This window comes from Balaenoptera acutorostrata, chromosome 7 (genome assembly GCF_949987535.1).
Source record: "Balaenoptera acutorostrata chromosome 7, mBalAcu1.1, whole genome shotgun sequence".
Classification (NCBI taxonomy): Eukaryota; Metazoa; Chordata; class Mammalia; order Artiodactyla; family Balaenopteridae; genus Balaenoptera; species Balaenoptera acutorostrata.
Window position 1 is genome coordinate 108,744,386 of NC_080070.1, and position 280,521 is coordinate 109,024,906.

The window sequence follows — 280,521 nt, forward strand, 5'->3', positions numbered from 1 at the left end:
TAGGGGACCCCAACAGTCAGTTCATGTGAAGGACTCTCTACCCCTCTGTTCCATTTCTTTTTTTTTTTTTTTTAAATGAGCCTGCCCATCCGTTCCTTTGTGAGCCTTTTTTTTTTCATTTATGTATTTTATTTATTTACTTTTGGCCGCGTTGGGTCTTCGTCGCTGCGCGTAGGCTTTCTCTAGTTGCAGTGAGCAGGGACTACTCTTCGTTGTGGTGCTCAGGCATCTCATTGCAGTGGCTTCTCTTGTTGCAGAGCAGGGCTCTAGGCGCGTGGGCTTCCGTAGTTGGGGCAGGTGGGCTCATTAGTTGTGGCTCGTGGGCTCTAGAGCGCAGGTTCAGTAGTCGTGGTGCACGGGCTTAGTTGCTCCGTGGCATGTGGGATCTTCCCGGACCAGGGCTCGAACCCGTGTCCCCTGCTTGGCAGGTGGATTCTTAACCACCGCGCCACCAGGGAAGTCCCCCCCCCCCCCCGTTCATTTCTTATCAGTTTGGTTTTAATGAGTCCGGTTCTATTTAATGAGTTAAATCCATTGCTTTGTTTCCTTTGAAATTTCATTCTTGGCTTTTAAGCTGAGCATCTTCTCCCTTTTCATCTATTCGACAATCATACGTTTTTCAGACTTTTTACAGTTCAATTTTTTTAATATACGTGATTATATATTTCTATTGAATATATGATACTTGATATTTTATGTTTAAGTCTAGTTTATCTAGAATACATTTTGGTGGATAGTATGAGGTAAGGAATCTAAAAAATTTCCTCCCAGTGACCAATTGTCCCAGTACTATTTATTGAATAACCCTTCAAGGACAGATCTCGACAGGTGGAGATGAATGTAGGTTATTTTGGGCAAAGGGAACATGTGTTCCCCGATGGCAAGAAGTCTAGTTTGGCTGGAGCCCAGGGTGTGTGAGGAGGGGGTGGTGAACAAAAGAGTGGGAGGCAGCTGAACCTGGGCCCGGGGGGGAGACATTCACTGGGGGGCAGGGGACTGGGCTGGAGTCGAGGGGGAGCCCCTGGAGCCATGTGAACAGGAGTGTGACGCCTCCCCTCTGTGCTTGGACGAGGTGACCATGGCAGAGGACAGCATGGGTGGGCTTGGTCAGGAGGCAAAGACCACATTGCCCACCCAAGCCAGAGGGGACTGGACGCAGCTTGGTGGAGCGGCAAGGAGCCAGTGGGGCTTTTTGGGGCATGAGAAGGGTCCAGATTTAAAAACCGAACGTGGGGGGACTTCCCTGGTGGTCCAGTGGTTAAGACTCTGTGCTCCCCATGCAGGGGGCCCAGGTTTGATCCCTGGTCAGGGAGCTAGATCCCGCATGCCTCAGCTAAGAACCCGTGCAGCCAAATAAATAAATATTTAAAAAAATAAAAAATTAAAAACCGGACGTGGGTATATGAGAGAGGAGTGAAGAGTGGTTTCAGAGTGTGTGCTCTGAGTGACTAGAGCCGAGGCCGTTGTTGGAGATGACAGGGGCACTGATTTGAGACTTCAGAGATCCAGATGCTGCAAACGTTAGGTGCTCCTCCCCGCCGTAATTCACAACAAACAGTACCCAACAGGAAGAGCTGCTCTGATGCATTTTTGGAATATCACATTCTTCCCCTGGAAATTTATTACTTCTTGGTGGCCTTAAGCACTTGCTGTGACTGCCTTTTGGCAAATCCAGCATTAGTGAGTGTGAATCTTAAGTACTGGCATGTTAAGTTTGAGGAGCCAGCTGGGTGCCGGAGGAGGGGTGTCTAAGCAGCTGTGGGACCCAGAGAAGTGGAGTCGAGAAGAGGGGCTGCAGCGGAGATGCAGGTTTTGGAGCCGCCAGCAGACAGCGTGGACTTGACAGCAGCTCCCAGGAGGCTGCATAGAGAGAACAGGGGCAGGTGAACAAATGGGGAGGGAATGAGGCCAGGGCTCGGGTGTCACAGTTCATAGGGAACCTACCCAAACACTTCCCGCCGTCCTGGAAACGTGCCTAGAATCGCACAGCTCTTAAGGTATGGAGCAGAGGCTGCAGCTCAGATCTGCAATTCTGAATTCTGTCTTTGACGCTGCCACCTTGGGGGGAGCATGGAAGCCATTTGCCACAGTTTGAATGAGGGCAGGAGTATGGGTTGACGAACTGCCCCGGTGACAGAGGAGCTGGTAACTGGCAAAGAGAAGCATGAAGCTGCCTTGCCCAGAGATACCTGAGCCAGCTCCGAGGCTGGGGGAGCTTTGTGGGGGACTCGTTGAGTGAGGTCCTGGAGATGGGTACGGGGTGGGGGGGGGAGTTGGGGGCCGGCCCTGGGAGGCAAGAAGGCATCCTTTGGCTTGTGATACCAGGGAGAGTGGAGGAGGGGCACAGGAGCTTCTGGTGGAGAGGAGAGACGTTGGAGCCATTCCCGCGTTGCTCCAGGGCCCAAGAGTGAGGCCACGTGCTGAGAAGGAGGCCGTGAAGACTTGGGAAGCTTGCATGGGATGAGACTCCCTGAATAGCCCAGGATCCCGCTAAGGCTGGGAAGAAGCACACTTTCTCGAGTCACTTAGAACAGCTTGGAGGCTGGGCAGGAGGCAGCAGATGGGAGCAGGCCTTGCCAGGGCTGGGGAGACCCCTGAGGCAGTGGGGGACAGGGGCCAGTGTCCTCAGATGGCCGAGCCTTCTCCTGGTTTCAGGCCAGGAGAAGGAGGAAGCGGTCAGACATTGTAGGGCGCACCTTTGTTTTCCTGTTATTTTTCCTATTAAGCTTAAAATTGAAACTCAGAACAATTGAAGAATAATCCTTCTCACCCAGATCCCCCAAATGTTAATATTTTACCATACTTGAGTCATCATCTCTCTGTATAGTTTTTCTTCCTCCTGAACCATTTGAGAATAAGTTGCAGACATGATGCCTCTTTACCCTTCAGCATCCTTTTCCCAAAACAAGGGCATCCTCTTGCCTAACCAGAGCACGGTGATCAGAATCAAGCAATTAACAGAGATCTGATCCTCTTCTCTAATCGACAGACTTGAGTCAGATTTTGCCAAATGTCCCAATTATGTCCTTTGTAGCAACAGAAGGTCCCGTTGCATCCAGTGGGCCCTCATCCTTCTTCACTCTGGAGCCGCTTCTCCCTCAACCTGTCTGTGTCTTTCCCAGAGTTGACATATCCGAGGGGTGAAGGGGCATTATTTTGTAGACTGTCTCTCGCTTTGGATCTGGAGAAACTTCTTGACCTCAGTCTGAAAACCCACCCCACCCTGGCTAGCTCAACTCCCCACAGCAAGCGAAATGCTGCCCGCCACCCAGATGAGCCTTGGTGCCAGAGCAGGGGGGAAGACGAGGTGGTAGAAGGTTCCAGAGTCAGCAGGGAAGGCAGGAGTGGCAGGCGAGACTCGGTGGGGGAGGGGAGTCAAAGCGTGTTCGTGACCAAATCTGCAGCGGAAACTGCCCGCAAGCCTTCCTGCCGCGCGCTGCTCGGAAGCTGCGTGACCTCCTCGCCTGCTCCGTCCTGCCCCATCCAGAAGGAAACTGCACTTAAGGGAGGAAGGCGGCCTGGTGGCTTAGGAGAAACTGGTATTGAGGGGTGCCATCCCCGAGGGCCCTGGCACTGGGACTCCCGGGCCGGGCACCCAGCCCTGCAGATGCATCTCAGCTTGACACACTGGGGCCAGTATCCAGCTGGCGTGCGTTGAAGCCTCCAGTGACATTTTCTTGGGTTTCCTGGAAGCAAGTGTGTTCTTCTTGCACAATCTAAAGAGATTGCCTCATCTGGCCTGGGCAGAAGGCCTGCACCTGCTGTTTATTCTAGGGATTTTTGTCCTCCAAGAGGTAGAAAATCAATTCCTTGCATTGGTGTTGGGGTCCAGGGGTCACAGTTTCTCAACCTCGGGACTTAACTCAGTAGCCCCACCTCCCTGCCCCCTGCCATAATTCATAGCTCCTCTTGGCCTTAAAAAATAAAACTCTTGGGACACTCCCAGAGGCTGGGAGGCGGCTTTAAGCACACCCATCAAGCCCTCTTTACCCCACATTCACCGCCTCTCACGTGGCCCTCGATTCCCTGGAAGGGGTACGTGTTCCTTGGAACATTCCAGGCCTCCACTGCTTCACTCCTGTTTCCCAGCTGTGAAATGTGTGCAGACCGCTCGGTGGGTGCAGGTGGCACACGAGAGCCCCAGACAGCATTGCCCCGTAGGTGTAATTCACGGGTGTGGCTGAGCTTCCTGTGGACGTTTCCCTCAGGCTGCATGTTCTGCAAAGACCCAGTGTTGAGTTGAGAGAACATGAACACAAAACCCAGGAGGACTTCTGTCTTTCTTTGGGAGGCACGTTTGTTGGACAAGAGAGTTGAAGCCCCAACACAACAATCTTAAAAGGAACAGGATCCCTAGAAATAGGACAGTCGGCAAATGTATCAGCTGGTAATGGATAAGCAGGCCTGAGGAGGCTGTAACTCAGGTCACTGGTGTTTGAACCCGCTCACGTCTTAAACAGCAGGGGGCTGGCCTCCATCCCCGTGGTCTCTCCTCAGTGACAGGGGGTGTGAGGGGCCTCCTCCCAGCTGCCCTGGCGGCTCAGTCGGAGCCAGCTGTGCCCACAAAGCCTCTAGTCAGGCCTCTCCTCCCAGCTGCCGTGGTGAACAGGTTTGCCCTTTCCAAGCGCCTTTAGGTCACTTGTGGTCTTTCCATGGAGCTGGACAACAGCCATCTGTTCTGCTTCTCATTTCATCCAGAAAATCCCAGTGTTCTGCCCCCCCCTCCTCCTAGGGGTTCTGTTTCAGCCCCCCGTCCAGCCTTCCAGAAGGCTGTCTGGCTCTGAACCGGGCCCCTGCTGGGTTCCTCCGTCTGCCCTTTGTCCAATTAGACAAACACTGGTGATGCCCAAGTCCATGCTGAGCACAAGCAAGGCCATATGGTCAGGAGATGAAGGTTTCTGGGGCCAGTGGTAATGATGATGACCTGAACTGAATCCGCAGCTTTTAAAGAACCTTTACCTGGTAGAAGTTAGGAACACGGCCTGGGGAAGATGAGAACAAGCCCTATGGGACTGGATTAGAATTGGAGGTATCAACGTGAGCTGGTGGTTTCATTACACAGACTTGTGTGTGTGCACATGCATACACACACAGGCAAATAAACACAGAAACACACACATATATAGATGTAGAAATATACACACACACACAGAGACATATAGGTATGGGTGTATGTATTTATACACATACATTTCCTAGAAGCAATGACACCCCAGTAGCAATGAGCACACCTAGCACCCAGACCTTGGTTTCTTAATACCATTCACTACTAAAATGCACCAGAGCTCCTTGGAGAAATGGCTGGTTTCAGGGCTGGAGGACAGAAAGCACGAGCTGAGCCTGGAATATCTTGTGTCAGAAAGTAAGTAAATGCTCAGAAAATAAGGGGGACATGTCAAAAGGACACCCCTGTTGGCCAAATCTGAGACAATTTAAGCGTCAAAGAATGATAGTAACAGACTATAAGCCACTGAATAAAATAAGATTCCATGTATACATGCTGATATAAATGAGTAATTGAGGGAAAGAAAAGCTCTTCTTTTTTTAATATTTATCTTTTTTTATTTCATTGCGCTGGGTCTTCGTTGCGGCTGGTGGGCTCCTTGGTTGTGGCATGCGAACTCTTAGTTGCGGCATGCATGTGGGATCTAGTTCCCTGACCAGGGATCAAACCTGGGCCCCCTGCACTGGGAGCGTGGAGTCTTAACCGTGGCGCCACCAGGGAATTCCCAAGAAAAGCTCTTCTTTTCAGTAGAAAGCAAAGTGACAAGTATAGAAGAAATGATGGAATCTGACAAGCATCAATAGCAAGTAGCATAGTAATAACTGATTCCGGCAAGAATCATCAATGGATATTAAAAACAGTGGGTGAAAATTTGCTGGGTAAACTGAATATTGACCTGGTCTCAAAGAATCTCACTGTAAGTACGTGTTAATTACAAAAAGAAAAACAGTGACTCTGCAGTGGAGAAACCTGGCAGCCACCACCCTAAGCCGAGTGATCGCGGGTAACATCACCAGGAATGGGACAAATCGACCTCAGGTGTCTCCTGATATGATCACAGAGAGGGACACATGTCACCTCTGTAGTATTCCTACCAAAAATGCAGAACCTGCATCTAGAGTTGAGGAAACAGCCGACAAACCTACACTGAAGGAACATCCACAGAATCACAGACAACAAACTAACTTCAAAAATGCCAATGGCATGAGAGACGAAGACTGCAGAACTGCTTCAGATTAAAGGAGAATGAAGAGATGTGACGACCATGCGATTTCTTCGCCATAAAGAACATTATTGGTGAGATCTGAATAAGGTCTGTAGGTCAGAAAATAATGTGGTGTTAATTTCCTGATTTTGATCATTGTACTTGTGGTTGTGTAAGAGGTTATCCTTGTTTTTAGGAAATACACCCTGAAATATTTAGAATTAAAACAGGCATCATGGCTACAGTTTACACTCAGAGGATTCAGAAAAAGACACACTTGTACAGAGAGCAACAAAGCAGATGTGGGAAAACTTCAGCAGTTGGAGGATGGGTGAAGGGTGTACAGGAGTTCTTTGTGCTAGCCTTGCAACTTTTCTCTAAGTCTGAAATTATGTCCCCCAAAGTTAAAAATACATCTTCAAGTTGTCGAAATGTTTTAAAAATCATCCAAAATAAATTGTGTTGGCCCTCCTTGTCCCATTGTACCCTTTTCATATTCACTGCCTACTTCAGCATGCAGCCCTCTGGGACTGGTCGCGTGCCCATTTAGAATCTACGTGAAGGTTTTCGAAGCCTTTCTGGGCAGCAGGGAGTCCTCGCTAGGCTGAAACACAAAGCTCGCGGGGTATTCTCACAGCTCCTACATGCTCTGCCCTGTGGTCAGTTATTTCCCAAGGCTTATTTTACTGCTGGTCTGCAAACTCCTTAAGGGCAGGGACTGTGTCTTATCTTCGTGTCTCCTTTACAGTGAATACTCAGTAAATATCTAATGGAATTAAGTTGAAAGGAAGTATGCATCTTCGACTCTCCGTGTCTTTGACCACTTGGTAAAGCATGAAAATAGCACACGGTGAGCAATTACAATTGAGTTACAACAGGGCATCCTGGTGATGTTACTGTGTTTTCCCTCCTATTAGAAAATGTGTTCTTTCAAAAACTGTCTTTATTGTAGAAAATTTGGAAAATACAGAAAAGCAAAAGTAAGAGAATGTAACTGATTCAGAGATGGCAGCATCGGCTCTTCCCTGATGAAGAGCCACCCACTACCCGAAGTTATCAGTGTCTGTCCTTTCGAGCGTTTCCTATGCAAAATTTTAAATGCAAACTTACACCTAGATGTGTATATACATATATGCATATTATGCATACTGATGTCTGACATTAAGTTTTTGTTTCTGTTTTTTTTTTAGCCGTACAACACGGCATGTGGGAATCTAGTTCCCTGACCAGGGATTGAACCTGCGCCCCCTGCATTGGAAGTGCGGAGTCTTAACCACTGGACCGCCAGGGAAGTCCTGACATTAAGTTTTTATTTTATGCACAGAATTAGATTGATCAAAATCTTTGGTTACCATGTATTTTTATCATTAGTCCATGCGTCACAGCTCTCTTTTATCATTCATTCATCAATTTATTCAATAATAATATTGTAATAAAACTCAAGAATTAGAACACTGACAATAATTGAAATCTACCCTATGTACTCCTCTCAGGGTTTATCCCCCCATCTCTCAGAGGTGACTGAAATCCTAAAGTATAAAAAATACATTGTTTATTTTTATTTTTTTAACTTTATAAAAAGGGAATTATACTGTAAGTTGTATAAGTCAGGGTTCTCAAGATAAACAGAACCAAAAGGACATATATATACCTAAAAACAAGGGGGTTAGGGGTGCCAAGCCTCCCCATAGTTGAAAATCCAAGTATAATTTAGTCCGCCCTCTGTATCCGTGGGTTCAACAAATCACAGACAGTGTAGTACTGTAGTATTTACTATTGAAAAAAATCTGTGTATAAGTGGATCCATGTTGTTCAAGAGTCAATTAAAGATATACATGGAGAGAGAGAGGAAGAGAGAGAGAGAGAGATTTTAAGGAATTGGCTTACGCTACTGAGGCCAGCAAGTCTGAAATCTGTAGGGCAGGCAGCGGGCTGGAGAGCCAGGGAAGAGCTGGAGTCCAGAGGTCATCTGGAGGCAGAATTCCCCCTTACTCAAGGGAATCCAGTCTTTTTTCTTAAGGCCTTCAACTGATTGGATGAGGCCCACCCAGATTATGGATGGTAATCTGCCTTATTCAAAGTTGACTGATTTAAACGTTAATCTCACCTAAATAATACCATCACAGCATTTAGACTGGTATTTGACCAAATATCTGGGTACTGTGCCCTGGCCAAGTTGGCACATAAAATTAGCCATCACATAAATAGCCTCCTGGACTTGATCTTTTTCACTCCACATTATGTTATGAAGATTCACACACTTTTTTGGGTTTGTTTGTTTAGCTGGAGTTGATTCACGTTCACTGCTGTATAATATTCTATCGTGGGGAAATGCCCTCACCCTGTTCCGTCTTCTGCTGGTGGGCATCAGGGTCATGGCTGCTGTCACAAACAGCCTAGGGGACTCTCTGGCACTTGTTTCCTGGGGTAGATGTGCAGGGCTTTGTCTTGGGTATATACCCAGGGGCGATTTCCTGAGCTGTCAGGCACGTGAATGTCCAAGTTCATAAGGAAAAGCCAGATGGTTTTCCCAAGTCGTTACACTGGTTTCACTCTCCTCGGCCGTGCTTAAGAGGCCTCTGGTTCACAGCCTCTCCAGACCTTGGCATTGTCAGATTCTTAACTTTTGTCATGAAATGGATGAAAAACTCTTCTTTTTTACCGCCTTGGTTTATGTTTCCCTGATTAACAAGGAGGCCGGGCATCTCTGTGTGTGCTTCTTGGCTGTAGGCGTTTCCTCATTGGTGAAATGCCTATTCGTGGCTTTTGTCCACGTTTCTATTGGGCTAGGAGTTCTGTGTATGTTTTTAACACAATTATTTGTGCTCCTGCCCTGCTCACCGCCCACTGCCACCCCTTTGGGGTCCCAGCGGTCCCTCACGCCTTGCCCTTGAGTGTTGAGGGACTCTGAGCTCTCACTGCTTTCCAACGGGTCATGTCCTCACCACAGCCCTCGACCTTCTGTCTCCTTTGGGTTCTCTCACTCGCTGTCCATACGGGCAGCTCTAGCTGGCCATCTTGCCTGCATCCTGGACTCCGTGTGGCTGAGACCAGCCCCGGCCCCGGCTGTCCCCACTGTTGGAGTCTCAGCCACACCATCTGCCTCCAAGCCACCGGCTCTAGCTGAAATTACCCTGCAGTGGAACCCGACACTGAGAGTCAGAGCCGTGGGTCAGAGCCTTGACTATGCTTCTATTTCCAAAGTCTGGATCCTCCTGTTTTCAGAGTACAAAAGGGTAAACTTCAGGTCCAGGGAGGGGGTTATAACTCTCTCTCTTTCCAAACAATTCGTGTTTTCCTGCCTGCCTAGTGGGTTAAGCAATGAGACATCCCCTTTCTTGTCCTCGGATTGAGTTGCTTCTTTGTTTAACACAAGCTTTAGTTCAGGAGATAGAAATACTTATAAAGTATCATTTATTAAAACTTTCCTAAAATATTGAAGGAAGTTTAAAATGAAAAAATGTCATACGTAATCCTACCAATTCCCTCCGTTTTCATTTTTTCTGGTTCCCTTCTAGTTTCTATCAACATGCGTATCTATTTTTATGTTGTAATTACTGTGTGTAGTTATATATAGTATATTGAAAATGAAATAGTTTCTCCTCCCCCTCCCCGCACTTTACATTACTTTTACATGGCTTGAACGTGTCGCCATATTTTTACTGTTATCTTAGTGATCACCAATTTAAATGAGCCGGTAGAATTAAGTGTCCTGTGATTGGGGCTCTAGGTTGCTTCCAGTTTCGTGTTTGTTATAAGCAATGCTCCTGTGAATAGTTATTTTTACTTGGGAAATCTGCAGGGCTGGCCCACTGGGTCAGAGGTGGCACTCGGACGTCTGCGTTTCCAAATCGGTTTCCTCCACATTGGTGGCTCACAGTGTAGATTTCTGCAACTGCTTCCCCACAATTTGTTTTATTGTTTTCCTCTAAATATGGATTTTAAGAGACTGGAAACTAATAACTTCAAATGGGAAAACTTAAGAAGATTGAAGTACACGCAGGACCAAGAGTCTGTGACATTGGCTCACCAGTGCCCCGTGTCCCACACTCTGTGGCCAGGGTGTGCCCTCCAGTGCCCCCAGCCCACTCCTCTTAATCTCCTGGATAGAGCTTGAATTGCCTTCTCCCTCCGTGGGGGCCTCCGCACCTTGGGGGTCCATGTGCCAGGCTGGGTTACCCACGTCTGGTGGTTGAGGACCAGCCAGGGCTCCCAGGAACTTCAGTGGCCTCTGGGAAACTGGGATAGTGGCTGGGACTGGACACAAGTCAGAAGGAAGGGGCCGCCTCCCACGGGCGGGCCAGGCAGTTTGAATGGAGTGTGGGACGCTGGGTGTGCGTCTGCAGAACGCCGACCCCGGTGCAAGTGGGCTGAGGTACAGCCTGCATCACAAGCTGGAAGGAGGCAAAGAAGAGACGCGTCCACACACGCACGCCGGGGAAGGCGGAGGCTGCAGGGAACAGAGGGCGGCCGTGTACTAGGCAGCTCCGGCCGCCGTCACGAATGCCACAGACTGGGGGCGGGGGGTTTAAACAACAGACCTTTAATTCCCTCAGAATTCTTAAGGCTGGAAGTCCAAGATCAAAGTGTCGGCAGGGCTGGTTTCTCCTGAGGCCTCTCTCCTTGGCGTGTAGATGGAGGTCCTCTCCCTGTGTCCTCCCATGGTCATCCCTCTGTGCGTATCTGTGTCCTCATCTCCTCTTCTTTTTTTTTTTTGTTAAATTTATTTATTTTTGGCTGCGTTGGGTCTTCCTTGCTGCACGCGGGCTTCCTCTAGTTGTGGCGAGCGGGGGCTACTCTTCGTTGCGGTGTGCGGGCTTCTCATTGCAGTGGCTTCTCGTTGCAGAGCACGGGCTCTAGGTGCATGGGCTTCAGTAGTTGTGGCACGTGGGCTTCAGTAGTTGTGGCGCACGGGCTCCAGAGCACAGGCTCAGTAGTTGCGGCTCATGGGCTTAGTTGCTCCACGGCATGTGGGGTCTTCCCGGACCAGGGCTCGAACCCGTGTCCCCTGCATTGGCAGGCGGATTCTTAACCACTGCGCCACCAGGGAAGCCCCATCTCCTCTTCTTATAAGGACACAGGTCTTATTGAATTAGGGTCCACCCACATGACCTCATTTTACCTTAATCACCACTTTGGAGACCCTATCTCCAAATACTGTTGTGTTCTGAGGTCCTGGGGGTTAGGGCATCAACATGGGGGTTTGGGGGGCAGGGTTCAGCTTAGCAGCAGCGGTAAGTCTGGGAGCTCAGTGCAGTTCTGAGCCCATGCCCCCTGGGGCAGGGACTCCCCTGGCTGCAGAGGCCACACAGCAGCCTCCCACTAGCCTGAAGCTTCTGCCATTGGCTTTCACGGGTGCGGTGGTGGGTAGGGGCCTCCCCGGCCTACACCTGTCCTAACTCACCTGTGATTTGACCAGCCAGCAGCCTCCCAAGCTCCCACGCAGGGTCACTGCTCCTTCTCCCACCTGGGAATTCTCATCAAGGGTGAGACCCGCCCCTGGGGTTTCAGGGATGAGAAACGAGCCTCACCAAAGAGATTTTCAACCAGGTTCCTCCGAAAAGCCAGGGCTGCACCTGCAGGAGTCTTGGAGCCAGGCCGCGGGCAGCCTTGAGCATGACCGCGTGGGGCTCACAGCAGCAACTTCAGGACGCTCCAGTGGGAGGGAGGGTTGGCCTTCCCTTCAGCGCACCTCCCCCAGCCTTGGCCGTGTTGGGGAGGAATCTTGGACCAGAGATGCCCCAACGAGAGCCCCTCTGGGACTGATCCTCCAGAGCTCCCTACTCACGAGAGCCCCACTTCTCCGTGTCCTCACTCAGCATGGCCTGCCCCTTGGTCTCCAGCCCACCTCTGTCCTGGAGCCGCCGTAATTGGGTTTGTCCCCTACAGTCCGACCGGTGTCTGTCCTCCATGTACTGCTGACCTGCAGCAGGCGTCTGCTCTTCATCTTGACATTCTTGCACCAAAGCACGATGTTTGACACAGAGCAGTTTCTTAATAAATGTTTGCTGACGGAATGACTGAATGCGAGAAGTTAGTAGCCAGGTAGCCTTCAGAGTGCACAATTCTTCATGAAGAAGAGGGTTGTTGAGAGGGAGAAAAGGACAAGTTGCCAGGGCCACCTTTTTGGGTTAGGAAGACAACAGTCACTGGCCTGGGACCCACCATCTGAGCTGTAGGCCGCCTGCTGCAGCCAGGACTTAAATGAAACACTACTATAAAATGTGCAGGTGAACTAAACCAGCAGGAACGGCTAATGGGAGAAAATAAAATCAGGATTGGAAAAGACCTCTGTGTGTGGTTCGTCTGCACCCTCACAATGGTTGCCAGAGTTCATCTATGAATACTGATAAGACTTGAAGGCAGCACAGAACACGGACGATTTTATTTCATTGAATTCAGGCATGGTGGGTGACTTTGCTTGTTATTTAAAATTTCCATAGTTTGTTCCCAATATATCTACTCTGCAAATACTAATAATAGAAGGACCCTTTGCAGAGGGCAAGACTGGAGAAGCTAGCTTGACAGCAGCTCATCGGAGGGGCGTTCGGAGTGGCCCGTGCTCAGTCCGGCGATGTTCTGCTAAAGAAGTGAGCTGGGCCTTGGCTCCATCCCTGGGGGCAGAGTGAGCAGAGCAAACTCAGACAGATAAGAGCCTGCACACAAAAGAAAAAATAAATCGGTTGGCCTTCGTTAAAGTTAAAAACTTCTGTGCACCAAAGGATACAATCAAGAGAGTGAAAAGACAACTCACAGAATGGGAGAAAATATTTGCAAATCATGTATCAATAAGCGATGAATATCCAGAAAATATAAAGAACTAACATTCAACAACAAAAACCTGAAGCCAACCCAATTTAAAAATATGCAAAGAGTTCCCTGGCGGTCCAGTGGTTAGGACTCAGCGCTTTCACTGCCGTGGCCCGGGTTCAATCCCTGGTGGGGGAACTAAGATCCCGCAAACTGCACGGTGCGGCCAAAAATAATAAATAAATAAATAAATAATAAAAATGCTCAAAGGACTTGAAGAATAGTTGTTTCGCCAAAGAAAAAATATATATAAATGGCCAATAAGCACATGAAAAGATGCTCAAAATCACTAATCATTAGGGAAATGCAAAACAAAGCCACAAAGAGATACCACTCCACACTCATTAGGATGGTTATTACAAAAAAAAAAAAGAAGGAAAATAAGTGTTGGCAGGATGTGGAGAAATTGGAACCCTGTTCTTTGATGGTGGGAATGTAAAATGGTGCAGCCCTTGTGGAAAACAATCTGGTAGTTCCTCAGACAACTAAACCATAGAGTTACCATATGACCCAACAGTTCCACTTCTAGGTATATCCCCAAAAGAATTGAACGCAAGGTCATGCAGAGAGATTTGCACACCTATGCTCATAGCATCATCATTCACAATAGCCAAGAGGTAGAACCAACCCAAGTGTCCATCGACAGATGAATGGATAAACAAAATGTGGTATATACACACAATGGGATATTATTCAGCCTTAAAAAAGAAAGGAAATTTTGCTGTATTCTACAACGTGGATGAAATGTGAAGATATTATGCTGAGTGAAATAAGCCAGTTACGAGTATAAGTAAGGACAAATACTGAGTGTTTCCACTTACATGGGGTCCCTAGAGAAGTCAAACTCATAGAGATGAAAAGTAGGATGGTGGGTGCCAGGGGCTGGGGGAGGAGGGATGGGGAATTAGTGTTTAATGGGTAGAGTTTCAGTTTGGTAAGATGAAAAAGTTCTAGAGATGAATGGTGGTGATGGCTGCACAACAACGTGAGTGTATTTAACACCACTGAACTGTGTACTTAAAAATGGTCAAAATGGTAAATTTTATGTTATTTGTATTTTACCATAGTTAAAAAATATTTTATAAAAAGAGGAAAAAGAAAGAGAGATAAGAGCCCATGAGCTGTGCTGGTGAGACCACGTGTATGTGTTGGTTGGACAGAGCCCCAAGGCCACATTTTCAATGGTTTAGTGATAGGTAAACCCTTGAAGGAGCTTGATGAGGCTGGAGAAGGGCCTAGAACTTTGAAGGAACTAGGTTAGGAGTTTTGGCCCAAATTTGGAGCTGGGTAGGGGTGGGAGGGTGGAGAGGATGACCGGCCAAGGTAGTCCCAGACATGGAAGGACAAACAGAAAGGGGCTTCTGTGTTGGGTGAGGTGTGCATTAGCCCAAGAAAGGCTGATTTCAGCTCAGTAGGAAGGAAGACTTCTCATAATCTTGAGCTCTGAGTCATGAGAGAGTTGCTTTGTGGCACAATGACCCTCCTGATGTGGTCTAAATAGGACCTGGTGACCAGCTGAAAGTCCCACCCCACCAGAGAGTAACCCCCTGCCAACCACGAACACCTCTGCGGGGCCTGCCAGACGAGACGCATCTCCAGTCCCTGCAGGGCTCTTGTTCAGCAGTGCTAGGATTCCCTTAGTGATCCCAGGGCCTCGGCACCTCTCAGAGGCTGAACTACAGCCAAGCAGCTGTTTTCACCAGGCCCTGTGTTTGTTTTTTTCTGACATCAACCAATTCTCCGACACCAGGTGGGTGTCAAAGGATTCAATTCATTTCTCACATTAACCTCCCGAGTGAGCACAGACCCCACAGGTGGAGGGCTCAGTCCCACAAGGCTACCCACACCCCGAAAGCAGTTGCTGCAGGCTGCCCACACTTCCGCCCAGCTGACTACAAATTCAGGGGCTCCTACAACCCTTCCTTTCATGTTCCACACATTGCTGGAATGACTCACAGAACTAGGAAAGCACTGTACTTGCAGTTGTAAAGGAAATAAATGAACAGCCGTATGAAGAAGAACATAAGGGAGGTTTGGAGCCTCTGGGTGGGGTGGTGGAGTGCACCACCCTCCCAGCACGTGGGAGTGTTCACCAGCCCGGAAGCCTGCACCTCACTGTCCAAGAGCACTATGGACATTTCATTATGTGGGCCTCAGTGATGAAGTCACTGCCACAGACTGAACTCCAGCTCCAGCCCCCGTGCCCCCGGGTGGGAGCCGATAGTTCGAGGTCTTTCTGGCGACCAGCCGCCCATCCTGAGGCGAAGTGAATAACAATAGACACTCCCACCACTCAGGCAATTCCAAGGGTCTTAGGCGCTCCATGCTGGGACAGAAAGTATACACCAAATACTTACTTTTACTGTGTTAAACCGTGCGTTCAGATCCACTGAGAGCACCTGGTGGAAAGTGGATTGAGGCAGGCCGGTGGTCTCAGCGGGGTGGCTCATCTCCCTTCCTGTCTCCCCAGGGTCCGCAGGCAGACAGATCCCCATTTCCCTCAGTTGAGAAATGAGGGCATTCACTTTAAGGTTTGTTGTGAAGATCAAATGAGGTGTGTGTCAGAGTGCTTTAGAAATGTCAGAACTAGTGTCTGAGTCTGCCTTCGGGCCATTTCTGCACTTGTGCTCAAATACTGAGATTGGGCGTAACGGCAGATGTGGAAATCATTCATTTATTCCATCAGTGCCTTTGATGAGAATCATTCATTCATCCCATTTGGCCTCCCACTGAGCATGGCCCTCTGTTAGGTTATGAATACCTGCCCACTACCTGCTGAGTGTGGCCTTCTGGAAGGGTCCTCAACTTTAAGAAGGGGAGTTCAGAGGGGGCAGACCACCTCCAGATGTCTGGGAGTTTTTCTTCGGGTGGAGATGCCACCAGGGTATTTGCGTAAGAGCTCCCCAGCCCGGGCCAGAGCTGCACCGTAGAATCCAGTGAGGGTTGAGCAGAAAGGCGAGAAACCGGGCAGCCGGCAGAGCGCCCGCGCCCCCTGGTGGCCTTCGGCTGCATCTCGCTCCTTCCAGGACAGGATCTGCGGCCTGGCAACCTGGCTCTGGGTTCCCTGGTCCATTCACTGGTTGCTCTTGAATGGCTTGCGAGTGCCTGCGGGCCTCCAGAACTCTCGGGCTGTGCTGTGCGCCACCAGCCACAGGGCTCTGAGCACTTGCAGCGGGGCGAGTCCAAAGTGAGGTGCGCAGCCAGTGGCAAACACACCCTGGGTGTCAAAGACAGTACCCCCAAAAGTAAAATGTGATGTTGATAATTTTATATTGGATCCCTGTTGAAATAATATTTTCAATAAATTGCGTTAAATAAAATATGATTAAAATGTATTTTGGCTGTTAGAAAGCTTAAAATTCCATATGTGGGGTGAATCCCATTTCTTTAGGTTGGATAGTGCCGTTCTAGACCCTTGGTTCCCAGGCTTTGGGATTTCACAGGGGAGCAAAAGCCCCCGCCCCGCCCCGCCCCGCCCCAGATTTGACTACCAGTTTGGTACTTTGCTAAGTGACGGTGTTTTTAAAAGTACTACCACCGCCATTCCCGTGAGGATGGGCGTGCTGTTACCAGAGAGGCAGGATGCCACGGTCAGAGTAGAGAGCCCGCTGAACTGCCCACTCATGGCCCATTGATTCGTTTTCTCACTGAGTGGGGAGGGCTCTGTCAGGCCCAGAGTGCAGGGCGGCTCTCCGAGGGGCCTCTCTTGTGAATGCGCACACGGTCTTGCCCTCTCCCTTCTCGGCGTCCACGCCTTCTGCAGCCCGATACCTGCAGGAGCCCTGCGAGGCGCGGGGACTCGGGAAAGGTGAGGAGGCAGGGGACTGCCCAGCCTTGGTCTGTGGGTGTCACGTGGTCCTTAGAGCCACGACCACTGTGCGAAGCTGAGCGAGACCCGGGCAGCTACAATCAATCCCCAGAAGAAAGGGCAGGCTCAGTCCCTAGACCTGGCCCTTGGAATCCCATCACTGTCCGCTGATCCCTGCTGCTCACCCTGCTCTGCTCAGGGACGGAGAGAAATATGCTAGGGAAGGCCGCATGCCAGGCCCACATCCATAGGCTCACTGGCGTAGTTCCTTGTCAAGGGTGTGATTTGGGCTCAAAATACTTTTTTTCTTACTGCAACATAAAATATGTTCAGAGCATAAACTTCAGAAGATAGAGTTGACTAAAAGGAGATAAGGACACACAATGACATCATACAAAAGATAGCACCGTTAGCAGTAAGATCTCTCCTGTCCTGCCCCCTCTAATACACACCCATATATTTTTCAAAACTGTAATTAGGGACTTCCCTGGTGTCACAGTGGTTAAGAATCCGCCTGCCAGTGCAGGGGACACGGGTTCGAGCCCTGGTCTGGGAAGATCCCACATTCCGCACAGCAACTAAGCCCATGCGTCACAACTACTGAGCCCATGTGCCACAACTACTGAAGCCCGCATGCCTAGAGCCTGTGCTCCACAACAAGAGAAGCCACTGCAATGAGAAGCCTGCACACAACAACGAAGAGTAGCCCCTGGCCGCAACTAGAGAAAGCCCGCACGCAGCAACGAAGACCCAACGCAGCCAAAAATAAAGAAATAAAATTTTAAAATAAAACAAAAATAAAAAAATTAATCAACAATCATATTAGGTACAATTTAAAAAAAAAAAAAATAAGGGGAAAAAGGGACTTCCCTGGCAGTTCACTGGTTAAGATTTCATGCTTCCATTGCAGGTGGCGTGGGTTCAATCCCTGGTCGGGGAACTAAGATCCCACATGCCGCACGGTACGTCCAAAAAAAAAAAAAAAGGCAAAATACTTGAATAAACATTTCTCCAAAGAAGAGACATGAATGGCCAATGAGCACATGAAAAGTTGCCCGATATCATCAGTCATCAGGGAAATGCAAATCAAAACCTCAATGAGATACCACTTCACACTCTTTTTGATGGCTATTTAAAAAAAAAGAAATAAACAAAAAACAGAAAATAACAAAAGGTTGGCAAGGATGAGGAGAAATTGGAACCCTTATACACTGGTGGTGGGAATGTAAACTGGTGCAGCCACTTTGGAACCATCTGGTGGTTCCTTAAGAAAGTTAGAGTTACCATTTGACCCAGCAATTCCACTCCTAGGTATATACGAAGAGAATCGAAAACTTACATCCACGCAAAAACTTGTGCACAAATGTTCACAGCACCATTATTCATAATAGTCCACCAAATGTCCATCAACTGATTAATGGATAAACAAAATGTGGTATATGCAAACAATAGAATATTATTTGTCCGTAAAAGAATGAAGTACTGACATGTGCTACAATATGGTTGAACTCTGAAGACATTATGCTAAGTGAAAGAAGCCAGACGAATGAGATCACACATTGTATGATTCCATTTATGCCAGGGGTCCCCAGGCTGCGGACCGCCGGTGGTCCACGGTCTGTTAGGAACCGGGCTGCACAGCAGGAGGTGAGCCGCGGGCAGGCGAGTGAAGCTTCATCCGATGCTCCCCATCGCTCCCCATCGTTTGCATTACCGCCTGAACCATTCCCCCCACCCCTGTCCATGGAGAAATTGTCTTCCATGAAACCAGTCCCTGGTGCCAAAAAGGTTGGGGACCGCTGCTTTATGTGAACTGTCGGAATAGGCAAATCCATAGACACAGAAAGTAGGTGAGTGGTTGCCAGAGGCTGGGGAGAGGGGAATGGGCGTGACTGCTAGTGGGTGCCAGCTTCTCTCTGGGGCGATGAAAAGTTCTAACATTAGATGATGGTGCTGGCTGGTCGCACAACCTTGTTAATATACTAAAAAGTACCGAATTGCCCATGTTAAAATGGTGAATTTTGGGGACTTCCCTGGTGACGCGGTGGTTAAGACTCTGCGCTCCCAATGCAGGAGGCCTGGGTTCGATCCTTGGTCGGGGAACTAGATCTCATGTGCCACAACTAAGGAGCCCACCTGCCACAACTAAGACACAGTGCTACCAACTAAATAGTGTTTAAAAAAAAAATGTTACTTTCTTCTTAAAAAAAAAGTGGTGAACTTTGTGTTGTGTGAATTATACCTCGATAAAAAGTGGCAGGAGTGTACGCAAGGATAATTGAAAGTATTAAGTCCACGCATTTTTTGAGGGGAGACCAGTATAACTTTACATTAAAAAAAAAAGGTAAAAAGGCCACCTTTAGGGTTCTGTTCCCTCATCTGCTAAATGGAGACGGCCTTTCCTGCTCCTGGGGTTCTGGAGGGACCAGACACGCTGAGGGAGCTACCGACTGAGCCACACATGGAATTTTCATGTCCCTGCATCTGGATAAGGCTCACCCCGGCATGCTAGACATCTTCCCTGGGGCCTCATGTAGTCCTCGAAACAACTTTAGGAGAATATTCTAGCAGACTTGTTCTGTTGATAGGAAGCTGAGAGGAGGGCCCACATCTGGGTTCCCCGATTCTAACAGGAAGAGCTGGACTTTTTTTTTTTTTTTTTTTAGAAATAGACCCCACATATACAGTCAATTGATTTTTTAAAATTAATTAATTAATTAGTTTTTGGCTGCATTGGGTCTTTGTTTTTTTGTTTTTTTTAAAGTTTAATTTTATTTATTTATGGCTGTGTTGGGTCTTCGTTTCTGTGCGAGGGCTTTCTCCAGTTGTGGCAAGTGGGGGCCACTCTTCATCGCGGTGCGCGGGCCTCTCACTATCGCGGCCTCTCCTGTTGCGGAGCACAGGCTGCAGACGCACAGGCTCAGTAATTGTGGCACACGGGCCTAGTTGCTCCGCGGCATGTGGGATCTTCCCAGACCAGGGCTCGAACCCGTGTGCCCTGCATTGGCAGGCAGATTCTCAACCACTGCGCCACCAGGGAAGCCCTGCATTGGGTCTTTGTTGCTGCGCACGGACTTTTCTCTAGTTGCGGCGAGCGGGGGCTACTCTTCGTTGCGGTACATGGGCTTCTCATTGCAGTGGCTTCTCTTGTTGTGGAGCACAGGCTCTAGGCGCGTGGGCTCAGTAGTTGTGGTGCACGGGCTCTAGAGCGCAGGCTCAGTAGTTGTGGCGCACGGGCTTAGCTGCTCCGCGGCATGTGGGATCTTCCTGGACCAGGGCTCGAACCCGTGTCCCCTGCATTGGCAGGCGGATTCTTAACCACTGCGCCACCAGGGAAGTCCAGAAGAGCTGGACTTGAACCCAGTCTGTGGAGCTTCAGGGTGGGTGCTCCAAACCCTCACCTCAGCTTCACTGTAGGGAACGGCCAGTCTGACATGCCCAGAGCTGGCAGGTTTGTTTTGTGGGTACATGGCCCTTCTGGGGGGAGTGTGTACTTTTGGCATGGAAACTCTCTTTATGTGAACACTTCCCATCCTCAGTGGGAAACCTCAGCAGGTCAAAACACAGGACTGCAAAAGCGGCCCCTTCTGTGGAAGGCGGCCCTCCTGAGAGACAAACCCTTGACAAACCCTCTCTAGACCCAAGCCTGTTTGCTTTCGTTTTCTCACTGATGGGAGCTTTCTCTGCCAAGCTGCCACTCAGCAAACACCTCCTGTCGTTGGTCAGTGAGTGGTCCCTGAGTGTCCACCAGGGCCAGCCCCGCACTAGGGCCAGCAGCTGCGGTGGTGAGCAGAGCAGCGTCCATCAAGGCCACCATGACTGGTGGTGAGGATTGACGCAAACAATGACAGAAACCAATGAAATGCTTGCAGGTGACCTGCGTGCTTCAAGAGGGAAGTACTGTGTGTCTTGCTAGCTCAGGACAAGGTGCTCCGCAGAAGGGGGCCACGAGGGTGGGGTGGGAGGGGAAGTCAAGGAATAAAGAGCATGTAGGAGAGGACCTGAGGAAGGAGGCTCAAGCAGGTGAAGAGGGGCAACAGGGACACTCCTCCCAGAGGTAGAAGCATGTGCAAAGGTCCTGAGGATGGAAGGGGCTGGGGTCCTGTCACCTGAAAGCGCTCTGAGCTTGTGTGTGGGGATGATTCTGGAAGGCCAGCAGGCCCATCTGATTAGGATGTTGCCGTCTTCCTAAGTGCAGTGAGAAGGGGGCGTTAAGCCGGGTGGCATTCTCCATGGACAGCTGGTAGCCACAGGGAATTAGACCGCAGCAGGTTAGGATTTGAGAGAAGGCGGAAGTCCAGGGTGAGAAGTGTGCTGATCCCACAGTTACTTAGGGGTGGAGCCAGCTTGCCTCGGCAGGGGTCCCAAATAATGGATGGAGGTGAAGGGAGGCAGCAGGGTTACAGGTGTGAGCAGCAGGGACAGGAACACCGGGAGGAAGGGCTTGTCCCAAAGCCACCAGAGTCACCAGAGCCAGGGAGAGGTGCCGGAGTAGGCCGTCTGGGGGCTTTGGGGGCCTCAAGGCCGGGCTTAGTCAAGCTGCTCTTCCGGGGCAGGAGCAGCCAGACACAGACCTGCATGGTGGGAGGTGACCCCACCCCCCAGGAGAGGAGAGGTGACAGTGACAAGGGGAAGCCTCAGTAAGTTCTCAGCCCTTCCATGACACACCCAAAGGCCACGGCAAACAGACACCTACCTCTCTCCACACCAACAGGGCAAGATCAAACAAGGATGCCCTCAAACTTAGGGTGCCCCAGGAAGAGGAAGAGAGCAGCTGTGGGGGCAGAGAAGCCACCTACTGAGAGAGGAGAGGAGAGGGCCTGGGGCTGGAGAGGGCCGGGGCAGGGGCAGGGGCTGGGGAGAGGCTCTGCTGGCCTGAGCGGGGGTGGGTGTGCTCACTCTGGCCTTCCTTGGGTTGGCTTCCTGGAGAAACCCCAGGCACGGGGATGGGCTCCCAGAGTCTGAGGGGTCCTGGCTACCGGTGTCCCAGAGGTAGGGTTCCCAGGCCGTGGGATGCCCATACCCAGCACCGACACAGACAGCAGCTGGGACAGTGTGTGCCCCCAGTGTGTGCTCTGCCCAAGCCCCGTCCCAAGACGGCCCTGGGACCCCCAAGCTTCCCCAATGGCCCAACAGGAACAATGGAGTCCTACAGGAGGGGAGGAGAGAGAAAGAGACCAAGGCTCTGGGGACATTTGGAAACCCAAGAGGGGCAGCCTTGGATGCAGGGGTCAGCAGAGGACACTGGGTGACATTTGCCAAATCGGCGGTGGCTGGAGACTGTCCATCCCCGGACACAAGCCTACGCCCATCACAGACTCAGCGTCCTTTATTGCACAGCGAGACTGTGATCTTTCCCCGGTGTGGGTGCGGGTGGAGAACCCCTCGGCCAAGCCCCAGTGCAGGCGGTAGGCCAGCTCAGCAGCCCGGCCACAGGAGGGTGAAGGCACCGCGGCTGCAGCGGAAATCCGGCTCTGGCTGCTCCGGCTTGGGCTCCACGGAGACCAGGCGCCGAGCCCCGCGCTGGGTCAGGGGGATGCAGTCGGAGACGCGGACCTCCAGGGCGCGGCCCTCCCTGAAGGAGGGAGGTCAGGGTCAGGACGGGCAGGGCTCCGCAGCCCCGCAGCCGCCCCCGCGCCCCGAGACTCACCCCTGGCAGTGCGCGGCCAGCACGCCCACCAGCTCCCCGATGCGGTTGTCCAGCGGCGGCCGGGAGCGGTGCAGACACACCACCAGATCGTCGTAGCCCCGAGCGTGCAGCACCACCAGCTGGTCCCGCCCGCTGGTCACGCTCAGCCCGGTCACCTGAAGGGGGCGGGGTCTCAGGGTCAGGGGCGTGGCAGGCCCTCCTCCGCAAACCTGCACCTCCACCCCGCATCCCAGGAGCACAGGCCCGCCCGCACGCATCTTCCCCTCCCCAGCCCCTCCCCCGCCCGCTCCCGACGGCCTCTCCCGAGCTCCCCTCCTCTCCCCCAGGCCCCACAGCCCTGCTGTCCCCTCTAGGTCCCCTTCCTCCCTCTCTGGTCCTGCCCATAAAGGGGAGGCTTGGGCAGGGCGCACCGCACACGAGGGCTTTTTGCCCTAATGGAATGTTCTAGATCTGCACAGTCTAACGTGGCACCACTGCTCACCTGTGGCTCTCCAGCACCTGAATGTGCTGGTGCCACTGAGGAGCTGAACTTTTACTTTTCTTTCCTTTTCACTGCATTTAAATAGCCACACGGGTCGTGGGCACCATAGCAGATGGTCCTCCACCCTGACAGTTACAGGGACCCCCAGCCTCAGTCCCTGCCCTGGGTTGCCCCTTGGCCTGTGGGAATACGAGCTGCGGCTCCAGGGAGCAAGTGGGTCACAGAACTGGACAGAGGGGTGAAGGGGAGGGGACCGGGTCCCACGGGTGGCAGCCACACACTGCAGCCAGGTCCATGCGGCCCAGGTCGGGGAGACCCCCGGGCAGGCACTGGCACAGATGTGGGCAAGGGGGCCATTTGGCATTTCGTTCTGCCAAAGAGTGGAGCAGGAGGGGGGCGAGGAGGCCGAGGATGGGGGTCTGGGCCCTACACCCGTGGGGCAACCGGAAGCCTCTGCAGGCTGTTCAGCAGGGGCGCGTGGGGCGGGGGAGGAGTTGCCGTCCTGAGCTGATGCTGAGTTCTAGAAAGCTCTGGCCATCCCAGGTAGCCATGAGGGGAGGGGCCCGGCAGTGCCCAGCAGGACACCGGGCCGGCTGGGGCCCCACGGATGCCCCCGCCCCCGCGCAGGGCTCACCACGTCCAGGGGCACGGCCCGCATCACCCGGTACTGCCGGCCCGGCTCCAGCTTGTAGAGGTGCCGGTCTGTGAGCAGCAGCGCCCGGTCCCGGCTTTTGTTGAAGCGATTCACCTGCGGGACAGGTGCTCTCGGGGTCACTTGCCTGCCCCAGGGGGCTCCCCAGCAGGTATGGCCGGTGGCCTCCCCTCCCTGAGGCCACTCTCTCACTGACTGGGCTGGAGCTGACTACTTTTGAAGTTGCAGGATCAGCTGTGAAACCTGTAAGCTAGGCCTGGGCCGGGGCTGCCACGGGCCTGCAGCCCTGCACCCACTGCTCACCTTTCGGACATGGCTGGAGAAGAGCACGGCCCCGAAGCCATCCTTTTCCCGAAGCGTCTTCAGTCGCTGAGCAAACAGGCCTGAGGCTGTGGGGTTGTCTGTGGCCTGAGGACAGATGGGGGCTGCTTGGGATGGGGTCTTGGGACCATGCTTGACTGACAGCAGCTCTCAGGGAATTGGCACAGTTATCCTTGACCTCAGAGAACCTCGTCAGGCCATGCGCCAGCCTCCTGGTGGGTCCACCTGCCACGCTGGCTTCCCCGAAGGCCCACCACACAGACCCCCTGCAGCCCTGAGGTTCTAGGCACACGTGTCTGTGCCCTCCACACCCACCCACCAGCCCAGCTCCCCACGCCAGGCCTGGGCAGACTGAGAGATGGAAGGGGCTGGGTGGGACCTCGCTCCTCCATGCCAAGCCACCCACCTGGGCAAACCTCGCGCCCCTGAGGCTTCATTCCCTGCAGAATGGGGCCAGGGGGCGGCTCACAGCACCCGTGTGGGCCAAGGGGGGCCATGGCATGGAGTCAGGGGGCTGTGCCTAAGAAGGGGGGTCTGTGCCAGAGAATGGGGGTGCTGACCTGAAAACACAGGAAGGCAAGTGGGAGTAGGGCAGAGGGGGAGGTGCTGAGTAAAGCCCAGGCTAGCTGGTTCTGGGTGAAAACCCTTGAACTTCAGAGGCCAGGGGCAGGAACAGAGGGGTACAGCCCACAGGACAGCCAGGCCCAGGGAGAGGACAGCTGAGGCGGACATGGGCAAGGTTTCAGCCTTGAGCCCCTCCTTGGCACCCAGACCCCGCAGCCCTGACACTTACGGAGGACAAGTAGTCCCGGGCCCAGGCCCGCCGGCAGCCCCAGTCCTGTCGCAGCTCCTGCAGGGCCGCCATGGCGGCCACCTTGGCCTTGATCTGAGCCATGTCTGAAGGGGGGATGTTCTTCACCAGCTGCCGGGCCCGCCACCTGGAGAGGGCCAGGTGGTCAGACGGACCCCTGTGCAGGCCTCACCCTTCCCTACTCCTGGTTGTGCCCCTTTTCCTGAGAACACACGTTAGTACCTTTTCATGTCCCTTCCCCCACAGGATAAAGCCAAGCCCCTCAGCCAGGCACTAGCCACCCGCTGTGTCCCAGCCTCCCTGGTCTCAGTGGAAGGTGGCCTCTCCTGCTCTGAGCACGCTCGTTGCCCTTCACACCTCTCCTAAAGAACTCCTACTCAGCCTTCAAAGCCCTGCTCAGTTGCAGAGTTTCCCCCACTTCTAGCTCCGACCCACCAGCCTCCCTGCAAGCCTCTAGCAAGGAGATGGAGGCCTGCATCCCCTCCAGATGTCCAGAATGGTGCTGGGGACATTAGGAATCTGCCAGCGGCTGTGGGGTGTGGGCAGCCAGCTGATGTGCACAGCCCCCTGTTTTCCTGCTTATCCAATGGGACCACCTGTCTCCTGGCTAGCACCAAGGGGTTCAGATGGCCCGGTCCAGGTGTTCACTGGGCTCTAGCTGAGTGGAAAAGAGTGAGGGGCAGAGGGCGAGTACCTGCAGAAGAGCGCCTGGCAGATGTCCTGGAAAGGCTGCAGCACAGCAGGGGGCGGCAGCCACACAAGGTCACGGCCGTAGAGCGGGGGCTGCCGTGCAGCCTGGAATCGCCGCTGCATCTCTGCCAGGTGAGTGCGCACCTTGTGCCTCCGGAACCAGCGCATGATGGTGTAGATGGCCCTCAGTCGCCGGCAGTGCCGCCTGGCCAGCGTGCCCCGCCATGCCTGGGGGGCCAGTGGGAGGTGGTGCTCCATTAGGCCCTGCCAGGCCCCGCCTCCCTCACCTTAGGAGACCCCAAAATGGAGGGGCACCCCGAGAATGTAACCATCAAAACCCAGACTGAAGATCCTACAAGGCAAGCGGCCCAGCGAACCCACAGATTAAAAGAGACTTAAGCAACGTATAGACCCTGAGTTGAACAGACTGAGGACACGACTGGGGACGTGTGGTTATTGACTGGACAGGACAGCAGCAAGTCAGTGTGAACTTTCTAAATCCTGTTTCTGTGATGGTATTGGGTCATGTTCTTAAAAAAAAAACCCCTGTGTGTTACAGGAGATAACAGAGGTAACAATGAAATGCAGTGTGTCGTCCTTAGTTGGATTCTGGGTTTTTAAAAGATGTAATGGGGGACTTCCCTGGTGGTGCAGTGGTTAAGAATCCGCCTGCCAATGCAGGGGACATGGGTTCGATCCCTGGGTCAAGAAGGTCCACATTCTGCGGAGCAACTCAGCCCGCGTGCCACACCTACTGAAGCTCGCGCGCCTAGAGCCCGTGCTCCGCAACAAGAGAAGCCACTGCGGTGAGAAGCCCGCATACCGCAACGAAGAGTAGCCCCTGTTCACCGTAACTAGAGAAAGCCCGTGTGCAGCAGCAAAGACCCAATGCAGCCAAAAAAAAAAAAAAAAAAAAAAGACTGCTCTACCATACCATTTAAAAATAAAAAAATAAAAAATGTAATGGGTCATAGTGGGACCCTTTCAGAAATTTAAATATGGCCTACATATTAGACATTCAGATGCGTAGAATATATTTTATAAGTGTTAGGTTTCTTTTTTTTTTTGGCCATGCCCTGCATCATGCGGGATCTTGGTTCCCCCACCAGAGATGGAACCCGTGCCCCATGCAGTGGAAGCGCAGAGTCTTAACCACTGCACCGCCAGGGAACTCCCAGTGTCAGGCTTCTTGAATGTGCTAATGTCAGTGTGGTTATAAAGGTGGATGACCTTGTTCTTAGGATATGCCTGCTGAAGGATTTAGGGGTGTCATTACTTCATATGGTTTGGGAAAAAATACAAATATACGCGTATGTGAGTATCTGTATGTGCATACGGAGAAAGAGAGATAGAGACAGAGAGAGACAGGGTGCTGGGGGGAGGGGAGGGGAGAACATAATTGGAGCAATCCAGGTGAATAGTAATCATTGTACGAATCCACTTTTCTGTAGGTTTGAAATGTTAAAAATAAAAAGTTATGGGGAGAGGTGGGAGAATCCTTATCCTTTGGGAAGACATACTGAAATGATTATAAATGAAATTATTTGCTTCAAAATAACCAGGATAGAGGTGCGATGTCTACCCAAAACCACGTTGGTCATGTGACGTGGTTGACACAGAGCAGTAGGCGTGTGGGAATATAGCACACCATTCTGCACGCTTTTCTCCAGGTCTGAAATCTTTCAGAATAAATGGAAGAAAAGAAGGAAAAAAGAAAGGAAGGAAGGAAGCCAGATTCCTGAATGTCTTATTTTGAGCACCTGGGCCTGAGGCTGGTGGCCACAGAACAGAGGTGACCCCAACAGCATCCACACTTTTCGCTTAAGTCAGTTTCAGTGTCGGTTTGTCACCTGCGAGCGGGGGCTCCCCCGGTACTTGGAAGTGTGCCTGTGCTCCCCTCAGTGCACGCACGTCCCCGCAACTCCGGGTGGGACACACCCATCTCTCCCCTCCCCCCAGGTAACGCACAGCTCTCTCCTTCCCATCCTCCCACACCCTGCCTGGTAGCCGTCCAGCCCCGCCGCACCTTCTGTAGCAGCAGCACGATGATGGGGATGAGACACGCGCGGCTCTGCTCCAGTGTGACCAGCGTCCGGGGTGAACGGATGAAGAGCTTGCTGTGGCCGAAGGCCACGTCCCCCTGCAGCCCGTGCTGCTCCAGGAGGGCGCTCACGGCCGCCCTATCGGAGCCCAGCAGGTGGTTTGGCCACGTGTACTCACAGGTCATCTTGTACCTGTCACAGAAGGACCGTGGGGTCCCAGGGGTCCCAGACCCTGGGGAGGAGTGAGGACCCGCCCCGCCTTGACCCGCCCCGCCCCAGGCCACGCCCACTCCAACGCCACGCCCACACCCTCCCTGCCGATCCCCACGCAGCCCATCCCCGCCCCCGCCCCACCCCGTGTGTCACAGGAGGGACCTCGGTGACTGTCAGTGCCCTGAGGTCAGCAGCGTGCAGGCTCCCGCCCTGAAGTCTGAAAAGCGCCCACTGCTTTGGGCACCCGCGGCCCGCTGCTGGAACCCCTCAAGGACACGCCCCTGGGGGAGGGGGCCGTACCTGAGCAGGAATCGAGAATAGGGCTGGCGGGAAGCGAAGCCGGCCCTGCGGACCCTCACGTTCTCCAGCAGCCCCAGGTATGCGACCTGGTGGCGACAGTGGCCCTCATCCAGCTTCGCGGCCACCTTGTCCTCGTTGGGCTTGATGCAGCGGACGTAGAAGGGCTCCTGTGGGGACAAAGGACACTCGGAGAGGCCAGTGTCACGGCCCTACACTCACCCGGCAGGGGCAGCAAGCGAGCTGTCTCCATCCTGCCGTCTCCATCCTCCCACGCTGCCGTGTGCGTGGGGAAGAGGCTCTCAGGGGGAAGGGGAGGCTGAGGGCCCAAGGGCAGGCCGAAGGCTGAGGCCAGAAGGAGACTGGGGATGAGGGGTGGCGGGCAGCATGGGACCTGGGAGCCCAGTGTTGGGTGCGGGCAGGAGGCTGGCCCAGAGCCAGGGTCTGACCGGGCAGCAAAGCCCCTTAGCCCTTCCTTTCGCTTCCCAGAGGCCCTGCTGAGTCTCTGGATATTCTACTGTCCTTCCACTGCCCCCTCTGACTTTGCGCCCCAAGCTCTGCAAGGTGCTCGTGCCACTTTCCTGTCCCTGTGGCCCCAGCTTCCAGAAGCTAACCCCGTATCTGGGCAGGACCAGGGCTGGGTCAACCCAAGCTCTGAGCAAGGTCTCCCCCAGCCCATCCCCAAGAGGCAACGAGGCCAGGGGAAGGCTGCTGGGACCCCGCATTTACTCAAGCCTCCGCCTGGTCCAGGGCATCTTAACCTGTGCAGCGGCTGGTCCCTCCCTGCTGGAGGGGGTGTGGCTCGCAGCAGAGAGGAAACAGAAGGATCCGGAAGGATCCAGGCTCAGGGTGGGGTTGGGGGGCCGTACCTTGGAGGCCAGGTTTTCCACCAGGGCCACCATGGAGTTCTTGAAGAGTGTGCCGGCTGTCAGGGGGCGCTTGGTCACCTCTGTGATGTCCTGCTGCCCATCTGGCCACATGGCCCGCAGGGTGGGGTCCGTGCTGTGGACACAGGCTGCATGGCCAGCCGCCCTCCAGGACAGCCCGCACCCCAGCCTGGCCATTTGTAAGCTTCATGGCCTCAGCTTTGACCCTCAGGCTGTCTGTGAGCATCAGACCGGAGTGTCTGAAGGCCCTTCCAGCCAGAGCCCCTGGGCCCTCGCCCTCTGGTGCCCACAGGGCCTGCTCACCTGTTGTACAGCAGCCGCTTGAAGTCCTGGAAGAGGGAGTCTCTGTTCTTGTCAATGAAGCCCTCCGCCGAGTACCTGATTGGGGAGGACAGGGCCACTGAGGAGACGTGCCCCTGCCCCTCCTCCCACCTGGTCAGCCTCTCTTCCTTCCTCCTCACGTGCGCCTCTCCCTCCCCCTCTCCTTTCCGGCTTCCCTCTCATCACCTAAGACCTCCTCCCTCAGGAGTTTCCCTCCTGAAAGATGCCAAATGTCGCATCGCTGAATCCTGGCTCGAGCACATACACGCGGTGCGACCTGACCTAGGGCGACTTACTGAAACTCTCTGTGCCTCAACAGAGACCACAAGCTCAGAACAGTGCCCACTGAGTTTCCAAAAACATCGGGCGATTGCAGTTACAACCAGGAACTCCTGAGTCATGGGTCTGTTTTGTTCCGGTGGCACTGAGAACCTCAGGTTCATCGTCTCGTCCTTTGACTGTTAGAAATCCCAGCACTAAAATCTTGGCTTCACTTGCAGCTCCTAGAAAGGCTCAAGGCCATGGGATCTGACTTCTGGTGGCTTCGTCTTTTGGACTCTTATTTCTTCTCCTTGCGAAGGACACGCTGGACACTTGTGCCTCTCTCTGTGTCACCTCAGATCCACTTCGGGGTGAGGTGAGTGACAGGGAAATTAATAATAATCACGGCTACTCCTGGAAGACACCTGGGGCCTTGGTACTCAGTGTGTGGCCCGAGGACCCACAATGTCCATCTGGCCTGGGAGCTTGTTAGAAACACAGCCTCTCGCCCCTCTGCTCCTCCTCGCTGGCCTGCACCTTGATGTGCAGGCTTTGCTCAAAGCGTGACAAGAACTGGCCCTGGGCTAGGAGCAGAGGTCCACCCTGGCTGCACCTCGGACTCTCTAGCCCCTCTCCCAGAAATGGGCATTTTTTTTAAAAGCTTCCCAGAAGATTCTATGATGCAGCCAGGGCTGAGAATCGCTATCTTAAAAGCCCCATTGTATGCTTTTTACTTGTGAATCTGGTGAGGGCATATTTTCAGCGCCTTAAAAAGGGGAGGGGTCAGACGGGGGGACCAGACGCTCAGTGGGGGGCCCTTACATGACATCCCCTGCATAGTGCTTGATCCGGAAGTCTCGGCCAAACTCCATGGTCTTGTCTGTGGGGCAGAGCTATGGGCGGGGGCAGGCCAGGTCAAGGCACAGAAGGTGTGGGGGGATCTGGGGGAGGGGGGGACAGTCCTGCAGAGAAGGCTGAGCCACCGCCAAGGACCCCCCACCCCCAAGACAGGCAGCGTGGCACCCGTGGCGCCCTTTCCAGGGCTGGGACCAGCCGGGGGTGCACAGGGCCGGGGCGACCGCAGGGGCGGAGGGGCACCTGGCGGCTGGTGTAGTGTGGGTGGTGGCGGTGGTGCGTGTCCAGGGTCTGCAGGAAGATCCGGTCAGTGATGGGGCCCGCGGTGCTGCAGGCCTCATCCAGCACAGCCAGGATGCCCCGGTGGGGCCGCTCCACCAGGTCCACGATGGTGGCGTTGTTGAAGTACTCCACCTGCGGGAGGGCAAGCAGGGCAGCTCCCGAGCCCCGTCCGGCCTCTCGCCCGAGTTCCTGCCCGGCGCCCGCTCCCCCCAGCCCTCCCCTGCACACACCCGCCCGCCCAGTGCCACGCCTCTCCCTCCAGGGCCCGAGGTGTGCAGGACGGCCCCGGCACTCACGCTCTGCCAGGCGATGCCCTCCCGCTCGTATTCCTCCTGCTCCTGCTTCAGGATGAGCTGGATGAAGAGCTGCTGCAGCTTCTCGTTGCAGTAATTGATGCAGAACTGCTCGAAGCTGGGGGCGGAGGGGCCGTTGAGAGTCCTGCCTCGACTGCCCACCGCAGGGCTTTTGCTCCATGGGGAGCGAGCGCAACAAATGGCAGTCTTCCCCGCAAATAGATCCCCTGAGGTTTGCCTGAGGGGCTGGTGCCAGGCGCCCCAAGTGGCCTCTCTGTTGGGGAGCATCTCCCGCTCCGGGCCGCTCTTCTACCCGCCTGCCCCCAAGTCCAGCACGCACACCCTGGAGTGGATCTGGGAGTCCCAGCGAGGGGAAGTGAGCCGAGATCTTGCCTTCCCAGGCACCAGTGGACGGCGGCACAGCTGAGGCTGGCTTGAAGGCACGAGCCTGGGGCCAGGGACCGACCGGCACCGACGCCGGACCCCCTGCTCCCCAGCCCAGCTGAGCTCCCCAGGACTAAGGAGGCCCTAGAGGGTGGGCGAGGTCAGGGTGTGGTGGCAGGGCTACCCACCTGTTGACAGGGAACACCTCGAAGCCGTAGATGTCCAGCACGCCGATGACTGTGTCCTTGCCGTCGCGCCGGGGGTCCCGGTCCCGGGGTTCCATGCCACGGTTGATCCGGTCCACCACCCACTCAAACAGCCGCTGGTACACTGCCTGGGAAGAGGCCAGGAGCCAGCTGCCTCTGACTGCCTCTGGCCCCGTCTCCTCCGGGAAGGCCTCCAGGTTGCCCCCCCACCTCCAGGGCACCTTGGCACAGGCGTCCCGGGCATAGCTGGCCTCGGCCGCAGTGTGGCCCTTCTCGATGAGTTCCCTGCCTCCCGAGGCCACGGTGCGAGCCAGCAGGCAGCGCAGCACCATCCCCCGGGGTGTGGCCGTCAGCTCAGCCACGTGGTCCACCAGCACCTCATCAGTCACCGCCAGGCGCCTCTGCTCCAGACTGCCCTCCTCCAGCTCCACAAACTTGATGTTTCCCTGGTGACGCGGGAACCATGAAGAGTCAGGCTCCGCGTCTCAGAGGAGCCTGCTGCACCCCTCTGCCCCCAGAGGGCCGGGGGAGGCGGGGACGCGGGGTACAGTAGAGCTTGGCTTCTACCACATACACAGCCAGAGAGAGAGAGGGGAGCGCTTCCTGGAGCACGCCAGAGCCTTCCCCAAGGCTTCCCACCCGAACGTCATGTGAGTGGTCCCACTGCATCCTTCTGCGGCCGGCTATGTGCTACCCACTCCTCATGCTTCCTCAGAGAGAACTAAGGCTCAGAGGCGCTGAGTAACCTGCCCAAGGCCACACAGCTCTTAGGTGACAGAAGCAAAAGGCCGGTCGGTCTGCATGTGCTCAGCTTTACTGAGCCCAGACTGCCCTTGCCTGCTAAGTCTGGGCTGATCTACCAGACAAGGACCAGGCCCATTCTGGGCATTCAGGGCCCACGGCTTAGGGCCCGGCCTGTGGGAACCCATAGCCAAAGCAACTCAGTTTCAGCAGAGGGAGAAGTGGGCCAGTTACATGGCTGGGTTGTCAGAGGCCAGTCTCCTCCTCCAGGGGAGGCGCCCGGCCAGGGCACCACATGGGGAAATGGCCGCAGAGCCCACAGCCAGGCTCACCAGGTGCAGAATGGCGGCCAGGATCCGGTGCACGGAGGCCACCTCCTCAGGACTGAAGCCGATCACCCGCATGGCCTCCGTCACCGCCTGGTGGTGGCTCTTCTCGTCGCTGTCCAAGACCTGGGGGAGAAAGGGCTCAGCACCCCAGTGCCACACTGAGCCTCGATCGAGTCCCCTGTCCCAGTGCGCATGCTCACCCACTGCACCCCCATCCCGGCGCTGAGCCCGATTCCTCCAACTGAAAGCCTGCCGAGTCAGGCCCCACCAGTCCCGCTGAGCCATGCACACTGCCCTGGGCCCTGCTGAAGTCACTGGCTACCAGCACCAGGGCCCTGGGACTAAGCGTGATTAGAGCCTGGGCTCCCTGCCCCGACTCACACTGAGCCCCGCCCCCTGGCGGATGAAATTATACAGCGCAGGGTTTCTCTGCAGGTGCAGTTCTTGCAGCTCCTTGTCCTCACAGCCCCGCAGCACCTGGAGGACCCGACACCCCTCCGTTAGGCCCCTGAGCTCCAAAGACTCCACCCACGTACGCAGGACAAACAGACGCGTCCTCCAACCACCGCTGACCCAACTAATTCATGGTGTGGGTCAGCACAGTGATGGTGTGGACACCGCCTGAGCCCAGGGAGAACCTACTTCTAGGTCAGATACTGTGTAGACACCACACCTATCCAGGGAAAGACCACTTCAGTGGTCAGACATGGTGTAGATACCACCTGAGTCCACAGAGACCCACTTCAGAGGTCAGACACATTGCAGACATTGCCTGTGTCCTGGGAGGACCTACTTCAGTGATCAGACACGCTGTAGACACTGCCAATGTCCAGGCAGACACACTTTGGTGAGTCAGAAAGAATGTAGATACCACCCAAGTCCAAGGAGATCCCGCCTCAGTGGGCCAAACATGGTGTGACCACCTGAGTCCAGGGAGACACCACCTCAGTGGGTCTAACCCAGTGTAGACACTATCAGTGTCCAGAATCCACCTCGGTGTCAGACATGGTGTGGACACTGCCCTGCCCGCGTCCAGGGGGACCCCACGTCAGAGTCAGATGAGGTGTACACACAGCCATGTCCAGGGAGCTCCCACCGCAGTAGGGGCAGGGCCGGAGCGAAGGCATGGAGGGAGAGGGGAGGGAAAGGGACTGTGGGTGGGGCAACCAGAAGGCCTTCCCTGCAGGTCTCCCCCTGCCTGCTTTGGCTCACCTGGTAGAAGGCATGGAAGTTCCTCTCGCCCACGTGCTGCTTGAGGACCCGAGACTGAGGAGAGAGGAGCAGCTGGACCGAGGCCCGGATGCTGGCCCCACCCCAGGGGACCTGTCCCAGAGCCCCCGGGGCAGTGCAGGTAGGCGGTGGTAGCTGATCTGGCTACAGAGGGAGCCCCGCCCGGTGAAGCTGGGAAGGTAGGTTCCTGCCCCCAGGGTGCCAGGCCTGGGAGGCTCGGCGTGGTGGGGCAGCTCTGCCTGGTCCCCCCGAGGGAGGCCTTTGTGTGGCCCACCTGCCCAGGGTCTCGGTAGTAAGGCCCACCTTCTCCAGCAGGTAGCTGTGGATGTGTCCCCCCACGGGGTCTCCTTTGAAGTCAAAGTTGATGTCCATGTACTTGCCGAAGCGGCTGGAGTTGTGGTTGCGGTTGGTGCGAGCGTTGCCGAAGGCCTCCAGCACGCACGTGGACTTGAGCAGCACGTCCTTGACTCTGCGTGGGGCAGAGGGGCCGAGGGGCTATAACGCAAAGACCTCGCGCTGGGGACTGTGCCCGGGTCCAGCATCCCCGTCTGAGGCTTCCCCATCACAGGAGGAGAGGGAGCCTGAGGGCCTGGCCCACCCTGCGCTGCCCCTTGCAGGCCTTTGACTCTGAGATGCTGGGAAAGGCACCTGCAGGGGGCTCACGCCGGTTGCCCTGTAAAGCCTTGAGCCTTGAAAGGCATTGGCCCTGCCTTCCCAGACCGAAGCTGCAGCCCAGTGAGGAGCTGGGTCTGGACCCTCGGCGCCAGCCACGTGTGCTTGGGAACTTCCATCGCTGTTCCCACCCCACTCCTGCCCCGAACCCCACCTTACCCCACCTCAACAGGAAGAGCCGGGGCTCCCGCATAGGAAGCTGCTCCTACAAATCCCCGCCGGTGAGCAGCTGGCAGGCAGGTGGGCCCCGGGTTCCGGGTTCCTGACCCAAACCCTGACACCCGGCCTGGCATCCTGGGCCTTCCTGATGGGCCAGCCAACTTTTCCACTTCCATCAGGTCCCGGTGAGGGCCCAGCACCCGTCTGTTGGCCCTCTGCACCTCACTCCCTTCCTGTCCCTAGGGGAAGGGCACCCACATGCTGGGCCTCGCCTCTCCTTGTGTCGAGAGGTCCGGGCTGCGGCTCACCTGGAGCCTTGCTGACAGCCACTGAACTTGGCCTGAGCCGGGCTCCATTGTGTCTCTTGCCTCCCATCAGGCATGAGGCCCCTCCCCACCCCCTCCCCACCCTCACCTCTCCACCTCGGCCCTCTGGCTAGGGTTGGTGACGGCAGCGATGTATTGCATGATGTGCTTGCTGGCTTCTGTCTTCCCTGCCCCACTCTCCCCTGCCGGAAAGAACGACAGTCAGACAGAATTTCTGGCTGCTCCCCCTTAACCAGCTCCCGGTGCCCATCCCCACTCCCAGGTGCTCCAATCACCTCCCCATCGTTGACAGATGAAAACACTGGGGCCCAGGGAGGCTGTGAGCCAGAGCCTGGGCCCTGGCTGCAGGGCAGGTACCTGAGATAACAATGCAGGTATCCCTGGACCGTTGCTTCATCGCCCTGTAGGCAGCGTTGGCCACAGCGTACAGGTGGGGCGGCCGCTCATAGAGCTCGCGGCCCTGGTACCTGGCGATGGCCTCGGGCCCGTACAGGGGCAGCTCCTGGTAGGGGTTCACGGACACCAGCACCTCACCGATGTACGTGTAAATGCGGCCCTTCTCGAACCTGGCACAGGCAGGGTCAGTCCTCAGTGCTCAGGGCCTCGGGGACACACACCTAGGTCCCGGGGCATTGGGCCCAGGCGGGAAGCCTTGGGGCCCTGGCCCACCCGCAGGGCTGAGAGTAGACGAGGGAGTTGGGGGGAGAGGGGGTGCCGGCTGACTTGAGCCTTCCCGGTGCCGTTTGCCGGGAGTCGCACCCCACACAAGGTAGTGGTGGGATCCAAGCTGCTCTCCACGGGGATCCTGATGTCACGGGAATCATGACTACCCACTTTATTAAGGGACTGACTTGCCCGAGGCCTTGCTGGGCAAGGCAGAGCTGGCAGCGTGGGAAACTGGGTTGAGGACCGGGAGGAGACGGGGCGGGGGGCGGGGAGGCAGAGGGAGGGGCCTCCAGCTGTTTCCTTCTCAAGACCTGGGCGGGGACCCAGAAGCAGAAGCGACCCAGCCCAGCCCCTCCCAGTCCCCACCCTCCCCCCGGGCACTTCCTCAGACTTCTTGACCCTTCCCTTCAGGAACCTAGCCACCCAGAAGGGTGCCTGTGTCCATCATCCCTCTCTTGACTCTCCTGCCCTGGGAGGAGCACTGGCCCGCCTGCGCCTGCTGCCCTGACGACCCGCCCTGCCCCTCACAGCCTGTCCCGGGTTCCTCTTCCTCAGCTGCCTCGGACGCGGGAGTTCCCTGGCTTGGCTCCCTGCACACCCGGGACCTGCTGGAGACAGACTCTCGCATCTGCAAGCTGTGTGGCCCCAGGCTCAGGGTTCCATCATTAATACGGAGATGGTAATACCTGTCTCAGAAGCTAGTGTATAGGAATGAAGTGAAGTCATGCTTAGCTCTCTGCCCCATACAAAAGAGAAGCTCATTTCCTGTCTGACTCTCCATCCCACAGCCCTGGCCTTGGCTCAGGGCCCGCCCGTGCCTGACTTCAGCAATCTGGGGTCAGTGGGACCTGTCCCCAAGCTCTGCACAGTCACCTTCTCCCCCTGGCTGTCCAGGGATGAAGCCAGCTCCTGGTGCCACCCCATGTCACCACCAACTCCTCCCTGCCCTCTGCCCTCCGGCAAATAGGGCCCCGTGTCACTTCTACCAGCCACACCCTGAAGCACCCCACAGGCCCCCGAGAGTGTTATCTCAGCTTGCCCACCTGCACCCCCCAGGGTGGGCCCTGACCACTTCCCTTGGAGCCCCCAGGGCCCAGCACAGCCCCACACGGGGGATGGAGCATCCTGCCGGTCCGGGGGCCTGGCACCTGCCGGGAGGAGGGGTCAGGAGGCACCTGGGCTGTGGGGGAGGCCCGGGTCTGGGAAGCCTGCTCTAGCACCAGCTGGTTGCCCTGGCCCTGAGGCCACGGTCCTTCCTGTCCCGATGTCCCCCTGCGGTCACCCAGACAGCGGGCTGGCAGAGACCAGCGGGGGTGGGGATGGGGAGAAGGGGAGCCCCTGCCCGAGGTCTACCTGAGCTTCAGGTTCTCCATGAAGTCTTCCATGGTCACTTGGTCCAAAAGCACAAAGTCGGGCTTGCCGCACTCAGGGCCTTCGTCCTCCATCGCGCCGGCGGGAAGCACCCAGGCCAGGTTGCCCCGACCTTCCTGTGCAGAGCAGCTCGGCGGTGGGGGGGGGGGGGGGGTGCTCTCGCACAGGCCCAGCCCTCCCTCCCGCAGCCGCGTGGTGAAGTAGGAAGTGGGTTCTTGTGGCCCCAGGGAGGGGTTGCCCTCCCTGCTTGCCGTCCCCTCCCAAGGGGCTCTGACCCCTGCTTCCTGGTTCCCCTCAGGGCGTGCCTAACGGTCGAGGCGGTCAAGGAAACGCCGACCCTCTGTGATCTCACCCTCGCCCCAAGCAGCGGAGTCTCTGCAGTCCCCAGCCCTGCTGCATCGAGTCACCGGTAGGACTGTGAGGAGGGCTTTCTTGACGTCGTGGCGGCCACAAAACCCGTCAACTCTCAGACCTCAACAGTAGGCAGATTTTTGGGTAGGTACATTGCACCTTGATAAAAGGTGAACAAATGCTGATACCCAGGCCTTTGGGGCAGGAGCCTAGGCAGTAATCCTTCCAAGTGTGACCACGCTGCGATGTGAACCACAAAGCCAGCTTCCAGGCTTAGCCCGCCACAGCCACGGGGCTGGTGGTCTGGGTTCGTCATGCTGAGACCCAGTCTTGCCATTGGTCCAGGCTTCTGGATGTTTCCCAGAAGCGTCCTTTGTGTCCTCGGGGCCCACCTGCCTGTCCCTCTAGTAGTGAGGACCAGGAGCTGCACCAGGAGCCCTCCTGTCCCACCTTGGTCCTCACCTCCCAGACGTGTGGCCTCATTTCTCTCCGTAGAGCAGGCGGGCCCTTTACAAGTGGCCAGATGGGCCAGCTCAGACTTCGACCACATGGCATCCGGGTTGGGGACGTGGGGCGGTTCTCTCTCATCCCTCCCCTTGCACAGGGAGGACAGCGTATTTCCCAGCTTTGAGTCATCCGTGTAGTACCTTTGGGATTCTCTACTCAAAAAGCTAGTTTATTTAAGAACTGTCTTTCAGTCAAGTCATTTTTTTTTTACCTGAATGAATAAAAGAATTTATTCTGTGACATTTAGGGTCTAGACTAGAGTAAAATTTTTGGTTCATTTTAGCTCGAGACTAGAATAAAATTTCTAACCAAGCGTGATCAAAAGTCTCTCTTTTTTTTTAAAGTTTTATTGGAGAATAGTTGCTTTATAATGTTGTGTTAGTTTCTACTGTACAGCAAAGTGAATCAGCTACACGTATACATATATCCCCTTTTTTGGATTTCCTTCCCATTTAGGTCACCACAGGGCATTGAGTGGAGTTCCCTGTGCTATACAGTAGGTCCTCATCAATCAACTCACTTTTTAAACTCTGAAACATTGTTTGATATGCACGTGTTTTTTTCCTTCAAATACTTTAAAATGAATACATATCTAATGAAATTGTAAAGTGCTTATTTTCAAATGCCTGATAAAACCAAGCCTCACAGCACTGCGCCCCATTGTTCTGAGGGGACCCTCCCATCGGGACCAGGCTTTGGCTCCACCCTGCGCCAGGCCTGGGGCTTCTCTTGAGCAAATTCTGGTCAAGTTTCATCCTCCCAATCTCTGAAGACCCCCTTCGCACCCCCTGCCTCTTTGGCTGGTGCTTTTGAAGGGTTTTCCAAACCAAAGCTCAGGAGTACCTGGGGAGTTCTCACGGAGCCTCAAGGTTTCACTTCCCCAACCTCTGGGCCCGGGGTTTGCATTAAATTAACAAGTGAAAAAAATGATGCGGCTGTTCCAGTGAAACTTGAGACATTGAAACCTGAACTCGAAAAAATTTTCACGTCATGGGACTTCCCTGGTGTCCCTGGTGGCGCAGTGGTTAAGAATCCACCTGCAGGGGACACGGGTTCGAGCCCTGGTCCGGGAAGATCCCACATGTGACGGAGCAACTAAGCCCGTGCACCACAACTACTGAGCCTGCGCTCTAGAGCCTGTGAGCCGCAACTACTGAAGCTCACAAGCCTAGAGCCCGTGCTCCGCAACAAGAGAAACCACCGCAGTGAGAAGCCCGTGCACCACAACGAAGAGAAGTCCCCACTCGCCACAACTAGAGAAAGCCTGCGTGCAGCAATGCAAAAACCCAACACAGCCAAAACCAAAAAAAAAAAAAGAAAGCTTAAAAAAAAACATTTCACGTCACGTCAAAAAGTAGCTTTCTTTGGGGTTTTTTTTTTTCCACGTAAAGATGTCAAGATGGTTCTTAGGTTGGGGATTGGCCCGTGGGTTAACCAGTCCCAGCTTTAGACCCTGCTACTGTGTGGCCCTGCACTTAACTGCAGTCAGGACTGTGCTCTCCACGCTGACAGCTTGCAGAAAGGATTTGCCACCCAGTGCCTCATTTATCTATGAGGCCAGTGACAGCACACCAGAAATCCTTCCCCCTCCTGTGTCTGGCTGGACCTCTGGGTCTGCTGGTCTCAGGCAGGACAAATGGTGGCCCTATACGCAGCTTCCCCGGGGTAGGGTCTGACAAGTTGGGACACAGTGACAGGTGGAACAAACAGGTGGTCAAGTGAGGATGGAAGGACAGCAGGGAGGTGCCCCTGGGGGCTGAGGGTGGCAGTTTCACTCTCATTATCTGATCTAGGTCGATTTCAAGATGCCGCCCTCTGTCCAGTCCCTTCGATGGCCCCTCACTCTGGCTCCCCTTGCTGGTGCCGTTGCCCTCTGTAGCAGGTCCCCAGTCCCTTTGTTTCTCAGTTCCCCTACACAACGGTACCCACTTTAGGATTTGCTTTTACTTCCGCCTCATCTCAGAGCATACATACTGTTGGGTTAGTTGCAGGGAAGGGCCCTGCAGAGGTGCCCTGGAGCGGCATGTACCCACAAAGGCCACACAGCTCACCCTCTGACGGTGCTCGTGAGAAGCTCTACCTCTCACTCTTCCTCATCTGCTCGGGAGGCTGTCAGGAGCGTTTCCCCTGGTATCCGGTTCTGAGCTGTGAGGCTTTCTGCCCCTGCCCCTTCAGGGTGTAGCTGCAGTGACTCACGGTGCAGCGACCTTTGGGTACTTTTCCATTCACAACATCGCTAACAAACTAAACGTGGCTCACTGAATCTTTTCTAGCTCAGTCAGCCTTGGCCTAACCTGCTGACATTCCTTGAAAAGGTCACGACGTTGAGCTAAATGGGCTTCCACTGTGAAGTTATTTATCAAATGAAATAGATCATGAGGGTGCACCACTCATCCTAAAAGTATCAATCCACACACTGTGGACTCAACACTGTGGTGTGTAACCGAGTCTGACCCACGCTGGTGAGGAGGACAAAAGACAGAGAACGCCATCAAGCCAGTGGAAGCTACTCCAGGATTGGTGCCCTACCACCCACTCTGCAGTCTCAAAAGCAATGAGAGTGGGAGACACCCCAGGGGCCCCCTCAAACTTGGCTGAAACTCCTTCAGGGAGGGGAGGGCCCTCCTTCTCTTTGTACCTAACATATGGAAAACAGAAACAGAGGCTGGACTGAACTACAAATTTTACACCGTTTTATTAAATACCCCTTGTTTCTCATTCAGGAGATGTCAGAGGGGCCTGGGTCCTGATGTACAGTGAAGATCCTTGTTCTGGAAGCAGACAACATGGCACCCAAACCTGGGGTCAGAGAAGGTCAGTCAGACATGCATACCTGGCCCTGAGCCACCCACACCTCAGCTGGGCCAAGAACCAGAAATTCCTGACTCCTGGAAGGGGAGCAAGTGAGGATTTGAACCTGCTCAGAGAGCTGTGGTGCAAAGGCCTGGGTTCAAATTCTGCTGCACCTTCACCAGGTGTGTCAATGTGGGCAGGCCACCACCTCAGTTCCCACTTGCTCATCTATAAAAACAAGGAAACAACTTGGAGGCCTGCTGTTAAAATAAAGTGACGTGAGGCTATAGCCAGGGATTGCTGTAATTGCCAACTGCTACTGAGTGGCAATAAACAGAAATGAACCTGAGTTCCCACTCCTGACTCCACCATGCGCTACGAGGCCTCTGCGACAGAGACTTAGTAGCAGCCCACCCTTTCCAGGCTGACACACCACTGACCTAGGAGATTCTGGGGGAAGAGGCTGCAGGTTGAATCCAAAACCACAAAGGCAATCAAAATGCCATGCCAAAGAATCAGAGCTCCACGAGTCTAGATAGTAGACAACTATCTGTCCACAAAACAGTCTCGGGAGCTTAAAGACAATTCATCTTTCTGAGACTCAATCACCCGACTTACAATATGGGAAGGTAAGAATAAATGGATGGTTTTGAACCTCTTGACAAGGGGACTTATGGAAAATTAACATATAAAATGGAAGTGAAGTGATTTGCTAGGCCAGACCCTGCATACTTACCACTGCAGAGTCCCCAGAAGAACCTGTCATCCGCGGAAGGGATCATCTCTCAGGTGTCTTCTAGCTCTCACATCCTGGGATTTCTGCTGCTGAAGCTGGAACAGGAACACAGGGCAGAGTCTGTTGGGGGTTGGGAGGCTGTGCTGTCAGGAACTGTGAAGGGTCTGACATACCCCACCCCCAGCAATGGCACGTGACAAGGTAGCCCATCAGTTACATGGAAGCTGGCAGGAGACACAAAGCAAAGACAGTTGATTATTCACCACAGCAGTAGGTAGACAGAGCACCAGCGTTCTCCACCAGCCCCATCTCCCACCGGGTGACACAGGGGGAGCCAGAAGGCACTCACAGTGCAGTGGCTGCGTCACAGAAAAGGCACCCTGCGCACAGGAAAGCCAAACCGTTTACAGTCGACAGTGGGCGGGCCTGCTCTCTGCTCTGCAAGTACTACCTCGTACGTACCCAGGCTGTCTATTTGAACATCTTTGAAAAGAAAGTCAAAGGGCAGCCAGCGCCTCGCTGCTAGGACTGCAGAACCATGAGACTCACCGACAAGTGTCCCGACGGCAGCCCCAGGAGACTGGTGTGTTCAGCATTTGCACTTGGACTGAAGAGAGATCCAAATCTGCTAGAAGCCTTGACCTTCAAGGGAGAAGGTGCGGTGTGACCCCAGCCGTCCAGAAGCATAGGAGCTGTGCTGCCCTGCTATGACCACGCCGGCCACATCCCTGCCTGTACCCCACAGCCCTTGCCCCAAGGCAAGGCCCAATGGCATTTCCCTAGAACCCAAACTTCCTACCCGCTTCTGGATTCCATTCCTCCCTCCCTCCATTCCACCAACGCAGAATTTAGCCTTTGGTTCTCTTTGGTTTACCCGCAAATGGTAATGTCCCACAGGGCAGGGCCCATCCCTATCATTCCTTTCTACTCTTTATTCCCTGCTGCGGGTCTAACTCCACCTTTACCACTCCCTCTAAGCTTCACTTTCAACTTCTGTAAGGCTTCTGTTTGAAGGATATAATAAAATAATACAGCAAAATTTACCACAAGCCTGGAACAGAGCAAACACCCAAAATCCAAAACGACTTCAGCAAAGATATCAACGTTCTCTAATCTGCACGGTGCAATATAGTAGCCGCTTGCCAAATGTGGCTACTGAGCACCTAAAAATGTAGGTAGTGGGAATGAAAAACTGAGTTTTAAATTTAACCATATGTGTCAAGTGGTCACCGCATCAGACAGTGCAGATCTGTATGCTGCCCAGCACACCAGATAGGGAAGGCAGCAGGCAATTGTCTGAAATTTCTATAACCTTGCTCTGGATGGAGCAGGGCAAGGCCTCAAACCGTTTCAAAATTTTTCTTGCAAGCACTGTAGGAATGCACAGGGTCACTGCAGACCCAAGCACGCTGGAGGCTTGCAGCCCACATTCCTTCCAGCCCCTAAAGCTCTGGACAGACAGCCGTACTCCTACTGAGCACCAGCCGGGACCAGAAACTGGGAGAAGAGATCACGGGTTGAATTAGGCCTACTTGGGTTTACCCACTGGACACAGATAACTGACAAATAGTAGGAAGGGAAGGACTCCAGACAGCAATCCCTTCTGACTCAGGGAGTAAGGGAAGGAGCCTTGGCAGAGGCAGCTTTGTCAAGCAGTTGAAAGGACAGGAGTTAACTTTAACTTCATTCCTTACGACCCTGTAAATATCCTTATCATCACCTCATTACACAAAATCGCCTTTTCTTCCACAGTCTTCTCAGAACTGTAGACCATGACACAAAAGTTGACTCGATCCGGATTTTTCCCCACGAAATAATGGTGGAGAAGAACTGCGGGCCCAGTTCCGGGTTAGTGTCACTTACCAGGCCATCTTACAGATCATCTGCTGCGGAGCAGTAGAGGGCCGTCCACCTGGAGGGGGCACGGGGTCAGCTCAAGCAAGGTCTCGTGTCGCCTCCCTAGTTCTCGCCCCTTGGGAGGCTATACCCACGAGCCCATTCCCCCTGGCGCTGCCTGCCAAGGCCGCATGTGTACTCCGAACGGGACCCTCAGAAGCTCGGTTAGAACCACCCTCCTGTTTCCCCTCCAACCGCAGGACGGAACAGCCTGGGCCGAGCACCCGCAACGATCACCGGACCGACGGGGCCAAGCGCGGAATAACTCGGAGACGGCGCGCCCGCTCCAACTGGGCCCGGCGCCCCGCACCTCGCACCCCAGCAAGGCCCCCACGCCCTACAACCCTCACCTGGCCTCAGCAGATGGCAGGCACCACCTGGGACCCTTGATGGCACTGGATGGCCACGACCCCCAGGAGCAGCCTCACCCGAACTGCCACCCACGGGTGCAGCCGCGCACGCTCCCGCCTGCATCCTCCGGCCGCCCGCTGGCAGACGCACGTGGCGTCACGTGACCCGTGCGGCCCTGGGAGATGACGTCACGAGGGGCGCCAGGGCGAGGCTGGGTGCCCGTTAGCTGCGCCCCTCGGTAGTCCCTTGTGAGGCCGAGAGCGGAAGTCTAGTAAACCGGGGGAGGCGGGGCGCGCCGCGTTCCTGTTACCCCCGGGCTGGACTGGGGGACCCAGGAAGGCGGGGAAGTGGGCCTCGTAAAGGTACAGGGTACGGCAGCCAGCGGGGAGCTGGGCGCGGCAGGCTGGTGAGAAGCTGGACGCTTGGTCCTGTTCAAAATAGGGGAAGACACCCCCTTTGCTTTTAGAATTGAATTCTCTGCCCTTTTCAAAGGAATGCCAATCCCTAATGGCTAAATAAGCCCACGGCTAGTCTCACGACTCAGGATTGTTTCCCCAGGGCCTGGGAACACTCTTTCTGAAATGTTATTGTCAAGGGGGAGAAACTCTGATCTCCCAGTGTCCTGGGAGGCTAAGGGCCCACTTGTCACCCGACTCCAAATTGCCCTTAACTATATGGAAGAGTGGGGTTTCTTTCTGTGTTTGCGTCCCTTTTAACTGTGGTGCGCATCACATTCTGGCTTTTCTTTCCCTTCTGTCTTTGTGGAGAGGTTCTCTGGGTTGGGAGGAAATTTGGGGTTTAAATATATTTCTTCCACGCAGGCAGAGGAAAGCGCATTGTAAGGTACTGAGACTGGGAAGGGCGTGGCTTGTTGGAAATACAGCTAAGTATTAACAGGATTGTAGAGTCTTCTCCATGAGGAGCGATGGATAAGAACTACATATTCGAAGGTCTTGAATATAAGGCTACGAAAGCAAGAACTTGGTTCTGTAAAGAAAAGCAGAGCAATACTTGAAACTCATATTTTATGTATAGCACCTAGTAAATACATTCAAGCAGTTTATAGTATACGAATCCCATTATTTTGTTAAATGTCATGAGACAGATAGGGTGGGAACAGATTGCTGACATGGAGACTAACATTCACCCAAAGAGGTTAAGTGGCTTGCTCAAGATCTCATAGATGGCTAGGGCTTGTTTTATCTCAGATCACTGCTCTGTCCATTCTGTCACTCTGCCATGATGTAATCGAGAGAACCAGGAAAGTAACTGGTTATGGAGGGTCAGAACATGGGTGTGACAGTGTGAGTGTCTATGTGTGACCAAAAAAGGTTGGCTTGCCAAGGACTAAAAGAGAAAAGCTTTTTTCTGAGATGATAACCAACAAAATTCACTAGAAAGGGGAAGATGTTCCATGGAAACTTTTATCCAAGTAATAAAAAAGGATGCCAAAACATTAAAAACCACATAATCAAAGCTCAATTGCCTTATACTAGGAGGCTGCATGAGACTGGCACAAAGAGAGACAGACCTGTCAGCAATTTCTTAAGTACTTATCAGGATATTGAAAAGAACTTTTTCTAAAACCACATCTCCAAAGAGTAACTCCATTATTCTTCCAAGCCAATTGGGATGTATGCCTGGAAAGAAAATCAGAAATTTGGCTCTGAAAGAATACATAGAAAGCAATAGGGGCTTCCCCAGTGGCTCAGCGGTTGAGAATCCGCCTGCCAATACAGGGGACACAGGTTCGATCCCTGGTCCAGGAAGATCCCACATGCCACGGAGCAACTAAGCCCGTGCACCACAACTACTGAGCCTGTGCTCTAGAGCCCGCAAGCCACAACTACTGAGCCCACGTGCCACAACTACTGAAGCCCGTGCAGCTAGAGCCCGTGCTCCGCAACAAGAGAAGCCACCGCAGTGAGAAGCCCATGCACCACAATGAAGAGTAGCCCCTGCTCGCCTCAACTAGAGAAAGCCTGCACGCAGCAACAAAGACCCAACGCAGCCATAAATAAATAAATTTAAAAAAAAAGAAGGTAATAAGCAAGGAGGTATCAAAGTAGGGCTTACAAGGTTTCTTTCACCAGAGGCACACAGGGTGGCTCTACTTCCAAGGGGTCATTATGATTTAGCATTGGTTTGGTCCATTATCATTTACAGGCCTGGAAACTGGATATTATAAATGCATTGAGAATTCACTTGAATCAACTCTAAAGAGATTCTTTTCTTCACTAATTAAGTCAATACTGGATTTATCACATGCACAGCATGGTATGAAGTATTGCATGGCATATGTTGAAGAACAACTCAGAGACATCTAGGTAGTTATTTGCTAGCTATTTAGTTCTCGATGGGTGAGAGGGACAAAAAGGAAAAAGCTGCAGTCAGCCTTGGGAACAGTGAAAAGATTCACTTAAAAAAAATAAAGAGCTGGAATCTAGTAAAGATGTGAGTCCAGGAAACTGTCTTTGAACAGGTCAACTGAGGGTAAATTTTCAGTTGTTCAGGGATTTCTCGAAAACTCTAGCTAGGAAGCATCTGTACAAAGCTGTCTCCAGGTGATGTCAGTGCCTTTCCATCTTAGTCTGGCCTGGTGCACATCATTCCTCTCATTAGAACTCTCAGATACAACGAGGAATCCCACACAGTCCCTATCTTTACAGGAACTTAACGATCTAGTACAGGAATGTCCTAACATGGTTAACATCAGAGACATATGAATAAAGTGCTTTGGGAGCGGGGGAGGAAAAAATTTCATCCAAAGATTTAGTGGAAGAGGTGATACTTGAGCTGGGTGATAAAATCTAACAGGTAAGTCCACCAGGGACAAACCAGGTGCCCAACAAAGTTTGTTTTATTAATCTGCTGCAACAAGGGAGAATCCCAGGGAATTCTGGGCTGCCTCTCATTACAAGAGTAGAAAAGGGGTTTTGTAAGGTTTGGGATTGCACTGAATAATTCTGAGGAGAGGAGAGGGGAAGTGAGGATCAGCTCTAGATTACTGCTTTCATGAAGTGCAGGCAGTTTAGTAACTGGGTCCCAGTCATTTTTGTTCATGGAATGGGGCCACAGAGCAGGCTAGGGAAGTAAGTGGTAAGAAAGCAGTAATCACGAAAAAGAAGGAGGCTGTTGGGACACTTCACAGCCGAGGTGTGACCTTGGCAGAAATATTGTTCTCAATTAACACTGCAGCTAGCGTTATGTCTGTTACGAGAGACTGACTACACAGACAATGGTCCGAACTTTATAAAAATAGCATTCTGACCCACAAACCGCAGCAACCAGCCCAGGGAACCAACCCCTTCTCTACAGTAGCCAGCCCAGGAAGCTGGCTGTTGTTAAGTCAGACTTGGGGGGAGTCAGACTGCTACCTCTAGTGACAATCCAGGAAAGCAAATGATAACCTCCAAGCAAGCCAAATGGCCAGAACTTGGTCAATAATTTACAGCTTCCCTAATTTTTGTTCCCACTTCTAAATTAGGACCAACCAGTGAAAGCCCTACACAGTCCTCCAATCAATCGCATGGATACCCCACTTCTAGGCAGCCCACCTCCAGCCTCCCCAGGCCACACCCCCGACTTTTTCACTAGGAAGCTCTCCCACTTCTCTGCCTGCCTTTGGGTCTCTGCCAGATGCACGTGATGGAGGCTGACTCCTTCACTATAGCCAGCTCTGAACAAATAGCCTTTGCCTGTTCTCATTTAGTGGGTTCTCCTTTATTTCCAAAATTATCACCATCTGATTATTAGTAGGCAAAATGTGACTTGAAGCCTGGACTTGTGTGTGTGGAAATGAGGCAAAGGCGTTCTAATGGGTAGGAGCAGCCTGAGGAGAGTCAGCCTAGGATCAGGTTGTGAAAAAATAGGGAATACATATATTAGTCTCTACCCCTGGTTCCTAGCACAGAGCTCCCACATCGCTTGAAATTTCCTGGGTGAAAGGAATGTCTTTGTTCTCATGAGGCAACTCTGGGTGGGCTCCTGGATGGTTCCTGGATGGGAGCTGGTCACCAGAAAGACCATCATTAGGAGCTTGAAATTTTCAGCCCCACCTCCCCATCCTCCAGAGACAAAATGGAGTTAATAATTGATCACGCCTATATGATGAAGTCTCCATAAAATTCCAGTAGTATGGGGTTCAGAGATCTTCTAGGTTGGTGAACACGTGGGGGGGGGGCTGGGAGAATGGTGTGTTCAGAAGACAGCTCTATACCCCTTCCCACATACCTTACCCTAAGCATCTCTTTTATTTGTATGTTTATCTGTATCTTTATCATATCCTTTTATAATAAACTGGTAAACAGTAAGTAAAGTGTTTTCCTGAGTTTTGTGAGCCATTCTAGCATATTAATTGCACCCAAGGAGGGGGTCCTGGGAACCTCCAATTTATAGCTGGTCAGAAGCACAGGTAACAACCTGGACTTTAAATTGTCATCTGAAGTGGGGGGCAGGGCAGTCTTATGGGACTGAGCCCTTAACCGGTGAATCTGATGGTCTCTCCAGGTAGATATTGTCAGAATTGATTTAAGGTGTAGGACGGGACTTCCCTGGTGGCGCAGTGGTTAAGAAGCAGCCTGCCAATGCAGGGGACGTGGGTTCGATCCCTGGTCTGGGAAGATCCCACATGCCGTGGAGCAACTAAGCCCGCGCACCACAACTACTGAAGCCCGTGAGCCTAGAGCCCGTGCTCCGCAATAAGAGAAGCCACCACAATGAGAAGCCCGCGCACCGCAACTAGGGAAAGCCCACGCGCAGCAATGAAGGCCCAATGTAGCCTAAATAAATAAATAAAATAAAAACAAATAGTAGGTATAAGGAGCAGCTACTGTTCTGAGGGCTGAGTGTCTAGGGAAGACCCCCTTCCCCCTCCTCCCAGGGCTGAGGGCCAGACTTTGTTGGAGAGAGAATAGCTACAGCTCACCGAATGGCAGAGAAGTGCTGGCAGAACTGGCTGAAGTCCACCCTCTGGAAAACTGTTCATGGAGGTGTCTTGCTGACCACTCGGAGATAAAACTTCCCAACATGGGTGCCGGAGGAATCTGCCGGCTACTGGGTACTGGGTACTGCTGGCAGCCCCGCACTGCAGAGCCAGGTGCTTCGGAGAACCCAGAGCTGGAGAAGCTACCCTTGATGTAGGGAGGTAGGCGCTTCAGAGGCCTCTTTCTGCAGGTGCCTGCCGAGAAAGCTCACCGGAACCAGGTGGCAAAGCCCCTTCCTCCTGCACTGCCTCCCAGCAGTTTCTCCTGGCAAAGCTTCACACTGGGCCACCTGGCAAAGGAGGAATGCTCAAAGGGCCCAGCTCCATCCCGCGAAGAGAAATGAGAGTGAATGTGGAGCTGAGAGACAATCTATTGACCATTGGCACAGGAGACAGTACTCTTAAAAAAAAAAATCAATTGAGACAAATACTGGCTTGGTGTCAGTTTACATTCTAGCTGTGCTGCAAGGTTCTTACTGCCAGCTTAGTCTAGTGGCAAAATAGTGGGACTGCTGCTGCTGACTCCAGTTTGCAGTGTGCTTTTGGGCAAACCAACCCTTTGGGACTCATCTGTAAAAGGTGGCACTTATTTCTAAGTGACTGTTAAGGTTCCACGTTTTTTTCGGATAGGGTCCGGACGGGCTCGCTGTTGTATTTAAACTTTCCTGACGGGTTTGCCTAAGGAAGTCTGACATTGGAACAGACGAAGTCTTAGAAAAAAGCTTCACCGTGGCCGCAGGAATGGAAGGCAAAGGGAGAAAAGAAAAGGGAGTGGGTCCTACGCCCCTTCCCCAAGGCCCGGCTCCTCCGCGAGGCCCCGCCTTCGGTTTCCCGCAGGCCACGCCCTCCTATTCTCGCCGGCCGCTCCCATCCACGGCCCCGCCCCTTTTGTCAGCCCCGCCTTCCCCTCCCACAGGCCCCCTCCCACAGGCCCCCTCCCGTAGCCCCACACCCCACCCTCTTCCCGTCCTCCCCTTCCCCACAGGTTCCACCCCTCCCACCGGCCCCGTCCTCCGCTTCCTGTCGGCCTGAGCTCCCTCTCCCTGAGCGCCAGGCAGGCTGGGAAGGTGGCTGCTGTAAAGATGGCGGCAGAATTGAAAAGCTGGAGCAGCTCCCTTGGCCCTGAGGGGCCGGGAGGGTGGGCTGAAGGCGGGGCAGGCGCGCTCCGGCCCTCCCTGCAGGGCGTGGGGCGGGATAGGGGCGCGACAGGCGCGCTCCCGCGGCCCTGAAGGGGTGGGGAGGGCAGGCGCGTTCTCGGCCGCTCACAAGGGTTGGGGGCGGGGCGTGTGGGCCGAAGGGGCGTGCGCACGCGGGGAGGGGCGTGCTCTCGGGGGCGGGGCCGCGCCCTCGGCCCGGAAGTGCGGGGTGCGGGGTGCGGGGTGCAGGGCGCGGACGGCCCCTGGCGGCCGCGGGCGGAGACTGCGGCCAGGCAAGCGGCGCAGGAGCGGCAGCAGCCGCGGGGCCCGGGCGAGCATGTAGCGGCAGCGGGCGGCGCGGGGCTCCCGGGGCGGGCCGGGCCGCGGGGGCCGCTCGCGGCGACATGGAGGAAGAGGGCAAGAAGGGCAAGAAGGTGAGCCTGCGGGGCGCGTCCTCCCGAAGGCCGGGTGGGGGGCGGGCTGGACCCCAGACCGAGGCAGGCGGAAGGCGGAGGGGTTGGGGTTCGGGGGGTGAGGGGAACACGGGAGGGTCCCTCGGGGCCGCCCGTCGGTCTGCCGGTGCGGGGCGTGGGAAAGTCTGGCTTGGGGAGGTCCGTGGAGGGGAGTTCTGATTTGGGAGGTTCGGCGTGGGGAGGCTAGGCGTGGGGAGGTCCGGGACAGGAGTCTGGTGGGACTCCAGCGTGGAGAGGTCCCAGGCGGGAGTCCGGCGTAGGGAGGCCCGGCAAGGGGAGTTCCGAGGTGGGAGTCCGGCGTGGGGAGGCCCCAGGTTGGAAGTCCGGCGTGGGGAGGCCCGGGGGTGCACACTGTTGGAGGTGAGCGTGGCGGGCAGGCCGGGGCCCCGGGGGCCCCCGGGTGGACGGCGCACGGTCAGGCCCGGGACAGGGTCGCGGGAGTCGGTCTCCGCGCGATGGAGTAGGAGGCGAGCCCCTGGACAATGGGGTTAGGTGGTCCTTTGCCGGCTGGGCGCGCGGGGGAGGAAGGAGCCACGCCTTTCCGCCCCTTCCGGTCAGTGACTCTCCCCCAAACCCAGGCTCTGCACATGGCCTTCCCCGCGGGTCAGTGACCAGGGGCTGCAGAGGAGCTGGACCCCGTTACGGGCCAGAAAGTTTTCCAGGGTTAGCATCTTGAGAAAATGGGGTGTAAGGTTAATGTAGAAACATTTGCTGCTTAGTTGACTTCAATATTGGGGTACCAAGTAAAAGCAAAAACTTCTTCATGGTACAGCCCGTTCACGGTCCGGTCCGGCCGGCGCGGGCTGAGTTTTGCTCTACCTAATACCAGCTGAGTGATTTCAGTGACGTTACATTTGGCAGCTGGATTTAGGACACAGTTCAAGAGGTTCCTTAGTCTTTGTAATTTTTAAAATGTGGCTTTAATTACAAGCTAGAGTAATTGATAAAGAAACTCAACATTTTAAGGAGACAAATAACCATGTGAGATAAGCTATCATTAAAATGTAAAATGGATTTCAATGAAATGTATCTTTTTCAAATACAGGCTTTATAATCGAAGTGTCTTACCTGTTATTTTCGTTTTAATAAATGTGTGTACACTTTTATGCGCAAGTTTAAGACAGACCTTGATAAATCCTCTAATCTTCTGCTCTTCAGAGCCAGCTGTGTCCTTCAGTTGATGATTACTCATCACAAGGTGTCCCATTTTAAAAAGGTATTTGAAATGAAGTGTAGCCAGGTGGTCTTGGGGGGATTGTGCAGTGCTTCTTCTCTCACTTTCTTTATTCATTGTTTTGTTAGGTTATTAATACACATGTGTAATTTAAGTGCAGTATCAGTTGCAGTTACCTACAAAGATGGTTTAAGTCTGGAAAACAGCCCAAGAAAGTGATTCAGCCTGCAAGCATTAGACCACAAAGGGATGCTGCCCACCAAAAAGGGGGAAAGCTGAGTTTAGTGTTTCTACCAAAGCTGGTAGATGCCTTCACAAGAAATGTAGTCAGTTGCATCCTTTCCTGTCACAGATAGGCAGGTGGGCCAGGGCCCTTACAGGAGAAGGCCTGTCACCAGTGCTCTTGGCTGCCAGCATTCTGTAGATTAGCTGGCTCAGTCCTAGCAGAGGACCAATCCTAGCCACACGGTATCTTCCACAATCAGTCCAAATGGTGCCTGCTAAGGAGAGTTATTCCCTTCAAGTGGGTACTAGCCTATCTGATGGGGAAGGATGAGAATGAATTTTTCCCAGAACTTTGAACCAGCTCTGGAAGAAACATTTGAACATTCAGCATACTGAGAGAGAGAAGTGGTAAGACATTCCTGAGCTTTTGGAATAGAACCAGTAAATCTCAAGAATTTTATAGTGGGGGCAATGGAAAGAGTCAGGCATAGAGAAGATTAATACATTTCATTGTCTCTGTTAGAGGAGATAACCAGTTATTACACAGTTGCCTAAGCCAGGAGGTTTGTGTTTTCTGTGTACTCTGCCACTGCCGTATCTCATTTTCCTACAGGCAGGCTAGACAGAGAGCTCTGGGGCATAGATTTCTATCCAGGCCACGACTTAGCACACTTTACGTCTTGCTCTCAGCCAATCACAAGCCAGTAGAACCTTCCTGCTCTGCTCCCCCACTCAATGTGAGGTCACCTCCAACTCAGTCAATTTGACGCTTAAGTTGTTCTCATTATCGTAAATTAACTAGAGCTATCGATTTTAAAACTTATACACAAATTCAAGCTGAAGCAGCGAGTAATGACTTAATAGTTTTATGAAAGTACCATTTGGACATTTAAATTCTCTTTCCAAGTTAGCTTCCTCAAAAAGTGCAGATTTAAGCCTTTAAAAATGTGGATTGATAGGCTTTTCAGGTCTTCAGATACTTGTCTTGGTGTTCTGTCAAGCAGTTATTCAGGCTTGTTCTAACGTGGCCTGTTTCCTCAGGACAGAACTCATCGAGCTGCCAGAGAACCATTAGACCAGAGTGGATTTCATATAAAGTGCACAGGTACAGCCCTGTCCTTTCTCAGGCTACCTTGGCACATACGATGAGGGTGACTGGAGCCAGTAATGTCCCATGGAAGGCGCTGGGTGATGGGGTGTGGGAGGAGTTGATGAGGAGATGGGGAGGTCTGGGGTATGGACGCGTGGACAGAGAAGTCCACTAGCTGCCAGAGGCCTGGGACCTGGGGAGTAGGAATAACCATGGAGGTCACTCCTGCCTGAACGTCCCCAGAGTGACTGGTACCTTTCAGGCCACCATTCCTGCTTGGAGGTTTGGAGAATGAGGCTTCCTCCTTACAGAGCAGACCCAAGTTCCATGCATTTTGATACTCTTCTGTTAGGATGTAATTCCTTTTCGTAGGAAGCTTAGGTGTACACTTGAGTTGGATTATGTGCATTTTTCTAAAAACACTTGACTCAGATGCGGATCACAGCCTTTGGGAAGACACAGTTGTGGGAAGTCACCCTTGGCCCTCAACCTTGTTCAGGTCCCGGTTTCTGCTGCTTCTCCTGCTGTCGGGGCATAGGTCGCACCACAGGTAGCCATGATTTCAGCCTGAACAAAGTTAAATAGTTTTACATTGGTCTATTTTATTTGTATTCTTTAAATGAAAAAAAACAAAGGTTATAAAGTACCCTAGAAATGTAGGACTTGGTGTAAATGATAATGAGGCATTATTATTAATTTTGTTGGGTGTAATATTTGTAATGTTTTGTCAAGTTCTGATCTGATAGACATATACACTGGGGTATTTATAGGTGAAATAATATGATTTCGGAGATTTGCTTTACTCAGACTAGAAAAAAAAAGAGGGGAGATAGCTGAATGCTTTGGCAGTGGTTATTCATTATTCGTTATTCTGCTTACTTTTGTGAATTTTTGAAGTTTCCATAAGAAAAGTGGGGAGAAAAAAATTCCTCTAGGTTTTGGGTCCCCAGTTATCAGCTCATGTACTTGCCAAATCATCCCTTAGCTAGTGTCTGTGAGGAAGTGGGAGTTTGAGCTAGACCAGCCCTCAGGCAGCCATACCTTCTCTACAGGTATGTGTGCATATGTGTAAGTATTTGTATAGCTGAAATGAAAGTTTAAAGAAACGATTATTACTACAAGCGGTGCACTCTGATTTTTTTATTCAGTTCTTTTTTTTGGTTTTTTTTTTAAACTGCTGGTCATGACCTACTAAATTGCTTTTATAACTATATTGATTCTATAGGTGTCACAGCCATAATATGGGTTAACAAAGTGAATTTAGGCCTCTATACCTTGTTTTCTTTCCTCTCGGATAGTTGTCACAGTGATTCTTTGGTGGCAGTGTTGCACCCTGGGGTGAGGAGGCCGGAAGACCACTGCAGGAGGTATCTGGTGGAGACCAGACGTCAGGCCGTTAGTAGATGAGTCCAGAATAACTGGCAAACATGAGGCTTATTCCTCTTCTGGTTTGGAGAATTACCATTTACATAGTATCATGTATTTATTAATTTTATGCATTAGGAACTGTAAATTCCCTGGTCTTCTTCAGTCAGATTGATAACCCACTGATCATGATAATTTAGGTTCAGAAAGCACATTAGAATCTTCTAGTACTTTTGTATTTCTGCTCTGAGCATCATTTGAGAGGAAGACATTTTTATGACCAATAGTACTGCAATAAGGGGCTGCTCTGGAATGGGAAGGGCTGTCAGCGTTCTGCCCTATGAGGTCAAGGACAAGTGCCTTCTGTACCCAGTAGGTTTGGTCACTGCAGTTACTGTTAGTCTTTTATTTCTTCATTTCTGTCAGCAATAATAACCCACCTGCTCCATCCTCATCACCACTCTGTGGTGTGATGCAGTTAAGTACTGTAGATTTAGCTGACTGGTGTGAAATCATCCTATTTATTTATTTGGGTGTCTATTACATGCTTAGTACAGTGAGAAGGGCTGAGGCCGTCTCATTTTATTTGGAGAGTAAGCTGCTCACACCATGTTAGAGGATGAGACGGGGCCAGTGCCCTCACATCAGGAGAGACAGGTAGGCATCAGCTCATTCCACCCGGGAGACCATGCATGTGATGTACAGAAGCAGGCAAGGTGGGGACTGAGGCCCTGAAGTGCTGGGAGGGCCTGGAGCCCAGGGTGTGTGTGTGTGGAGGGTTGGTTTTGGTCCCGGGTGCAGCTGAAGCCATTGGAGGTTGTCATTCATTGCTTTAAGAACTGTTCATTGGCACTGACTGTGTGCCAGGTGCAGATGCTGGGGAGACAGATGAGGTCTGTGGCCACAGAGCGTGAAGCGGAGCTCAGAGGACAGGCGAGGATGGCTCTTAGGAAGTGTGATTTGATAAGAGTGAATAAGGAAACCTTTTTGTTATGAAGACATCAAGTACAAGTGTAGACTAATGCAGATTGAAATGCCACAATGTCAGATAACGTCAATGCATGGGCAGGTTGTTTCAGGTACACTTTTTCCTCATCCACCCCTGCTCCCCAGGTGTTATGGGCTGAACTATGCCCCGTGCCCCCAACTCATATGTTGAAGCCCTGACCCCCCCAGCACCTCAGAATGGGTCTGCATTTGGAGATAGGGCGTTTAAAGAGGTGATTAAGGATAAGTGAGGTTGGGCTTCTCTGGTGGCACAGTGGTTAAGAATCTGCCTGCCAATGCAAGGGACACGGGTTCGAGCCCTGGCCCGGGAAGATCCCACATGCCGCAGAGCAACCAAGCCCGTGCGCCACAACTACTGAGCCTGCGCGCCACAACTACTGAGCCCGCATGTCACAACTACTGAAGCCCGCGTGCCTAGAGCCCGTGCTCCACAACAAGAGAAGCCACTGCAATGAGAAGCCTGTGCACTGCAACAAAGAGTAGCCCCCCGCTCGCTGCAACTAGAGAAAGCCTGCATGCAGCAACGAAGACCTGACACAGCCAAAAATAAATAAATAAATAAATTTATTTTTAAAAAAAGGGTAAGTGAGGTCACTAGGGTGGGCCCTAATCCCATATGACTGATGTCCTTATAAGAAGAGGAAATTTGGACAAAGAGACACTGGGGATGTGCATCCAGTAGAAAGATGATGTGAAGATCAGGGAGAAGATGGCTGTTTCCAAACTGAGGAAGCGGCCTCGGGAGAAGCCAGCCGTGCTGACCCCTTTGTCTCGGACACCCAGCCTCCGGGACTGGGAGAGAATAAATAACTGTTGTTGAAGCTGCCAGGTCTGTGGTGCTTTGTTCAGGCAGACTAAGACAGTGGGTTATTTTGAAGCATACCCTAGACATCATGCTGATGTGACAAGAGTCTAGTGCAGTCGGTCCTCTGCTAGGACTGGTTCGGTGGGACCTGGTCTCGTTCTAGCCTGGAGGTTCTGAGGACCTGGTCTCCACTGTCGCCTTAGACGTGGACGAGCTACTCAGAGTGGCGGGACCACCTGCATGTGCTCTGTGTGGGCCGCAAACCGCACACTCACTGTGGTCATGTGACCTAGGGTCTGTAGCAAGGGATTGGGCAGAGCCACATCTGCCCAGCCTCCGTGCCATTGTCCTGCCCGTGTTCTTTGTGGGCACTTTCACTGCTCCGTTCGCTCTTTCTTATCCCTCAGTCCAAGGCCAGTGGCCGTTCTTCAAATGTGACGCTCTGTGTTAATGGTTATGCAGTTGCGACAGAGTTTAGATTTGGATTTGTCGATTTAGTAGAAATAAAAAGGACAGTTTTTCTTAGCTGTGTGCTGGTGCCAAAAATGTTACAGGTTTTCCTTCGAAGTGTGCCTGAACAGTAGCAGTTTTCTGCTGGATTGCCTTAAGAATTGGGGCATTTAATCACAGGCATTAGATGTGTTCAGTGCCATGAAAAGAAATCCTCTTTAATGAGTGCAGTAGGAAGTTGGAATTTGGGCTTTTGTTCGAGGCTTAGGATGGCGAACTGCAGTGTGTATCTTGTAACCCAGGAGGTGGAAAGAATAGTTGAATTCTGAAAGTGAGAAAAATGGTCAGTCTGACCCTGTTGCGTTACCTGGTGTGGGAGATGCTGGCTCACCTGTGTTGTTACTTGTGACTCTGAGAAGCAGAAACTTTTATTTATTTGAATCTTTATTATTCATTCTATAGTTTGAAATGACATGCAGTTTTTCCCCCAGATCTCTAATATGCTTCCTGTGTGTCGTTACCATTAACTCTACAGTCAAGGTGTGGTTTAGAATATTCCATTTTCCCCTTGCCGTTTACACGGTGGGGATACAGTTTTATTAATTTAAGGCCTTGGACAGACCTACCTGTCAGGTATGTTATCCTACTTGTCAATGTCAGGAAATGTACTGGGTCTGACTGTGTCTAAGTGTTTTATTACTGCCGGTAGAGGTGTCGCTCTAAATAGCTCTTACATTTTATGTTCTGAAATATGCACAGTAGCTGAAGCGACCTGCCCATGGTACATCCGATGTCAGCCCTATTTCAGGCTCTGTTCTAAGCCTCCACATAGAACATGTGCATCTTCAGCGCCACTTCTCGGAAGAGGAGTCTACAGCTACAATCTGCTTCCTCTGCCCCCCACGCCCCAAGCATTTTATTATGAAAAGTTTTGAATACACCAAAGTTGGAAGAATTTTATGGCAAATACCCATATATCCACTGCCTAGATTCTACCATTAACGTTTGGTATATTTGTTTTATCTCATGTCTACCCATCTCTTCATCCTTCTACCTATCCATCGACCCATTTTATTTTTCTGATGCATTTCAAAGTGAATTGCAGACATCAGTTCACTTTGATCTAAACACTTCAGCATGCGTATCATTAACTAGAGTTCAGTATTTGTTTACAGTTTTCTTTCGCTGTAAAATTTATGGTGAAATGGACACATCTTAAATGTACATTAGCTAAATTTTGACAAAAGCATACACCTGTGTAACCCAAACCCCCCCTGCCAAGAAATAGACCATAACCCTCAATCAGAAAGTTCCCTTCCTACCTCTTAGGAAGTCCCTTTCCCAGGCAACCATTGTTTTGTATTTCCACTATAGATTATTGCTGTTTGGATTAATTTCCAGTATACATTAGTGCTGTCTGAATTAGTTTTATCTGCTCTAGAACTTGATACAAATGGATTCATACAATATACTTGTGTGCAAGAACCTCTTTACTCAGAATAATGTTTTTGAGATTCATCCATAACGTTGTGTGTATCAGTTATTGCTGAGTAGTAGCCTATGGTACGTATATACCACAATTTGTTTATCCGTCACCTGTTGTCGGACATTTGGGTTCTTTTTAGTTTTGTATTATAATGAAAAGCTGCTGTGAACATCTGTGAATGACCCATTGTGTGGACATATGTTATCATTTCTTCTGGACAATAGCTAGTAATGGAATTGCCCAGTTATATAGGAACTATATATTTAACTTTGTAAAACACTGCCAAACTGTTTCCTACTGAATTTTTGTATGCTAATTCTGTCAGTTATTGAGAAGGGGGGTGTTAAAGTCTCCAGTTATTGTTTTAGGTTTGCTTGTTTCACCCTGTAGTTCAGTTCATTTTGGCTTCATGTATTTTTTTTTTAATAAATTTATTTATTTTTAAAATCTATTTTTGGCTGCATTGGGTCTTTGTTGCTGCGCGCGGGCTTTCTCTAGTTGTGTTGAGTGGGGGCTGCTCTTCGTTCCGGTGCGTGGGCTTCTCACTGCGGTGGCTTCTCTTGTTGCGGAGCACGGGCTCTAGGCTTGCGGGCTTCAGTAGTTGTGGCTTGCGGGCTCTAGAGCGCAGGCTCAGTAGTTGTGGTACGTGGGCTCAGTAGTTGTGGCGCGCGGGCTCTAGAGCGCAGGCTCAGTAGTCGTGGTGCACGGGCTTAGTTGCTCCGCGGCATGTGGGATCTTCCCGGACCTGGTCTCGAACCCGTGTCCCATGCACTGGCAGGCGGATTCTTAACCGCTGTGCCACCAGGGAAGCACCCCAGTACTCTCTGAGTTCTTGCTTACGTTTGCCACAACAAGATGCTCCAGGTTCATCTGATACTTTCTTGTCCAGCCCTGAGCTTGACATTTGTCCAAGGAGCATTGGTTGCCCTTGGTGGAAATGATATTTAGAAACCAAGATCTGGTCAGTAGATGTGCTTATTGCTACTGGGGTGTTATTACTTCTAGATCCTAGAGTTCATAACCCTGATTTGTGAGAAAGTTATTCTGATACAATCTACTCTTCTCTTTTGCAAATAGGAACCTCTTCGGTGTTATTTTTTCTTGACAATATTTTCTGGAGCTCTTTCATTATGGGTATGTAGTTTCTTTATTCTTTTTTAGAGCTGAATGGCATTTTCTCCTGTGGATTAATATAATTCATTTAAACAGTAGCCTGTTTATGGACTTTTAGGTTGTCATTTTGCTCTAACAAAAAATGCAGATATTAGCTTTCTACCAACCTTTCACATGTGCATAAATGTATTTATAGGATTATTTCCTGAAAATGCAATTATCAGGAAAGCATATGTACATTTGTAATTTTATAGATATTGACACATTGTTCCCCATAGTGATTGTTCCAGTTTTTCTTCTTCTTCATTTTTTAAAAAAATATGTTTGTTTATTTGGCTGCTCCAGGTCTTAGTTGTGGCACGCGGGATCTTTAGTTGTGGCATGCGAACTCTTAGTTGTGGCATGTGGGATGTAGTTCCCTGACCAGGGATTGAACCCAGGCCCCCTGCATTGGGAGTGCGGAGTCTTAGACACCAGACCACTAGGGAAGTTCCTAGTTTTTACTCTTAACAGCAATTTATGTTGAGAGTGCTTGTTTTTTAATATCTTTGCCCACATGGCATATTTCCAAGCTGTTGAATATTTGCCACGCTGGTAGATGAAAATGGCATTTGCTAATAATTTTGGATTTTATTTTCCAAAGTGCACTTAAAAGTTGTTTTTTTAATTAATTAATTAATTTATTTATTTTTGGCTGCGTTGGGTCTTTGTTGCTGTGCGCGGGCTTTCTCTAGTTGTGGTGAGCGGGGGCTACTCTTCGTTGCAGCGCGCTGGCTTCTCATTGTCGTGGCTTCTCTTGTTGCAGAGCATGGGCTCTAGGCATGGAGGCTTCAGTAGTTGTGGCACACGGGCTTAGTTGCTCTGCGGCATGTGGGATCTTCCCGGACCCTGGCTCGAACCCATGTGCCCTGCATTGGCAGGTGGATTCTTAACCACTGTGCCACCAGGGAAGTCCTGGTGCTTTCTGTTGGTTTTATTTATTTACTTATCCATTTTCTTTGATTCCCCAGTCCTCACTCCTCTTTCATGCCCCTCCTTCATTGGCAACCATCATTACCTATTTGATGCAGGTCCTTTTGTTTATGTGCCCTTGTAAAATGTTTATTATTTTGATGTGTGTTTTTAGGAATCTTTTCAGTTTGAAATAATTTCAAACTTAAGAAAAATTGCAAAACTGGCCCAGGAACTCCCACTAATTCCTTAGCAGAATTAGCGCTGAGGTGGTGGCCTCTGTGGAGACGGAGTTGCATGTGCACTGCCCGTCCCTTACGCTCAGCAGGTGCTCGGTGTCCGTGTACGCATCTCCTGTGTTGCTTCCATCACATTCCTGACTTCGTGCTCACCAGGGATGTGGATAGGTTTCCAAAGGCCGTCCTCTTGGCTGCACCAGTCTCTTCTGGTCGCCCATCACCAGGGGGTCAGGCTCTAGTGGAGGTGCTCGTTGGCTTTGCCCATGGCAGCGCTTCCTTTGTGGGTGCTTACGTGGGCTCCCTGAAGATTCGATGCACGGATAGGTTGTCACACCTGTCCTGCAGCAGGGAACCTGGATGTTTGCCCCTTGGTCAGTGTGTCCAGTGCGTTGGACTGTGGGACACTCACGATCAGTCATGCAGGCAGCTGCAGCCGTCCATGGGTCATGCACCTCCGAAGTGAGGCAGGCTTTACCATCCGTGCCCTGGGTCCAGTCTGGTGGGCGAGGCTCTACCTGAGTCAGCAGTGTGGGTAAGGTAGTGGACCTTGCTTCCTCTGGGGCCAGACCACGTGCAGCCTCCTGTTTATGGAAGTGCGTGGGTTTTACCTTTAAGTGGAGGTGTTCTTTCTGTTGGGCATTTCTGGGGCGGGTCTCGCCTTATGAGAATGCAGTTGGGAGAGAACTTGTTTGAATTGTGGTCGTGCTGTCATCGTTTTTTCCTTCAGTGAGTGTTCCTCCCCCTCATCCCATTCCCACCTTGGGTGCTCCTGTCCTTATAGGAGAAGCGCCTTCTGTATCCCAAGGGGCCATCAGGGATTGGCATCCTCTCTGTCAGTGGCTGTGGGGTCAGAGTGTGACGTGCTGTCCGTGATGCTGTCCAGATGGCCCACAGGTGACCCGGGGAAGCCAGGCCTTGGACTTTGCTCTCCTCATGACCTGCCCCTTTAGACAGAGGTGGGCGGGTGGCACGTAACCCTCACAGGTGGTTCTCTCTGGGAGCCATCAGTCTGCTACGACTCCCACAAGAATGAAGTCCCACCATCACTTGGCACGTGCTGGCTGGGCAGCCGATGGAGAGTTCGGGCAGTAAAGGTCTGCTGTTCACTTTGCCAGGTGTAGGCAGACTGACTTGTTTTCTTCCCAGAGGGCACAGCTTTCTTTCAGAAGGCACTAGCGGTGTCTGAGGTGGCACATGGGGAGCCATCAGTGGCAGCAACACATTCAGGCCCGGTTGCCATGCCAGGTGGTATGGGGACAGCGGCCCTGCTGTTCGAGGGCTCCATGCACCAGTGGCTCCTATTACCCTGACTGGGTGGAACCTCGGGCCCAGACATGGGTTCAGTAGTGCGTCTTGGCCCCTTTAGGGGTGCCAGCAACTCTTGCCGTGCATTTGGCGAGGCTTGCCATGCAGGGTCACCTACACCAGCCTCCAGGCCCTCCCATCGGTGCCTCTGTAGCTTCTCTCCCAGTTACACGGGCCGATGAAAACAGCTAGCGCAGCTCAAATGCAGAAACCACAGTCAGTGTCCAAGTCAACAACACAGGAATATGTGGGGCCTGGGGGTCCTCGTCCTCCTCCCCACGTACCCCAGCCCCCCAGTTCCCGCACCCCAGGCAGGGCTCTTGTATCGGTTGCCGTCTCCTCCCGCCCAGTTGCTCTACAGCCCCTCCAGCCAGCTTGGCTTTTCCCTTCGTCCTGTTGGAACACCAGCGTATAATAGAAGATCCTGTTTACGATTACAAGTACATACTTTAGGGTTGAAGTGAACAGAAACATCCAAAATCTCTATAAGAAAAACTCCTGAAACACATGAACATGGACTTGAAGAAGTGGAAGACACCTGTGTTCGGGTGGGATAGTGGCATCACGACTGTGTCTGCTTTCCCTGAATTAATTTTTAACGTGATCCCAACAACAATACCATCGGGCTTTTTAATGGAATGAGACCACTTGACTTAAAGCTCATTTTTTGTTACGAACAAGCAAGAACAATCTCTGAAGAAGAACAATGAGGGAACAACCCCAGATTGGGTCGTGCTGTCTCACCCCCGATTGAAGCTGTGGGGTTGTCCTGGGATAAGCTGCAGGAACAGAGGAGAAAATACAGAAACAGACCCCCCTCCATGGGGAAACTTGAGTGCCCAGTAAACTGGTGTTTCATAGCAGTGGGGACATCTGAGTAATGGGTGATATTGGGGTAACCGGACAAACGTGTGGAAAAGGATGAAATCAGATCCATCCTTCCTAGTGTACACAAGGGTGAACAACAGGTGGTTCAGAGATTTAAATAAAAGCAAAAATAATTAAGCCATAGAGGTACTAGGCAAAAACATGGGTGAATTCTTCAGTGATCTGGGAGATGAGGAAACTTTTTTTTTTTTTTTTTTTTTTGGCCGCATCGCGTGGTTTGTGGGATCTTAGTTTCCTGACCCGGGATCAAACCCTGGCCCTCAGCAGTGAGAGCGTGGAGTTTTAATCACTGGACTGCCAGGGAATTCCCGAGGAAACTTTCTTAACTATTATTGAGAATTCAGAGCAAGGAGGGGAAAGACCAGATCTGATGACATAAACATAAGCAAAGTAAAAAGACAACAAATCGAGAAAAAATATTTACAACTTATAAAACAAAAAGTAAATATCCCACATATAATATGCTTCTAAAAATAGGGAAAACAAAGGCTGAGGACCTGAGAGGAAAAAACAAGTCAAGAGATGGGAACAGACAGTTCACTGAAAAAGAAACTCAAATGGCTTTTAAATGTGTGAAAAGGCAACTCAGACTCTTGCATAATAAGAGAAATGCAAATTAAGAGCACACTGAGCTACCTTTTCTCACCTTTCGGGCCAGCAGACATCCCTACTTGGTCAGGCATGAGGAACTGGCCAGCATAGCTCCTGACAGGGCATAAGGGGCTATGCCTGGCTGAACTCTGGTGCCGTGACTGACCCAGCATCCCACTTCCATGAAACCTCCCCCAAGGAAACATTGGCAAAAACACGAGGCAGTTTGTGCACCAGGCTGTTCATTTTGGCCTCATTCCATCCCTGGGGTGCAGGCTCGCTAAACCGTGCTGCAGCCTCACAGCGGGCCGGGGTGGGAGGGTGCAGCGTGGAGCCCTATCTTAGATGATTATCTAGAGGGGAGGGGCTGACCTCTCAGCATGGGCCTTGTGAGTTTGGACCATGTAACGATTTACAGGATTACAATTGAATCCAAACATTTTAAAAAAAAATTACTTAAAAAAATCAAAAGCAAAGTATTAATAAAAATGGGAAAAACAAACAAAAGACATAACCCCACAGAAAAGAGTTATTTCAAGTAATTAAATCATAGAAATTTGACAGCAGGCTGGCAGTGGGACATGCACTAAGGACAAGAAAAGCAACAAAGAAACTTTAAGCAAATTGTTTTCAGTAAGCATTTTATTAGTAATAATACTGGTATTATTGCCACTGTTACATGTGTTTTAGGATAAAGTGGAACTATAGTTACATTAACAGCATTACACACTGGCTTTCACCATAGGAGGAGTGGGTGGGTGCCGATAATACCAAAGAATGTGATCAATAACCCTGTAATCCTACTTTGGATTGGAAATATCACTGTGAATTCATGATGTTTTCCTCTTAAACACAAATTGCTTATTTCCTCACTCTCTCTGGTGCCAAGTCCCAGGCGCAGTGAGCGCCCTCGGTGAGTGGTAGTGGGCCTGAAACAGCACTTTCCTCTAGAAGCAGCAGTGGCCAATTCCAGGTCTGAGGAGCCCTCAGCAGCTGCCAGGGTCCACTTTGAAGAGGCCGCCGCTGGCCGGGGCGGGACAATTGGATCGTCCATAAGATGATGACTAATGGATTGTTTAGCTCCGGCGATTCCAAAGAAGCAGCATTGCTGAAGAGAAAGGATGATGCATTTAACTTGACTTTTCTGAATGATCTGTACCTCAGGGTGACCAAATAGTCGAGGAGGGAAAAGGTCTCTTTATGTAAATGTTTCCACTAATAAATGATGAAGGAATTGTGGAACCAGACTGTTGAAAAATATCATATCCAACTATGAGACAAAGGGGCCAAGCCATAGCCATCAGTGGCAGGTCACTGCCCAATATTATGTGCCCCCTGATGGCAGCATTCTTGAAAAAACATCACACTTGAGTTAAATAAAGCCTCACGATCTAACCACTGGTCTACAAGAAATACAGGGGCTGAGAAGCATCCTCAAAGTTCTGACAGAGATACATCCTGCAGGAGCCAAAAAGTGGGATATTCTACAGGATGACCTGCCCTGGCTATTTAACAAATGCATCAAGAGACTTAAGAATTGTGTCGGCTCAGGGCAGTCTATCGATGGACCTGATTTGCATCTTGATTTGAACAAACTATTAAAAAAAAAAATAGGAGTCTATTGGTGAAAATTTGAACACCAATTGGATAGTTGAAGATTTAAAAAAATTCCTGTCAAGTTTTAAAGCAAAATAATGCCACTGTGGCTGTTTTTAAATTTTTATTATTATTTTTAATTTTTTTATAAATTTATTTATTTATTTTTGGCTGCATGGGGTCTTTGTTGCTGCACGCGGGCTTTCTCTAGTTGTGGTGAGCGGGGGCTACTTTTTGTTGCGGTGCACGGGCTTCTCATTGCGGTGGCTTCTCGTTGCAGAGCATGGGCTCTAGGCGGTGGGCTTCAGCAGTTGTGGCACGTGGGCTCAGTAGTTGTGGCTCGCGGGCTCTAGAGCGCAGGCTCAGTAGTCGTGCCGCATGGGCTTAGTTGCTCCGCGGCATGTGGGATCTTCCCGGACCAGGGCTCGAACCCGTGTCTCCTGCATTGGCAGGCGGATTCTTAACCACTGCGCCACCAGCGAAGCCCCATGGCTGTTTTTTAAAAGAGGCCTTATTTTGTGGAGAAAAATGTAGCTTTTTGCCACGGCATCTGTATTTCTGAAGGAGACTGTGTCAAGCACTGAGGTCAAATGGAGACTGTCAGTCTGTACTCTGTCCCGTGTTCAGGATCAGGCCACATACTAGTACGGTTCCCATTGGGATCATTGGTGTGTCTGGTTTTTTTGTGGTTTTTTTTTTTTTTAAACTTTTTGTTTTCTAGAGTTTCTAATAAATTCCTTTTCTTTTTTCTTTCAAAAGTCATATATATATATATATATTTTAAAGTTTTTTACTTGATTTTATTTATTTATTTATTTATTTATTATTTATTTTTGGCTGTGTTGGGTCTTCGGTTCGTGCGAGGGCTTTCTCCAGTTGCGGCAAGCGGGGGCCACTCTTCATCGCGGTGCGGGGACCGCTCTTCATCGCGGTGCGCGGGCCTTTCTCTATCGCGGCCCCTCCCGTCGCGGGGCACAGGCTCCAGACGCGCAGGCTCAGCAATTGTGGCTCACGGGCCCAGCTGCTCCGTGGCATGTGGGATCTTCCCAGACCAGGGCTCGAACCCGTGTCCCCTGCATTAGCAGGCAGATTCTCAACCACTGCGCCACCAGGGAAGCCCCGAAAAGTCATATATTTTTATCATCAAGAACTTCTAGGGTTTTAATCATATAATTTTATGTAATGGAATCTCCTGACATTTTCCTTTGGGACTCTCTCCTGTATCGTTTTAATTTGAACCAGTTGCTTTGCTGGCTTGGTGCATAATTGTCATCCTGGGATTTCTTTAATTGCAGTCCTGCATGAGTTCCACTGTTTCCTAGGCTCCAGCTCTTTTTCTGTCTCACACCCTTTTTTCTTTTTCTTTTTTTTTGCTGGTAGTACATCCTCTAGTATATTTTTCAAAAAGGGTTTAGGGTATAAAAATTCCAAGGCACTGCAAATATGAAAATAACTTTGCCTAAACTTCATGGACAGTTTGGCTTTATATTAACTTCCAGGTTCAAAATCATTTGCCATCAGAACTTTAGAGGGATTACTGTGTTCCCTGCTGGCACTAAACACCTGATGCTGCTCTGATCCTCGTTCCTTTTCAGGAAACGTTTTCATTTTTCCTTATTGGAAACCTTTAGCTATCCTCTTGAAGTCCTGCAGTTTTACAAGGATGGGTTTAAGTGTCTCTTTTCCAGTCGGCCTTCTTGGTGCCAGGCCTTTTCTGTCTGTAGAGCCGAGTCCTTCATCGGCGTCCTCCTTGCTCTGCGTGTCCTTGTCTCCTCCAAGGTCACCAAGTGACTTTATGGATCTGGCTGCTATGCCCTTTGATTTTTCTCATATTTTCTTTTCTCCCTTCCTTCCTTCCTTCCTTCCTCCCTCCCTCCCTCCCTTCTTTCCTTTATTGGGTCTTTATTGCTGTGCGCGGGCTTTCTCTAGTTGCGGTGAGCGGGGTCTACTCTTCGTTGCGGTGCGCGGGCTTCTCATTGCGGTGGCTTCTCTTGTTGCGGAGCACGGGCTCTAGGCACGCGGGCTTCAGTAGTTGTGGCTCGTGGGCTCTAGAGCGCAGGCTCAGTAGTTGTGGCTCACGGGCTTAGTTGCTCCGTGGCACGTGGGATCTTCCCGGACCAGGGCTCGAACCCGTGTCCCCTGCATTGGCAGGCAGATTCTTAACCACTGCACCACCAGGGAAGTCCCAATATTTTCTTATTTTTCATCTTTCTCTTTATGTTCTAGGATAGAGTTGGCAAGCTTTTCATGTAAAGGACCAGATAGTAAATGCTTTAGGCTTTATGGGCCAAGAGGTAACATTGAGGGTTTTAAGTAGGTATCACATCAGAAGAGAGAAAACAAATTTCCACATTTTCATTGATGAAATTCAAAGTATGATAATCACTGAGTACAAATTTTTTGTGACTCAATCCTAATAGGAATGGAATTCTTTTGGGGGGGCTAACATTTTGCTTAATTGGGGTTCAGAGTTAGTGCTCTCGATCATCAAGTTGATTGGAATGTTCATTTGTAAAAGTGCCACCGTATTCCAGGTCACTAATTTGGCTTTCAGTTACACTCATTTTATTATTCAGCCCTTCTGTTGAACTCTTTTATTTTGGCGATCATATATGTAATTTCTAAGATACTTTTCTTGTTTGCTCTGTCTGTCTCTGTCTCTCTCTCTTGGCTGTATTTATGGATGTTGTTCTCCTCAAATGCCTCTAAACCCTCTAGAATTTAAGCCCCCATCCAGTCTCTCCTTTGCCCCCTGTGCTCCCTGCCCTTCCTCTTCCATGCTGACCCTGGTGATCGTTGTATCTGTGAAAGCAGGACAGGTTGACTTGTATGTGCAGCTGGTGGGCTTCCTTTAGATTCCTCTGTTTCCCCGGGAGGGGCAGCTCTGGGACTTTGGAAGGGTGGGCTGTGTGTCGCATGCAGGGGGACCTGGTGGGGAGCAGGCAGTGGACTCAGGCCCCACAGTCACCAAGACACGTCCTGGGGGCTGCTCCACCTCCTGAGGTCTCTGAATCTCACTCCTGGTTCTCTTTCCCTCAGGGCTACCTGATCCTGCTCTGCAGGGGCAGCTTTTAGAAAGAAGGAGAAAGCGGAGTCCAGACAGTACCCATGGTGCCCTGGGTGTCTAAAGAGATAAAGGGATAGTCCAGTCAATACCAGATGTTTATTCAAACAAATCTAGTGCAGTACTCCTTACCCGGTTTACTGTGCTTCCTACATCTGTGGCATGTGTAGTAGTAACTGAGGCATGAAATTATTGTTCTGAACCAGTCTTTTCAGAATCAAGAAATACTAAACTTTGTTACAGTTTAAATTGAACCATATGAAATAGCCATTTTTATGGGCAGAAAACTGTTGAAAATTAGCACTTTGATCAAATCAAATCTAATATTAATCTAATATTAATAAATCTAATGTTAGTAAAATTGTATTATATTTGTCATGTTTTGAGCTGTGAATATGGTCACTCTAAATCATCACTCTAATTAACCAGAACAGTTAATTAAGTAGCCTCTCCTGTTTGCAGCCATTCTGGAACATCTAGAGAGTGTAAGGGTCTTCAACATCAACAAACCCAACTTCTCCTTTTCAGGATCAGATTTGACCCTGAAGAAGTGAAAGTGAGCTTGCTCAAGGACATACTCTTTAGTTTCAAAGTTGCGTCTCAAACGCAAGAGTCCTGGAGGCAGGTAGAGGCTTTTGTAGGCTGACGGTCATGGAGAAGGTGTGCTCTGCCCAGGCCCCCTGGGCTACTGTGCCCTGAAGCAGGCAACAGCTGGCCGGAAACAGCCAGGTCGGCGGGTCCCACCACATGGGCGACACCGCACGGTCACAGGGGGAGCCCCGGCAGCGCTCTCGGCTTGCTTGCTTTTACTCTTTCTCCCTTTGTCGTTTGGATTTGCAGAATGGTCAGACTTCCAAAATGATGTCCTTCAACTGACTACACGGTATTGGCTAGAAATGTGGGGAGGCCACCCGTGGGCTCTGCGTGCTAGAGGTAGTAAGGAAGATGCACTGGTTTAGTAAGAAGATGGGCTGGTTTGGTAAGAAGATGGGCTGGTTTAATAAGTCTGTGCACTGGTTTAGTAAGAAGATGCACTGGTTTAGTAAGAAGATGGGCTGGTTTAGTAAGAAGATGGGCTGGTTTAATAAGTCTCTGCACTGGTTTAGTAAGAAGATGCATTGGTTTAGTAAGAAGATGGGCTGGTTTAGTAAGAAGATGGGCTGGTTTGGTAAGAAGATGCACTGGTTTAATAAGTCTGTGCACTGGTTTAGTAAGAAGATGCATTGGTTTAGTAAGAAGATGGGCTGGTTTGGTAAGAAGATGGGCTGGTTTACTAAGAAAATGGGCTGGTTTAATAAGTCTGTGCACTGGTTTAGTAAGGAGATGTGCTGGTTTGGTAAGAAGATGGGCTGGTTTGGTAAGAAGATGGTCTGGTTTGGTAAGAAGATGGGCTGGTTTGGTAAGAAGGTGGGCTGGTTTAGTAAGAAGATCTGCTGGTTTAGTAAGAAGATGGGCTGATTTAATTAGAAGATGGCTCGTTCAGTAAGAAGATGTGCTGGTTTAGTAAGATCTGCTGGTTTAGTAAGAAGATGTGCTGGTTTAGTTAGAAGATGGGCTGGTTTACTAAGAAAATGGGCTGGTTTAATAAGTCTGTGCACTGGTTTAGTAAGGAGATGTGCTGGTTTAGTAAGAAGACGTGTTGGTTTAATTAGAAGATGGGCTGGTTCAGTAAGGAGGTGTGCTGGTTTAGTAAGGAAAATGTGCCTGTTTAGTAAGAAGATGGGCTGGCTTAGTTAGAAGATGGGCTGGTTCAGTAAGGAGATGCGGAGGTTTAGGTGGAGGATGTGCTGGTTTAGTATGAAGATGTGTGAGTTTACTTTACGTCTTTTCGTGCATGCAGCCTGTTTGGATTTTGCCAGCAGTTTTAGGGTGTTGCCTGCCTCAAACTTTTTTAAAAAACTGTAAACAGCTTCAGTGGGGTTTGCAGAAGGAAGCTGTGGTTTCTGGTCTTCCTGTTCATTCACATGTTTTTTTCAGAGGGAGGGCTAACATCTGACCATATTTTTCAACAAGCTCAGAAGTGAACAGAGGAGAATGCACACTAACTATCGGCAGAGGGGGAGGAACCAGAATTCCTCCAGAGAAATTCCTCCTCACACAGACTTTCCAGCGGGGTGTTCCATGGAGAACGAGGTAGGTGCACACCCGGCGTGGAAAGAGCCACCTAGAACGATTGTTTGGGTCCTGTGACCTTTGCTTTGGGAAGGTGGGGTGGAGGGTTCCTGCTGGCTTCCGGGTCTGAGAACTGGCAGCCCCGGTGGCCGGCGAAGTGAGCAAGATGAGGAGCTCTTTGCAGGTTGTTGGGTTCATCCATCTTCACTTAAGGAGTGAGAGGCCGCGGATGTCAGGGCTGCCGAGGAAGAGTGGCGTTCGTGTAGATTTGTAGTCAGTTAGGACCCAAGATCTGAGTTGGAAAATGATTTAGGGAAGAGGTCAAGAAAGAACACGCTCACAGTTGCAGACTCGTGCCTGGAATTTCACCCGTGACGCCTGAGGGAGGATGAGGGGCGCTGTGTGCCCGGCAGGAGTGGCCTCGGCCGCCGCATGGACAGTCAGGCGCAGTGTGTGTCACCCGAGCAAACCGCTGCCGTGGGGGAGGTCAGGTTCACGCCTAGTCCTGAGATGGGGAACTTGAGGTCTGTAGGAGGTCCTGGGGCGCGGGCTGTGTCGTCCTCCTTATTTGGGCCTCTGCGGCACGTAAGAAAGGCTCTTTTTCTGTTGGTAGGCGCTTAAGTACTTAAGTTTCTTTTTCAAAAGATAGTGAATCTGTTGACTTGCATTACAGGGAGTTGGAGTTAAGATAGGCAACGTTGAGATGCAGTTTTAAACAGTGGCGCTTATAGGAGAGGATTTGTCGGGGTGCCTCGTGCACTTGGGCGGGGGTGAGTCTGGGGGGTAGCCGCTGCCTTGCCCAGCTGGACGGTTGGACAGTGGCTTTGCGCGGCCCACGCTCTGGCCTGGGTGTCTCTCCCCGGTGTCTCTCCCCGGTGTCTCTCCCAGGTGTCTCTCCCCGGTGTCGTCCCGCAGCCCTGCGGAGCCTGATCCCCGCCGAGCAGCGCCCCGCCCCCGCTCAGCAGAAGGGGCCCTGGGGCAGGGAAGGGGGTCCCTCGAGGTGCAGCCCCAGTGCCGGGCACATGCCAAGTGCCCATTAGACGTTTGCTGAATGCCAAACTGAAGGACCCCAGGGCATTGCACTTGAAGCCTTTGTTCTGGGGCAGTTTTGTGTTATTAACTAAAGGAGTAGGTAAGGGTGCGTGAACACCGTACCGAGGTGTTCGGGGTGCCCAGTGCGGGTTTCCTTCCTTCACTGCCACACGCTTTCTCTAGAACACGCTGGGCTGAGTGTTGTGCACGTGGAGTGACTTGGTGTATGTCACCTTATTATTCACTTTGGTCCGCAAGTAGAGGCCACTGTCCCATGAGCAGTTGTGCTGGTTCCTTCAGCACATGCATTTCTTATTGTAAATTAATTAACAGACACTCTGACGGAGAAGTTAGCCTCTGAGAATTTGTTTAGGAGATGCAGTTACTCGGAGCCTGGTCACCCCAAGTGAGATGCTAAGTCAGGCTTTAATCTAACAGTACCCAAGGCCAGCCTGGCCCCTGGTCCCTCCTCTAGGAAAGTGCTAAGTGGGCCAGAGTTTGTGTGTGTGTGTGTGTGTGTGTGTGTGTGTGTGTGTGTGTTGAAGAGCTACATTTGAGGTTTCCAACTTCAAAAGTTGTTTCAAGCATAAGATGGGAAATACATTGCAAGAATACTGTAAGCGTCTAGGGATCACTTCTGAGCCGCTTCAGAAGTTCTGCCCAGTTCTAGGAAGCAGCGTGTGTGCCATGTGAGAAGTCTGCAGATGCCGGGCAGGGCCACCGAAGCCCCGCATCCCCTCCCCGGATCTGTGCCTCGGACCCTCGGTTGGTTCCTTCAACGCTCAGGGCCCCTGTTTCTCTTTTTTTTTTTTTTTCCTTGGAATAATTTTTTATTTATAGATGAGGAAATTGAGACCCATACACAAGAATTTGCCCGGTGTCACATTGGCAGTTCTGGAGCCAGGATTAAAGGCTCACATGCCTGATTCCCAGGCCAGAGCTCTTTCTCCCATGGATAGGTCACCTCCCTCACTGGCAGGTTGGATGACAAAATCTCAGTAGAGGATTACGGTATCTGAACAATTTGGAGGGCCCCCATTTCTTCACGAGAGACTTGGGCACGGATGGACGCCGGGTGGCACTCGGTGCCAGGGCTCCATTCACGAAGAGAACCCGTGCTTGGCGTTGTGCTCCTTCCAGGGGCTAAATTGCTCCTTTTGTCTTTTGGGGTCAAAGATGGCAAGATCATTTCGGTGATGATGCACATGGGCGCTCAATGAAAATACCTGTTGAGTGAAGGATGAACAATTGCACGGGCTAAAGCCACTTTTTACAACTCTGTATTGATTTGGAGGCTATTCCAGTGAATTAAAGAATCCACAGTCGTTTAATGGACTCCTGATTCTGTGCGTCGGAATATTCTTTTTCTAAAATTAATTAATTAATTAATTAATTTTTGGCTGCGTTGGGTCTTTGTTGCTGCACGTGGGCTTTCTCTAGTTGCGGCGAGCGGGGGCTACTCTTCGTTGCGGTGCGCGGGCTTCTCACCGCGGTGGCTTCTCTTGCTGCGGAGCATGGGCTCTAGATGCGTGGGCTTCAGTAGTTGTGGCACGTGGGCTCAGTAATTGTGGCTCGCGGGCTCTAGAGCACAGGCTCAGTAGTTGTGGCACACAGGCTTAGTTGCTCCGCGGCATGTGGGATCTTCCCGGACCAGGGCTCGAACCCGTGTCCCCTGCATTGGCAGGCAGATTCTTAACCACTGCGCCACAAGGGAAGTCCTAGAATATTCTTAATTGTTCTCAGTTTATTTTTTTCAAGCAGAACTTTCTTTTACATTTTCATGTTTAAAAGCAGCATAGGCTCCAAAATCCTGAGGTGCCCTCTTGTTCATTGTGTTTCCGGAAAAGCTGAGGGGCCCCCACCGTGCCTGCCATCCCCCAGCTCCCAGCCGTGTCTACTTTCCAGCTCCTGCAGCGGGAGCGGGGCACGCACCTCCTGTGTCACACGCCTGCTGTCCTTGGGTGGAGCAGCCGCCCCCGTTCTGCGCTGAAACGGGGCGAGGCGGCAGAGGGAAGCTGCAGGTTTGCTGGGGTGCATTTCTTTACATAATGGTTTCAACATTCCGCTTTCTAGGGAGGCTCATCCACCGGTTGAACTTATTTGGGATGTTAAAAAAAAGCACATGATGCCTGGGGTATGCAGCACTGAGGACTGAGTTAGGGAAGCTGTGTCTGATTCCAAATCAGTCATGCCAAGTTCACGCTTGGCCAGGTGGTCTTGTGTGCAGCCTGGGTTCCGGGGCGGCTCCCCTCGCCTCCGCCAGCCTGTGAGCAGTGGAGGGCAGGCGCCATTATTCGTCACGGGGCCTCACGGGGCCGTGCCTCGTTGCCAGGGTAGCTCCTTTAAAAACAGGGCATTTGGGCCCTAAAGTACACCTTCGAGGCACCTGGCTGGCAGTTCTCGTCGTGGATTCAGTCCCTGTTCATCTGCTTTGGGCTTATCTCCCCCCGCTTGACGGTGACCACCTTGAGGGTGGGACTTCCGTCTCATCCCCCCACAGGGCCTTCCTGATGCCTGGCTGGCACAGGCATCAGACACATTACTGCTCCCCTGTGGGGTGCTGGCTCCCTAGAGGTAAAGGCAGCAGAAGACGGAGTGGGGCTCAGCATCGGCAAAGCTGATCCTTGAGCAGTAGGAGGCGTCTGCAGTGGGCGTCCTGGTTTCCTTGGCCTGCAGGGGCCAGACAGATGAGGCGTGTGGGCTGGCAGAGGGTCTCTCCTTAAGGTGGGTTGCAGGACTTGGGCTCTGGGTCCTTGCCACACAGACTGATTCTGCGTGCGGGCTGTGACTTCATGACCCGTCCCTCAACGTTAAATTAACAGCATGGGTTGCGTGTGGTCTGTGGACCTGGCGATTTGGCACGGGCTTCTTGGTAAGAGGCTGGCCTTGGCAAACCCCTCGTCTCAGAACTGGTTTCCTGTTGCTCCCAGGTGTAGAGGAGTAGCGAGGCGGAGCAGCCGTCAGGTCGAGCTGGGCTGTTCTCACACGCCATCAGGCTCAGGATCAACCGTGGGCTGTGCCCGTGCTGGTTATGATTTGGGAGAGTGAACTTCGTGAGGTTTACCAGGTAGAAATGGTGTAGGGGCAGATGTTTACTCCGGCCACTTTCGGATGTAGGTCATCTGTGTAACATTGTGCTGCGTGTCTTGGTACTTCCACCGCCCTAGGGCAGTGCCTTGCGCCTCACAGGAACTAGGAGGTTCTCAGTGCAGATAAACAGTCAAGCAGAGCAGGATCGAAGAGTCCTCTGTGTGCCATTGATCGCCTCGGATGCCAGCCGGAGCGGCAGTCACAGTTCAGGGCCTGGCCTGACCTGCCCGCAGGTCGCTGGCCACTTCCGCTTGTTAGCCATGGGTACAGCGCACAGGCTGGTGACACGTGATGTTTACATTACTCACTTCTCAGTGTCGCTTGCTTTCAGTGTAGACTTTACCATCGGTGCTTGTCTGGCAAATTGTGGGTGACCGTGTCCCACCGTTTCCACGTGAGCCCTACGTTGCGGTCACCTGGTCCAGACCCCCCCCCCCCCCCCCCGGATTTCACCTGAAGTGCCTCACCCTCTCTTCCACTCGCCAAATATGTGCTGGGGCTGACAACTCCTGTGGGATCGAGGAGAAAGAAGCCTGAGCGGGCCCCGGGGGCGGTCTGTCTCAGGGCTGCGATCAGCCATCTCGGGCTCCTCCTCCTCCTCGGCCCCCTCTCTCCACTCTGTAGTTCGCCTGAGACTGTGGAGATGATACTCTCCTTATGATGATGGGATTGATTGTCTTGTCTCCCTTAACCTTTCATGCTTTTATCTTGTCTTAGCTTAAGTGTAAGCAGTTGTAGGCAGGAACTGTACTCATCCTTTAAAAACAAAATCTTATGGACGATTTCAAATGTAAACAAGAGCAGAGAGAAGTAAATGAAGCCCCACACACACGTCGTTGTCTAGCTTTGATCCTCCCCAGCCCTGAGGGCCTCACATCAGCATTATTCCCCCAGCCCCCCACGCAGCACGAAGTGCTGAGGGGCTGCGTTGGGATGGGGAGTGGGAACTCGGTGGGTATCCAGCGCGAGGAGGGGTGCTCCAGTATTAGTTGTCGTGGATCAGTGGGGTAAAAGGCAGCTATCCAGGGGCCAAGTGCTCAGGGGTGAGGAGTGCAGGCCAAGGAGCAGAGGAGAAAAGCCGGACTCTGGCTGGGAGGAGCAGGAGGAACGCCGGGGTTCACTTTGCTGAGGGCATGTTTTGTGTGCGGCGGGCCCTGCAGGATCTCCTGGAGACCCCCAGGTCCTCACCTGCCTTTGTGAAGGAGTTAGGGCCCCTCTCCATCCTCCATCTGTGAGTTTGACGGGCTGCCCAGGCGCCTCACAGGCATTGTTTTGGGTGGGATATGGCACGTGGCTGAATTTCCCCCTTGCAGAGGAGAAACAGGAACGAGAGCTCTTGGTACATGTTTGGTGACATAGGCATTTGTTTCTTGTAAGTGTTGGTCAGAGCTAGGCCTGCCCTAGGTCCCGGCCACTGTCTGGCGTTGGGTCCTGCCCAGGCAGGCGAGCTGCAGAATCACAGACAAGACAATGGAAGGTGATTTCTCTGTCTGGTGTGGGTCACCACCTTTGGGTTTCGCTGCTGTGTTCGGTGATGTTTCCCTGCCAAGGCTGCACGTTGGCGTCTTGTATTCTCTGGTTTTACGTTCCTTTGCGTGACTGGAAGCGGTCACCTTTGGCCTCTGCGTGCAGGTGCCCAGTGCCCATGCCTGACTCTCTGAACATCTGTGCCCGCGGAGGGCCTGGAGGGCTCTTGCAGAGCTGCAGGGAGGGAATCCTGGGCCTTTTCCTGGGGCCCGCAGGCGAGGTTGACTTTATTCTCCCCGCTGTCCCTGGCTCTCCCTCTGCAGGTTTGCTTTGATCGCAGGGTTGGCCTCCAGGCCGCTCTAGACACTGACCACGGGGTGAGGTCACCCAGGTGCTGGTCAGCGCCCTGAGCCCCCGAGGCCCCGGCGGAGGGAGGGGAAAGCAGAGCGCGTGCTGCGTTCCTACGGGAGAGGGAAGAGGCGGGCCTCGCGGCTGTTGAGCTGAGTTTCCTGTTGATGCCACAGCCCTAGCCACACCTCCCCGCCTTCTCCGAGGACCCTGCAGTGAAGTGACCCAGCGGAGCCGGGAGGTCACTTCAGAGCAATGCTGCATTTTTGTCTTCTGGGGGAATCTCCCCCTTCCTGCCCCTTCTCGCCTCCTGAGTTTACTCACCTTGAGAATTGGCCCTTGACCTTGTAAGTGTCCATGAACAGGTGAGGGACCAGCCCCTCGGTGCCCGAGGCAGCACTGGGCCCGGCCCACCCTGGCTGGCAGTAGCCGGCCCGTCTGCACGGGGACCGTGGTGGTGCTTCTGGCCACTTCCGCTTGTTAGCCATGGGTACAACGCAAAGCCTTTGTGAATAATGAACTCCAATCATTGCCGTTTCTGCCTGCAGCCTGGAATTGTGTCGCCGTTTAAACGAGTATTCCTAAAAGGTGAAAAGAGTAGAGATAAGAAAGCCCATGAGAAGGTGACAGAGAGGCGCCCCCTGCACACTGTGGTGCTGTCCCTGCCTGAGCGCGTCGAGCCCGACAGACTGCTGAGCGACTATATCGAGAAGGAGGTGAAGGTAAGTCCACGGCCGCAGGACCCGCCTGCCCGTCGCCAGCAAAGGCCCCCTGATGCACCAAACGCTGCGGTTCTGGGACCCGTCCCCACTCACACCTCTGGTGACTCCCACCCGGTGGTGCCCCTGCGGTGGTGTGTCTGATAACCGGGTGCCCAAACCCCAGGGCTCTGTCTTCCGGCCCCATTTCTGGCTTTCTCTCCAGTAGCAAGCTGCCTCCTTTCTCGTAAAGGCTGGCCGTGTGTTTCGGTTCCTTGGTCAAGGCTAAGAGCTGTTCCGTGTGCCACTGTCACAGCCTGGGACACGGACTCCTGAATCCTGTCGAAGCCCGTGCCCACTTGTGGGTACACGTGACGCACACTAGTGTATTATCAGTGCTTCCCCTAAACACTACATGAAAGGAAATGAATAAAACTGCGCAGTCAGAGAGAATGGGAAAGGGGACCGCGGTGATGAGAGAGGCCCGTGAACTTGCAGAGGGAGCTGACGAAGGTGGGGTAACGAGTTCACAGAGCCCACGGAGCTGTCCAGCTGGACCCGGGCGCTGGGGGGGCGTGGAGCACGGTGTGGGCTTCGGAGAGGGGTTTGCTCTCGCCTGCCACAGGGGGAGGTGGGAGGTCTCCCTGGTAGAGACATGACACTAGGGGGGCTTTAGACGTGGGGACACCTGGCCCGGAGGGGGGTGGGGAGAGACCCAGTGTGAAGATGAGCAGATTAAGTCAAAGCCTCTGTCCGGAACGGTGAGAATTGCCAACCCCCTTTCCCTCAAGCTTCCAGATAGGCCTGCGCCCGGGCCTCTCCCACAAGGGGATCCTCGCAGGAGTGCTTTCCTGTGCAGCCACACAACCCGCAGAAGTGCCGCCTCGAATGACCCTGGGGTGACCACCCAGCCAGCCTGAGAGAAGCTGGCAGTCTGCGCCTCTGGCCGTGCACACGGCTTCTTGCGTGGGCCGTCAAGGAGAAGTACACGTGTGAGGAAGACGCTTAACCTAAAGATAGAGCCCGGGACAAACACAAGACGTAAACGTGAATGCAACAGCAGCAGTGCGGAAACTAGGGGAAAAATGAAAATGCATAATGTTGTCAGAAAGATAAGAGGAAATACTGTTAACTGTGAGATAACATGATAACAGGTGGAGACAAGAGCTTTTGGAATTAAAGGATCTTAATTATATGTCGTAAAAAATTCATTAGAGGGGTCAAAAGATAAAGTCAAGGCAGTCACCCAGAAAGAATAACCAAAAGACAAGGAGATCAAAAATCAGTAAACAAAAGATGAGAGAGAGAAAAAAATTATAGGATCCATCCAGAAGGTTCAATCTCTGACTCATGAGAAGAAAGGATGGAGGAGAGTGAGAGGAAGTTGTTAAGACAGTAATGGAAGGACATTTTGCAGAATTCACCAACAGACGTGATTCTCAGATTGAGAGGGTCCCTTTCTGGTCATGATGACCAGACAGTCAGGTTTCTAAAACGTGAGCCCTCAGAGCCCGTTCTGACGAGGTTCCTGGGAGATGTGCTGCCTCAGAGCGCAAGGACGCACCAGGAAGGTGGGAGACGCAGATCCAGAACCGGGGCTCTAAGCACAGAAAAGAGCAGAGGGAATTCCCAAGATGGGAATCTGAGGAACAGGCCAGAGCAGCTCTGGGAGAAGGGAACACGGATGGTTTTATATGTTGGAGTAGAGGCTGCTGAAGAATTGGGAAGATAGAATTGTACGTTGAAAACAAAGCAAGTGGAGGGAAGGGCAGGCCCATATTACACCGTGAAAATTTAAAGTTTGCGGACTTCCGCTTCCAGGAAGAGGGAGTCGACGTATTTTTCCCTATTCCTCTCACTAAGTACACCTAAAAATCCTAGATGTTATATATGCAACAACCATAAGAAGACTCTGAAAGGTAGAGTGACGGCAGACCAGCCAGGGACCTTGGGACCCAAGGGGGCGACCCTTTGGTGAGTTCCCCGGTTCTCTTTTTCCTCATGTATCCCAAGCTTGGAACTGAAGAAGCTGGCAACCCAGAACAGCCAACAGGTGCACACAGAATCCCAACAAAATTCACTCTCTCTGGCCAAAGGACCAGGAAAGGGATAGCTTAGCAGGACAGAAAATGTTTTACAATACCTGCTCAGTTCCAACCAAATGTGACTGAAAAACCTGTGGGCCCGCTGCTGCCTCTACCAGCAAAGACTGTGTAGGGGCCAGCACCCACCGCAGAGAAGGCTGAGTCAGGAGCTGGGGCTTTATCCCTGATGAACCCCTAGTGGAACGGCGGTGTCCGTGGAGACCATGTTGGGAGCCTGGAATTCTGCCCTCAGACAGCAGCAGTGTGACTCACATACCACCCCTCGTGTCACTGGGCCACTTGGGGGGCCAGAACGCCAACCGTGTCCAGCAGGGAAGAGGAGGCCCCCCCCCCAACCAGGTGGCAGCGGAGGCCAGTGGGGAGTCAGCCCCTCCACCTGGTAACAGAGTGTGCTCCCCTCCCCCTGTGGGACTGGAGCAGATTTCTGACATTTGTGTCCTCAGAGTCCTGGAGGGAGAAGAGACGGGGTGGGGTGGGGCTGAAAAACTGATCAAAGGAGTCATGGCTGAAACTGCTGTGATTTGGTAAAAGACAGACTCAGAGGTTCAAGAAGCTGAGCTCACCACAAACAGGATAAACCCGAAGCAGTCCACACCAAGACACGTCGTAGTGAAACTTCTAAAAGTAAAGACAAAGACGGAGTCTTGAAAGCAGTGAGAAAGAACATTTCACCTGTAGGGAAAACGGCATGATAGATTTCGCGTCAGAAACCACGGGGCCAGAAGGAAGTGACGACATCCTTCAAGTGCCAAGAGACCCTGAAGAATCAAAGGCTGATGAAAGCACCACAGGCGACTCTGCATCCTCAGACAGCAGCCAACAAACGGACCAGTTTCTTGAAGAGCACAGACTGCCACGGGTCACCAGTAAATTGATCATTTGAGTAGTCCTGCAACTATTAAAGAAATTTAATATCTAATTTGAAAACTCCCATAAAAAAAGTCTCCAGGCCCAGGTGGTTTCTGGAAAATTTTATCATATGTTTAAAGGGTTAACACTAATTCTACACAGTCTCTTCCAGAAAAACAGAAGGGGAGGGAACACTTTTTAACTCATTTGTGAGGTTAGTATTTCCCTGATACCAAAATCAGGCAGTACGAAGCAAAAATAAATTACAGACATGAATACAGATGCTTAGGTATAAATGTAACAAAACCTATAGGATTTGTATGCTGAAAACCACACAGCACGGATGAAAGGATCAAAGATCTGAATAAGTGGAGAGACATACCACGTACATGGTTTGGAAGATTCAACCTAGTTAACATGTTAGTTTTCCCCAAATTGATATACAGGTTTGATGCAATTCCTATCAAAATCCCGGCCAGATATTTTGTAGATATAGACAAGTATTCTAAAATTTATATGGAAAGGCACAAGAAATAGAATAGCTGGAACGGTTTGAAAAAGAAGAGTTAAAAGAGAGGAATCAGTCCGCCTGATTTCAAGATGTGCTTTAGAGCTACAGCAATGAAGACTGTGAGGTAGCAGTAGAGGGGCTGACACAGTAATCAGTGGAACAACATCGTGAACCCAGAAACAGACCCAAACAAATACACCCAACTGAGTTTTGACAGAGGTGCAAAAAGCAAGTCGGTGGAAGGACCGTCTTCTTAGCAAATGGCGCTGGAGCCGTTGGACACCCATTGAGAGAAAAATGAACCTCACGCTAAATCTCACACCTTATACAAAAATTAACTCAGAGTGGATCATGGAATTAAAGGGAAAATGTAAAACTATAACACTTTTAGAAAAAAACCTAAGAGAAAATCTCCAGGACCCAGGGTAGGCAGAGTACTTAGACTTGACATCAAAAAGGCAATGATTGGTAAACTGAACTTCATCAAATTTAAAAACTTTTGTTCTGCAGAAGACTCCGTTAGGAGGATGAAAACACAAGCTACAGACTGGGAGAAGATATTTGCAAACCACCTACCTGCCAAAGGTCTTTTATCTAGAATATATAAAGAACTGTCAAAGCCCAATAGTAGAAAAGCCAACAATCTGATTAGAACATGGGCAAAAGTCATGAAGAGACATTTATTTCACCAAAGAAGACATTCAGATGGGAATAAGCACATGAAGGTGTTCAACATCACTAGCCGTTAGGGAAGTGCAAATTACAACCACAGGGAGACATCACTGCACACCAACCAGAACGACTGAAGTTAAATAAGTAGTGAGAACACCAAATGCTGACGAGGATGCAGAGGGTCACTCTTGCATGGCTGCTGGGCATGTAGAAGGGTGCAGCCACTCTGGAAAACAAGTGGGCAGTCTCTTAAAAACTAAACATGCAACTACCGTCTGACCTGGCAGTTGCACTCTGAGTATTTATCCCAGGGAAATGAAAATCTGTGTTGACACAAAAACCTACGCATGAATATTAAAAGCAGCTTTATTCATAATGGGCAAAAACTGGAAATACCCCAGATGTCCTTCAGTGGGTAGACGGTGAAACAAATGATTTGCCTCCATACTGTGGAACCGTACTCAGCTGTAAAAAGGCATGATTTACTGATTGCTTCAGCATCCTCCAGGAATCTGCAGAGAATGATGCTGAGTGAAAAAAGCCAATCCCCAAAGCTACACACTGTATGATTCCCTTTGTGTAACATTCTTGATATGACAGAATTATTGAAATGGAGAACAGGTAGGGCTTGCTAGGGGTTAAGGAGGAGACCAGGTGGGTGGGAAGTGGGTGCGCCTGTAAAAGAGAAGCGGGAGGGACCTTGTGATGGAACGTTCTGGAACCTGACCTTGTAGTCAGTATCGTGGTTGTGATGCTGGGTGATCACGAGATGTTACCTTAGGCATAACAGGGTGCGGGGTACAGTGGACCTCTGTGTATCATTTCTTACAACTGCATGCCATTTACAATTATCTTAGAATTAAAGGTTAAAAAAAATTAGAGACTCTGCATAAACAAAATTGTGATTTCACTACCTCTTGGCACAGTGGTGAAGTAGAATGTACCTAACAGGAGGATATAAGCACCAAGTAATGATTAAGCAGTAAATTATCTAAATTGTAAGAAAAAAGGAAGGAGAAGTTGGGGGGTGGTGATATAAGAGAGTTAACTCTTTCTCTGCCGTAACTGGAAATCAACAGCTAACGTCTTAGATTGATGAATCAGGCAGTAGCAATGTAAAACCATGACTTAGAAAGTTGGCCCTAGATCCAGAAGACCCTGGAGTTGCTGCCTCTGGGAAGCAGTTTACAGGGTTGCCTGGGTTGGGACCTGATCGTTGTTTTTTGTTATACACTTCTGGGGACTATTTACGTTTTTAAACTTCATACATGTAGCACTTTGATAAAAATAAAAACAGAGACGACAACACAATGCACTAGTGGTGAGAAGGCTTTTCCTCCCGCATACTCGAGTGTAGTTCTTTATGGAAAGTATTTTGCATTCAGAATGAACATTACTAACATGAAGGTGAGAGGCACTTAACAGTAGCTTCTGATTTCTGAATGCTTACCTATACGGCAACACTATTTAACATTTTAAATACATTTTCTCATTGAATCCTCACCCGGCTTTTTTAAAGCAGAAGCATCCTTCCCAGGGTTTCGACCCCACGAGGCCCAGGGTGGTGCAGGGGTGCAGGCTCGGGACCTGTGAACCGACACTCTGGCTTTTAATTCTGGGGGCAGCAGCGGGTAATTAATCACATGTGTGATACCAAACCCAAGATGCTTCTTGATAAGATTTGTTATTTCTTATTTATTGTATTTTTAAAAGTTGAATAGGTAGGTTATGGACATGGTACAAAATTCAGATGGTAAGGAGATTCCTGGTGAGGAGAGGTCCCCAGTCCCCCCACCGCCCCGCCCCTGGAAAGAACCATTGGCATCAGTTTCTCGTGTGTCCCTGCGCGGACGGTCTGTCCATATCCGAGCACACAACGTGCATTTGTTCCCAAATGATTACCTAGTGCACACTTTGCACCTCGTTGTTTACACACAACAGTATATCTCGACATATCTTGGTGGGTTGGGGCACATAAAGCTGCCTCGTCCATTTCCCTCCCGTTATAATGGCTGTACCATATTTTATGTAACCAGTGATCTATTCATACATATTTAATTTGTCTCTGTTACACATTTTACTAACCCTCTAGGATAAATTCCAGAAGTAGAATTGCTGGGTGTAGGGCTAGGTTACTTTTTATCTTGACGGACATTCCCAGGTTGCCCCTCACGCGGGATTTAAGCTGGTGTACACCATTGGCAGTCTGGGCGAATACCTGTTTATCCACACTCTTAGGAGCCACACAGTGTACATGCGGGCTTTTCGGTCTTTGCCAGCCTGATGGTCGTAGTCTGTTACATCACAGTTTGTACTTACGAGTGAGGTTGTGTATCTTTTCATACGGTCGAGTCAGATCTCTTAAGTGTCTTTCTACAGCCATTTTTCTGTTGGGTGGTTGGTGGTTTTCCCATACGTTTTCCCTAGCGCTCAGTGTGGTAGGTGAGTTTGCCCTTGGCGGTGAAGTTAGTTGTAAGGTTTTCCCTGCTTGTCGCTTGTCTTTGTTCAGAGATGTCTCGGTTCTCTAGAAGCAGGGCCTGAAACTGGAGACTGTGTTTGATGATTCAGGGTGTGTTCTCAGGAGAAGGGGAGGGAAGGAAGCAGGATGGGGCAGAGGAGAAAGATGTGTATCTGCCCACTTATGGGCATGTAAGGGGCCCCTAAAGGCCACACAGGTGCCTCTTTGTCCGCAGTATGTAGTAGCTTCCCCACCTCCTCATCACGATCCGGGCCGGTTGCCCCTGCAGAACAGTACCACCTTTCTCTGCTTGCTTGTCTGCTGGCATCTGGAGGTGACTGCGGTTTTAAGTTTAGATCCCTTTTTGGTCCCCTGGTAGAAGCATTTTACCCCTAGAGCCAGGCTCTCAAAACAGATGGGGCCAAAAGTTTCAGGGCTGGGAGCACACGTGCCCCAAGTGGGTCTCTTGGATTGATGGTGATCAGAGCCGCTCCTGCTGCCGTACCTTGGACCCCAGACCCATGCGTTCTGTCCACTGGGGACCAGGCGTGGTGTCATGACTGCTGGTTCCAGATGTGCCCTGCATTCTGAAGAGATGTGGCACCCTTTCAGGTGTCCCCTCCTGGGTGTGCCCCGACCCTGTAGCGGACCTTGCCGGTGGTCTGGGCCCCTGAGCTTCAGCATTGTCTCAGACCCTCTCTTCCAAGCCTTGAACAGTTTCCTTCCCCCGTGTACTGTAACTCAGGCGAGTGACTGTGAGTCCCTTCGGAGGGAACCCGGGGGCGTTGCTGCAGCGCACACGTGTGTCGGTGTTACAGATTCGTTCTCCTGGGGCTTGGCCTTTCCCTCAGGCACTTCCTGGGACTGGAAACCGGGTCAGAGACTTTGCCACTTTGCATTGGAGCAGCACACTCAGTGGTGGTGTCCTTGTTGGTATACATGAGGCGGGACCCTGGTTGGCTCCCAGCAGCTCTCTTGCCCCTGGGAACGCCTCTGCTCTAGTTGCATCTCTGTGGGGCCTGCATACCAGCCCCCCGCCCAGCCGTTTGACCATTTACAGTCACCGCCCACTGCAGTGAGCCCACCTGCCTGCCCTGCTCCTGGTGGCTGAGTGCTGCCACCTGGCTTCTGCTCTCCCAGGGCCCTGTCGTCCCCCTCGCTGCAGGAAGCCTAGTGCTAAAGCATCTCCCCCATTAGCTCTCCCCCTGAGAACAGCCACCGCAGAGCTGCTGGGTGGTGCCCGCGCCCCTGCCAGCCCATTCGTTCCAGCTCATCCTTGAGAGTGGGGTGTCTTCCCGGCCCTCCCAAGTCGCCGGGGCAGCCGTGGGGTTCCAGCTCTTACACGGTAGACCCCGTCCAGCGGGCCCACCTCTCTGCATCTTTTGAAACCTTTGTCCACAGTTTGCTCGGCAGTTCTGCAATCTCCACTGAGTTTAACATGGGCCTTGTGTTTGCCGAGCTTCTAAGCTGTGCTAGCAGTGCATGAGAGCCGTGTCCGGGCCCCTGACCTGGGTTAAGTGCAGAGCCCCGTAGACGCGCTCGTCCAGCTGGGGGTCCATCCACCTCCATCCGGCACCTCCTGCTCCATCAGAGTTCAGTCTCTCTTCCCAGCGGGTCCCAGTCGTACTGTGTTGAGATTTGATCTCAGGAACAGGTCTTACGGCCAGGAGGGGCGGAGGGGGCAGACCCTGAGGAGAACAGCATTGTCATGAAAGGTGCCCATCCCAGTGAGGCCCGTGTGTCGTTTTCGAGCAAGGGGTGTGTGTGTGTGTGTGTGTGTGTGTGTGTGTGTGTATGTGTGTATGGGGGTCCTGTGGCTTCTAACAAGTGGGGTTGGGCCACTTCTGCAGGCCTAGAGCGTTGAGAAGAATATGAGATTGAGGTTCCCAAGTGCATCTACCTAGGTGTCCCCATCCCACGTCTCAGAGTCCTGCCCTTCCATCAGGGCCCACGCTCTGCCGTGGAAAACTTGTTGATCAAGGTCAAATAGGTGGATGTTATAGGGAGGCTGACTTCGGCTCAGTATAAAAATTGACTTCTCTTATAGCTCATCAGCAATTATTTTTGGAAATACTTTCCGCTGTTTAGAGCTGAAGTGACGAGCTCACCAGCACGTTCCTGTGTTGGCTGCAGTCTCTGTAAGGGCGGCAGGAACGGCAGTGGGGTTAGCGGGTGCCCAAGACAGTCCGGCTTTTGCTGCCAGGGCTGATGGAGCTGATGTGACCGCTAGTCAGATGTCCCCTTGGTCTGTGTTGTTCCATCACGTTCATCCCTCTGCAGCTGTGTCCTGAATGTGCTATGATCAGTTAATCGGCACAGCAGCCCGCGCCGTGTCATCTCACGGCGGGTGTGGGCTGGTCCCTGACATCGCTGAAGGAGGCGCTGCACATTGGTCAGGACCGGCAGGGGACCGCCCAGGACGGTGGGGAAGGCTTTTGTAAGAACTGCCCAGGCGGCACACTTTGTCCCATCTGGAGTTACAGCAGGAATGAGAGCTGCAATTTTCCTTTTTGACAAAACATGTTTTACTAATACATATTTTACAGCGAAAAAAATCTCAAATGAGTGAGGACTCACCTCTGTGAAGAAAGTAGAATCCTTCTTGGTGATCTGTGAGCCTGAATTTGAAGTGTGGTGGCACTTTGAGAAAGGCGAGAGGGTGGTGGTGACATTGTGTCCCCCAGGCCACGTGGAGGCGGGGCAATCCTTGTACAGTCCTGCAGACATGATAACACCAGGGCACTTTTATATGACCCCAACGTAGTCAATAGTTTTTTTTTTTACTACTATTTGAATTTAAGCAAAATTAATAATTTGGGATGATACACATCTAGAAGTGGTAACTAATATACAGTATAATACTGATTATGATTCAAAAGGTTTTTAGCAAATGCAATTACTGAGTGAAGCTAGGATACGATTTTTTTATTGTGGTGAAATATGCATAACATAAAATTAACTGTGTTTAAGTGTATATTTCATGGTATTAAGTACACTCACATAGTTGTGCAGCCATCACCACCGTCCATTTCCAGAACTTTTTCTTTTCAGAACTTTTCAGAACAGTATATATATACACACACCACATATTATTTATCCATTCATCTATCAATGGGCATTGGGTTGTTTCCAACTTTTGACTATTGTGAATAATGCTGTTATGAACGTGGGTGTACAAATGTCTGTTTGGATCTCTGCTTTCAGTTTTTTTTTCTTTTTTAAATTGTGTTGAAATATAGCATAAAATGTACCATCTTAAACATTTTTAAGGGTGCAGTTCAATAGTATGAGATACATTCACGTGGTTGTGCAGCCATCACCACCATCCATTACCTTAACTCTTTTCATCTTGTAAATCTGAAACTATACCTATTAAACAAAAACTCCGCATTCTTTCCCCCCCACAGCCCCTGGCAACCATCGTTCTGTCTCTATGAATTTGACTTCTCTAGGAAGTTCATATGAGTGGAATCATACACTCAGTCTTTTTGTGACTGGCTTATTTCACTTAGCGTAATATTCTCAAGTTTTACCCGTGTTGTAATGTACTGCAGAATTTCCTTCCTTTTTAAGGCTGAACAATATACTATTGTATGGATACACCACATCTCACTTATCCGTTCATCCATCAGTGGACACTTGGGTTGCTTCCATGTTGTTATTGTGAACGATGCTGCTATGAACATGCGTATACAAAAATCTCTTTGAGACCCTGCTTTTAATTCTTTTGGGTTTATCTATACCCAGAAGTGGAATTGCTGGGTCATATGGTAATTCTATTTTTAATTTTTTGAGGAACCTCCATACTGTTTTCCACAGCAGCTGCACCATTTTATATTCCCACCAGCAGTGCACAGGCGTTCCAGTGTCTCTACATCCTCGCTAGCACTCGTTGTTTTCTGTTTTTGTTTGTGTTTTGTTTTTCACTAGCCATCCTAATGAGTTTGAGGTGGTATCTCATGGTAGTTTTGATTGTATTTCTCTAATGATTAGTGATCTCAAGCATCTTTTCATGTTCTTATTGGACATTTGTGTATCTTCTTTGGAGAAAAGTCTATTCAAGTCTTTTGCCCATTTTGGCATCAGGTGTTTTTTGTTGAGTTTTAGGAGTTCTCAGTATATTCTAGATATTAATCCCTTGTCAGATATATGATTTGCAAATATTTTCTCCCATTCCGTGGGTTGCTCTTTTACTCTGTGGATAGTGTCTCTTAATGTACAAAATTTTTAAATCTTGTTGAACTCCAGTTTGTTTTTTTTGCCTTTGTCGCCTGTGCCTTTGGTGTCATATCCAAGAAATCATTGCCAAATCCAATATCATGAAGCTTTTGTCCTATGTTTTCTTCTAAGAGTTTTATTGTCTGCTTGCAGTTCTTTTACATGGATATCCAGAAGTGGAATTGCTGGATCATATGCTAATTCTATGTTTTATTTCTTAAGGAATGACCATACTGTTTTCCATAGTGGCTGTACCATTTTACAGTCCCACCAGCAGTGCACAAGGGTTCCAGTTTCTCCATGTCCTCACCAACACATTATTTTCTGTTTTGATAGTAGCCGTCCAGATGGATGTGAAGTAGTATCTCACTGTGGTTTTGATTTGCATTTCGCTAGTTACTAGTGATATTGAGAATCTTTTCATGTGCTTATTGGCCATCTATACACCTTCTTTGGAGAAATATCTATTTAAGTCCTTTGCATATTTCTTAATCAGGTTGTTTGGTTTTTTGTTATGGAGTTATAGGAGTTCTTTTTGTATTCTGGGTATTAACTTCTTGTCAGATATATGATTGCAAATATTTTCTCCCATTGGGTAGGTTGTCTTTGCACTCTATTGATGGTGTCCTTTGATGTACAAAGTTTTAAATTTTGATGAAGTCCAGTTTGTCTTTTTTTTTCCTCTTATTTGCCTGTGCTTTTTTTCCCCCACATTAAAGGTTTTAAAAATTGTGTTAAAATACACATAACATAAAATTTACCATCTTAACCATTTTTAAGTGTATAGTTTAAGTGTTCTAACATTCACATTGCTGTGCAACCATCACCACCATTCACCTCCAGGATTGTTTTCACCTTGCCAGACTGACACTCTGTACCTATTAAACAATAACCCCGTTTCTCCCTCCCCCCAGCCTCTGACAGCCACCATTCCACTTTCTGTCTCTCTGAATTTGACTACTCTGGATACCTCATATAAGTGGAATCATATAGTATTTACCTTTTTGTGCCTGGGCTTATCCATGTTGTAGCATGTATCAGAATTTCCTTCCCTTTTAATGATGAATAATATCCCACTGTTGATAACACATTTTGTTTATCCAATTCTTCCGTCAAGAATTGAGTTGCTTCCACCTTTTGTTATTGCCTGTGCTTTTGGTATCACATCCAGTAAATCATTGCCACATCCAATGTCATGAAGCTTTTCCTCTATGTTTTCTTCTAAGAGTCTTATAGTTTTAGGTCTTAAATTTAGGTGTTTGATCCATTTGAGTTAATTTTTGTGTATGGTGTTAGCTAAGGGTCAAACTTGATTCTTTTGTGTGTGGAGTCTTGTTTTCCCAGTACCACTTGTTGAAAAGATTGTCCTTTCCCCACTGAATGGTGTTGGCACCCTTATCAAAAATCAACTGACACTGTATATGAGGGTTTATCTCTGAGCTCTCTATTCTATTTCATTGCTCTGAATGTCTGTCTTGATGCCAATACCACACTGTTGGTTATTGTAGCTTTGTAGTAAGTTTTGAAATCAGGAAGTGTGAGAATAGATGAAAGGTGTAATATTGATAAATTTAAGGAAGGGTTTGCATTTGGTTTACATGAGCACATAAGAAGAGGATAGAAAGGCCTCTGCTAGCTGCACATCTGTGACAACGTTCTGGAATGTTCATTTGTAACAACCTTAAGTATGAGCCAGTAATTAGATGTGCTACTTATTTATTTCTAAACTGTTCTGTCAGAGGGGTGGACTCTCAGCCCTGTAGAGAGTGGGGAAACTAATACACAGTTTAGTTTTATTCTCTCCCCCTCACCCCCACCTTAGAAAGGATAAAATCTAAAACTTTTTAGAATGAGTATGCATTTCCCTTTGGGGCTACCCAGCACACACTGAACAGCTTCTGAATGCAGCTGTTCTGAAGTTTAGGATGCTCATCTGACTGTGCCTAGACTCAGCCTGTATCTGCCACTGTGCCCTGTGTGAGCTTCTGCCGGTCCCTCTCCTCTCTGTGCCAGTTTTCTTCTCTGTGGGCAGGTGGTTGCCTGGCACAGCGGTAGGTGAACTGACTCAGGCCTCTGTGTTTACCTTGCTTGCATTTGGTAATCCCAGAGTAACCTGCCTGCTTGGTTCCCCAGTCAGAGAGGGCATCTGCAAACAAAGACAGTTTGGTTCCTTCCCTCCCAATCTTGACCTTCTATTTCCTTTTCTTGTCTTACTGCATTATCTAGGACTTCCAGTACAGTGTTGAAAAGCAGTGGTGGGAGGGGACATCCTTTCCTTGTTCCTGGTCTCAGGCAATCTTAGAGCTTCTTACCATTAAGTACTGATGTTAGCTGTAGGTTTTTTGTACGTGTTCCTTATCAAGTTGAGGAAGTTCCCCTCTATTTCTAGTTTGCTGAGAGTTTTTGTTAGGAATATTAGAGGTTGTCAAATGCTTCTGCTGCATCTATTGATACCATATGATTTTTCTCTTTAGCCTGTTAAAGTGGTGGATCACATTAAATAATTTTTGAATGTGGAGTCAACTTTGCATACCTGGGATAAATCCCACTTGCTTTTGGTTTATAATTCTTTTTATGCGTTGTTGGATTTTATTTGCTAATATTTTGTTGAGGATTTTTATATCTATTTTATGAGAAATATTGGTCTTTCCTTTCTTGTAGTATCTTTGGTTTTGATACTAAGGTAATGCTGCCTCAAAAAATGGGTTAGGAAGTGTTTTCTCTTCTCATTTTCTGGAAGAGATTATACAGAATTGATATAGTTTCTTCGTTAAATGTTGAGTAGAATTAACCAGTGAATCTGTCTGGGCCTGATACTTTCTGTTTTAGAAAGTTATTATTGATTCAATTTCCTTAATAGCTTATATGCCTACTCACATTATCCATTTCTCCTTATGTGAATTTTGTTTGGTAGATTGTGTCTTTCAAGGAATTCCACTAGTGGTCCAGTGGTTAGGACTCTGCGCTTCCACTGCAGGGGGCCTGGGTTCAATCCTTGGTGAGGGAACTAAGATCCTGCAAGCCGCACAGCGCGGCCAAAAAAGAAAGAATTCTGTTGGGATCTGAGAACATACTTTGTATGGTTTCTGTTCTTTTAAATTTGTGAAGGTGTGTTTTATGGCCCAGAATGTGCTCTGTGGTGGTGAATGTTCATGTGAGCTTGAGAAGAATGTGTATTCTGTTGAATGCTGTTGTTGGATGAAGTAGTCTGTTGATGTTAGTTATATGCAGTTGGTGGAAGATGTTGAGTTCACCTTTGTCCTTAATCATTTTCTGCCTGCTGGATCTGTCATTTTCTGTCCATTTCTGAGAAGGGGGTGTTGAAGTCTTCAGCTGTAATAGTGGATTCATCTGTTTCTCCCCGTAGTTCTATCAGTTTTTGCCTCGTGTGTTTTTGAAGCTCTCTTGTTAGGTGCATACACATTAAGGATTGTTATGTTTTTATTATGTAATACCCCTCTTTAAAGTCGGTTTCTTGTAGATAGCATATACTTGTGTCTTGAATTTTTTATCCAGTCTGACAGTTTTTGTCTTTTAATTGATATATTCAGACGATTCACATTTAAAGTGATTATTGACATAGTTGGATTAATATTTACCATATTTGTAATTGTTTTCTATTTGTTGCTCTTGTTCTTTGTTTGTTTTGTCTTCTACTCTATTTCTGCTTTATCTGGTTTTATTTGAGCATTTTTATAATTCCATTGTTTCCCCTTATATCAATTATACTTCTGTTTTTTTTGTTTTTTATTATTTTATTTATTTTATTTTTGGCTCCGTTGGGTCTTCGTTGCTGCGTGCGGGCTTTTCTTTAGTTGCGGCGAGCAGGGGATACTCTTTGTTGCGGTGCGTGGGCGTCTCATTATGGTGGCTTCTCCTTTATTTATTTATTTATTTATTATACAGCAGGTTTTATTAGTTCTCTATTTTATACATATTAGTGCATATATGTCAATCCCAATCTCCCAATTCATCCCACCACCACCACCACCATCCATGCCCCTGCTTTCCCCGTTTGGTGTCCATATGTTTGTTCTCTACATCTGTATCTATTTCTGCCTTGCAAACTGGTTCATCTGTACCATTTTTCTAGAATCCACATATGCGTATATGCGTTAACATACGATATTTGTTTTTCTCTTTCTGACTTACTTGACTCTGTATGACACTCTCTAGGTCTATCCACGTCTCTGCAGATGACCCAATTTCGTTCCTTTTTATGGCTGAGTAATATTCCTTTGTATATATATGTACCACATCTTCTTTACCCATTTGTCTGTTGATGGGCATTTAGGTTGTTTCCATGACCTGGCTATTGTAAATAGTGCTGCAATGAACACTGGGGTGCATGTGTCTTTTTGAGTTATGGTTTTCTCTGGGTATATGCCCAGTAGTGGGATTGCTGGGTCATATGGTAGTTCTATTTTTAGTTTTTTAAGGAACCTCCATACTGTCTCTATAGTGGCTGTATCAATTTACATTCCCACCAGCAGTGCAAGAGGGTTCCCTGTTCTCCACACCCTCTTCAGTATTTGTTGTCTGTAGATTTTCTGATGATGCCTGTTCTAACTGGTGTGAGGTGATACCTTATTGTAGTTTTGATTTTCATTTCTCTAATGATTAGTGATGTTGAGCATCTTTTCATGTGTTTGTTGGCCATCTGTATGTCTTCTTTGGAGAAATGTCTATTTAGGCCTTCTGCCCATTTTTTGATTGGGTTGTTTGTTTTTTTAATATTGAGCTGCATGAGCTGTTTATATATTTTGGAGATTAATCCTTTGTGAGTTGCATTGTTTGCAAATATTTTCTCTCATTCTGAGGGTTGTCTTTTCGTCTTGTTTACAGTTTCCTTTGCTGTGCAAAAGCTTTTAAGTTTCATTAGGTCCCATTTGTTTATTTTTGTTTTTATTTCCATTACTCTAGGAAGTGGGTCAAAAAAGATCTTGCTGTGATTTATGTCAGAGAGTGTCCTTCCTATGTTTTCCTCTAAGAGTTTTATAGTGCCCGGTCTTACATTTAGGTCTCTAATCCATTTTGAGTTTATTTTTGTGTATGGTGTTAGGGAGTGTTCTGATTTCATTCTCTTACATGTAGCAGTCTAGTTTTGCCAGCACCACTTATTGTGGAGACCGTCTCTTCTCCATTGTATATCCTTGCCTCCTTTGTCATAGATTAGTTGACCATAGGTGTGTGGGTTTATCTCTGGGCTTTCTATCCTGTTCCATTGTTCTATATTTCTGTTTTTGTGCCAGTACCATATTGTCTTGATGACTGTAGCTTTGTAGTATAGTCTGAAGTCAGGGAGTCTGATTCCTCCAGCTCCATTTTTTTCCCTCAAGACTGCTTTGGCTATTCGGGGTCTTTTGTGTCCCCATACAAATTTTAAGATTTTTTGTTCTAGTTCTGTTAAAAATGCCATTGGTAATTTGATAGGGATTGCATTGAATCTGTAGATTGCTTTGGGTAGTTTGGTCATTTTCACAGTGTTGATTCTTCCAATCCACGAACATGGTATATCTTTCCATCTCTTTGTGTCATCTTTGATTTCTGTCATCAGTGTCTTATAGTTTTCTGAGTACAGGTCTCTTACCTCCTTAGGTAGGTTTATTCCTAGGTATTTTATTCTTTTTGTTGCCATGGTGAGTGGGATTGTTTCCTTAATTTCTCTTTCTGATCTTTCGTTGTTAGTGTATAGGAATGCAAGAGATTTCTGTGCATTAACTTTGTATCCTGCAACTTTACCAGATTCATTGATTAGCTCTAGTAGTTTTCTGATGGCATCTTTAGGATTATCTATGTATAGTATCATGGCATTTGCAAACAGTGACAGTTTTACTTCTTCTTTTCCAATTAGTATTCCTTTTATTTCTTTTTCTTCTCTGATTGCCGTGGCTATGACTTCCAAAACCATGTTGAATAGTAGTGGCGAGAGTGGACATCCTTGTCTTGTCCCTGATCTTAGAGGAAATGCTTTCAGTTTTTCACCATTGAGAATGATGTTAGCTGTGGGTTTGTCGTATGTGGGCTTTATCATGTTGAGGTAGTTTCCCTCTGAGCCCACTTTCTGGAGAGTTTTTATCATGAATGGGTGTTGAATTTTGTCAAAAGCTTTTCTGTATCTATTAAGATGATCATGTTTTTTATTCTTCAATTTGTTAATATGGTGTATCACATTGATTGATTTGCATATATTGAAGAATCCTTGCATCCCTGGGATAAATCTCACTAGATCATGGTGTATGAGCCTTTTAATGTGTTGTTAGATTCTGTTTGCTAGTATTTTGTTGAGAATTTTTGCATCTATATTCATCAGTGATATTGGTCTGTAGTTTTCTTTTTTTGTAGTATCTTTGTCTGGTTTTGGTATCAGGGTGATGGTGGCCTTATAGAATGAGTTTGGGAGTGTTCCTTCTTCTGTAATTTTTTGGAAGAGTTTGAGAAGGATGGGTGTTAGCTCTTCTCTAAGTGTTTGATAGAATTCACCTCTGAAGCCATCTGGTCCAGGATTTTGTTTGTTGGAAGATTTTTTTTTTTTTGAAAATAAATCTTTTTTTTTTTTAAGTTATGCAATTTTTATTTATTTATTTATTTATTTATGGCTGTGTTGGGTCTTCGTTTCTGTGCGAGGGCTTTCTCTAGTTGCGGCAAGTGGGGGCCACTCTTCATCACGATGCGCGGGCCTTTCATTATCGTGGCCTCTCTTGTTGCGGAGCACAGGCTCCAGACGCGCAGGCTCAGTAATTGTGGCTCACGGGCCTAGTTGCTCCGCGGCATGTGGGATCTTCCCAGACCAGGGCTCGAACCCGTGTCCCCTGCATTGGCAGGCAGATTCTCAACCACTGCACCACCAGGGAAGCCCCTGTTGGAAGATTTTTAATCACACTTCCAACTCCGTAACTTGTGATTGGTCTGTTCATATTTTCTGTTTCTTCTGGTTCTGTCTTGGAAGGTTATACCTTTCTAAGAATTTGTCCATTTCTTCCAGGCTGTCCATTTTATTGGTGTAGAGTTGCTTGTAGTAGTCTCTTATGATCCTTTGTATTTCTGTGGTGTCCATTGTAACTTTTCTGTTTTCATTGCTAATGTTATTGATTTGAGTCCGTCCCTCTTTTTCTTGATGAGTCTGGCTAAAGGTTTATCAATTTTGTTTATCTTCTGAAAGAACCAGCTTTTAGTTTTATTGATCTTTGCTACTGTTTTCTTTGTTTCTATTTCATTTATTTTTGCTCTGATCTTTATGATTTCTTTCCTTCTAATATCTTTGGGTTTTGTTTGTTCTTCTTTCTCTAGTTCCTTTAGGTGTAAGTTTAGATTGTTTATTTGAGATTTTTCTTGTTTCCTGAGGTAGGCTTGTATTGCTATAAACTTCCCTCTTAGAACTGCTTTTGCTGCATCCCGTAGGTTTTGGATCGTCATGTTTTCATTGTAATTTGTCTCTAGGTATTTTTTGATTTCCTCTTTGATTTCTTCAGTGATCTCTTGGTTATATAGTAATGTTTAGCCTCCATGTGTTTGTGTTTTTTACGTTTCTTCCCCTGTAGTTGATTTCTAATCTCATAGCGTTGTGGTCGGAAAAGATGCTTGATATGATTTCAGTTTTCCTAAATTTACTGAGGCTTGATTTGTGACCCAAGATGTGATCTGTCCTGGAGAATGTTCAGTGTGCACTTGAGAAGAAAGTGTAATCTACGGTTTTTGGATGGAATGTCCTATAAATATCAATTAAATCTATCTGATCTATTGTGTCATTTAAAGCTTGTGTTTCCTTATTAATTTTCTGTCTGGATGATCTTTCCATTGGTGTAAGTGAGGTGTTAATGACTCCCACTATTATTGTGTTACTGTCGATTTCCTCTTTTATAGCTGTTAGCATTTGCCTTATGTATTGAGGTGCTTCTGTGTTGGGTACATATGTATTTATAATTGTTATATCTTCTTCTTGGATTGATCCCTTGCTCATTATGTAGTGTCCTTCCTTGTCTCTTGTAACATTCTTTATTTTAAAGTCTATTTTATCTGATATGAGCATTGCTACTCCAGCTTTCTTTTGATTTCCATTTGCATGGAATATCTTTTTCCATCCCCTCACTTTCCGTATGTGTCCCTAGGTCTGAAGTGGGTCTCTTGTAGACAGCATATATATGGGCCTTGTGTTTGTATCCATTCAGCGAGCCTGTGTCTTTTGGTTGGAGAATTTAATCCATTCACATTTAAGGTAATTATTGATATGTATGTTCCTATTACCATTTTCTTAATTGTTATGGGTTTATTTTTCTAGGTCCTTTTCTTCTCTTGTGTTTCCCACTCAGAGAAGTTCCTTTAGCATTTGTCATAGAGCTGGTTTGTTGGTGCTGAATTCTCTTGGCTTTTGCTTGTCTGTAAAGCTTTTGATTTCTCCGTTGAATCTGAATGAGATCCTTGCTGGGTAGAGTAATCTTGGTTGTAGGTTCTTCCCTTTCATCACTTTAAATATATCGTGCCACTCCCTTCTGGCTTGTAGAGTTTCTGCTGAGAAATCAGCTGTTAACCTTATGGGAGTTCCCTTGTACATTATTTGTTGTTTTTCCCTTGTTGTTTTCAATAATTTTTCTTTGTCTTTAATTTTTGTCAACTTGATTACTGTGTATCTCGGCGTGTTTCTCCTTGGGTTTTTCCTGCCTGGGATTCTCTGTGCTTCCTGGACTTGGGTGGCTATTTCCTTTCCCATGTTAGGGAAGTTTTCGACTATAATCTCTTCAAATATTTTCTCAGGTCCTTACTCTCTCTCTTCTTCTCCTGGGACCCTATAATGCGAATGTTGGTGCGTTTAATGTTGTCCCAGAGGTCTCTTAGGCTGTCTTCATTTCTTTTCATTCTTTTTTCTTTGTTATCTTCCATGGCAGTGAATTCCACCATTCTGTCTTCCAGGTCACTTATCCGTTCTTCTGCCTCAGTTATTCTGGTATTGATTCCTTCTAGTGTATTTTTCATTTCAGTTATTGTGTTGTTCATCTCTGTTTGTTTGTTCTTTAATTCTTCTAGGTGTTTGTTAAACATTTCTTGTATCTTCTCAATCACTGCCTCCATTCTTTTTCCGAGGTCCTGGATCATCTTCACTATCATTATTCTGAATTCTTTTTCTGGAAGGTTGCCTATCTCCACTTCATTTCGTTGTTTTTCTCGGGTTTTATCTTGTTCCTTCATCTGGTACAAAGTCCTCTGCCTTTTCATTTTGTCTATCTTTCTGTGAATGTGGTTTTCCTTCCACAGGCTGCAGAATTGTAGTTCTTCTTGCTTCTGCTGTCTGCCCTCTGGTGGATGAGGCTACCTAAGAGGCTTGTGCAAGTTTCCTGCTGGGAGGGACTGGTGGTGGGTAGAGCTGGGTGTTGCTCTGGTGGGCAGAGCTCAGTGAAACTTTAATCCGCTTGTCTGCTGATGGGTGGGGCTGGGTTCCCTCCCTGTTGGTTGTTTGGCCTGAGGTGACCCGGCACTGGCGCCTACAGGCTCTTTGGTGGGGCTAATGGCAGACTCTGGGAGGGCTCATGCCAAGGAGCACTTCCCAGAACTTCTGCTGCCAGTGTCCTTGTCCCCGCAGTGAGCCACAGCTACCCCCCGCCTCTGCAGGAAACCCTCCACCACTGGCAGATAGGTCTGGTTCAGTCTCCTATGGCATCACTGCTCCTTCCCCTGGGTCCCAATGTGCACACTACTTTGTGTGTGCCCTCCAAGAGTGGAGTCTCTGTTTCCCCCCGTCCTGTCGAAGTCCTGCAGTCAAATTCCGCTAGCCTTCAAAGTCTGATTCTCTGGGAATTCCTCCTCCCATTGCTGGATCCCCAGGTTGGGAAGCCTGACGTGGGGCTCAGAACCTTCACTCCAGTGGGTAGACTTCTGTGGCATAATTGTTCTCCAGTTTGTGACTCATCCACCCAGCGGTTATGGGATTTGATTTTATTGTGATTGTGCCCCTCCTACCGTCTCATTGCAGCTTCTCCTTTGTCTTTGGATGTGGGGTATCTTTATTGGTGAGTTCCAGTGTCTTCCTGTTGATGATTGTTCAGCAGTTAGTTGTGATTCCAGTGCTCTCACAAGAGGGAGTGAGCACATGTCCTTCTACTCCGCCATCTTGAACCTGTGGCCCTCAATTATACTTCTTTATAAATATTTTTAGTGGTTGCCCTAGGGTTTGCAATTTACATTTACAACTAATCTTAATCCGTTTTCAAATAATGCTACATTGCTTCACAGGTAGTGCAGGTACCTTATAACCAAATTAATTACCCAATACATCTTGCTATTTTTCTTTTGAACAAACTGTTATCTGTTAGATCAACTACAATAAGTAAAGTAGAAGGTATTATTTTACCTTTATTTATTTCTTCTCTCATGTTTTTTCCTTGATGTAGATCAATTTCTGACCAAATCATTTTCCTTCTCTCTGAATAAATTCTCTTAACATCTCCTGCCAGGTAATCATGAAATCTCCCAATTTTTGTTTGTCTGAGAAAGTCTTTATTTCTCCTTCACTTTTGAAGGACAGTTTCACCAGATGTAGAATTGTAGGTTCGTGGGTTTTTCTTTCAATACTGAGTGTTTCACTCTTCTCTTGCTTGCATGGTTTCTGAAGAGAAGTTTGATATCGTTATTACCCCTGCTTCTCTGTAGGTAAGGTGCTATTTGGTGTTTTCCTGTTGCTTACTTCAAGGTTTTCTCTTGGTCTTTGATTTTTTTGCAATTTGAATATGATATGCCTCGGTGTAGTTTTTGGTTTTGTTTTTTGTTTTGCTATTTATCCTGCTTGATGTCCTCTGAGCTTCCTGGGTCTGTGGTTTGTTGTGTGACATTGAGGAAATTCTTAGCCATTATCGCTTCAAGTATTTCTTGTGTTTCTTTCTCCCCTTCTTTCCCTGGTAGTCCCACTACGCATTTCTTATGCCTTTTGTAATATTCCATTGTTGGATATTCTATTCCTTTTTTTTGGCTTGTTTTTTCCCTTCTTTTCTTTTTTCTATTTCCTTTTCAGTTTTGGGAGTTTTTACTGACATATCTCCAAGCTGTGTCCATCTACTGGTGAATGAATCAAAAGCATTCTTCATTTCTGTTGTAATGTTTTTGGTTTTTAACATTTCCCATTGATTTTTTTCCTTAGAATTTCCATCTCTTTGCTTACATCGCTGATCAGTTCTTGCATGATGTTCACTTTATTAGAGCCCTTAGCATGTTAATCATAGTTGTTTTAAATTCCTGGTCTGATAATTCCAAAATCTCTGCCATATCTGAGTCTGGTTCTGATGCTTGCCGTGTATGTTCAGTGTTCTTTGCCTATTAGCATGCATTGTAATTTTTTGTTGAAAGCCGGGTGTAGTGATTCAGGTAAAAGGAGCTGAGGTAAAGAGGCCTTCCTGCCTGGCCCCCAGAGTTTTGTCTCAAGCTTGTCCGTGCGTATGTCCAGCCCTTGGTCAGTCCCTTTCTGGTGCGCCTCCCAGGCCAGCTCCTGTGGCTTCTCCCCGGGGGCTGTGATTCTCTGTCCCCCGTTGCTCTCTCCAGTTTTGGGGGCAGCAGTTTGCCCTGTGACCTTGTTCTCTGATGGATTTGAGAAGACATGTTGATTTTTCAGTTTGTTCAGCTCTTTTCTTGTGAGGACAGGAGTGACGACGTCGAACTGGAGACAGGAAGTCTGTTGTCACCCTGTTAACAGCGATCTTAAACATTCGAGTTAGTGAGAGGATGAGAAATGTTGGCTGTAAGAGAAATCAGTAACCCGTTAAATCACATTTAAAAACCGTGTTAATCGGTGGAGATGTGACGCGAACACAGCTGACGCAGCACTGCGTCCGCACCGCACTTGGGGCCCTTTTCGTTGAGGTTTGTTAGCCAGGTGCTTCATGGCCTCATGTCGCTTCATTTCTCTATGCTCATCGCTCAGCTGCCTGGCCCTTCGTGACTTAACACGTTTACTTTTAGCAGGTTGTGCAGAACCGTAGTTTTCAGTTTCCAACCATGACCCGGAAACACAAGCCATCCTTGTCGGTCCTTTTATTTATTTTCCATTTTTTTTTTTATCTTTCGGTCACACCATGCACCTTGTGGGATCTTAGTTCCCCTATCAGAGATTGAACCAGGGCCCCCTGCAGTGGAAGCCTGGAGTCTTAACCACTGGCCCGCCAGGGAAGTCCCTTGTCTGTCCTTTTAGAATCCAGATTTCACCGAACTAATTTTGCGGTGTCCTTTGCAGGCCTTTGATGACCACATTGATGCAGCCTGGTGGGAAGTGTGGGAGTGTTCTCCTCAGCCGGTGGAGATTTTGCTAAAAACCTGGAGCGCGCTGCCTTGAGGAGCCCCCCGCTGCGAGCCGGGGCTGCGGCCGAGGGGCCTGGTGGTGGGGATGCACGAGGCTCTCGCAGTGCTCTGCTGGCCCGTGGTGGTGTTGGCTCATCTTCCCTTTCTCACGGCACTTTGTCTCTTCACTTTCTTTCAGTACTTAGGTCAATTAACGTCCATCCCAGGATACCTGAATCCCTCCAGTAGGACTGAAATCCTGCATTACATAGACAATGCAAAGGTAACCCCATCTGCCCGACTCTGTCCTCCTAACCCTCAGCCTGCCCCACCTCCCAACCCTGACCTCTGACCCTCAGCCTGCTCCACCTCCCAACCCTGACCTCTGACCCTCAGTTTGCTCCACCTCCTAACCCTGACTTCTGACCCTCAGCCTGTTCTACCTTCTAACGCTGACCTCTGACCCTCAGTTTGCTCCACCTCCCAACCCTGACCTGTGACCCTCAGTTTGCTCCACCTCCTAACCCTGACTTCTGACCCTCAGCCTGTTCTACCTCCTAATGCTGACCTCTGACCCTCAGTTTGCTCTACCTCCCAACCCTGACCTCTGACCCTCAGCCTGCTCCACCTCCCAACCCTGACCTCTGACCCTCAGTTTGCTCCACCTCCTAACCCTGACTTCTGACCCTCAGCCTGTTCTACCTTCTAACGCTGACCTCTGACCCTCAGTTTGCTCCACCTCCCAACCCTGACCTGTGACCCTCAGTTTGCTCCACCTCCTAACCCTGACTTCTGACCCTCAGCCTGTTCTACCTCCTAATGCTGACCTCTGACCCTCAGTTTGCTCTACCTCCCAACCCTGACCTCTGACCCTCAGTTTGCTCCACCTCCCAACCCTGACCTGTGACCCTCAGTTTGCTCCACCTCCTAACCCTGACTTCTGACCCTCAGCCTGTTCTCCTTATGCTGACCTCTGACCCTCAGTTTGCTCCACCTCCCAGCCCTGACCTCTGACCCTCAGTTTGCTCCACCTCCTAACCCTGACCTCTGAGCCTCAGCCTGCACTACCTTCCAACCCTGACCTCTGACCCAGTTTGCTCCACCTCCCAGCCCTGACCTCTGACCCTCAGTTTGCTCCACCTCTCAACCCCGACCTCTGACCCTCAATTTGCTCTACCTCTTAACCCCAAGCTCTGACCCCCAGCCTGTTCCACCTCCTAACCCCAACCTCTGACCCTTGTTCTCTGACACCAGCTCTTGGCCCTCTGACCTTGGGCCTTCATGGCCGTGAGGGATGATCCAGTCCCATCATGTTAAGGGTGCACTTGGCCCTTGGCTATCAAGACTGTTCCTCAGTCTGAACATGAACTTTATTCTCCAGACTTGCTCCTGGTGGTTCTGGGCTGTTTCACAATTCACGTTTTTGAGATATCCAAACCACACGCCACAGGTCTGAGCCTAAAGGCGGTTCCAGAAGAACCCCCCACGTGGTTTGAGCACAGCAGTGCCCTGGGAGCGAGCATGGCTGCTCTCAGGGGAGCAGCACCCTGCCCATGAGTCAGCACTGGCTGTGAGGGCTGTGTGCGCCGCACACGGTGCGGGGCCCCAGGGGAGCCCGTGGCCGGGCCCTGTGTTTCTGATGCCGTGTGCTTCCTTCCAGAGAGCCCACCAGCTCCCCGGACACCTGACCCAGGAGCATGACGCTGTCATCAGCCTGTCTGCCTACAACGTCAAGCTGGCCTGGAGGGACGGGGAGGACACCATCCTCAGGGTCCCCATCCATGACATCGCCGCCGTGTCCTACGTGCGGGATGACGCCTCACACCTGGTGGTCCTAAAGACAGGTATGGACCTGGGGAGTGGGGTCAGGAGGGTCCTTGGCAGATGCCGACCACGCCTCTGTCCTGAGGAGTGAGTCCGTGGATTTCACGGAGCTCTGGAGACAGTTTCTACAGCGGTGGGTCAGCCACTGCTGCCCACTGTGCCTGAGAGAAGCCCTCTGTCGAGAGAAGGGCAGTGACCCAGGAGGCTGTGAGGAACAGGTGCTGAGCTCAGCCACTGTCACTCAGCGCGGCCCCCGTCCGGGATGCTGGCGTGGCCTCTGGCACCCAGGCCTGGTAGAGCCCCGGGCGCAGGTGGCTCCACAGGGTGAGGGTGGGCCTCAGCTCAGCCCAGCCAACATTCGGCCCCTGCCTTTGGCCAGGCGGTCTTCCCAAAGCGGGGGGAGCAAAGATGAGACCAGACCAGCAAGGAGCTCTCTGTCTGCGAGACGTTCTGAGTGTGTCCGTGTAGGAGAATCAGAGAGAACCTTAAACCAGCCGTCAGCTCCCCTCGCCCAGCCCACACCTCTCACCTGGCGATGAGGGTGCAGCGCCGCCTTACTTGGCACTGCCGGACAGGCTGCCCGGCGGGTCCAGAGCCCTGGCCTAAGTCCCTGAGAAATGAGGAGAGAAATCACGGTTTCACACGTGCCATGCCCTTCCCGGCGGGCAGTTCTCAGGTTGTCGCTGCAGCACGGATGCCGTCCTGGGCTCCTTTAGGCACTGGCGGCGGCTGGGTTGAGCCCCAAAGGGCTGGTGGCGGGGCGTGAGGGTGGCCCGCTGGACCGGCCTGGGTCGCACGCTGTGCTTCCGGCAGTGCAGAGTTGTATTTCTGCTTGAGGTCGTTAGTTCACGGGGATCCGAGGGCTTTTTAAGAGCCAGGGCCCTGGTGAGCTTTCCCATTACTGACTCCTCGAGCTTCAAGGAGGTTCCCGTGCAAGGGCCCGTGTGCACAGGTAACTGGAGCGGTTTGTGCAGGTGGCTGCGGGATTACTACAGCCCCTCTCCTCTGTGTGGCTGTGGCTTAGTGTCCCCTCCGCAGCGTCACACACAGCACGGACGCACGCACGCACACTCCCCACACGTGCTTGTAACACCCATGTACATCCTCGCACTCACATGCGCTCACACGGGTCCCACACACTCACACACACTCGTTCATACTCGCTAGTTCACATGCACACTCACACACACCCCTGCTCTGTCGTGCTGCACTTTGGAGCGAGGTCCCCTCTGTGCTCTGCTTGTTCCTCATTTCCCCGTATTGTGTTCAGTGAGCAGCTACCATTTAATGACAGGCATTATTTTCGGTTGAACAACATGAAGCTGCATTTTAATCTACAAAAATGACAACTGAAGGTGGCTCAAACTAGTAGAAAGTGTGTGACATGAATGATCTCGTTTAATCTCCACAGTAAACCTGTCAGGAGGATTCTGTTTACTTCTGCTGCTGCTGGTGGCCTACCTGGGAGCAGATGGTCACCTGGCGGGTGGGTGGTGGCCGGCTGGTTGAGGAACTGGCTGTGTAACTGCTTCCATCAGTGCTGCCCAGTGCCGTGGTAGCTGCCGTGCCCTGCCAGGGGACTGTCCCCGCAGGAGGCCCGAGGCCGGGGGCCTCCCTAGGGACCGAGCAATGAGGAGAGCACTCTGGCTGCGGGCCTGCCGGCGTTTGGGCCGGTAGGAGGGGAGCTGGCCCCTGGGTTTCTTGTGTCCAGGACATTTCTCAGCGTTAATCATGGAGCAGATTACTAGGAAGACAGGTAACCGAGTTATTTCTAAGAGAGAGAATGAGCTCCGTAGGAGAAACTTTCCAAAAGATGAAAACCAGGACCCAGGGCTTGGAGAGCTTTCAAGTTAAAGGAAAAGAATGAATTCCGTGTCCTGGAGCGGCCTCCTCGTTCTAGCGGGTGGCCCTGAAGGGAAGCCTCCGGACCGGGGCCCTCCTGGTCCCTCAGAGGCCCCTGTGCCGTCAGGCGCGCTGTGTGTCAGGTGATGCACGCGGCCGTCCTCAGCACAGGTGCCGGCAGTGGTAGCTAACACTTACTGAGTGCCTGCTACCCGCAGGCTGTCTGTGTGCCTCCTTCAACCCGGGCTGTGCTGGCATTTGGGACAACATGGGGCCGGGGTAGGGGTCAGGTCTGGCTGCAGGAGGTTCCGTGTGGCAGGCAGAGCTCGGGGGGCATGGAGACATCTCGTTAAAGGATGTTTCTGCGGATGTAGGAGAGCGGACAGTGGATCTGAACCGGGACCTGTGGGGACGGCCTGTAGGACTGTGGCTGGATGCAGCTGGGGGACCGGAAGCGGGCTTGCTCTGCGTGGCTTTGGAGCTACAGGCCTACTTCCTTGAGAGCAGCCACGGGTGCGAGCCACAAAGCTGCTAAAAATGTTCTAAAAAAGTAAAACGGAACAAGTGAAATCAACGTTACTGATGTATTTCATTTAGCTCTTTATGTCCAGACCTCACGTCAGCGAGGTCAGGGTAACAGTCGCTAGTGAGCGCTCACGCAGTCTTCTTTGTCCTGAGACCTTGTGGGTAGTTGCCACTTCGGGTGCCGCTCAGCGCCTGTGGCCCGTGGGTCTGTGGGACGGTGCAGTCTGGGGTCTAACCCTGGGATTCACGGGGCTCAGCCTCCGCACAGGGTGCGGCCAGCCCTGCCCTTCAGAGCCCCGGTCTTTGCAGGCCCATCCACCCCCAGCATGGCTGTGCCTGCCTGGGCTCCCGTCTCTCAGCCGTGTCTGAGCTTCGGGTGGTCTCCCTCCTGGGTGGGCTTGTGCTGAGCTACCCCGGCATCAGGGGAGCGCACGCCTTCACCTCCACTTCCTGCTCCCAGGTGTGTCTGAGCATCCGCTCAGACAGGCCTGGAGCCCTGTTCCTGAAGAAGCTTCCCTGGGCCCCAGGCCCCCCTTCCCACTTCAGGAATTCCCCCTCGTGTCCCACAAGACCATACGTGTGAGGAGGCGGTGTGTAGTGTTAGGAACACAGGCGGGGGCTCTCACGTCTAGATCCCTACCTGGCTTCTGCCCCTCACGCACCCTCGGGCCTGGCGCTCTGCCCCCTGTGCCTCGTTTCCCCATCTCTTGTCAGGATTGTGTATTAACCTTGTCACTAGAACCCTGTGAATGCTTGCTTTTGTGTCGATCAAAAGCAGCTGAATATTAGCAGTTTCATATCTCAGCCTAAGATAACTCGCACTGTCTTTGGCAAAGATGCTGGAAGGTCATGTAAGGTGACGGCTCTGAGTGGGCAGTGGCAGGGGAGTGAGGATGGGAGGGTGCTCTTGTGAAGGGAAGGTGACGATGGGGGTGCGCCTGGCTCGGCCTGTTCCCACCTGAGTCAGGTAGGGGCCGCCCAGAGCCTGCTGTTGAGCTCCCACACCTGCCCTAACCTGCCACGGTGTTGACTTCCCAGCCCAGGACCCCGGCATCTCCCCCAGCCAGAGTTTGTGTGCAGAAAGTTCCAGAGGCCTCACCGCAGGCTCCCTGTCGGAGAGCGGAGTGGGGCCTGTGGAGGCATGCTGCCTGGTGATCCTGGCCGCGGAGAGCAAGGTGAGCAGGGTTGGCAGCTGGTACCCAGGCCCTGCCCACGGCCTGCCCACCCCCCCCCATGTCCTGACCCAGCCCCACCTACAGCTTGCCCAGGCTCCACCCACAGCAGAGCCAGCCCCGCCTATATCCTGATCCAGCCCCGCATAGCACCTGACCCAGGTCCCACCCCAGGTCCCACTGGCTCCCAGTCCTCTGGTTCCTTCTTCTCTCGGTGGGCCTCACCCCTCCCTTCCCCACACTGACAGGGGCCGTGGTCTGTACCCCGAGCTGTGCCCTTGGGGAAGATGCTTGGGAGTGGGGAGCTGGGGCTTGGGGCCCCACCTCGGCCACCCAAGAGCCACCAGCCTCGGGGAGCCCCTTGATACCCTTCTGTTAAGCGTTCACATCTGTGAGCCCAAAGCAGGGCCACCCCGCCTTAGGTAGCCTCTGATCTGCATCCCTCCTCCCCAGCCCCGCCCACCCTCCCTCTGGGAAGTTCTTCCTCATGGGGCCGCCTCACTGGCCTGTCCCCACTGGAAGCTCCTGCAGACACTGCCCCGTGTCCCAGGGGCAGAGCCGCCCCAGATGGGACCCTGCGTTAACGGCACACATGTGAAACAGTTGCGCGGTGTCAGGAGTGCCGTCCGTGTGACCTGGCACGGGTGCTGTTCCCTCCCTGCCCCTTTCCCGTGGCTGGGACAGGAGTGGGGAGACGGCGCTGGCTGGAAGGGCGGTGGAGGAGGAGGGCCGGCAGCTGACGCTCTTGCGGGTCCAGCCCGCTTCCTGGGTGTGGGCTGGTGTCCTTGCGGCCCCGTTGGGCAGTGGGAGGCGTCAGGCCCTCGGGGCAGGTGTTCGTTCTGCATCTGAGGTGTCGGATGCCCGGAAGCTGCCCAGGAAGGCTCCGCATTGTCCTCCATTGGCAGGTCGCCGCAGAAGAGCTGTGCTCCCTGCTCGGCCAGGTCTTCCAGATCGTGTACACGGAGTCCACCATCGACTTCCTGGACAGAGCCATATTTGACGGGGCCTCGACACCCACCCACCACCTGTCCCTTCACAGTGGTACGTGCGCAAGAGGGCCCCGCCACCCCTTCCCACCAGGGCTCACTCTGCCGCGGGCTCCTCCCAGGACAACACCTGGGCAGCCTTGTTGTGCGGTGACCCTGTGGCCAGCGTCCCGGGGGGTTTGAGCCGACGCCCTTTGTTCCCAGACTTCACTGTTCACGTTAATCTGCAAGTTTAGTCAGGCACACGTGTTCCCCCACTCCCTGCTTTAGGCCACCTGGTGGCTTCCTGCGTAACTTTGGGGGGCCGGAAACACTTTTTCTGGAACCATGCCTGGCCAAAGTCACTTTACTAAACTTAGAACCCAGGGCCGGGCGGGGCTCCCAGCGCTGGGGCTGAGAGTGGGTATGGGGCCCCTTCCAAGACGAGGCCTGCCTGGGGCAGGGTTTGGGGCAGTGGCAGGAAGAGCAAGGGGCCCGAAGGCGGTGCAGCCGGCCCAGCGCTCAGAGCCACTTCCTCCGTGTGGGCATCTGGGGAGCGTTTTCCGGAATCTGTGAGCACGCACGAGATGCTTCCTTTGCATGGTAGCCCGCTGGAGCTCAATCTTCTAAACACCAGCAGCATCCACTTTTCAAATGCTTAGTATACTGAGGACCCGTGGCTTCCGTCAGTCAGGTGGACAGAAAGAAAGGTATTGGAGACAGCGCAGCGGTAGCCTCCGTGGCAGGCAGCCTCTGGTCTTCCCGTGGAGAGTCCGGCCCTGCACGCGCCCCCGGCGGCTCGCGCGTCCCCACGCGCGGCGCAGAGCCCTCTGCGTGCTGGCGGAGCTGAGGGGCCTCCCTGAGGAAGGGCTGGCTCTCTCACCTCCTCCTGGTCTCGCTGTTCACGCTGGAGCCGCCACGGCACTGCAGAGACGCCCGGCGAGGCCGGCAGTCTGTCCTCACGGGCAGCTGGGGAGGTTGAGGCCCAGAGGCCCGCGGCTTCCCCAGTGGGTAGCAGGTGGTTTACTGAGCTATATTTAAACGGTCAGCTTTAGTGTGATTGCTTTGGCCCTTGTGCATTGAAATTTCCAGTAGTGGTTTTTTTTTAATAAGCTTTTTTACTAAAAAGTACACAGATCGCAATTATACCGTTAAATGAGTTTTCACGAGGTAAACACAGGATGTTCAGCCTACCCGCGTGGGCTTCCTTCCTGCCGGCCTCCTCTCTGTGTGGGTGTCCTTTGTCCCCCAGCCCTCAGGTCTCCCTCTGGGGCCCAGGCACACCCGCACTCACACCACGTGTGCACATGCCCCCATCACATACATCACACACGCGGCACACGTACGTACATCACGTCACACGCGTGCACACACTCCACACAGCACACACGCTCACGTCCTCACAGACACTTGACGCACACGAGTGTGCGTGCACACTAGACGCTCACAGCATACACACTCCCCATGCGCGCACACTCTCAGACACGCGTCCTCTGCTGGTTTCTGCCTCGGGGCCTTCCTTGCCAGGTCAGTTCTCTCCTGCTGCTGTGACAGGTCACCCCGACTGAGCAGCTTGAGCCACACAGACTTAGTCTCTCACGGTTCTGTAGGTTCGAGCCCACTGTGGGTCTCACTGGCTCAAATCAGGGTGCGGGCCAGTGGCCTTCCTCCTGAGACTCCGGGGCGAAGCTGTTTCCTGCCTTTTCCAGCTTCCCGCGGCCTTCCTCCCTCCACGGTCACAGCCGTGGTGGCATCTCTGACCTCCTGTTGTCGCAGCTCCGTCCGGCCCCTCCCCCTCCACACCGCAGGGCCCGGGGCACACATCAAGCCCCCTCAGATAGCCCAGGGCGTCTTCCTGTCTCAGGGTCAGCTGCCCAGCAATCTCCAGCCCCGTCGCCACGTCACCTGGCACGTGCACCTGGGGTCTGGACGGGGGCATCTTGGGGCCATTATTGTGCTCACTGCACACTTCCCTCCCACTGCCACTCTCCCTGTCCCCTCCCCACTCCCACGTTTTCTGATCCCTTTTCTCTGAAAGCTTCGCTTGCTGCATGTGATGGTGCCTCGGCGTTCCTCCTCGTCTGTGTCACACGGACCTTAGGTCATCTCTTTGGTGTTGCCCAAGTAGCTGCTGTGTACCAGGCCCTTTGCTGGTCTGAGGGTCTCAGGCACCCTGAGGCCCCGTGTCTGTCCTCGGGGAGCAGCCGTCCACGTATGGAGCCTGGCTGGGTCCAGGCTGGGGCTCAGGCCTGCCGGCTCTGATCGTGGCTTCTGCCCTCACCGGCTGTGTGGCACGGGGCAAGTTGCATAACCTCTCTGATTCAGTTCCTCATCTAAAAGTTGGAGCAGTGGTGATACCTGCTGGGATCAGAGAAGACCAAGTAGCACAGCCCCTAGGACGCTGCCGGACGTGGTGCCCACATCTACCGGTGGTGCTTCTCTTGTCCTGGCCGTTGGGAAGCCCTCTCCAGCCCCGCCCCCTGGCACATCCTCCGAGAACCAGAGCATTGTCCTGCCTCCTGCCCAGCCCCGCAGCAGATGGTGCATCTCACAAGACCCCCAGGAGGAGCAGGCGCGGGTGCAGCCCAGGGGCCTGGCCGGCTCTGCCCACGAAGGCCTGCAGGCTCCCCGCCGCCAGGGCTCTGCGTCTCCTGCTTAGAGCTTGGACACTGGACTCAGTGCCCCCTCCCTCACGTAACCAGAAGCTTCTGTGTTCTGCACTTTCTGCACAGACGACTCTTCCACAAAGGTGGACATGAAGGAGTCCTATGAGGCGGAAGCCAGCACTTTGTGAGTACCCCGCCCTGGTGGTGCCAGCGTGGCTGCCTGGCTCCACCCTCCTCGTCGGTATCCCTCCCCCCACCCCCGCCCCCTTCAGGAGCCTTCCAGTGAGTGGGCTCCCCAGGGTCACACCAGTGACATCATCGCTCCACTGAGACCCTGCTAGGCTGAGGGCCCCTTCTGGGTCCTTCCCTGCACGTGTCTTTCTCTGTCCGGCCCCGAGCCCCTCCCTCCATGACAGGCCCCCTCCTCCTCTCAGACCCTGGCCGTAACTGGGCCCCCGTGGGGGTCGAGGGTGCAGGCACGGGGCAGGGCTGGGGGGCTGCCCACCCACGGCTCGGCTCGCGTCCTTGCAGCTCCTTCCCCGAGTGTGCGCATGCAGGCGGCGTGTCGCCCTTGTCCTTCTGCATGCAGACGGCGCCCCACGCCAAGACGGTCAGTGAGAGCGAGCTGAGCGCCACGGCCGCCGAGCTGCTGCAGGACTACATGCTCACGGTACGCCGCCCGCCTCCGTCAGGAGACCCCGGCCCCAGAGGGCCCACGTGCTCTAGCAGGCCTGTGCTGGGGCCGGCGGGCCTTGGGGTTAGAATCTCCCTGCAGGGGTGGGGCAGGGTGGGGGGGAGGATGAAGGCGTGCTTCTCTGTGGGTGGGGCTGGGGTTGAGCGTGGGCGCCTTGCTTGCAACTGGGCCTCACTGCCTTTCCCTCCAGGTTAGTCTTTGGGGAGGGCGTGAGTTGGCCAAGGCCTGAGCATGTGGGCTGCTCTGGCCTCGGGGGCTGGACCACAGGCTTGTCCCTGGGTCTCTGGTGGTGGACGGTAGCAGAGGACCGGGTCACTCCTGGAAGGGCCAGATGGGCCTTGTCATCGCTCGGCAGATTCTTTTGCCCCCATCCCCTGACTTCACGTGATGTTCTCATTAGAAACTCGGTCAATTGGCTGAGCATCACTCTGGGCTCCAGGGTGCTGGTCGCTGCCCCCGGCAGTGGTGTGCAGACGCGCCCTCCACCCGCTTGCGGTCAGCCTGGCCAGCCGCGGCTGCAGGTTAGGGCGGACGGTGCGGGCGCCTCTCTCTCCTGCCGGCCGGAGCAGTGGAGCTGCAGGTCCTCTGGGGTCGCGTGGGGTGTGGGCAGGGGGGCGGCAGCGCGGGTCACCACCCCGCCCCGGGCCCGGCTCTCTCGGCAGCTGCGCACCAAGCTGTCATCGCAGGAGATCCAGCAGTTCGCGGCGCTGCTGCACGAGTACCGCGATGGAGCCTCGGTGCACGAGTTCTGCATCAACCTGCGGCAGCTCTACGGGGACAGCCGCAAGTTCCTGCTGCTCGGTGAGCGCTCGACGGACGGGGGCGCCGTGAGGAATGGGGCCAGCCAGCGAGGCCTGAGTGATGCGGCTGGGAGGGTCGTCCCAGTAACGGGCGGGGACCTGCCCCCGGGGAAGCGGGAGGGGCCCCACGGGAGCCAGGCTGAGGGGGAGGTGGGCGCCACGCTGCCTGGAGAGGGCCGGGGGAGGCTCTTCAAGGGAGGTGGCGCTTGAGCAGGTTTGGGAGGGTGGGCGGGAGCTTGCTGGGTGGAGGAGTGAAGACGCCATTCCCAGTGAAGAACGGCCTTAGCCGAGGCCCCGAGAGCTTAGCACGCGGAGTCAGCGCGGCGGGCGGGTGCTCAGGGCCTGCCGCGGACAGGGCCCTGGATGGCTGCGCACGCGCGCGAGGCCGGTAGCGCCTCTGCTTTCCCCACGCTGACCCCGGAGAACACGGCTGGTTGACGGTGGGCTGGTGGAGGCTCCTGGGTCCTGGGCTCTGCCCACAATGGTCCGATGAGGGCGCACTGCTCACGGGGGGTGAAGGGCTGGAGGCGGACCTGCTGCGTCCAGTCCGAGCTCTTGCTGACCCCACTGCCCCCTGGAGTCAGTCGCCAGCCAGGGCTGGGCTCCACGGCCCCTGTTCGTATTGTTCTCGCATAGGAGGGGGTGTCTTTCCAGGAAGTGGATGGTCACCCGGGCGCTGGGAGCACGGCTGGGCGGCGGGGCCAGTGCTCGGAGCCCTGCGTCAGCCTCCCCTCCACCCTCTCCTCTCCTCTCCCCTCCTCTCCTCCATCTGGAAACCTGTGCAATGGGGCTTCTGTGAGGACTGAGGGGAGTGACGTGAGGGTGTGGCTCCCGGCCCACGCCTGCCCCGCTGCAGAGGCAGGGCCGGACCAGGGCCCACGGCACCTGCCAGGGTCGGGCCAGACGCGGGCGAGTGGTGGGGTGGTCCCCCCCGGGCCGTGGGCTTTGTGTGGGAGCCGCAGGGTCAGGTGTGCCGTGTGTGTGCAGGTCTGCGGCCCTTCATCCCCGAGAAGGACAGCCAGCACTTCGAGAACTTCCTGGAGACCATCGGGGTGAAGGACGGCCGCGGCATCATCACCGACAGCTTCGGCAGGTACCGACGGGCCATGAGCTCCACCTCCACCTCCACCTCCAACGGGAACAGGGCCGCGGGCAGCTCTGACGACCAGTCCGCGCCCTCGGAGGGGGACGAGTGGGACCGCATGATCTCGGACATCAGCAACGACATCGAGGCGCTGGGCTGCAGCATGGACCAGGACTCGGCCTGATAGCGCCGGGACCCCTGCCAGCCGCCCTCCCCGTGCGGGGCCCCGGGCGCAGGTGGCTCTACTGTGAAGGAGGCACCCTGGTGCTGGGGCGGAAGGCCGCGCTGCGCCCCCCTGCATGCCACCCTGCCTCGGGAGGGGGTCCTGTCAGCCAGACCCCGGACAGCTGTCATTTTGCACATGACGTTTCTATTGAAACTCTCAGAGACCTTAAAAGAAGTTTACTGCAATGTGAATAATTTATCTCTGCTTGCTAGCGTGTTCCTGCTCCAGTGGGGTAGGAGCCGGGGTGTGCGCTCTGGCCTCTGTCTGAGACCCGCACGCCCAGGCTGGGCACAGTGGGCTGGGCACTCATGCCCACTGCCTAAGGGGAGGGCCTGATGTGGGGTTGTGGACACAGGGCAGAGAGCAGGTGTCCTAAGCACACGTGGACGTGAACATCAGGCCCCCGCTGGCGGGACCTGGGCACTGGGCTGTCTGGGGGGCGCTGGCTGTCCTCCCCCCTCCCCCAGGCCCCAGTCCCCGGCTCTCATCCAGTGTCATGGTGGTCTCCACAGCAGATCTGCACACCACCCCTTCACCACCCTGAGAGTGCGTCGTCTTGGAGCCCAGGGTCCCCGGTCGTCAGGAAGGCCAGTGGGGGGGGCACTGTGCCCGCCCCTTCAAGGCCGTTTGCCTCGGTCCCCCTTAGGACATGGGGAGGCAGTGGTGGTGACCCCAGGGCAGGGCCGTCGGGTTGCAGGCTGGGGCCTGGGCACTGCTGCGTGGGCGCGGGAGGGCCCAGCTCCAGGATTGCTTCCTCGCCCGCAAGACGCCTGCGCATTGCTGCAAGGCCCCTGACCGCGTGTGTGGGAAGCACCAGGCTCAGCAGCGTGGGTACTTGAGCCCCCAGGAGGGAGGGCAGGGCCGTGCCTCTCGGTGAGGCCGTGTGGGAACCAGGCTGGGGTCTGCAGCCCCCTAGGCTCCCCCCCTGCTGAGGGGTGGGGCAGGATGGGAGGAAGGGTCTCACACTTGGCTCTGGCCCCGGCTGTCCTGGAGCTGGTTATGGGCCTGGGTTGGGCAAAGCTAAGGGAGACCGTTGGTAGGTGTTGTCTCTAGGCGTGTGTGCAAATCAACCTGCCCTGGAAGCATCTGGAACAGCTAAAGATAGCCACCTAGTCCAGGGGCCGGCGCCTCCACAGCCCACCCTGGGCTTGAGCACAGAGGGGACCTGGTGTCCCAGGAGCGTTCTGTGGCCGGTCAGGAACTGCTCCTCCACTCCGGGGGCTCCACCCACACGTGGCCTCCCGCTTTGTGGTCTCCCTCTTCTGTCCTGGGGCGTGGCTCCCACCCTGCGGATCCCTGGCCTTTGCAGGAGAGAGGAGGGGACACGGGGAGGACGGTGACTCCTAGAGCTGGGCCGTGGTGAGGGGCCAGGAACTTTGGGGCATGAACTGGTGAGTCCCTGAGCAGACGCTGCCTTCCTGCAGCTGCTGCGGCTCAGGGCCCCTGCAGAAACTTCTGAGCCCCTGCGTCTGGGGAGTTCCTTCCGGAAACTGCAGTCCCCAGGCCCATGTGTGGGGCCGCAGCCAGGTGACTGGACTGCCCGCAATCTCTGGGCAAGTTGGGTGCCCTGGGACACGGGGGAGGGACCGCCACCCTCTGGGACTTGGGGGAGGGACCGCCACCCTCCTTGGGGCCTGCGTGGCTTCAGGAAGCCTCTTCACGCTTCCTCCAATCCGTTTCGCCAGAGCCTGCGCTGGGGGAGCCTTTGGAGGAGCAGAGAGGCGATGAGGGGACACCAGTTTATTGAGCAGCAGAGCTGGGGGGCAGGGGTGGAGCCAGGTCTCTGGTCAGCAGCTACATTGTCAGCTCCTGCAGGAAGCGCACAAAGAGGGGGTCACGTTGTGCGAGGCCACAGCGGAGACGGCAGCGAGGCGCCTGCGAGGGGGCCGGCCACTCACCATGATGGCGTTGACGATATCGCTCTGGTTGTCCCTCAGGGCCCGCACGGCCTTGGCCCTTGACACGTTGGCCTGCGCCATCACCAGCTCAATGTCCCGAAGCTCCAGCCCCGTCTCGTCCACCTGGAGCGGGGCAAGCAGGGAGGTGCTGCTGTAGCGGTCCCCTCCGCCGGGAAGGGGCCCGCAGGCGAAGCTGCCCCCCTTCGCGGGGCTGGGCCCTGTGCCCCTGGGCCTCACCTCCTCGTCCTCCTCCTCCTCTTCCTCCTCCTTGCACTCTGGCCTCACCCTCGGCCCAGGCGCTGACTCGGGGACCAGGGCGGAGGGCTCCGAGGGCACCTTGAACTTCTCAGCCGCAGCTCTGTGCACCTGCTGGGACAGGTCCTCGATCTGCAGCACAGAGCACGGCCATCAGCCGAGCCCACGCCCCCGGCCCCCGGCCCCTGTCCCCCGCCCCGCGCCCACGGCCGGCCGGTTGGACCTTGGCCTCGCCGAAGACCACGTAGGTGTCCGAGGCCGGACTCTTAAAGACGTCAGGCTTGGCGATGACGAAGAGGATGTTTCTGGACTTCTGGATGGTGATCCTGGTGACGCCCTGGATCTGTCGTAAGCCCAGCTTGGACATCGCCTGGGGGCACAGCGGTCTCAGGCCCGGGCCTCAGCCCCAAAGGTCCCCTGTGGGGGCCGTGGGAGGGGGAGGAGCAGGCCCGGGGGGAGGCGGCACACCGCCAGGGTCACAGGGGCTCTGCCACCGACTCCCGGGGGCCCTCTGTGGACCCTCCCAGGTGCCCCCGTGTGTACAAGAGGGCGTCGGACTCGGGCTGAGAGGCCACGTCCGCTGACAGCCCAGGCCCAGTTACTTGCATGAGGTGTCCCGTTACTGCCTTTACCCAGCGGCCCCTGCCAATGGACTGGGAAGGGGTCCCCGTACGCAGCCACCCCAGTCCTGGGTGCTTGCGTTGCTGGCCAGCCTGGTCCCTCCCAGGGGGAGCAGGGTCCCAGCAGGGCCCCAGCCCACCTTACGGGCCTTCTTCTCACTGCGGCTCTGCTTGACTTTGGTGACGGTCTCCTCGCTCCCGCCGCCTGCCGGGGCCTGAGGAGGAGAGGGGTCTGAGCACCCGAGGGTGGGGCGTGGCACCCTCCCAGGGGTGCGCGTCCCCCCGCGGCTGGGCACCTGAGCTGGGCACGGCGTGGTCTGCGGTCCCGAGGGGTCTTGCTCCTCCAGCTCGGCCGACGACTCCCCGTGGCTGTCCGAGTGCTGGCCGGAGCCCGGAGCCTGGGGTGAGTCTGAGGACAGGGGAGGTGTGAGGATGGCCTCCGCCCTGTGGACGGGGGCCTGGGGCGAGCAGCTCTGGCTCTGCGCCGGGGGATGGCGTCCCTGCCCCTCGCAGCCCCCGGCTCAGGACACTGCTCCAGCCTGGATCCCCCTCACCTTCTTCCAAACTGTCCTGGTCATCCTGCTCGGCGGCTGGGAGCCCTCGAGGTCCGGCTGGGCTCCGGAGCCCGGAGCCAGGAGGCACTTGGCAGGGGGGCGAGATCCTCGAGGCCAGGTCTTTGGCATGGGTAGCCCCCTTGGGGGCCGCCTTGGGGCTGAGGAGGGGGGAGTGGGGCGGGAGGCTGACCTGCCCGGCCCCGGGGGGGTTCTTGGTCCCTGAGAAGGCAGCCACCGCCCGCTGGGCTCTTGCCCGTGGTGGTGGGAGTCCCAGGGAGCCCAGGGGCTCCTCGCCCTCCCCCACGTCTTCCCCGGGGACCTGGCAAGGGCAGGGGGCAGGGGGTGCCGCGGGGGGCGGGACTGTCTGCACGAGGGCACCAGGAGCAGGGGACTCAGCGCCCTGGATGCCGTCTTGGGGTGCACTGGGCAGGCCCCCCGTGGGGCTTTGTGGCGGCTGCGGTGGGGAGGCGCTGAGGACTCCCAGTGCTGCTGGGGCCTGCTCTCCGCTGTGCGGGCCCCGCACGGGCTCTGGCTGCCTTGAGGGCAGCGGAAATGCCGGGGCAGGATCTTTGGGACAGCTCCCTCCCCGCCTGGGTACAGCCCTTGATGGAGACTCCGGACAGGAGCCCAGCCCAGCCTCTGAGGCCACAGCCACGGGAAGCCTGGGCCCCAGGGTGGCCCTTCCCTCCTCCACTGGGCTTGGGGGCCCCACCTGGCCAACCTCCAGGCTGGCAGCAGGACATGCCTCTGGGCTGCCGACGACTGCCTTTAGAACTCCACGCCCCTGGTTCTCAGCTCCCAGGGCCTCCTTTAGGGGCGAGCTGGGCTCAGCTCCGTCACCCCCATGCACACGGGCATCAGGACAGGCTCTCCGCTCAGGTGCCAGAAGGCCCTTGGCTACTTCCTCCCCACTGGAGTCAGGTTCTGGGGGACCTGGGGCCTCCGTGGCAGGCTCAGGTGCGTCTGGGGCCTCCGTGGCAGGCTCAGGTGCGTCTGGGGCCTCCGTGGCAGGCTCAGGTGCGTCTGGGGCCTCCGTGGCAGGCTCAGGTGCGTCTGGGGCCTCCGTGGCAGGCTCAGGTGCGTCTGGGGCCTCCGTGGCAGGCTTGGAAGGGCCTGCATCTCCGTCCAAGGGTATCCGAGCATCTGCAGCTGGCTCCAGGACACCCAGATGGATCTGATCCAAGGCCAGAGAGTCTGAGTCTCCAGTGTGGTCTGGGTCCTTTTTCTCAGGCGCTGGCCTCAGTTCCAAAGTCTTGCCTCCTTTCTGTTGGGCTGTGGTGGCCATGGGCTCTGTCCCTAGGGTGTAGCCTGTGTCAGCCTGCAAGGCCTGAGGGCTGGCCTTGGTGGCAGATCCTTGGCTAGAGGGGAGGCCTGCATCCTGCAGGGGCAGGGGTGCTGTCAGGGCCACTTCTTCTGGCTGGGGCTCAGGGCTGGCCTCAGAGGCAGATCCCTGGACTGAGGGGAGGCCTGCATCCTGCAGGGGCAAGGATGCCATCAGGTCCACTTCTGACTGGGGTTCAGGGCTGGCCTCGTAGGCAGATCCCTGGACTGAGGGAAGGCCTGCATCCTGCAGGGGCGGGGATGCGGTCAGGTCCACTTCTTCCGACTGGCGCTCAGGGCTGGCCTCGGAGGCAGATCCCTGGATCGAGGGAAGGCCTGCATCTTGCAGGGGCAAGGATGCCATCAGGTCCACTTCTGACTGGGGTTCAGGGCTGGCCTCAGAGGCAGATCCCTGGACTGAGGGAAGGCCTGCATCCTGCAGGGGCGGGGATGCGGTCAGGTCCACTTCTTCCGACTGGCGCTCAGGGCTGGCCTCGGAGGCAGATCCCTGGATTGAGGGAAGGCCTGCATCTTGCAGGGGCAAGGATGCCATCAGGTCCACTTCTGACTGGGGTTCAGGGCTGGCCTCGGAGGCAGATCCCTGGACTGAGGGAAGGCCTGCATCCTGCAGGGGCGGGGATGCGGTCAGGTCCACTTCTTCCGACTGAGGCTCGGGGCTGGCCTTGGAGGAAGATCTCTGGACCAGAGGGAGGTCCGCATCCTGCAGGGGCTGGAATGCTGTCAGGTCCACTTCTTCTGGCTGGGGCTCAGGGCTGGGTTCGGAGGCAGATACCTGGACCGAGGGGAGGCCTGAATCCTGCAGGGGCAGGAATGCTGTCAGGTCCACTTCTTCCAACTGGGGCTCAGGGCTGGCTTCAGAGGCAGATCCTTGGCCAGAAGGTAGGCCTTCATCCTGCAGGGGCTGGGATGCTATCAGGTCCACTTCTTCTGGCTGGGGCTCGGGGCTGGTCTCGGAGGCAGATCCCTGGACCAAAGAGAGGCCTGCATCCTGCAGGGGCGGGGATGCCATCAGGTCCACTTCTTCTGGCTGGGGCTCAGGGCTGGCCTCGGAGGCAGATCCCTGGACCAAAGAGAGGCCTGCATCCTGCAGGGGCAAGGATGCCATCAGGTCCACTTCTGACTGGGGCTCAGGGCTGGCCTCAGAGGCAGATCCTTGGCCAGAGGAGAGGCCTGCATCCTGCAGGGGCAAGGATGCCATCAGGTCCACTTTTTCTATCTGGGGCTCAGGGCCGGCCTCGGAGGCAGATCCTTGGCCAGAGGAGAGGCCTGCATCCTGCAGGGGCAAGGATGCCATCAGGTCCACTTCTTCTGGCTGGGGCTCAGGGCTGGTCTCGTAGGCAGATCCCTGGACTGAGGGAAGGCCTGCATCCTGCAGGGGCAAGGATGCCATCAGGTCCACTTCTTCTATCTGGGGCTCAGGGCCGGCCTCGGAGGCAGATCCTTGGCCAGAGGAGAGGCCTGCATCCTGCAGGGGCAAGGATGCCATCAGGTCCACTTCTTCTGGCTGGGGCTCAGGGCTGGTCTCGTAGGCAGATCCCTGGACTGAGGGAAGGCCTGCATCCTGCAGGGGCAAGGATGCCATCAGGTCCACTTCTTCTATCTGGGGCTCAGGGCCGGCCTCGGAGGCAGATCCTTGGCCAAAGGAGAGGCCTGCATCCTGCAGGGGCAAGGATGCCATCAGGTCCACTTTTTCTATCTGGGGCTCAGGGCCGGCCTCGGAGGCAGATCCTTGGCCAGAGGAGAGGCCTGCATCCTGCAGGGGCGGGAATGCCGTCAGGTCCACTTCTTCTGACTGGGGCTCAGGGCTGGCCTCGGAGGCAGATCCCTGGACCAAAGAGAGGCCTGCATCCTGCAGGGGCAAGGATGCCATCAGGTCCACTTCTTCTGGCTGGGGCTCAGGGCTGGTCTCGGAGGCAGATCCCTGGACCAAAGAGAGGCCTGCATCCTGCAGCGGCAAGGATGCCATCAGGTCCAATTCTTCCGGCTGGGGCTCAGGGCTGGTCTCGGAGGCAGATCCTTGGCCAGAGGAGAGGCCTACATCCTGCAGGGGCAAGGATGCCATCAGGTTCACTTCCGGCTGGGGTTCAGGGCTGGTCTCAGAGGCAGATCCTTGGCCAGAGGGGAGGCCTGCATCCTGCAGCGGCAAGGATGCCGTCAGGTCCACTTCTTCCGGCTGGGGCTCAGGGCTGGTCTCGGAAGCAGATCCTTGGCCAGAGGAGAGGCCTGCATCCTGCAGGGGCAAGAATGCCATCAGGTCCACTTCTTCCGGCTGGGGCTCAGGGCTGGTCTCAGAGGCAGATCCTTGGCCAGAGCGGAGGCCTGCATCCTGCAGGGGCAAGGATGCCGTCAGGTCCACTTCTTCCGCCTGCGGCTCAGGGCTGTCCTCAGGGGCAGATCCCTGGCCAGAGGGGAGGCCTGCATCCTGCAGGGGCAAAGATGCGGTCAGATCCAGTTCTTCCGGCTGGGGCTCAGGGCTGGCCTGGGGGGCAGATCCCTGGCCAGAGGGGAGGCCTGCATCCTGCAGGGGCAAGGATGCCGTCAGGTCCACTTCTTCCGGCTGGGGCTCAGGGCTGGCCTGGGGGGCAGATCCCTGGCCATAGGGGAGGTCTGCATCCTGCAGGGGCAAGGATGCCGTCAGGTCCACTTCTTCCGGCTGGGGCTCAGGGCTGGCCTGGGGGGCAGATCCCTGGCCATAGGGGAGGTCTGCATCCTGCAGGGGCAAGGATGCCGTCAGGTCCACTTCTTCTGGCTGGGGCTCAGGGCCGGCCTCAGGGGCAGATCCCTGGCCAGAGGGGAGGCCTGCATCCTGCAGGGGCAAGGATGCCGTCAGGTCCACTTCTTCCGGCTGGGGCTCAGGGCTGGCCTGGGGGGCAGATCCCTGGCCAGAGGGGAGGTCTGCATCCTGCAGGGGCAAGGATGCCATCAGGTCCACTTCTTCTGGCTGGGGCTCAGGGCTGGCCTGGGGCTCAGATCCCTGGCCATAGGGGAGGTCTGCATCCTGCAGGGGCAAGGATGCCGTCAGGTCCACTTCTTCTGGCTGGGGCTCAGGGCTGGCCTGGGGCTCAAATCCCTGGCCAGTGGGGAAGTCTGCATCCTGCAGGGGCAAGGATGCCGTCAGGTCCACTTCTTCCGGCTGGGGCTCAGGGCTGGCCTGGGGGGCAGATCCCTGGCCATAGGGGAGGTCTGCATTCTGCAGGGGCAAGGATGCCGTCAGGTCCACTTCTTCTGGCTGGGGCTCAGGGCTGGCCTGGGGCTCAGATCCCTGGCCAGAGGAGAGGTCTGCATCCTGCAGGGGCGGGGATGCTGCCGGTTCCACTTCTCCTGGCTGGGGCTCAGGGCTGCCTTCAGCGGCAAACCCCTGGCCTGTTTCTTCCTTCAGGTTCTGCAGAGAGTCGAGGCCCGCCTCTGCCTTCGAAGTCTGGGGCTCTAAGCCTAAGGCAGCGCCGTCTCCCTCCTGCAGGGACTGAGGTGTGATTGTGGCAACAGGTGCTGGTCGCATGGTGGAGCCTGCCTCTGCTGCCCAGGCCTGAGGGGTCACCCCAGTGAGGCCTGGGGCTTTCTGTGGGGCCTGAGGGGCCATAGCAGCAGCGGACACCTGGCCTGGAGCGGGGCCCACCCCGGTTATATCGGAGATGGGTTCCTGGCTCTTGGCAGCCCGGCCAACCTCTCCCTCGGACACCCCAAGAGTGGGCTCTGGGCCCCAGGAGGCGGCCTCACCAGGGCTGTCCTGGAGCAGGGTGGCGGGCTGTGCGTGGGGCTCCCCGCTGTACAGTCTCTCATCATCACCCCCCGCGTAGGAGGCTGAGTCGGGGTCAGAGGAGGCGGCCGAGGTGTCATCTCGGAAGGCGAAGGCCTCGTCCACGCCCTCAGTGATGGACAGGTCGGACAGCGACTGCAGGGAGGACGCGAACGTGCTGTCGTCCTCGCCCTCCCCGGCCAGGTCCCCTCGGGGCAGGGGGGCCTCCTGCTCGTCCTCCTCTTCCTGCTCCTCTTCCTGCCCCTCCGCCTCTTCCTCGGGGGGCAGCGGCGTCACCTCTACAGCCTCCACCTGGAAGATCAGGCTGCCCTGGAAGGGCAGGAGGGACGCAGGGATCATCGGGTCATTGGCCAGGAAGTCCAGCTCGAAGAAGTGGCCCTCCTGGCCCCAGGAAGAGCTGCTGTCTGCGGAGAGGCTGGACTCTGGGGACGAGGTGTCCGGGGTCCCGGCAGGGGGCAGCTCCCTCTCATCGGCCACAGAGCCAGGTGGGGAGAAGCCCCAGCCTGAGGGCACGTCCAGCCCTTCAGCCGGGGCCTGCAGGCTCACGGAGCAGGATGCGGACGAGGCCCAGCTGTCCCCGTCCGCCGTGATGTAGGAGCCTGAGGGCGAGGCTGGCGGCGAGTCCCCCAGCTCAGCCTGGGCATCCTGGGCATCCCTGTGGGGCCCGGGGCCAGGGAGCAGGGTGGAGGCTGTCTCGGTCGGGGTGGAGGGAGGGGTGAAGTAGGATTCGGAGTCCGGGGCAGGGAAAGGCACAGGAGGGTCACCCTGAGAACACAACTCGGGGGGTGGGTTCAGGCTGGCGTGCCCACCCTCCCAGTCCCTGAGCTCTGGCAGGGTTGCCCTGGGCAGTGGGGATGCCCGGCATGTCTCCTCGCCCATCACAATCCGGGGCTCCAGGGAGGCTGGGAGAGGACCTTCAGCAGGCCGAACCTCGGGGGGCCCTGGGCTGGGGCCGCCCTCTGCCTGGACTGCCCAGGCCGAGGGGGCGCGTCCCGGCCCTGCATCCCAGCTGGCTCCGTCAGGCGGGGGCCGGGCACCCGGCTTGCTGGGCAGGAACGTGAGAGCCAGGGCACTGGGCTCAGGGCTCAGGACACAGTGCTCCAGCTGGTCCCCCCTCGGGGTGGTAGCCGCAGCCGCATCGCAGGACAGATCTGCGGAGAGAGAAGGGCGTGAGAAGGGCAGGCATCTTGCCTGAGAAGCAGCTCCCAGCCTGCAGCCGTTCCCTCCCTCAGACGGGAGCACAGGGCTGGGGGCCTGCGGGGGTGGGTGTCCGCTGAAAAGAGAGGTCACGAGAGGGAAAGGCAATTGTTGTGCCTGGGGGAGGATTTCCAGGAGTTCTGACCACGGTGAGCAGCCTGAGGTCTGGCTCTTCTCCGAGACGCTCGGTAAAGATGAGACCAGCTCCCGTCGCCTCGGACACTAGCCTGCTGACTCCTTGCCCGTGATCTGCGCTGCCTCGGCCGGGCTTGCCAGGAGAGGCCTGCTCATGACCCCCCAGGTCAGTGGGCCCCCAGGGAGTAGGAGGCCTGTGCTCCACTCAGCTCTGGAACATTCCAGATCTCACGCCTGCTGTGAAGTGGGGCTCTTGCTTCTCTGCCTCATCTCTCCCCTTTCCTCGCCGCCCGCACCCGAGGCCAAGCTGTCGGGGACTCCCTGGGCTCCACCCCACCCCTGTTCCCTGAGCTGGCACGTGCACGAGGGGAAGCAGGGGCCACGGCGTGCGGTCCTCAGGCAGGACGTCCCAGCTCAGCCAGAGGCCATGCTGGCAGTGGTGCTGGCCCTCCGGGGGAGCAGAGGCGGCCCTGCCCTGCCCTGTATGCAGCCGTGGGGGGCTGAGAGAGCGTCCAGCTGAGTCTCCACGATGGCAGCCACTCCGCAGGGCTGGCAGGGCTGGCCCCCTCTGCCAGAGACATTTGTGGGGCGTCCCACGGCAGTGGACAGGGGCTGCCCAGGCCCCGGCCACATTCTCTGGAGGATTCCTGTTCTACCATGCTCACCCAAGACCTCCCACAAGTACATCTCCTGTGCCTCAGCTTTCAGTCTGCAAAGGGGAGTGTCTGCCAGGATTAGAGGGGAGCTTTCGCAGGGGCAGCCCCCTCCCCAGGCTGCCCATCGGCTGCAGCAGTGGCAGAACCTGGGCCCTTGGGTCACACTGCTGGGGTGCTGGCGTGGCCAGGGGGTCCTGAGAAGGGGGTCCTTTGGGTCCACTGGAGTGTGATGAATACCTAACCCCTGGAGGTGGGTGTGGCAGGCAGGGCTGGGTGCTGGAGACCAGGCTCTTGGCAGTGAGCCTGGTGTGGTACCCCTCTGCACCGCACTGGACTCCAGGGCCCCAGGGCAGCCATAGGGTGGAGCTGGGCCAAGGGGGCAGAGGAAGGGAAGCCAAAGGTCATAAGGCTTTTGTGCCTCATCCAACGTCGCCAAACAGTCCAAGCAGAGCCAGCCCCACCGCACTTTACCGGACCCAGAGGGAGGCCAGGCCCCTGGACCCAGCCCTGGTTTCATCCCCAGGGGACTTCTCACCCACAGTCAGGTGCCCTTGGCCCTCCCGGAGCCTCACATGGCTGACCTCCTGCCCGGTGGCCATCCCTGGCTGGTTTTCCCAGGCCCAGGCAGATTCCCTCCCACACTTGCTGACTGAGTTTCTCCAAGGATTCGGGCCTGCACTCCAGGGCTACTGCTCCCCAGGCCATGCTCCCCCAGGGCCTCCCACATTCCAGACCTCAGCCGGCAACTCCAGCTTCCCCAGGCTCCAGCTCCAGCCCTGTTCCTCCCTCCTGAGCCAGGACCAGTCGCCAGCCCTGAGGCGGCTCTCAAGCATCTGGAGGGGCGGATGCCCCGCGCATCCCCAGTGGCCGGGGTGCAGTTGACAACCCGCAGCCTCCAGTCCAGAGCTGCAGGGGCCTCGAGGCCCCTTGCTCCCCTCAGACAATGGGGCGCGGCAGGGGACCCTGGCGGGGAGCGCACGGAGCCCTGGACGGTCGAAGGCCTTCAAGTCGCTTCTAGCTCCTGGAGGACATCCCTGCTCCACCCCGCCCTTCCCTGCAGTCCTGAGTCGGGGCCAGGGCTGGGCTAGGATTCCGGTGCCCGGAGGGGCAGGGGACCAAGGAAGGGGACGGAGCTGGGATGGAGAAGGGAGAGGGACGGAGAGAGGGCGAGGAGCGGAGAGGAAACGGGGACGGAGATGGTACGCGGACAGGGACGGCGAGAGAGGGGTGGAGAGGGGACGGGGACGACGGGAGGGGTTGGCGGAGACACTCGCAGGCGGGAGAGCCCCGCGGCCTCACCTGTGCGGGGCCCTGTTCCGCCCGCCTCCGGCAGCAGCAGCTCGGCGCGGGCAGCTTCCCCCGGCATGGCCTGGCCGTACGCCCGTCCCTCCGTCCCCTGTCTGTCCGTGAGTCCGTCCCGCGGAGCCTGCGCGGCCACCGCCCCTCGGCCGGGGGGTGAAGGGGGTCAGTGGATGACGTCAGCGCCGCCCCGCCCGCCCACCGCCCCGAGTGAGCGTGCGCGGGCGCGCCAGGCACTGCGGTGCGCCGGGAGCGGAGGGGGTGGGACAGCCTCCTTCCCTCCCCATACCCCACCCCGGCTGCACTCTCCACCCGCGGTCCGCGGCCCCGCCTTTCCCGCAGCATCACCTCTCCGCCCCCACTAACGGGAGAGGGGTTCAGGGCCAGTCGGAGGCGTCAGCCCTTAGCCGGGTCGGGAAGAGGCAGAGGGTCGCCAGAATTCGGGGTGCGGGGCCGGGGGGGTGTTGGAGGTTCTGGGGGGCCGGGCGCTTTGGGGGAGGCGGCGGCGTAGTACCCCTGCCCGAACTCCCGGACCCCAGCTGCCCGGGCAGGGGTCCCCAGCCTAACCCGACGCCTCCATCCAAGAGGAGAGCTGGCGCCGCAGCTCCTCACTGATTGGCTGGTCCTCGCACGTCGGTCTCCGTGGCAACCGCCTCCCGGCTCCATGGCAACCAGAGCCGGCTGGCGGGAGCGCAACAGGGAAGGTAGCCCCAGCGGAGCTCCGGGCTGACTGGTCCCCGGGGCTCCCCGCAGCTCAGCGCTGTCCCACCCTTCAGCTCTCGGGCAATGGAGGGAAGATGGAGAAACACGCCTTCCTCCATTCTCAGCAACCGCCCCTGCCACACCCCCGAGGACGCAAACCCTCCCCGAGCTTTCCGGAGATGCGCCCTTGCTTCCACGCAGGCCCGCCTGCACTCAGATTCGCCGAGCATCCGCCCTGTGCCAGGCTCCGGGAGACAGATGAACATTGTCACCACCCCAGAGATAGACGGGGGCGGGGGCAGGTAATCAGAACGGCCATTGTTGCGGAGGGAGTCTCCTCCATCTTCAATCTTCTGTTGGCTCTACCCCAGAGCCCACGGAGCCAGGGGCTGCCTGCTGGGCATCTCCCCGGTGCACCAGGCACCAGACACATCATGTCCCAATCTAAGCCCTGCATCTTGCATCCCTCTCTGTCACTGGAAATCTATCCATCTATCCCACTGGTGGGGGACTCCTCTTCTTCCTCCCTTTCCTCCACACCCATCTTCACCCTCTTGGGTCTTGGAAGCATCCAAGAGTTTCTAAGTTGCTCCTTCAGGGAATTCCCTGGCGGTCCAGTGGTTAGGACTCGGCACTTTCACTGTTGGGTCCCGGGTTCAATCCCTGGTAGGGGAACTAAGATCCCACAAGCTGCGGCACAGCCGGGAAAAAAAAAAAAAAAAGTTGCCTCCTCCTAAGGCCCCTTTCTTATCGCCTCAGCTGAGTCCTTCATAAGTCTCACTTCTCTGCCAACCCCTATGGCATGAGCTCGTCTCCCTGCTCCTCCTGACTAACCCAAGAAAAATGCAGGAAATTAGAGACCACCAAAACTGAACTCTCAAAGATGAAAAGAGGAAGGTGAGCTGGTGAGGGACCCCAGGACTGGAGCAACAGCAGAGCAGCCCACCCAACAGAAGGGGACCCAAGCCCGGCATTTCCTAACCCACCCCTCCTCCCCACACACAGCTGCTACCAGGAGGAGGACCAGGTATTCATCCTCATGTGGACGGGAGTCTGTCACGATTCTAGGGAGTCTGGCAGAACTGGTACAAAGATCAAGGGAAGTCTTCTGATATGGGGCCAAGGGAAGCACATTCCTCCCCGCACCGTGCCCCACCTCACTCAGGCTCCTGCCCCCCACCCAGAGACCCCGTCCCCAACCCAAGTCACAGGATGGTCCAGCCTAGGAAGTGCCTCCCACCCATTGGAGAGCACCAGCAGGGCCCAGCAGCATGAGACCAGCACAGTGCAAGAAAGCCCCTGAATGTTATACTGTCCTTAGAACCGCAGGCCGTGAAAGCAGCCCAGGACCTGCATCTTGAACCCAAACAGGATGACTGCCTGCTAAAATTAAAAATTTGAACATAATAGCCTGTCTGGGATACAATTAAAAAGAAAAATCACCCATCACACCGGGGAAATCAGGGAAGAACCCAACAACCAGGAAAATAACATCTAGAAGAAGAAAAATTTTTAAGAAACACAGAACTGAACTGAATGAAGATAAAAATACAAAATATCAAATTATGTGGTCTGCAGGTAACAGTGCTAAGAGGAATATTTACAGCACATCAGAAAAGAGGAAAGGTCTCAAATCAATCATCTAAGTTCCTACCTCAGGAAACTAGGAAAAGAAGGGCAAAATAAACTAAAACAAGCAGAAAGAAGGAAATAAAGTCAAGAGCAGAAATCAATGAAACTGAAAACAGGAAAACAACAGAGGAAATCAATGAAACAAAAAAGAATAGTTCTTTGGAAAATTGATAAAATTGCAAGATGGACAAAAATAGAGAAGACACAAATGACCAGTATGCAATGGGGGCTATGATGGTTAATTTTATGTGTTAACTTGACTGGGCTTAGGGATGCCCAGTTAACCCATTAAATGCTATTTCTGGGTGTGTATGTGAGGGCATCTCTGGAGATTAGCGTCTAATTCAGTAGACTGAGTAGAGATCCGCCCTCACCAATGTGGGTGGGCATCAGCCAATCCGCTGGGGTGGGGTCAGAGAGAAACAAAAAGATGAAGGAATGGTGGATTCACTCTCTCTTCTTGAGCTGGGATGTCCTTCTCCTACCCTCGGACATTGGACTCCAGGGCTGATACCAGTGACACGCCACCCCACACCCCTCCCCGTTCTCAGGCTTTTGCAGTTGGACTGAATTTATACCAATGACTATGGTTTTCCTGGTTCTCCAGCTTGAGAAATGCAAATCATGGGACTTCTCGGCCTTCATAACTGCAGAGCCAATTCCTGTAATAAATCTCCACTTACATTTTTCTCTCTCATATATTCTGCTAGCCCTGTTTCTCTGGAGAATGCTGACTAATAACAGGGCTACAGAGTCTGAGGGCATTTCAAGGATACTAAGGGAATGCTACAGACAACTTAATGCTCATAAATTCAGCAACTTTGAAGAACCGGACAATTACTTGAAAATTGAAATCTACCAAAAATTCAAACAAGATGAAATAGATAATATGAATAGTCCTAAAACCATGAAAGAAATTGAATTTGTAACTTAAAAAAAAGCTTCCCCAAAGAAGTCTTCAGGCCCAGATAGTTTCACTGGAGTTCTACCAAGTACTTAAAGTAGAATTAACATCAATTTTAGACAATCTCTTTCACAAAATAGGAGAAAACACTTCCTAACTCATTTTAGGAGACAAGAAATGCCCTGATACCCAGACCACGCAAAGATAGTACCCAAAACAAACAAACAAAAACTACAGACCAATATCTCCCATGAACATAGGCACAAAAAAATCTAAAATATAAGCAAATCAAATCCAACAATATATAAAAAGAATTATACATCATGACCAAGTAGAATTTATTCCAGCTATGCAAGGGTGGTTCAACACTTGAAGATCAATGTAACCCACTACACCAACAGACTAAAGAAGAAAAATTATATATCAATTGATACAGAAAAAGCATTTGACATAGCCCATCAGCCATTCAGATTAAAAAAAAAAAACTCAGCAAGTTAAAATAAACTTGATAAAAATCATATACAAAAGCCTTACAGCTAACATCACCCTTGGTAGTGAGAGACTGAATGCTTTCTAAGATTGGGAACAAGGCAGGGATGCCTGTTCTCAACAGAAGCTCCCCTCCCCTGCCCTTTTTTCAAACAGTACTGGAAGTTCTAACCCCTGCAATAAGGCAAGAAAAATAAGTAAAAAGCAGATGGACTTCAGAATGAAAGCATGAGGAACTCCACTGACCAGCTCCCCAGTGAAAACTGGTGAAAATTATAAAACAGGCAAACATTTAAAGCTCCTGGAAAGGGTCTGAAGGGCAAATAGGTGAAGACATAGCTATTCAAGATCTATGCTGGGAATTTCCTGGCGGTCCAGTGGTTAAGACTTTGTGCTTCCACTGCAGAGGGAGTGGGTTTCCCCCGACTGGGGAACTAAGATCACACATGCCACGTGGCACAGCCAAAATAAATAAATAAATAAATAAATAAAATAAATCTATGCAAATTTACAAAGAAAGCAGAGTCTAGAGTATTTGAGAATCCACCTTGTGCAGAGTGGTGCAGCCAAAAACACAGGGCCCCTCACCCCCTGCCCCTACCCTGGGGGGATGAAGGGCTTTGGCACTTCTTATCCTGCCCCCAGATAGCCGCTGCTGGAGCTGAACCCCAGGCAAGTGTGGCTAAGAGGCGGGGCTCCCTTCTGTTTAGCCCCCACTTGTGGGAGAGAGACTCTACTTCACCAAAATTTAGAAATTTTGTGTTTCAAAGGCCACCATCAAGAAAGTGAAAATATAGCCCACAAAATGGGAGAAAATATTTGCAAGTCATTTATCTGATAAGGGACTTGTTTCTAGAATGTATAAAGAACACTTACAACCCAATAAGACAACCTAATTAAAAACTGGACAAAAGATCTGAATAGGTATTTCTCCAAAAATTCTATGTAAATAGGCCATAAGCACATGAAAAGATATTAGTCATCATGGAAATGAAAATCAAAACCACAATGGGATAGCACTTCATACCCACCAAAATGACTAGAATAAAAAAATTAGATAAGTGTTCCGCATCCCTAGCCATTAGGCGAATGCAAGTGAAAAGGCATCACTCTGTACCCACCAGAATTGCTGGAGGAATCCCTGAGAACACCAAGGGCTGGCAGGGACGTGGGGGACTTCACTGCCCCTCACATTGCTGGGGGGACTGTAGCATGGTACAGCACCCCCGGCAAACACTGTGGCAGTTTCTTAAACAATATATAAATCCCATACGACCCAGCAGCTGTATTCCCGGGCACTTATCCCAGAGAAATGAAAGCTTAGGTTTACACAAACACCCACACACAGGGCTGAATCAGTCTAACAGCAGTAACAAGGAAGGACCTACTGGATGAAACGCCACAGAACGGTGCCTGTGAAGAAACCCGGTATCTAAAGGTTACATACTGTATGATTCCTCTATAGAACATTCTCCAAGTGACAAAACAGAAATGGAGAACAGGTTGGCAGTTGCTGGTTAGCTGAGAACAAGGTGGAGGTATGAGCATAACGGACAACATGAGGCGTCCTGGTGGTGATGCACGTGTCCTGCATGTGGACCTTTATTCCCATCAGTGTCCTGGTGTGACATGTACCAGCGTTCTACAAGATGTCACCTTTGGGGAAACTGGTAGGGGCACAAGGGACCACTGTGGTTTCTTACAACTGCAGAGAACCTGTTAAAGTATGTCAGATAGAAGCCAGAGATCCTGGTGAATAGGACGAGCTCCTTCCTCAGTGGGAGCTCCCAGAGGCGCCCCCCCCCCCCCCAAACTGGCTCAGCACCCACACGCTTGTCCATACTGGCCCTTCACTTTGGAGTGCCCTCCCTGCTCCCTCATCTTGCCTGGGCTTGGAGTCAGCAGCTTCAGAAAGCCATCTTGGCTGCTCTTCTCTCTGGGTGAAGAACCCCCGCTAGCCTGTGCAAATGACAAGGACCCATGTCCTCTGAGCTGGTGCCCTATGGTTCCCCCTCTACCCCGATGCCTGTGTGACTCACTTTCTGAGGGACCGCTTTGGAGGGAGCGGGGAACAGCTGGGATGGGGGCCCCCAGGGGCGAGATGGCCCTTCTCCTCTGCTCAGCTCCACTCACACCAGCCTCTCTCCACTCTGTACTGCTGGAGACACATGACACTGCCCTGTCCCCAGCAAAGTCTCCTGTGAGGGACTGGAAGAAAGCCTATTTTTTTTTTTTTTGGCCATGCTGCGTGGCTTGTGGGATCTTAGTTACCCAACGAGGGATTGAACCCTGGCCCCCAGCTGTGGAAGTGTGGAGTCCTAACCACTAGACGGCCAGGGAGTCTGGAGAATGCCTATTTCTTTCCAGCATCTGGGGGCGCTGCTGCTGGTGTGGTGAAGGGGCCCGGGCTACACAGGCAGACGGTTCCCACAATGGCAGCATGACACCACGGCACTCTGGTCCGGGTGTAAGGATAGCAAGGGGTCTCTTCTGGCCCCAGTGTCAGTCAAGTGCACGCCCGTCTTCTACTCAGAGCCAGTGCCTCCTGAGTGACTGGCCTCGTGCCACGTGGCAGTGTAGGCCGTCAGGGTCCCTCACTCACCCAAGAGCATCGGATGGGAGGGGACCTCCCAGGACGACTGTCATCAGTAACCACACCATGATTAGAACCCCAAGCCACACACTGAAAACCCAACTGGCCTCCCCTGGGAAGGTCCTCGTGCGCCGAGGTTCAGCACTGCAGGACTCAGCCTGTGCTGGGGCTGACTGCCAGCCCTGAGCAACAGGCCAGCCGTGCACGAATGTACACGAGAAGGGTCCTCCGTGGCTGGCAGAGAAGCTGGTGCAGACAGGCAGCTGATTAAAGATTTATTACCCATGAAAGAACGACCTGCCACTCAGAGATGCTGGCCACCAGCCCACTTCCGGCCAAGGTCCCGCACTGAGGTTTGTCCTCGAGCGTGCCACCTCTGGCCCACCCACTGCTCGTGGCTAGGCCTCCAGGGGAGTCTGGCCCCCTGGGCACAGAGTCCTTGCTACGGGACAGGTTACTTGGCCAGCTCCTCCGCCACTGCTTTGCGCATCTTGTCCTTGAGGTAGGCGCTCTTCTGCCATTCAGACTTGAGTTCCAGCCACTCATAGTATGGGACCTGGGGAGGCAGGAGACAAGTCAGGGCAGGCGGGGACCCTTGTCCCGCCTGCTGCCCTGCACACCACACCCCCGGCCTCCAAATCCCGAAGGAAGACGCCCACGGAGCTGCCGCAGCATGGGTGGGGAAGAGACCCTGACTTGGTCAGTGCTCAGAGCTGCAGGGGCCCACGACTACACGGGACCAAGAACAGCCTCTAGATTTTAAAAGTTGTACCAAAAGCAAAACAGAAAACTCAACAGGAGAGTCACTCACGCGACTCTCTGAGCCCTTACAGGACAGCCTGCTCCCGTGGCAGAAGTCTCTGCAGTGAGAAGCTGGAGCCAGGCCCCAGCGCCGGAACACAGCAGAGCCCTGGATGAGGCACACGTCGGCACTCAGACCTGGGCACCTGGCTGGTTTTACCCCTCCTAAGAGGCCCTGGCTGTGGAGGTGGGAACAGTGCCTACGGCATCAGATACTTAAAAGCTGTGTGACGCTGGGAAAGATCCAACACCCTTTCAAGCTTCCCTCTTCTCACATGTGAAGGGGGAATCCCAACACGGCTGACCTCCAGAGCTGGGGTCCGCGTGAGCACTGGCTCCTCCTATCACCCGACTGGGCCGGGGGCTTCTCCCTGTGCAGTCACCGCCCACCCAACAGATACTCACATCGACCAGCAGGAAGCCGGCGGCCAGCAGGTGGCGCCGGGCCATCACGAAGCGCCCCAGTAAGTCTTTGCTTCGGCTGTTGAAGTTGGGGAACTCCCAGCGCAGGAAGGCCAGCCTGCAGGGAGAGGGGCGCTGTGGGTGCTGACAGCTCTCCCAGGCCCCTGGAGGGAAGAGGGAATGCTGAGGAGCCAAGTGCATGTGGCCTCCAAGGGTGTGTGGTCGCTCACCTCTTGGCCCCCGGGGGTAGTGGCTGGCTGCCAGAGGGCAGGGAGAGATGAGGGGCCACAAAGGCCCTCAGGGGCAGGAGCTGGCTGTCGGTGTCCAGCAGCACCTCAGCATCTAGGGAGAGCACGGAATGAAAACGTGTTGGGGACTGTCCCTTGGCGTCCAACTGGGCTGACAGCCCTGCCCCTACGATGGATGAACAGAGACCCTGGAGAGCAGAGGGGGCAGGTTTAGAACAGTCCCCAGGTGGGACTGCTGGGAGGGGAAGGGGAAGGGAAGGGGGAGGGGGAGTGGGAGGGGGAAGTGGGAGGGGGAGGGGGAGGGGAAGGGCCCTCACCCAGAACCCAGCCATACTGCGTGGCCACCATGAAGCTGCCCTTGTCGGCACTCCCCAGCAGCCCCTTCAGCGTCTCCTGCAGCTCCTTCTGCAAGGGGGTCACCTTCCTGTCAAGGGCCGAGGGCCTGGGGACCAAGGCTGAGGCTGGCAAAAGGGGGCCCGTGTACTCGGGGTGCTCCAGCTGGGCAGTGGCATTGATATGGAGCAGCTTCTGGAAGGTGCTTTGATCCTTTGGGGACTCGCCACCTAACAGGAAAGGATGGAGAGGGGAGGGGCTGGTGGAGGGCCAGGAGGAAGAGAATGGAGGGACACGGGGGCCAGGTGGGAGAGCCAGAGGCACCCCCTCACCCAAGTCTCACCCTGGACTCTGGGTCAGGAGCAGCGGGAAGAGGGTTTGCTGGTCACCCACTAGGAGTGGACAGAGGAGCAGATGCTGGGTGAGCCCGGGCCCGCCTGGTCTCCCCAATGGTGAGCGGAGCCCCAAGGCTCCCAGGCTCCCTCCTGGCTCAAGGCTGGGGCGGCACTTGGGATGGGGCGGGGGGCGGGCGGGGAGAGGGATGCACAGTGGGCTTGCCACCACTCAGGAGAGGGAGGAATACCCCCCACCGCTCACCTAGAAACTGGGTGTGAAACTCAGGGTGGAGCACAGCTTGCAGCTCGGCCTCCAGCGCCTGCTGCAGCACACACAGGGCCCACACCACGTCCACCTGCCCGGCTGGTTCCAGGCCTGCCAGCTCTGACCCCAGCTTCTCATGCACCTGGGCAAGGACGGGGTGGGGTGGGGAAAGCAGGTTTGCTCAGTGGCCACAGGCATCCCTGGGCAGGCAGCAGCTGGAGCTGCCTTATGACCTGGCCACGCTGAGGCCCAAGGGGGTGATGGGGAGCAACGTTGGCCAAGGTGCTCTTGGTCAGGCTTGGGGCACCCCTGGTGGAAGGTACCAGAAACCCTCCTCATCCCTTAGGCCCAATCTGGACAGCAGCTGGGTTCCCCCCGCTGCCCCTCCCACTGGCAGGGACCTATGGCACAAAACCACGTCTCCTGCACAGGGGATGTATTTCTGGCCCTGACAGGAGTTAAGAGATTATGAAAGAGGAAGCAGCTGGCCGGCTGGGGCAGTGCCCACGGCGGGGCCCTAGGGACATACCCAGTCCACTCACAGGACGCTCTCACCCCTGCAAGTGGATTGAGGTCTCTGAGCCCCAACAGGGCGTTCAGGGAGCACTAGGAAGCAAGAGCAAGGGTCCCCCAGCCCTACTGCACAGCGAGCCGTCGGATGCGCTCCTGACCCTTGGCTGCCATGCTGGGTTTTGTGTGTTTCGTCCCTAGGCAATCCCTGGGACGCCTGGCTCTAGCCACTCCCTCCACGCCCCCATGGCAGGCCTTCTTCCTTACTGCCTACCTGGGGCCCCTCAGCACAAATCCGGTCTCTTCCCTCCCTCCCACTCAGTCCCGAGCTGCTCCGAAGAGGGCTGAGCATCCGAGGCGGGGGGGGGGGGGGTGGTGTAGGAGCTGGGGGCGTGAAGACTGTACCAGGCTGAAGAACAGGTCCTCCCGTTCTGGGTGGAAGTTCACACGGGCGAAAGCCAGGAGCATGTTGTACAGGTGTGGCAGAGTGACGCTCTGGGCTCTGTCCAGGACGTGCTGGGCCGGTCAGGTAGGACAGAAAGGCCGGATGAGAGGGGCCCGGTGGCCAGTGCCCCGTGCAGACCTGGCCCTCCCCCAGAGCCCATGAGCTCCTAGCCCCAAGGGGTAATTTACACAGGGCAGTGGTCAGAGGGCCAGACCCTATCCTCCCAGAGGGAATCACACACACAAAAGGCCGCTGACGACAGCTTTAGAAATACTCCTCAGCCTACAAACACAGTTTCAACCTGTTGCACATAAACCGAAATGCAAACATCCTCTTTCTTCACAACTCCATTCTGGGGCAGCTGGAAGTTTAGGGAGAGTTCTGAGTGGATTTTCAGCCTCGCTGTCTACACTGCTCCCCACACAGCTACCCAAAGACAAACAAAAACTCCTACAAAGTTTGGTGAAAGAATGGAAAAAACCGTTTTCAACTACATTTTCTTTCACTACTAAATCGTATCATTTCTCTCCAAATAAGCCAGAATAAGGACTCCATGTTTGCCACCAGGAAGTGTTTCCAGGCCGGAGGGGCCTCCCTGATGAAACGACCAGGGAGCCGGCTAAAGCAGGGGGTCAGGCACAGAAGGCCCTCAAAGCCAGGCCTCAGGTCTGCACCCCAGCTCACCTGGGCAAAGGCCTCAAACAGGGGCAGATTGAGCCACTTAAGGAAGGCAAAGGACTTGGTGCAGCGGGCCACCTCGCTGGACGTCAGGCTAGGAGTGTGGGGCAACAGGTCTGCAGCCAAGCGCTGGAACACCTGCGTCTGGTGGAAGCCGAGTTTGCCTTGGGGACAGAGCCCGAGATTTAACTGGTGAGGACTGGCAAGCCACCCTCAGGCCCACCCTGCCACCCACCCTGGTCTCAAGGAGTAAGAGCTTGGTGTCTGTAACCAAATGTATCCCTGAGGCCCAGCAGAGAGGATCAGGGCCCATGAGTCACAGTGTTTCTGTGGCAGCCTTTTAGGCCAGTGCCCGCCACGGGTGAGGCAGGCACCGAATTTGACACAGCTGCGGCCAGAACTCAGCCCCCGCCCCCCTCTGCTCTCCGTGCACAGGGCTCACCATAGGCGTAGGCCAGGTCCAGGAGGATGCCTTTCGTCAGGGGGAAGGGCTTCTGGACCAGGTGGTAAGAGATGGCCCGCAGCAAGGGCACCGACCGCCGCTTCTGAGCTGCCAATGTCACCAGCACCTTCCGCAGCTCCTCAGGGCCAAACTGCTCCACCAGCTCCAGGCACTGTCAACCACAGCCGGCAGGGGTCAGCTCGATGGCCCGAGGGCCAGGGGTCCCATGCGGTGCAGGCCCTGCGAGACAGTAACTGGGCCTGAGCTTACTAAACACAGGCCCCATCTGTGCAGGGCCTGCCCCCATTCCCACCCCAGGGAGCCCCCAGACCAGGGCGCCATGTCCGCAGCCAAACTTATCCCCAGGTCCCAGGGCAGGGGACCCGGGGCCCATGAGCTGTGGAGCTTGCTGTGGCAGTCATCTGGGCCAGCCCCCGCTACCACGGGAACAGGGGCTGAATTTGACTTGACTGCAGGGCTGGGGGTGGAGCGGGGGGGGGACAGGCGAGGTATCTCTAGGAAGCACTAGCCAGAGGCTGAGCCACTGGGGTGGCCCAGGACACACTTCAGGAGCTGCCGGCCATGCCACCTCCAGGTTACGTGCAAGACGCATTTTGGAGGAAGACGAAAGAGTGGGGTTCAGGCTCTGCACCCCCTGGATCCTCAGAGGAGCCAGTGGGTGCGGAGAGCTGCCTGCAGCTGTCTGAAGCGCCAGTTCCTCCAGTGCCATGCCCCCGACTCCGGACAGAAGCTGCCAGGGCTCTCGGTCCCAGTACCTTGTCCTCCAGGCGGGTCATCAGAGACTCGGAGAGGAGCCCCGTCTTCATCATCATGGCCACCACCATGCGGCTGTCATCGATTTCTGCCCAGCGCCGCTCCAGGTGCACAAGCAGCTCAGCCAGCAGCTCCCGGGAGCCCTGCTCCTGCATGTAGGTGGCGCTGGACTCGGCCAGGAAGGCCAGGTGCTTGTACTTCAGCCTGCGCATGCGCCAGCGTACCTCCTGCTCCACCGATCGCAGCTCCTTGGAGGTGGCGGGAAGTCCCAGTGCATAGAGGCTCCGGAGCAGCTTCACGAGGGTCCCATGCCAGACTGCAGTTATCTGGGCGGGGGGACACAGGCAAGGTCACACCTGGGACCCTGCTGACCCTGTGCTGTTTCAGAGCAGGCCAAGGCTCTGAGCTGGTGGCTGCCTCCCTAGAGGTAGCTCCCCACCTGTCATTTTAACCGGCGCACCAGGCTGCTCCTCACAGCCTGTCTGGGCCAGCAGGCCCACCACAGCGCCCCCTGCAGGGCGTGTCTCCAGGCCTCAGAGGAATATGGGGGCCACTCACGGAGCCCTCCGGTCCCGCCCACAGGGAAGGCAGTGTGCGGTAGCTGAGCAGGGCTCTGTTGTCTGCTGCGCTAAGGCTCTTAACTCCGCCACTCTGCAAGTCTCCTGAGCCCTCATCTGTGAAATGGGGCTGCACTGCTGAGAGGGGGAGCTGAAATCACACACACGACGTGAGGGGCAAACAGAAAAGCTGTTGTTGTGTGAAAGGCCGGGCAGAAGGATAAAAGTATGCCCTCATACTTGAGACCTCCCTGGCGGTCCAGTGGTTAGGACTCTGTGCTTCCACTGCAGGGGCCGGGTTCAATCCCTGGTTTGGGGAACTAAGATCCCACAAGCTGCGTGGTGCAGCAAAACAAAAAAAAAAAGTATGAATTTGATCTCAGTATCACATGAGCCCCCAGTGACTCCTGCTTTTTCTACAGATTTCCCAGAAGTAGGAGGGCTCTTTAAAAGAAATCTTGTTCACCACTCACGTTTCTAAATACTTTGTTCCTGGTTCATTACTAGCCAGTAATTTTGTTACAATGTAATTTGTTACAATATAATTTTGTGATTGTAATTTTGTAATTACAATTTTGTAATTTTGTTCCAAACGTCCAGTCTTGTCTCTAAAGCTTACTTCAATTTGTGTGTAAAATGTTCAGTGAATAACTAAAATTATAGTCTTAGAAAAAGAAGGAATCTACTTAATTTTTGAGTTATATTCTCAGTAAGAAGTAAATCTGTACTGTGACCCGCACACACACACTTAACTAAGACAAAAAGTTCCATGAAACACTTCCCTTACTACATGTGAATTGTTTTCTACATTACTCTATTTCATTAAAAACACTTGGCCACTTCTACTACACTTTCATAACCTACAGTTTGAAAAAATTCATTTAATGTGACCCCTTCCTTGAGCTGTGAGTCTCCTCCTCCTCATCCCTGACAAGTGGACACAGGGTCTCGCCCTTCCGGAGCAGCCAGGGTGAGCGTCTGTACCTCTTTGCCGCGCCCCAGGCCCTCTGGCTCCAGCAGACCCCACGGAGCCACGGGAAGGGTCTGCATGAAGGGAGTCCTTCCTCACACGGAACACAAACTGGGTAGAGTCCTGCCCCCAACCCCTGCCACACACAGGTCCCTTCTCTCCACACTCCACCTTTAAGCACCTGATCAGATAATGCCCATGGCCAGCTGAAGTTTCTGAGATCCTCCGCTAATCACCCCTCATCTCCTCCAGCTTCAAGAGTGTATCCCCCATCAGCCAGACACTGAGTGGGGGCTATGCAAGCCAAGACTGCAGGGCGAGGGGGGAAGCAAGCCCCCAATGCACTGAGAAGAACCGTGCTCGATCCTTGTGCTTCTATTTACTGTGTCTGCGTTGCTTGTCTGTAAGATGAGGACAGAAATATTCACCTAACAGACCTGCTGTGAGGATTAACAAAAGAGAAAGCAGACCTAATTGGGAAGGAAATCCAAAAAAGAGTAGTTATATGTATTCGAATAGCTGATTCACTTTGCTGTACAGCAGAAACTATGGTGTAAAGCAACTATATTCTAATAAAAATTAATTAAAAAAAAAGAGAAGAAACACATTAGAGTACTTTGGAATCTATAAAACGAAAAAATACCACAGGACGTGGCGGGCCTGAACACACAGCAGAGCTCCTGTCTACACCCGGAAAGTGACTGGATGCTTTGGACTCTGGGGCCTCTGCTGTTTTCTGCTTGTTGAACCTGCAGGAAGGGCTCTCGAACCCACCTGGCTGTTGACAAGATGGAGAAGTTGCTGAAAGCGGGCATCCTGTATAAGCAAGGCTTTGTCTTTCGGCTTCTCAGACAGCAGGCGAGAGAGCTGGATGAGCGTGAGGGCGGCGTGGTTCTGGTGCAGACAGTGACCGCCACCCAGAAGCTCCAGGAGCTCCTCTGGCCTGGTGGCCTTCTCGATGAGCTGGTCCACCTCCTGGCGCTCAGGGTAGGGAGTAAACACCTGTTCCTTCTCCACAAGCTCTGACAAAGGACCTGGGAGGCGGGAGCTGGATGAGGTAGCCGAGGAAGTCAGAAGCTTCTGGGCTCCCCGGGCGAGTCTGAGCTGGCCAACCGGGGACACGGCAGGGGCCAGACGGGTGGCGTCCCTCAGGAGGCACGTGCATCGCTTCACCAGCCGAGCAGCCATGGCGGCCTGGGGGGCGGGGAGAGAAGCCTCCTAGCAAGTGACTCCAAAGCCCTGAAGAGAAAAAGGACAGAGAAGGGAGTGGTGCAGAGGCAGTTCCCGACTTCCAAACACAACAGAAGAACCAGATAAATGAAAGGGAGTCACAAGGACTTCCCTGGTGGTGCAGTGGTTAAGAATCCGCCTGCCAATGCAGGGGACGCGGTTCGATCCCTGGTCCGAAAAGATCCCACATGCCATGGAGCAACTAAGCCCACGCGCCGCAACTACTGAGCCTGCGCGCCACAACTACTGAGCCTGCATGCCACAACTACTGAAGCCCGTGCGCCTAGAGCCTGTGTTCCGCAACGAGAAGCCACCGCAATGAGAAGCTCACGCACTGCAACAAAGAGTAGCCCCTGCTCGCCGCAACTAGAGAAAGCCCGCGCGCAGCAACGAAGACCCAACGCAGCCAAAAATAAAAAAATTAAATAAATAAATTAAAAAAAAAAAAGTCACAGCCACACTCCCCATAAGCCAGCCCAAACCTCTCCTTTCTGACCGACCATGCACATGCAGCGGCGTTTTCCGAAGCAAAAATCTCAGAGGGCTTCTGTTTCAGTACATAATACAACCAAATATCAAGACCTAGAAGCATCACAGCTTGGGCTGGAGGGTTTCCAGTCCTGGCTGTAGAATCACCTAGGGAATGGTTCAACACCTCAGAATCCCAGGCCCGACCCAAGACCTCTTGAGTGGGAGTCTCTGCACACAGGGCTTGAACAGCGTTCCCCCCAACCTTTTTTTTTTTTTTTGAATTTATTTATTTATTAATTTATTATTATTATTTTTTGGCTGTGTTGGGTCTTCGTTTCTGTGTGAGGGCTTTTTCTAGTTGCGACAAGCGGGGGCCACTCTTCATCGCGGTGCGCAGGCCTCTCACCATCGTGGCCTCTCTTGTTGCGCTCCAGACGCGCAGGCTCAGTAGTTGTGGCTCACGGGCCCAGTCACTCCGCGCCATGTGGGATCTTCCCAGACCAGGGCTCGAACCTGTGTCCCCTGCATTGGCGGGTAGGTTCTCAACCACTGCGCCACCAGGGAAGCCCCCCACCTTTTTTTTAATTTTTAAAAGTACGCAGGATTAAAAATTATTGACTTATGGAGACAATGAGACAGAATATTTTAAATAAGACTACTCATGGGAAACCCTGGACATATCCATATATACATCCCACAGCTTCTGTGGATATTATTTTAATACTTATAGATGTGTGAGTGAGCCTCCGCAAACCAACCTACACTATTACTCACCGACCTACTAAACACACACACAAACACATACACACATGCTTTCTAAGAGCAAACCTCCTGAACCAATCATAAAAAGCACTTCACAACATGGCCCAGAACTATCTTCCCAGTTTTACCTCTTTTTCCTCCCTGGAACACACCCTCATTCTAAACAGGCCTTGCACTTTCATTACACCTTGGCAGGGCAGGGCAAGACCTACTGCCTTGTTATTTTTAACCCCCTTTCATAGGGCTCGGAAAATCACCCCCCATCTTCCCGCACCCAGACAAAAAACGTTACCTCCTCCAAGAATGTTACATATCCTGATGCAGCTGCTTTTAACAACTCTGTCCTGCTCACCAGTGTGAATAAATGACCTAGGTAAGGCACACCGCCGGGGCACGATAAAAGGCGTTATAACCTGGGCCTCCCTCCTGCCAAAGCAGAGAACGTGTTTGACCTTCGATTTCCCATAACTTGGTCTGGGACATTTTATTTTTACGTGAGCTCACTGTTGCAGCTGTAGAAAGCTTAGAGTAACTGTACATAAAGCAAGAGACTCAGAGAGGGGGAACACCGACCCAAGCGTAACATCCACCATCCACAGAGCCCCAACGGCGGGGAAGCACTGAAAACGTTCCCGACTAAAGACCGTCCTACGAGCTAGCGAGGAAAACAAGTTCAGAAGCCCAACTGGGATTTGTGGAAACACCAACCCAGAAGTTCGGCCCTCAGACGCAGAAAGAGAACGACTTGCACGAAGGCCAGCCAGCGACAGCGCGGAGGACCAGTGCGGGGCTCGCAGGCCGCCACGCCGGACCTCGGAAAAGGGGCGCGTGCGCACGAGCAGGCGCGGCTCTGAACCGGGCCCGCCCCCACCCCCGTGCCCCCCGTCCCCCACCCCTACCCCCTGCGTCCCAGCGCGCCCTCCCGGTCTCCTCTCCCGGCCACGCCCCCATGCCTTCAGGACCTAAGCTCCTCAGGACCCTCTTCCCCCGGCCCGGAGACCTACGCCGCTGTCGCCGCCGCAAGCGCCCCACCTGACCTCCATACGCCCCAGCACAGCCCTCGGCCCACGCTGCGCGGCGCGCTCTTTTACGTCACTCAGCGCGCCGCCGGAAGCGAGGCTCGCCGCCCGCCGCCCAGCCGGAAATCAGTCCCGGTTCCTTTTTCCGGCTGGGGAGGTGTTCGCTCAGGGCGCGGACTAGATGAAGTGAAAGGCAGGTGTTGAGCAACTTCGGAAAAATGGGAGGGGCGGTGGGGAAGAATAAAGTGTCCAGAAACGGAGGCTGGGAGGCCTGGGCTCCTCTGGTCAGTACCCAGCCCTCATTCGGAGTATAGGAGGCGACGCTTTGTCGTCAGTGCGTACTTCCCTCCACCTCCCAGCCCCGCGCCTTACCCGCGGGCTTCTCACAGCCTCTAGAGAAGCCCCGGCTGTAGACTGCCCAGGGCTGGGCTGTGACACGCTGGGAAGGCCTCTCAGCACAGGTGTGCAGAAATGTAGGCACAAATTGCCTAGATCTTGCAGTTTTTCCAAAAAAGAATCTAGGATTCTGGAATTCTATGTGTAGTCTCTTGACTTTTAAATATTGACGTTTACTTGTAAAAGAAACTGCGGGGTAAGCCAAGCAAGATGTATCTGAGTTGTGTATGTGGACTTGATTTATCTTTCTTCCTGCACGACTTTTTATTTCCATGGAATTAAGAATTGCTTTGTTTTTTGGCATAAGATTCCAGGGACCTGCCTGGGGGTTTATTTATTTTTATTTTAGTTTTTAAAAATAAATTTATCTTTGGCTGTGTTGCTGCACGCGGGCTTTCTCTAGTTGCGGAAAGCGGGGGCTACTCTGTTGTGGTGCGTGGGCTTCTCATTGCGGTGGCCTCTCGTTGCGGAGCACGGGCTCTAGGTGCATGGGCTCAGTAGTTGTGGCTCGTGGGCTCAGTAGTTGTGGCTCATGGGCTCTAGAGCGCAGGCTCAGTAGTTGTGGATCACGGGCTTAGTTGCTCCGTGGCATGTGGGATCTTCCCGGACCAGGGCTTGAACCCGTGTCCCCTGTATTGGCAGGAGGATTCTCAACCCCTGCGCCACCAGGGAAGCCCTCCTTGGTGGTTTAGTGGTTAAGACTCTGTGCTTCCAACGCAGGGGGCGTCGGTTCGATCCCTGGTCGGGGAACTAAGATCCCACGTGCCGCGTGGCTTGGCCAAAAAATTTTAAAAATGGAAAAAAAATTCCATGTATTTGTCACAATTTCTGCCTCAATCCTTCAGCAGTTGTATAAATCTCTCAAGATGTTCAGACACTTCAGCTAGGTCACCAGTTTAATCTTACTGAAGAAGTCTCTTCCTGAGCCTTCTGACCTATGTGATTATCACCGCTATGCTCTCAGCGCGAGTGTCATCCTGGGATCTCCCTTTACCATGTCCTCAGTATTCCTTTCGCTTCTCTTGATGCTAGCTCTCTTATTTTCTGTCCTTTATCTTATTTCTTGGTTTATGCCCCTGTTTGGGTGGAGCACATCCTTCAGTACCTCTGTGAGAAATGATGCAAAGGAGGTCAGTAAAGGCCTTGCAGGTCTGAAACGTCTTTATTATATCCTCCTGCTTGACTGATAGTGTGGCTGGGTGTTTTAGAAATCATTTCCTGATTTTGAATCCTTGCTTACTCTGTGAGACTCCAGCTTTCAAGCTTTTTGAGTTTATGTGGAGTCCAAAAATTGTACGTGAGGTGTTTTTTCGCCTGCCCTCCGTCCCTTCCTTCTTCCTTTTTCTTCCTTCCTGTTTCCTTCTCCTCTCCTCCATTCTTTTCCTTTTTTAAAAAAAAAATTTCTAAAGTATGGAATCTAAATCAACGAACAAAGGATGTTGCAGCCATCAAGCCACTACAGCTGCACCTTGATGGTGAGCCCTGAGGGGACTCAGGATGGGAAAGAACAGGATACTGGCCCCAGATAAGGAATGATTTCAATGAGCCCAGACTAGCATCTTCTCATACATAAAAAGCGCGAAATTAATTAACTTGAGATGCCCGGTTTTCTTTAATTAACAGTAATCTTTTGTTGTTCTGACCACCTGGTTTTTGTTACAAAACTATATATCCTGGTTCCTCTTCAATACCTCTTCGGAGCGGTCCCTCAGAGCTGCCTCCCGGATTTGAAATCCTCAGAAAGTCCACCAAATCAAACAATTCTCAACTTTTAGGTTGTGCATTTTTTTCAGTTGACAGGAGCCAGTCCAATGAGACCACATATTACATGATTTCATTTATATGCAGTGTCCTGAAGAGGCAAGTCTGTAGACTTGAAAGTAGATGAATTGTTTTCAGGGGCTGGGGAGATGGGGGGTGGTGGTGTAATGGGGAGTGACTAATGGGTATGGGATTTCTTTTTGGGGTGGCGAAAATGTTCTGGAATTAGATAGTTGCACGATTAACAACGTATGATGAGCCACTGAGTACACATTAAAGAGCGAATTTTATGTTAGGTGAATTATACCTCAATAAAGCTGTGATATTAAAAAGAAAAAGAACGGTGGGCTAAAAAGAAGGAACTCTAGCACATGAGTAGAGCATATTGGCAGTGAACCTCGCCATCAGGCCATTTTGTTGGGTAGCTACTGCCGTCATCTTCTTAGGTCTTTCCTCTTGGGCTGGTGAGACTTTGCAGAGGCATTTCCAGAGCTGCCAACATTTGGGGAGCCTGGCTGAGGAGGACAACTGGGTGGGGCGGAGTGGGTGGTCTCAGGTTTGAGCGTGGGTATGTTTCCTTCACTGTTACTGTGGCTACGGAACAAATGATGCCGTTTGCTTTATTATGCTCGTGGATGTTTTGAGGATGGCTTGTCTCTGCTGTACAATGACTGGGGCCTCCACTGGCATCACTCAAAGCTAGAGACAGTCTACCAAGAGCCCGCGTGTGCCAGCCTCTTGCTTAGCTCAGGGGTTCAACCGTGGGTGCTCCAGCAAACAAGGGAGACCCCGTTGCCTTTCATGACCAGCCTCAGGAAGCACACAGGGTCTGCGTTCTCCATGGTGGAAGTGGCCACGGCCCCATCTAAACTCAAGAGGGGGTCTCTGACCTCAGTCTCAAGGGGAGGAGTGCCTAAGGATTTGAGGCTGCATTTAGAACTGCCACAGTCACTCAGATTTTAGCAAGGTAAGCCCGCTCTCCCAGAGGGTTGAGGCAATTCATTCCAGATGCCCTCCACTACCCTCTCTGGAGAGAAACTTCTGGCCTTTTTTTGGTGGGGAGAGGTGTTGGAGAAAGGTGGTTACTCAGTTCTGTGGGTTTATTTATTTGGCTGCATCGGGTCTTAGTTGCAGCACGTGGTGGGATCTTTGTTGTCGCGTGAGGGATCTTTTTTTTTAGTTGCGGCATGCAGGATCCTTTAGTTGCGGCATGCGGGATCTAGTTCTCTGACCAGGGATCGAACCCGGGCCCCCTGCATTGGGTGCGTGGAGTCTTAACCACTGTGTCACCAGGGATGTCCCCTTATTTCCTTCCTGATTCTACTTGCTAGTACCCTCCACCTTCCTCCTGACTCCAGAACTGCCTTACTGGTGACTTTGAGGGATGGAATGGCCTGGGGCGGGGATCTGACCTAAATGCCCTCCTCGGACAGCAAGGTCCTCGATGAGGAACAAGCCATGGGTCCACCTGGCAGGACATCAGGGCTGTAGGAGATGAGTTTGTCTCCTTCCCAGAGGGAGGGTGGAAAGGAGAGCCAGGATACCTCAGAGCCTTTCTCATCCAACACGCTGACAGATGGAGAAACTGAGGTGCAGAGAGGTGTGGGGACTCGCCAACACCTGTTGCCATTCCAGTTGGAATCAGGGCCAGATGAGCTGGCAGATGACCATGAGGAGGTTAGGGTACCAATTTGGTCCTACTACCTGCCCACCCTGTAACCTGGGCCGGGTACTGAACCTGCCTGGCTCAGTCTCCAGGTCTGTCAGAGTGCTACTTCAGGATGTGTGGTCAGGATGTAGGGATACAGGCCTCTGTTGGGAGCCCTCCGGATAAGGCCCCCACGTGGCTACCCTCCCTCCCTTCCCTCTGCCTCCTTCCAGGCTGAGCCTCGCACTCTTGCTACCGCCCTCTGCTAGCAGCGTCTTCTCTCCTGAAATTGTGCCTCAACTAGATGAGCAGCCATCCTGGTGTGCCCACCGTGGTCCTGGTTTTAGCACAGAAAGCCCCCATCAAGGGAGATCCCCCAGTCCCAGGCCAACCAGGATGGCTGATCACTCTGTCCTCAACCTGCCCGCTCTCTTTCCCCAGGTGGACTAAACCACAGCCTGCCAGAAGCCCTGGTGCGCAGAAGAGCCCCGACACAGCACGTCCGAGGCTGCCAGCCAGGGCCTGCCGGCCAGGGTGGCCCTCCACCGGTGTCTGGAAACGTGGCTGCGAAACAGCTCCCTACACTGACAACAACTTTCCTGCTACGGTAAGAGTAGCCCCCCATGCCCAAACTGGACAAGTAGTGCGCTGTGCTGACACCTGCTTTCCCTCGGAGAGTCTGGAATTTTGGTACACGCTGGGCAGAGGGTGCCTGCAAGACCAGCCCCTGATGAAACCCCTGGATGCTGAGTCTCTTAACGAGCTTCCTTGGTAGACGCTTCATGCCAGTGGTCCCAGCTTGTTGCCAGGGAACTCAGTGCCTCCAGGGTGACTCTATGGGGAGAGGTCTAGAAGTTCATGACTGGTCTCCTCCAGAGTTCACCCCGTGGGCCGTTTTCTCTTTGCAGGTTTTGCTCTGTCTCCTTTGTTAGAATAAATCTTAGCCATGGGTGTGACTCTATGCTGAGTCTTTTTGGAGAATCACAGAACCTGGGGGGTGGCCTTGGGGACCCTGGACAAACCTGGCCAAGGGCTTTCCTCTCTCAGGAGAAGACTTTCCCTCAGGGCCTGGTAGCATTAATGCGTCTCCAGACCCCCGAGTAAGAGGAGGAATCAGACCTGGAGGCTGTCCCAAAGTCAGCCTGGCCCCAGCTCTTGCTGGGCACATGAACATGTCCTTTCTGCCCTTCTCTGTGTACAGGAAACTGAGGCCCAGGGAGGGCAGGACAGCGCAAGGGCACATGGAGAGTGAGCACCCAGGTCTCCTACAGCCACCCACACCTCCCCATGCCTCTCCATCCTGGCCGGGGGCTCCCTCCCAGCTGGGCTAGGGTGGTGGACCTTCTGCCCTCCCGAATCCTGAACACGGCCGGCTTCCAGGGGCCCACAGCCCATGGAATGACTCTTCCAGCCTTCCCCCTTGCCCTTTCTTCCATCATGTCCATCCTTCTATCTTTCCATCCATCCCCCTTGCCCATCACTCCACCTTGCCCAGCCTTCCACCTTGTCCACCAGCAAGTCTTGCAGAGCCCTCCTGGTGCGGGGTGGAGAGGTACACAGTATAGTGTATGGAGTGGGGCCTGGTGGTGGCAGCCTGTGGGCCAGGCACTGAGCCGTACTGATGGGGCCCTTCTTACAGCCTCTCCTGCCTTCCACCTGGGCTCCTGCTCTGGGGTCTGTAGGAACTGAGTACCTGTGCTGCAGGGGGCGGCCTCTGGGCATTGCGGGGGTGATAGAGCTATGGTGGGGCTAGGAGATCAGCCTAGTAGGGTGCTGGGAGCTCTGGGGTGGGCTGCTGTGAGCAAGCATCGAGAGGCGGTGCAGTGGGGAGAGAACCCCCTTCACAGCCCCTGGGTCTCTCTGGGATGGATGTCCAGCCCCTGAAAGTGACTATTAAAATGCAGCGTGTTAATAGAAAATCTGAGATGACTGCCAGTGAAGATGGTTTATTACTCACAGTTCCCAGGAGAAGGAGGCACATCCCTCCGTGAAGAGCCACACGGGGAAGCACAGGGTCAGCCAGGAGGTGGGGAGGTGGGGGGCAGGAGTGGGGAGAAACTGTGGGTAGGAGCCTTTACTGTGGTTTCCTCGGAAGGAGCTGGAGAGGCAGGATGAACAGGCTTATTAGGACCGGCTACTGTGAATAATGTCAGTGGGCTCTGGGGTGGAGGGGCTCCCCCTAGTGGTCTGGTCCCTGGCCTTGCACTGGGAGAGTGACCTGGAGTATAAGACCCCCTAGCCGAGGTGGTGGGGGTGTGGTCTCCGGATTGGTTATTTTGCACCCCCAAGGAGGGGTGTGGGGGGCAGGAGGCTGAGCAAGGTGAGTCCGGCATATCGTCGAGGTGTCCAGTGTTTGCATGTAGGACAGATGTTAGAGCATGGAGTTTACAGAAGCTGGACACGTGGTTAATGCGGAGACTGGGGCGTGATGAGCATTCTCTGCAGGGGAGGAGTCCTCAGCATGGCGGGGGTGGGGGTGGGGTGTGGGGAGGCTGGTGAGCCTCCCACCCGGTTCCTTCTAAGCTCAAGTCGGGGTGGGCTGGGTGGTTCCAGCTGCCCAGGTCGCGCGCAGGGCCCGCCGGGGATCTTCCCTGGGTCCGGGCCCCGGCAGGAGCGGCAGCCCCGTCCAGGGGCTCAGCTCCATCTCAGACTCACCTCTCTCCCCAGAAGCTCTAACGGCACCTGCCCAGCACAGGCAGGGGTGTGGGAGGCTGTGCCCACTGTCCTCCAGCCTCCGGGCTTCCTGGAGGTATGATAGCACCGCACTGGGAGTCCCTTTGCTTGGTAGGTGTGGCTCCCTCAGGACCTGTAGGCCCATCTTTCTCACACCCTGGAGTGGCCCTTTACCTGCCCCGCGTCCAGGCCTCCCTCCCGTGCGTCCTCCTGCAGCCCCTCCTCTCCGGTGCTGCACTGTGCTCCCAGCTGGGCATTACCCAACTCGGGACCTTCCAACGTGGCTGCCCACACACCCCTCCCACCAGCCGGCCCCCAACACGCCCCAGTCCTGGAAGGCCAGCCTTCTTTCCCTTTTTACTTTTTACCTCCCCTGGGAGCAGCTAGAAGTGCAGAATTCCAGACCTCCAGAATCGGAATCTGCATTTTGGCAAGATTCCTGGAGATTCGGGTGCACCTTGAAATCAGGAAGCCCTGCAGCCTCACCCAGCGGTCCTTGACTTCCTGGAGCTGGTGAAAACAGTGTGTGGGCCCCACCTGCCTTTCTGACCCGGCAGGTCTTCTGGGTGGAGCCGTCTGACACCACCAGGTGACGCTGCTGCCGAAGTGGGCCGTACTTGGGGAGCTGCCCTGAGCTGCACTTCTGGCCACGTGAGGTGGCAGATTGGCCTGGGTGTCGGTGTTTAAAGAACTGGAAGTTGGTCACGTGGAGTGTGCGTGTGGAAAGCGGGCTGCGCGCCCTGGTACCATAAGAACTGAAGCTGCTCGTTGCCCCTGGCGCACAACTTGGAAAACTCCTGCAGGTTCCTGAGTGACAGGGGTTTCCTTACAGTTTCCTTTTGTTATTTGAAATGAGGCCCTTTCCCATACCCAACCTTATGCTAAGGAGGTGACTCCAGGCCTGGAGGGTGCTGCCCGTGATTAGAGGGCTGGGGATTGGGTTAATCACTGATTGCTGATGATTTCCTTGTAATGCTTTTTTTTTTTTTTTAATTTAAATTAATTATTTATTTATTTGGCGGCGCTGGGTCTTAGCTGCGGCACGTGGGATCATCATCGTTGCGGCGTGCGGGATCTTTAATTGCGGCATGCATGCGGGATCTAGTTCCCTGACCAGGGATCAAACCTGGGCCCCCTGCATTGGGAGCATAGAGTCTTAACCACTGGACCACAAGGGAAGTTCCTCATAATGCTTATTAAAGAACCCACAAGAAAGCCTTTGGACACAGAAACTCAAGGATCTTCTGGGCTGGTGATGGTTAATGTGCTGGGAGGGTGGCATACCCTGAGCCCATGGGGACAGAGGTTCCTGTATCCCCCTCCCACTCCCTCACCCTATGTGTCTCCTCATCTGGCTGATCCTGGTCTGTATTCTCTATAATAGAACTATAACATAAGTATTGTGCTTTCAGAGGTCTGTGGGTCCTTCTACCAAATTATTGAATCTGGGGGGTTATGGGAACCCCTGAATTTACATCCTCGTGGCAGCGGTCCCCAACCTTTTTGGCACCAGGGACCGGTTTCGTGGCAGACAGTTTTTCCACGGACCACGGTTGGGGGGATGGTTCAGGCAGTAATGCAAGTGATGGGGAGCGACGGGGAGCGACAGGGACTGATGGGGAGCAGCAAATGAAGCTTCGCCCGCCCGCCCGCTGCTCACCTCCTGCTGTGCCGCCCGGTTCCTAACGGGCTGCAAACTGGTACGAGTCTGCGGCCCGGGGGTTGGGGACCCCTGCCTTATGGGATTGAGCCCTTGATTGTGGGGCCACCTCTGGGTGGTTTTTTTTTTGGCTGCACTGCACCGCACAGCTTGTGGGATCTTAGTTCCCTGACCAGGGACTGAAGCCGTGCCCTTGGCTTTGGAAGCGTGGAGCCCTAATCCCTGGACCAGAGGGATTTCCCTCTGGCTGGTTTTGTCGGAGCTGAAATGATTTCTAAGACACTCACTGGGTGTGGGGTGGGGTATGCACACGTCACTGGAGGCTCTAAACCAGGCTGCCGGAGGAACAGCCTCTAACACCTTGCCCTCCGTGTGTCCCCTAAGCTGGTCAAGGCCAGTGAGGTCTGGCGGCCGCTGAGCCCCAAGCCCTCCCTGCAGGCTCTGCTCATGCTCCCGAACCCCCATTCAGCAGCACCTCTGAAAGGGGTCAGACCCCAGGGGCCGGCACCGAGAGCCTGGTGGACAAGTCTCTCCCAGCCCAGAGACGCCACCATGGCCCCCGGCTCCCAGCGCCTGGCTCTTCCAGGAGCTTCCAGGCCTGCTGGGGAGCTCCCAGGGGCAAGGCCTGTGTGCTTCGTTCCTCCCCCACCCCCCGGCAGGTGCCAAGGACAGACAGACAGACATGAAGCCGAGTGGGTTTTTAATAGCAGCAGGTAGGAGGCATCTTGGGCTGACTGGATCCAAGAGAGAAGATTCTGGCTGAGAGGACTTGGACCGGTCATTCCTGGCAGCCAGGGGCTCTCAGGGATGTCCCTCACTGGAGAGAGTCCTCTGCAGGGGACGCGGAGGCCTCAGAGGAGGTGGAGCCTGGTCACGGTGGAGGCAGGGGAGGGAGGGATGCTGTGTGTGGGCCAGTGAGCCCTCCACACCTACTGTCTCGGGCCCTCACTGTCACCCGTGGGCGGGCAGGCGAGGTCACAGCTGGCAGGGACTGTTATCCGGGAACCATGTCTCTGGGCTCCTAGCCCAGAGCTCCTCCCCAGATTAAGTGGCAAAGGCACAAGCATTGCAGGTGGGCCCGGCTGGACCAAGTCCCACCAAGCAAGTGTTCCTCTGAGCCCCCTTTGCTAGTCTGAGACCCACTCTAACCCAACGGCATCAAGTGCCTGCAGAGGCCTGCAGCTGTTGCAGCCCTGGGTCACTGCTGCCTGAGCCCCCGCCCTCTCCTGTGTCTTACTGCCCTCAGGGACCTGCGGAGACCCTAAGGTCAGGGGAGGCAAAGGGAGAAGCCAAGTCCACCATCCCCAGGGCAGTGTCTCGGGAAGGTGTCTTGAGGGCGGGGTCTCCGGGATGCTTACCTGTGGTGGGGACCATACACCTCATGGCACACGAGCTGAAGCAGCACTTCTGGTTCTCCATACATTGGTCATCCCTGGAGCACTCGTTTCTCTCTAAGCAGAGCTTAGGGGCCGGCGGGGCCTGCACCCGGGGACAGCGGCCAGCCTTTGGAACAGGCACTGGGGGAGAGGCGGGCCAGGCCTTCATCGCCCGCTGGCTTGCTGGGGCCGCCCCACTGCTGTTCTCCGGCGGCCCCCAACCTTCACCCCCCCCTTGGTGGCCTGGAGCCTGAACAATGGGGGGGGAGACAGCAGCCCTCGTGGATCGCTGAGCTGGGCACTGGTGATGTTGGGAGGAAGTGGGCGAGCCTCAGCTGGGCCTCGGGTGGGTCCAGCAGGTGAAGCGGTGTCACGGCCGGGCTTTTATGGGGCTGCTGGGGGGTTCACTGAGAGCGGGGTGTGGAGTGCCGGCTCAAGGGGACCCTTGACAAAGCTGGCCCCTCCCTCCCTGCAGATGGGGCCCCGCTGGGGCGCAGGGGTGGCGGCGTTACCGATGAGGGGCACCACACAGGATCGGCTGCAGGGGCTCCGGGCGCAGCACTTGGTGCCTTGGGGACAGTTCTCATCGTTGACACAGGAGATTGTGCAGGAATCCTCGGAGGAGGAGCTGAGCTCTGGGCACACGGCCTGCCCTGCACACAGGATGGGCAGGTGGGTGGGGGGTGGCCGGATCCCGTCTCCCCTGGGGCTCCTCAGGGGAAAACAAGGTGGGGCAAGGACAGAACCACCGGGAGGCGGGTCCCCAGCACCCAGCGCTCTGCTTCTAGGAAGGAAAAAATCTGCCAGAAATGTGACACGGCTGACAAAAGTGTGAGTCAGCTGTGAAAATTAGGAAACAAGGCCTCAGGCGCACTGCAGGAGGTGGAGTTGAGACCCTGAGGGGCAGGACAGGCTCCCCCCATGCCCAGTTAGCTGCCCGGTCACTTTTCACCCTGGGACAGTGGCCTGGGCCCTGTGGCTTTAGTCCCCCAGCACACGGGCATCTTTGGGCAGTACCCCACTCTTCTGCTGTCACTGACCCCCCCGCCACGGGGTGTGCCTCCCCCATTCTCTCCTCTTGTCCCAGTTACCAAACTGCCAGGTCCGGCAGTGTTTCAGGGGCGCACCTGGAGGGGAGGGAGTTCGGGACGACCCTCCTGGGCCTACCTGGCAAGGTGAGGGCCGGGGCCAGCGCGAGGGCAGCCTTCAGGGCGAGCAGGGTCAGGGCCAGGCTGGCAAGACAGCGCATGGTGGCGGGTGGCAGGCAGGTGGCAGATGGTGGCTCGTGGCCCTGGGGCACCTTTAAAGGAGGCAGTGGGGGGAGGAGCATGGCGGGGACGGCGGGCGGCTGGCGCTGCCCCAGTAGGGCCAAGGGGCTTCCGGCTTGGACAGACCCCAGACTGGGCAGCTGCTGCCTTGGGCCACATTTGTAAACAAAAAAAAGAATTTCTAATAAGGTGGACCATTTTTTTCCACTTTGAAAGTAATGCATGTTTACTATGAGAACTCAGAACATGAAGGGCAGACGAAGGAAGAAATAGAATCCACAACGACACAACACGGCGTTGTTTTCCGTGCTCATGGGGGTGCCCTTCAGGGAGAGGGAGTCACGGGTCCAGTTCAGCACATGGTCCCCAGGTAACAGAGAAGGAGGAGGAGCCCAGGCGCAGGGGTATCTGGGAGGGCATTTTATTTCTCCCATGGTGTCTTTTTCTCTTTTCCTGAACATTCTACAGCAAGAACAGGCCGTCTTGAGTTTATGGGCTGCATGTTCTGTGCAGAGAATGTCGGGCGTCCGAGAAAGGGAGGGGCAAGGTCAGTGTCAGGGCTGTTTTTACACAGGGTGGACACTGTGAAGGCCTCTTCCCAGAAGGGCCCGCCTGTGCCCTGTGAGCGGGATCAACACCAAGGAGACGTGCCCCTCCTTCTCTGCGGAAACTTCCTTGATCCTTCTGCCCTGAGGGCCTGGGCAGGGAAGGCGGCCCCGGGGTGACCACGTGTGCTGATGGTCAATGCCCACCCCTGGTCCAGGCCATACTCTGTCTGGCCTGTGGCCTCTTGACCTTTGACACAGAACCCCTTAGTACTTCCCTGGGTACTCGCATTTCCAGATGTTTTAGCCCGGAACACGCTGCCACTTCAACAGGCAGCTCAGGTCCCCCTGGCTCTCCCTGACCCCGGGCCCCATGTAGCACCGTCTCAGCCCCTAGGACAACTCAGCAGAGTTCTCGGACCTCAGGCCAGGTCCCTCCCGGGGTGGCCAGTGCCGGCCTTCAGGGATGGGGCTCTGGAGTCCTGGCCAGTGGCGACTTGCTACCTGCTGGTGCCTCTTCACACTGGCAGCTCACAAGATGCTCCCCCTTTGGCTGTTTCCCCTCCTGCAGCCTGAGAAGAATGCAGTCCACAGGTCAGAGCGGGGTCCTGAGGTTCAGAGGAGTTAGGGGTGGCCAGGCCACGGTCACTCACTGGCTGGTCCTGCTGACCATTCTCCCCCTGTTCTCTGTCCCTCCCCCTGCACCGCGGCCTGGAGGACTCAGGGTCCTCCTGGCTCAGATGCTGGGTCTGAGGCCAGGCTGACCACACCAGGAACTCAGGCCACGGGACCGTGGCCTCACACTGAGTCACCAGCCTCTGGCTCCCTGGGACACAGCCCTTGGGCTATGGGACCTGTGGTCATAGGGTCACAGGGCCTGGTCCCTTCCTCCTTGACCATAGGGCTGGCTACATACTTTGTGGGGTGCCTTGTTCAACAAGTGGGAAGAAAGTGTTGGTAAAGATACTAAATACAAAGGTTTTCCTCTTTTCCACGTCTCTCTCTTGTTTTTAAAAATGGTGTTTTTAAAAAATGTCACCCTAGCGAAATTAAAATTAAATGTTTATATTATTAGTGTGAATATTACCATTCATCTTTATATTGTGCGATGCCAGTTTAAATGCGAACATGAGAGCGTTTGACTCTTATGTGGAATCACCAAAATCGTACACTTTACATCCCTGGCTGGGATGGGCACATGTATTTCATTCTGCACAAAACTTACTAGCTGCTTTCTCTTCACTTTTTTTCCTTTTATTTTCAGATTCACTCTTTTTTAAAAAAATAATAAATTTATTTATTTACTTTTGGCTGCATTGAGTCTTCGTTGCTGCGCGCAGGTTTTCTCTAGTTGTGGTGAGTGGAGGATACACTTCGTTGTGATGTGCGGGCTTCTCTTTTTTTTAATATAAATTTATTTATTTATTTATTTATTTATGGCTGTGTTGGGTCTTCATTGCTGAGCGCGGGCTTTCTCTAGTTGTGGCGAGTGGAGGCTTCTCATTGTCGTGTCTTCTCTTGTTGCAGAGCACGGGCTCTAGGCACGCAGGCTTCAGTAGTTGTGGCGCGTGGGCTCAGTAGTTGTGGCTTGCGGGCTCTAGAGCTCAGGCTCAGTAGTTGTGGCGCATGGCCTTAGTTGCTCCGCAGCATGTGGGATCTTCCTGGGCCAGGGATCGAACCCGTGTCCCCTGCATTGGCAGGCGGATTCTTAACCACTCCACCACCAGGGAAGTCCTTGAGATTCACTCTTGTTCTGAGGAATCCATTTCCTCAGAACCACTTTTATTCTTCCTGACACATGAACTGGTTGACTGCTTTTGTCAGAATGGACTCTCCCACCAGCAAAACTGCTTTACTTTAACCCGTGGTGGTCCTGACCACGCTCGAAGGCATGAGACCAGACACTGCCTGGAGGTCTGGTTTGCTTCTATGGCCACTCATTTCTAGGTGTATTTTTATATTAGTGAGGATAAAAGATGCATTCTTTATTTTTATCTTATTTTTACTTTTTACTGAGATATAATTCCCTTGCCATAAAATTCACCCTTTTAAGGGGTTTTTTAGTATATTCACAGAGTTGTGCAACCAGCTTTTTAATTCTAGAACATTTCATTACTCCCCAAAGAAACACTGTACCCATTCGCAGTTACTTCCTATCCCCCCTCCTCCTAGAGCCTGGCAGCCACCAATCTACTTTCAGTCTCTGTGGCTTTGCCTATTTGGACATTTAGTATAGACAGAATCATATACTATGAGTCCTTTTGTGTCTGGCTTCTTTCAATGAGCATAAGGTCCTCTAGGTGCACCCACGTTGCAGCATGTGTCAGTGCTTCCTTTCTTATGGCCGAGTAATATTCCACTGTGTGGACGGACCCTATTTTGTTCACCCTCCGCCCGCCGATGGATGCTTGGGCTGTTTCTGCTTTTTGGTCATCGTGAGTAACACTGCTGTAGGTATTCATTATTTCATTTGCTACCTGCACAGCCCGCTCCACCCGGGCTGACCTGGAGTCCGCGAGGCTGCAGGAGAAAGAGCTGAGGGCTCCTCCCATCTGTCCCTTTCCTCCTCTGTCGTCATTTTCCAAGTTACTGGCGGGTCCTACGGGGAAGAAGCCTAGGTAGAAAGGGCAGGCGGGGTTCCTTGGTCCCTCGGGATTCTTAGAAGCCCCTGCCATCTCTGTGCATCTGAGGTCTCCTGGGGACCCAGCTGGGGTCCCGTGGGACATCATGAATGCTGTGTGCCTGCTGGGCGGCTGGGTGCAGTGGACACATGTGCCACGTGCATCTCCCTGCCCTCATGCAGGCTCCACGTCTTATCAAGTGTTCCTTTGAGTATGAAGTTAGAAAGCCTGGGACGCTTTTTTTTAAATGAATTTATTTATTTATTTATTTTTGGCTGTGTTGGCTTTGCACGAGCTTTCTTTAGTTGCCGTGAGCAGGGGCTACTCTTTGTTGCGGTGCGCAGGCTTCTCATTATCATGGCTTCTCTTGTTGTGGAGCACGGGCTCTAGGTGTGAGGGTTTCAGTACTTGTGGTGCACGGGCTTAGTTGCTCCGCAGCATGTGTGATCTACCCGGACCAGGGCTCGAACCTGTGTCCCCTGCATTGGCAGGCGGATTCTTAACTGCTGCGCCACCAGGGAAGTCCCCAATGCTGATCTTTCTGGCCAGCTGAGCTTTCACACTGGTTCTGTGGGCTCAGCTGGGTTGGGGGTTTCCTCCAAACTCTCATGCCCAAGACCAGGTAGGGGAGACCACGCCATTCCACACACTCGCCCCTCTCTGTGGGGACGCTCACGGCCCCTGGGTGGGAGTTCTGTCCTCATTGGGTCTCTCACAGCTCATGAACTTTTCCACACCCTGATCTTACCAAGTCAGTGCATGTAGCGGTTGCTTCTCCTGCCTCTTGCTCCTCTCCAGAAAGTTCTTTCCTCCCCCAAGTCTCTCAAGGCTCTATCAGCACCTCTTGTTCAGGGCTCCTGGGTGTGGGGCTGTCAGGGAGCCCTGCCCCTTCCCTCATGATCCAACAGCACTGTGGCCCCCTCGGGCTCCTGTGGGGTCCGCTGGGTTGGCTGGACATCCAGGGTGAAGGGTGGGCTGCAGGGGCTGCCGGGTGGTCCTGGTAGGAAGGCTTGGTGGCTGCGCCCCACGGCATCGCCCCTGTTCAGGGTCCTCACTCTTCATCCGTTCATCCAGGCTGGTCGTCTGGCCAGGGACACCGGTGAATGCAGCCCTCTGGCCCCAGGTGTGCACTGGTGCAGGCATCTCACTGGCTGGGGACCTGGAGGCTGAGAGAGGCCAGAAGGTGCGGACGGTCCAGGGGCCATGATGGGTGGTGCTGCCAGGCACAAAGAAACAGGGTCTTCTAGGGCAGCGGTCCCCAACCTATTTGGCACCAGGGACCAGTTTCGTGGAAGACAATTTTTCCACGGATGGGGGGCGGGGGGCGGGGGGCAGTGGTGGGAGTGGTTCGGGCGGTAATGCCAGCGATGGGGAGCGGCAGATGAACATTTGCTCCATCGCCCTCCTGCTGTGCGGCCTGGTTCCTAACAGGCTGCCGACCGGTACTGGTCCACGGCCCCGGGGTTGGGGACCCCTGTTCTAGGGGAGTCACTCAAGTGGGAGGGAGCTGGGGAGGCCGCAGACCTGGACCACAGAGGGCATGGAGCCAGGCCAGGCGTCAGGGTGGGTGGGCACGGCCAGTATGTTTCAGAAAGGCCCTCTGCTGGCCGACTGGGAGGTGGGACCGAGAGGGGCAGGGAGACCCCGGGAGAGCCACTGCCTGTCGTACTGATAAGGGTGAGGCCTGGGCAGAAGGGATGTGGGACCAGGGGCCTGGGTGTCCTGGAGCTGAGGAAGTGGTGGTCCAGCCCCATGATCAGAGGGAGGGCTGGGTGGAGCCTCCCCCCTCGTGGTGTCTCCATAAACCCTTGAATCCAAGCCCGGTGGGCTTGTCCTGCCTCAGGTCGAGCCTTGGGTAGAGAATTAGCACTAATGGGCTCACAATGGGAGGGCTTTTCAACAAGCCCAGGGAGCCAGAGGCACGCCCCTTCCTTCATGATGGGGGCCCTGACAGCTCAGAGAGGGGAGGAAGGCTTGCCGGGAGGACAGGGACCAAAGAGTGGACCTATACAAGCCTGCAGGTCACATCCCCAGGGCCAGGCCAGGGCCCACAGCACCACCCTGCAGGCTTAGAAAAGAGGCCAAACTCTTTCCCACAATTCCTGCTGCTAGGAATCAGAGGTCAGAGGCTCCCACTTTACTCAACAGACATGACAACCTTGCAGCCCCGTCACCTACATGACATTTAAAATTTTATGTTTGTTCTCAACATTAAAGTAATTGGAGGGACTTCCCTGGTGGCGCAGTGGTTAAGAATCCGCCTGCCAATGCAGGGGACACGGGTTTGAGCCCTGGTCCAGGAAGATCCCACATGCCGCAGAGCAACTAAGCCTGTGCGCCACAACTACTGAGCCTGCGCTCTAGAGCCCGCGAGCCACAACTACTGAGCCCACATGCCACAACTACTGAAGCCCATGCGCCCTAGAGCCTGTGCTCCACAACAAGAGAAGCCACGACAACGAGAAGCCTGTGCACTGCAACGAAGAGTAGCCCCTGCTCGCCGCAACTAGAGAAAGCTCGCACGCAGCAATGAAGACCCAACGCAGCCAAAAAAAAAGAGTAATTGGAGATTTTTCATAAAATCTAGCTTTCTCGTGTGGAAATAAACAAAACCAACCAGATGGGGAAGGCAGAGGTGTGTGTTCAGAGCTGGCTGTAGTGAAGGAGTTGCTCCCATCACTTGGTTTGGCAGAGACTCAAGGGCAGGCAGGGCAGTGGGACAGCTTCCTGGAGGAGAAAGGGCTCAGGGCTGCCCTGATGGGGGCTGTGGGCCTGGAGAAGCTGGAGGTGCCCTCACTAGGAGGGGGCGTCCCATGTGATTGGTTGGGGGAGCGTGTTCGGCTTTCTCTGGTTGGTCCTGAGTTGGAGGCAGGGACTGAAATCAGGGAAGCTGTCAGTTACCAACCAAATTCTGGCCTTTTGGGGCTGATTGTTGCAGGGGTTATTGTTTAGCTTCCTGGATTGTCCCTAGAGACAGCAGGCCGGCTTCCTGGGCTGGGTGCTGCGGGCTGCGGGTCAGAAGTCTGTTTTCTATATGATTCGGCCGTCAGTCTCACTGGGTCCTATTGAAGAATCAGAAGCCAGCCTTGCGCTTCTGTAATGGTGGAGAGGCAACTCAGATCCACTTCCCTTTCCCAAGGGCGACTCGGGAAGCCAAGCAATAGTGGTCAAAATTCTCACTGAAAGCATCAAAGTCCACAGGATTGGAAGACCGGGATCGCAAAGTAAGCCTGGACAGCTGCCTTTGCATTCCTGCTCTAGGAAGTGAACCATGAACAGGAGCTTTGCTTTGGCCATGTCCCTTTGTCACAGCTGATCCGTGACGTGGGCTTTGTGGAAGGCCACCGGGGACTGGGGACTCCGTTACCATTCGTCCACGAGGGCAAGCAGTGCAGTGGAGAATACAGGCACGGGGCCAGACTGGGGCTAAGTCGGGCCTGTCCAGTCTGGGAGAAGGGGACTGAGGCCAAGAGTGGGGAGTGTTTGGAGGGGCTGGAACGGTGGGAGCATGGGGACCGAGGGGACAGCAGCAGAGGCAGAGACCCCACGTCTCGATGGTCCAGGAAAAGGGCTTTGCACTTTCGTCCAAGTGTGATGGGAATAAATGAAGGGCCTGAGCAGAGGAGGGTCTGGTGCGTGTTTAGAAAGACCTCCTGGGCTGCTGTGTGGAGAACAGAGTGCGGGGTGGGCAGGGTGAGGGGGGAGGCCAGGTGGCTTCTGCAGCAGCAGGGGTGAGGCGGGGCGCTGCGTGGTGGGGGACATCCATGCACTTTGGAGGCAGACCCCCCGGGACCCGGATATACAGCAAGCCAGAGGCCAGAAGTGTCCGGAGCATCAGGGGAGCTGTCAGCTTATGGGAAACACACGGGGTTTGCAGGGAAGGAGTGCAGGGAGGGGTTCCTGGCTGAGCCCCGAGACACCACATTTGGGGGACTGGTTGGGGAGAAAGATGCAGAGCTCCAGGTGGAAGAGGGGTGGGCGGAATGGAAAGAGCAAGAGCAGCACCTTCCAGGGGAGGGGACTCCCCCTAGGTGTCCCGGCTGAGCCTCCTTGTGAGGACAATGACAAAAGTCCTGAATGGAGAACAGGAAGCAAACCTCGCCGGGTAGCAGCAAACGATCAGGAGCTGAGTTAGGTGAAGGAAGGGCCCCAAGAAGGCTCAGCAGAGCCGTGAGTGGCCTTTGCCCTGCCAGCTGAACTTGATATTGAACATAGCCAGCAGGAGACAAAACCCAGGATGTGCCCAAGATGGGGCTCTAAGGACTCAAAGATCTAGAAATCAAACTCCCCCACCCACAGAACATGGCAAGGAAAACCATCTCAAACTGCGGCCTAGAACAGAGTAGAGAATATACCTCTTGAGAATTCACACCAAACGCGTGCAGCACAGAGCACCCTGCTGGGGAGCTCGGCGCTATACAGACACAGGGATGGCTGATGCTCTCTACAAAGTAAAACCCGGAGAAGAGCAACACCGTGGAGACCGTCGTGTGGGGTCCCGAGGTTCCTCTCTGGAAGGGTGTTTGTGGGGCAGGGCTCTCCCCACTCCTGGTAGCCGCTCCTGGTCCCTGGCACACAAGGGTGGTGATGGTAGGGCCGGCTGCCAGGCCTTTTCGATCTGGAGATTTCTGTCTTAGCGGTAGGCTCCCAGGATGGACGTCCGTGCCTGGGTCCCTCTGCAGCACGGGGAGGGAGACGGGCGAGCGGGGGCAGGGGTCCCAGGTGCCCCCCGGCCAGCCCACCTAGTGCTTAATCTTGTCCAAGTGGGTTTCTGACTCTGGTGGTTAAAAAAGGCTCTGAATGGATCAGGTGTGGAACAACACCTGGGCTCAAGCTCTTCTTGTGGTGACAACGGCTGTTGTCTGTTTTAAAAAATTTATTTATTTTATTTATTTACTTTTGGCTGTGTTGGGTCTTTGTTGCTGCGTGTGGGCTTTCTCTAGTTGCGGCGAGCGGGGGCTACTCTTCGTTGTGGAGCACGGGCTCTAGGCACACGGGCTTCACTAGTTGTGGCGCACGGGCTTAGTTGCTCCGCGGCATGTGGGATCTTCCCGGACCAGAGCTCGAACCCGTGTCCCCTGCATTGGCAGGCGGATCCTTAACCACTGCGCCACCAGGGAAGTCCCGGCTGTTGTACTTTTGTCCTATATTTCAGGCAAGGGGAAGAAGGTACCCTGAGTGTGTGACTCCCCTGCTGGAATGATTGCAGCTAAGGAACCTCCTCCTCGTGGACTCAGTGTTTGTGCCCCCAATCCATATGTTGAAGCCTGAATCCCCAGTGTGAGGGTACTTGGAGGCGGGGCCTTTAAGGACATAATTAGGGTTAATTGAGGTCCTAAGATGAGGCCCTGATCCCATAGGACTGGTGCCCTATAAGAAGAGGAGAGACACCCTCTTTCTCTTTCTCTCTCTCTCCATGCACATGCACAGAGGAAAGGCCACATGAGGACCCAGTGAGAGGACGGCAGCCTGCAAGCCAGGATGAAGCCCTCATTGGAACCCTGACCTTGGACTTCCAGCTGCCCACTCTGTGGTATTCAGATATGATAGCCCAGGCTGACTATGATACGCTTCTCTGACACAAGTGCCCGTCAGCCAGGGCCAGTGACAGACCTGACCTTTGCTGGAATCAGGCCAGGCTAGAGGTGCCAGGGGTTTTAGGGGAAGCAAGGGAGATTCAGATTCTGAAGCTATGGAAAAACAAACAAGTACTCTCACGGTCCTCATGTCTTCATACTCCCCATAAAAGCTGCTCCCTAGAGCTCTTAGAGGGAAACATTCATTGGATTCGAAGTGGCTTTCTACTTTCTGCAAGTCCTTCTCAGCTCTCAAGCTCCTGTTCATTCTGGGACATCAAACCTGGCTTTGAAAGGCAGTGTCTGCACACACAGCCCACGCAGCCATGGTTTCACGTCCCGGAACTTGTTCTGAGAGCAAGCACGCTGCAAGCTTCCCTTGGTTCACTGCGGGGACAGGGTGGGTGCAGATGTCCGGAAGGGCTCACCTTCCCGCCCCTGGCTGGCAGCCCTCTTCCTGCCTCTGTTCATCCTGCTCCCCAACCCTGCCTGGTTCCCCACAGTGTGAGAGCCTCTCTGACCCCATCACGCCCAGTCAGCCTGCCCCCTCCAGCACCACGTGGCCCGCACCCTGCATTTATCACACTGTGTCACAATTAGTGCTTGTTTTCCTAACTATGAGGGCAGGGGGTATGTCTTCTTTATCTCTGTATCTATCTTTGTGGCTGTATCTATCTGCATCTGCCTCTAACATTCAGAGGCCAGGACATAGGAACTTGGTCAATAGGAGCGACTCCCAGGGCCTTGTCTTTTTGATGATAGACATTCTGACAGGTGTGAGATGCTATCTCGTGGTTTTGATTGCATTTCTATGATGATTAGTGATGTTAAGCATCTTTTCATGTGCCTATTGGCCATCTGTATGTCTTCTTTGAAAAAATGTCTATTCAAGTCATCTGCCTGTTTTTAAATTGTGGTGTTTTTTTTTTTTGATGTTGAGTTGTATGAGCTGCTTATATATTTTGGATATTGGCCCCTTATTGGTCATATCATTTGCAAATATTTTCTCCCATTCAGTTGGTTGTTTTTTCATTTTGGCAATGGTTTCCTTTGCTGTGCAAAAACTTTTAAGTTTAATTAGGCCCCATTTGTTTATTTTTGCTTTTGTTTCCTTTGCCTTAGGAGACAGATTCAAAAAATATTGCTATGATTTATGTCAAAGAGTGTTCTGCCTCTGTTCTCTTCTAGGAGTTTAATGGTTTCCAGTCTTGTATTTAGGTCTTTAATCCATTTTGAGTTTATTTTTGTATATGGTGTAAGAAGATGTTCTAATTTCATTCTTTTAGATGTAGCTCTCCAGTTTTCCAAGCACCACTTATTGAAGAGACTGTCTTTTCTCCATTCTATATTCTTGCCTCCTTTGCTGTAGATTAATTGACCATAAGTGTGTGGGTTTATTTCTGGGCTCTCTATTCTGTTTCATTGAGCTATGTGTGTGGTTTTGTGCCAGTACAATACTATTTTGATTACTGTAGCTTTGTAGTATAGTGTGAAGTCAGGCAGCATGATACCTCTAGCTTTGTTTTTTTTTGTTTTTTGTTTTTCTCAAGATTGCTTTGGGCATTCTGGGGTCTTTTATGGTTCCATATAAATTTTAGGATTACTTGTTCTAGTTCTGTGAAAAATGTCATGGGTATTTTAATAGGGATTGCATTAAATCTGTAGATCGCTTTGGGTAGTGTGGACATTTTAACAGTATTAATTCTTCCAATCCATGAACATGGATGTCTTTGTATTTCTTTGAATTGTCTTCAGTTTTCTTCTTCAATGTCTTATAGTTGTCAGAGTATAGGTCTTTCACCCCCTTGGTTAAGTTTATTCCTAGGTATTTTTTTCTTTTTAATGCAAGTTTAAACAGAATTGTTTTCTTTCTTTCTCTCTTTTTTTTTCTTTTTTCTTTTTGGCTGTGTTGGGTCTTTGTTGCTGCGTGTGGGCTTTTCTCTCTAGTTGTGGCAAGTAGGGACCACTCTTTGTTGCGGTGTGCAGGCTTCTCATTGCGGTGGCTTCTCTTGTTGTGGACCACGGGCTCTAGGTGCGTGGGCTTCAGTAGTTGTGGCACGTGGGCTCTAGAGAGCAGTCTCAGTAGCAGTGGCACATGGGCTTAGCTGCTCCGCGGCATGTGGGATCTTCCTGGACCAGGGATCTAACTCGTGTCCCCTGCATTGGCAGGTGGATTCTTAAACCTCTGTGCCACCAAGGAAGTCCCTGCTTTCTCGTTCTTGTAGTTCATTATTAGTGTATAGAAAAGCAACCAGACTTCTGTATATTAATCTTATATCCTGCAACTTTACTGAATTCATTTATTAGTTCTAAGAGTTTTTGGTATTTTAGAGTTTTCTATGTAGAGTGTCATGTCATCTGCAAATAGTGACCATTTTAGTTCTTCCCTTCCAATTTGGATACAGTTTAGTTCTTTTCCTTGTTTGATTGCTGTGGCTAGAACTTCCAATACTATGTTAAATAAAAGTGGTGAGAGAGGGAAACCTTGTCTTGTTCCTGATTTTAGAGGAAAAGTGTATGATGTTATCTGTGGGTTTGTCATATGTGGTCTTCATTATGTTGAGATATGTTCCCACTATATAAACTTTTTTTTTTTACATCTTTATTGGAGTATAATTGCTTTACAATATTGTGTTACTTTCTGCTGTATAACAAAGTGAATCATCTATATGTATACGTATATCCCCATATCCCCTCCCTGTTGCATCTCCCTCCCACCTTTCCTGTCCCACCCCTCTAGGTGGTCACAAAGCACTGAGCTGATCTCCCTGTGCTGTGCGGCTGCTTCCCACTAGCTATCTATTTTACATTTGATAGTGTATATATGTCCATGCCCCTCTCTCACTTCGTCCCAGCTTACCCTTCCCCCTCCCCATGTCCTCAAGTCCATTCTCTATGTCTGCGTCTTTATTCCTGTCCTGCACCTAGGTTCATCAGAACCATTTTTTTTTTTTAGATTCCATATGTATGCGTTAGCATACTATATTTGTTTTTCCCTTTCTGACTTACTTCACTCTGTATGACAGACTCTAGGTCCATCCACCTCACTACAAATAACTCCATTTCGTTTCTTTTTATGGCTGAGTAATATTCCACTGTATATATGTGCCACATCTTCTTTATCCATTCATCTGTCGATGGACACTTAGGTTGCTTCCATGTCCTGGCTATTGTAAATAGAGCTGCAATGAACGTTGTGGTACATGACTCTTTTTGAATTATGGTTTTCTCAGGGTGTATGCCCAGTAGTGGGATTGCTGGGTCATATGGTAGTTCTATTTTTAGTTTTTTTTTTTTTTAAAACGTCTTCTTATTGTGCTATACTGTTTTTTTTTTTTTTAATTAATTAATTTATTTATTTATTTTTGGCTGTGTTGGGTCTTCGTTTCTGTGCGAGGGCTTTCTCCAGTTGCGGCGAGCGGGGCCCACTCTTCATCGCGGTGCGTGGGCCTCTCACTGTTGCGGCCTCTCCCATTGCGGAGCACAGGCTCCAGACGTGCAGGCTCAGTAGTTGTGGGTCACGGGCCCAGTTGCTCCGCGGCATGTGGGATCTTCCCAGACCAGGGCTCGAACCCGTGTCTCCTGCATTGGCAGGCAGATTCTCAACCACTGCGCCACCAGGGAAGCCCTATTTTTAGTTTTTTAAGGAACCTCCATACTGTCTCCATAGTGGCTGTATCAATTTACATTCCCACCCACAGTGCAAGAGGGTTCCCTTTTCTCCACACCCTCTCCAGCATTTATTGTTTCTAGATTTTTTGATGATGGCTATTCTGAACGGTGTGAGGTGATACCTCATTGTAGTTTTGATTTGCATTTCTCTAATGATTAGTGATGTTGAACATCCTTTCATGTGTTTGTTGGCAATCTGTATATCTTCTTTGGAGAAATGTCTATTTAGGTCTTCTGCCCATTTTTGGATTGGGTTGTTTGTTTTTTGGATATTGAGCTCCATGAGCTGCTTGTATATTTTGGAGATTAATCCTTTGTCAGTTGCGTTGTTTGCAAATATTTTCTCCCATTCTGAGGGTGGTCTTTTCATCTTGTTTATGGTTTCCTTTGCTGTGCAAAAGCTTTTAAGTTTCATTAGGTCCCATTTGTTTATTTTTATTTCCATTACTCTAGGAGGTGGCCACTATATCAACTTTGATGAAAGTTGTTTTTTTTTTATCATAAATAGGTGTTGAATCTTGTGAAATGCTTCTGAATCTATTGAGATGATCATATGGTTTTTTTTTTAAATTAATTAATTAATTAATTATATTTTTTGGCTGTGTTGGGTCTTTGTTTCTGTGCGAGGAATTTCTCTAGTTGCGGCAAGCAGGGGCCACTCTTCATCGCGGTGCGTGGGCCTCTCACTATCACGGCCTCTCATTGCGGAGCACAGGCTCCAGACGCGCAAGCTCAGTAGTTGTGGCTCACGGGCCTAGTTGCTCCGTGGCATGTGGGATCTTCCCAGACCAGGGCTCGAACCCATATCCCCTGCATTGGCAGGCAGATTCTCAACCACTGCGCCACCAGGGAAGCCCGATCATATGGTTTTTATCCTTCATTTTGTTAATGTGGTGTATCACATTGATTGACTTGTGGATGTTGAACCATCCTTGTGTCCTTAGAATAAACCCCCGTTGACTGTGGTGTATGATCCTTTTGATGTATTGTTGAATTTGATATGCTAATATTTTGGTGAAGATTTTTACGTCGGTGTTCATCAGAGATATTGGCCTGTAATTTTCTTTTTTTATGTTGTCTTTGTCTGGTTATATCAGGGTGATGTTGGCCTTGTACAATGAGTTAGAAAGTGTTCCCTTCTCTTCAATTTTTTGGGATAGTTTGAGAAGGATAGGTATTAAATCTTATTTGAATGTTTGGTAGAATTCACCTGTGAAGCTGTCTGTCTGGTGCTTGACTTTTGTTTTTTGGAAGCTTTTTTAAAAAAAAATTTTTGGCTGCAGCGTGCGGTGTACAGGATCTTAGTTCCCCAACCAGGGATTGAACCCGTGCCACCTGCAGTGGAAGTGCGGAGTCTTAACCACTGGACCACCAGGGAAGTCCCTGTTTTTTGGAAGCTTTTTGATTACTGCTTCAGACTCTGTATTAGTGATTGGTATATTCAGACTTTTTTTATTTCTTCCTGATTCAGTCTTGGAAATTTGTATGATTTTAAAAACTTGTCCATTTCTTCTAGGTTGTTCAACTTGTTGGTGTGTAGCTGTTCATAATATTCTCTTATAGTCCTTGTATTCCTTTGGTATCTGTCTTTTTTTCCTCCTCTTTGTTTCTGGTTTTATTTATCAAGGCCTTCTCTATTTTTCCTTAGTAAGTCTAGCTAAAAGTTTGTCAATTTTGTTTGTCTTTTCAAAGAACCAGCTCTTAGTTTCTTTCATCTTTTCTGTTGTCTTTTTAGTCTCTATTTGATTTATTTTTGCTCTGGTCTTTATGATTTCAGTCTTTATATTAACTTTGGGCTTCATTTGTTCTTTTTCTAGTTCCTTTAGGTATAAAGTTAGATTGTTTATTTGAGATTTTTCCTGTTTCTTGAGTTGACCTGTATTGCTATAAACTTCTCTCTTAGTACCACTTTTGCAGCATCACACTATGGTATGTAGTATATTTATTTCTATTTGTCTTCTGGTAATTTGTGATTTCTCCTTTGACTTCTTTGTTGACCCAATAGTTGTTCAGCAGCATGTTGTTCAGTCTCCACATATTTGTGATTTTTCCAGCTTTCTTCTTGTAGTTCACATCTAGTTTCATTCCATTGTGATCAGAAAATATGTTTAATATGATTTCAATCTTAAATTTATTGAGACTTCTTTTGTGTCTCAACATATGGTTTATCCTTGAGAAAGTTCCAAGTGCACTTGAGAAGAATGTGTATTCTGCTGCGTTTGGACAGAATGTTCTTTATAAATCTACCAAATCCATCTGGTCTAATGTTTCACTTAAGGGTGTTGTTTCCTTGTTGATTTTCTGTCTGGATGATCTTTCCATTGATGTTGGGGTGTTAAACTCCTCTACTATTATTGTGTTACAGTCAATTTCTCCATTTAGAACTGTTAATAATTACTTTAAATATTTTGGTTTTCCTATGTTAGATGCATATATATCAATCATTGTTCTGTCTTCTTGATGAATTGTCTCCTTTATCGATACATAATGTCCATCTTTGTCTCTTGTTACCTTTTCTGGCTTGAAGTCTATTTTGTCTGATATAAGTATGGCTATACCAGCTTTGTTTTGGCTGCCATTTGCTTGAAGTATCATTTTCCATCCCTTAACTTTGAGCCTATGTTTGTCTCCAGAGCTGAGGTGAGTCTCTTGGAGGCAGCATATAGTTGGGTCTTATTTTTTAATCCATCCAGCCACTCTGTGTCTTTTGATTGGTGAAGTCAATCCAGTTTCACTTAGGGTGATTATTGATAAATGAGGATTTAGTACTGTCATTTTATCTTTGGTTTTCTGGTTTCTCTATACCTCCATTGTTTCTTTTTCCTTGTGTTTCTGTCTGCCATTTTGGTTTGGTGGTCTTCTTTGATGTTTTTCTCAGTTTCCTTTTTTTTTTTTGTTTCTTGTCTCTGCACTGTGTTTATGTTTTTTTGGTTACCCTGAGGTTTGTATAAAATGTCTCATAGATAAAATAGTCGCTTTTCTTTTTAAAAAATCTTGTGTGCCTGCCAATGCAGGGAACTAGGGTTTGAGCCCTGGGCCGGGAAGATCCCACATGCTGTGGAGAAACTAAGCCCGTGCACCATAACTACTGAGCCTGCGCTCTGGAGCCCATGAGCCACAACTACTGAAGCCCGCGTGCCACAACTACTGAGTCCACGTGCCTAGAGCCTGTGCTCCGCAACAAGAGAAGCCACCGCGATGAGAAGCCCATGCACTGCAACAAAGAGTAGCCCCCGCTCGCTGCAACTAGAGAAAGCCTGTGTGCAGCAATGAAGAACCAATGCAGCCAAAATAAATAAGTAAATAAATAAATTTATAAAAAAAACTTGTGTAAATTATTATGGAAATACAGCATCAAAGCTAGCCTCCTAATCTCATCTCCCCCCCCCCACCTTTTAAAATTGAAGTATAGTTGATTTACGTTTTGCTAGTTTCAGGTGTACAGCAAAGTGATTCAGTTATATATATTCCTTTTCAGATTCTTTTCCATTATAGGTTATTACAAGATATTGATTATAGTTCCCTGTGCTATACAGTAGGTCCTTGTTGTTTATCTATTTTATATGTAGTAGTGTGTATCTGTTAATCCCGAACTCCTAACTTATCCTCCCCTCCCCCTTTCCCCTTTGGTAACCAAAAGTTTGTTTTCTTGTCTGTGAGTCTAAAATAGTCCTTTTTCTGCTGATAGTATCTTATCTTCATTTACCTATATGAGTTTCATCCTTTTCCTCTTTCCCTTTTATGTTTTTGTTGTCTCAAATTATCCCTTTTTTTGTTGTAAGTTTGTTACTTGCACCTGAAAATGAGAGAGCTATAGCTGTTTTTCTGCTTTCCTTTTTTCCTCCCTTTAACCTTTATACTGTAATAAAGTGTTTAAAGCCTCTTCTGATAAAGAGTTTCAATTTTCTGGTTCTGTCTATGTATCCCCTTGCTCAAAGTTTTGTGTATTTTTGCTGTTTTGTTTTCGGTGGAAGAGTTCCTTTCATCATTTCTTGTAAAGCAGGTCTAGTGGTGATGAATTCCCTCACCTCTCGTTTGTCTGGGAAAGTCTTTATTTCTCCTTCATTTTTGAATGACAAATTTGCTGTATAGGGTATTCCTTTTTAAAAAAATTAATTTATTTTATTTTTGTGTTGGGTCTTCACTGCTGCACGCGGGCTTTCTCTAGTTGCGGCGAGCGGGGGCTACACTTTGTTGCAGTGCGCGGGCTTCTCATTGCGGTGGCTTCTCTTGCTGTGGAGCACAGGCTCTAGGTGCATGGGCTTCAGTAGTTGTGGCATGCAGGCTCAGTAGTTGTGGCTCGCGGGCTGTAGAGCGCAGGCTCAGCAGCTGTGGCGCATGGGCCCAGTTGCTCTGCAGCATGTGGGATCTTCCCGGACCAGGGATCAAACCCCTGTGCCCTGCATTGGCAGGCAGATTCCCAACCACTGTGCCACCAGGGAAGTCCCTGTATAGAGTATTCTTGAGTGACAATTTTTATCTTTCAGTATTTTGAGAATGTCACTCCACTCCTTTCTGACCTGTAGGGTTTCTGCTGAGAAATCTGCTGATAGCCTAATGCGGGTTCTTTTGTAGATTACCATTCTTTTTTCCCTGGCTGCCTTTAAATTCTTTCTTTGTCCTTGATTTTTGGCAATTTTAATATAATGTGTCTCGAAGAAAGTCCTCTTGCGTTGAGGTAATTAGGTGTTCTTGTAGCTTCATGGACTTGTGTATCCAGTTCCTTCCCCAAATTTGGGAAGTGTTCAGCTATTATTTCTTTAAATAAACTCCTTTCTCCCTCTCTTCTCCTTCTGGGATACCCATTATGCTAATATTGCCTTTCCTAAAAGATAGCTCTTGTATGATTTCCTCATTTAAAGGAATATCTTATTTCTGTTTCCTCTTTTACTTGTATTATTGTTAGATTTCTATCTTCTATCTTGGAGCTCACTAATTCTCCCTTCCATATGGTCTGCTCCATTTCCAGTGCTAATACTCTCTTCATCTCATTTACTGATGTCTTCAGCTCCAGAATTTCTCTTTGGTTCCTTTTTGGAGTTTCAGTCTTTTTGGTAAAGTGTTCCTTCTGTTCATCATTTTTATTCCTGAGCTCATTAAACTGCCTTTCTGACTTTTCTTGTATCTCTCTGAGTTTCTTGATGACAGCTATCTGAATTCTCTATCAGATCACAATATTTCATGACTTTAAGTTTGGTGTCTGGAGAACTGTCATTTTCTTTTTGTGTAGTGTTACTGTGGTTCTTCATGTTGTTTGATGAACTGTTCCTGTGCTGGTGCATTTGAGGCTGGACAGGTTAGGAGTTAGAGTCCTTTCTTTTATTTTCCAGTAGGTGGCGCTATCACACAAGTTTTTGGTTTGTCTTAGCTGAGCTGCCTCTGGTTCTATTTCAGTGCGCTTTCCAGCTTCATCGTCTCTGTAAAAAGTGTGGCTCTGTGCCTTCATTGTCATTTCTTGTGCCTCTGGGGTCACTGCTGCCTTGTTTCTGCCAGGGCTGCTGTCATCCCTGGGATGGTGGGCTCTTTCCTTATGTCTGGGATCCCCTGAGACACAGGCTCCCCGTGGAGGAGGGAAGACGAGGGGAGGGGAGCCAGGGTCCACGGGCACCTCTCCTGTGTCTGGTGTTGTAAGGTTCCCGGGCCCCACCACTGCAGATGGGGGCGTGTCGTGGGCGCCTCAGCGGCTGGGAGGATGGTCCCCCAGCCCTCACTGCCACTGCTGCCCAGTTACCTGTGGCCACGGGTGCCGGTGCAGCTGGGAGGCCTGAGTCGTATGTGCCCCTTCTCCTGCTGCTTCTGGGTTCTCTGAAGCTGTGGGCTCAGCTGCCATGGTCAGAGGGCTGGGACTGCAGGCAGGCACCCATTCCACTGTTCCCACGGTTCTGTCGTCTCTATTTCAGTTCACCCGCCTTTAGATGTACTGATGTGTGGACATTCCCCGTGCTGTTGTGTTGGGCAGAGGAGCCTTTCCTGAGCTGTGGATGTTTTACCGGGTATAGATCGAAGGGGAAGGACAAAGGTAGTTTTTCACTCCACCGTGTTTCTGATGTCACTCTTTAACTTTAAAATAGGGTTTTACAATTACCGAGTGGTAGCATGATCATAACAAATTAATTTAAAACAATTTGGCATCTTCCATGTTCTCTTATTTTACATGAATCTAATCTAAAAAATTAAAAGGCAGTTTGCACAGCAAAAGTGTAACAACAAGAGCCAAATCTGACTACATGTTGGATCAGTTTCTTTTACTTTAACCTTTCCTTTCTGCTGTTTTTGTTCACTTAAAAGGATACTGTCTATACACAGTGGCCTGCCTCAGGGAGCCCCGCCCCTCTGCCTGAATGTTAAACCAAAGTGCCTTTGTTCAGGCAAACTTCCGGCCCTGTGGCCTGTGGATGGCTGTTAAGAAAGAAGAAATTAACACCTCCCCTCCCCTCCCCGAGGCTGGTCATTCCAGGTGATATTTGCAAAACTTAATGGCCTTTTTACTTTACTTCCTCATCTCGTCCCCCTGTCTGTGCTATAAAAGAAATTGGCATCCAAACCCTGATAAGATGGTTATTTTGAGACTTTAATCTGCCATCTTCTCGATCTGCCGGCTTTCTGAATAAAGTCATATTCCCTGCCTCAACACCTGTCTCCGATTTATTGGCCTGTCGTGCTGTGAGCAGAGCGAGCTTGGACTCGGTAACAAAAGGAGAAACCATGGATCACACAGAGGTGGGGGAAGGATGCAGCTAGACCAGAGGAAGAACCTGCATTTGGGCTCCATCTCTCTGCAGAACAGTGTTCTCCACTGCTCATGCTGCCTGGCAGTTTCATTAAGTTCGGCAAAGACAGTTCTATTCCAGCACTTGATGGTAAAACCCGTTTCCCAAGCTGTGGAGCGGATGGCTTGGGGCTACCAGATGTCACAGCAGAGAGCTGTAACCACAGAGAATCCTGAGCCCAGAAGTGGGAGGGGGTGTCGAAGAAGGAGCCAGGGACGGCTGCTCAGCGGAGATGACTCCAGAGCTGGATCTTGGCGTGTGAAGTTGGGGGCAGAGCCAGGTGAAGACAGAAGGTACAGTCATCCAGGGGAGCGGACATGGAGGAGGGCCCCAGAGGCTAAGCGTGAAGGAAACGGTGGTTTCCAAGAATAAGAGAAGTCAGCATCCTAAGTGAACAGCGAGGGCACAGAGATGCCTGGAGAGAGGAGCAGAGGTCCCTTGTGACCGGAGAGACTGCACACAGCTCTCCCCTCCAGCCTCAGTGCAGGGAGAGCAGACCCGGCCACCTCTGAATCCACTCCTGCCAAGATGCTGCCGACCTCTGTGGGCGTCCCTAGCCCTCACCCTCCTGCTCCCTGTGATGTGTGGTCCTCTTGTGCCCACTGTGACACCAGGCGCTCCTGGCCTGGCAGCCCCTCCTTTGTGCCTGGCAGGAGGCTTAACCTCCTGCAACCAGCCTGTAAATGGCGAGGTCCTGAAGGCACGTGGCCGAGCCCTCTGCTTTGCTGGGGCTTCTGCACGGCCCACCCCCAGGCAGCGCTGTTTCTCCTCGGAGCTCCGGCCAGCACCTCTCCTGCTAAGCCTGCACCTCCACCACCAAGCCTGGCCGGAACCCTGGGGGCTTCTGGCCAAGTCCTGCCAATGTTATCCCTAAATACCTCACTTCCACTCCTCACTGTCTCCCCTACCTCCCTCTCCCTGTGACCTTGTGCCTCAGGGTCCGTCCTCCCAACCGCTTCTCAAAATGCAGATGTAATGGCTCTCTTGCTCACCAGCTTTGACAGGCTGAGTGATCTGCCAGCCGGAGAGGGTGGGACATGCGTGACCACCGCCCATCCATCCATTCAGCAGGTATACATTGGGTGCATACTTTTTACTTGGCACTGTTCAAGGAGCATGCTTCCCACAGGAGACAGACAACCGTTCTTTCATTTCAGCCACAGGGGTGTGTAGGGGAGGAGGGCTGGGATTTGAAGCCAGGGCACTTGGACAAGCCAGGCTCCACCACGTGCTACAGAGGGACTTCATGCGAGTCAGGTCATTGATCAGGTAAGCAGATCATGTTATTGAAGGCTCAGGTCTGCCATCACTAATGTGAACTTCAGCCGGAATATCTGTCAGCGTCCAGCTGGAAAAGGAAAGCTTGTTTATGGTGGGACTTTTCCAGTGTATACCTGCTGAGTGAATGGATGGATGGGCAGTGGTCATGTATGTCCCACCCCTGTCCGGACGTGGTGAAAGAGGTGATTGTAGGGGAGGAGTAGAGGGGGACGGCCGAGGCAGGTGGTGAGTGTGGCGGTCTCTCTGCTGGTCCCCAGGGAAGCGGGGAGCACCTCCACAATGCGCACATTTCTCAAGCCTGAGAAGGGAGGTCTGGGGAGACGGCCCCCCTCTCTGCCCCCAGGAGACATTGTGAGGACAAGAGTGCCATCGTGGACTGCCACCAGCCTGCCCGCCCCTATGATTTGGGCAGCGCTGCTCCCCAGAACTTCCTCCAGTGGTGGAAGTATGGCCAGTATGCAGCCACTGGAGGCTCTTGAGTACTAGCGTGACTAGTGCAACTGAGGACCCGAATCTGTAATTTGTTTCACTGCAGGTAGTTAAACCTAAATAGTCACACAGAGCGAGGGATCTGAGAGCCACATCTCCGAGGCCGCGTTGCCAGCTGGCTTCCTGTTAGATTCTGCAGTGGGAGGCGTCAGAGGGGGACTGGAGCGGGGAGGAGCGGGGGCAGGAGATGCTCCTATTTTGTCCTGGCAGGGTCACTCCTGCAGTGGCCGGCGTCCATCTCCTTCCAGGACCCTGGGGCGGGCCTTGTGGCTTGGTGCTCAGCAGCACCCCTCGGCCAGCCACGCTTGTTCTGTGCATGTCAGGCACACCGATGGCATCAGAATTTACACCTGTTTGAATTTTGTCTCCCTAACTACCAGCGAGGTGACCGCATTTTATGTTACCCCCATTTCATCGTCTCCTGTGCCCTGCTTGTTCGTACTCTGTGGCCCATGCACTTTCCTGTCAGGCTGTTCCTGATTTGTAGGCATTCCTCTTACCTGTTGGATATGAATTCTGTGTGTTGCAAATACTTTCTTTCATTAAGTTGTTTTTATTACCACTCTATGGTATTCTTTTGTCTTGTGAAAGACGTAAAATTTTATGTGGTCGGAATTGTGCGCTACTTTATGCCTTCTTGCTATAACCTGGACTACCTAGCCCAGAGTTATAAACACATCCTTCTGTAGTTTTAGTAATACTCTGGTGGATTTTTTAACGTTAAGTTCTTTTGGTTCATTGGAAATCGTATGTGTGCGAATGTGTGTCAGGTCAGGAATTAATATAATTAATTTCCCCCAAAGCTGACAGATTGCTCCAAGCCCACTCTTTCCTCTATGATTTTAAATGCTGCCTGTTTAAGGCCCTGTCCTTTTGTTCACTTTGTTCAGCTCCTTGAATTCTGCTATCGCTCGGCAGTGTGTGTGGTGCAGCATGGTGTGGAGGGAGGGAGGGTCAGAGCACACGGCCCGGCTCATGTGGGCACCACTGCAGCTCTGCATGGACCCTGCGCTCCATCTTCAAGGTGAAATCCTGAAGCTCAGAGTTTCAGCGATGTGCTCACTTCACAGACCCTCAGCCTGAGGTTTCCAGCCGAGAGGGCCGGCTCCAAAGCCTGTGTTTTCCAGAAGCTCGAGTGACAGGACCGGGGTCTGGGTGGTTCAGAAATGGTGCTCCAGGAACACCTCAGTGTCAGAGTGTCCAAGCCTCTGTCTGGGCTCGTTTTCTTTTCACTCTACACTTTACCTGGGACTCTCGTGCTTTCCTTTGGCTTCAGATACCATCTGGATGCCAAAGACCTGTAGGCCTGTTTCTCCACGCAACCTGCCCCCTGGGCTCCAGGCGCAGGCATGGACCTGCCTGGGGACATTCCCCTGCAGGACCTCAAGCAGACCCCTTCCCACCAGCCCACATCTTTCTTCTCCCCACTCAGGGACGGCCACCAGCACCCACTGGGGGTTTGAGCTGCCATCCTGGGCAGCCGTCTTTTTTTTTTTTAATTGTGTTTCGTTGTTGTGGTTGTTTTTGGTTTTTGTTTGTTTGGTTGGTTTTTTTGGCCTCACCGCACGGCATGTGGAATCTTAGTTCCTTGACCAGGGATCGAACCCCTGCCCCCTGCAGTGGAAGCGTGGAGCCCTAACCACTGGAACGCCGGGGCACTCCCTGGGCAGCCATCCTTGACTCCTCACTCTCTCTCACTCTGTCCATCCTTTCTGGAGTCCTGTCAGCATCTGCCGGCTGTGCCCTCCCTGTGGCTAGAGGGGCCTGCTGAAAGCACCATCTACTCAGCTCTGCAGAGCAGGCCTACTGCACGCAAAATAAAACGGACATTCCCTGAGCCCCCCGCTGGGGGCTTCACTGCTTTTGGCCTGGCCCACACTTCTCTGGGGTTGGACCTCCTCTTCCTCCCCTGTGCCCTCTCTCGCCTCTCCCACCTCAAGTGAACCCCACTCCCCTGGGCCTCCCCAGAAACCACTCATGTTGGTTTCATGCCAGTTCCTGGTGTCAGGGTCTGTTTCAGGGAGCCCAAGGCAAGACGTGAGCTGTACAGTAAGTCTCCTACATAAGAATCTTCAAGCTGTGAACTTTCAAAGATGTGAACGTGTGTTCCATCAGTGTCAGGCATGAGCACAATTGCAGCTTGCCCTCCATCTCCTATTGCTGACAATCCTTCAGCTCTACCATCTCCCACCTCCTCTCCCTCCTCCAGTCAATAACGCTTCTTGCCTTTTCACTTGATGCCAGCCCCTGTATGCCAGCTGTTGTACTGTACTACTGTACTTTTCAAGGTACTGCACTGTAAGATTAAAAATGTTTTCTTGGGGCTTCCCTGGTGGCGCAGTGGTTGAGGGTCTGCCTGCCAATGCGGGGGACACGGGTTCGAGCCCTGGTCTGGGGGGATCCCACATGCCGCGGAGCAGCTGGGCCCGTGAGCCACAATTACTGAGCCTGCGCGTCTGGAGCCTGTGCTCCGCAACGAGAGAGGCCGCGATAGTGAGAGGCCCGCGCACCGCGATGAAGAGTGGCCCCCGCTTGCCACGACTGGAGAAAGCCCTCGCACAGAAATGAAGACCCAACACAGCCGTAAATAAATAAAATAAATAAATAAATAATTAAAAAAAATGTTTTCTTTATTTTTTGTGTTTGTTTGTTTTTTATGTATTACTTGTGTGAAAAGTATTATAAACCTATTACAGCACAGTACTATATAGCCAATTGTGTTAGTTGGGTACCTAGGCTAACTTTGTTAGACTTATGAACAAATTGGACTTACGAATGCGCTTTCGGAACGGAACTCGTTCATACGTAGGGGACTTACTGTATTTGTTTTAGGGTGGATGAGTTTTCTGGGGCTGCCATGACACTGACCACAAACGCAGCAGCTTAAATCCACACACTTATCCTCTTATAGTTCTGTAGGTCAGAAGTCCAGTTTGGGTCCCTTGGGCTACAATCAGGGTGTCTCAGGGCCCCCTTCTTCCTGGAGACTCCAGGGGAGGATCCATTTCCTTGCTTGTTTGTGTCACTGGCAGAATTCACTTCCTTGCGGTTGTAGGACCGAGGTCCCCCTTCCTCACTGGCTCTCAGCTTCTGAGGTCACCCATGTTTCTTGTTTTTAAAAATTTAGTTTTGGCTGCGTTGGGTCTTCATTGCTGGGTGAGGGCTTTCTCTAGTTGCGGCGAGCGGGGGCTTCTCTTCGTTGAGGTGCATGGGCTTCTCATTGCTGCGGAGCATGGGCTCTAGGCACGTGGGCTTCAGTAGTTGTAGCATGCAGGCTCAGTAGTTGCGGCATGCGGGTTCTAGGGTGCGCAGGCTTCAGTAGTTGTGGCTCACGGGCTTAGTTGCTCCATGGAATGTGGGATCTTCCTAGAGCAGGGATCGAACTCACGTCCCCTGCATTGGCAGGCAGATTCTTAACCACTGTGCCACCAGGGAAGTCCCCCACCCATGTTTCTTGGCTTGTGGCCCCGTCATCCCTCTTCAAAGCCTGCAATGGTGGGCTGAGTCCCTCTTGTGCCTCCTCCTTCCACCTCACCTCTCTGACCTGTGGGAAGGGTTCCCTGATTGAGGGGGTTTGGTGATAGGTTGGTCCCACCCAGACAATCCCAGATGATCTCCCCATCTCAAGGTCTGTGCCTTAGTCACATCTGCAAAGTCCTTCTGCCACATCAGGTGACATATTTCCAGGTTCTGGGGATCAGGGCCAGGACATCTTTGGGGACTGTTACTCTGCTAACCACACTGGTCTTCCTCTTTCTTTCACTAAAGTCCAGGTTCATCTTCTCATCCATGACATTAAAAGCCCAGCCACCAGGGGGCGTGTGGTGCTGGAGCCCTCCTCCCTGAGACCATCCTGGAGCAGAGCCGGGCACCTGGGGCTCCTTGGCCTCTAAAGAACTGGTTCTTGCTTTGCAATGTCACGTGGGGAGGGGTTTCCTGCCTCTCTGTCTGTCCCCATTGGTCTCCATACTGAGTGCCGCATCCTCTTACAGGAGAAGGAAAGTGCGTCCCCAAAGAACATCCCTTCAACTCACACTGTGCCCCTCAGTGTCCAAAGTACCTTTGCTCTTCCAGCCCTGGGAGAGGCAGGCAGCTGCTGTCATTGTTACATTTACCTCTGAGCTCATGAGAACCGTGCTCCAAACGGGTCCTGACATCAGCTCGCATCCTTTGCCCACATCACAGGGCAGGAGCAGGGCACAGGTGGGTGGGGTCCGAGGGCTGAGGGTCAGGTGCTGTGGAGGGAGGAGGTCAAGTCCGGGAAAGGACTGTGCTCACTGTGTCCAGCTGGGGAGCACACTTACGTCACACACACACATGCACACTCACAGGTACACTCACGGCACATGCGTATCACACATTGGCACACACTGCACACACACACAAACCCACACACACTGCACATACTCACACAGACATCCACACATATTCATACACCACACTCACGTATATGCAGCACATAACACATGTGTTCACACACATATAAATGCAAACGCAAAGTCTCACAGCATACATATGACATAAGACCTACCACATGCCACATACAGCACTATAGGAAAATGAGAAAACAAACAGAAAGGAACACAAATTAAAAATCACCCCGGGGACTTCCCTGGCGGTCCAGTGGTTAAGACTCCGTGCTTCCACTGCAGGGGGCACAGGTTTGATCCCTGGTTGGGGAACTAAGATCCCACGTGCTGTGGGGCACAGCCAAAAAAAATAAAATCACCCCAAATCCCTTCAGATCCAGAAATGACCATGGGTAACATTTTGGTATATTTTCCTCAAAACATTTTCTGATAGGTTTTACAAAAATGAAATTAAATGAAAGTAAACTTGCTTTGTTCATTTAAAGAGGAAGTGGGTGATAATGAATAGATAAACACAATGTGGTGTATAATACAGCAGAATATTCTTCAGCCCCCAAAAGGAAGGACACATACTACAACGTGGATGAACCTGGAAGACATTATGGGAAATGACATAAGCCAGACACAAAAGTCAATTCACTCATGAGGTCCCTAAGCAGTCAGATTCATAGAGGCAGAAAGTAGAATGGTGGTTGCCAGGGGCTGTGGGAGAGGACAAGGGGAGTTACTGTTTAATGGGGGCAGAGTTTGGGAAGATGAAAAGATCAGGAGATGGATGGTGGTGATGGTAGCACAACATGTGAGTTCGCTTAGTGCCCCTGAACTGTACACTTGAAAGTGGTTAGGATGGTAAATTTTATGTGATGTGTGTTTCACAACGACAACAACAAAAACAACAACAGCAACACAAGAGAGTTGAGTTCTGGGCCCTGGGAAACAGCCGAGAGTCAGGCCCCTCTCCCGGCCGGCCGAGGGGGATCTCCCAGCCGCCCCTACTTGGTATACAGACCCTCTGCCGCATCACGTGCGGGTGTCACGTCTGGCGCTTCACTGAGGATGGAGAGACAATGTTTCACCGGCAGGGGGCGCCAAGTACCCGTGCACCTGCCCCGCTCTGCCGGCCTGTCCAGCCAAGTCTCCCACGGTCTGGGTTTTGCGGGGAATCTCCCAGAAGGAGTCGGCCGGCCGTGAGCCTCGGCTCCTCTCATGCTGGCTTCTGGACGAGATGCGTGGAGCCGAGACGCCCCGTGTTCCTCTGATCCCAGTTGCTCACAAACCCTCCACTTAGAGAAGAAGCTCCTTTATTGTCGAGAGAATTTGCTCCTAAAACCATCACAAGAAAAATTATTGAATAAATATCATGACAATACTGTGTCAGTCAGGGCTGGATCAGGAGAGAGAAGCCACACAGTAATTGGCACGGGAGAGTTCGATATAGAGAACTGTGAACGGAGACTGGGTGGCCTACGAAGGAACGCAGGACCGCAGCTGTAGGGACGCCTGGTCAGCAGACCCCGGCGGCAGGGGGGCGCCACCCTCAGGAGGAGCGAGTCAGGGGCCAGGCGCTGCCTGGGCGCGTCATACGTGGGCGTGGGAACCGAGCGTCCCCGTGTCACACGTGAGAAGACGCAGGTGCAGGAGCAGCTGCTTCCGCTCTGGGGTCTCAGACCCTGGGGCCCGGCAGCACAGACGGGGAGCAGCCGCTGTGGGATCCAGCAGTGGGCCCTGTCCCCTCCCCTAGGGGCAGGGAATCTCCCTACCCTATGACACCCTCTGAGCTGGTCTCTGGGTGGCACTGGCTGCCAGGCCACTCGCAGGGGAGAAAAACCACTTGGGCTCACCCTTGAGGGCTCAGCTTACTCCACAGGGCCTGAGCCTACCGTGAACCACAGGGGAGGGCCTGTCTTACCCCTGGGGTCTCGTGCTTGTCCAGTGCCTGTGTTTCCCAGAGGACCTGGCATGGGTCCCTGGACCCTGCAGGGGCCCCTCCTCAATCAACACATCTGCTATTTTCCCATCTGGTGGCCTGTGGCGAGGCAGGGGTGAGGAGAGGACCCTCAGGGAGCTGCCTACAGGCCTGCTAGAGAAGGTGGGGTCTGATGGCCTTGCCTTCCCAACGCGGAAGCCACCTGCTCAGAGCGGGTGTGCTGCAAGGAGGAGCCAGACGAGGCCCACAGGCATGATGGCTACTCTGGGCCCGTCATGGCCATCTGGGTCCTCCCCATCTCCACCTCCACCTCCACCTGTACCATCTCCACCTCCACCATCTCTGTCTTTACCTCCACCACCATCTGCACCATCTCCACCTCCACTATCTCCACTTCCACCATCTGCATCGCCACCTCCACCATGTCCACCTCCACCACCATCTCCACCATCTCCATCTCCACCTTCTCCACTTCCACCATCTCCGTCGCCATCTCCACCATCTCCACCATCACCATCTCCATCACCACCTCCACCATGTCCACCTCCACCATCCTCACCTCCAGCATCTCCACCTCCACCATCTGCATCGCCATCTCCACCATCTCCACCTCTACCATCTCCACCTCCACCATCTCTATCTTTACCTCCACCACCGTCTGCACCATCTCCAGCTCCACCATGTCCACCTCCACCATCCTCACCTCCAGCATCTCCACCTCCACCATCTCCATCGCCATCTGCACCATCTCCAGCTCCACCATGTCCACCTCCACCATCCTCACCTCCAGCACCTCCACCTCCACCTCCAGCATCTCCACCTCCGTCCCCCAGTGCCTGTGAATATCAGCACAGAGAAGCTCCTCTGACCTCAGTCCTCACCTCTGACCTGAGAGTGAGGCAGGGCAGTTATCCTCTTCAGCTTCAGATGGAAAACTCAAATCTCCCTGAGGGTCTTTTTTAAATTTTTATTTTCCTGAGGGTCTTGTGTTTAGGAGATAACAGAGCTTGGCTGGACCTTTGTCTGTGCATCTTGGACCCCCTGCTCCCCCACACCCTACTCTGAAACCCAGATCTAGGCCACCATGTGGGGAGGGGGCCAGGCCCTGGGAGTGTCTAATGGAAGAGCCGACACCAGGACTTGGACCAGATTTGTCGTTTGTAGGGGAAGTTTTCGAGCTTGGGGCGGGTTCCTATAAAAGCTGATTGGACCTGTTCTCAGGGCTGTGTGAGCTGAACCGAGGGCAGTTGGGGCTTCAGGGGAGCAGGAGGAGGGCTGGCTGGGAGAGCCTCAGGTGGGTTTCTGGATCCATCCATGTGGGGAGGAGATGGTCCTAGGTAGGGGTGACTGGCTCTTCTGAGAGCAAAGCCTGTGAGCTCAGGGAGTCCCCTGGGCCCAGCCTGTTCTCTCTGCCCTGAGGCCCGAGGGCTGCAGCTGGCCCCCCAGACGTCATCAGCTGGGCCCAGAGGAGCTGGCTGTTTGGTGAGTAGGGGCTTCCATCCCTGGAGGGATCCAGGCTACAGCCTCTCCCCCTCTTACGGGCAGATTGCTTGTGGATCAAACAGCATCGTCCTAGGGCAGCACCCACTGTCATGAGCACTGACCCTAACCCATCTGTCCAGGGTGTCCCCTTACCCAGCCTCCACCGTCCCACCTGCCCCTCTCAAGCTCATCTTTCCCCAGGGACCGCCCCTCCTGTCTTCCTGGAAACATCACACCCGTGCACCCAGACCTAGTGGTGTATACAGCAAACACGTGTCCTTCCTCACCATCCTGGGGGAGACTGGCTCCGACTCAGCCAGGACCTCAGTGCAGTGGAGGAATGTCGAGGTGACCTCTCACCCCAGGGCCGCCCACATGGCTGCTCCTTGGCCATGACGAAGCAGCTCTGCACAGCAACAAGCCAGAGCTGCCCAGCTCTTAAGTTCTGGCCCTGGAGTTCCCAGAACGTCCCTTCTTCTGTGATCCGCAGACCATAGCGACCACTGATGCCAGCCTGGATCTGGTGGGGGAGGGGCAGCCAAGAGTCTCTGATGACTTTTGAAGAGTCTCTGATGGCCTCTCTGGAGAGAAGAGGAGCAGCCGGCTCTCAGCAGGGGAGACAGCTCTGCCCAGGGGCGTCCAGTGTGCCCAGCGGCTGCCAGGACAGGATGAATGTGGGAGCAGCAGGGTGGGGCCCCAGCAGGATGGCCCCTCTGGGACTCTCCCAACCCCCTCCTCACTACCTGCCTGAAACCACCTGCACCAGCAGACCACGTGCCTGTGCGGGCCCTGGCACTGTGCACAGGGAACGGAAGCCAGGGCCCTGCCTCTCAGGCACTCCCTCTAACGGGGATGTGTGGGCAGTCTGCAGGCCTCGGGAGTTGGCCCTGGGGCACGGAGGAGCTCCGTGGAAGCGGGGTGCAGGGACCCGAGTCTATGGGATGGGGGAGGGGAGGGCATCCCAGACAGGGGAGCAGCGTCATCCAGCGCCCTGCCTCCCGGGGTGCTCGTTCCCTAGTACCGGTCAGTGTGGAGCCGCGGCCCCAGGCTGGGGCGGGCTCCGGGCGGCTGTCTGGTCTGCCCCCCCATCTGGCCCATCTCCCCCATTCCAGCCTGCTAGCTGTGTACAATTGCCTGCGAGGTCTGGCCTAGCCTCTCTCGTGGAGTGGTGTAGGCCTCTGTGAGTCTGTGGCCTCCTGGGACACTGGTGGACACCTGGACCGTGCTCTTGGCTTGTCTCCCTTGCTGCAGGGCATCTGAGAGAGGGCAGCTGGCAGGAAACACTGGCTGAGACTTCAGACCCCGCTGAACGCGTGGAAGGCCTGGGTCACAGGTTCTGAGTCACCCCTGCATCTGTGCTTGCCACCAACTAGGGCAGAAGGCAGGCAGGACGGCTGGTCCATTTTAATTAGCTTGAATTCGCCCTTGAAATAATTCTGGTTGTAATCAGAAAAAGCACAGAAAGCTTCAATCCCTTATTAAGTGGACTTCCTCATGCAAGAAAGGTCAGTTCAGCTCTTGCAAGGTAGTTGTTTTGCAATGCTTGTACTAGAATCCCTCTGCCCAACCCTCCCTCGCAGGACGGGGACTTCGGAGTGGGGTTATTACCCACCTCCCACCACTCAGAGAGGAGGAGGCCTTGTCCAGGTGGGGAGCCCACTTGCTCCATCTCTCTGACTTGGGAAGGGCCCAGGCTGAGAGCAACCAATCCCTGAGGGGGCCCCCGCCTTCCCGACCCCGCTCCCTGAGCCCTCAGACCAGCACGTGCTGGGGGGGTGTGGACTGGGGGCACCGTAGGGCAGAGGGGTCCCCACCAGTGACAGTGTGACCAGCTGTCCGTGGGGCCAGAGTCTGTGCTAGGGGTTGAGGGTGACAGAGGTGACCAAACCAGGCGAAGTGATCCACGGCTGGAGAACCCCGAGTCCCTCCGTCCCTCCCCTCGGAGACTGTGACCCTCCTCTAGGTCAGGTCCTTAGGGGTACCCAGTCACTCTCCTGGCCCTCGTCTTGTCCCCTGAGGCCTCCAGAGGGCACAGGGCAGGACCAGGGCCTGAGGACGCGGTTCTAGCCATGGCAGTGGGGTGTGTGCGTGAGTGCAGCCGCGTGCACGCGTGCACGGCCCCACCCGCTCTAGTCCAGAGGGGTGCAAAGGCGCCTGGCACAGGCGAGGCCCCAGGAAAGTATCCTGGGGGCCTGAGGCCAATAAGAATTCGGGGATCAGCCGCGCTCCACCCTGAGGGCTCCTCCCCGCACCGTCACACAGAGATATCCCCACTCTCAGCCAGCTCTCTCCCCAGGGGGGCTGCCCTCCTCGGTCTCTCATGGCACAGAGACGCACAGCAGTCCTTCTCCAGACGCCTTCCCCTGCTCTTCTTCGGGCTGGGGTGAGGGTGGGTGCATCCGCAGGCTGCCCTCACCCGCTCCTCATCTTGCCCCGCAGCCCAGCCGGGCGGAGCCTTACAGGCGCTCACTTGCGGTGGGCCGCGCCCACAGGGCTGGAGGAAGGGGGCTTGCGCTGGGGAGGGGATCCGTCCTGGGGGAAGGACCGTCCAGTGGGGGAAGACATACCTTGGGGGATAGGGCGCGTCCTTAGGGGACTCGTCCTAGGGATGGGAGCGTCCTGGGGGAGGAAGCGTCCTGAGGGGGAGCACGTCCTGGAGGAGCATGACCTGAGGGAGGGCACCTGGGTGGGAGGGAGGCGCATCCTAAGGGGCGCAGAGCACATCCTGGGGGAAGGCACCTCCGGGGGGCGGGCTTTTTGCGGCCCCATCCCCGCCTGGGCTCCGCCCCCGGGCGCCCCTAGCGCCCCCAGCCGGGACTCAGCTGTACCGCGCGCCGCAGCTGGAGGGTGCGCCACACAGCTGGACCGCGCGCCCCAGCTGGTCAGCCATGGAGACAAGAGCGCGGCGGCGCCCGCACCTTCTCCCGCTGCTGCTGCTGCTGTTGCTGCTCTGCGGTAAGGGGACGCTCGGTACGGCACCGGGGGGCCCCAACCGCCTCTGGGGCCGTGGGATCCGCGCGGCCTTTGCCTTCCTGCACCCGCACCTGGCTGCACCTCCTGCCCTGCACCGACCTGGGTGAGCCCGGCGCGTCCCGCTCCGGAGGGGCGAGGGGTGACCCGGGGACGGTCCCCAGGCTCTCTCCAAGCCGATGGCGACGGACCGGACTAGGAAGGAAGGCGCAGGGTCTCCTGCGGGCTCTGCATCGCCAGCCGCAGACTCGGCCTGGGCCTGCCCCTCCCAGCTGCGATTTCCCCGGCCTCGCTGCCCTGGAGCTGGGGACGCCATGCCAGCGCGACACCCCGAGCCGAGCAGCGGCGGCGGGCATGTCCGCCTCCCTCCTCCCTGTGAGATAGTGCGCTCCTCGTCCCGGGGCTCCTGCGTTCACACCAGGCGCAGGGGTGTGCATGAGAGGAATCCAGAACAGGGAGTGCTAGATCTTCCCTGCTGTGCCTGTCCGTCCGAGGACAGTGTTTCAGTGTGAGTGTGTGTGCGTGTGTCTGGAGAGACTGGCTGCAGGGGGCAGGGGGCGGCTTTCCGAGGCTGCGTCTCCCAGATCCCTTCTCCAGCAAGAAAACGCAACTCCTGGGAGAACACATTGCTCACACATTGGGAATGGATTGAATGAAAAGGTTGTTTTGAAAAATCGTTCTAAAGAAATCATCCAAGAACAAGTAATAGGGTATGCGTGTTTGGGGAGGGCTTCGGTGGGAGATACTTGCTGAGACTGGGAGTTGCAGAGCAGGGTCTGAGCCTGGCCAGCTCTGGGAGGAGGGAGCCCTGGCCTGGGGTTCAAGGGTCTCAGGCCCTGTCCGTGGGGGCCACTGTCCCCTGGGTCCTTTGGGATGTTCCCTTGCCCTCACTGGCCTCAGTTTCCCTGGCTGTAAGATGCAAAATTGGGCTTATTTGAAATATCGTTGTCAGCTTTGATGACCTGGAATTTGGAAAAGGCTGCATAGGGCCATCAGCATCTTGAACTCTAGGTTACCCTTCCACTGGAGATGTCTGGGGTGGAGAAAGTGTGACTTCATTTCATATTCTGGGGTTAGAGCCCTAGGGTTAGCTGGGTTTTGTGTTGAAGGAAAGGGTGATTGGTGGCTTCCAGAAATCAGGAGTGCACTGATGTGGGATTTCAGCAAGCTTCAAATACAAAGCTCTTGGATGGAGATTTTGGTCCTTGTAATGGAAGAGGAATCCTTTGATTCACTACGAGGGAAGCTGAGGTTCTCCTCACCTGCCTATAGCATGGAGTTGAGAAGGACCAAAGGCAGAGACCCTGTGCAGAAATCTTCTGTGTTAATAATCTTGGGCTCATGTTGGCACGGTTCTGGAGGCCACCTTGTCTTGTCTTGTTGGTCCCAGTGTCCCCCTCCCATGGAGCCTGGGCTCAGGCTCCCCAGCCAGGAGTGGGGACCAGGCCAGCCTCTCAGCAGACACAGCCCGGTGCTGGCCCGGTCAGAGTGAGGGTCTCGGGAACTGGCTCCTGACTGAGTCAGGGAGATGCAGGGAGAGGCAAACCTGCTCTTGGTCACGTGCTGCTTTGTCATAGGTGGGATGGGGGCCATATCAGCCCTGGAGGCTGCTGCATCTTGAAGGAGGGTTTCAGGGCTGCCGGCTGTCTATGCTCTGGATCCTGACACCCTGCTGTCCCTGAGCTGCCTCTGAGCTGTGCCAAGTGGGGGGCCTGGCTTCCCAGGGCGCAGGGCCACAGGGGGGCTGGTTCCTATTGACCATAGGGGCCCATCACGGGCTCTGAAGGGCCCATCAGGGAAGGTGCTTCTTTGAAAATTACAAACCCTAATTCAGAAGCAGTTGCTGCTGTGCAGGGCCCTGGGGTAGTGAGATCAAGCAGAAGACCACTCAGCTGGGCCTCTGCCTCTGTGTCTGTTACTAGCCGGAGCCAAAACTGAACTCAGGTTTGGCTGCTCACTGCTCAAAAGTCAATGTTCGAGAGACAGGAGTTGGTGGGGGAAAAGAGATGCTTTATTCAGGAATCCAGGAACCTAGGAAGATGGCAGCCTAGCATCCCCCAAACCAGCTCCGCGTTGCCAATCAGAGGGCAGGAGCTTTTAAAGGAAAGCTTCCAGGATGTGCAGGGGACTCCGTGCAGAACAGCACTGCTCAAGATGGAGCTGCTTGTGTCATGGCCACAGTCTGATCATCATGCAGGTAGCTTTTTCCCTCTGGTGGTGGTTTTTATCAAGTATGTACAAAACAACTCAGGAGTATGCATCAGACACTGTTATCTGTCTTCTTCAGGGAGGAAGTAAAGATTCTGTGACTGCTATATGGCTGATTTACTCTTTAAATTGTTACCATTCTCTAGGCCTAACTGCTATTTTTGTCACTACATGTCTATATCCTTTCAATCATTAATTCTTGAGCCAGGCTTTCGTGACTCAGGGGAGGCCCCTAGGAGACTAAAGCTTTTTTCTACAAACAAGAAACAGGGGACCCAGAAGGGCTTCTGTACCTGAGAGGGTCCTGCAGAGTCCTGCTTGGTTTCAGTTCCCCCTTTTCTTTGATATTTTCCAATCCTGAGGAGGAACAGGTGCAGAATATGAAAGGGAATAAAGTTTTGGATAGAAAGGTTAATCATAAACTTGGCAGAGGAGCTTGGTTTTAGTTCCGTTTTTGTTTTAACTTTTCCCAAATCTTAGAGGAATGGGGTGATGATCACTCTGGTTACTTCCTGGTGGAACAGGGCCTAGTCCTGCCTCAATTTGGGGAATGGACACAGAGTTGGAAATAGTCCCTATTTCCAAGCTTAGCATCAATATTTTGTATTATGAAAACATTACTTCCCTCTTTGATTGCTTTGTCATAGCACCTGGACAAACATTTGAAAATTAGTAGATATATTACAATGAGGATAATAATCAAAATGCATGTTTGTACTATTTTCTGAATGTATTTTCTTCCCTTAATGGTTAAAGCAGACATACAATGTATGTTTAATAGACCACAAATAGGCTGTTTTAAATTAGCATAAAATTTGAGTTAAATCATGTAAAGCAGAAAGACTTCCCTATACCGCAATATGTGAACATTTCTTCTATCATTTCCCCCTTTTGATTGCAAATCTTTCAGTAGAAAGCACTGATGATCAAAATATCTGTCCCTTGATTGTGTTTGCTGCCTGCCCTGGGTCTATCATCTCCCTTGGTGCTACTTCTACTTTTTGTTTATATGTTTGCCTAGTTATCCATGTTGGGGGAAAACTAATCAGACATAACAAACAACTACAAAGGTATGTTGACAGGGAAACATTTTATAGGTTATACATCTTATCAATTATATCAAATTGTCACACAAACATTGCACATGCTCCAAGCAGTAGACTTAAAGCAAGCAGTGATACATGCCACCGGTAGTTCTACTCTGTGACAACTTTATTAGAGAAATTTTTTCATATAATGTTTTCCATGTAGTTTAATAGACCAAATAATCTTAATTAGTTTAATATTTCTTTCTGAGATGGCTCAGGGACCCTTTGGAAAACTCAAAGTTAGCTAGAGAAAGAAACTTACAATCTGTTATCAAAGCAGCTCAATATTCCAGGAAAACTTTGTTCTCTTAACAGAGAGAGAAAAACAAACTCTAGTCCTGTATTAGTTTGCTTTTAAATTCAATCTAATCTCAATCAATCCTGACCATGCACAAAACTCTTTTCTTAAGGTTCCTTTTCCATAAACCTTCCACAACTTTCTGTATCTATATAAGTTTGTCCCTTATTTTTTCCCATCTAGAAATAACGAGCTCTAGGACAAAATTATTTTCCCTTTTTCTTTAACAAAAATATCTCCATCCTTCTCTTGCTGACAAAGTATTTTCTTTACATTCTGAAATGATTTCCTTATTGTTTTTAATAGTTTAATAGCATATTTATTAGAATTTTTAACCCTTAAAAACCTTAATCGCCAGCAAAAACCAAAAGCCAACTAACTGAACTGTTTGTTATACCAACATTTTCTGATTGGCAAACTTATAAACATGTTCTCTAACCTCTAAAAACATATTTTTTAATAAATACATTTTTATAGCATAATTTCTCTCTTTAAAGTGGTTCAAGATGTGTGTCTAATAAACCCAAACATCTTTAGTTTTTTTTTTTTCTCTCGTAAGACAAAAGAAGATAGACTTGTCTAGCAATCAGTGTTCCAGTATTTTATCTTAAAAATGACCTAGGGCTTCCCTGGTGGCGCAGTGGTTGAGAATCTGCCTGCCAATGCAGGGGACATGGGTTTGAGCCCTGGTCTGGGAAGATCCCACATGCCGCGGAGCAACTAGGCCCGTGAGCCACAATTACTGAGCCTGCGTGTCTGGAGCCTGTGCTCCGCAACAAGAGAGGCCACGATAGTGAGAGGCCCGTGCACCGCGATGAAGAGTGGCCCCCACTTGCTGCAACTAGAGAAAGCCCTCGCACAGAAACGAAGACCCAACACAGCCATAAAAAATAAAAATAAATAAATAAATAAAAAATTAAAAAAAAAAATGACCTAGACCTTCAAGAAATTTTTATCATTTAACTTAATTCAGCAAAACTCGAAAGTTTCAAGTTACTAAGAATCTGGAAAGACTAAAACATAATTACTTCTAAAGAGTTCATCTAGGGCTTCCCTGGTGGCGCAGTGGTTGAGAATCTGCCTGCTAATGCAGGGGACACGGGTTCGAGCCCTGGTCTGGGAGGATCCCACATGCCGCGGAGCGGCTGGGCCCGTGAGCCACGGCTGCTGAGCCTGCGCTTCTGGAGCCTGTGCCCCGCGACGGGAGGGGCCGCGATAGTGAAAGGCCCGCGCACCGCGATGAAGAGCGGTCCCCGCACCGCGATGAAGAGTGGCCCCCACTTGCCGCAACTGGAGAAAGCCCTCGCACGAACCAAAGACCCAGCACAGCCAAAAATAAATAAATAAATAAATAAATAAATAAAAAAAAAAAAAAAAAAAAAAAAAAGAGTTCATCTAAAAGCTTCTATACCACTTATCTCTATTTTTTTTACTTATGACAGTATCATCATACCAAATTAATTTTCTTGTTGACAGCTTTTTCAATAGATATAATATGAATTTACTGACTTTCAGTAAACTTAGGTACAATAAAATTATCATACTTAACATTGATGACTCTAAAGACATGTCTGTATTAACTATACTTAAACTAACTTTAATGCTGGATATTAATTTAATACTGAATATTCCCCAGATCACATGAACTTGAAATTCATTTTGCTTAGTTTTTTGTTGTATTTAGAAATGTTTGATTTGTAAGCACTTACTTTTCTTTAAGCCAATTAAGTAGAGCTCATTTACAAATTAGTTTTGGTAATACTATCCAAAGATAAAGACATATAATTATAATGTATACATAGACATACATATACCCAGATAGGCAGAGATCTCATAGCTTCATTTAATTAAATTAATTAATTAATTAAATATTTATTTATTTATTTTTGGCTGCGTTGGGTCTTTGTTGCTGTGCGCGGGCTTTCTCTAGTTGCGGCGAGTGGGGGCTACTCTTCATTGCGGTGTGTGGGCTTCTCATTGCGGTGGTTTCTCTTGTTGTGGAGCACGGGCTCTAGGTGTGTGGGCTTCAGTAGTTGTGGCAGGTAGGCTCAGTAGTTGTGGCTCGTGGTCTCTAGAGTGCAGGCTCAGTAGTTGTGGCGCATGGGCTTATTTGCTCCGTGGTATCTGGGATCTTCCTGGACCAGGAATCGAACCCATGTCCCCTGAATTGGCAGGCAGATTCTTAACCACTGCACCACCGGGAAGTCCCATACCTTCATTTTAAAACTTATTCATGAATCAGGTATTTATTTCAATACAAAACTTATTAGTTTATAAATCTCATCCCATTTTTCCTCTCTATTGTGAAAGAGCTCTAATGCATAATAGTGTAGTTTAGGGACCCATTAAAGGGCAAATTTTTTCCCCCTGAATCTAGGGAGTATTATGGCCAGGTTGTATTCAAAGGAAAATCATCTTTTTACATTTCATTGGTTTGCAACTGGAAGTGGTCCAGTTCTGGAGGATGCACCCTGAGGTGCTGCATTCAGGAAACAAATTTTGGTTCCCATAGAAGTCACACTTATGCACAAGACAAATGCAGAGATACACACAAAGAACAAAATTCAACTCTTGTAGCACAAAAACAGAAGGGTGAAGTCCAACAATTCCCTCGACTTACCCAAATGAGGTTCCCTCTTTTTAACAACAAACAACATACAGATGGAAGGATAGGGAATCAAGACATCATGTGTCATGGCAGTTCACCTGGCCAGTGTAAAACCAAAAATTGTAGTTGGACTAAGTTAAATTTACTTACTTGAGTTTAAAAAGCCTCTCCCCCCATCCTTTTTCACTTTTGGTTGAAGTTCTACTAATTAACCCAAGGCCTACTTCTTGGTTTCATGCCTAGCCCTTGACCAGCCCCTTGGGTCTGGGTGTGAATCCTGGGGGCCTCCCTTTGCAGCGGCTTAACCCCAAGATTATAAGACACTTACTGGCCCTTAGCTTCAGTTTCCCCCACTCTAGTGTGGATGCAGGAATAGCAACCTATAAAGGGCTGTTGTGATTGCCATTTGGATTCAATGAGTTCAGTCCCCATAACGCTGTTTGGGGCCCAAGAGTGTGGAATGAAAAGGTTGTATGTATGGGAAGCTTCCCTCAGTGCCTGGCACACATTCTGTGGGCACTTGAGTTTGCTAGCAACTGTGGCTCCCAGGGGCTCACTTACAGCACCCCCAGACAGAGTGCCCATGCCAGTGTGTATGAACATGTCACTGTCACTGTTTTTGTCACTGGTGGGAGTAATGTTGTCCTGCTGTTGAGCCACCTCCTGTCACATTGGATTCTGTGGACTCAAGCGAGCCCAGATGCAGTGGCTGGATATCAAGTACCCCAGTGACGCAGTGATTGCAAGGAGGTGGTTAGCCGAGGGGTGTTTGAAGGTCCTCTGACGTCCCTCTTCATTGTATAGATACAGAAACTGAGGTCCAGGGTGGGGAGGTAACTCCCCAGACTGCAGGGACTGGGGGCAGAACCTTTCAGAAACCACACCCTCCCATAGCCCTACTGGCCATGGCCCATTGCTGCAGAGCCTGCGGATTCTGCTCGCTGCTGGTTTGCACCGGAGGAGAACGAGAGCTCCTGTATTTCATTTCCAAATGACTGGCCATAAAAGGCCTTTCTCTTGGAAATGCATCTGTTTGGCTGTTTATCATCTCCCAGAGTCTGGAAGTCCCCTGGACAAAAGGAACACAGTCCTGCATTTTCTTTGTTTCCCTGATGGAACCAACTGAAACGTTTTTCTATTTCAATTTAATACCCGAGACCTTTACTAATGCAGCTGGTAGCTTGAGTGGGTGGCAGCAACACACTTTCTTGGTGTCAGGAATCTGCATCTTTACCTCACTGTTCTAACACAGGGCAGGTTGTTGGGTTTGGCTGGGAGCCCCTTAAGCCTGTGCATCAGAAATGGTGCCGTAATTGCCAGTCTCCCCACCCCCTCATGGAGGGCACCTGTGGTTGATCAGACAGGTGTCCCATGGTGCCTGCCCTGTGCACCCTCACAGCATCCTTCCCCTCCCCCGCCCCCCGCCCCATGGGCGGGGGAAGTTATCCCAGGAAACCTGCCTTAGGATGTCATGTGGTCCTTGATGGTACATTCTCAACCTGCCCTGGCCAGGCCCCTGTGGTGCCGGGTATGTGGCGATTCTGGGACACGTGGAGATTCTGGGTTCATGGAGATTCATGGAAGGAAGGAGGAAGGAAGAAGAGGAAGGGGCTCCAGTGGCGGGGAGAAGTGGGAGGGGAGGAGGAGAATGAGGTGGAGGAGGAGAAAGCACTGGGCTGGGTCTCAGTGATCTGACAGGTGGCGGTTGGGTCAGGCTGAGGATGTCTAGGTGTTCCAGGTCCAGGGGTCCAGGTCCAAGGGGTCCAAGAGGTCCAGGGGGTCCAGGTATTCAAGGTCCAGGGGACATCTAGGAGGTCCAGGGTCCAGGTATTCAAGGCCCAAGGGGTCCAGGGGGTCCAGGTCCAGAGGATTAAAGTCCAGGTCATCCAGGTCCATGGATCCAGGTTCAGTTGGGTCTAGATGGTGGTCCAGGTGGTCTAGACGGGCCAGGTCCAGTTGGGCCATGGCTGGGAGGAGTGGTAGCAGCCAGCAGGGGTGAACAGTGTGAGACTTGCCTGGCCCGTGCCCATGTGGGAGGAGGGTGGAGCCCAGGAGACCCATGGAGGATACTGGGAGGATACTGTCAGGGGATGACAAGACAAGGGCCAGGAATGGGTACAAGGGCTGGGTGTAGAGAACATCAGGTGGACTTTCAGAGCCTGTGGTGGGGAGCCTGTCAGTGAGCTGCCGGGAAAAGATGCCTTTGGAACAGGGCGGCCAGTGGGAGAAAGGAGCACAGGCTGCCTTCTCATCATCTGCCTCCACCTCAGCCTGAGAGCCTGCGTTCCCTCAAGTCGCTAACTGCGGGCCTGCACGGCCCTGGACCCAGGGCTGCACCTGGGTTTGGCCCCCTACCGTGTTACTGCGCAGGTGGATGACTTTCCCGGTCACGGTGGCCCTGTCTTGTCGGGCTGTTGCAGGGCTCGGCGAGTTGGACCACACTTAGGACAGGGCACTCAGTGGACATTGGTCGGTACTGAAGCGGAGGGAAGCCGGGCAAGGAGGTGTCACGGCTGGTGTCACGGCTCCATTTCCAGGTAGGGAAACCGAGCCTCAGAGAGGAGAGTGAGTGCGTCTGGGCTGGGGAGCAGAGCCACGGGGCTGTCTGACTCCCCTCTGACTCTTGGTTTCAGCGTTCCCATTTTCTGTCTCTTACTCTGCAGGGTGTGGGCCTGGGTCTCGCATCACCCACCTGGAGCTTGTCAGAGATTAGCATCTTGGTGCCCCAGGCCTGCGGGGTCAGAATCTTCATTGCGCAAGATCTCCACGTGCCTGTGTGCACGTAACTGTGAGCAAGCATTGCTCTTTCCACTTGTTCTCGGCTCTGACAGCACGTTGGAATTATGTGGGCGTAGGGGCGGTTTAACAAACACCGATTCTTGGTCCCTGTCTCAGGGCCTGGGCTGTGGCCTGGGTGAGTCTGGTGTACAGCCAAGTCAGACACCTCACGTGGTCACCCTGAGAGACTCAGTGCTGAGAGGGGCCGGGAGGGAGCCCCCTAGCCGCAGAGATCTCCAGGTAGGCTCAGGTATGGTGGTCTGCACCAGCCTCAGAGGGGAATGGCTTTGTTCTGCCTTCAAAGGGCTTTTATTACAATGATTGTTTCCTTCAGCGACTTGAAAGTCGAGAGCTGTGTTAAAATAGAACTGGATCGGCAGCGTGGGAGCACACAAGCCAGACCTGCTGGAGCCTGGGAAGGGGGGCTGTGGTCATCTGCAGAGGAGGGTGGGTGGCCAGAGGGTCCCGGCAGAGTGGTGTGTGTGTGGGGCAGTGGGGGCCAGATGGTGATAAGTTGAGAGAGATTTCCCAGGTGCATGACTATTAACTAGTGAAAACAGCCAGAATCAGAATAACTCCTTTTTTTATAAACGGGGAGATAAGGCCCAGAAAGGTGAAGGACCTCTCCAGAGCCACACAGCAAAGCAGTGACTACAAGGGGGCGGGGCTGGCATCTGATGGGTGGCGTGGTTAAGCTTCAGAAGGACATCGCCCTCCCTTCCTGCACAGATGGCAACCCTCCTCTTGAAGGGGCATCAGCTTCCATCTTGGCTGCTGGTTGCCTGCTCACCTGGGACACCGTGACGTGAAGGCTCTGAGGCTCAGGTTGGGTTCAGTGGGGCAGTGCTGAGTTTAAAAACTCACCTCTGCCTTCTGTTAGGCTTTAAATAAACTGGGAAGGCCTGCACACCTGCACTAGTCTGGCTCTGGGTCTACCTTCCAGTGTCACTTCTCCTTTTCACCCAACAACCGTATGTATCCACCCCAGTGCCACTGGGCTCCTGTCCTACCCCTGCACACCTCTGCTACTCACGTTTTTATAATCTTATTGGTTTTTTTGTCTATTGTTCTATAAATTATTGAGAGAGGATATTGACTTCTCCAATGATAATTGTGGATTTGTCAGTTTCTCCCTGTAGTTCTATTCATTTTTGCTTTGTGTATTTTGATGCTCTGTTATTGGGTGCATACATGCTTAGCATTGCTATGTCCTCTTGATGAATTGAGCCCTTTATCATTATGGAATGACTCTTTTCATCTCTGGTAATATTCTTTGCTCTGAAATATACTTTGTCCAGTATTAATTTAGCCGCTCCACCTTTCTTTTGATTAGTGGTAGCATGGCATATCTTTTCCCACCTTTTACTTTGAATCTATTTGAGTCATTTTAAGGTAGGGTTCTTGTAAGTAGCCTAATATTGGGTCTTGCTTTTTGATCTCATCTAACAATCTTTGTTTCTTAATTGGGGTGCTTAGACCATTTACTTTCAATATGATAATTTATTGATATGGTTAGGTTTAAATCTACCATGGTACCGTAAGTTCTTCTTTCCCCTTTCTCTCTTTTTCTGCCTTCTTTTGGACTTAGTACTTTTTTCACTTTTCAACTTCTCCTTCTTCTTCTTCTCCTTCACTAATTGGCTGTAATTATTATTATTTTTTGGTTACTTTAGTGGTTGCTTTAGGGTTTGTAGTGTATATCTTTACCTTATCACGGTCTATCTTTAAATGATATATCAATTAACGTGTAGCACAAGAACCTTCCATTTTTGCCCTTTATGTTATTGCTGTCATACATTTTATTTAAACTTAAGTTGTAAATCCACAATACATTATTTATTTATTTATATAAATTTATTTATTTATTTTTGGCTGCTTTGGGTCTTCGTTGCTGCATGCGGCCTTTCTCTAGTTGCAGTGAGCGGGGGCTGCTCTTCATTGCAGTGTGCGGTCTTCTCATTGCGGTGGCTTCTCTTGTTGTGGAGCACGGTCTCTAGGTGTGTGGGCTTCAGTAGTTGTGGCTTGTGGGCTCTAGAGTGCAGGCTCAGTAGTTGTGGCGCATGGGCTTAATTGCTCTGCAGTATGCGGGATCTTCCCGGACCAGGGATCGAACCCGTGTCCCCAGCACTGGCAGGTGGATTCTTTTTTTTTTTTTTTTAAATTTTTATTTATTTATTTATTTTTGGCTGTGTTGGGTCTTCGTTTCTGTGCGAGGGCTTTCTCTAGTTGTGGCAAGTGGGGGCCACTCCTCATTGCGTTGCGCGGGCCTCTCACTGTCACGGCCTCTCTTGTTGCGGAGCACAGGCTCCAGACGCGCAGGCTCAGTAGCTGTGGCTCACGGGCCCAGTTGCTCCACGGCATGTGGGATCTTCCCAGACCAGGGCTCGAACCCGTGTCCCCCGCATTGGCAGGCGGATTCTCAACTGGCAGGTGGATTCTTAACCACTGCACCACCAGGGAAGCCCCCACAATACGTTATTGTTTTTGTTTTCACAGTCAGTTATCTTTTAAAAGATTTAAATATTGAGAAACAAATTTTATATATTTACTCCTAGAGTTACAATTTCTGATGCTGTTCATTCTTTTGTGAAGATCAATATTTACTTCTGATATTATTTTCCTTCTCCCTAAAGGAAATTCTTAAATATTACTTGAAGTTTGAGTGTGCTCGTAATACCTTCTTTCAACTTTTGAATGTTTGAAAAAGCTTTTATTTTTTAAAAAAGCTTTTTGAGATATAACTTACATACCACACATTCACCCATTTAAAGTATATAGTTCAATGTTTTTTCGTATATTTACAGAGTTTTGCAACTATCACCACAATCCAGTTGAGAACATTTCATCACTCCTAAATAAAGTCCATGCTCATTAGCAGTCATGCCCCATTCCACCAACCCCCTTGGCCTTAAGTAATCTAATCTGCACTCTGCCTCTATAGATTTGGCTATTCTGCAAATTTCATTAAATGGAATCATACAATATGTGGTATTTTGTGACTGGCATCTTTCACTTACCATAATGTTTTCAAGGTTTATCCAAGTTGTAGCACATGTCAGTACTTCATTCTTTTATGGAAAGAAATTACACTACTACATCTAGTAGTGTAATTGTGGGGTCATATAGTAATTGTAGTTTTAGCATTTTGAGAAACTGCCAGGAAACTATTTTCCAATATGGCTGCATCATTTTACGTTTCTACCAGCAGCATATGAGGGTTCAAATTTCTCCACATCTTCACCAGCCTTTGTTAGATCTTTTTGATAATAGCTATCTTGGGGGGTGTGAAGTGATACCTGATTATGGTTTTGACTTGCATTTCCCTGATGGCTAATGATGTTGATTATCTTCTCATGTGCTTATTAGTCATTTGTGTATATTTTTGGAGAAATGTTTATTCAGATCCTTTGCCTATTTTTAAATGGGTCATTGCTCTCTTTTTATAGAGTCATAAGAGTTCTTTATCTATTCTAGATACAAGGCCCTTATCAGAAATATGATTTTCATACATTTTCTTTCATTCAGTGGGTTGTCTTTTCACTCTCTTGATGGTATCTTTTGAAGCACAAAAGTTAAAAAATTTGATATAGTTCACTTTCTTCTTCTTTTGTTGTTTGTGCTTTTGGTGTCATATTTAAGAAGACTTTGTCTTATACAAGGACACAAAGACTTTCTCCTTTTATCCTAAGAACTTTTATAGTTTAGCTCTTACATTTAGTTCTCTTATATGTTTTGAGTTAATTTTTGTGTAAATTGTGAGGAAAGGGTCTAACTTTACTCTCTTGCATGTGTATATACAGTAGTTCCAGCACCATTTGTTGAAAAGACTATTCTTTCCCTGGTGAATTGTCTTGGTACATTTATAGAAAATAATTCTATTCTAAAATGAAGGTTGATTCTTGGACTCTCAGTTTTATTCCATTGATCTATATGTCTCCTCTTACGCCAGTACCACATTGTCTTCATTATTGTAAGATTATTGTAAGTTGTGAAGTTGTGAGTCCCACATAGGCACACGTACACCGGATACACACAGTAGGGCAGCGTACACATAGATACACACGTACAAACACACATACCACATAGACATACATATACACACAACAGACATACATCAAGACACACACGGCAGAGCAGTACACATATATACATCAGGATACATATGGCAGGGCAGATATACCTACCCACACAACACACACAGATGTGAACACAACACACACACACCAAGACACACATGGCAGGGCAGCATACACATAGACACACACACACATAGATGTACACACATACATATATCAATACAACATACATACTCCAGGACACGCACAGCAGGGCTTTCTCTTGATTATATGATGGGAGCCAAAGCTGAGGGTCATGAGAGGGAAGATTACGAGGGGGGGATCTGACCCCCGGAAATCGGGTGCCTGGAGAGGGTGGGGGGATGGGTCCTGAGGGTCAGACAGGCGGGTGTTGCCAGTGGGAGGAGGGTTTTCTCTGGGGGCGGAGGGGACAGGAAGTGTTGGGGGCAGAGTTCAGGAAGAGTGACGAGAAATCCTGGGGCAGGGGTCCTGTGAGACCCCAAGAATGTTCAAAGGACTGGCCGCTGTTGCTGGACCCTGCAGCCCTCAGCCCCTGGCCTCCTGGAGTTCAAGGGGGTGGCTCTGACAGAGTGGGCAGTCCTTACTGTCAAGGGGCCTCTGTCGCTGCCCAGAGGCCTGGGACTGTCATCAGACTCTCAGAATCCTTCTGGGGACATGCTTCAGGTGCCCTCACCCTTGAGGTGCAGCGGTCGTCCCTGCTCCCTGCTCCGTGCCCCCACCCAGCCCAGAATCCATCAGCCCGCAGCCTTTCCCCTCCCGGGACCCCTGTCTCTCTGCATGCTGCCCTCCTCTTACCTGCTTCTTCCCATGCCGCCCTGGGAGGCCGCGGGCCCTCTGGGTCCTGTCTCCTTGATGCCTCCAAGTGGGTCACTCTTTCTGCGCTGGCTTCAACCTCCCCGGGTCACATGGAGGTCAAGGTGAAGGAGGACAACCCCAGCTGGCCTTGAGGGACATCAAGGCTCATGCCAGCAATTCCAGCAGCGCTCACGGCTGTCTCCTCTCTAGGGGAGTGCCCCCCAGTGGGCGGCTGCAATGAGAAGCGCATGCTGGCCATGCTGCCGCACTGCGGCAAGACCTTTGCCGAAAGGATGAAGAAGGTGGAGGTCTGGAAGTGGTGCAACTTGTCGGAGTTCATTGTGTGAGTGTCCCTGCTCAGGCACTGGGCCTGCCCACGCCCTGCCCTCGACCTGCCCACGCCCTGCCCACGCCCTGCCCACGCCCTGCCCTCGCCCTGCCCTCGCCCTGCCCATGCCCTGCCCGTGGCCTGCCTACCCTCTGCCCACAGCCCGTCTGTATCCTGCTGACCGTCTGCCTGTGCCCCGCCCTCGCCCTGCCCACGTCCTGCCCTCGGTGTCTGTGCGCCCATGCTCCGAGGTCCACTCCAAGCCTCACAGCCCTCCGCTCCCCTCACGGACCACCCTGGCAGTTCCAAACTGGACCCTCCAGGCTGTGTGTCCCCCATTCCTCTGAGCGAGGTCATGTCTCTGGGAAACCCTGACACCCACTGCCCTTCCTGAGCTGGGTTCGTGCCCTGCCCTGGTGTGCCTGCCTCTCTGCACGGTCCATGCTGGGTGGAAATTGTCATGTTGGGTTTTCTTCACAGCACCGGCCAGGGCTGGGTTTGTAGTCAGGACCAGTGGACCCCAGAGAAACTGAACCCCGCTGGTTTCTACCTGGTGCGGCAGGAGCAGTGCCTCACCACAGAGGGCCCCACGTTCTAGAAGCTCCCGAGGTTTTTGATCTCCTCTGGTCACACCTAGCATCAAGTGTCAAGGTGGCCCTTTCACCTCCTCAGAAATCACCGATGGGCTGTGCCCGCCCTCCTCCACTTCCCACTTGGCCATCTCAACCTGGTGCGCTGCTGGCGGCTGCTGCAGACTCAGACTGTCCTGTGAGCCGCGCCTGCCTGGGGGCCCCATCCTCCCTGGGAGCCCTGGGTTTGCTCAGTCGCATCAGCCCTTTCCCCTCCAAGACCCTGGCCCCTGTGCTCTCTGTCCCCAGTGGCTGTTCTAGGGGCTTCCATGCCCATCTCCCCAGGGGACAGTGGCTCCTTGTGGGCACGTCCACAGGTCCCTCGCAGACATAGTCGTTTGCTGAATCAAACGGTATGAAATTTCTCTGTCTGCTGGGAAAGGGGGCTGGGGACTCGGGAAGAGGCTTGGCCAGACTTCTTCTTGTCCTCTGAGCCTGGCCTGGATGCCAAGCCTGGAGTGGACACACAGGGGTCAGGGGTAAGGGAGGATGAGGTGGGCGCTTCCCATCCTGTGCCTTTGTCACCTGCTAAAGCCTCAGCGAGGTGATCAGACATCCAGCCCTGGGGCCTGAGGACAGCAGAGGGGGCAGCCTGGAGGGGGCTCTGGGAGTTGGAGAGAGAGGGGCCGACATCCACCTGAGTAGGGAAATTTGCCTGGCGGGAGAGGGAGTCTGACAGGGGCGGTTTGCCTCGCTCCCGGCCTCTGCATCCCCCTTTCCCATCTGGGCTATGGCTGCGTCTTCTCTTGCTCTGGGAGCCAGACTGAAGGGAGGACATGGGGAGGCCCTGGGTGACCAGGGGACGCTTGGGAAGCACAGACCCTGTCGTGACCCTGGTTCTGCGATGTCACACAAACAGCAGCTTCCTTGTGAAGAACACCCTGATTTCATCTCCAGCCTGAACTCGGGCTGGTGAGTTAACAGGGCTTGGGAGCTGTGTGTGCAAATGTGTGTGTCCCTGCCTTCTGCCTCCCCAGCCCAGGGAAGGGCGGGATGCTGGGATGTGGGAGTTGGCCTCTACAACTCTTGCCATGTGCCTGAGTGCCTGACCTTTCGGTGTCTTTTATCCTAAAAGCGTTTGCTATTAAAATTCGGAGCCTCTTCCCAGCGTTCTTGGGAAGCACCAGGTGTGGGCATTCTGCGCCTGGCCCCATAGGTCGATCCACAGAGATGGGTGCTGTGCTCAGCTCTGCCCCATTCCTGGCCTTTGGGGCTCACCCCGAGACCGAGCACCTACTATGTGCCAGGCACTTGCCAGGAGTGTATTCACTTCACCTCCTTTGGTCCTTTCCGTCACCTTATTGGATAAGAATTATGAACCCCATTTACAGGCGGGGAAACTGAGGCTCACGGAGGCTAAGTAATGTGGGCAAAGTCACGAAGATGGTCAGTGGCCTAGCTGGGATTGAAGGACATTGATTCTTCATCCTGACCCACCCCTAAGCTGCTGCCCTGTGCTGTGTTCCGTGCATGGGGGTCACACGGGCCACACACCACTCCCCAGCCCCTGCAGGCTTGCTGTCCACAGTGGGGCTTCCCGCAGCTCCATCTGCTTCGTTTCAGCCCTGCTGAGCCCTGGGGTGGGTCGAGGCTTGGCAGGGTGTCAGGTTAGAGGCTCTGTCCGGGGTGGCAGGTCACTGACGGGGCCCAGTGGGAGGGGTGGGTCTTGGGGAGTGATGGGCTTGCCTGAGGACCTGGCTGGTGAGGTGTCTCAGAGCCTGAACATGTCCCAGGGGCCCACATCACGGCTCTGCACACAGATTCCAGGCCGTACCCTTTGCTTCCCGCTCTCTTTTGCCTCGTGTGGCTCTCCCTTGTCTGCGTTACCTGAGGGGTGCAGGGCAGACGTGTGCCTGACCAGCCACCCCAGCGTCTGGGCTGGGAAACTGCCCGGGGCTGCCAGGAGGCGTGGGCACTACGAAGGCCTGGTTGAGTGATTAGCCGCCCCGTTTCCCACCGCCTTTCCAGGCAGAGACGGGGTTCTGTACAGGAAGCTCCTTGCAGGAAGCAGTTCCTTCCTGTTGCTCAGGCCAGGCCACGCTCCCTGGGTCAGCACCAGAGGGAGGAGGGGTGGCCACAGGGCCTGGTTCCTGCGGGGATCTGAGGCCGGAGCCTCTCCGCTCCCATACCTGTCCTGCATGCAGCACTCTGCCAGGTGCAAGAGAGTGTGGGCAGTGGTGGAGCTGGTGCACCTTGGCAGGTGTCTGACCAGCCCTCTCACCAGAGCATCTTGGACGATGGCTGCCAGCCTAGGCCACCAACCCCAGAGGCCGCTAATCCCAGGCCAGCTGTCCGCTGGGCTGAACTCTGGGTCCTGGTAGCTGTAGCCCTTGGTTGGCTTCAAGGACCGTCCAGAGCCTGCCCGCTGGATGACGTGGCTCCTCATGGGTGGTTTGCTGAGTGCCCTTTGCAGGTTTGACCAACACAGACAGGAGGACCCTGGGGCGGGGGGAATCCCACGTGTCCTGTCAGCTGGGGCTGGGGGAGGTGACTTCTGAGAGGAAGACAGGCCGGGGCTGGGCTCACAGGTGGGACACGCCCCTCCAAACCAGGTAAATGAGGGCAGGCTGACTTGACTGGGAGGCCGCTGGCCCTCGGCCTGCCTCAGGGAGACTTCCTCCCCGGGGGGCCCATAGAGTGGCCTTAGGTGACAAGGGCCTTGCAGGTCCAAGTGACTGTGACTCCACACATCCCATGGTCTTGGAAAAAGAAGCCAGGCCCAGAGTACCCTCTGGGAAGACCTGGGAAGTGCTGGGCCCAGACCTTGGGCGTTGGGAGTTCACGTCCTCATAGGAAGCAGGTGACGGCTGTGGATGACCAAGATGAGGGCAGGGATGATGGAGGAGATGCAGACCGGGGCATGAGGTATATTTTGGGGAGCTCATGGCCTCAGAGTTTCCTTGCTGGGCTCTGCTGCCTCTGTTTTAAGATGGGAGGGCCAGGGGTTGGGCTCGATGACACCAGGCTCTGTGCAGAGGTCATTGTCTGCCGGGGTGGGCACGAGGGGAATCGAGCTTGTGACGCGGCAGCCTGCGAAGGGGAGTAGAACATGGCTGTGCACTTTGGGGCGGGGGCTCAGGGGCAGATGAAAGCGGGGCTGAGGCCTAGAGGTGGGAAGCAGGGCATGGGGTCGCCAAGCCAGAGAACCTCTGGGCAAGGACGCCAGGGAGATGGAGCCTGCTGGCCCAACAGGGCTCATAGCAGGAGGCCTTCCCCTGTGGCCTGGGGCCATGATGAGAGCAGGCGGCCAGACGGGACTGCCCCCCACTTTCCCGGCGGTCAGGGCCAGAGTGAGAGGGGGCAGAGGAGCCAGGCGGTCAAGCCCTCTGCCTTCGCAGGTACTACGAGAGCTTCACCAACTGCACCGAGGTGGAGACCAACGTGGTGGGCTGCTACTGGCCCAACCCCTTGGCGGAGAGCTTCATCGCTGGGGTCCACAGGCGGTTCTTCCAGAACTGCTCCGTGGCCAGGCACCACTGGCAGGACCCCCCAGACGGAATTCTCATCCCGCTCATCGCAGCGCCCATCCTGCTGACCATCGCCATGACTGGCGTGGTGGTGTGGCGCAGCAAGCGCACCGCCCAGGTGGTGTGAGGGCCCGGTGAGTCCGAGGGGCCCCGCCTGGAGAAGCGGAGGAAAGTTCTCCGGTGCTGGGAGAGCCGGTGGACACTCTTCGGCTGCCCCCCACCCTGCCTGGGCGGGCTTTGGGCTGGTGAAAGAAAACGTGCCGCGGCTGGAGCCTGCGTGCTGGGCACAAGTCACCGCCGCTTCGCCCGCGCTGTCCCAGCCTGGGCTGGGGCCTCGGGGTTCCTAGCACTGAGTCCCGCGGTGCCCCATCTGCAGCCCCGGGCAGACCCCGACCCCGCCTCCCAACTGACTCTACCCCTGGCCCCAGCCCAGCCCTGACTCCACCCCTTGGCTCTGACTCCACCTCCAGCCCTGGCCCCACCCCCAGCCCTGACCCCACCCCCAGCCCGGGCCCTAGCCCTGGCCCCACCCCCAGTCCTGGCCCCACCTCCCACTCTGACTCCATCCCCAGCCCTGGCCCCGTGTCCAACTCTGACTCCACCCCCAGCCCTGGCCCCACCCCAGCAACGCCCTGGAAAGGTGTGCCTATTCCCACCTGGCTGGGGGTTGGGGGAAGAGAGATTGGGAGGGGGTTTTTGTAGGTCCTTGCTCCGCAGGTCTTGAGTCCTCTTGGTAGGGAGCCCACCTAGAGCTCTGGGAGACTGAGGGTTGGGTTGGGGGCTCCAAGGAGCCACTGCACAGCCTGAGACCTGCTGTCTGGGGCCACCACCAGGGGCTGGAGCTGGGGTGGGCCTCCTTCCTAACGGGCCCCCCACTGTGAGCATGGCCTCGGGGTGGGGTCCCGTGTGCTCTCGTTCTGGCTGAGTTCTGTCTGCCATGTTTGTGCTTTCTTTGAGTAAAAAGTCATGCTACTTCTGGGGTTTCCAGTTTTATTTCAGGGAATTCACAGAGACCCCACCTGGCCTCTTAGAACTGGCAAGCCCCCCATGCCCATTTTACAGATGGGGAGTGCCTGAGGCTCCAGAATGTCAGAACTCAGAGCGGCAAAGAGAGCTTCATACCAGGGGAATGTGGGCAGGCAGGAGAGATCTACCCATCCAGCTTGAAGAGGTTTTGTGCTTCCCACTGGCACCCTGCGCTTTGAGGATGGAAGGGAGACTATCCTTCCAGCATTTCAAGGTCACCTAGGGCTTGCCAAGACCCCCATCTGGTCCTGGAGACCTGGGAGCAGCTGGTGGGGGCACTTTGTCCGCAGACCTCTCGCTGGGCCTTGTCCGTGTTCCAGTTCTGGGGCCAAGGCTTTTGGATGTGGGCTGTTGGCTTCAGCACCGTCTTGCTGGGGACCAGAGGTGGGCCATGGCTATGAGTGGATGTGGAAAGAACCTGGCAGGGCAGTCCCTATGTCCTTCAGGGGCCCCGTTCCCCTTCCTGCCCAGAGGTACGGGTGGTCCCCTGAGCCTGTTGGTCCCCTCCAGGTGCCCAGAGGTGCGGGTAGGGGCACAGTGTAGGGACAGAATCTGAAACTCCTGGCACTTCTGCTTCTTGAGGCAGCTTCGGCCAAGGAACAGAAGTCTGTGATCTGAATGTGAACCCACGGTGACTCCAGTGTATCTCCTGCTACCTGAGCCTCCGCTGGTCATCTCTGAGCTGGACGTCTGCCAGATGACATGGCCTCTGGAGGCCGGGGTGCGGGGTCAGAGTGCTCGCAGGTCTCAGACCATCTCAAACCTTTAAAATGTTGGCCCTCTTCTCAGATGATGTCCTGGGGGGCCTGGCTGCCTTGGTGGGTGTGCAGCCCTGCCCCTGGCTTGCCCTGGCCACTCCCTGTTTGAGGGCCTCTGGAGCACATGCTGTGTGTGCCTTCCCCTCCCCAGGGGTCCTCACCTCCTGGGTCCCATAAGAAGCTGGGCCCCCACCAAGAGGCTGCTCCTGTGTGCACATGGCCGTCAAGTGGCCCTTCTTGGCTGTGGACCACCCCCTTACCCAGAGTGGTGACCCTTGCAATCCTGGGCCAGGCACCGGGCCACCCGACCACCCCCCTTAGCTCTACAGTGCACTTTCTTCACTATGCTAACTTTAGAGACCTCCGACCCCCAGGCCAGCTCCGTCCAGCTCTGGCTCTCTGCCTCCCCTCCCGCCCAGCCTGAATCCTGGTCAGTGGACTATTGGTCATGGCTTTGCATGCTCTGTCAGCCCCTTGGCCCTCTCGTCTTTCACTGTGCTCATTGGCAAAGCCAGGGCACGGCTAACCCAGTACTTTGCCTCCTTGAACCTGCAGCAGGGCTGCTGAATGTGTCGGGTGAAGAACGCACAGGGTTGCTGTGTCAGTGCCTACTGCTGGGTAACAAATATCACAGACTTCGAGGCTGGAAGTAGTCCAGCTCTGCAGCCTGGAGTCGGGGTCCTGGTTTGCTGGTTCTCAGTGCAGGGTCCCTCCAGGCTGGAGCCAAGATGTCATCTGGAGCTCGGGGTTCTCGACCTGCAGGGTCTCTCCAGGCTGGAGCCAAGATGTCATCCGGAGCTCAGGGTTCTCGACCAGGCTCATGGGGTGTGGCAAAGGCCAGTTGAAGGGCTAAGGGCCCCATTTCCTGTGGCTGTCGGTGGGGCTGCTCTTAGCTCCTAGAGGCCCTGCACATGTTCCTGGCTACATGGCCCCCTCCATCTTCAAAGCCAGCAAAGGAGACTGTACATCACATTGACCCCCTGACCTCTAGACTTAGATTTATCTGGGGGGGTCATATGATCGGTAAGCCCGCCAGGATAATCTCCCTATCTGAGGGCCAGTAAAGTTGAGACCTTAATCACATCTGAGAAATCCTGTCGCCCTGGTTAGAGTTTGATTGAATAATCGGAGAGGGTGTGTCCACCAGGGTGGGGACCCCAGGACATCTGGGACCCCCACCCCGACCCCAGCCCCGGTTCTGCCCCTCCCTCTGCCTGGGTTTTCCTATGGATGTCTCACACCTCCTCCTCTTCGTCTCACTCCTTTATTTTGTCACTGTGTCTCGCAACGGCAGAGGGCTGGTTCCCTCCATCTGGCACACTAAGTGTCACCCCTGTGCCCTGCACACAGTGGCTCTTGCTTTGTATCAGTTGAAGGCGGCTGGGGAAGAGGATCCAGCAAAGGACATGGGCTGTGAGTGACGGAGGATGCAGGGAGCAAGGGGTCTCTAGGGCCGGTCCGGCAGTCTGATGTGCTTTATGCACTTATTTCTAGAAACATTTATTAGCATGGGAGTCCCTGGGCACCATTTCTGGCCGAGGTGAGGTTGGGACTCTGGTTGAGACAAATGCTCCTTGTGCTGTGTGTGATTGGAGAGTCTGGAGTTCCCTGCACTGAGCGCCTGAGGGCTGGGGGCCGTGGAGCTGCCGCACTGCTGTGGACAGGACTGGGGGGTGGGAGCCCAGGTGCCGGTCCCCACTCACCTCATCAGGAAGGGAAATAAACCTCCATTCAGCATTCACCCTGTTCAAGAACTTAGGATCCAGGAATAAGAGGAATGTCTACTCAAGTTTCATATTTGAATCTTTCCTCACATTTTCACCTATTCATGAGTTTTTTTCTAGGATATGGAGGGTCCTGGGTGCCCGGCCCACACAGGGAACGTGTGTGTGTATGCATGTGTGTATATGTGTGTGCGTTTGTGTCCCTCTTCCCCCAGCTCCCAGACAAGGGGATGCCATGTCTCTCCACTTTCTAGACAAGGAATCTTGATATGGTATTTCCCTGGGAGGAGCGGGATTTCTCATCCCCTCCACCCCAACCTCCATGTTACAGAGACTAAATTTTAGGCATGAACAGCTGAGATGTCAGGGCTCCCTGCCCCCGGCCAGACCTCACTGGTATTTGCTGGGGGGCTCTACCCCAGGCATGGCATGCTGAGAATCCTGGGGCCCCATCAGTGTCTCTTCAGCTTGCCTCTAAAGTGGAGGTTCCTGCCAGGAGAGGCGGGCTGAGAAGACCAGAAGCTGCCGGCCCCACCCAACATCCTGCTCATAAAGTGGGGGTGTCATGCCACAACCCCAGCTCTGGACAGTGGGTCCGAGATCTTCCCTAGGGGAGAGGCAACTGTAAGGATAGGCAGCTCTGAAGCTCTCTCCATGAGAACTGACTTTATTTAGAATAGAGCCTAGGGAAGTCCAAGCCTAAGGGAGCTCTCAAGAACTGTGGGCATTTTGGTGGTGAGTAGTGAGAAGCGGCTGGCAGCTCCGCCGTGGAGGTGAGCATGAGAGGAGGCTGGCAGCTCCATAAGAGCACAAGTTAAACCACAGGCAGCTGGATTTTCCCACCAGAGATAAGTGGGGGCAGAGACTACTGCAAAGAGCCCCAATAGGGTCAGAGCAAACCTCATAGCCTGGCCTTAAAACCCCCACCAAGGAGCTCAAATTTAATTGGATTAGAATGTGGAGCATTTATGTCCCAGGTCATTGTCAACACAGTGGAGCAGTCAGCCAGACACCAGTGGAGCCTGACAGCTGAGCGTGACACCCACAGAGACAACAGATTCCCACAGAGATCAGACACAGGGACATGAGAGGCAGCCCTGCGGAGCCTCTGTGGTCCCGCGCGTGTGTGGTGAGCCCAGGGCTGTGCTCTCTGAGAATGACACGTGGACTCACACTGGCAGGCCAGCCCATCCGCCCACGACCGGCACGTGCACATCAGCATCCCTCCCAAATTCGTCCCTCGTCCTCCAGTCCTCTCCCAGAGCACGTGCCTACTTGCCTCTGTCTTACGTACACAGATCAGCCAGGTGCCCCTCCCCCAGAGGGGGGCGGTGCAGGAACCCTCGACGTGTCCTTGACCGAGGTGTGCTCTGTGTGTTCCGTGTGGACCTCTGCACAAAGGTCAAGGTGCTGCAGGGAACCACCGGGGTTTAATCCCAGCCTGACCGCTTATGACGTGACCTTTGACCAGTATGTGGCCTCTGCACAGGTAGGTTCCTGGTCTACACAGGGCCTTGGGAGGACGGGATGAGATAATCCACACAGCCTGCTGAGCTTGGCACACAGTAGGTGCTCACTGTTGGCTGCTATTATGGAAAGTCTGGGCTGGGGTCTGGACTAGGGAGTCCCTAGCCTGTCCCTTCGTGGAGGGTGACACTGTGGGAGTGGACGATGGTCCCAGGGGATGTGCTGAGTGGGGAGCAAAGAGAGCTTAGGGCAAAGTCCCTGAGGGTTCCGACCTTAGGAAGGAGGGTCCTGGGCAACAGTGAGGGAGTAAGAGAACCAGAGAGTTTCCAGAAGGCGTCAAATGCTGCTGAGGGATCCAGTTCATGGAGACCAAGAAGAATCCCCTGGATGTGATCAGATGGCAATCCTTGGACCACTGTCAGAACCATCTCCTGTCCTGCAAGGCAACAGGACCAAGAATATGTCACCCACGGTGGGAAGCTTACGTGGCTTCAGTCGGGTCCTCTTGGAGGGAGGGCACTCCTGACCCTCCTGATGTCCTCACCACCCCCCCGAACGGCAGGCCATGATTACACTGGGAACGCCTGCTGGGGGAGCCCTGATCCTGCTGGGACTGTTGGAGAAGGTTCCAGAAAGAGCAGAGTTGGCAGATGATGGGTGGGTCAGAAAGTTGGGAGATTGGGTGGTCCTGAAGGGTGTGGGAGGGGTGCTGAGGAGCAGGTGGGCAGCCCCGAAGCTGCCAGCTCATGCCACTTTACAAACCACTGGAGATCCGGAAAGGCTTTAAACAAGGCGAGGTTCCCATGGCGGGAGCCTCACGCGGGCAGATTTGAGGGATAGAGGGAGGAGGAACGGGCCCACTGTGTCATCCATGCAGAGGCTCCTCCCACCCACTGCCCCCTTAGTGGCCGGTCTAGCCTCCAGCAAAGCAGACCCACCCTTTCCCCACAGGCAGGGGCCCAAGTGGAGGGAAGTTGGGTGTCCTCTTGGGGAGTAGGAGTTCCCAGCAGGGAGGCAGAGATGGGCAGGGGGAGGGAGGCCGTTTCCCCGCAAAGGTTTGACAGTCTCTTGTCACCCGGCCCCTCCTACACGCTTATTTCTGGTCCCTCTCATCAGGAGCCTTCTCCTTGGGGCTGGTTTGGTCACCAGGCAGCAAAAGCCTTGAGGCCGTTTTTACAGCTTGCCTCGGGGCAGCAAAGAAAGGGGAGCGAGGCCACCTGAGCCCAGTGCTGCAGCTGCTTCCCCTACATGCCTGGTGTCCAGGGTGCCCACTCATGTCCAGGGTGTCCACCCAGGCCCAGAGATGCCCACTTATGGCCGGGTGTCCCTTTGTGTCCAGGGATGAAGACACCTTCTTATTGCTGTCATTTATGTTCCGTTAAAAGTGGGGGCATTTAACTTGCAAAGTAGCCAAAATGAATGCAGGCAATGGAAGAGGATGAGTCAGAACATCAGAACCGGGGTGGGGGAGTTCCCTGGTGGCCTAGTGGTTAGGATTCCGGGCTTTCACTGCCGTGGCCCGGCTTTGATCCCTGGTCGGGGAACTGAGATCCCGCAAGCCGCACGGCGCGTTCCCAGGAAGACGAAAGAGGCCCCCAAAGGTCACTCTTCATGTCTCTGACCATAACTGGGTACAGGACGCATGGTTGGCAACTGGCTGGCGCTGTCCCCTGAGCCCTGCGGGAGCAGAGAGGCCGTGCACGGGTGCCCAGGACCTGGCTCCTCCCCGACCTGCTGAGGGGCCCCAGGAAAGTCCCTGGCCTGGCCTTCGGTCAGCAGAGGACACGGGGTGGCCGCGGGAGAGGACCCACAAAGGCTGCCAGAACCGAGGCACTGGGGCTTTGGCGACTGGCCCGGCCTGAGCAGGGGCTGGAGGGTCAGATGGGGTCAGGACAAAAGGAGGCTGGAGGGGAGGCCGGGTGAGATGCAGGGTTGGACCCGGGAGGCTGTGGACAAGGGGCAACTTCTTGAGGGGGAAGGTGGGGATTGGGGTCCCCTCCACACCTGCCTGCCTACGAGAACTCTCCTTATCCGGAGGCTCGGCTCTGCACTGTCGTGCGGGCTCTGGACCAAACTGTGATGGACGTGCAGAGTCAGAGGGTCCACATGGCGGGTGCCTGGTGTCACCGGGAGGAAGTCTGACAAAGGCCGTTCCGGGCCCGCTCTGTGCTCGGGAGCTGCCCCTGCCCAGGCGACTCCCGGATCGGGTTTGGCCAACGAAAGGCCCCAGCAGTTTGGAGAGTGGGCGGGTTTCTCCCCATCACTCCTGCTCCGTGGCCTCTGCAGCAGCTTCAGTGTGGCCACCCCTCCAGCTGGGCAGCCCCTCCCTCAGGGTGCAGGTGCTGGCTCCTCCCACCATGCCTTTCAGATGGAGATTCCCATCAGCAGAGCAGGAAACCGGGCGGCTTTGTTGTTTCTGAGGCTCATGGCTCTCTGTGATGCTCAAGATACAGTGGAATTCCATCCGAGCTCCTGGAAAAAGCCAATTCAGAGCCAACCGAGACCATGGGATGGGAGGGGAGGGGAGGGAGAGGAGAGGAGCCTGAAGATCAGCCGCAGGAGTGCACGGTTGCCCTCCCACTCTGCATCACTCCTCGGCCCTGAGTCTGGGAGGAACTGGGGCTGCCGATCTTGTCTGCCTGCCCAGCTAGAGCTCACCAGGGCTCTGTGGCCTCAGGGGACCTCCCCGCCTCGAAAGCCCCCCATCTGTCCAGCTGATCTGACTCAGTTAAAACCAGAAGTATTGTCCCCTCCCCCAGTGCCTAGGAGAGATGCCCTCTGGAGGCAGCCTCACTCACAGCCCTGGGCCCCCGTCAGGTACCCCTGGGCGGTCCGGGACAGCTTACCTCCTAGGGCCTGCACTGGGCTCAGGCTGCCCCGCTGCCCGCAGGTGTGGGCTGGCCCAGAGCAGCCTGCCTGGAGAAAAGCCTGCCTCATGTGGACAGAGCTGCCCCATGGTGCGGTCACTGCCCAGAGGATGAGATCAAAGGCCTAGGGCTGCCCAACCTTGGGGTGCAAGTACAAGCAGGGGGGGCCACTGGGGTGCTGCAGCCGCAGGACCAGATGCTGCAGGGCACAGGCATTCGTGGCCGCCGGGGCCTCATCTAAATCTGCTCCCAGCCCAAACGGGTACCCTGAAAGGAGCTTGCGCCTTCCTGTGGCAGCCCCGCAGCGGCAGAGGTGGCTTGACTGGCCTGCGGCTGCGGTGGGCAGCTGATCCCGGAGGAGGGGCCGTGGGGCTCCTCTCTGTTCCCCCAGGATGTTGGGTCACCCCGCCCCCGCCACCGGCACTATAGTGAGGAAAGGCGCTGAGAGGCTGGCGGGGTCACAAGGAGTGATTCTTTCCCCATGTGATCTGACCCTAGGGGTGGAGACCCGCACGGTTTGCCCCGCCCCTGGCCTCCCCAGAGCCTCGTCCCCGCCCCCTCAGTGCCTCCCTCTGCTCCGCACCACCAGCGCCCCGTCCTGCTTCCCCTCCCAGCCGCTCCGCACCTAGCCAGTGTCCTAAAGTGCGAGTCAGGCCAGGAGGCGGCGGTGTCGTTGGGTCTCAGCAGACTGTGCACGCCCCCCCCCAGGCCCGGTGTAGCTCCAGCCCGCCCCCAGCCACCTTCCTCTGCACCACATGATTTTTGGGTTCTTTTCCTGGTGGCATTTTCAAAAAAATTTTTATTGGAGTAGAGTTGATTTACAATGTTGTGTTAGTTTCAGGTGTACAGCAAAGTGATTCAGTGATTGCCCTCTGCCTAGAATAACCTTCCCCCGTGTCTCCCTGGCACACTCCTCACCAACCATCAAGACCAGATCAGCATCGCACTGTGAAGCCTTTCTCATCTCTTTGAAGGTTTCATTCCAGCCGGTGGCACCAAGCCCAGCTCCATCTGTGCTTCCCAGATATCTTACTGATCATAACTAATGTCTATTCGGTGCTAATTCCTTGATTGAGTACTCAATCTTCCAGTTGTAAAATTAGTAGTACTTCTGTACTAAAGCAGATCTGTATAACAAAGAGACATCCATGAATGCACTATAGTGTGAGCACCATAGACTACATGCAGAAGCAATGATAATATCGTTTTATCTTGTCTCAGTTATTCCCCACCATGAATTGAACAAATATGAAGAGACCCAATGGACTCATAGAAACAGAGAGTAGAGTGGTGGTTACCAGGACTGAGGGGTGAGGGAATTGGGGAGATATTGGTCAAAGGGTACAAACTTCTAGTTATAATGTGAATAAGTTCTGGGGGTCTTGTGTACAGTGTGGTGATGACAGTTAACAATATGTATTGTATACTTGAAATTTGCTAAGAGAGTAGATCTTAAAAGTTTTCAGCACTCCAAAAAAAAAAAAAAGGTAACTATGTGAGGTGAAGGATCATTTTGCAATATATACATATATCAAATTATTACATTGTATCTTAATCTTGCAATACATTACATGTCAATTCTATTTCAGTAAAGCTGGAAGAAATGCCAAAATAATAATCCTCTGGAAAAAGATACTAAAATAATTGGCTGCAAGAGATCAAAAGCGGTTACCTCTGAGGAGGAGGAAACGTGAGCAGTGGGCAGGGCTGTTGCTTTCACGCGTAAGTCTCATTTTACTGTTTAAACTGGGCCATGTATACTTTTGATAAAAATGAAACTGAAGGGCTGCAACGGTAGCAAATGACACGGCTTTAAAAATGACACTTTCGTGAAATGTCTCAAATACCCTGCTGTCCAGAAAAGCTGAACCTTCTGGAAAGGTCCACGGCCAAACCAGCGAATGGCGCTCTTCCCCGCCCTTTGTCACATCCAGATTTCTTGAACTCTGCACAGCATGGATTCCAGAGAGGAATACGTGGTCCTGGTCCGGTCACAAGTTTGCATCTGTGCTCATGGCTGTTACCTGTGGGGTGATCAGCTCCCTGGACAGGTGTCCCCAGTGGCAGTGAGCGGAGAGCTGGCTCTGTGCTCTGTCCCCGCCCCTGCGTGGACCCTCTGTGAGCCGTGGGCAGCCCTCCTGCAGTGCAGGAGTTGAGGGAGGGGTTCAAAGCCGCTGAGGGTCTGAGCTCCCTGGTGGTCTCTGTGACCCTGGTGGCCCCTGCTGCTGCCGGCCCCTCCACCCACTCAGAGCAGGTGCCGGCTCTCGAGCTCCATGCAGGGGGCGCTTCTCAAGGACTAAGCCTTCTCCATCTCCCTGGTGTGCAGGAATCTTAGCTGCATCGACGTGGAGGTGGGGGAGAGGTGAGGTCTAGGTCAGCGGGCTCTGCGTGTTCTGGGGGTGGTGGCGGAACTGTGAGGCAGGTCTCAGTGCCTGAGTCTGGGCAACAGCTGGGTTTCAGTAACAGGGCAAGGGGGGTCCAGGTGCAGTATTCAGAAAAGACCTTCAGAGCTGGTGCTGGGGAATCAGGCACAGGCCCCCAGGGGCAGGGGAGGGAGCAAAGCACGCAGACCACGACAATATAAGGAGAAGCTCCGGGAGCACAGCTGGGTAGGCTGCCATCGCCTGGGGATGAAGGCAGGTCTGGTTTACTATATGAACACGGTAGGTGGAGCCAGGAAGGACCTTTGAGTGGAGGGTCTGCATGTGCAGAGGTCCTGGGGCACACCAGAGGGTGGTTTGAACAGGGATCAGGGTCTAGTCCAATCTCAATCCAGAAACTGTGCGTGGCAGAGATGGGGTGAGGGAGACGGGCTGGGGATCCCGGGCTGGCCTCTGAGGGCCACAGCGGGCTCCCTTGTGGCTGGGGTGTGGTGTTGGTGCTGGCAGACACTCCTGAGGGTTACTGGAAGCCCTCTTGATTTTCAGGTCGTCCAATCACGGCTCATTTGTGGGAAGCAGACACAGCTGCCCGTGGGAGGACCCCCTGGTGGTGCTCCCTCCTCTTGGGTGTGCAGCTACCCCTCCTGGCACCCTGAGGTCGCCCCCTGAACCCCAGAGCCCAGGCACAGATGCTGAACCTGCACGGCCAAGTTCATGGGAGCCCTTTAAAAGGAGGGTATGGAAGGGGTCACTCCTCCAGGGCACCACAGGGGGCAGTGGGTGGGCCTTCCAGGGAACTATAGAAAACATTCTGCTGCCCCTGCCTTGGCCAGCTCCTGCCTGCACCAGACCCTCGGCATGGAGCGTCGTTGAGAGCACATAAAGTATGTGTCCACAATGAAGAAGAATGATATAACACAAAGCCACACACACCCAGAAAAAGAAATCAAGTTGCCAGTTCCTTGGAATCTGTGTGTCTCTCCCCAGCACCCCGTTCCTTACCCCCGAGGCAGTCCTTTCCTGGCTGGTGTCTTCGTGGTTTCACCTGTTTCACGTGGTCTCACCTATGCTGTGTAGGGCCATAGGAGCCTGCCCTCCCTTCTGCTCTCCTCCCAGGGCCCTGCTGCCCGCAGCACCTGGGCTTCCTGCTCCAGGCTCTGCCACCTTGGGCACCCTCGGGGCGGGGAGCAATGGACAATAAAACCAGGAATAGGGTCATTGATGTGGAGCAGGTGAGCGCGGCAGAGGCAGATGGGGTGTGGGGATGCTCCAGCCAAGGTGCCCTTCTGAGAAGGTCAGGCTTGCACTAAAGCTCAGGTGGGAGGGTCTGACAGCTGTTCTCTAAGTGGGCTCCACGGACCCGCAGCGTCAGCGGTGCTGGGGGGCTTGTTAGCAATACAGATTCTCACCCACTGGTGTCCCCGGACCACACATTGTGGATGGGCCAAACCCCTGGCGTCTTTGCAGCTCAACTCTGGGAACCACTGGTCCAGGGCGCAGGTTCTCAGTCTGGCTGCGTGTTAGAGTGACCGGGGAACTTATAAAACTCCGGACTGTGTCCTGCCCCTGGCCAACGGAGTCACAGTCTTGGAGGGTAGTACCCAGGAGTGAGCAGGTGACTTCACTGGGCGTCCAGGTACCGTCTGACCGGTGCCCATTTCGCGGGAATGAGGCGGAGCCCAGAAGCTGGTGTTTTTTGAGCTCCCAGCGCTTCTGAAGTTTGAGAACCACTGCTCTCTAGACCTGTGCTCCTCACCCCTGACTGAACTCCCCACAAAGAGGGGTCTTTCCCCACGTGGGAGAGCACTTGAAAGCTTTCAGTGTCTGGTGGGTGTGATGGTGAGATCTGCTCTTTTAGGAGACCACCCTGGCTGTCGGGGGATGATGCGGAATGGGAAGTGGGGGCAGGCCGGGCTTGTGGGACTCTCAGGGACGTCTGGGTGACACCCCGGTGCACCAGTGGGGACACATGGAAGAGAGGATTGGTGATGATGGAGGAAACCGGAGGAGAGAGGCGTGGAGGGTGTCTCCGGGCCTTTGGCGTTTTCTGAGATGTGGCAGACCTGCAGGGGTGTGAGGTCAGGAGCTCTGGGCCTGGAGATGGACATTTAAAGCAGTGGGTGACAGAGCTCACCTGGGGACGGGAGGCAGTGGGCGGGGGGAGGCTTGGCCAGCGGGACAGGAGGGGCTGAAGCCTGTTCCTCCAGCGGGGCCATGGGGGCTGAATGCAGGAGTTCAGGTTTTCGGGGAAGATGGCCACACACTTTCTGAGAGGTTGTTTCTCCCTGGAGCCTTGCAGGCGGCTGTCATTTTGCACTGAATGCTTGGCTGCAGGGCTAGAGGTGGCCCCCATGGGGCCTTTGCTTTTTTTGCACAGCGTACCACCAATCTCCTCTCAGATCCACTTTTCTCCAGTGAAAAGACGGGAGACCCACCGCGGGCTCCCAGGGGCTGGCAACCTCTGCTCTGGGGCCTGTGGACAGGCAAGAGCACTGCCACCCCTGTGCCAGGACTTGCAGAGTTACAGGGACCTCCGTGCTGTAGGAGCTGAGGTGAAGGCAGATGAGGATGCGGGACCCGGGGATGCAGCAGGGAGGTAGCTACTAGCAATATCGCTGCTGGATCAGTCCCGAGGACCCCTCTGGGCGCCACTTCCAACACTGTTACAATAAAAATGACGAGGGAGGCAGAGAAAGATCCCCACCTTGAGCCATCGGTATTTTGGACACTTATCTGTATCCTTAAAATGAACGTGGGTCCTCAGGATCACGAGGGCTGTTTAGAGTGACGTGCTTGATTGCCCGTTCCAGGATGCGTTAAAACTATCTGCAACCGGATGGTTCTGTACCATTTCTGGAACCATAATAAAAGTACTCAGGGCTTTGGCTTGGGACCTCCAAGACTCATTTATGTGTTCATAAGGGTCTTAAGAATTTTATAGCATTGAGTTTTATAGGTTGAGCCCTTTCAGAAACCATTTTCCCCAGAGCAGAACTTGGTTTAGGGATCACATTCCAGTACGTCCCCTTGTCAATGCAGACAGAAATGCGGATGTATTACTTCTAACTAAGTGGAAATATCTATTTATATTTTCTATTTTAAAAACAATACACATTAATTGTAGAAAATTATGAAAATCAAGAAAAATATGAAGCAGAAAATACAAATTGTAATCCCACCGCAGAGGTGAACACTGTATATATAAACATACTCTCCATACTCTCTCTTCTCTATCTATCCCATTCATGCATCAATCCTAGCGATGCTGTATCTGAGCATCCACACCCTCCTGTCACGGTCCCCCTCCCTCACCCACCCGCCACGGTCCCCCTCCCTCACCCGCCCGCCACGGTCCCCCTCCCTCACCCGCCCGCCACGGTCCCCCTCCCTCACCCGCCCATCACCGTCCCCCTCCCTCACCCACCCGCCACGGTCCCCCTCCCTCACCCACATGTCACGGTCCCCCTCCCTCACCCACCCGTCACTGTCCCTCTCCCTCACCCACCCGCCACGGTCCCCCTCCCTCACCCACCCGCCATGGTCCCCCTCCCTCACCCGCCCGCCACGGTCCCCCTCCCTCACCCGCCCGCCACGGTCCCCCTCCCTCACCCACCCGCCACGGTCCCCCTCCCTCACCCAACTGTCACCATCCCCCTCCCTCATCCACATGTCACGGTCCCCCTCCCTCACCCACCCGTCCAGCTGCAAGGTGCCCTAGGACATACTCATCCACAGCCCCACTGACAGGTTTGCTCTTCTATTTTTATTGATTTCAAAACAATCCATCAAAAGCTTAATCCAAGATAACCAATAATAGTACAGGCTGAAAATCAGCAATCGTCTGGAGCTGGTGATGGATTTTCTGCTGCCTTTGCGTGGGGTGGTGGGTGACCATGTTCCCCAAAATGCATATGTTGAAACCCTACCTCCAGGACCTCGTAATGTGACCCTATTTGGAGGTAGGGTCTTTTTTTAAAAAATTAATTAATTAATTAATTTATTTTTGGCTGTGTTGGGTCTTCGTTGCTGCGCGTGGGCTTTCTCCAGTTGTGGTGAGCGGGGGCTACTCTTTGCTGTGGTGCACGGGCTCCTTCTCATTGCGGTGACTTCTCTTGTTGCGGAGCACCGGCTCTAGGCGCGTGGGCTTCAGTAGTTGTGGCGCGTGGGCTTCAGTAGTTGTGGCACATGGGCTTAGTTGCTCTGCGGCATGTGGGATCTTCCCAGACCAGGGCTCGAACCCGTGCCCCCTGCATTGACAGGCGGATTCTCAACCGCTGTGCCACCAGGGAAGCCCTGGAGGTAGGGTCTTTAAAGAGGTGACTAAGTTAAAATGAGGCCATATGGCTGGGCCCTAATCCAATCTGACTGGTGTCCTTTTAAGAAGAAGAGATCAGGACACAGACACACACAGAGGGAAGACCATGTGAGGATACGGGGAGAAGACGGCTGTCTACGTGCCAAGGAGAGAGGCCTTGGGGGAAACCAACTCTGCAGATACCTTGATCTTAGAGTTCTGGCCTCCAGCGCCGCTCGGGAATAAACTTCTGTTGTTTGAGCTGCCCATGTGACACTTCCTTTTGGCAGCCCAGCAGACTAAGGGAGTGGGGTTGGCTTAGGGCAGAGCAGGCCCCACCTCTCCTCTAACTTGCAGAGTCCCTGGAGACAAGCTTCTGCCTGTCTGGTCTTCCTTCTTTGGCAACACAATGGGACAGATGTGCTCTAAGGCAGAACCACCTCTCTTCTCTGCAGAGAAGTGGGGTCCTGTACTCTGGTGATCCTGATACCCCATCAGCAGAGGGTCCCTGCCCCTCTGTGACCTGTAACTTCATGGAAGATGTAAAGAATTACGCGTGTGCTAGAGGCAAAGGAGTGGCAGAAGCTTCAGAGAGGAAGGTACTCAATAATTTTTTTTTGAAAGGAAGAGTAAATGAGTAAAGCACCAAGTATAACTGCAGACCAAAGCGGATAGAGGTGACTTCTTTCTGAGACCCAATCACCGGCAACAGAGATGAAGAAAGGGTCAGAAAGGGCTCAAGTCTCCCTGACCCCAGGTGCCCATCAATCAGGACACGTCCCATCCTAGGCCCCCATCACTCAGGACAGCACCCCCTGATCCCAGGCCCCCATCATTCAGGACAGCTCCCCAACCCAATCTTCATCACTCAGGACAGCTTCACCTGCAAGCAGAACAACCTCAGAAAGGGGTCCAGGAACCGGGACAAAGATGAAAACATTTTGGGAGATTCTGAACTCTTTATTTCTCCTTTTCTCTCTATTCCTTGCTTGTTTCCTAACAGTGAAATCTTCAGTTCACAGGACGTGTTTGGGGGACACCAGGAATGGGGGTTGGGGAGATGGTTTTCTGTTCCCATGAGAGGGAGAAAGTGGGTGACCCAGGAGACAGGGAGACAGAGGGAGACAGGGTGGTGGCAGTGGGAAGGCAGGGATCTTGGTGGCTCCTGTAGCCAGAAATTAAAGTGTTTCCCAATAACAAAGCCACCAGAGGAGGAACATGGGACCTAGGCTTCCAGGAACAAACAATAGCACATCCTTCCTGAATGTTCACTGCATTCTGGGAACTGTGCATAAGCGCCCTGTTTCCTGTGATTCCCCCCATGACCCTTGGGGCAGATTCTATTTTTATTGCTATTTTGCAGATGAGGAAACTGAGCCCTCAGTGTGGCTAGGTAATGCTTCCAAGGCCACGCAGCTGGTTAATGGTGAGAAAAGGTTAAATGCTGGTTTTATCTGATCGCACATACTTTTAACCACCCCCGTATTGACTTGGGCATGAGAGAATTGCCAGTGTCTCCGGACAGAGAAACGCAGAGCTCACCCTCCCCTCTGCTGGGCTTTGGCGCTTTCTGGATTTGCCTCCCCTACCCAGCTGGACCCCGGGGAGTGCAGTGATGTGCTCGGCTGTCTGTAACTGTGGGGTGTCCTGGAGTTGCCCGAGGCTCCTTGGAGCATGGGATCGTCCACTTCCTCTAACCTGGTCCTAGGTGATCAAAGCAGAGACTCAGGGGATGGTCCTGTCCAGAGTCCCCCCGCCCCGCCTCCCCTTATCAGCTGGGGGAACGGAGGCACAGAGAGAACAGACCTGTGCATGACCACATGGGGGCAGCAGAGGGGTCTAGCCCGTCCCCCACCCCCCCAACTCCCTGCTCAGTCATTTCCCATCTCTCTGTGCCTGATGCTTATCTTTATTCACGGTAGTTCCCCTGCTCCCATCTTAAGGGGCCACGGTTTAGGTTCTTGGGTGTCAGTCTGTCTGCAGGTGTCTCTGTGTAAGGAGAGCCAGAGCTCTCTGCTAGCGGCACCATCCGTGTCCCAGGGATGGCTGCAGGACCAGCTTGGTCAGCTGTCAGGGACAGGGCTCCCTGACTTACCAGCAAACTTGTACAGACTGTGTCTCCTCGTCCATCAATCTGTGGCCAAGAAATGCAGTATTTATAGAGTTGCTGGAAGACTCTGAGAACATCTGTGCCTTAGATATCCTAAAACCCACCCTGATTACGGCAGAGCAGCAAGACTGCAAGCAATTGGCTGACTGGGGCTTTGAGGTGAAGACATTGGCTTCTTTTTTTTAAAAATTGAAGTATAGTTGCTGAACAATATTATATAGGTTACAGGTGTACAATATAGTGATTCACAATTTTTAAAGGTTTTACTCCATTTATATAGTTATTATAAAACATTGTCTATCTTCCCCATGTTGAACAATATATCCTTGTAGCTTCTTTTATACCTAACAGTTCGTACCTCTTACTCCCCTACCCCCATATTGCCCCCGCTCCCTCTCCCCACTGGTAACCACTAGTTTGTTCTCTGTATCTGTGAGTCTGCTTCTTTTTTGTTATATTCACTAGTTTGTTGTACGTTTTAGATTCCATACTGGCTTCTTTTTAGAGACTTTTAAGAAAAGGGCCTTAGTTTACTCATTTCCATGCTGGGATGAAGATACTAATTTCGACGGTCATTGGGTCACTCGATGACCTTCAGAAGAAACTCCCTTTTGGTCTGGCTTCAAGAACAGTTGCATTTCTCTTAAGTGACTGGATGGCTTTTTCCCTTTATATGCTGTAAACTGTGTAGCGGGTAATGTTTTCTTTTTCTTGTTGGCTACTAGGAAATTTAGAGCCACTTTTGGGGCCCATCTCTGGCAGGTATGCAGAATCTCATGGAACACATGCTGGATATTAACTCCACTCCCTGTTCTATGTTTAGACTTATTTATATTTGACTTTTGTTTTTTAGGTTTTGTATGTATTCTGTAGACCTCTGTAAGCACTGTTTGCAACAAAGAGGAATATACTTAAATTAATGAATAAATATGCAAATAAATAAGGTTGGAAATGACAAATTTGCTTTTAAACAGGTTTCTTCAATCTCAGGTGTGTGTAATTCAGAAACCCGAAAAAACCTTCAAAGGATGTGCTTACACACAGAGAGATTAAATAATCAGTTTCTAGATTATTAACCTCCATAGAGCTCTTCCCTAAAATTGTCCTGCCTGGGAAGTTCGGTTAAGGATCAATGGGTTGCTTTATTTCCCTTTTACAAACAGCATTCTCCCACTTGACTCACACCTCTTATCTATCCCACTTATTACTAGGGGCATGATGGGGTGAGGGTGTGCAGGGGGAAAGTCTCTAGGATGCTAGAGGGTCCACTTCAAATCTTGTGTTGGGTTGGGAAGGTGAGTGGGCTAATGGCTGAGATGCATGTTCTTTTGTGTGTTGGTAATTTTAAGTTTTTGCTTTCAACTCAAGAGAAAGAGGAACCCAGGAAGGGCTAATGGGTGAAGGATTCCCTAAGTTCTTGTGTATTTGAAATGTGTTTCCTATAGACTTGACACCTGAAGGACAGCTTGGCTGTATTTAAATCCTCCTTCACACTTCTGTTCGTTGGGTGTTTGAAAAATGCCACTCCATTGTTGCCTTGCTTTGTTCGTGTGCTTTGAAAGGTCTGAGGTTAATCTAATTCTTTTGCCTTTTAAGTTATTTTTTTCTTTATGCCCGGAGGCCTTGAGAATTTTACCTTCATCTTTGATATGTAATAGTTTTACTAAAATACGTCTTGAAGTTGGACATTCTGGGTTAATTTTCTCAGGTTCCCGGTGAGCCCTTTACGATGCACAGATTCAAGTCTTTTCCTGTTTCTGGAACGTTTTCTTGGATTATACTTTTGAATAATAATTCTATTCCACTGTTTTGTTTTTCTTCCTCAGGGATTCCAGTAATACAAATATTATTTCTTCCATTTCTACTCCTTTCTCTCTGACTTGCTTTACTTCTTTCTTTTGTGTCATTTTTATTCTCCTGGTTGTTTTGCTGTTTTCTTTGATTAAATTTCTTTGTAATAAATTTGCATTTAGCAAAACACCAATAAGGAAGTTGAGAGAACCCCACTCTTTACTATTCAAACTACATGAGAGTCTTCCTGACACCCCATAACTCTGTGCCTTACACCAAGTAGAAAATAAACTCCAAGCAGCCAGAAAAAAAAAAAAAAGAAGTTTTGCATTTAAGTCTATTTTCTTTTGGGCACTTTGTGATCTATTCTTTTTTTTTTTTTTTTAATTGCTGAACTACTTTATTATTATTATTATTATTATTTTATTCTTTTTTTCTAAGAAATTTCATCCTTTTCTTCCACTTCTCTTCTGAGTTCAATCAACTCTTTTCCTTTTCTTTCTGTTTTTGTCCATTTCTGTTCTGACATTTGGATTTCTGATTCAGATGGCTTTTCATATTCTCAAATGCTTTGACTATATCTAGTTCTATTTGGAGTGTAGACTTACACTTTTCTTCTTTTTCATTTTTGGAGGATAGGTGTGTTTTCCTCTGCTGGTTTGTGTATAAATTCATTTCCTGATGTTTTGCAGCCGTTCTCTATGGGTTTTATTTCCTCTTATTTATTCTATAAATAAAATTCCTAGTTAAGCATGACCCTTTCCTGTCAGTCTGGCAACTACGGTCCTTGGGATGAGAGTTTGCTTTGGGAGAGGGGCTGCAAATCCTCTGATTTTGTGGGGTTTTGTCATGCATGACCCTGCACTTACTTCTTCTTCTTGTTTTCCCCTAATTTCCAAAGGACCCTTCTTTCTTTGGCTTTTTTGGGAGGACAGTTCCTTTAAATCATGCCTGCCCCTTAATGCGATGCCAGCCCTGAAATTGTTCTTTGGAATCAGAGGGAGCATTTTCAGGCTGGGTTAGTCTTACCTTCTGAAGAGTCACTTCTGCCTGGACCCTGGCAGCCCCCTCCTCTCTGTGGTCTTTTTCTGGCAGCCTTGGTAGGGCAGTGGGTGGGACCTGGTGCTGGGGTTTGCTGCTTTTTCTCTTTTTACTGACAGTTATTTTGCAGTCTAGGTATTCTTTATTTTTAAGAAATGTTGAGACTATGGTTTTGCATAGAAATTTCATAGTTAAGTTATTTCATATCATTTGGGGAGAATATTTTTGAGTCCTATGGTTGGAGATTTTAACACCCTCCTTTCATTTATAGATAAAACAATTAGGCCAACAAATCAGTAAAACTATGGAAGATTTAAACAGTACCATCAATCAAGGTGACCTGATTGATATTTATAGAACACTACACCCAGCAATTGCAGAAACATATTCTTTGCAAGGACGTAGGCATTTTCTCATAAAGAGAGACTATCTACTGGAGCTTAAAAACAAATCTCAATAAATTTCAAAAGTTTAGAATCATACACAGTGTATTCTCTGCCCACAATGAAAATAAATTAGAAATCAGTAACAATAAGATATCTAGAAAGCCCCCCAAATATTTTAAAATTAAGCAAAAACTCTTTTAAAGAAACTGGGGGTCAAACAAAAATCACAAGGTAATTTTTAGAAAATATCTTTCCTGGCCCGCGAAGACCCCACATGCTGTGGAGCAACTAAGCCCGTGAGCCACAACTACTGAGGCTGCGTGCCACAACTACTGAAGCCCACATGCCTAGAGCCTGTGCTCCGCAACAAGAGAAGCCACCACAATGAGAAGCCCGCGCACCGCAACGAAGAGTAGCCCCCGCTCGCCGCAACCAGAGAAAGCCGGCTCACAACAACGAAGACCCAATGCAGCTAAAAATAAAAACAAATAAATAAATAAACTTATTAAAAAAAAAAAAAAGGCCTCCTTGTCCTTGGGGTCCCTGATCCCCTCCCACTGGTATGAGTTCAGTTCTAGACATGTTAGGTTTTGGGTGCCTGGGGTACATATCTCAGTCTGGAGCTCAGGAGAGATTTAGACCAAAGATGCCGATGTGGGAGTCATTAGATACATTTGTGGCTGCGTTCTTGGGCACATGAATTGACTGGTGGCTACGAGAAATGATAGGATTTTCATCTAGGACTGAGGATTGGGAGCTGATGTTTCTGGAATGGAATCTGGTTGTCAGGGACTGCTTCTCCCAGGCCTCCCATTTGATATTGGACTTCTGAATAGCCGCAGGAGCTGTAAAAACACAGCGAACGGCATCTAGCAGGATTTCCTCCGCCTGCCCATGGGACCACACGGCATGTGTTTTCCCCAAGGTTAGACGTCATCCAGAAGCCCCTCCCACGCCTGGCACTGTGCAGGGGTTGGCGGGGGAAGGTGCTTCCCTACATCGTCTCCTGGGACGCCCATGAGAGCTTCCACTTGAGAAGCATGTCCACTCATGACACATCTGCTGTGTGATGCCCACTGAGGTCAGCCTGGGTGCCAGCCTGGAGGGAGAGGTTGGGTGACAGGTCTGACCCCAGTGCCTTTGCTTGGTATAGCAAGGCTCTGACGTCACCCGGCCTGGACGTGGGAAGAAAGCCGGGCGCTGCCGAGGGCTGATTGACCTGAGGGTCAGGATGGAGCCAAGCTGAGCATGAACTTCAGACAGGAAACCTGCAGGTTTGTCCTATTGTCCCCTTGCTGAATGGCCATAGTTTCCAGCCTCCCAGAGAGGAGAAGCCCTGAACCTGAAACGTCAGAACTGAAGGCAGTAATGAAAGGGCTGGTGCAGCGGGGCCGCGGGCACATTCCATTCCCCCTGGGCTATATTAACAACCCCCATCCTTCAATCTGAGTCTCTTACCTCCCCAAAAGACCTGGTAGGGCCAAAGTCCAAAGTCCCCTGCTACCTGAGCCCATTGTACCATGAGGGACGGTGGTGTTTGTTCAGACACCAAACCAATGCATGTCTATTTCCCCATAAATCAGGTAGTTCCGTGGGTTCCCTCCTGCTGACTTAATTCCACTCAGATAATGGATATGACAAGACGGTCACTACTTGGCTTTGAGTTTCAAGACTGACTTGAATTTCTAGTGAGGCAACAGTCTAGAAAGCCAGGCTTCAAAAGGGACGTCTAAATTCCACACCTCCCCTTTCAGGCAAAGCTCAGGGTTCCGAGGACGCAGCGTGATGTCGGAGAGACGGGAAACAGTAACTGAAGGCTTGGGGACAGGCAGGCCTGGTGATGGCTTGGCCTCACCACAGTCCTCCCTTTTCTTCCGCAGTTGGGAGAGAACCCCAGGTGCGGGGTGGAAACTTGTGGACAGGACTTTTGGTTAAAGAGGTGGATTAACACGGTCATTTACCTAAACCCGACTAAACCTACCCAGGAGGAACAAGAGGGTGAAGAGGATTAACAGAGGAAACAACAGCCGAGGAGAATCAGCCGCACAGTTTGGAGCCGGGAAGTGGGTGGATTTTGCAAAGTGGAGGAAAGTGAGACCTAAGCGAGGCCTGGGTGCGCCGGGCCCATAGGAGGCAAGTGGGGGGACCACAGGACCCAGGACCCGGAGGGAGCCAGGGCTCCAGCGGCGTGGGCTGTGGGTTGGCCCTGTCTGCGGGGTGAGCAGTGAGGCCTCCACGCCCTCCCCCTGCCCTCTCCCCCCACAGGAGACCCGGTGACTCCAGAGAGGCTGAGGGGTGAAGGTGAGGCTGAGAGCGCGGGTGGGGAGGTGAGGCCCAACCACTATCTGTGCTCCTCCCTGGAAAGTTCCCCACTCCGGCAGGAGGCTGGACAATCCCCCCCGAGGAAGCCACCCAGCTGGGAGGCCAGAGCCATGCGCGCTGACCTCTGGGGACCCCCGCAGTGAGGCTGCGTGGCCACGTCTGGTCACCCTGCTCGAGGCACATCTGTCCCCAGGCCCCGTCTTCTCGCTGGAGCCTCCAGCCAGTGTTTCAATGTTTTCCCTTTAAATAGTCGCATGTGGTCCAGGGTCAGCTGACTTCTCCAGAGATCCTCTGTGATATGGTGATTGATAGTAAGAACTATGTATCTGCTCTTCATCCTGTTCATGGCACAGAGCTCCCCAAACCCTTGGAATTCTTAAGTGGTGAGAGTGATAAAGGTGTCTCTTGTTATGTTAATGAAGTGATTTTGGAAAAGAAACTTCCGGTTGCCGGGAGATCCAACCGTGCAACCATGTGATTAGAGGGTTGGAACTTGCAGTCCCAATACCCCCGCCCCCCAAACTCCGGGAAGGGGAGAGGGGTTGGAGGCTGAATCAATCACCAGTGGCCAATGATTTAACCAATCCTGCCTATGTAATGAAGCCTCCACAAAAGCCCAAAAGGACAGGCTTTGAAGACCTTCCAGGTTGGTGAGCGCGTGGAGATTCGGGGAGAGCAGCGCTCCTGGAGAGGTTGTGGAAGTTCCGTGGCTTTTCCCCATCCCTTGCCCTGCACATCTCTTCCATCTGGATGTTCCTGAATTATATCCACTTATAATAAACCAGCGATCTCATGAGTAAATGTGTTTCCTAAGTTCTGTGACCCTCTCTAGCAAATTAATATCGAACCCAAGGAAGGAGGGGGTTGTGGAACCTCGAATTTAGAGCCAGCTGGTCAGGAGCACAGGTGACAACCTGGGCTTTCAACTGGCATCTGAAGGGAGGGCATCAGTCTTGTGGGATCCGACTCTTGTCTCCAGGTAGACAGTGTCAGATTTGAGTGGAACTGTAGGACACCCAGTTGGTGTCAGAGAATTACCTGGAGCTATGTGTGGGTCCCCACCCACAAACTTGACACACACATTGGCAATTGGTGATGGGAATTTTAGCCTCTAACCTGAAAGACAGAGATCAGAGCAAACAAAGCAGACAGAGGAGCTGGGAGGACTCTGAGACTGAGGGGAGGGTGGAGGGGAATACAGACACCATCACCACCATCGTCAGTGAGACAGGAGGCCTTGTGTCCACCCCACTGGATGCCTTTGAAGGCCAGTTCAGAAGGCAAGAGAGATGAGAGGCACAAAAACAGAGTATCCAGTGGAAGGGTGGAAAGGGAAAGCTCTCCCCGTTCACTGCTCTCGCCTCATGCACCTGTAGTGTCTCTCCCCGCTCTACCTGTTGTCTCTATCCCTGCCTCTCCCTGTCTCTGCCGTTCCTAGTGTGCTGAACCAGTTAGGGAACAAGGGGTCCCCACACATCCTCAGCAGACTCTTGCTTCTCTCTCTTAGAGAACCACATCGATCGGTGCGGGCATCTGGAAAGAGTGAATATTTATGTTCTCCAGGCTGCCAGGTGGAGGTAGACAAAGGGGTGGGGACTGAGTGTTGGGTCAACCAACCACCTGGCACATTGACTTGGCCATTCTCTTCCTGAGGATGCCGGGGTTGTCTGCAATGCCCTGCTGCCACCCTGGATCCCGTGATGGGCATCCTCCACAGACCCCTTCTCGGAGCCCTATGAGGGTCTCTCTGGAATGTCTACCCTGGAGCAGAGTTCCTGGGTCTTCGGCATGCACCTGCTTCATGTCGTGAGTGTCACCATATTGCCTTCCGAGATGGCTGAATCCAGTTTATTCTCCACGTGGTGGAGCAGGAAGATTCCCCTTTCTTCACATCTTAGCCAGCACTGGGTATCATACCCCTTTTTAATTTCTGTGTGTGGTTCTATTGGGTACAAAGTGTCCTCTCCTTTAAAAGCTGTGCTTTATCCTGTTACCAGTGAGGGTGAGAGTGTCGCATAGACTCATTAGCCAATTGGGCTTCCTTTCCCGTAATTCCTCTTCATCCCCATCTATCTGTTGGAGCTTCTGACTTTGCATCATTCATTCCAGGAACTCCTCACAGCCCAGATTTCACTCTCTTGTCAGTTTTAGACGTGGTTTCACCCATTAATTTGTACATGATGTTCGTCACTGAACAGAGTCCTTAATATGGATGTCGTCAAATGCATCAGTTCTTCACTTTGTGGTTTGTGCTTTTATTTAAGAAGACTGTACTTATTGTTTTTATTTTATTTAAGGAGGCTTTCTTCACCCCTAGTCATGAGGATATTCTCCAGTTTCTTCTCATGGCTTTATAATTATACCTTTCCCATTGAAGTCTTTAATCTGCATGGCGTCTCCCTTTGTAAATGGTGTGACATGGGGTCTGGCTTTGTGTGTCTCCATGTCAGGAACAAGGAACAATACCTCCCATGAAGCTGTCCCTTCTCCTCTGCTTTCTGGCGTTGCTCCCTCTCATATTTAGCCCCCCAAAGGGGCCCTTTGTTGGGAGCAGAGTTGGCTGCTGTCATTGAGGTTCTGAAGCAGGTCTTGAGGTAGGAGATATATAGGCCCCAGGCTGAGCAGCTGCAGCTGTCTCCTGCTGATGCTTCGAGATGGGAGACCAGGAGGAGCATTGGGCCCTGACTGGGTGCATTCTTGTGGACACATGCACGGAGAAGGCCCTTAGTCCAGGGTGAGGACAAAAGGATGGAGAAGACGCCAGCTAGAATCCGTCTTGGCTGAGAGATGCGTGCTCACACCAGGACCAAATGATTGACCAGAGACAACCCGGAAAACTGCCCCTATATAAGCAATCTAAGCCACTCCTATTGGGTGCAACTCACTCTGAGCTTGCCTGTGTGCTCTTTCACAGGTATTTTGTTTTTTTCCACACGTACTCTGCTTCTTCCACATGTACTTGGCTTCTAATAAATGCTTTTCTCTTTTTCAAAATCTTGGTCTCTTTGCTGAATTCTTTCTTCAAAGAAGACGAGAACTGAGGTCTTTCTTCCAGCTTGTCACCTCTGGAATCAGTCTGAGTGCCTGGGAGAGCGAGTCCTCCCTTTGTTCTTTTCCCAAAGGGCACTGAGCTGTCTGCAGATCTTTCCTGTCCTGTATGAATTGTAGAATGTCCTTGTTCGCATTCTTCACAAATTCCAGCAAGAGTTTCGAGTGGGATGGCGCTGAATTTGTAGTTTATACAGCTGCAACTTTACACATACTTGTGTAACAGTTTGACTGCTTCTTACCTTCTGTATGGAGCGCAGTGGGGCGGCGGTGTGTCTGTCTCCTGTGTCCTTGGCCCTCTGGCACTCATGCACGCAGCATGTGGGCTGCAGAAGGAGCTCACCAGTGCCTTGTTGGATAAATCTGTTGAATGGTCGTGTTAAATAATGATGCTTGTGAAAGCACTTTGCAAACTCGGAGGAAGCACACCAAGGGGCACAAACCACAGGCCAGGGCAGCCTGGGGCTCACTTCTTTTTCCCCCTTCCCTCAGGCAGGTGGGGGCTGACTTATTCACCTGCATCATGAGTGATGCCTCCAGCCCAGGATCACTTTGAGGATCAAAGTGACCCCTGACACGAAGGAAGCACCACATGTAGATCAGCTCTTAGCATTATTGTCGAAGCTGACATGAAGGGAAGATAATACTAATTCGACTTAAAAAACTGTCTCCTGATGGCTAACGGAATCTGCTGGTGGGTCGCTTAGGCACACTTGATGTGTTTTGCCATCTGTCTTAGTCAGCTCGGTTGCCATAACGACATATTACAGACTGGCGGCTCAAACTACACTGATTTTTCACAGTTCTGGAGGCTGGAAATCCGAGATGTGGATGCCAGCGGGGTTGGGTTCTGGTGGGGGGGCCTCCTCCTGGCCTGTAGATGGCCGCCTTCCTGCTGTGTGCTCACATGTCAGAGAGAGAGAGAGAGAGAGAAAGCTCTGGTGTCTCTTCCTTTTATAAGGCCACCAGTCCTATCAGATTAGGACCCCACCCTATGACCTCATTTAACCTTAATCACCTTCCTAAAAGTCCCGTGTCGTCTTCTGAAAGTCACATTGGGGTTGCAGCTTCAGCACGTGAGTTTTGGGAGACCCGGTTCAGTCTGTAGCCCCGTCCTGTGGCACAGGATGTGGAGACAGAAAGGTTTCCCTGTCTGTTTTGGCTGAGACCCCAGGACCACAGGTGCCCACTGCCTCCGTTTGCTGAGGGAGGTGAGAGGTTGGGACTTAGGGCAGCAGGGCCCTGGCAGGTAGAGGAAGGCTTCTTCAGAGACAGGTGTCTTCTCCTGACCTTGAGTCTTCTGGCAGGAGCATCAAAGGAGGCGGCTCAGAGGGTCTGACGTGCATCTCCTGCTGTTCAGCGAGGGGATGCCGTGCTGGGGGAGGACCTGAGCACCCCTAAGGCCCTGCCCAGGCAGGGGAGGGGGATGCCAGGGGACGCCCCTGCACCCACTGCCCTGCAGCCTGGTGGAGCCCGAGGTGGGCGCAGGAAGTGGCGGGGAGCAAGGCCTTCCCCAGACGCTGGTTTGTGTGTTGGGCTGGCTGGCTTAACAGCCAACCTGGAGGCTGTCTCAGGACCAGGGTGACTTCTGTTATCTGAGAGTGACCAGAAAAGTGAGGGCCTGCCTCAGTGTACCTCTGAGGCGAGGCAGGGGGCAGCCCACTGGAGGGGACTCAGGGCAGTGGGGCTGCCATCCTGGAACCCTCTGGGCTTTCTTCTCAGTCCCACGTCACAGGTGGGGGACGGAAGCACAGAGCGCTCTGGGACCTAGGGCACAGGTGCGGGGCTGTGGCCACGGGGCCCACAGGGCCAGGGCACAGCCCTCTGTGAGGGCCCTGCTCCCACTCCTGTCCCCGGGGCCGCTGAGGTCCGCCCTTCCCCTTCTGCTCGCCCCAGCACGGCTGTGCCCCTTGACTCCCCCTGCCTTCCCTCTCAGTGTCCTCCTTGCTTTCAGGGCCCCCCCCTGAGCAGGGGCCTGTGCCTGGGCGGGGCACGTGTTCACGCCGCTCCCGGTGCTCGGGCCAATGTCTGGATATAGAAGCGCTGGGGCAGTGACCTGTGGGAGCCTGAGGAGGTGACGGCGGCCGGGTGACGGGCAGCAGGAAGACATAGGCCTGTGCTCTAAACCGGCTCTTCTGAGCGTGCAGAGGGATCCCCACCCCGAGTCTCAGGGCAGCAGAGCCTGGCCAGGATGGCTGGGAAATCCGGGAGAGGGGAGCTCTGGAAACAGCCCAGGCCAGCGGTTTCCAGAGGCGCTGGGATGTGGGATCTGCCGGGGGGTGGGCTGCGTTAGACCCAGAAAAAGGATGTTCTTCAGGGTCCTGGTGGGTCAGAGATCCGGTGAGTCCCAGACAAGGGACAGGTGCGGGCGGAGCTCATGGACGAACGTACCACGTTTGTTTGACACGGGTTTGGGTCATCTTTCCAGAAAACCCAAACCCTGGTTCACACATAATGATATTTAAAAAAAAAAAAAAGCTTATTTTGAGTAATTTCAATTGTATAGGAGTTGCAAGAAATCCCATAAACTTTTTACCCGGATCACCGACTGTGACCATGGCACATGAACACCTTGTTCTCCTTCTGTCCATATACCTACATCTATCCGTGGACATTACGTATATGTGTACACATGCTCTTCACGCACTTCTTTTTTTTTTTTTTCAATATTTATTTTTAAATTTATTTTTGGCTGTGCCAGGTCTTAGTTGTGTCGCTCTGGATCTTGGTTGCGGCACGCAAACTCTTAGTTGCAGCATGCATGCAGGGTCTAGTTCCCGGACCAGGGCTCGAACCTGGGCCCCCCGCATTGGGAGCGCGGAGACTTACCCACTAGACCCTTTATGTGCTTCTTATACTCCTTTATGTATACGTGTATACCAGGATACCAGGAAGTGGCTGGGCTATTATAACCGAAGGTGGGGTCTGACTGCTCGCGCGCTCAGACACCAATAAAGAGGCAAGGCTGGCGGAAAGGAAAGCCTGCTTTATTTTGGACGCTGGCAGCCAGTGGGGAGGGCGGACTCCCGTCCAAAGGCCGACTCCCTCCCGACAATCGGTGGACAAGAGCTTTTATAGACGGAGGGAGGGGGCTACGTGTAGAAACACCACAGTCAGCTCTGACAGTCATCTTGAAATTGGTCATGGGGTGGTCTGATCAGCGTCATCTTGATTGTTTTAAGTACAGTTGATCTTCAGTTCCACGGTTGGTTTGTTCCCATTTCTCTGAGGCCAGTTATTGGAACTGTGGCAGCTGATGTCATGGCTACAGTCTGGTCCTCATGCAGTTCACTTCTTCCACTTGGTGTGGGTATCAGTATCTATAAGACAGCTCCCAGGATATGGCTCAGAATATTATCTGTAGCCCTTGAGAAGGAACTAAGTGTCCTTACTATGCTGAATGACTAAACTATTATTATGTGGTCTCCTTTGACTGCTTTCCTTTGTTTCTGCATTTTCTCATGTCTCTGATTAAACGTACTCTTTGGCTAAAGTTTTTCCACAAACAAAAGGCAGGTGGAGGACACGGGGGACAAGGACCATAGGGTCCTGCTCCGTTTCACCATCACTGGGTAAAGAGATCATGCAACGACAGAGTGGAAACACTGCAGCTTGAACAAAAGCGGGCAGAGCTGGACAAAGGGAGGAGCCATCAGACTTCCCAGATCCTACAGGACGCACAACAAGGCCACTTGGCTGTGAACTTAGGTAATCCTTCAAGGAAAGGGAAGACCAACCTCAAGGCGACTCAGAGGTCCTCAGGGCTGCCCCTCCCACTGCAGACCCAGGGTGCCCAGGCTGGGGCGGGGCTGCCTTCCCCTCCAGGCCACTGGGCAGGTGGCCACCACCCAGTGCCTCAGGGACAAGGCTGTCCCCATGGCAACACTGCTGCCCGGGGAGCCCAGGAGGCCATTTCTTCCCTTTGCACCCAGGGTCAAACTCTCACATACCCAGGTCGTATTCACATACCCAGGGTCAAACCCAAACGCCCAGAGTTATACCCTCACCCAGGGTCACGTCCATGTCAAGGGTCAGATCCTCACACCCAGGGTCACACCCAGACACACAATACTCCCAGGGTCACAACTACATGCACGTCCACCAAGGCCACCCTCATACTAAGTTGTCCGGTTCCCCGGCTGGCCTATTTTGGCCTCCCTTGGGTTAGGGCCAAGGCTCTGGCCTCTCTGGGGGCTGCAGGTGGGTCGTGGCTTGGGGGCTGCCTGGGTGCTGCCAGGACGTGTTTTGGTTCCTGGGAAAGTCCCCTGTGTTTGCAGACTGCCCTCCCTCTCTTTGGCTTCAGGAAGTCCCCTGGGCTGCCGAATGGGCGTCCCTTGACACCAAGGCCCTGAGTCACCCTGGGCGCCCCCTGCTCCCCTCCTGGCCTCGCTCCCCCAACATCACAGCCATCCTCTGAGCTCCTCTGGAGGCCCGAGGTGGGATGCTTCCTAAACCAGGCCAGTTCCAGCTGGTACCTGGCATCTTGGCGGGATGGGGATGGGGATGGAGGTGGTCAGGGAAAGTCGGGAAAGGGAGGGGGCAACGTGGCCACTCTGGCATTTGCCCAGCGCTCTCTGGTTGTGCAAGGGCACACTTGGGCCCATGACAGCCCCTCCACGTGTCTGCTGTAGATGGGAACAAACCCCAGACTCCAGGGGGAAGCTGGGGGGAGGGGTGGGCACTGGTCCCTCTGGGCCTCCCACCTCCTCTTGGGCAGTGGGCCGCCAGCCAGCCCTACCCCACCCCTTTCCCGCTGGGGGGAGAGCAAAGGCATCTTGGCGGGACTGGGCGCAGAAGTCCACGAGGTTTTTCCAGGGCGGGGTCAAGGGTCCTACTGGCTGCTGAATCCTCAGCTCGGAGGACTGGACAGTCCCTTGCTGCTCAGAAACCTCCCACCCCTCAGGTGAGCACCCAGGAGACAGCCAACACCCTGGAGCAGGCCCCCACCCACACCCTCCCCGCCCCCGGATCCCTCCTAGCGTTGCCTGACTGCAGACCTCGCATCTGGAACGTCGCAGGGAGCGCGGTGTCAATGCTTTCCCTCTTCTGGGTGAAACGAGAGCCCAGCAGCTGCCTTGGCTTCTGATGAGTGACAGGTAGCTGATGTTCCCACACCAACTGCATATAATTTTAGCTCAAAGTGGAGCCACCAAGTTTTCTAGCTGCTCGTGTGGGTTGGGTGAGAGCTGAGGCACATTGCCCTGAGGTTTTGTTTTTTTTTTTTTTTTAAAGTGGGACTCCTGATATTCATCCCACTTTTTTTTTAAATTAATTAATTAATTAATTAATTAATTTATTTATTTTTGGCTGTGTTGGGTCTTCGGTTCGTGCGAGGGCTTTCTCCAGTTGCGGCAAGCGGGGGCCACTCTTCATCGCGGTGCGGGGACCGCTCTTCATCGCGGTGCGCGGGCCTTTCTCTATCGCGGCCCCTCCCGTTGCGGGGCACAGGCTCCAGACGCGCAGGCTCAGCAATTGTGGCTCACGGGCCCAGCTGCTCCGTGGCATGTGGGATCTTCCCAGACCAGGGCTCGAACCCGTGTCCCCTGCATTAGCAGGCAGATTCTCAACCACTGCGCCACCAGGGAAGCCCTGCCCTGAGGTTTTGAAGGGACGGATGAACGCGTGTGGACTGGCGAGGCTGGGCCCTCTGGTGGGCGGGGCGCCCAGCTTTGGCAGAGGTGTCCTGCACCTCGACCTTCCCCCACCGGGCTCACCCCCATCCCCGGGAGGCCTCCTGCCCTGTTTTCTCAGCTTTCTGCCCTCCTGACTCCACGCAATCCCCCCTTGCAGCTTACCTGGGCTCGACCTTGGCCCCTTAACGCAGAGGCCGGCTGGGGGTGCTGGGTGTGAGGGGTCTCCCAGCCCTTGGGGCGCTGCAGAAAGGCCCTGGGCCAGCCCCGCCCCTCGGGAGCCTCACCTGTTGCGGGGAGAGGGCGGAGTCCCGGGCCTGGCCCCCTTCAGGTGCACCCGTCATATTTCTCTGCAGACGTGGAAGCCTTGCAGGGACGTGGCCGCCACCTCCCCACTCAGGGACCTGGATTCCCGCCCACGGAGGTGACCTCTGCAGTCTTTGGCCACAGCCAGCCTTCAATGTATGTTGGAAGAATTGGCTGGCGTGCATTTGGCTTTTTAAAAATAAAACATTGAGGACCATTATTCCATTTATGTTTCAGCCACTGCCTTTTGTCGTAGCTGAGCACATCCTTCCCTGCTGAGCTCCTGGTCCTCGGGTGGGGGATGAGCCCCCTGAGGGCTGAGAGCCTCCTGACTGTCTGCTCTGGCTGACGGAGGGTGAGGGTGCAGAGCCTGGGCTCCGAGTCAATTCTGCCTGGGATATGGGATCAGCCTCCCGTCTGAAAGTCTGGGAAAACCCACTCACTCATCCATCCATCCATCCATCCATCCATCCAGCCACCCAGCCAGCCAGCAAACATTTCTCAGGACTGCTGGGTACCAGCAGCACTGAGGGATTGATGTGGGGTCTTTATTCTGGGCTCGCGGTTAAGCCCCACGTGCAGGCTGAGAGCTCGTTCTGTGGAGACGACGGGAGAGGCTCCGTCAGGGACGGAAGGGACTGTGTCTTCCCGGCCGGCATCTCAGGGGCTCACACCCCAACCATCGTCACTCTTGTTTTCTGTGCAGCAAACTAGATGTGGCCCTAGGCCATCATGGTGACCTTGGACTCAATAGGCACTCTGTCTAAATTCCACTCTGGACCACGCTGGCCCGTGGTGGTCTGAGAGGGCTCTATTACAGGAGGTCTGGTCTGTGCCCCTCCAGAGCCGGACCCCGCTGCCTCAGCATACTGGTCAAATTATTCAGATAATGACAGCGAAAACACATTCTTGTGTCCCATGCACTGAAGCATTTTGGGGAAAATGGGGTCTCTGATGCCAGCAAACTGAGGGAGAGCTCTGTGTGCAGAGGCAGCAGGGTGGGGCTTTCATGCTGGCCTCGGGGACAGATGGGTGCTAGTGGGGAGGGGCACACGGCCGGGGGTGGGAGTGGAGACCCTCCCTCAGCCAGGGCACCACTGCCCGCTGCCTGAGGCCCCCTGGGAGTGCTGTGGACCAGACTCCTCTCTATCTGGGCTCTTGGTCTAGTGTCACAAAATAAGACAGGTGACAAGGCTAATTCAGACAGAAGCGCCGACCAGCGAGTCACTGGGTCAGACACTAAGTGGGAACACATCTGTGGGTGAAGGCCGAAGCTGCCTTCAGTGGGCTTTCTCCTGTGACGTTACAAGCCGGGTTTGGATTTTGCGGCGTAGTCCCCCATGTTTGCTGGCCTCCTCTTCCATCATCTCCTAACTACCTCCCCTCTGATTCTGAAACACCCTAAACTGTTCATTCCACAACAAATACTTGCACACGCTCAGTGGGTGCTGGCTCTGTAGGAAGCAGACGTTACCAGGCCTCCCTCTGTGGTCAGAAGTCTGGGGGAGACAGTCCAGCCCCACCATCAGCATCCAGGCCCTCCGCGGCATGAGATCCAGGCTTCTGGGCCACCGTGGGCTGTGCACCTGCAGATGCCTCAGGAGGGAGGTAGAGGCAGAGTGGGTGCACCCCTCCTGGGCCTGCCTCTTTTCTCAGGTGAACGGCAGTTTTCCCAGAGACGCGGCTCAGAAGACGTTCACGGGCATCTCAGTGTCCAGACTTGCCTTCGCTGGCACTCCTAGCTGCAAGGGAGTTTGGGAGTCAGCATTTGCCTCTGGACACATGGACACCCTAATAAAGTTGCGGTTCCTTTAACGGAGGGAGGGGGACGTACAAGTCCTGCCAGTGGTAGTAGAAAGCAGATGGGTCCTGCCCTCCTGTGGGCGGTGGGCACTGACCAGGAGGCTGACACCTGCAGGGCAGAGGAGGCCGTCATCCCAGAAGCTGGGAGGACACGCTCAGGGCAGAGGAGCAGCAAGAGATGCCCCGAGAGGGCTTGGCAGCTGTCGGGCAGAGAGTCCTTTGGCTGAGTTAGGAAGTGGGGTACAGGGGCACTGGGAGAGCAGTGGGGCTAAGCAGGAGGGGAGCAGGTGGCAGGTGTGACCCCTGGGCATGGAAGCGTGGTTAGGAGCAGCTTTGTTAAATGTTAACAGTGGGTTTAGCTGTCCTGGGGTGTACTGGCTGGATTTCATATCACAGACAGGAAATCAAGCCCCAGAAAGACTCTGTGACTTTCCTGAGTGCCCATGGCTACGGGTGTTCCACCAGGATGGGGCGGGTCCTCCATCCCCTGTGCTTCTGCCTTCCAAGCCCCCACTGGCCAAGTCCCAGTCGTCCCTCCGACCACCCTGAACCCACCTTCCAGGCAGTGCTCAGGGGTCCTGGGGCTCCCCAAAGAACCCCTGCTCCTTCCCTCCTGGCGGGTTCAGCAGAGCGGGTCCTGGGAGCCCTCCTTCCTGAGTCTCAGGGTATGCCAGGTGGAGTGTCCAGATCTCTTCCGATGGGCTCGCCTGACTCTGTTCCTGGGAGGTGCTCTGTCTGTCACCCAGGCCTCTGGACCCCGAACCAGTGTCCTTCTGGCCTTGCATCGCTGACCTTCCTGCTGGCTTCAGGGCTTGGGCTGTGGTGAGAACGCTGCCTTATTTGAGGCAGTGGTGTGCAGAGGCGAGAATGGGCGCCTGGCTTCAGGTCCCGGGGTGTGTGGAGCACACCCCACTTGCCATGGCGTGACCCCTGACAGCCAGCCCTGCCCCCTGTGACACTTTCCTCTTAGCATAGCTGGGCTTCAGGGAGGCCGAGCATCCTCATGTGGCACAGAGCGAGTGCTCAGGAGGGCCGAGCTGATGTTGTTATCAGTACAGTTAGTCTTACGTAAACTCAGCCCCACTGTCTGGTCTAGTACTGGGGACACAGCCTGGGGGATGAGTAGGAGGAAGGAAGCACCATTTATTGAGCATTTACTGGGTGTGGAGTGTTTTTCTTTGCTGTTTTACTCAACCTGGAAAACAACTTATGAGGTTGAAACCATTTTTGTCCCTTTTACAGATGTGGGAAGAGAAGCTCAGAGAGGCAAAGGGAGTTGCCCAAGGACACACAGCAAGGAAGTGGCATAGCCAAAGTTTGTGCTCTGGTCAGCTGGCTCCACCAACCATGTTTCTAGGATTCAAGTTTTCCCATCTAGTGAACTCCAGCGGGCCTGTGTCAGGGCGTCTCTGAGTGAGATGGGCTCACAGAAGAATGAGAATGAAGGGGCCGGCCCCCTCCACATGTGCCTCCGGGACCCACCAGATGCTCCTGCTCCTCCCTGTGGGCCGCTCCCTGTGGTCCTCCACCCTTTGCCCATGCACTGGTAAGTGGCTCCTTGGGAACTTCTTCACTGGTCCTCAGTGAAGCTCGATGCCTTTGTCTGAGGGCTCACTTCCTGGCTTTAAGCAATTTCCATCTGTTTTCTCCTGAAGTTTCTTCCCCAGCCTGTTCTTCACCCTTCCCGGGCTCCTGAGCTAGTCACCACCAACCTCCACCCGTCAGTTCTCAGATGGCATCCGGTCAGCTGGTCACTGCTCTCCTGGGTCCCTCCTCATCTCAGACCTCTGAGGGGGCAGCACCCCAGGCCCTGTCCTCCCAGAAAGCCTCTTTTCTGTTGGCGATTTTCTGTTGGATTTAATTCAATCTCGTGGTTAAAGATCACTATTAAAAACAACATTCTCATGCAAATAGACAAGTTCATATCAAGTTGGATTTTAACTCACTAGTGAGGAAACCTGCAGAGAAGCCTAAGAGCTCTTCCAAGTTTGGACCAAGTTCTCCTTAACTGTCCACGTTCAACATAGACAATTTCTGGAGATTTGTCTCCTTGTGCTTTTGTACTAAGATCATTAATGGAACATGTCTCTTAGTCAGTCACGTTCTACAATGGAAATTAGACATAGGTTTACCTTTAAACACATTTTCCTTATTATAATTATTTGCACACTGATTTCATTCCTCTAAGCTGCTTTCCTCCTCCTCTGAAGATTTCTAAACACTCCCGTGGTCACTCGTGTTACCTGGGCCTTTCATAGTGACCACTCGTCCCATCTGGGCCCTGTGATCTCCTTGGGCAGCAGGTGTGAGCTGACTCGGCCCTGCCTTGCTCTTTGGTTCAGTCAACCTCCTAAAGTTGTACAAATTCCCAGCTGGAGTTTCCTCAAGGATCCAGAAAACTTGTTTTCGGCTTAAAGGATTAACTCCCTTCACCAAGCCTAGACCATTTGTCTGTACCAGTTGGTCCCCAGATCTGCCAGGGGGGCGGGTCTATCTCCCAGGTCCCTGAAACTTGCAACACCCTGTCTGCTGTGAAGGTCCTTCCTCACTTCCCATGATACCAGCCCCAGAACCTCAGAACATGGGCCTTCGGTCTCTAAGGATTTTGGGGGCTCGGATGCCACCTGGGAGCACAGCCCCACTCCTGAATGGTGGGTGTAAAGAGCTGGATTGTGTCCCCCCCAAATTCATATGTTGGAAGCCCTAGTGCCCAGCACTTCAGAATGTGACCTTATTTAAAGATAAGGCCATTGCAGATATAGTTAGGATGAGGTCATCCTGGAATAGGATGGACTTCTAATCCAGCGACTGATGTCCTTATAAGTGGGAAATTTGGACAGAGAGACACAAAGGGAGAACTCTACGTGACGACTGAGGCAGATATCCGGCAATGCTTTCACAAGCCGAGGAACACCGAGATTGCCAGCACACCACCAGGAGCTGGGGTGCAGGCTGGGAACAGATTCTCCCCGACAGATGCAGAAGGAACCAGCCCTGCCGACACCTTGATCTTGGACTTCTAGCTTCCAGGACTGGGAAAGAATAAACCTGTGTTGTTTAAGCCACCTGGTTTGTGGTGTTTTGTTACGGCAGCCCTAGCAAACTAATATAACACCCGACTTTAGCAGTGCCGTATTCTTAACCTTATCAGCACATGACAATTCCTATATCCAAGTTACCACCCCAATGGAAATTGAAAAAGAGCAAATCTGTTTTTATATAGACGGGCACGTCTAAGTAATAACTCAGTTCACCGTACTTTCTCTCTCTCTTTGTGGAATTTTAATTTATTCAAGAATTTCCAGATAATCAAAGATCATTCACGAATCATGGACTTAAGAGCCAATCAGGCACCTTGGAAATTATATTTCAGCCAACTGTATCCACATGCTCACTGAAGATGTCCCAGACCTGTTGGCGTGACTGCGGACCCACAGCATTTGCAGCCCGGTTTGACATGTACAAGCTGATTTCTAAAAAATAAAGACATTAGTTATTATAATTCAATTGGTTGAATACATGATTACATCCACAGTGCTAAACGTTTAGTGGAAATGATAGTGACTCATAAAACCAGAAGAGGAAATTTAAGACGTTCGAATTAATTCAATTTATTAAGAGGAAACAAACACAATTTGCTTTGCGTTGTATTCCACACTGTGAATACCATACAGGAGAAGATAAACAGCAGGATTTTTTATCAAGATTAGACCAGTTATATTTGTCTAAGGATGAACTGTGACATGTAATATTAAATGAAAATTCTTTGTAATCCAAGAAAAATCCTTCTATAATTCTCCTGTGTTTTCAGAGCATACTGACATTTAAAAGAATCTTGTTTAAACGTCTTGATATTTTAGGCTTTTTTGGAGCTGTTTCCTTTTTACTACTAACTAATCACATTCTTTGCTCTTGGCTTTGTAGCTTAGCAACAGCACCTAAATTCAAGGTTGGTGAGGCTTCAGTTCCGTTTGTCCCTCTGAGATGGAGTACCCCCTCCACGGCATTGAGAATTTTTCTTAAAGAGTCAGCATGTTTGAATTCAAAGCACTAGGAGGCTTTCATTTCCTTCTTAGAGGTCTTATGTAAGTGCCTATTAGGATCTGTCAACCAATACAAACAGATTTGCCTTTCAAATGTGAGGCTTGTTGATTCCTTTGGGCAGGGGACATGTCCTTCTGAATCTATCTTTTCCTGTGTTCCTGGGACTGGCTAATAGTCAAGGGCACGGGCCTAAGGACCACACTTTCCAAGCCATCGTGGTGTCTCTGGAAAGACTGCTCCCTTCCAGACACACAGACCTGCCAAAGAAACCAGAACACGGAGACTTGCCCAAACATGCCTGCAGTGGAAAACAACAGAAAAGGGCCCCTGCAGGTACACAGAGGCCTGGCATGGGCAATCGGCTGCCTAATGAGTTTAAACGGGGGCCTTCTTCCTCTGCACAGCAGTGGACGGCTTCAGGTCCATCACCCACCAGCAAAGTGTGGGCCCACGGGGTCCATTATGACAGCCAGAGACCAGGTCTCTCCCCACTGTGGGATGTCCAATAATTACACGGCTAGTAGTTGACAGAGTTGTATTTAACTCATGAACCAACAACAGACCACGTCCCCTGAACGTCTGTGTGTATCTGATGGCAAAAGCACACCACGGGGGGCCTTCCTCTCTGAGGTTCCAGGGCTGTTGTCAGCCTGCTACTTTGTCATCGAGGGTCATTACAAGCACACAGTGACAGCAGTTTACACTTTCCCACAGCAGGAGATGCAGCAAAGGTTGGCAATCAGAAAGTGCTCTAACATGTACCAAAAGTCATCTTGTTTGAAAATGAATACAAATGTCCTTTCACATCTGATCTGGATTTATCACGCCAACTATTCCCACCCTTGTAACTCCAGCAAGATGCAGTCATCCGTCTGTCTCCTTGCTTCCGGCCCCATCAGGGCCCCAGTTCTGCTCCCCTCAGCCCGGCTCAGGCCAGGCCGGGCTCAGGTTCTTACAGTCTCTCTGGCACAAACCCTGACATCATCTTTGATTCCTCCCTCTGTCTCACGCATGGCCTGGAAATAGGGGAGCCGGGCTGGGTGGGGACCACGACTTGGGGGATTCTTGCATTTAAAGGCAGGGAGACAGGATCACCTGGAAAAGGAGGCAGAGGAGACCCCGGAGAGATGGCGTTTGTGAGGTCTTCCAGCTATGGGAGCAGGAGCGGTGACCAGTTCTGCCACGTGGTTGGGTGAGGAGGGCTGAAGATGGCCATTGAATTCAGTGACTTTCATTGAATCCGCAAACACCATTTCTTAGAGACAGAACTCTAAATATCCACTTTTGGAGATTTATTACAGCTTCTTGTCATTTTATTCTTCATATTTGCAATTTTCTTCCTTACTACTCCTGGGGACAGTTGGTTTAAAGTGCAGACCTTCAGAAAAGACTGGAATTCTGCATACGCTGTTTCCGTAGATGGCCTGCTCCCAGTCTCTGAGTGTCATGTCAAGGTTTATAAAGAGACACTGGGGCTGCTTTGACCCTGGCTGGACACTTTGCATGCTGAGGTCCTTCGGGGCTTCAGATTTGCAGGCCCGGGGGGGCGTGCTGCGTGAGGTGTGTGTGGTGGGAGAGTGTGCTGTGGGCTGGCTGTGACCTTGGCTGCTTGCTTCATTGCTCCGAGCCCGAGTGTCCCATCTGTGTGGGCGCGTGGAGGTGACAAGCTGGCAGGCGTCCGTACCTTGGCAGTGTCTTCCTAAGTGGCTTCTTCACGTACGGCCAGACAGGAAAGGTCTGCGCTCTTCACGGTGTAGGGCTGGAATTTGGGAGAGAGGCCACTGGCCACGGCTTCTCTTGTGTTTACACGATTGTCCTGGGTGGTCTTGGAAGGAGGATACATGCACTTCACCCTTGAAGTGCTTCTTATGTGTGGTATCTGGGGAAGCAGGAAGCAATGCCACAGGCCGTAGCTGTCGCGTGCACGGCCTGGCTCCCGCCCTGCTGGCCTCGTGGGTGGGGTGTCACTGAGCTTGCCAAAGTCCAGGTCAGGATGGGGACCCAGTTCTTTCCCACCCTAGCACTTTCCTTGGCTTCACATGGTTCCTGAAGCACGGATTGAAACCCCAAGGGCAGCACGGGCTGGTGGACCTCGGTCAGTGGGGCCGGTGACCCTCTGCTCACTGCTGGCTGGTTCCTCTGTAGACGTGACGAGTGACAGCTGTTCACAGTGTCAGGAAAAGCCCTGACTGCTTTTTACCCTGCTCATCCCAAAAACACCTGGGTGAGAACCAGCTGTGTGTTCTCCAGGCAACGCGCTCCATTATTTCCTGGCACATTCTAGTTGGAATGCTGGGTGAGGGACTCCACGCCCAGTGCCTTCACATCTCCTGGATGGAAAGTGATACCCACGGATGCCTGTGGCTGTGGCCTATCCTAGTGTCCTCCCTGCAACACTACCTCAGTGAGTTTATAGGGGAGGCCAATCCAAGAAGAGTAAGAATCCAGCCAATCTTCCTGGACCACATCCTGGAATCCCACGATGAATAACAAGCACGGATGGGGTGCCGCTGGACTTGGGAATGGCCGCCAGCCGCTGGGAGCCCGAGGGGGCTGTGTCACCAGGAAGGCTGATCACTTCCTGTAGTTGAGATGGTCCGAGCTTGCCTGGCCTCTCTCGGGTCAAGGCACATCTCAAGTGTGGAGGCTTTGTAGACATTGGAAGCAGTGCCTGGGAGTTGCAAGTCTGTTCTCCATCCATATATTTGTTGTGTTGTATAGCCTTCCTTAACAGTGAATGAAATTGATCTGGAGTGAAGACTCTTGATTCTTGGGAGTTCAAATGTCTGAACTCAGGGGGCTATTGCTGGCAGAGCTTGTCCCCCTAGCCTACCTCTCACTTGTAATCATTGGGAAACTTCTAACCTTCTGGGCAAAGACCTCTTGAACCTTCTTCTCTCCCCGCTCTTGGCCTTGCCATCTCTCACTTCTGGGAGATGCAGGTACGTGTTGCAGAAGCACAGAAAGGGCACGATCATCTCAGTAGGAGTGTTTAGCAATGGTTTCTGCAGGATTTGGCCTTTTTCCTGGACCTTGAAGGTGGAGTCACAACATGAGTGAAACCTGGCCGAGGAGGAGGTGAGGATGAGGGCAGCTGAGCTCGTGGAAAGCGTGCCACCCTCTGGGGGAGGGTGTTCTCATCTGATCTGTGACCGCGGGCCATTTAGTCCTAAACATTTAGGACCTGGAATGTTGTGATGCCGCAGACTTTCAGCAAGGCTGGTCTGGACCCAGTTAGTCCATGGGCATAAAGTATATGTGAGTGTAAACCAGCACACCGAATATGCACTTTTGAAACTTGTCTGTGCTGTATGTTTTCAGTAATTTACTTTTGGTTCTCAACCTAACATTGACTGGCTTGAGAATAGACGCCTTCACCCTAGTGCCCCAAATCAACACGCCTGCTTTGTTGCCTGAGGTCCCATTGCAAATGCTACTTGATGGTTCACACTGTAGAGCTGTGTAGTGAGAATTTTGCACCTTTTCTCTTTAGTCGTATCATTAATTTACTTCTGTAAACATCGTTTGCTCATTTATTTTCTTGTTTCCTCCATCAGCATGGAAAGGAGGAGAAAGTGCCACAGTATTTAGTGGGTTGACATTTGCCACTCCCGTACTCTGAGAATTTCCTCTGAGAATAAATCTATTGCTTACTGAGAAAACAAATTTAGAAAGACTTCCTGGTAAAGATGGTATAATGAACCCAGATCTTAGAATCTCCCTTCCCCAATTCCTGATGAGATTGATAAACAGAAAAAATTAGCGAAAAGTTTTTCTACTATCAAAGAAAGAAAGAGGTACAAATTCATGCCAGAGCACTTGAGAACAGCAGCCAAGGAAAGCAGTAGAAGATTCTTGTGCAGCATCTAACACCTTCACAACTCCCCAGAGACTATGCTGGGAAAAGAAGAGAAGACAAAATTCTAGTAGTTTTCAAGTAAATTCCCTAATCTTGGGAAAACTGGACAGAGGGTGAGTATACAGCCTGGAGAGAAGTTTCAAGAAGCCCTCAAGTTTGGGAGCTCTTACCTACTGCTGTGGAATGGCAAGATCTCAGCAGAGGCAAAAAAATACCCAACAAAACAAACATTACCAGGTTTTGACATTTTCTAGAACTCCATGCTGGAAAGGAAATGTCCAAACTAGTATCCCGCTGAGGGCGCTAATGCTCCCCTGAGTTACAGCGTGACATTTAGTGCAATCTCGGGAAAGACAGCAGAACTCAGGAAATCCAATAAAGTCTGGTAGAGCGAGACGAAAGGGAAATTTTAGAGCATAGAATATCACATTTTATATAACAAAAAATAACTAGGAGGCAGAATATACACAACTAAATTTTAGCTAGCTTTTCTAGAGGAAAGCCTTGAAATAAATGTGGGCAAGTAGGAGCTGTAAACAGATATTAAAGCAATTAGAAAAAAAACATCACAGATTTGACGAGTACACTAAGATGATCCAACATAAATAAAATTTATAAATCTTAATTAGAAAACCCAATCAGCGAACAGAAGGAGTTTTCAAAAATGTGATAGAAAAAATATTCTTGAAATCAAGGAAATCTGAACTGATAGATTGAAGATACATAATTAGGAAACAGTCTAGAAAAAGTTATTATTAAATGGATGTAGTAAGTGGGCATATTTTGGTTAAGTTATTGAATTTTAAGAGAAAAGAAAAATTATTTAGGTTTTGAGGAAGAAAATGCAATTCACATACAAGGAGAGAAAGAAACCAGGCTTACCTCACATTTCTTAGCAATATTCAATGTGAAAAGACAATTGAGCAATTATCTGGGGGGCAATTAAACCGTTACCCTAAAATGTTAAACCTAGTAAAATTGTTATTGAGTATAAAGGCAATAGGAGACATGGAGGCATTCTTTAAAATCTCAAGAAATATAGAGCCAGTGAGTACTTTCCTGTGGAAAAAAACCCCCCAAACTCCAGTGAATTAATTCAGTTGACCCGAAGGTGAGTGAGAAGGCTATGCCAGGGCTGGATGTCAATGATCCCTGGAGAAACACCCAAAAAGGTCTGAGGAAAAGAAAGTGGGACCTGAGGGGTAAGTTTGACTCTAAAGGCCTAGTAGGAGGGGGATTTTTGTGGTGATCATAGACGATACGAATGTCATTTCCTGGTCCGATATTGGATTATAGTTACAGTATGTAAGATGCACCAGTGGGGAAACTGAGTGAAGGGTCCATGGGATCTCTCTGTACTACCTTTGTAGCTTCCTGTGAAACAATAATTATTGTGAAAAATTAAAAATATGCCCTGCTGTGGGAGAGTATTCATTCATTCATCCACTGACTGTTTCATTCATTCATTCCTCACCATGTAATAGGTAATTGTTCTACTTTGCCTAGGTGTTGAAACTTACATTGGCACCAAGGAGTCTGTGCTAATTAATTACTTCCTCAGGTCCAGGCTGAGGGTAGTTGTCAGGACCTGGAAGGGAGACACAGAAACTTGGAATGTCTGGGTGACCACCCAAAGAGTCCAGGTCATGTCTACCTAAGGCAGACATGGGAAAGTCATTTGTCCGCACTAGAAGACTGTCCCAGGGGGAACAGTCCAGAAAGACCCTTGAATAGTCACAGGGGTCAACAAGCCAGTGGCCTTTCTCCCTGGTGGACATCAACATTGAATGGAAAGGCTAACCAGGACTCCTGGCGTTGCTCCCCAGCTGCCTTCGGTGTAGGGCAGCTGATGACGTCTTGAAGGGAAGGACAGCTGCAGCCCCTAGGACCCACTGTCCACAGTCTGCTCTGCTGGAAGATACTGGGCGGTGTGTGTCAGGACGCCAGGACAAATCACCACAAATTGAGTGGCTTAAAAAAACAAACATTTATTATCTTACAGTTCTGCAGGTGATAAGTCTGACATTGGTCTCACTGGGTTGAAATCAGGGTGTTGTTACAGCCACTCCCCTTTATCCAGAGAACCTGTTTTCTTGCCCTTTCCAGCTCCTAGGGGAAGCCTGAATTCCTTGGCTCGTGGCTTCTTCCTCCATCTTGAAAGTGGGCAATGTTGCATCTCTTTGACCTTCTTCTGCTATCACAGCTCCCTCTGATTCCTTCTTTGGCCTCCCTCTCCAACTTTTAAGGATTCATTGGGCCTGCCTGGATAACCCAGGACAGTCTCCTTATTTTAAGGTCAGCGGATTGGCAATCTGAATTCCACCTGCAAATTTACTCAGTCTTTGTCCTGTAACATGACATATTCACAAATCCCAGGGATTAGGAATGGGTATCTCAGAGCAAGGAATGTTACTCTGCCTGTAGAGTTGTTGACAGGAGACGAAGGAATGGCTACTGGCTCAGCTCCTGCTGCATCCAGGATCCGATGGCAGGTTAGTGGCTCCTGGTGAGGAATGCAGCGAATTCCAGGTAAGAATTCTGGACAGATCTAAGAAAAAGGCAGTTAGAATAAACCTCCTCTAGCCTCTCGTCATTTCCGGGTCTGCTTCTACAAGGCAAGGGGCTGCTTCTTCCTGTAGAAGTATCTATACCATATGGTCCATTTGGGGATGATTGCCAGAGCGAGGGTGACCAGCACAGTATGCAGGTGACAGAGAGTCTAGACACACAAACACAACAGGGCAAAAATCACGAGTGTATCCTCAGTCTGGTGGTCCACTAGAAACCAGTACCTGGCCTGGGTATTCTTTATAGTATAGTATAGTATAGTATAGTATATTCTTTATAGTATAGAAGACTAGAAAGTTAGCTGTCACTCTGAGTAGTTGGAAACATCCCATAACATCTATCTTTTCTTTCCTTTTTTCCTTTCTTTCTCTCTCTCTCTCCCTTCCTTCCTTTCTTTTTTTTAATTTTTATTTTTATTATTTTAAATATTTATTTATTTATTTATTTTTGGCTGCGTTGGGTCTTTGTTGCTGTGCACGGGCTTTCTCTAGTTGTGGTGAGCTAGGGCTACTCTTCGTTGCAGTGCGCGGGCTTCTCATTGCGGTGGCTTCTCTTGTTGCGGAGCACGGGCTCTAGGCGCGCGGGCTTCAGTAGTTGTGGCTCGCGGGCTCTAGAGTACAGGCTCAGTAGTTGTGGTGCATGGGCTTAGTTGTTCCGTGGCATGTGGGATCTTCCCGGACCAGGGCTCGAATCTGTGTCCCCTGCTTTGGCAGGCAGATTCTTAACCACTGCGCCATAAGGGAAGCCCTCTTTTTCTTTCTTTACCTATCTATCACCTATCTACCTATTATATCTATCTGTCTATCTTTCTGTCACTTACCTATCAGCTATCTAACTTTATTGTTAAGATGTGACTACATACAATAAAAGCATATTTAATGTACAATTCAATGAGTTTTTGAAAAATAACCATAACTTTAAATAAGATATAGAACATTTCCAGCACCTCGGAAAGGTCTCTCCTGCCCCTTCACAGATGACCTTACCCTATGGGGAAATACTGATCTGATTTCTAGCACCATGGACTAATTTTGTCTGTTCTTAAACTTCAGATAAATGGAATCATACAGTATGTACTCTTTTCTTTCTGGTTTCTTCCTCTCAGCCAATATGTGCTTGAGATTCATCCATATTACCATACAAATCAATAGTTTATTCTTTTTAATTTGTAAGTAGTAGCCTGTTTTATGAATATAATACAAGTTGTTTATGCATTGACTCATTGGTTAACATTTGAATTGTTTCCATTTTGGGCAATTATGAAGAAAGCTGCTATGAACATTTGTACACAAGTCTTTTTGCAGGACCTGTTTTCATTTTTCTTTAGTAACTATCAAGATGTGGATTTATTAAATCATTTATAAACTATATAAAAAGTTACCAAACTGTTTGCCAGAGTAGCTGTGCTATTTTGTATTCCTACTACCAGTGTATGAGAGCCCAGGTGTTCCACTTCCTTGTCAACACTTGTTTTTGTCAATATTTTCAATTTCAGCCATTTTACTGTGTGAATAGTGGTATCTCACTGTGGCTTTAACTTGCATTTCTCCGACAACTAATGACATAAGGCTCCTTTTCAGTAGCTATTTGCCATCTACGTCTCTTCTTTGGTAAAGTGACTTTCCAAGTCTTTGCCCATTTTTTATTGGGTTGTTTGCATTTTTATCATTGATTTGTAGGCATTTTTATTTGTCCTGGATAAAAGTTCCATTTTCGGATATTTTTCGAGACAGAGTAACCTCTCTCTTCCAGTGGTGGGCTCTGCCTTTCTCTGCCTATGACATTTTGGGTGAATCCCTTCACCTCTTTGGAAAAGAGCAGCTTCCAGCCAGCCCCTCACAGAGGGAGCCCGAGTATTCTCTGAGATTTTGCCTTGGCAAGAAAGTTGAGCAGTGTGTATCTTGAACACCATAATATCAACTCTTTTTCTTCCAAGAACGTGGCTGCTAGAGTTAGAATTCATAACTAAGACAGGCAAGACAGGGTGGGGATTTGAGATCAAGACCACTTGTGCTGCCAACCCTTTGCCCAGAACAAACATTCCCATGTTCAGTCGTGAGATATACGTGGTTTGTATTGTTCTGGTGCTTAGAAGACATTGATAAGCTACCCCTCAGCTGTGAGCAGGTCTCACCACAATAAAACTTAAGGTGCGAGTAAGAGAGTGGAGTTTACACTATGCATGAAGCATATTTAATAGAATTAATTGCATTTATCATTTATAAATATTGATTTGGAGGTCAGATCCTGGAGACTCTTCCTTGATCACCACAGGACATGAGAGATCACCTCATGTCCCCCTTTCCACCACCTCGCTCTCTTCACTGGGGTTTCCAGCTCAGCCCCCTTTGGGGCTCCTCCTTGTGGGTGGAGGGAGACCAAACTGCCTGGTGGTCATGCAAAGCGCTTTCTCCCCTGTGTGGTTTCTTTGATCTTTCCTCCCCAGGAACACCCTCCTTCCCTCTGCTTCCCAAAGCTGGCCCAGCATCTGTGCCATTTCTTCTGCCCTTGGCCCCTGTACATTCTCTGTAGCTCCTGGCCACTGTCACCTCATCGAGGGGGCATCGTTTCCTGTCCTTGGTTGCACTCCAGTGATACGGGAAGGATTTTACTCTCTGGGTTCTTGTTGGAGAGACGGTTTAAGGGCCGGCTTCGGACACAAGTGGATCCTGGTAGCCCCTAGTAGTGGAAGACCAGAGGGCCAAGCCTTTGGAGGAACCAAAGAGGCTGCTTGAAAACAGAAGGGGGTGGAGAAGGAATTTGAGGTCTTTTAAAAAAAAATTATTTATTTATTTATTTTTGGCTGCGTTGGGTCTTTGTTGCTGCGCACGGGCTTTCTCTAGTTGCAGCCAGCGGGGGCTACTCTTTGTTGTGGTGCGCGGGCTTCTCATTGCGGTGGCTTCCCTTGTTGTGGAGCGCGGGCTCTAGGGGCGCGGGCTTCAGTAGTTGCAGCATGCGGGCTCAGTAGTTGTGGCGCACGGGCCCAGTTGCTCCGCGGCATGTGGGATCATCCCAGACCAGGGATCGAATCCGTGTCCCCTGCATCGGCCGGTGGAGTCTTAACCACTGTGCCACCAGGAAAGTCCCAGAATTTGAGGTCTTCAGAAAAATTAGCAGGTGTTGGGAGACCCTGAGATGCCTGGAGTTTCATGGGACCTTGGTGTGGAGAGGAGGTGGGGCACCCCACTCCCTGCAAACTAGGGTCAACACAGATGAGGGGAGTTCTGGGGATGAGCAAGGAGGGTGGAAAGATCTGGAAACCTCCCTGTCCATCGAGAGGCCTTGAGTCACCATGGAGACAGAATAAATACTCTCCCTGGAGCTCTGGCTCTGACCAAACTAGAGAGTCTGCCGCAGCTTCTCTTTCCTGCAGAAATCACTCAGCCAAACAAAATACAGTCACCTGAGGACTCGGAGGAGTAAAGAAAGCCAGTGAATTGTGGAGAAATCAAACTTGGAGCAGCAACCCTAGGGAGGGGGTCGGGGGGGATCAGTTCCCATGTTTTCTCTTTTCTCTCACAGTTTTTACCCAAAGACAGGCCCCGGATGCAGAAATGGGAGTGAGGGAGGCCCAAACTCCAATAGATACCCTGTCCTTCTAGGCAGAGGGAGCAGGGAAGGAGCCCCCTCACCGCCGCGAGGGTGGAGGGTCCCCTTTTCTTTCTTTTTCTTGCCCTTTCTGCCCGTATTATGGAGCTCTGCGGCAGGCTGGTGTGGCAGCCACGGGTCTGAGAGAACTCTGCCTTTTGCTCAGTGAGGTCAGGAAAAGGAGTCACTGCAGGCCAGAGGGCACGGGGGGCCCGGAGGGAAGCATCCCCCAATTCTGTGATGGGCCCACCGAGTCCGGGGTTGACCCCCGAGCTGCGCGTGTGCAGGACAGAGTGCAGGCTTCGCCAGCTGAGCTGAGGTTAGGGGAGGCCCCAGCTGCCTGGTTGACCGCTTGCAAAATCAATTAAAAAAGAGCATTCTTTGAGGGGACCCAGATCCACAATGCGATACTCGTAATGTCCAGGATTCTATCCTGAGGGGTGACACTGATGGAAAGACCTCACCCTGAGAAAGCGGAGGACATAGCAGCAGCGGCAGGGCTGCGGCACATGCTGAAGAGCTGGCCGGCCAGGTGCGCTCAGGCCTCTGGGACTTGGGAGCCGTGAACCTGGATGAGGCCCGGGAAGGGGGCAGGGCCCGAATGCACAGGGCCGTGGGAGGGCTCGAGGGCGTGGTGTGATCGCTCTGTTCTTTTATGGGGCACACTTTTTGAGTGTGTAACTCTCCAGCTCTTTGCTTTTCTTGTACGGGCTCTCTTGTCGCTGCAGTGGTAACCCGTGGAAAGCTTGCAGAGGCTGCGGAAAGGAGTGAGGGACCACCTGTCTTCTTTGATTCGATGTCTTCTGCCCCCGAGCCCGGGCCAGTGTCCTCTGTGGGTAACCCAGGCTCAGGAGGGCTGAGCTAAGTGCTTAGATCCGAAGCCTTCTAGGAAGAAGACCTGTCTGCTGTACTTACATTTCCCTCAGCCCTCACAGGCAGGTTTCTGAGGGATCCCAGATTCCTTGTGTGTGTGTGTGTGTGTGTGTGTGTGTGTCTGTGTGTCTGTGTGTCTGTGTGAGTGTGCATGCATGTATGTCTGTGTGTGCATCTGTGTATCTGTATGTGCATCTGTGTGTTTGTGCATGCACACATGTGTGCATGTGTGTCTGTGTGAGCGTGCATGTGTATATGTGTGTGTGTGTGGTGGTGTGTGTGTATCAGTGTATGCATGCATGTGTGTGCACGTGTGTTTGGGTGTGTACATGTGTATATGCCTGTGCGTGCATATTCATGTGTGGTGTGTGTCTCTGCGTACAGGTGTGTTTGTGTGTGTGTGCATGTGTGTATCTGTGAGTGTGTGCAACTCTGTGTGTGTATGAATGTCTCTGTGTGTTTCTATGAATACATGTGCATGTGTCTGTGTGTACATATCTGTGAGTAAGTGTGTGTGTGTTTAGGGATTATCAGTGAATCTTCCAGCTCCCAATCCTGCCACATCTGGCCTGTGCGAAGTGAGCACATTATCCTTACCATAAAATCCACCTGATGCCCTAGGATGTCCTTCCTCCCATCCTCCCTCTGGTCATGCACGTGTACCCAGCTCCCTCTCTGGACTGGGTCTGGTGTGAATGTCAAGGCTGAGCAGTGCCAGCAATGGGACAGGGATGAAAGGATGTTGGCTGAGTGGAGCTTTCACAACTTGGGAATTTGGTCAAGGGAGAAACTATACATGTTTTTTGAATAAAACCCCCAATTCACATTTTCTGTAATACCTGGTGCACTGCCCTTGCCACGTTCTTTTTTTGTATCTTCAGTGTGTGGTGCACGCAGGTACATGGTAAATGTTTGTAGGACTAGATGAGAGAATAGGGATCAAGGAGCAGAGATCAGAGTTAAGTGTAATAACACAAGAGCCAAGAAAAAAAAGAAAGCATCCAGGAAGCAGGGGATCCTGGACCTAAGGAACAGAGGGCTTTTGGAACTTAGTGTTCCTCCTTCATGGTTGGAAATGCAGACATAAGGGAAATGCAGGCAGTGTCAGCAGCTATCACGGGAAAAGGTCAGGCTGGGCTGAAAATGGATCGTGTCTCGGGGCTTAGCTTCCCTAAGCCTTGGAATAAGTGAAGTTACGCAGGTGAGAGCATGTTTAATAAACATTGGTTGGGTCTGACTCTCATTTCTCATTGGGTACGTTTTAAGTGGCAGCTCCTCTTTTATCTTTGGTGGTACCTGATCTTCTCTCTGTGGCAACAGAAGGCCAATGGCTGATGGATAATGGTCCCAGAGATGTGTGAAATCCTTGCCTGGGACTGTTACCCTTTATAAATTCCCCAAAGCCATATGCAAGCTTTGTGAGCACCACATGCACCCATCATCTTGCAAATATTCAGAATCAACAATCATAACGACCGAAATATTTGAGCAGTGGGCGTGGTCTATCAGCTCTTTCCAGACTTCCATTTCTATTTTTAACAGCCTCTAAAAGGAAGTGCAGATTTCATTCCACCAGGTTGTTCACTAAACATTTTGGTGAGAGTGGCTGCCTAGATACAGGTGTGCTAAGATTTTCCATCCTGTTGCTTTAATCAGACACGAGTTTTCAGTGGTTTGCATTTGCTGCTGCATTGGTTGGCAGATTTTTTTGTTTATAGCATTTGCTCTCATCAGACTGAGGAAATCTTAAGATAAAAGCTTCTTGATGAGGTTTTAATGGATCCTTCTGAGTCAGGTTCACAGGCAAAACTCTCTTACTTGTCTGGAAGTGCATTTTATCTTGAATGCCATATCAGGTTCTGTTGAAAAACTAGGACAACTTAAAACAGAATAGCGCAGGCTGAAGATATAGCTTGTAAAGCTCTATTCTTAATGCTTTGGAAATTCTCTTGAATATTCCAACAGTGACTTATTTTTTTACAGGATGGTTTTATAAAATCTTATGTTATAGGATGACTATTTTTTTTAAATGTATTTATTTTTGGCTGCATTGGGCCTTCGTTGCTGTGCGCGGGCTTTCTCTAGTTGGGGTGAGCGGGGGCTACACTTTGTGGTGGTGCGCGGGCTTCTCATTGCAGAGGCTTCTCTTGTTGCAGAGCACGGGCTCTAGCCACGCGGGCTTCAGTAGTTGTGGCACACAGGCTCAGCAGTTGTGGTGCACCGGCATAGTTGCTCCGCGGCATGTGGGATCTTCCCAGACCAGGGCTGGAACCCATGTCCCCTGCGTTGGCAGGCGGATTCTTAACCACTGCACCACCAGGGAAGCCCTAGGATGACTATTATAATCAATTCATGCTTTACACCTCACCTGCTTCCTAAAGGGTTTCAAGGCAGCTTAAAAGTATAGGCTGTTGAGAAAGATTGACCTCTGGAATGGTGAATCTTAAGAACCTACTTTCCCACAAAAGCAGCAAAAATAATGACAAATCAATAAAACCCAACCATTTCAGAACTCTGGAAATTAACCAAAGGTACAGAACAAACTAAAAAGCATACATTCGAGAAAAAAAAAAACCCTGAATTTTCCTAACAACAGCAGGGTATGTGGTGGTGTAAATTAAGGCTATGACATCTGCCCTTCCTCCCCAGCTCAGTGGCATGAAATGTTGGCAGCCTCGCAGCCAACAGAGGAATGACCATTTTGAGAGCTCCACTAAAAGCCCGAAGCTCAGAACAGAGTCAACAGCTTGACCAAACTAGAAGTAACCTGGAAAATCTTCACTCCCCTGGTATAGTCTCTACTTGATTCGACTCAGAGCTCAGTTCTGAAAAAAAAAAGCCCTATCCTATTACAGAAAACACTAGCAATCTGCTAGTAATATGGCAGCTACACAGGCTATAATTTCAGCTGAGGTGAAAAAAGACTGGCCAAAAATGTAAAAGGAAGACCTGGAGAACTAGATGACCATAGGGTACTTCAAAAAGCTCTGGTACATTCCTGGGCATGCATAGGGCTGCATCCATGCCCAGGAAGGACCTGGGAAATGGGCAAGCAGGAAACGAAAGCTAAACCATCTTGTAAACTGCCTACAGTTTCAAGATGGGCCTTTACAAACAGATTCCCTTGACAAAACGTGGTTCAAGGCATTGAAGAACATCATAGGACTGATAATTGGCTGATCCCTAAATGATACTGACCTGCGTGACTCATAGGAAGCCAGGCTTAAAAATAACGAAAAGAACTAAAGCTAGGAGAGAACTCAATGTGCACGCATTGCCAGGAATACAGAATCTACAGAATTAATCCAGGAAAGTCACCAAATAAGTAAACAGCAACAAGAAGAAGAACAAAAATGAAACAGCAGCAGCAAATTCTGTGTGTGTGTGTGTGAAAGAGAGAGAGAGAGAGAGAGAGATTCTCTCATCCTGATTTCATCACTGGTCATTTATTCCTGCCTCCGGGTAAGGAGAGCAGAAGTGCCCGACTCCCTGACCCCCCTCCCCTTGCCCCCGAACAGCAGGTGGACCAGAGCAGGTGGACCACAGTGGTGTCTTCCCTGATCCTCCCGCCCGCTGCTGTGGGACCCAGGTACCCAGCATCTGCTCTGCAGGTCCGGTCTGAAGATCCTCTATTTGCCTTCGAGGTGTGAGGGACACAGAGGCACAGCGTGGCCCTGGTGGATCTGACCACCCTGCCCCTGCTCTTTCCTCTGTGTTCTGCTTCCCTGATATCCAAGAAGGACTCTGACGTCTGCATTTTCTCTCCCTCTTTCTGTCTTTCCCAGTCTCTGTCTCAATCTTTCTTTCCCCTTCCTCTCTCTGTCTCTCTCAATCTCTCTCTCTGTTACTCCGTCTCTCTCTCTCTTCATCTATCAATTTTAAGGAGTTGGCTCATGTAATCATGGGGCTGGCAATTCTGAAATCTGCAGGGCAGGAGGCAGGATGGGGACCCGGGGAAGAGCTGATGCTGTGATCTTGAGTCTGAAGGGCGTGTGTAGGCAAAAACCCCTCTACCTCAGGAAACCTCAGTCTTTTTTCTCTTACAGGCTTCACCTGATTAGATGAGGCCCACCCATGTCATGGAGGGTAATGTACTTTGATCAAAGTCCACAGATTTAAATGTTAATCACATCTTAAAAATACCTTCATAGCAACACCTAGATGGGTATTTGACCAAACACTGAGTACCATGGTCTAGCCAAGTTGATACACAAAATGAGTTATCACAGGCGTCATGTGAGACTGAAATAAGAGCTTTTGTTTAGGGGACGGGGAGCGGGGCGGGGGCTGGGAGTCTCAGCAAGGCCCTCTTCTTGTCCACTCTGGAGTCTTTTGGGGACAGAGGCTCCAGAGAGTCATGGAGAAGCAGCAGCTCCCTCTGGAGGTGGCTAGAGTCAGGACTGCTACCCGGCACCGCAGACCCCAAGCTTCAGGGGGAAAGGCCAGCGGGTACACGGAAGACTCCTCCCACCTCCGTGCCAGGGCCTGCGAACCGGGAGCTGGGAGGGTGGTCTCCCCTCCCCTTCTCTGACTGGCAACATGAGGAGCAGGGATGGGCACGAGCCCCCGGGCCTGACCTGCCAGGCTTGCCCGGGGCAGGTGGTGCCCCAGAGGTCAGGATCCACCAGCCCTTCCTTCTAGAAGGAGGTCAGGAAGCCGCTTCTCTCTTTCCTCTTTGCACCTGAGGATCCTTCGGGGTAAATGTCTGCTCCACGTACTGGAAACTGCCTTGGAGGGTATGACAGACGAGGTGTCAGGGGTGGGAAGGGGTCCAGCTGTGGCTGCAGGCTGAACTCTGCAGTTCTCAAAGCACCTTATCCCAAAGCACCTTATCAGTGATGAAGGTGAAATATACATACGCACATGCACATATGCACACACGTATTTGCCATCACCCAGACTGCCTGCCGGTGTTTTTAGTTGATTCCAGATCAAGAGGTGGCAGAAAAGGTGTGACTATTGTTCTTAACACCTAACTGGCGGCTATAGTACTTTCAGCAGCACCTGCGACTTTGTCATCAAGAAAAATCACAAATGGTTTCATATCGCATTACAGTTGTGGCAGAGAGTCTGAATAGGGTTTCTTTTCATCATTAAATTTCACAAAATTATGACGCTTGTTGCACACACTGTTGGATTTTGCTTTATTTAATGCATTAATAAAGAAGCACACATATCACAATATCCCAACCGCATTGTCTCTGACATTGTAAGGATCGTATTTATGCATTTAAAAACATTCTTCTGTGCCTAGTTACATCCTTGGCTGTTAGGACTCTATTCCAACATGTCACGGGGTGACCCCAAACATGATTACACTACAAATGACACATGCAGTCAAGCTAAGTTCACAGATAATCAAGATCCTTAGAGATGCATTCACCCAGGTTGTACTACTCAATGAAAACTTTATATTTTTATTTTTTAAAAAATTATTTCACTGAAGTATAGTTGATTTACAATGTTGTGTTAATTTCTGCTGTACAGTATAGTGATTCAGATATATATATCTGAATATATATATATATATATATATATATATGCAGATACATTCTTTTTCATATTCTTTTCCATTATGGTTTATCACAGGATACTGAATATAGTCCTCTGTGCTATACAGTAGGACCTTGTTGTTTATCCATTTTATATATAATAGTTTGCATCTGCTAATCCCAAACTCTCCATCCATCCCTTCCCCACCCCTTTGGCAACCACAAGTCTGTTCTCTACGTCTGTGAGTCTGTTTCTGTTTCGTAGATAAGTTCATTTGTGTCATATTTCAGATTCCACATATAAGTAATATTGAAAACTTACTTTAGATGTCAATACTGAAGAATCTAGAATCCACATTTGGTTTTAGAACTGAAGAACCAGGCCTCCATTCCGGAAAAGGCAAGGTGTTAGAATTAAGCCAAGATCATGGACGAGACCACCCTCATGTGAAGAATGAAGCTGGAGGAGCCAGATGGCATCGTACCCGCAGCCCCTCCTCCCAGGTAGATGTACTCATCAAAGCACTCAGGAACAATCCTTCCCTTGCATTGATTCTAGACTGTGACTTGCCAAATAAACAGGGATCCTAGGGTCAAGAATGCAAATCTGGTTTCAAAATCAAAGCTCTAGATGCTCTGCCCAGAGGAAGAGAGAACCCACGAGGCCTTAGAATGCAGACAAGACCGAGGACAAGATCCCCGTGATGAGCAGGCATGGGCCTGATCGAAGTCACCCCAGAATCCTCTGGGGCCAGGACTGGGCACATGGCTCTGCATCTGAGGTCCTCACCCTTGGCCTCACCATCCACCACTCCTCCTGGATCTCACCCTTTGCAGCCGCAGGCAGGCCTCCTGAAGATGCTGAGCAAGACTGCAGGAGCCCCGGATCTGAGAAGTACTGCCTGGTCCCACAGGCAGTGGAGCTCCAGGCAGTTAGGACAACACGAACACAGACCGAGCCTCCTGCAGGCGCCAGAGTAAGTGCGGATGCTGGCAGCGTCGCCCCTGTGAGTGGACGCTTGATGACAAACAGACACACTGTCTCAAGGAAGCCCCCACCAATTACTAAACTCATCACAAACTGATTTCAGTGATTTTACCATAGACAAACCTGCAGACCCCCTCCTTTTTTTAAATTGAAGTATAGCTGATTTATAATGTTGTGTTAGTTTCAGGTGTACAGCAAAGTGATTCAATTATACATATACATATATAACTTTTTCAGACTCTTTTCCATTATAGGTTATTGCAAGATATTGAATAAAGTTCCCTGTGCTGTACAGTGGGTCCTTGTCGTTTATGTATTTTATATATGGTAGTGTGTGTCTGCTAATCTCAAACTCCTAATTTATCCCTCCCCCTACCACTTTCCCCTTTGGTAACTGTAAGTTTGTTTTCTATGTTTGTGAGCATATTTCTGTTTTGTAAATAAGTTCATTTGTATCATTTTTTAGACTCCACATATAAAGTGATATCATATGATATCTATCTTTCTGTCTGACTTATTTCACTTAGTATGGTAATCTCTAGATCCATCCATGTTGCAAATGGCATTATTTCACTCTTTTTTTATGGCTGCGTAATATTCCATTGTATATATGTCTTCTTTACCCATTCATCTGTTGATGGATATTTAGGTTGCTTCCATGTCTTGGCTACTGTAAATAGTGCTCCTATGAACATTGGGGTGCATGTATCTTTTTGAATTAGCATTTTCATCTTTTCTGGATATAAGCCCAGGAGTGGGATTGCTGGATTATATGGTAACTCTATTTTTGGTTTTTAAAGGAACCTCCATACTGTTCTCCATAGTGGCTGTATCAATTTACACTCCCACCAACAGTGCAAGAGGGTTCCCTTTTCTCCACACCCTCTCCAGCATTTATTATTTGTAGACTTTTTAACGATGGCCATTCTGACTGGTGTGAGGTGATACCACACTGTAGTTTGATTTGCATTTCTATAATAATTAGTGATGTTGAACATCTTTTCATGTGCCCGTTGTCCATCTGTATGTGCAGACCCCTCCTTAATCGAGTGATCAAGATTTGTGTCCCTGCAGGGGGACACACTGACACACAGTGTCTCCTAGTAGGAAGCAATGGCTTCTGGAGTCTTACTGTCCCCAGAGCATAAACTAATCGAGTCATGAGGAAATGCTGGACAAAGCCAAGTCGAGTGACTTCTGTTAAGTAACTGGGTGTACCCTTCGAAGGCGGACTGAGTGGTGGTGATAGGGACGGAGAGAAGGCAGACTAACTCGGGAAATACTCAGGAGGTAATCTCACAAAGAGTTCTTTTCTGTACGTGGCATGTGCCACTTTGTTTGTAAGAAAGAACGCACACATACACACACAATACATAACAGAAGCCTGTTTGCCTGAAAAGAAGGTGAATAAACTGGTAGCAGTGGTAACCTCTGAGGAAGGGATGTAGGAGACAGGCATACTTTTCACTGTAAATCCTTTTACCTTTTGTCTGAATTATTAAAACGACTCAGGTGTGCAATTTATTTAAAGTTTACTCTTTATTCATGTAAAAAGATGGCCCTTGGGCATTATGTTAAGTGAAAAAAAAAACCCCACATACACAAAGAGAGTACATATCATAAAATTCCATTACACCAATTTCAAAAGTTGAAGCCTTTATCGGTAGAGTCAGAGGTCCGTCTGGGGGTCGGCCTCACCCTGAAGTGTGGCAGTGGCTGGAAGGGGTTCCAGACAGCCTAGGAGCTTCTTGGGCGGGTCCTGGACACACTGTGCTCGCATGTTGTGGAAATCCGGCAAGCTGCACGCCGGTGAGCTGTGCAGTGCCCCCTACCTGTTGCATTCCAATAAAAATAGTTAATAAAGCCCAACAGTATTGAGAAGCTCTGCAAGGCTGCTCACAAGCCTCTGGACCATAAGCTTGGTGGGGAGGGGCTTGTTCACCGTTTTACACCCCTCGCCCGGAAGGGCGGAAGCTTCCTGACGTTCATGGAATGTGTGGTGAGCTTTCTACCCACAGGGTCTCCCATTTCAGCACTGGACAGCTCTGTGTGCTTCTTCTAAAGGACACCTTCCATTTCTTGAATAGATACAAGTTTAGAGCCTGTGATGTGTTTGGTGCTGAGAGATGCAGAGATAAACGAGCCACAGGCCAACTTGGAGGGACTCATGGGTATCCAGGCACAGAAGGAACGACTGGACCGCGAGGTAAGAGGGTCACACAAATGGCATGCGGTGGAGAGAAGCGTGGGCCAGCTATGAGAGCCTGGCGCTGGAGCTGGATCTTGCAGGATGCACCGGAGGGAGACGAGAAGAGGTAGGGAGGTGCATTCAGGGAGGATGAGACGAGGAGATCAAAGGTCTGAGGTTAGGAAACCTGTTAACTGCAACGATGAGCTTTCATTTATTCGGATGCTCCACAAAGTGTCACAGGAAGGCATGGTTTGTTAATGGGCTTAAGTGGAGGTGTGGACTCTGGGCCCTTTCATCCCCAGAATCCTGGGGCTCTGCTTTGTGGACAAGAAGGGCGGGGGCAATGATGCAGGGTCAGCCAGGGGAAAATAACCAGGAGCCCTTTGACTCTTACAGCATTTTGGGGTGGGCGGGGCAGGTACTGCTTCTAGGCAGGGTGTCCTGACATTTAGAGAAAACCATGTGACATCCTGCATGTTAGGGCTCAAGTTACAAACACCACGCATTTAACTAAAAACAAACACTTCTAATATTAACAACGTCACAAAATCATTCATAAGGGGTTGTTTTCATATTTCTTTTTTTTGGCCGTGGGATCTTAGTTCCCCGACCAGGGATTGAAACCGTGCCCTTGGCAGTGGAAGTGCAGAGCCCTAACCACTGGACCGCCAGGGAATTCCCTGCTTTTATATTTCTTTTGCAGTATTATTTCCTGCATGCACATTAAAATGTGGGAGAGCATCTATCAGTGCTTATCAAGTTTTGCATATCAAATATTGTTTTGTTAGGAATTTCAGAAAAGCATAAAAATGAAAATAAGAATTGCTTGTATATTACTATCCAGAGACAATCATTCTTTGTAGTTTGCTGTGTTTTCCTCAAGTTTTTATATACTATGTTTTATGCATTATGCTTATTTATTAAAGGCTAAATACAATATTACCTAGGAAATATTAAACAGCATATATTATATGTTCTATTTTACATTTTATCTAATATATACATTGGTTTATATATTTATGTGTTCCGTGTACATTGGAGTCCAAATTTAACCAGGTACATGGAATGCTGGATAAAGTAAATAGGAACTGGCATTTAAAAAAACAACAGACAAAGGAGGTGCAAATTTAAGACTGATTAAAGTATACAAAAACTCTGGAGCTCTGTGTTTGATTTTGAAATATGAACTCACAATGCATTTTGCCTCTGCATTGTATACACAGACATACTTCCTTTTATTGCACTTCGCTTATTGCTTTGCGGATACTGTGTTTTTTACAAATTGAAGGTCTGTGGCAACCCTGCATTTTGAGCAAGTCTATTGGCGCCATTTTTCCAACAACATTTGCTTGCTTCATGTGTCTGTGACCACATTTTAGTAATTCCTGCAATATTTCAAACTTCCTCATTATCATTTTGTTATAATGATCAGTGATCTTTTTTTTTTTTTTTAATTTTATTTATTTATTTATTTTTGGCTGTGCTGGGTCTTCATTTCTGTGCCAGGGCTTTCTCTAGTTGTGGCAAGTGGGGGCCACTCTTCATCGCGGTGCGCGGGCCTCTCACTATCACGGTCTCTCTCGCTGCGGAGCACAGGCTCCAAACGCGCAGGCTCAGTAATTGTGGCTCACGGGCCCAGCTGCTCCGTGGCATGTGGGATCCTCCCAGACCAGGGCTCGAACCCGTGTCCCCTGCATTGGCAGGCAGATTCCCAACCACTGCGCCACCAGGGAAGCCCATGATCAGTGATCTTTGATGTTACTATTGCAAAAAGTTTATGACTCACTGAAGGTTCAGATGATGGTCAGCATTTTTTAGCAATAAAATATTTTTAAATTAAGGTATGAACATTGTTTTTTTAGACAGAATGCTACCGCACACTTAACAGACTACAGTATCATGTAAACGTAACTTTTATATGCAGTGGGGAACCAAAATATCCGTGTGACTTGCTTTATTACCATATTTGCTTTATCGTGATATTCACTGTATTGCGGTGGTCTGGAGCTGAACTGGCAGTATCTTTGAGGTATGCCTGATGTGAAAAATTTTCCGTATATTGTGATGTTTTGGCATCTTGAAAACCCTTTCTGGCTGAGGAGAGACTACCCTTCCTGGATCAGCCAATCCTTAGAGACAGCAAAGGGCCCAGCCGGGAGCAGACCTGTGATATAGAACTCCCCCATCCAGAGCCAGACCCCCTTTGCCTGGACCGTGCCCCCCAGGAGCCAATAGTCCTCTGCCTTAATCACCCAAAGGCCAGGTACCAGGCAACTAGGGACCACGCCTACAGCCCAAAGCCCCCCAGAATTATTCAAACCAGCCATTCCCAAGCTGTTTGCTCTGCCCTGCCCTTTTTTCCCGAGGAGACCCCAACAACGGCGGTGGCCTCGGCTTTCCCATCACTTCCGCTTCTGTCTCCTGTTCACCCTGGCGCTTCCCCTGTGGCCCTGTGTAGTGTTCTGGGTCTCCTGTCTCTAGGACCTGGGGCTGTAATCAACTTTGTTTTCCTGAGTCTCTCCTTTGTTTCCTCTTGCGGCTGCACTTGACTGACCATCTCATACAAGAGCATAGAACAGCCTTTAAAAATACACATATTTCCTCACTCTGTCCATCCTGAAGGCCTAGAAACCAAATCCAGCTCAACTGACAGCCTTTGTACCCAGCCTACCACCTCTCAGACTGTGGTCTCCCCCCAAACCACTGCCCATTACAAGGAGCACTGACTCCAAGGAGAGATGGCCTATCTTACACTGGAAAAGGACAATACGGGATGTCTCATCTCACCAGAAAGCTAGTGAGACTACCTGAAATCTAGACTGACAACTACCTGAGTCAGGACAAAGGGTTAAACACAAAGTTCTTTTTTCATGGACATTTCCGGCTGAGAAGTGAGGAATGATAGACCGGGAACATAATCATTTTGTAAAGAACATCATCAGCCAGATAGCATGTCTCTGATAGAAACACACAAAGACACCCCCGAGCATGACTGAGACTTCAGATCTGACTACGACTTACAGTGACTCGGGGGCAGAAGGACCCGCTAACTGGTACCATCGCTTTTCTGTCAGGAGGGGTCAGGTTGTGAGAATCTTTCCGAGACCAGCGCTCTTGTTTCCCCAAAGAAGTTGGGTTCATATCACACATCATCTTACAACAGAGTGTTTAACAGCAGTATCTTGTGAGCGTTTTGCTACAGGCATTGTGCTTCTCACAAGGACACAGGACTGGGCTGTGACAGAGGTGAAGACACGGGGCGTGGCCCCAAGGCATTTAGTACAGGGAAGACACACTGAGAACAAACTCCGTGACATAAAGTAGCCTTAAATTCGTGCCCTCTGCGTTGCAAGCATTGTTCTGAGGTGAGTAGAAGGGAACCCTCAACCTGAACTCTCTCCGTCACACCAAACTGCCTCTACACCAGATTGTGTCCTGATCTCCACCGCTATTCATGTGTATGTTCGTACGTTAGTTAGTTCGTTCGTTCATTCATTCAGTAAATGAGGCGCAGTCCCTTCCAGGCACTGGTTGTGGCTGTGCAGGGTGTGGAGAGTAGAGGGATGTTGGTGGGAAGGTGCGTGCTTACGCAATCAAAGCAGGCTAGGAGTGAGGGTCTGCAGATGCAGCTTTGCTGTGAACATCCTGGACCCAGCATCCTGGAGGAAGCATCTTGGACGCAACCTGGGGCCGCGGGGGCGCTGAGGCGCTGGGGCTCTGGGGCTCTGGGGCCCTGCGTTGTGGCCTGGCCTCTGCTGCCCCCTGCCGGCGATGCACTGCTCTGCGGGCACTGAGCTCCTTTCTCACCACTAGCGGAGGATGCAAGGCCCCGGCCTGCTGTTTTCAAACCTCAAAGGGCAGTCTTTTTTCAGTGACAAACAGGCTGCCTTCTTGAACTCCGTAAAAGGAGTGTCTTTCCTGTTAAGAGGGAGTGTATTTTCCCCAGATTCCCTGACATTTGTTTGCCCCAGCACATCTGAGTGTCCCTCTCCCCTGAGGGTCTTAGTTACAGAGATTAGAGCTGGAGGGACCTCAAGGGTGTGCAGACCCAACGCCCTGCCCTCACAGGCTTTACAGCTGAGGGGCGAGACTCCTGAGTGGGAAAGCACATTGTCAGCTAGCTAGGGGCTGGGCCAGGCAAGGGAGCTGCCCCTCCTGAATTTTAACCCAGGGTCCCCCAATAACTCACATGTCCTCAGAAACCCAGGGAGGGTCTGACTCTTCCCCTGGGAATCCTGGGGAGAGGACCAGGGCTGGAGAATGTGGGCCTGTGTGGTTCTGAGCTCATTTGTCCCGAGAGGGTGGCTATATCCCTCAGCCTGATTTGTTGTTTTGGGCACCATTTTCCTTGCATTGCCCCTCAACTGACATTATAGCTTTTAACATTTTTTTTTTCTGGTTTGATTTGTCATCCTAAATTAGAAATAAATCCCAGAAAAGGAGTCAGGATTATCTTAAAGCAAAAGGACAGCTTTATTGTTCTTCACGAGGTTTGCAAACTGTGACCAAAAGTACGTTCCTGGGGAGGGAATGGGCCAGGGTTGGGGAGCGGGGTTGAGGGATTTTTAAAAGCAAAAACCACAGAAGTCACCGTTGGGAGACTTGCAAAAGGGGGTTGGATGGCCCTTGTAGATTGACCATAAGTTTTGGATGTTTGGCTGTCCTTGGAGCTTCTCTTTGGGAACTTCCCCAGGTAGGACCCTTAGCAGAATCAGAAGTCCTTATAGGATTTGTTGTCTCTTGGTGGTTTTTCTAAGAACACGGAGTATGTGACTGAACCCCAGGTCTGTCTTGTCTGCTTGGTTCCATTTTATTCTGGGTCTCTGTTGGCCACACTGCGTCCATCTTTCTACTGACATGTTCTTTCTGAAGGGGATTCCTCTTATTTTACTTTTCCTTAGGGGATTTTATTTTTTTTTACCGATTGATATGAAACGATATCTTATTCTTTTAAAATTTCAGTGTTCCTAGTGATTTGAATGGAATAAAATCATAAGCAACCTTTTGAGACTGAATTTTTTCCCCACGCCCCTGAGTTCCATCGAAGTTGTCGCATGCTTCAATAGTTCATTGCTTTTTTTAAAAGACAATTTTAAAAGAGGAGTTTTGGGTTGACAGCAAAATTGAGGGGAATGTATAGAGATTTCCCATATAGCCTCACCCCACACATGCATAGCTTCTTCCTTTATCAACATTCCGAGCAGAGGGATACATTTGTTACAATCTATGAACCTACAGTGACATGTCACCATCACCCAAAGCACATAGTTTACCTTAGGGTTCACTCATGTGTTGTGTGTGCATTGTATGAATTTGAACAATGTATAATGACATGTATCCACCATTATAATATCACACAGAGTAGTTTCAATGCCCTAAAAATCCTCCATCTGGTCATCCTTTCCTCCCCCCAGCTCCTGGCAACCACTAGTCCTTTTACTGTCTCTCTGTCTGAGAAAGTATTTCTCTTTTGCTTTTGAAGAATAATTTGGCAGAGTACAGAATTCTAGGTTGGTGGGTTTTTTTTCTTTCAGCACTTCAAATATTTCATATTTTGCTTGCATGATTTCTGAGGAGAAATTGGATGTAATTCTTATCTTTTCTCCTCTATAGGTAAGGTGTTTTTTCCTCTGGCTTCTTTCAGCATTTTTTCTTTGTCTTTGATTTTCTGTAGTTTGGAAATGATTTGCACAGGTGTAGGTTTTTTGGGGTTTTTTTTGACTTTTATTCTGCTTGGTGTTGTCTAAGCCTCTTGGATCTGTGTTTTGGTGTCTGACAATAATTTGGGGGAAATTCTCAGTCATGAATGTTTCAATATTTCTTCAGTTTCTTTCTCTCTTTCTTTTCCTCTTGGTAATCCCACTAGGTATATTATAGCTTTTGTAGTTGTCCCACAGTCCTTGGGAATTCTGTTCTGCTCTGTTTCTTTTCAGACTTTGTTCTCTTTGCTTTTTAGTTTTATGGGTTTCTACTGATATGTCTTCAAGCTTGGAGATTCTTTCCTCAGCCATGCCCAGCCTACTAATAAGCTCATCAAAGCAGTCATTCTTCATTTCTGTTATGGTGTTTTTGATTTCTAGCATTTCTTTTTGGTTCTTTCTTGGGATTTCCATCTCGCTGCTTACATTGCCCATCTGTTCTTATATGCTGTCTGCTTTATCCATTAGAACCCTTAGCATGCGAATCACAGTTTTAAATTCTCCGGTAATTCCAACATCCCCTGTCATGTCTGGTTCTGATGCTTGCTCTGTCTCTTCAAACTGTGTGTTTTTTTTTTTTTTCCCTTTTAGTATGCCTTGTAATTTTTTCTTGATAGTTGGACATGACATACTGGGTGAAGGGAACTGCAGTAAATACAATGCCTTTAATCACGTGGTGGTAAGGTGTAGGGGGAGGGGAAGCATTCTATAGTCCCATGATTACGTCTCCAACCTTTAGTGAGACCACACCTCTGGACTGTGAACTTCACAAGTGTTTCTGTTTTTTTTTTTCCTTCTCCCTTAGGTGGGACAGTATAGCCAGAGTGGGCTAGAGTTGGGTACTTCCCTTGGTCAGTTAAGCTCTGATCAAACCCAGCAGGTTAGGCTCTGGTTAATTACTTTCTCCTTGTTAAGAAGAACTGAGTGTTCTGATGTATTTCAAAATGGTTCCTTTCCCCCTCCCTCTATCGGAAGTACAAAGGGATTTTTCTGTGATATTTACTGTGAGAACTTGGCTGTGCTCCTGGAGGTCAAATTCACAAACGTGTAGGGGCTTCCCTGTGTCCCTCTGGGGTTTTTAACTCTCAGTCCAGCCCACACCTGGCCTCCGGTAACTCATTACAGTTCTGCTTTTCCCACCTTGACTGGTTCCCATGGAGGTTTCTGCTCCAGTATACCATGATTTTCTGTATCTGCCTGCCCAATTTTGGAGCAGTGGTTCGGCATGTGACCTCATTTCTCTTACAGCTCTAAGAAGAGTGGTTGATTTTTCAGTTTATTCAGCTTTTTACTTGCTGTTAGAAGAGAAGGGCTGCTTCCAGGCTCCTTACATGCCAAACCAGAAAGTGTTCATTACTTTTTATTGCTGAATAGTATTCTATCATATGGAATGTACCAGAATTTGTTCAGCCATTCACCTATTGAATGGCATCTAGGTTTTTTACAGTATTTTTTCTATTATAAATAGAGCTGCTGTGAATATTGTGTACAGGTTATATGTGAACATATGTTTCTATTTCCCTGGGATAATGCACAAGATTGTGATGATTGGGTTATAAGGCAAGCGTGTGTTGGGTTTTGTAAGAAACTACCAAATCGTTTCCAGAGAAGCTGTATAATTTTACATTCCCCATTAATACATGTGAAATCCAGCTTCACATTCTTGCCAGTTTTTGGCATTACCACTAATTTTCATTTAAACTTTATTTTTATTTATATTTAAAGGTATATATTGATGTCTCATTGTGGTCTTCATTTGTATTTCCCTAATGGCTAATGACATTTACTCGTGTTTATTTGCTCTCTGTATCTCTTATTTGGTGAAATATCTTTTGCTTTTTTTCTAATTGGATTGTTTGTTTGTTTTACTTTTGAATTTTGAGAGTTCTCATATAGTCTTTATATACGAGTTCTTTATATATTCTAAACATGAGTCCTTTATTGGATAAGTGGCTTGCAAATATTTTCTTTCAGTCTGTAGTTTTTTTTATCAGCTTAATGGACTTTCAAGGAGCAAAAGTTTTAAACTTGATTAAATCCAATTTATTAAGTTTCTCTTTTATGGATCACGTGTTGGTGCAGAGTGTAAGAACATTTTTGTTAATGCTAGGTCCCAAAGATTCTGTTTGGTTCTAAAGATAAGTCAGTGAACAAAACAGACATGCAACCTTTCCTGTGGGGTTAATTTTCTGGGGCCAGTGGGGTGAGACAGTAATCACAATAAACACGTTAATGTATAGCGTGCTAGTTGGTGAAAAGTTGTAGGAAAAACAAACAGGGAAGGGTGGGGTGAGTGTTGGGGAGACTGCACTTTGGGCGGGGGGCCGCATTTGAGCAAAGACCTGAAGAAGGTAGGCAACTGGGCCTCATGGAAACCCGGGTCAGGGCGATCAAGGAGGCCAATGCGAGATGAAGGAGATGAGAGAAATGAAAAGAAAGCGTGAAATGAGAGATGCCTCTACTGGGGTGCTTGAACATACAATCTGATCCCCTGCAGGATTCTCACCCATCTCCTTAGAGAAGGCCTTGGTGCTACGTGCAGAGGGCAGAGGGTGGATTCTGGCTGCCTCAAACCTCAGCCATCGCCCAGACCGCAGAGCAGGGCACTTCGGGGCTCGAAATTGGGGCCCAGAGGAACTGTGCTTGGGATAGATGAGATTTCCTGAATGACGCAAGTCACCCCCCACTCCTGAAGGTCATCTGTGAATGCCTCTTCTATTACCTGGGGAGGCTGGCAAGCATTCTCTTGTCTCACAGGAAAAATGCAAATAACAGCAATACCATTTTCACCAAGTTTTATGAGAGTCAAAGAATGCTCTCAGAACGCCTTTCACAGAGGCTGGCGTGTGGGAATACCCCATAAAAGACGTGTATTCTTATCAGTATGGGGGGTGGTGGTTAAAGGGAGCACTTTTCAGGCTCCTCCTTTGGTGGGAGGTGGGGGGAAGTTGGCCAGCTTTCAGCTTCTTCATCTTAAAATGGGCTTAATGATAGTACTCACCCTGGAGGACTGTCTGCAGGGTGAGACAGCACCTGTGCTCATGAGTGGAACCCGGCACAGAGTAAAACCCTTTGGATGAATTTTGTTATTGTGAGCAGGGAAAGACCTATGTCTGATTCATTGTTGTATCAATTCATTAGGGGAACTAAAGTAGAACTGGGCAGAAGCAATGTTCAACCAAGCATTTCTGAACTGATTTGTATCCAGTAGAAATCAATGCAAAGCTGGGTCACTGGTGAGCACCTGTGGTTTGCCCAAACATTCCTCCACCTCCCCTCCTGCTTTGGAGGCCAGCCTGGTCCTTTCTGGAAGCATCACACGTCCTGCTTTCTGACCTCATATTTCTAGCAGAAGCTTCAGATCCCTTCTTGACCACACTGCCCGATCACAGCAGATTAGGCCAGTTGGGCCCTTGACCCAAATTGATAGCCCTCTCCTCAATCTTTTTCCTTCTCATTTCTGCATCATTAATTAAATTCTTTAAATTATATTTTGTATTTCATTGAAGTAATATGTACATGATTTAAAAGGACAAATGCTCTAGACTTTTAACTAAAACAGCAGTTACCTGCTTCATCTCTACCTGTTCCAAATTCTTATTACCCATTGGCAACCACTGTCAACTCTTTGAGGTATTGGTCTGTTCTCCATCTCCCTATTTCTAAGGAATAAATTTCTGTTGCAATTTCTTGGTTTTCCAGGTTTGGATGCTATCTACTGTTTCTACTGTAGAAAGGTGAAGATTTAGCTTTCTTGCCTCCCACTCATAAACCCACACCTCCCTGGTCCCTGAAGTGCTGGTATAGTTTTGTCACAGAATTTAGATCAATAGCTAGTGATTACATTTTCTAATAGGTAAATAGTGTTTGTAGTTCCAGGACTTGGAATGCTATCATTTCATTTCCATTCTGGTACAAGTTTTCATTCCTGGAAATTAATAATTACCTTGCTGTTGTGTTTACATAGGTTCCTGGGAACCTGCGGCAGAGATTGTTGTGTGTCCACCACGAACACCTGTCCTCCCTTCTTTTGGGCCCATGGCTGGACTGCATTTCCTGGCCCTCCTGGCAGGTGGGTGTGACCATGTGACTAATTCCTTCCTGTGGGAATGTGAGCAGAAGTGATGAGGGGGACTTCCCTGGTGACACAACTACTGAAGCCTGTGCACCCAGAGTCTGTGCTCTGCAACAAGAGAAGCCACTGCAATGAGAAGCCCACGCACCACAACAAAGAGTAGCCCCTGCTCGCCACAACTAGAGAAAGCCCATGCGCAGCAACGAAGACCCAATGCAGCCCCCCCAAAAAAAGAAGTGATGATGGACACTTCTGGACCATGGCCTTTGGAGTGGACACAACTCCTTCAGACTCCTTTCTCCTTTCCCACCCACAACAAGCTTGAAGTGGCCCAGACCCTGTTTTGGCGATGATAGAGCCCCTGAGGACAGAAGAACACAACTTGGAAGCAAGCCTTGTCACTGCTTTTTCCAGTTCACCAGCCTGGAGTTCACCTTGAACTGCAATATGAGAGGCGAACGAATCTCGCTATTCTTCAAGGTATTGTGTCTTGAGGTCTTTTTGAGCTTATCTTTACATTAACTCTGTTAGTTCCTTGAAGCAAGATGATGCCATCACCAAGATGAGTAATGGCTCAGCAGTCTGGTGGTGAGCAAACATATTGCAATCTGGAAAGCTATTTGTATTAGTAAGGGTTCTCCAGAGAAACAGAAACAACAGGATGTGTATGTGTGTGTTTGTGTAAACTTATTTTAAGGAATTGGCTCACATGATTGTAGAGGCTTGGTGAGTCTAAAATCTGATGGGGAAGGCCGGTAGGCTGGAGATTCAGGAAAGAGTTGCAGTTTGAGTCCAAAGGTCATCAGGCTGGAGATCCAGGAAGCGTTGGTGTTGCAGTTCAAGTCCAGAGGCCATCTGCTGGCAGAACTCCCTCTTGCTCAGGGGAAGTCAGTCTTTATTCTGTTCAGGCCTTCACCTGATTGGATGAGGCCCACCCACATTATGGAGGGCAATCTGCTTTACTCAAAGACTATTGATTTAAATGTTAATCTCGTTCAAAAACATGCTCACAGAAGCATCCAGAATTATATTTGACCAAATATCTGGGCATCATGACCCAGCCTAGTTGACATATAAAATGAATCTTGACACTCTCATTAATTTATTTGGAACTGAAAAATCTCTTCTCCATACATACAAACACAGTAGGTGTTATGACAAATACAGTTGGTTTTGGAGACATCTCTCCTCCTGCTCCAATGGGCAGTGGTGGCTCTCTGCACCTTCTCAGAATTGCAGTCCTAGGACTTCTCTTTTCTGGCATCTTGGAAAATTCTTAAAAAACTCTTTGCTCCCAGATTCACAGAACTTCTATTTTTCTCTTTCTTGGTTTATTCCCTTCTTTTTTGTAGTTTGCTGAGAAATATTTTGAAAATATCTTCTTCCCATCTGTGGTTTGTCTTTCAATTCTCTTAATAATGTCTTCACAAAAGCAGAAGTTCTTAATTTTCATGAAGTTAATTTATCAAATTTTGCTTTTATAGATCATGCATATATTGTACCTAAGAGAATTTTTTGCCTAATCCAAAATGAAAAAGACTTGTGCTTATATTTTCTTGTAGAAATATAATAGTTTTAGGCTTTACCTTTAGGTCTGTGGTTAACTTTTCAGTTTGTTTTTGTATATGGTGCAACCTATGAATTGAATTTCCTTCCTTCCTTCCTTCTTCCTTCCTTACATATCTATGTCTATGTCTATGTCTATATCCTTATCTATCTCAACTTGTTTCAGCCTCATTTAAAAAAAAGACTTACCTTTCTCCACTCCCATCTGAATGACTTTTATTTCTTTTTCTTTCCTTATTGCACTGGCAATTCATTTCTATGAATATTGTATCCTCCTATACAATATTCATAGAAATGGTGAGAGTGGAACACTTGTCTTGTTCCTGATCTTAGGGGGAAAACATTTGCTTTTTCATCATTATGATGTTAGCTGTGGGTTTTTGTACATACCCTTAATCAGGTTGAGGAAGTTCCCTTCTATTTCTAGTTTGCTGAGAACTTTGATTGGGAATGGATGTTGGATTTTATTAAATGCATTTTCTGTAAACATTGAGATAACATATGTATTTTCCTTTTTATCTGTTAATATGTATAGTGAATTACATTGATTGATATTCTAATTTTAAGCCAACCTTGATTTGAACCCCAGTTGGTTGCAATTTATGATCTTTTTACATATTGTTAGTTTCAAGTTGCTAAAATTTTGTTAAGAATATTTACACTTATCATGAAAGATAGTTTTATTTTTTGGAAAATCTTCATCTAGTTTTGGTATATCAGAGTACTTCTGGCTTCTCATAATGACTCAGGAAGTATTCCCTCCTTTTCACTTCTCTGGTACAGTTTGTGTAGAATTGGTTTGATTTCTTCTTTAAATATCTGGTAGAATTTCCTGGTGGAGCTGTCTGGGCCTGGAGTTTTCTTTGGGGGTTGGTTTTTAACTACCAATTCAATTTCATTAATAGATATAGTGCTGTTAATTTTTTCTTGAGTGAGTTTTGGTAGTTTGTGTCATCCGTGTAATTTGTCCAATTTGTCTAAATTGTTAAAATTATTGCCATAAATTTGTTCATAATATTCCCGTATTGTACTCTTAATATCTGTATTACCTGAAGTGATGCCACCTCTCTAATTCCTGATGTCAGTGCCTTGTTTCTTCTGTCTCTTTTTTTCAGTCTGGCTAGAGACAGTAATCATATTGATTTTTCAAAGAAACAGCTTTGGGTTTCATAGATTTTTCTCTGTTGTTTTTGTTTTCTATTTCACTAATTTCCACTCTGATCATTCTGGGGTTTTATTTGTACTTACTTTGGTTTTTATTTGTTCTTTTTTTCTAGTTTCTTAAGGTGAAAGCTGAAATCATTCATTAAAAACAATTCTTTTCTAACATGGATGTTTAGTGCTATAAATGTCCCTCTAAACACTGCTTCAGCTGTATCCCACAAGTGTTGATATATTGTGTATTCATTTTCATTCAGTTCAAAATGCTTCCTAATTTCTTAAAATTTTTTTCTTTGATTAATCTTTAATTTAAAAACATTTTAGTTAGTTGTTAAAAGTTTGAGGACTTTCTAGATACGTTTCTATTATTGATTTCCAATCTAATTTCATTTTGTGATCAGAGAACATAGTTTTACGACTGGAATCCTTTTAAATTTATTAAGATTTTTTCATGGTCCAGACAATGGTTCATCTTGGTAAGTGTTCCATACGTACCTGAAAAGAATGGATAGTCTCCTGTTTTTGAGCGTTGTGTTCAATAAATGTCATTTAGGTCTAGTTGATTGACAGTGTGTTTCAGGTCCTCAATATCCTTACTGATGATCTGTCTACTATGTGCCCTATCAATTTATTAAGAGAGTGATGTCAAAATCTGTGACTCCACTTGTGGATTTGTTTATATCTCCTTGTCTATGTAATTTTTACTTCATGTATTTTGAAGTTATGTTATTAGGTACAAGCATTCAGGATTATGTTATGTCCTCTTGATTAATTGACACCTGTATCATTATGAGAAGATTCTCTTTATCCCTTGTAATAGTCTTTGTTCTGAAATCAACTTTGTCAGATATTAATATGCTATTGCTTTCTTTAGACTAATGATGGCATGGTATGCCTTTTTGCGTCCTTTATGTTTAACTTATTTGTGTCTTTGTAATTAAAGTAGATTTCCAGTAAGGAATATATACTTGGGCCTTGATTTTTCATTCAATCTGACAATCTCTAACTTTTAAATGAGTTTTGGGCCATTTACGTTTACTGTGATTATTGAAATGATTGGGTTTAAATCTATTGTCTTGCTATTTGTCTTCTCTTTGTCCTATTTGTTCTTTGTTCCCTTTATCTTCTTTTGGATTTATTGAATTTTTAAAATAATTCCACACCACTTATTGTGTTGGATTATCAGCTTTTTTTGTTGTGATATTTTAGTGATTTCTTTAGAGTTTGTGATATGCATCTTTTACTAATTGCAGTCTACCTTTGAGCAATATTTTACCACTTCTTGTGTGGTAAAAGGAATGTACAACAGTGTACTTCCATTTCTTCCTTTCTGTTCTTTGTGCTATTATTGTAATATACTTTACTTCTACATATGTTATAAATTCCACAATATATTGTTATTATTATTGCCCTAAACATTAAATTATCTTTTAAAAAGCTTTCATTAATTTTTTTTTACATCTTTATTGGAGTATAATTGCTTTACAATGTTGTGTTAGTTTCTGCTGTATAACCAAGTGAATCAGCTATATGTATACATATATTCCCATATCCCCTCCCTCTTGAGCCTCCCTCCCACCCTTCCTATCCCACCCCTCTAGATGGTCACAAAGCACCAAGCTGATCTCCCAGTGCTATGCAGCTGCTTCCCACTAGCTATCTATTCTACATTTGGTAGTGTATATATGTCAATGCTACTGTCTCACCTCATCCCAGCTTCCCCTCCCCCCTGCCCCATGTCAGCAAGTCCATTCTCTATGACTGCATCTTTATTCCTGTCCTGTCCCTAGGTTCATCAGAACCACTTTTTTTTTTTAGAGTCCATATATATGTGTTAGCATATGGTATTTGTTTTTCTCTTTCTGACTTACTTCACTCTGTATGACAGACTCTAGGTCCATCCACCTCACTACAAATAACTCAGTTTCGTTTCAAAAAAACTTTAGTTAATTTTTAAAAGTCTTTATAATTTCTCATGTAGTTACCATTTCTCCTGTATCCTTGGCTTCAAAACCTACGAAACTGAAGTATCTGGGCATGAAAGGAGTTGAGGAATTCATCAGAAACTCTGTTCCAGGAGGCTGGAAAGAAAGTGAGGTACAGAATATGCCAGCCGCCTTTCTGGGGAGCGTGTCTAGAAGGAGGAACCTGTGGATTGAGGATGATGTATTTACACACCATTAGTAGGTTAATAATGTGCTACAACTCAGCTCCATAAGCCTTGCACCCCATTCGTGAAGTATTGCCTCTGCTAACAGCACCGTGAAAATGGAACATTTGGTTGTTGGGGTGTAGGAAGATGAAAAAACTAATTATAGTGTTCTCTGGGGGAGCCTGGAGCACTGGAGTCATGGTTACAATTCTAGTCTATGTGGGATTTACTTGAATTATTTTTTAAAAAATTTCTACATAATGAACATTTGTTAAGGGTTTCAAGCCACAGCTTTTATAGACTTCCATCATTTCCTGAAAGAAGACAACTTTTTGGAGTTTTGTGAATCTCATAACAATGTGGGCCTGCCCATGTGCACAACTGATATGTTGTGAGGAATGGAGCTCATTTATGTCTCGCTGTTTGGAAGCTCTGAAATAACGCCAGGGGCTAATCCTTAACAATTGGAATTATCATGCTGCTCATTAGCTTTAAAATTTGTCTTTAAAATTCATAATAGTACAAAAGATACACAGAGAGAAATAGGTTAAAAGATCTGAATTTAAACCAAAGTCTTGCTACCTAAGATTAATTTATGGTTTCTTTGTCTAAAAGGTATAAAAACTGCCTGGTTTCGTCACTCCTTTGAGTCTCATATTTTTATGGACTCCTGTACATATGAAATTAAATTTGTTTTTCTCCTTTTGATCTGTCTTTTGTCAATTTAATTATTAGACCAGCCAAGAACCTAGAAGGGAAGAAGGGAAGTTTTCCTCTTCTACAGAAACATATGTCTGCATACTGACCTGTGCATATACACATGTCTATAAATATATATGTTTGTCCATATATGCCAACGTCCATTCATCTGGATGTATATTTGTATACTAGGTTAAACATGAGTTCATAGTGATGCCTTCACCCTCCATCCACTACCACATGGTTCAATCTAGCTTTTCTCCCGTGCTGAACTATAAAATGACATTTGAAAAAGGAACTTGTAGATCATTTACTGCCATTTGTTATGTTATTAAAAAACTAGAAATTACATTTTCTCTCTCTTAAAATGATTGGCTTAGAGTGCTTCGTCTGCTTTTAACCCAAGGAAGTAAAAAGTTTTTTACTTTCTGTAATCTGCCAAGATGGCAGAGACTCCTTATTCTACCAGGTACACTTTTGTGCTCTTGGTGACTTTGCTATGTCCTTCATTAAAAACAGAACATTGGAGGGAATTCCTCAATTCTGCGATAAATCAGGCTCCTTCAGGCATGCTATCATCTTCTATGTTTATTTAAAATAACATATGTTATTTTGCTTAAATGGTAACCAATCCATCTTCTTAGGCACCTATGGTTGCATCTTAATTAAGTGACCAAATCACCTGTTATAATTCTTTTGATTTTTTTTGTCTCACGGAGATCAAACCCTAAATTCAGGAAAATAATATATCTTGGATTAAAAATACACTTAAAACCATCCTTGTGATTTCCCATGGAACTGTCAGAAAAGCACAAAGATTTGTTCTTTTATATATAAAATGAGCTATGGTAGAAATAATGAGATTTTTATGTATGCTCCATATTTCTTAATTAGTCCAACACTTAAAAAAACTGTATGGAAAGATCTGTCAAATCAAAGGAGAAGTTCAGCCTTCCCAAGGTTTCAGGTGCAACATCATTAATATAACTGTGTTTTAGAGATTGTACATGTCACAGGCAGGTTCTGGAGATAAGTCAATGCCCTCACTTTCCGTAGGATGTTCTTAACTGCAGAAGAAACACTGATTAAATCCATATGCAGTAATTATATATTGTGCTCCCTCCATTTTCCTGCTGTTGGTAACTGTAATAAAGTAACCAGAGCCTTGTCATCAATAGCTGATTTCTGCTTTCTTGTGATTGCCTGAAAGCTCTGCTCTAATTTGCAGGCTGAGAAATCAGGTCTTCAACAAAGAAGGTTAATTTCAGAATCTAGTACTGAAAGGACTGCACTAGGTACTGTCAACTACTCAGATTCTAAAAATTCTGTACAGACTTTGGACTTAAGCTGATGTTGCTTAGACAACTTTCAGACTGCAACTCAGTAACAAAAAACAAACAAACACAAAACCCTCCCCAAACTCTAATAACTCAATTTAAAGATGGGCAGAGGACCTGAATAGACATTTTCCCAAACAAGTCATACAAATGGCCAACAGGTATATGAAAAGATGCTCAATATCATTAATCTTCAGGGAAATGCAGATGAAAACCACAATATCACTTCACACCTGTTAGAATGGCAATTACCAAAAAGATAAGAGACAATGCGTTGGTGAGGGTGTGGAGAAAAGGGAACTCTCATGCGCCGTTGGTGGAAGTGTAAGCTGGTGCAGCCACTGTGGAAAACAGTATGGAGATTCCTCAAAAAATAAAAAATAAAACTACCATATGATCCAATAGTCCTATTTGTGGGTATTTATCAAAAATAATTGAAATCAGGAACTTGAAGAGATATTAGCACCCCCATATTCATTGTGGCACTATCCACAATAGCCAAGATGTGGAAACAATCCAAATGTTCATCAACAGATGCATGAATGACCAAAATGTGGTATATACATATACGGGAATATTGTTCAGCCTTAAAAAGAAGGAAATCCTGCCGTATGTAACAACACGGATGAATCTTGAGGTTCATGTTAAGTGAAATAAACCAGTCACAGAAGAACAGTTAGTGTGTGTTTCCATTTATATGAGGAATCTAAAACAGTCAAGTTCATGGAAGCAAGGAATAGGATGGTTGCTGCCAGGGGCTGGGGGAGGAGGTTGAAGGGGTTGCTAACCGATGGGTATGAAGTTTCAGTTATGCAAGATGAATACATTCTAGAGATCGAACGTACAACATTGTGCCTATAGATAACAATATTGTACTGTGCTCTTAAAAATCTGCTAAAACGGTAGATCTCATGTTATGTCTTTACCATAATAAAATAAAAGTAAAAAATGGCTAAAACGGTAAATTTTATGTTATATAATATTTTCTACAATTAAAAAAAAAAACCAATGCCAATTAAAAAAAAGATTTCTAGCAAGCTAGAACTGCTTTTTGAAAATAGAATGCTATCCCAAGATCCCATGGAGCAAGAATTAATTAGGTGGGAATGAATGAGCTGATGAGAGAAACATATCTGTGATCATTCATTTGGAATATTGTTGAAACTGTGTTTAATGATCTGTTTTCTGATGTGTATAAGGGTAAGCCCATTGCTCTTCTTTTCTTACTTATTTCTAACACTCAATTTTATATACTGTGCTTTAGCAAACTGAAATGAAGTTTTTTTTATAGGGGTCTTGTTCTCCTTCAATTATTTGGTGATACACCCTGTCTTTATAGCTCACATTATACTGTCATACTTCTTCACTGTGGCCAGAGAGATGTCATGAAAGATCTTGTCAAATGTCTTGCCTGCGTCCAGGTACATTTATTTCTTAGACCTCATATCCTGGACCTCCTTCTCAGACGCACCTTACGGAAAAGGCAACATCCTTCGCAATGTGGTCTTTGGGACCCTGTGGGTGTGGAGACATCACTGCTCCCCTGTCTAGGTATGCCTGGGCCTCGGCTTATGTCCCTGACCCTACAGCCTTATCTGAGACCAGCGCAGAGTTCCAGGGTCTGTAGTTTTCAGAACGTATGTAATAGTGGTTCTCATACCAAGGGGTCTGGTACAAGTTCCAGTGTGAGTGAGTATGTGTATGCGGAGGGGGTTTCCCCACACCACCAAGGCATTCTCCACAACACCAGCTGGGTGTCCTACAATTCAACTGATTTCTGACACTATCTACCTGGAAATAGCATTAGATCCCATGGGTTAAGGGCCCAGTCCTACAAGACTGGCCCCCTCATCCTCTCTCCCCAAATTCAGATGCCAGGCTCAAGTCCAGGTTGTCACCTGTGCTTCAAATAAACAAGCTATAGATAGGCGGTTCCAATGACTCTATCCTTGTGTTGCAGGAAGGGGGACCACTTCCAGGGCCCAAGAGTGGGCTCTTGTCTAACACTTGGAAATGAATTGTCCGAGGAGACATGTGCTGACAAAGCAAGAGATTTTATTGGGAAGGGGCACCCGGGCGGAGAGCAGCAGGGTAAGGGAACCCAGGAGAACTGCTCTGCCATGTGGCTCGCAGTCTCGGGTTTTATGGTGATGGGATTAGTTTCCAGGTTGTCTCTGGCCAATCATTCTGACTCAGGGTCCTTCCTGGTGGCGCAAGTATCACTCAGCCAAGATGGATTCCAGCGAGAAGGATTCTGGGAGGTTGGTAAGACATATGGACTGGCGTCTCCTCTCTCCTTTGACCTTTTCTGAATTCTTCTGGTTGGTGGTAGCTTGTTAGTTCTGCGTTCCTTACCAGGACCTCCTGTTGTAAGATAACTTGTGCAAGTTGCTACTATCTTGCCTGGCCAGGGTGGTGGTTTCAGTCAGTGTTTCCCCTAACACTTGGGTTTGATTAATTTGCTGGAGTGGCTCACAGAACTCAGGGAAACCCTTACTTAGTTTACCAGTTTATTAAAGGATATGCTACAGTGTACAGATGAACAGCCAGAAGGAAGAGATGCACAGGGCAAGGTATCGGGAAAGGGCACGAAGCTTCCATGCCCTCTCCAGGAGCACCGTTCTCCCCAAATCTCCGAGTGTTCACCAACCTGGAAGCTCTCCTTTTGGTTTTTTTATGGAGGTTTCATTACATAGGCACGATTGATTAAATTATTGGCCACTGGTGATTTTTTTTTAAACTTTTTATTTTATATTGGAGTATAGTTGATTAACAATGTTGTGTTAGTTTCAGGTTTACAGCAAAGTGATTCAGTTATACATATACATGTATCTATTCTTTTTCAAATTCTTTTCCCATTTAAGTTGTTACATAATATTGAGCAGAATTCCCTGTGGTATACAGACACACTGCTATATTTTTAATGGCCATTGGTGATTGATTCAACCTCCAGCCCTTCACCCCTCCTCAGAGGCCGGGGGGAGGGGTGGGACTGAGAGAGTTCCAACCCTCTAATTGTTCTCCTGGCAACCAGCCTCCATCTCCCCAAATCACCTCATTAATACAACAAAAGACACCTTTATCACTCTCTTCTCTTAGGAAATTCCAAGGGTTTTAGAAGCCCTGTGTCAGAAACAGGACAAAGACGAAAGTAAGCTCTCCATCCTTGGTTTCTGTATCCATGGATTCAACCAACCATGGATCAAAAATATTCGAAAAAAATTTCAAAAAGTTCCAAAAAAGCAAAACTTAAATTTGCTGGATGTTGGCAACTATTTACATAACATGAACATTATACTAGGTACTATAAGTAATCTAGAGATGTACGTAGTTTATAGGTATATACTACGCTATTTTACATAAGGGACTTGAGCATTCATGGATTTTGGTGTCCATGGGGGAATCCTGGAACCAATCCTCCAAGAACGATTGTATGTATTTCTCAATATAAATCACAATATCACAGTATCTTACTTCTTTATGCTTTTTGAAAATCCACCATTCTCTTTTATCCCTTCTCTATCATTCGTCAGAGATTCCCGATAGGTTCACTGGTCTCATTTGGAAATACAGTGGGTTAGAACCTGAGGGGGATTAAAGAGTATTGTTGCTGAAATCTCTGCTTCTCTGTGCACTGATGCCGAACAGAAATACAGAGACAGAGATTTTGGAGGATGAGAGAGATGGCTTTATTTTTCTGCCAGGCAGAAGGGAAGACACAGCAGGCTAGATCCTCAAGAACTGTGCCCCCTTCCCTGGGGAATCGGAGAAGATTTTACACTTGGGGCTCGAAGTCTGGGGTATGTGATAAGGGTCAAAGTAGTGAAGGTCTTGCTTTCTTTTTCCTTTGCATTATTTCAAAACAGTCAGAGCTGGCTTCAGGCAGCCTTGTAATTGGGGTCCGGCAGTCTGATAATTGGGTCCGTTTGTCTCTGGTTTATCGGCCCCGCGCCCTTCTTTCTGAAATGCAAAAGCTACAGGGGGTGATTTGTTACCAGGGGGCATAGGGAATGTAAGCGACCAGATGTAATAAGGTTAGAGAGTGATAGGCACAGGATGTAACTCACACAGAGTTAGGGGTGATAGGTGCAGAATGTAATTTATGTAGTGTCAGGGAGTGAGGATAGCTTTGTGAAGTACAAATCTAGTTACAGACACTACAGATTAGTAACAGTTTAAATAAAACTAGGAGTGATTAACTCTTTCAGGCCAGGTTATGTTTCTTCTCTAGCCTGTTCACTGTTCCCTTTGCTTTCCTTGCTCTCAGGAGAAGGAAAACTTCATTTCTATTTTTGCTGCAACAGTATCAACAACCAGATTCCAGAAGGCCCAGTGTGCCCCTGGGGTGGCGAATAAATAAATGGAGCAATGGATGAACTGTTGCCTGACTCTGGCTTCTTGTTGACCTTTAGGTTTCAGCTTAAATGACGTTTCCACAGACCAGCCTGCCTCCCCATTCAGTCCCAAACCACTTCCGAGATGCTCTCTTTCATGACACCTTTGTATCTCACAATGTTCTGTGTGTGTTTGTTAATGTGTTTAATGTCCATAATCCCCCTAGAGAAGGGACTGGCCCTGTGCCCTCCTCACAGCTCATGCAGCTCTGGGCTCGCCTCATGCACAGAATACACAAAAATGTCTGTTGGGAAATGACAGAGTTTTTATTCCTAGGATTTATACGATTTGTTGAGTAGATGAATGAGTGAATGAACGAATGTAAATATCTCCAGGATTCAAAGAGCTGCAACGTTGTTGTTGGAAATTGTCTTCCATGTGGGGCATCTAGACCAGAAGGGGAGACACCAGGTCAGCACCACTAGAAGCACCACAGACACAAAGAGAAGTACCAGCTCCCGTCCTCTGGTCTGGGAGTCCCCGTGAAATAGTGGCCAGTGGGTAAGTTCTCACTACGTGTGTCCCCACTTCCCGGGAGGACTATCAGGGAGTCATCCATAGAAAGATTCTTTGCGGAGGGGATGAAATTAGCGATGTCCAGCTGATTCAAAGAAAGAATTAAAAATTAAACATGGAAACATAACATTTTCAACAACAAACTTGAAAAGTAGCAAAAGAGGTTGCTATAGACCAGCCCCATGAGCGTTTGAAATAAGGTAAGGTCGCCCTTAAAACCAAACTGTAAAATCAATCCACAGCCTCTCAGAGACATGCCAGGTCATCCACAAAAGACACGGCAGGATGCAGACGACTTCAGCCAAAAGGGATGTGGCACTTGCTATGTGTCTGGAGAGTTTCTAAGCGCTTTGTGGTCCTGATGACAACCACGTGACTCATCTTGTAGATGAAGACACTGAGCCACAGGGAAGGGAAGTACATTGCTCAGCCACCCGGCTGGTAAGTGGCAGGACTGGTGCACAGTGCAAGTGGCCGGGCCCAGAGTCTGCCTGTTGTAATATACCTGCTGTCAAAAATCCAGAAATAGCGAGATTAAAACCACCAGGTTAATAAAATTGTATTTACGAGACTTTATTGTACATATAAGAACGGTTCGCAAATTGGGAGCTTCCAAATTTAAAACTGATATGAAACTCAGGGTCATGATGTTATAGGATGTCTTATAAAGTGAAAATGAGGAAGTTTAGCATTTACAATGATTGGTTATTACAATGGGGTTTCCAGAGGATTGGTTAAAGGTGATTATCTTCTACCATTTTTAGAAAGATGACTTGTTTATTTTATGATTATCAGAGACATTTACAAGAAATAGCATAAGTTTTGCTTATGTGTGTGAAATAAGCTAGATTTAGTTTTGCTTACGTGGCTTCAGTGGTTTTGTCTGCTCAGGGAATTCTCAAGTCTGGTCTCCACTTTGTATTGAATTTTAACATTGCACCACGTGTGAAATGGCATAATGTTATTTGAAGGTAGAAGTAGGTGATTTTAAAATGCATATTGTAAACCCTAGAGCAACCACTGAAAAGTTTAAAATGGAAGTTTAAATGATTTGCCAAGAGAGGAGATAAAAATGGAATAATATAAAATATTCAATTAAAACAGGAAAAGACAGAAAAAGAAGGAAGAAAGAGAAGACAAAATGAAACAAATAAAAATTTTCTAGTCCGACTATACCAATAATCATTTGAAATATGATTAATATACCAGTTGGAAGACAGATTTTGTCAGATTGGATAAAAATATAATACAGAACTATGTATTGTCTCCAAGAAACCCACTTTAAATATTAAGACTCAGGTAGCTAAAAGTAATCCACAAAGAGATAGATAACCTATGTTAATTTCAGACTAAGCATTCTACAGAATAAGAAATATCATCAAGGATAAAGAATGACATTACAGAATGATGAAGGGAAAAGAAGACACAATAATCCTAAATGTGTACGCACCTAAGAACAGAGCATCAAAATACATCAGATAAAGGTGATAAAACGAAAAGGAGAAATAGACAAATCGCTATATGGTTGTAACTTCAACACTCCTCTGTCAAGTAATTGATAGATCAAGCACATAGACAATCAGTAAGGACCTCAACAGCACCATCAATCAACTGAATATAGTTGACATCTGCAGACTACTCCATTCAACAATAGCAAAATGCATATTTATCTCAAGCTCACATGGAACATTTACCAAGATGAATCCCATTCTGGGTCATGAAACATGTCTTAATATATTTAAAGGAATGGATATCATACAAAGCATGTTTTTGGACTACAGTGAAATTAAGTTAGAAATAGGTAACAGAAAGGTGAAAAATTTCCAAATATTTGCTAATTAAACAAAACACTTTAAAACCCATGGATCAAAGAAGAAGTCTCAAGAGAAATTAAAATATATTTCTTACAATATCTTATCTGGTTTTGGTGTTGGGTATTAGTGTAGTGCTGCCCTCATAAATGAGTTGGGAAGTATGTCTGCTTCTATTTTGGGGGAGAGATTTCTAGAAAATTTAACTTAGCACATTTCAGGGATGCAGCAAAAGAAGTTGTTAGAAGGAAATCTATAGCACTAAAATGCAAATATTACAAAAGAAGAAGCGTCTAAAATAAGTAATCTAAACTTCCACCTTAGGAAACCAGAGTTTGAAGAGCAATTTAAAGCTAAAGCAGGCAGGAGAAAGGAAATCATAAAAATTAGACCAGAAATCA

The 280,521-nt window shown here is 51.4% G+C and overlaps 7 protein-coding genes and 3 non-coding genes across 27 annotated transcripts; 3 read left to right on the forward strand and 7 right to left on the reverse strand.

Moving 5' to 3' along the window:
* Window positions 1–22,138: 22,138 nt before the first annotated feature.
* Window positions 22,139–37,895, reverse strand: MYO1G (myosin IG). 3 transcript variants are annotated; one of them, XM_007187697.2, is made up of 22 exons: window positions 36,950–37,895; window positions 35,288–35,496; window positions 35,019–35,112; window positions 34,077–34,242; window positions 33,756–33,809; window positions 32,925–33,020; window positions 32,547–32,666; window positions 31,695–31,919; window positions 31,456–31,601; window positions 30,887–31,001; window positions 30,552–30,722; window positions 30,276–30,346; window positions 29,175–29,249; window positions 28,854–28,986; window positions 27,988–28,154; window positions 27,459–27,666; window positions 25,437–25,660; window positions 24,725–24,869; window positions 23,914–24,018; window positions 23,593–23,706; window positions 22,478–22,632; window positions 22,139–22,402 (listed from the first exon to the last, which is right to left on the reverse strand). In XM_007187697.2, the coding sequence occupies exons 1-22, from the start codon at window positions 37,039–37,041 to the stop codon at window positions 22,246–22,248; spliced, it is 3,042 nt and encodes a 1,013-aa protein (XP_007187759.2). In that variant the 5' UTR covers window positions 37,042–37,895; the 3' UTR covers window positions 22,139–22,245. The 3 variants fall into 3 exon arrangements, 2 of the variants coding, with proteins under 2 accessions (XP_007187759.2, XP_007187760.2); XM_007187698.2 differs by lacking the exon at window positions 32,925–33,020; XR_003623896.2 differs by lacking the exons at window positions 22,139–22,402; window positions 22,478–22,632; window positions 23,593–23,706; ... (4 more) ...; window positions 27,988–28,154; window positions 30,276–30,346 and having other exon boundaries at window positions 28,892–28,986.
* Window positions 37,896–42,644: 4,749 nt separating this feature from the next.
* LOC114238568 (small nucleolar RNA SNORA9) lies at window positions 42,645–42,777 on the reverse strand. Its single transcript, XR_003623901.1, has one exon. It is a non-coding gene; the product is annotated as a small nucleolar RNA SNORA9 (small nucleolar RNA).
* A 7,162-nt stretch (window positions 42,778–49,939) lies between these two features.
* On the forward strand, window positions 49,940–111,291 carry CCM2 (CCM2 scaffold protein). Of its 4 annotated transcripts, XM_057550047.1 has the most exons (11): window positions 49,940–50,155; window positions 69,522–69,677; window positions 76,142–76,315; window positions 99,559–99,642; window positions 101,020–101,203; window positions 104,589–104,725; window positions 105,628–105,763; window positions 108,420–108,477; window positions 108,825–108,963; window positions 109,650–109,788; window positions 110,775–111,291. In XM_057550047.1, the coding sequence occupies exons 2-11, from the start codon at window positions 69,579–69,581 to the stop codon at window positions 111,053–111,055; spliced, it is 1,431 nt and encodes a 476-aa protein (XP_057406030.1). In that variant the 5' UTR covers window positions 49,940–50,155; window positions 69,522–69,578; the 3' UTR covers window positions 111,056–111,291. The 4 variants fall into 4 exon arrangements, with proteins under 4 accessions (XP_057406030.1, XP_057406032.1, XP_057406031.1 ...); XM_057550049.1 differs by lacking the exon at window positions 76,142–76,315 and having other exon boundaries at window positions 49,941–50,155; XM_057550048.1 differs by lacking the exon at window positions 69,522–69,677 and having other exon boundaries at window positions 49,941–50,155.
* Window positions 111,292–111,876: 585 nt separating this feature from the next.
* Window positions 111,877–122,987, reverse strand: NACAD (NAC alpha domain containing). Of its 2 annotated transcripts, XM_057550045.1 has the most exons (9): window positions 122,810–122,987; window positions 115,137–120,673; window positions 114,425–114,614; window positions 114,167–114,279; window positions 114,011–114,085; window positions 113,474–113,620; window positions 113,233–113,382; window positions 112,996–113,118; window positions 111,877–112,906 (listed from the first exon to the last, which is right to left on the reverse strand). In XM_057550045.1, the coding sequence occupies exons 1-9, from the start codon at window positions 122,874–122,876 to the stop codon at window positions 112,892–112,894; spliced, it is 6,417 nt and encodes a 2,138-aa protein (XP_057406028.1). In that variant the 5' UTR covers window positions 122,877–122,987; the 3' UTR covers window positions 111,877–112,891. The 2 variants fall into 2 exon arrangements, with proteins under 2 accessions (XP_057406028.1, XP_057406027.1); XM_057550044.1 differs by having other exon boundaries at window positions 114,425–120,673.
* A 6,404-nt stretch (window positions 122,988–129,391) lies between these two features.
* TBRG4 (transforming growth factor beta regulator 4) lies at window positions 129,392–139,457 on the reverse strand. Of its 11 annotated transcripts, none has more exons than XM_057549911.1 (12): window positions 139,357–139,432; window positions 138,645–138,778; window positions 136,664–137,128; window positions 134,365–134,688; window positions 133,589–133,760; window positions 133,153–133,310; window positions 132,429–132,539; window positions 131,511–131,655; window positions 130,898–131,143; window positions 130,563–130,674; window positions 130,336–130,450; window positions 129,392–129,685 (listed from the first exon to the last, which is right to left on the reverse strand). In XM_057549911.1, exons 3-12 carry the CDS (start codon window positions 137,075–137,077, stop codon window positions 129,584–129,586), a joined length of 1,899 nt encoding a protein of 632 aa, XP_057405894.1. In that variant the 5' UTR covers window positions 137,078–137,128; window positions 138,645–138,778; window positions 139,357–139,432; the 3' UTR covers window positions 129,392–129,583. The 11 variants fall into 11 exon arrangements, with proteins under 11 accessions (XP_057405894.1, XP_028023685.1, XP_057405895.1 ...); XM_028167884.2 differs by having other exon boundaries at window positions 139,385–139,422; XM_057549912.1 differs by having other exon boundaries at window positions 139,390–139,413.
* Window positions 133,405–133,539, reverse strand: LOC114238566 (small nucleolar RNA SNORA5). Its single transcript, XR_003623899.1, has one exon. It is a non-coding gene; the product is annotated as a small nucleolar RNA SNORA5 (small nucleolar RNA).
* On the reverse strand, window positions 133,927–134,063 carry LOC114238567 (small nucleolar RNA SNORA5). The gene has a single exon (XR_003623900.1). It is a non-coding gene; the product is annotated as a small nucleolar RNA SNORA5 (small nucleolar RNA).
* Window positions 137,621–145,064, forward strand: LOC103001434 (uncharacterized). The gene is made up of 4 exons (XM_007187781.2): window positions 137,621–137,674; window positions 139,312–139,564; window positions 143,618–143,783; window positions 144,378–145,064. The coding sequence occupies exons 1-4, from the start codon at window positions 137,621–137,623 to the stop codon at window positions 144,505–144,507; spliced, it is 603 nt and encodes a 200-aa protein (XP_007187843.2). The 3' UTR covers window positions 144,508–145,064.
* Window positions 145,065–148,636: 3,572 nt separating this feature from the next.
* On the reverse strand, window positions 148,637–150,135 carry LOC103001145 (whey acidic protein-like). Its single transcript, XM_007187780.2, has 4 exons — window positions 150,053–150,135; window positions 149,398–149,538; window positions 148,868–149,026; window positions 148,637–148,770 (listed from the first exon to the last, which is right to left on the reverse strand). The coding sequence occupies exons 1-4, from the start codon at window positions 150,132–150,134 to the stop codon at window positions 148,637–148,639; spliced, it is 516 nt and encodes a 171-aa protein (XP_007187842.1). The 5' UTR covers window position 150,135.
* An 8,697-nt stretch (window positions 150,136–158,832) lies between these two features.
* RAMP3 (receptor activity modifying protein 3) lies at window positions 158,833–201,128 on the forward strand. Of its 2 annotated transcripts, XM_057549915.1 has the most exons (4): window positions 158,833–158,852; window positions 195,939–196,071; window positions 196,537–197,597; window positions 200,024–201,128. In XM_057549915.1, the coding sequence occupies exons 3-4, from the start codon at window positions 197,416–197,418 to the stop codon at window positions 200,277–200,279; spliced, it is 438 nt and encodes a 145-aa protein (XP_057405898.1). In that variant the 5' UTR covers window positions 158,833–158,852; window positions 195,939–196,071; window positions 196,537–197,415; the 3' UTR covers window positions 200,280–201,128. The 2 variants fall into 2 exon arrangements, with proteins under 2 accessions (XP_057405898.1, XP_007187749.1); XM_007187687.2 differs by lacking the exons at window positions 158,833–158,852; window positions 196,537–197,597 and adding an exon at window positions 181,736–181,841.
* The last annotated feature ends 79,393 nt before the right edge of the window (window positions 201,129–280,521 follow it).

Excerpts from the sequence above, each read along its gene's own strand:
- MYO1G (XM_007187697.2), bottom strand. The coding sequence starts at position 37,041 with ATGGAGGACGAAGGCCCTGAGTGCGGCAAGCCCGACTTTGTGCTTTTG. Across the intron at positions 28,987-29,174 it reads AAGCGGCTGCTGTACAACAG|CACGGACCCCACCCTGCGGG; the intron begins GTGAGCAGGCCC and ends CTGTGTCCACAG. Across the intron at positions 22,403-22,477 it reads CTGGCCGCGCACTGCCAGGG|GGAGGGCCGCGCCCTGGAGG; the intron begins GTGAGTCTCGGG and ends TCCCTCCTTCAG.
- CCM2 (XM_057550047.1), top strand. The coding sequence starts at position 69,579 with ATGCACACTAACTATCGGCAGAGGGGGAGGAACCAGAATTCCTCCAGA. Across the intron at positions 99,643-101,019 it reads ATTACATAGACAATGCAAAG|AGAGCCCACCAGCTCCCCGG; the intron begins GTAACCCCATCT and ends GCTTCCTTCCAG. Across the intron at positions 108,964-109,649 it reads TGCAGGACTACATGCTCACG|CTGCGCACCAAGCTGTCATC; the intron begins GTACGCCGCCCG and ends CTCTCTCGGCAG.
- NACAD (XM_057550044.1), bottom strand. The coding sequence starts at position 122,876 with ATGCCGGGGGAAGCTGCCCGCGCCGAGCTGCTGCTGCCGGAGGCGGGC. Across the intron at positions 120,674-122,809 it reads CGGAACAGGGCCCCGCACAG|ATCTGTCCTGCGATGCGGCT; the intron begins GTGAGGCCGCGG and ends CTCTCTCCGCAG. Across the intron at positions 114,280-114,424 it reads CCAGGACAGTTTGGAAGAAG|ACTCACCCCAGGCTCCGGGC; the intron begins GTGAGGGGGATC and ends CCCTGTCCTCAG.
- TBRG4 (XM_007187691.2), bottom strand. The coding sequence starts at position 137,077 with ATGGCTGCTCGGCTGGTGAAGCGATGCACGTGCCTCCTGAGGGACGCC. Across the intron at positions 134,689-136,663 it reads TCCATCTTGTCAACAGCCAG|ATAACTGCAGTCTGGCATGG; the intron begins GTGGGTTCGAGA and ends CCCCCCGCCCAG. Across the intron at positions 132,540-133,152 it reads TGTTTGAGGCCTTTGCCCAG|CACGTCCTGGACAGAGCCCA; the intron begins GTGAGCTGGGGT and ends TGACCGGCCCAG.
- LOC103001434 (XM_007187781.2), top strand. The coding sequence starts at position 137,621 with ATGCACATGCAGCGGCGTTTTCCGAAGCAAAAATCTCAGAGGGCTTCT. Across the intron at positions 137,675-139,311 it reads CTCAGAGGGCTTCTGTTTCA|GACCTAAGCTCCTCAGGACC; the intron begins GTACATAATACA and ends CCATGCCTTCAG. Across the intron at positions 139,565-143,617 it reads CGGACTAGATGAAGTGAAAG|GTGGACTAAACCACAGCCTG; the intron begins GCAGGTGTTGAG and ends CTCTTTCCCCAG.
- LOC103001145 (XM_007187780.2), bottom strand. The coding sequence starts at position 150,134 with ATGCGCTGTCTTGCCAGCCTGGCCCTGACCCTGCTCGCCCTGAAGGCT. Across the intron at positions 149,027-149,397 it reads CTGTGTGGTGCCCCTCATCG|TGCCTGTTCCAAAGGCTGGC; the intron begins GTAACGCCGCCA and ends CCTCTCCCCCAG. Across the intron at positions 148,771-148,867 it reads GTGTATGGTCCCCACCACAG|GGTCTCCGCAGGTCCCTGAG; the intron begins GTAAGCATCCCG and ends CCCTGACCTTAG.
- RAMP3 (XM_007187687.2), top strand. The coding sequence starts at position 181,775 with ATGGAGACAAGAGCGCGGCGGCGCCCGCACCTTCTCCCGCTGCTGCTG. Across the intron at positions 181,842-195,938 it reads GCTGCTGTTGCTGCTCTGCG|GGGAGTGCCCCCCAGTGGGC; the intron begins GTAAGGGGACGC and ends TCTCCTCTCTAG. Across the intron at positions 196,072-200,023 it reads AACTTGTCGGAGTTCATTGT|GTACTACGAGAGCTTCACCA; the intron begins GTGAGTGTCCCT and ends CTGCCTTCGCAG.